At 44.4% G+C, this 270,127-nt stretch overlaps 3 protein-coding genes across 9 annotated transcripts; 1 reads left to right on the plus strand and 2 right to left on the minus strand.

Moving 5' to 3' along the window:
* Positions 1–5,024: 5,024 nt before the first annotated feature.
* Positions 5,025–190,535, minus strand: EXD3 (exonuclease 3'-5' domain containing 3). Of its 7 annotated transcripts, none has more exons than XM_054997558.1 (22): positions 190,477–190,535; positions 163,747–163,832; positions 154,039–154,103; positions 153,140–153,307; positions 152,094–152,261; positions 141,940–141,993; positions 141,563–141,702; positions 140,202–140,302; positions 136,842–136,915; positions 136,707–136,745; positions 126,487–126,653; positions 120,816–120,957; positions 119,191–119,401; positions 118,595–118,704; positions 113,176–113,365; positions 112,351–112,517; positions 111,981–112,151; positions 110,780–110,833; positions 109,462–109,593; positions 17,744–17,840; positions 17,469–17,519; positions 5,025–8,969 (listed from the first exon to the last, which is right to left on the minus strand). In XM_054997558.1, exons 2-22 carry the CDS (start codon positions 163,766–163,768, stop codon positions 8,677–8,679), a joined length of 2,616 nt encoding a protein of 871 aa, XP_054853533.1. In that variant the 5' UTR covers positions 163,769–163,832; positions 190,477–190,535; the 3' UTR covers positions 5,025–8,676. The 7 variants fall into 7 exon arrangements, with proteins under 7 accessions (XP_054853533.1, XP_054853530.1, XP_054853532.1 ...); XM_054997555.1 differs by having other exon boundaries at positions 163,732–163,832; XM_054997557.1 differs by lacking the exon at positions 190,477–190,535 and adding an exon at positions 190,362–190,443 and having other exon boundaries at positions 163,732–163,832.
* A 34,402-nt stretch (positions 190,536–224,937) lies between these two features.
* Positions 224,938–237,868, plus strand: FAM166A (family with sequence similarity 166 member A). The gene is made up of 7 exons (XM_054997256.1): positions 224,938–224,993; positions 226,780–226,994; positions 227,784–228,151; positions 230,349–230,466; positions 232,557–232,651; positions 235,317–235,434; positions 237,780–237,868. The coding sequence occupies exons 1-7, from the start codon at positions 224,938–224,940 to the stop codon at positions 237,866–237,868; spliced, it is 1,059 nt and encodes a 352-aa protein (XP_054853231.1).
* TUBB4B (tubulin beta 4B class IVb) lies at positions 237,861–241,136 on the minus strand. The gene is made up of 4 exons (XM_054997358.1): positions 240,987–241,136; positions 240,768–240,876; positions 239,852–239,962; positions 237,861–239,078 (listed from the first exon to the last, which is right to left on the minus strand). The coding sequence occupies exons 1-4, from the start codon at positions 241,041–241,043 to the stop codon at positions 238,018–238,020; spliced, it is 1,338 nt and encodes a 445-aa protein (XP_054853333.1). The 5' UTR covers positions 241,044–241,136; the 3' UTR covers positions 237,861–238,017.
* Between the last annotated feature and the right edge of the window lie 28,991 nt (positions 241,137–270,127).

Consider the following 270,127-nt stretch of genomic DNA (forward strand, 5'->3'; position numbering starts at 1 on the left):
AAGAAATCCTAACAAGAATATAAGAGCAGCCCTGATGGATCAGACTAATGATTTGTCTAGACCAGCATCCTATTTCCAACCAAAATGTTTCCAGAAATAACATTTGATGAGCATTCCTTCCTTACTGCCTAGGTGTGAATTCCTGCTCAGCCAGGAATTTCATTGACTGATATAGATTCCGTCCTCATCTGTCATCCTACCTCACAGGGCTGTTGTCCTGAGCTCCTCGAAGGAAAGTCATGATACTGAAGTCACACATTACCTTGTCACTGAAGTAATACATGGATTGTCTTCCTCTCTGGCACACTGTTAGATTTGCCAACCTAGAGACATCCTTATCTTCAGATGACAGCTCTCAGTACCCCTGGGAAGAATCCGCTATACCTAAGGGACCGCCTCTCCTTGTATGTGCCCCAGAGAGCATCTACTGGTGGTCCCTGGCCCTAGGGAGGCTCAGCTGGCCTCTACTAGGGCCAGGGCCTTTTAGGTCCTGGCCCCAACCTGGTGGAACTCTCCGTCTGAGGACACTCGGGGCCGCCAAGATCTTGTATCATTTAGGTGGGCCTGCAAGACACAGATGTTCCGCCAGCCATATGGTGGAGGCTAATTTTAGCCCATCATTGCCGAGCCTTCCACTGGTCTCCCTCTACAAGGGGTATGGAGAGTCTACTCCCGCTGGTTGCTCCGAAAGGGGCACAATTATATCTGTTCAATTATATCTGTTTTTATAATTGATTTTAAGTTGTATTTTAATCAATGTTGTACCTCGCCCTGAGCCCGCTTGTGGAGACGGCAGGTTAAAAATTAATTAATTAATTAATTAAATAATATAGCATTATACCCTGCTGAGTTCCCTCCCCTCCTTAAACCCTGCCCTCACTAAGCTGCACCCCAAATCTCCAGGAATTTTCCAAACTGGAGCTGGCAACCACACCAGTTTAATTTAAGTTCCTTAAATTATTAAATTCCGTGAATGATTATTATTAATGCCTGTTCTTAATTTTGTGCTAGCTACATTTTTTCACAATGTGCAGTTCACATGGGGTGGGGGTTAATTAAAACAACAACCATAAGAATAATCTGAGCCAAACCACTTAGTTCACAATCTTCCAGCATACATTTCAGCGTTAGCGTCTCTCTATGTCTCTTCCCCCCCCCCCCAATTTAACGCGATGGCATGTGATTATTTCACGTGTTTATCTGAAGTAATTATATTAATCTGGGCAACAATATTGGGTTTTGTTTCCTCGTCAGCTGCCTTTAGACCCTTCTGAAAAAACTTGCAGGATGCACGTCTTTTAAAATAATAATAAAAAAGTAAAACCCTCAATTCTAGCCCCCTCCCACAGACCCCATTCATTCGTTTCATTCATCATCTGCAGAGGCCTCCTTAAGGAAAGTCAGGGGCGTGGCCAGAACCCCAGGAGGCGTGGCCGGCGGCGGCTTCATTAACATGTGTCGGAGAGCGTGGGAAAGTCTCGGGCTTTTCTTCCCAGCGTTGAGAACTACAAGGAGGGAGCGGGGAGGGGCGGGCCTGCCTGGGGGGCGGAGCTTGCAGGGACGGGTGGGGGAGGTAGTCTGCTGGGGAAGCAGCGAACGAAGAATTATTTGTTGCATAATGACGCTTTTCGTAACGTTTTTGTTGCAAAAGAAAACGAAATTTGGGGTCACTTTTTGTGGCAAAAAGAACTGAAAAGCAGGCGTTGGGCTGCCAATCAGAAACGTGTTTGGGGGCGGGGACAGGAGAGCGCGCGCGCGCGCGAGAGAGAGACCCCCGGAAGCATATTACAAAAAGGCGCGGAGGGGGAATGAGGGAAACAAGACATACTCCGCCAATTAAAAATAGGAAATATAAACTCGTCAGACATTCGCCTGTAACATTATTAAGAGGGAAAGAGACAGGCGGACCTCCAATAACCACATTTACAGGAGAAAAAGACAGGGGCATGGGAAATCTAAGAGGCTTGCCTTCCCTTTCTGCCTGGTTTTGAACGTTTTAAAACTTCTTTTGAGGGTTCATCTCTCCTCTGTTATTGGTCTATTTTCTCTGATGTCTGAGAGCCAGTTTAAGGATGTGGACTTTATAAATGCTACAAAATGGCAGCTACCAAGATAAGGCAAGGGTGGGCCAGTGCTGAGAATTCTGAACGGAGTTCCTTGCTCTGCTGCGAAGCAAACGGGGTGATCTTGAACCGATCACTCTTTACCTATTGTCTATTTTATCTTCCCAACCATCTTTGGATGTAGGTTGGGCAGAGAGAGAGAAGAACCAGACCTCGTTCTCCCAGCAAGGTTCATGGCTGACTGGGATTTATATTCAAGCCTTTTCAGGTCCTAGCCAGAATAAAAATGTAGTAATAAATAGGACATGCATTGAAGCAAACCTTAAAGAGAATGAATAACTTAACATGTATATACAAAAAGCCTACAGCAGTCGGTTTATTCATTAGTTAGATTGATGGATTGACCATGGCTCCTTGTGTGTGTGTGGGGTGGCGGCGGAGGGGGCGGGGTTGATACACATTATAATGTTTTCTTTTTAGTGGCAGATAGGCCAGGTTCACGTATGCAAGAAGACCAAGATTTGAGGAAGCAGTATAGATGGTCCTGCTCCAGACTGCCCATGGAAGATCATGGAGAATCACATATTGCAATGCTGCCCTGTTAATTCTCCAAAGAGAAAACCAGTGCAGCAAGCAAAGTGGGGGGGGGGGGGGGAGAAGAGAACCATTTTCCCTCCTGCTGTTTTTCTATTCAGTGTTTCTTGTGTGAAGGAATCCACTACCTTCAGTGATGTCTTATTCTACAGAGTTGTAATGAGGCTAATTAGATAATGTATGGACAGTACTTGGAAAAATCAATAGTGCTGTATAAATGATAAGGATTATTATCTTTATGACTATAATAAGCAGAACAAAATACCTGTCAGTAAGATTGACAGTGTATGTGGGAGGGGTGGGTTGCATGAGGAGGCTTGTTCTGAGCCTAACTAATGCCCCAGTCACTTGGTTTTATCACAGAAATATTTTTCAAGCACAGCTTTCTATTTTTCCAGATAAGTATGTATGTATTTATACCTGCTTTTTCCCACAGTAAGGACCCAAAGCAGCTTACAACATCCTCCATTTTATCCTCACAATAACCCTGTTAGGTAGAAAGATCCGAGTCTAGTTGCACCTTAAAGACCAACACAGTTCTCCAGGGTATAAACTTTGTATCCAGTGAAAGGAACTTGACTCTCAAAAGCTTATAACCTGGAAAATCTTACTGCTCTTTAAGGTACTACTGGACTCGAATCTTGCTCTTCTACTGCATACCAACACTGCTACCCAGGGCTTTTTTTCTGGGAAAAGAGGTGGTGGAACTCAGTGGGTTGCCCTCAGAGAAAATGGTCACATGGCTGGTGGCCCCGCCCCCTGATCTTCAGACAGAGGAGAGTTTAGATTGCCCTCCGTGCCGCAAGCGGCGCGGAAGGCAATCTAAACTCCCCTCTGTCTGGAGATCAGGGGGCGGGGCCACCAGCCATGTGACCATTTTCAAGAGGTTCTGGAACTCCATTCCCCTGCATTCCCCCTGAAAAAAAGCCCTGCTGCTACCTACTTCAAACCACCTGTGAGGTAGGTTAGGTTGAGAGAGAGTAACTGGCCGAATGCCACCCAGCAAGTTTCATGGCAGAGTGGGGATATAAGTTCCAAGGAAGGGGACGCGGCGTCCAAGCAGACCAATTCCTCTTAAAGCGCAGGCACGGAAATTCAAATCAATGTGCACTTAGAGAATCCACATGTTCCTTTTTATTTCAACTTTGTCCTTCTTATTTCCAGAGTTATACATTTAATCCATACTCTGTCATGCAGTATAATTGTCCCGCTTGTGGTACCTTAAAGATGACCATACTTACTGTGGCATATGAGCTTTCATGAGTCAAAAACCACCTGATCATGTTTCTACCTATACAGCAACTATCATTCAGATCAGAAAATATTGGGCTAGATGAACCAATAGTCTGATTTGGTATAAAGGAATTTCAGATACCAGCAGAACTTACTAAATCTGTACACTACCTTTCAACAAGCAGTTTTTAAGACAGTCTATAGTGTCAACAATACAGATTATTATCAGTTAAAAATTAATCAAACCAGTAAACCAAACCAAAACACTTTATACTTCAGATCCAAACAGGCATCAGTAAACTAAAAGACCACAACTTCAAAGCTTAGAATTCTAGACTTTCCTTCATTTTGGATTTCTTCAGCCTCTTGCGTCATTTCATTCATGGACAATTTTCCAATCTGATCTTAAGAAAGAGGAAACAATTGAACACTATCATAAAAATACAAAAGGGCAAAGTTACGGTGTTAATAGTTAGTGGCAGTGGTGACCATTGTTCCTCAAAGACGCCTGGTCGCTGCCTGCCTCTAATCAGAAAATACCCCTCTGATAAAAAAATTAAATACATTACCCAATTGAATGAGTCTTTGATGTTTACCCACTGCTCAAACCAAGAGGATTTATGGTTTCCTTGAAGCAGCCCAAGGCTGAATCTTCACATCCTTTAATTTCTTGGTTATTGTTGAAAGTAATGTGGGTGCCAGGGCAGCTTCTGGACCACAGCCTCCTTTAGGCAAAATCGGATGGAGTCAGTATTCCAATAGGGATCAAATTGACTTGATTTTGTCGGTCTAGACTGTCATTAGGGAGCCACGTTTCTAGACCTTGTTAAGCCACGCTTATTAGGTGGCCTCATAACAAGCTGTCTCAAACTAGCTGCCTCTAGAATATAGGGACTGGCCATCATTGCCCATTTCGACTCTTGCCCAGGACCCCTTCCCACAATACCTAATGCCTCTTTCTCCAAATTATTTCAACAGTGCCAGGAATGTTAAATGAGTCCTTGTGCTGGGAATTTATTAAAAAAAATTGGTGGAATGCGAGGAGAATAAAACGGAAGGAAGGAAGGAAGGGTGTCAAGAAAGAACTATCTTCATTGCTTCAAATTACAAAAAAAACCATTTTATTTACCTCATTTATAGTCCACTTTTCTCACTGAGACTAAAGGCGGATTACACAGTGTGAGTTAATACAGTCAATTTTAAGAACATTTCAATAAACAATGTAATACGGTATATAAATGCAAATCTGCAAATTGAACACCACCATGGCTAAATGCCACAGCAAAATGAAGCCACAGACACACAAGGTTTCTGACATGTCTGGGGGGATTCTCCAGGTATGCTGAAAGACATTCATTTGTAAAGCACAAAGAACACCCCCTCCCCTCAGCCTAGCTGATGAGGACTGAGCATGCTCTTTGCTCTCCAAGAGGCACAGGATGTTGAGGGCAACAGAGTATCAGTTAAAGAGAGGAAAACAAGGGGGAAATGGTTTATTCCCTCCCCCATCCCATGACTCCTCAGCTCCCAACCTGTCATGATAAAAACAAATAGGTGAATTTGCCTTATGTTGTGAACTGGTTTTCCGTTTGCCCAGTTTGAGGGTGGGGCTGTGGCTCAGTGGTAGACCACCTGCTTTAGATGCAGAAGGTCCCAGGTTCAAGATTTAACATTTCCAGCTAAGAAGATCAGGTAGCAGGTGATGTGAAAGAACTCAGCCGGAGATCCTGAAGAGCTACTGCCAGTCAGAATAAACAGTACTGACTTTGACCAATGGTCTGACTCCGTATAAGACAGATCCAAGTGTTTCTGTATACCTTCCATGGTTAATCTGCTTTCTCTAGACCTCTCACTGAGGTCTAGATTTCATGTGCAAGGCTGAACTCGTCTCCTAGGAGGAAGGGGTTAGGTGGACCAAGTGGCATGAAGCTCTTTTCCAGCTCTGATCTTACTTTTCTCAGACTGACCCTGCCGCCAGTATTATTTTCTCATTCAAACCTGTGTGCATCTATTCTTAATTGGACAAAAATGTTAGGAAAGGCATGTGGCCGTCAGGATTGTCCTGTGTCCTTTTAGACCCATGGAGACGAAAGCAGGAACTGTTTTCCAAAGCTTTGGCTTGCTGCCTTGTGGGAAGGGGATAAGGAAGGTGAACGGAACTTCCTTCCGGAATTACCAAGTTCTCTTGCCAAGAGACCTGGCCAGCTCTTCCCGGCTTCCTTCCCCTCCTGGCTTACTGCGGGGCAGCCAGCTGCTTGTTTCAGCAGGACCAGGACTCCCTATGACCTTAGAAAGCTCGCTTCAGTCTCTGAGATATGAGTAAAATGGCTATTGACTATATCTAGCAAAAGCCCAACAGCTGCAGCCCAATGAAGTGTTTTTGGGAGGGGGTGGGGTTTAGTCAGCTGTCTTGTTGGGATGGACAGCTCATCCTCTTCATGGAGGCAAAATTAGTCAGACATCAGTCAGAGAATACATTTAGCAAGTTTGAAATAAACCAGAAGGTTGAGACAATATCTTAAGGACGTGTCATTAAAAACAGCCAGCCCATAAGCTTCAACTGGCTTGCCTTTTGTTTGGGGGAGAGGGGGGAGCAGCAGCAGCATAGCTCAAAACGGAGGTTAAAATAATGCTTGCTGAATACGAGCTCTCAGATAAACCCAGAACCCCTAGTAAGACTTCTAACAGATTTATGAGTCACTTTAAGACGACCTTAGCTAAACCCGCTTTGCAAGACTAGTTTTCTAGAAAGCACAGCAAGAAAGTGAATTTTAGAAGACAGACAAAAATTGCCTGGTTGGAATTTCTGTTTCCAGCAGTGGTTGGCAGAATCCTTTGGAAACCTCACAGGCAGGGCAAGCGCATGATGGCCTTTTCCTCCTGTTTACCCATCCCTTAGCATCTGGTATTCAAGTTACCACTGAACATGAAGGATCCATTTAGATAACAGGAGTAATGAACCATTGATAGACCATCTTCCATGAGTGTTTGTCATCATTTTTCAAAGACATGTTAAGCTAGAGGCTATTGCCACACCTTGGGGCAATAAATGCCACAGGGGCATTGTGTGTCATATGAAAAAGTATTTTTGACTGTTCTGGGCTGGCTGCCAAACAATCAGTTTCTATGGGTGGGCCCTGGATGAGGGACAAAACCTGTTGTTTCCCTCTTCAAAATTTTATAAAAATCTCAGTCATGTATTTATTTATATGTCGTTTTTCAAGGCCACAATTAATTCCTCAGTCAGCATCACAGACAAAATAATACAATATAGACGGTCACAGGATAACGTGATGCAGAACAGAATGCAAGGCCTTGCATGTCGTAATGGACCCATACATCTTTCCTTTTCTGGTTTGCAAACATTGGTACCTATGGAGCCCTTGGTCCCTGCCACAAGATTGACAGAGGTGACATTTTGCATTGCATGAAAGGAAGAAAAAACCAAGATAAAATATTCTAATGGAAAGTTTGCTCCTTTTCAAACAGAGAGAGTCAGTGGCCTTGGGGAGGGAGAGGATGGTAGCGTGGGCTGCTCTGTTGCTGCCGAAAGGTCATATTATTAATCCCTTGCCAGAAAACTCACACAAGAAAAGATAAGCGAACATGCCTTGCAATGCACAAGGGCCCACAAGAAGGGACTAGCTGGAGAGCCAGAATTCACTGGCTGGGGAAGCAAGGGAAACATTTCTCACCTTCGTTCCAAATCTCCAGAGAAACAGTGGGAGCTCCTCTGCAGGAGGGAGGTGGAGAGAGACAATGCCCGTGGGGATGAACAAGTTTGAGTCACGGTGCGCGTTCAGGCACATTTGGGAAAGAAAGCCAAAGTCTGGATTTGGAGTTGTGTGGCCTCCAGAGGAACTGTGCTGGCCCTGAATGGTCACAACCTCAGCCAGGAGATCTCTGCTATGTTAAGCAGCTCTGGTTCAGAGTACTCGCAGAACGGAAGCCTTCCCAAGGAGGACTCATGGCTCAATAAACAGGATATGCTTTGCATGCAGAATATCCCAGGTTGCGTCTCTGGTATCTAAAGTTAAAGGACCTCAAGGAGTAGTGATAGGAAGATGGAGTCTCCAAGTAGCTGCTGCCAGTCAGAGCAGACAATTCTGAGCTAAAAGGAGCAGTGATCTGATTCAGTATAAGGCAGCTTCTTATGGGAGGATGTCTGACAGCATGTGCTCTGTATGCACGACATCCTAGATTCAATCTCTATTTAAAGTAGCTCAAGAAACAGGGCTGGAGAAGAACCTCCACCAGCAAACCAGGCAGGCTACAATGGGCTTCATGGATTAGTAACCAGGGGTATACTAGCATCACATGTAAACGCCTCTTGTACTTTGACAAAATTACTCAGATTAAGGGGTTGTTTTACATAGGAGATCCTTCCTAGAACACCAAACAGGATGCCCAGTCAGGAAGAATAATCTGGTTGAAATATTTCCAGATTGACAGGGTCCCCCCCCTCCCCACACTCACTATCCACATCTGGAAATAGTGGGAAAGTCTTCCAGGTGGCTTATGTCTCCTCTTTCAGAAATAAAGTGTTACTTTGGCCCACTTTCCCAGCATCTCAGGATGCTACTAGAAACAAATGAGACACAAGAGAATTAGTGCATTTTTAAAATCACTGTTAAAAATTTTGACAGCATATACATCCCAGCAAAGTGAACCCTGCAATACCCTCTGTCCCCCCTCCCCAAGAACTCATTAAGAATACAGTCCATGGTAAAATTCTGCAAGTTCATCCTTTTCTGCTGTTCTGCTCATTGAAACTCTGGCTGTCTTCTCAGAGGTCTAGCACTTCTCTGAACTGGGAGACCACATGTCCAAAGTGGGACCCTTCCCAGAAAACCTTGCCACATTGGCTACAGCAGTAGAAGTAAGACAAGTCCTCCTTGGATAGCACCCCAATGGGAATGGCCTCGATCTTCAGGGCTGTACCATTGGGCAGCAGTGCTGACTTGGTATCCAGGCTCGACTCTTCTAGCCACTGGCAGTTCGGACTATAAACAGGCTGCTGAGAGCTGAGTTTGGAGCTGTCAGCCTCAAAATTAGTGTCGGGATTTTCTGAGAATTCCCCTGAAGAAAGAGAAAGAGATGGGTAGGTGCTGCTCTCTGCCATTCACCACTGACACTCACCCACAAAGAAGGTTGCCTGCCGCATCTCTGTATGATTTGCTTAACTAGCCATGCTTCAATCTAATCTGCCTGAGAATTATGCTGTGCAATCCTTCTGAATACACAGAATATGCTGTCCTTGGATCAGGTTGCCTGTTTCATCTATATGAGCTCTTGGTTTAGGATAACTTTCTTTCAATTACCTTGACTGGACTGGCGGGATTGGGTGGGCAGGGCGGGCACTGAATATTGGATCATACAGATTATTTTATTTCATTTATACCCTTTCTCCCCAACATGGACCCAAAGTATTTTACATCATTCTCTTCTCATCCTTTTTATTCTCAGAACTCTGTGAGGTAGGTTAAACTGAGAGTATGTGACGGGCTCAAGTCACACATCAAGCATCCACGGGAGATACACAACAGGCAGCCTCTGAAGAGGGCTATTCTGGGCTTTCAAGATGACCTTTATTTATTTGATCTATTGGTCTTGACTAGACTATGGCGGGCCAAAGTAACAGATATGAAGTGCAGTGGCGCACCAGATATAAGCAACATATATGCTATCGCTATTATTGCTATTAGGAATCAACTGTTTGTTATGTATAATATCACTCTCATCCGTCTCTTCCCAAAATGGCATGCTTAAACTTACTGCATATTGAGAGAGAGAGAGAGAGAGAGAGAGAGAGAGAGAGAGAGAGAGAGAGAGAGATGACCGCTCCCTTAAAGAGCAGTTCCTTCTTCCACACCCCTTTTCCCCGAACTCTGTGCCCCTTCCTAAAGAAAACCCTTTGTCTCTCTGGAGCCAGCAAGGAGATGACCTTTTCGCAGAGACCCCCTTGCCCTGCTAAGATTGTTTGCCTTGCTGGCACTCTGTGGATTGGCCCCCATTGGCCTTTTCAAATGGGCTGTGGTGAAGGGAGACGGGCATCTTGAAAGGCCTTTGAAAAGAATTCCCTCCAAGGTTGGGGGTGGGGGTGGGGAGAGAAAGCTTTACAAGCTTCCCATTGAAAAACAGTTACTTTGAAGTGATTTTGCGTTTTCGATTCTTTGAAGTGACACAGTCCAGAGAGGCCACATGCTTCATGGCCATCATGACTAGCTTTTCTCCTTTTTACATAAACCTTTCCCCCACCCATCCAAACATATTAATTCCTCCCTGCTTTTAGGGCTCTATCTGTGCATTCCATTTTACAACGAAAATCAAATATCACTCTAATGTGACAATTAGGGCTGCACGTGAAATTTAGCATCCTATGCCAGCTTTAATTTTTTAAAATACAACCAACACAAGGCTCTAGTCCTCATGCTCATAGAGATTAGTTTGCAAAGATATACAGCACCTTGTACCCCCTTTCTCATAAGGATTTGAAGCTGAATAAATCATCCTGTATTTGCATCATTATTTGGGTTGATTTTATTTTGTTATATTAATGGAATAGGAGTCTTTGTCTAAAGGGATTTTTTTAAAAGTGCGTCTCAGCAAGAGTACTTGGCTTTTATTGGTATAGAAAAACAGAATTCTCTAACCTATATAAAGTACACAAATGAGACTGGTTTGCATATCTCTGTTTAACTTTCATCATTTATTCTGCTTCTGGTAGAGTTGCCAACCCTGGGTTGGGAAATTCCAAGAGACATGGGGGTGGAGCCTATGGAGAACTGGATTTGGTGTAGGGAAAGACCTAAGCACGGTATAATGCCATAGAGTTTACCCTCCAAAGCAGCCATTTTCTCCATGGGAACTTATCTTTATAGCCTGGAGATGAGATGTAATTCCTGGAGATCTTCAGGCTCCACCAGGATGCTGGCAGCTCTATTTTTGGGGAGGGCCAATGAGTCCCATTCCACTGACCACTGCAAATTCATCGCCCTTTCTCATTTCCAAGACTTCAAGCACTGCCCTCAGACAGCAACCATGAGGAATTGGAACTTTTCATTTCCCACCATTTCCATTTCAATAAAAAAAGGACTTCCAGACGCTTAATTCCTGTCCCCAGTATCAGTGACTGTGCTTGGAAAGAGCACCGGTGGGTAGTAAAATCTTTGTTCAAGTTTTAAAAACACACCCTGGGAGCATTCTTAGGAGTACAAAGGTCTCTGAGAACCCTTTCCTTGGCCAGAGATCACACCTGATAAGAGAAGTTACGAGCCTGAGAAAAAGTCCTGGGTGTAAGGATTGCAGGCAACACAAGATGCCTGGTTATCTTTTGCTACCAGATAAGGGTAAACAGCACAGGACAAGGAACTCTGCCTGCTGTGGGCCACTCCTGTCTCAAAACAACAGCTCTAGTGTCAGGCCACAAAGGGTTCCATCCTAGAGATCTCTTGCCCCCTTTTCCCCTAAGTCTTGAGGTCCACTGGTGTGGTGTGGCCATTGGTCACACCTGACTGGTCAGATCAGAATTTTGTACCCAGATCCACTTGCACAAACCGGATGATGCAAAGCCAGAACAAACAACAATCCATGCATGTCATTCTTACATGTGAATCAGGCAAGGCCTTGGATAAGTTCCTCCCTGTTACTTCCCTGCATAAAAGTCCCAATGTCCTGTCATGCTCTACCGTCACAAAGGAAAGCAGTCCGGGGCACAAGTAAGCAAGGGCTGAATCTGCTGCTCAGCTTGAACTCAAGGATCGCCAGGCACATGGAACAGCTTTCTTTCCCCATCCTAGTGACACTCCTTTGATTTTATCCAAATGCAAGGAACTAGGAAAAGCCCTGAAGAATAAAGGCCAATGATCCATCCAGTTCAACCTCCCACTTCCCATGGTGGCCAGCCAGATGGTTCCAGGAAGCCCAAAAGGTACTCCCAAAAGCCCTCCTCTGCTGACTGACTGACTGCCAGTAACAGGCATACAGATTGTATGCTACCTATGTGCATAAAAGTAGAACTCAACTACCGTGGCTAATATTTCCTGACTCCTAAGAATGTAAGAATTTCCCTGCTAAATTAGACCAAGGTTCATTATCTCTTGGCAGCCTAGCCGGATGAATCCAGGACACTCGAAGCCCAATGTCAAGGCAATGGTCTCCCTGCACCCTCTTCTTTTATGGTCATGGAGAAAAGGACAGAACTGTGCTTGAGGAATACTTTGGCAACAATACAGAATGGCCCAGGAGATTCGCCTGTAGCTGTGCTCAGAACAAGCCTCCCTATCCTCTGCAGATCTTTCCCATACGCAACCTCCTCCTGCACATATTGCCCATCTTAATGATAGGCATTCCGTCTGCTTATTACAATAATAAAGATAACAAACAGTACTATTGATATAGCACTTTTGAATGTTCCAAGGGTTGGCCCTCCACTGTCTTATTGGCTTCATTACAACAAACCCGTTAAGGAAGATGATACCATGTAAAGGAAGGTGGTATCATTGTCCCTGCATTGCAGATGCACAGGCTCTGGTTGAGTGAGATTGGCTTCTCTAAGGTTACCTAAGGCACATTCACAACATGGGCAAGAGCTGAACTGGGTACTTCCAATTTGCAGGTGGCTTGTGAATGGACCTCTCATGGCTTTCTAATGAGCAAGACTCTTCTGGGGGGCGGGGGGTTCTCCCTGATTTGGATTGGAACCATACAGGCTACCTCCCCCACCACTATTTTCCTGTCCTCAGTTGGTCTCTCTGAAGCAGCTATTTCCCCCATGGTGGGGGGGAATACAAGCATCATACAAGGCTATTATGTTTACCTCTGTGGGGCAAATGGCAGCTGTTGGGGAGAGAGGGAGAGGGGGCAGAAAAAGGGTACAGGAGCAAAAGGATTAACCCCACCCCACCTCCAATGGCTATTTTTTAAAAACCTCCTGATATTTTGGCTGTTTTGATCTTAGCTGTATTAGCCACTATACTTAAAAGCATAAGATGAGCTGTACTGAATCAGACCATTCTTCATCTTGACCAGTGTCCTGTTTCACCCAGTGGACAACCAGTTGCCCTGGAGGGCCAAGCAATAGGGTGCAGAGGCCAAGGCCTTCCCCTTACGTTGCATCCTAGCACTGGCATGTAGACGTCACTAACTTTCAAAGTGTCACAAATGACTAATATAGGGAATTCATGTCCTCGGATTTGCAGGCAAAGCTGGGTTAGTATTGTGGGTGAAGCTCGAAAAAGGAGTCTGATGTGGTTGGAGGATGAAAGAATGATTTGAACACGCATACCCCTCCCCCCCTCCATTTTCCAGTCCGTTTTTCTGTCCCCTTTCTCCATAACCTCAGGACCACCAAGGTGGGAATCCCAGCCACAGGTAGATCCGTTGAGGCTTGTCAGTGATTTCTGGCCAAAAAAACAATGCATTAGGTCTCAAAAAGGAAAGAAGGAGCGGGAAGAGTTCCCAAACCCTGGGAACCCTGCGCAAAGCCTTAGGTAAAAAATTCAAATAAGCGATTATATGACGATTAATTGTCCTTTAGTAATATGCAAGCTGAGTTGTTTTTTTTAAAAAGGCGAGGGAAAGAACAGGCAGGGGGAAATACAGGATCAGCATGGATTCCAGCAAGAGCTCTTGCTTTTCCTGAGCAAGAATGGATTGTTCCTGGCAGAATGGATTGTTCTGGATTCAAATCCTGACATTGCCATAAACCTCACTGGATGTCCTTAGGCCAGCTACTCTTTCAGTAGCTCAGTTTACAGTATTGCTGCAAGGATCAAAACTGGAAGAAGTGTGTGATAACAATGAATATATATCCTTCATTAAATGTTTGCTTTGGGGAACGCAGACAAGGATTTACATCTGGTGGATGAAAGTTGATCAATTCATCACACATCCTGTCCCACACAGAGGTGCAGTAAAAACGCACAAGAGCTCACCTCAAGGTAGTTTGGTTATCAGCGGAGGTTCCCAGACAGCCACTCACTGAGTGGTGACCTATCAGAGAATGTTCCGCACATCTTGTCACCCCACTGCTTCCCTGTATTTCTGAAGAATATATAAACAACTATTTTAGCATTTGTTCTACCAGACGTTTGATTTGTGGCAAAATTTTCTGTGCTATCTGATAAGATTATAGGAGTGATCAAACTATCTCAGGGAGAGAGAGAGAGCTCAGTCCAGGGTATTTAGTCCTCTGCACGGGCAGATCAAGTACAAGTATATGTGATAAGAGTCTCCTCGCCACCTGAGCAGGATGAGTTGGCAGTCTTTTAGATATTTTTACGTGGCACGGGATTGGTTTTGCCATGGGGTTATTCCACTATTTCCAAAGGCCTTTCACCATCTGGGCTGAACCAATTACATGGACCTTGTAACGCAATTTTTGTTGCCCAGGTAGGAACAGGGCCAAAGATCTGTGCAACTGACCCTTCCCACATGGACAATCCCACAGAATAGTGGCTCCTGCAACACTGCTATAACATCTAAAGAGCACCAGAAGCACCCTGCCCCAGTGGTGCCGAGGATCTTCACACATCTGCCTGTGATCAGGAGTCCATTCAGAAGACAAAATTACCTGGGGTAATTACAATCTGGAGTTGGTTAACCTTATCATTGTATTAAGTGGAAAAGAAATTTACGCATACACATCCATTACCAAAGGTATGGTAAAACAAGTTTTTGTATAGGCTCCAGAAACCCGAGAGAGCAGTGGGTCCAATTCTCCTCTCAATGAAGAGGTGACCACAAAGATGGCCAAGTGGATAGCTAACTGTTTTGCCATAAATCTGCACCTTGTGTGTGGTTAAAATGCTCCTCACATTTCAGTAGGATGATGCAACTGTGTGAACATGGCCTATGTGGGTAGAGGGATATCATGAAGAATGAGACCAGACATACTGTTCTGTGTATCCTGCCTATGTGTGTACACCTTCTATGGACACAACATCTTACGTGTGTAGGCCCTGTTCTTATGATCAGGAATGCTTCTTTTCAAATGTTCCTGTTCATGGGGATGGAGCCCATCCTTGCACAGCTTGTATGTGTGCAGGTGGTTGTGGTCGTGCACAACTGGATGCACGCAGGCGGGATGTGGTCAGCAGGTTCAGTTATAGGGGTAGGGACAGGAACGGCGTACCTGATCCCAGCACCACTGTACATGTGTTGATTTTGCACCCACAATGTCATGTGCACGAATTGGATACCAGTGCGTTGTACTCATTACCACTTGGCAAACTGTTGTCAGTATTTGCCTTCTGTCGTAATGCTCCCCTCCTCGAGGTTCTTGGCTCCTCCTGTTGTTCAACAGACACATGAACAAGAGAGAAGGAATGTTTCAAAGTGGGAGAGGAGGGGAGAAGCAGACAGAAACACAGAAAGCAAAGCCTCTCTGTTCCCCAGTCCCTTTTCTGCAAGAAACCCATCAAACCGGCTTGGCTAGTCATGGCGACAGGCGGAGGAAGAACAGTTTTCACAGGGAAAAGTTGAAAGACTCACAGCTTCCCTCTCCCTACCTGCAACCTCAGATTCACCAATTTTGAAAGAGCATGGAGGAACCTTCTCCTGCTACCATCTTTCGACACAGTGGTCAGTCTGTTAAAAGCTACCGTTTGAAACCTGTGGCCACAAGAGCATTGTGGGGAGGGAACCAGAATCAGTGCAAAACTAGCCCAAAACTAAACATGGAACATTATTGAACATTATTTAATTGTATTACTAACAAAAATATTTTTACAATATTTAGAAAGAAGGGCTTAGAGCTCATCTATCATCTTGATGCCTTTGCACTGGGCAGAGCACAGGAAGGAGGGAGAAGGCTGACCTTACAAATTGAATCCCACGAAGATGGAGGTCCTGAATGTGAGTCGTGGGGAGATGGCTTCGGGACCCCAGCTTCCTACACTTGATGGGGCAGCACTTACACTGGCCCCGAGAGTTAGGAGCCTGGATTCCTCCCTGAAGATGGAGGACCAGATCACTGCAGTTGCCAAGTCTTCCTTTTATTATCTTCGGCAGGCCAGGCAGCTTGCCTCTTATTTATCTCCCCACGACTTGACTACAGTGGTCCAAGCAATGGTCACCTCTAGGTTGGATTACTGTAAAGCGCTCTATGCTGGGCTTCCCATGGGCCTGATCCGGCGGTTACAGCTGGTACAGAATGCAGCAGCGCAGGTCATTGCTGGAGCACCGGTGTGGGAGCATATTACACCGGTGCTACGCCAGCTGCATTGGCTGCCAGTGGAGTACTGAATCAGGTTCAAGGTTTTGGTGTTAACCTACAAAGCCCTATGTGGACTGGGACCGACGTATCTGCGGGACCGTCTCTCACTGTATGAGCCCCGGAGGACTCTCTGATCTGGTGGAAAGCATCTTTTAAGTGTCCCTGGCCCTAGGGAGGCCCGCCTGGCGTCGACCAGGGCCAGGGCCTTTTCGGTCCTGGCCCTGGCCTGATGGAATGCTCTGTCTTGTGAGACTAGGGCCCAGCAAGATTTGCTTGCATTTCGCCGGGCCTGTAAGACAGAGCTATTCCGCCAGGCATATGGTTGATGCCGGGCAGTGCCCCCCCCCCGTGGAGGGGGGGGGTTAAACCATCTCCCCTATGTGAACACAGATGCTGTTGCCACACTCATTACTACTGCATGTATTTGCTCTGGTAGAACCGCTGTGCGAAACACCAAATTTATGTTATGTGCTGCTTTTTAATTATTTATATGTAAATAGATGATATCATATATGATATGACATAGTGCTTTTAAATGTTTTTAATGGTATGTGATATTTGTATTTTGTTATCTGCCCTGAGCCTGCGAAAGCGGGGAGGACGGAATATAAATCTAATAAATTAAATTAAATTAAAATTACAGTGTAATTGGGTAGGAAATGTACCTGCCTGCAGACTTGCTAAAACCATGAGAGAAATGTACTTTTTAAAATTTAAGGGGTGGGACAAGGATGCATGCCCTCAAATGTATTTAAAACATGTTTTTACAACATATATTTAAATTAAGGACAGTCACTACATTTAGGCTTTTTAAAAAAAAAATAAAGTATAATAAAGTGAGGTTTGGGCACCTATGGATTGTTTCTGTGTATCCCCTGACCCTTTGGATTAGTGGTGGGGTGCTCTGTTTTTTCACAAATGAAAGCAGAACATTTAGGAAGAAGCCTTGAATACTCCTGCGGGAACTAGATCCCCAAAGCTTCTCTCCCAATCCCATGGCTCTGGCCTTAGAATTTGCCAAGAGCCCTCCCCCCAGAGGAGTCACGGTCTTCTTCAAAAAATTTCCTCTCACCAGAAAAAAAAATCCCAATTCTAAACTCAAAATAAATTACCCTGCTTCCACAAAATCTGAGATTTCCCCTTCCAGATTAATAAATCCATAGTCACTACCTGATAGCTGCTTAACTGAACATGATCTAGAATCCCTTGTGCTCCTGCAAAGGCACCCACCAATGTTTCACTAACTCAATTCTGTCAGAACAGGAGGGGAAGAATCCATCATTCCATCACACTTCTCAGAGTCTCATCACAACCAGGGCTGAACTATTTTCCCTTCCCAATCAATCGAAAGAGATTCTTACATGCCAGAATGGAGGGAGACAAGTCTTTCTGCATCACTTCATCCGCTGCTGCTGTTTTCAGGAAGGAAGAAGACAGGTGGTAGAACAAGCAGCAAAGCCTTACTCTCGTGTGTGTGTGATATGCTATCAAGTCACAGCCAACTCAAGGCGGCCCCTTAGGGATTGCGAGGTAAAAGACAAACAGAAGAGGTTTGCCATGGCTAGCCTCTGTGCAGCAACCCTGGACATTTTGGGTGGTTTCCCATCCAAGGCCTTTGCCTGAAACCTCAGATTACCTGCAGCTGCTTCTGAATCTGTCACAAAGCCTTGTTGCTTCATCAGCTGCATCATTTTCTCCTTGGAGATCTTCAGGTATTGATTGCAGTTGCAAGCCTGTCCAGAGAAAAGAGAACCAATTTGCAAATCTGGTCTGTCTGCAATGCACTTGAGAGGATTTAATCTGTGGTTAAAATCCTGCTCCCTGAGATGAGTCAGTGGGGCAAAAAGGCTTTAGATCCTTAGAGGGCGCAATCTTGCACAGAGCTGTGTATTCTGAGTCAACTTTGGGACTGGCTTCTGCCTTCTATTGGAACTACTCTTCAAAAGTGGAAGGTTTAATTACCCACCAGGAACTCTATGTATCTTTCAAGCATGAAGGCTTGAAAAAAATGTGAAAGAATGAGAAATGTGTTTGTTTATGTGCGTGGGGAGTCTTTTAAAGAAAACCTGGGGTGTTTAGAAAGCTGCACTCAGTACCATTCCCTAGGCTCCTTCTGCACTAGCATGCAATCACAGTATCTGTGCGACTTCACCAATGGGATTACACACACCCCACATGCTTTAGTCCTAAAAGCACTACCGGCATGGTCCCACCCCCCTCAAATGAGAATGGAAGCTAGGATACTCAGCCAGAAGAACCCGGCATGCTCCCCAGAAATCTCAGCTGTACTTTGGATTATTACAAGGAATGGCGTCCAAAGACTTTGGATTTCCCAAGGCATAAAGAAGGAAGGCTGGGTTAAATTATAACTCAAGGTTATAGAATGTGAACTTCTCAGGGCTTTTGCTGTCTTGAGTAAATAGAGATGAGGATCTCCTCCTTGACTCACTTCTGATTGTTAATGGCTTCACGTGGAGGGTTTCAGAGGGGGATTGTTGCTGCTTATGCCTGGCTTGCAAGTCAGAATGGATTACAAATTACAGAGAAGGGTTGGAGGGGGCTAGATCACTGGTAGAAGGCCCCACACTGGAAGCATACCAGAAATCAGTTCATTTTTGTCACATATTCTGTATGGTTTACAAATTCTAATCTAGGCATCTTTGGGTTAACCAAATGCAAGTCCTCCTTAGTTCCAGCAGTTAATATCCAGTAAGGTCCCAGGCCAGCATATGGGTGGAAGAGACATGAAGCAAAGCAGATTTGAGTAGAATGAGGGACCACCCCAAACCCTATGTATGTTGAAGGTAAGCAGGTTTGATCTGGATAGTTTGGGTCCAGCTGAGCGACCTTCTGGGAACCTCAATCAATGCTGCCTTGAGTTCCATGATGGGTGAAAGGCAGGATAGAAATGCAACAGATCTTGAATAAATAAGGTTTATCTTGGCCTGAGTCTCAAAAAGCTGAGGCCTGGCAAAGAACTCTACTTTGGCTTATCAGCTCAGGTTTTGCAAAAGCTTACCAGAACTGGCCTGTAGAGGATTTGTGTCACCTTGTCCCTACTGCAGTTCATCCAGACGACACACAAACAAGCCAAGCACAGGAGTAAAGAAATCCCCCATTGTAGTGGCTGACTTAAAATACATACACACAATACAACACAAAAGATTTGTTTTGGTATTCCGACCTAATGATGCCTTCCAATCCCAGAGGCATGGTGTGCGCGTGTGCGCACATGTTTCTCATTCAGTGATAACAGAAATATACTCTGCACATGCTCAGGGACATTCTCACTCCTTGCTTTACCTATTCCAAGACTGGGACTGGTGTTCTGGGACAAAACCCAGGATCAAACTGAACCCTGACTTCCTACCAAATTTGACCTGGGATGGGGAGGGGTTTTCCATTCCAGCCGAAAATGCAGCACTCATTTACTAAATCACTGCAAAAGAACATTTTGCCTATTCAACATCCTTTGCAAGAACATTTGTGGACATAAACAAGAGTGACCTTTCCTCAACATTTTATAATTAGCCATCGACATAGCATATTTAACAGACTTTAGTGGCTGCTGACTTCTTGCTGCCTCTATTGAATCCTGAATCCTTCTCATAAAAAAGCTTGCCAGTGACCCATTTACCACCTGGCCTTATAAAGATTATGGTGTAGCAGCAAGAGGGACAAAGGCTGCTCTGCTGGCATCCACTACGTTGCTTTCCTTGTCAGCCAAGCAGCTCCCCACCTCTTGTGCTGAGGCCCTCTTGGAGCCATTTCCATTACCATTCCATTACCGTCAGCCATTTCCTTCAACAAAAACAGGCCATTTCCTGTTCCTGGAGGAAGTAAAGTGAAAACCCGTGATTTCGCTTGTAATTTAAACCTGTGCACTCTCAGAAATCCCTGTAACATAAATGCATTCCTACCAGCACTTCACAGATTAAAATGGGGGCATTTGTTTGTTTGTTTATTGGGCTTCTATCCCACCCTCCTCGCAAGCAGGCTCAGGGTGGGTTACAGCAATAAAACATAATTTACATTAAAATTCACAATAAAACCATAGTGTTTCCATAAATCACTACCCCCCCAGACAGTGACCTTATAACCCACTCCTGCCAGTAATACACAGGGGGGCAAGTGAAAGGTGGGGGTAACAGTCCATTCAATTTGAGTTGCAACTCATATAAGGGGGGAGGCCGGATGATCAAACAAGAGGCAGGCTGGAGGGCTCTCCGGATAACTGCTGGACCGGCTTTAACCGTATGCCTGGTGGAACATATCAGTCTTGCAGGCCCGCCAAAATGATCGAAGATCCTGGCGGGCCTGCGTGTCCAACTGAGATAGAGAGTTCCACCAGGTCAGAGCCAGGACCGAAAACGCCCTGGCTCTGGTTGAGGCTAGTCTAGCCTCCCTAGGGCCCAGGACCACTGATGGATGTTTATCGGCTGATTTCAGCACTTTCTGGGGCACATATGGTGAAAGGTGGTCCTGTAGCTATGCCGGTCCTTGTCCACTAAGGGCTTTGAAGGTCAAAACCAAAACACTAAATTTTATCCGGAACTCCACGAGAAGCCAGTGCAGCTACTGCAATATGGGAATGATTTGTGCCCTATAAGGAACACCAGTAAGAACATGTGCAGCAGCATTCTGGACCCGTTGTAATTTCTGGATCAGCCCCAAGGGAAGCCCTGCACAGTCCGAGTTACGGTAGTCCAATCTGGAGGTGACAATTGCATGGATCACTGTCGTTAGGTCCTGGGTTGAGAGGTATGGGGCAAGCTGCCTGGCCTGCGGAAGGTGGAAAAAAGGAGACTGGGCCACTGCTGCAACCTGGGCCTCCACTGACATAAGAATAGGCATGCATGTGGCACCCTATTCTCGTGCAGTGGATCACTATATAGCTAAAGGCTTCCTTCTGCCTGATGTGCTTCTTCCCTCTGCCATAGGTTGGCCTGCAATTTGAATAGTCTTTCTTCTTTTAGCTTCAGGTTCATTAGGAAAACAAAGCTGTCATTTGCTCTGTCAATAGCTGAAAATGAATTTCATAGGGAGGTAGGGAAGTAGGGAAGGGACTGAAACCCTGAAGGTGACAACATTAGCAACGTTTTAACAAGACATCCCCAAATGGTAAAAATAAGGACAAAATAGGGACAATGGTTTGCCAGAGCCAACAGAAAAACAGAGGCTGTGCCTGGTAAATAGGGACCATTGGAGTGCAAGCAATTGATCACACAGATGACGTGCATGAAGGTGGGTCTGCTCTGTCTTGGACTCACATTTTCTCACTTTTGTTTGTGATCTTCAGGAGAGATTCACAATTAAAGAGTGAGAGCCAGACATTTGTAAGACTCTATCTTTCCTCCTAAACTCACTTCAGCCCACCTTTAGAGCCCTTAACAGAAGAAAATTGCTTCCCTGAGGGTGGATGGCCGGTGTGACTCAAGAGAAAAAGCCAGGAAAAAGATGAGGAAATAGCTCATAAATTTCCCTTTCTACCATAACAAGTTATCTGTCGATAAGCAAGCATTTATACAGTACATTTATGACCAAGGAAAGTTCTGAACCAGAAATTTCCTTGGCTCACACTCTGAGCTACCAAGCCACACCAGCTGTGCCTTTGTCTGCCAGGCTATCCCTGAGCAGTCACCACAGTGTCTGTCAGCCATGGTAAAGATGTAATGGAGCCACCCGCGGCTGGTTTCAAACACACAGACGCCCCAAATGGACCTCTTGTTTACAGCTGTAAACAGCCTGTAGACCCACCCCAGGCTCAGGACTCTGCGTCCTGCTCCTGACAGTTAGCTTTTCTGCTGAGTCAGGCCAAAGTGTACACAGGCCACGTGTTCTGAAGCACCCTTTACAAATTTGCTAACGGGTTTGGATGTATTTAAAATAATAACCATAATGCAGAGATCCCTGGGAGAGGAAAGCATGAGAATCAGTCCGATGGGAAGAGACTGGGTTTGTCTCTTTGGTGAACCCGTCATGCTTGGATTACAGGAGAAAACCCGCACCCAGGAGAGGTGGTGCAGGATCGACAGGAGCCAAAATCCCTGGGAATGTTTTGTAGCGCATGTAATGAGGATGACACAGCCCTTGCAGTTCCTATGAGAAAATCTTTCAAAGGGGTTGGGCCCAGCTGAAAGCAGGCGGACGGCAGAGGCCTTGCCAACGTGACCCTGCCGCAGCCAATAAGCCAGGGAAAGGGGGGGGGGTTGCCCTGCATTTCAAAGGCAGTATGTCAGGTGTGGCTGTAACAGGCCCAGGACAGCCTGTCAATCAGAGATGTCAGAACAGCTTTGCTGGGAAAAACATGCAGCTTTTGAGGGGCAGGCAGATGAACTGAGGGTTTCCTGCGGTAGTACAGAGACACCTGTTCATGCTTGTAGATGAGGAAAGAGGGTCGAAGATGGGGGGTGTTGGGGAATGAATGGGAGCTAGAATATAGTACAGAAACACACACACAAGATCTGGAGAGGGAAAAAATCCCAGAACAGTGAGACTTTGCAAAATGGATGCACATGCTATGTTTTATGGTTGCTGTAAGTAGGATGGGTATAGTGGGTTCTTGGAACAGATTTTTGTCCCTAGACAATACAAGACACAGTTATGAAAAATATCTCGCAATCTCTGTTTGGATGTCTTGCTGTCTGCCAGGCTGTCAGAACACTGTATTTCATTAAACAAGTCCTTTTGGAAACCCTTGCTAAACCAAAGCTGTTGTATCAAAGAAACTTTTGCAAGATCTAAGCTGTAGATGGCTACATACATTACAATTAGAGGAACAGGATTACACCTACTGTTCCTCTATAAAACTTACCTACAGCCAACAACGTAACCTGAATTGTGTCCTGTACAAAGCATGCCCATAGAGCACATTTGCATAATGGCTTTGGTTTTGCACAACTGATTCTGGTTTTGCTTGTCATGGGGATGGGCTATGAGTTCTGGAAATACTGAATCCTGCCCTCTGACCTGTGAGAATCTTACAAATCCACTCCTCAGACTTCCAAGATTTCCTAAGGCATGCCTACACAGTTTTCAACATACCCTTGCAACCATGAGAGCTAGCAACTTGATTATTTGACCATCATATACCTTTTGGGGACACCTTTAAGATATTATGCTGAAGTTGTCTTTCCTCAGCATTCGGTTTCCTCCTCAAGGTCTCTAGAAGTTAAATCTGTGGGTGGGAGGAAGAAGCGCATGCCGCTTCTAAGGCACCAAGCAGTGATCAACCTGCCATTTCCACTTATTGGCAAGGTTCCTTTTGAACTGTTGATGATAAGAGACTGTAGGACAACTCCATTTTTCTGGCATTTGATCTAGAGAATGAACACCTTCTCAGCTTTCAAAACAGTGCAGGTCTGGCAATGACAGAGTTACTGTCGAAGAATGCAGCAAGCAATGGACAGAGCAGAGCCCTTGGTCATTTGCAGTTGAGGGGTTCTTGAGGGGGCAGTAATCCTTGGTATGGACATTGGGTTGTTGTACAGATGTTCCTGTTTTCAGCTGTGAAACGCTGGAGGATCCTGAGCAGATCTTGACCCTTGCTCCAGAGTGTCAGAAAAGGGTGCCGTGGGAACACACACCCACTGTGACTCCTGAGCTCTGTCACAGGTTGTTTCAGGAGAGTGGCAGCCAAGTTCCGTTTCTCAGGAGGCAATGCAAAGCCCGTCTGGGATTTGGCAATGACTAAGGGTGAGCTGGCGAGGTTTGCCCCAGCGTGGGAACTGCAGGCAGCTCCTTCCTCCTCTGGGTTGTGCTCACCTGAGCGTACCATCAACCTGGCTTACTGCCTTTGCCCACCCATTCTGCTCAGGAATCTTGTCTCCATTTTTCATAATAATGGTTTCCACTTCATTCTTTCAGTTTTGGAATCCTCCCCGCCACCCTTCCATTTTCTATTGGCGTATCAGAGACTGCCACAAAGAGGCAGAATTGCTGGATAATGTCAGGACTGCCTTGTTGAATCAAAAGGAACAGCCATCTAGTCCAGTACCCTGTTTCCAACAATGGCCAGACAAAAACATCTGGTCTTCCCAGGCATACTGCTTCTGGATATGGAGGTTCAATTTTATTATCATGTCTAATCTTGAAATATAAGAACATAAAAACTGCCCAGCTTGATCGGATCAAAGGTTCAGTGAGTCTAGTATCTTATTGCCAACAGTAGCCGGTCAGATGTTTCCAGGAAAACTGTAAGCCTAGCATGAAGGCAACAGACCCTTAGCTATTGTTAATCAGAACTTCTTTTTTTTAACTTTTAAACATTTTTTATTGAAATTAAACAAAAATAATATACAATCCACAAAACATACAACTTACAGCTAAACCAGTAAGGAAGCAACTATTTTGATACAGGAAGAGAATTGAGAAGAAGGAAACAAAGATATACAATTCGTCAGATCTTTAGAACTACAAAATAAAACCTCCAGAGTGGGTTATTGCTTGAAGTATTTTTGATTTGGGTTGAATATTGTACCTATCAACATATTCAAAGAACGGTAGCCATTTCCCCATAAATTTAGTACTTACAGGGAATTGTTCCGCTAAATAAAGATCATTATGAGATTTTTCCAGTATAAAATGATTCCAGACTTTCTCAAACCAAGCATCTACAGAGAGTGCCTTTTCTTTTTTCCATTCCAGCGCTATCTCATTCTTTGCCACAACTAAAAATGTCGCAATCAACTCTTTTCTGATCTTTGGAATAGCTAAGTCTTCCCATTGACTTAAAAACATAATTTTCGGATCTCAAGGCATCCCATACCCTGTAATTTCCCTGACTGCGTCGGTGACTTCCTCCCAATATTTTTTTATAATTTTGCATTCCCACCAACAATGGGCAAATGTACCCATCTCTCCACATTTTTTCCAACATTGAGGGGATGCTGATGGAAAAATGTGAGATAATCTCTTCGGTGTAAGGTACCATCTATGGATGGTTAATCAGAACTTTTGAAGTACACTGACAATCAAACTATGCCATACCAAAGACTTAGCGGCACTCAAGTCTTTGGAACAGGGGGCAACAATTTCCGTTGATTGTCCCTTCTAACTACAGGCCCCAAGTTGTTGTCCTGAGGGTCTAAGGGATTCCCCGCCCCCCCCCCGGAACTATTTGAAGGAGCTCAGTGGACTGCAGTGAGAGGGAAGTGGGAAATTCCCATACCATGAAGATGGTTAGGTATACCTGACTGCCCGAGAACATGGACGTTCCACAGAACTTTCAGGGATATTGAATGACCCATTTTCCATGAATTTGTCTAGTACTTTTTTGGTAGGGAGATGCATCCGGAAGAACATTATGTTTGGCAGAGGAATTATGCTTATGGCTGGTGGGTGGACTGATCCTATATATGGGGACAGGAAAAAATCTTCCCGAGATCAGGCAGTGACACTGGGTGGCAGTGATGGTGAGAGCTGCTGTAGCTCAGTAGTTAAGTGGTTCAGCTGTGAATCAGCACTTTAGTGGTTCGAATCCCACTACTGCCATGAGCTCAGTAGGTGGCCTTGGGTAAAGCCACTCCTCTCAGCCCCAGCTCCCCAGCTGTATTGTGGGGATAATAATAACACTAACTTGTGCACAGCTCTGGGTGAAGCACTAATCTGTCTAGAAGAGCGGTATATAAGTGCAGTCATTATTATATGGAACTCTATATACCTTCCCCTGCATTATTTGGCCTAGTCAGAAGGTGACCTGAAGCTATTGGGGGAGAGGGAGGTTTATATAAAACTATATTATTTATATAGGGCAAGTCATTCAACATTCTTTGATGCTAAGTCTGGGTTAGTCTGAGAAAGGATTTTTAGAGTAGCGTAATGGCACCATGTGTTATAGATGGTGTTCAGATATCACAATAAACTGTGGCTTATAATCATGAATTGGAATAGACCCCAGTTAGTTGCGATACCTGAACAGAGGCGGTCTAACACACTGTGGGTTTGGTTGGCACCAAACTGGGATTTCAAATTAGGGTGTGTAGCTGGTTGGTTAACCACAGGTTGTAGAAACTGTGGCTTGTTGTGACACTGGAATTTAAAAAACAGTTTGTTGAGTGGTATCATCTCTTGAAGATACCTAGCTACAGAAAGAGTGATATTGGGAGAGTGACCTTCCCACTGGAAGGCAGAGTGAGGCAAGGAACAGACACAACCAGAATTTGGGCATAAAACAGGATTTGTTCCTTAAGTTTGACAGATGAACCACAATTGGCACATAACACTATTTAAGCAAATCACAGTGTACCATAATGTCTGAATGCAGCCTTATAATAAATAATAATAATAATAATAATAATATAATGAAGATGATGATGATGATGATGATAAAGTGATACTTTCTTAGCAAACACTTGCATTTTTCCTGTCTCTCTACTCACTCATATGAACTCTCTAAAACACACATTCCATTTGATGCTTTGCACCTCTGCATCCATCTCTCCACAGAATTGTAATATTCACCAATATTTAATCCCTACAAAAGGAAGATAGCTGGTACCAAGACTTGAAAATATTCAGGATAGTCCAAATGCAGGCAGTATCCTACCCTCCCCACTCACGCTGCAATTGTAGATTTGTTTCTACACTTTCTTTGTTTCTACACTTGTGGGAGGGCAGGATATATGTAACTGCATAAATGGAGGAGGAATGAATCAGACCTTTTGTTTTTTCTCTCTGATAGAATTTTGTGGGTCATCAGGGTCTTACAAATAAAAAGTTTTTTTAACACGTATATTTAAAGGCTAACTTTATTAGTAGTAATACTGCTAAATAAGCACCATCAGTGCAAATGGAGTTTTTAAAACTCTGCCCATTCTCTGCTCCAAGAAGCTTGCAATCAAAATAGGAGCCATAAGTAGGAGTTTACAATCCAAATGTTTATATTTATTTTATTAACTTTTTAAAATCCTGACTTTTCTTCTACATAGAAATGATTAATAACCATAGATAGCACTCTGAAGGTCTGTGAAAAATTGCAGGGGAGGGGCTGCAACTGAAAATGCCCCTCCCGAGCTCTCCAAATCTCCCCTTCCTTTATTCTCTACACTTTAAGGGGCCTGAATAGGTTGATTCCCCTCCCTTTCCCCCCTCTAACTGACATCCAGCAGTTCTCATTACTTGTATCTCCTGGAGTATATTGGGCCTTCAACAGTCTGTTTCTTGTTAAGTCATGCTTTTTTGGTATACCCAGGGAGTCCCCCAAGTAGGGAGATGCTTTTATCTTATCTGAGGATGACCTGCTCACAAACTTTCATGATCCATATTGGGGCGGGTGGGCTAAGTTTACTGTTAGATTGAATGATGATCAAAACAGCTGCACAACTTTTTTTAAAAACAAAATTCCCTCTAGCATGAACAACAACAGTGGAAGCCAGCAAGGGCAGGAAGAGAAAAATAGAAAGGAAATCAAAACCAATCAACTGCACATACCATGCCAGATCCAGGATGGTGAGGCCTGGCATCTTTGCTAACCTGATCTGTGCCTTCAGGGACTCAGCAAATTTGATCCAAAACACCCTGGTTCTGGTCTGCAGGTTCTACAGAATGGGCTCAAGATATCTCAGAAGAGTGGATCCACTTCCCACCAATCTTTTTCCTTTTCACCCTGACCCACACTCACACCAATATTAAAGTCTCCTCCCACAGAACTTTCCTACGAGAAGCAAACGTGCTCCTCTGGCCTAGCATGCTCTGTGATGATGTCACAAGGCACTTTAAGGTCATCGCAGCTGGCCTGAGTGGGCCGAGGCAGGGGAGTCAGTGCAAAAAGAGCTTGGTTGCCCTGTTGCAAAGAACTGCAAGGGTGTTTTGCTCGCCAAAGTGATAAAGCAAGCCAAATGCAACACCAAAGTTACATGTCGGCAGACTTTTTTTATTGTTGCTGTTTGGTTGGTGGAGGACCATCAACCATCTCCTGCGCAGGGTTAGCCTAAATCATTCTGACCATGAGAGAGGCACCTAGGGTGGTATGTTGATGCACTGATATGCTGGCAACGAACCCAAGCACTTGCTAAGCTCAATCGAATGGAAAAGACTGAATTACCTGGAGGCATTATGGAGCACTGCCTCAGCCAATGGGGTTTTCCCTACATCCACTGAACAGGGAGAGGTAGAGAAGACTAAGAAGCTTGCAAAGGGCAGTGGCAATCCACACCCTCAGGTTCAGCAGCTCCCTCAGATATCAGCTTATGGTCTCTGCCTCATGTCCTCCTCCATGTTTGGTCTTTGGGTGGAGAGCTAACAAACTGATTGTTCTGGCTGGTGATGTCACTGTGAATCTGGGCTACCAAGTTATGATCTTTCTTGCTTGGAGTACAGCAGTGTGTGCCAAAGAGCATCTCTACAGGTGTGCAGGTAAAGGTGATTGCAATGCAATGTCAGAGAATAGATGCCTCTCAACCGTCCTCTCAAATGTCTGCTAGCTGAAGGCACACGCTTCAGAATTAAAAACAGAAGCATCCCTCGATCTTACACTTTAGAGGACTGCAAGAGAATAAGAATGACAGGCCCTTGGAGGAATCTTCATATTTTTGTGTGAGTTGCTGCTCTGAGCATGCCTTCTGCCTGGAAGAAGGCATGCCCTGAGCAGAAATTCACGCAGACTCCTAAGTTAGGGAATCTGCACTGTCTCTGCATCGGGGTGGGAGAAATCATGCATAGGCAGAATGAAAAACCTCTTCCAGAGATAAGTATATCTATGTGCTTTTTTCTTTCTTCTTTTTATTAATTTGTTTAAAACTCTCTCTGAAGAAGAGAGCTGTGGTTCTCGAAAGCTTAAGTTGGTTAGTCTTAAAGGTGCCTTTGAATAAGGTAAGTGATGTTTATTTAAATGGAGAAGTATATACATGGAGCTTAAAAGAATTTTTTTTAACTGAAGGACAAAGCTAGTGGCTGGAATCAACACTTGACTCACTTGACTCACTATGTATACATACAAGGCACATGAAATTGTCACACACAGCCTGCTGCGACTGCTGCCATACTGTTAATTTGTTGCTGCAAGTTCATTGGGGAGATGAAATTTAAACTAGGAACTTCCTGGCTTCTTAGGCACCATGCTATGCTGGCTGAAATTTGTTCTTACTGGTATGACAGTTCCTGAGTAAGCGACTTTATGATCAGACTCTTGAGGTCTAAAACCAAGATGCTCTATACTGTACAATAAATGGCTTCATTTTCATTGATATTCTATATGAGAACTTGATCTAACCAGAGTTGAAAAAATAAAAAACTTAAACCAATAAAAAATCACAACAAGTCCAATGACACAGTGAAAGGCAAGTGAAGTTCCAAAGGATGCCGGAAATTTCCTACAGAAGAACTCATGTCATCTCCTCTTGCAGGTGTAAAGGGGATTTCTCCTTATGAGAGTTAGACGTTCCCATCAATAATCTCACAGTTCCTCCTCCTTTCCCTGTCTTCTCAATTCCCCACATGGATGCTCTGTCTCGATGAAAGATGCCTCATTTTGGTGGAGCAATATGAGCAGAAGGGCCTTTGCCTGGGAGAGGAGGATCGCTTGTTATCACTCTGATTTTTTAGTTATTTTGCATATCAACAAGTTTGTCTGTAAATTTTGTAGCCTGGGGTGTTCTAGCATGTTAGCATCTGGAGCTGAAATGCTAGCAAGACAGGGGCTGGAGCTCTTCCCTACCCAACCTCAGAGGTGTGTAAGAGACAGAGAGCTGGTTGGTGTTCTGTCGTGAAGGAATGGCATTCTGTGTATGCTCAGGACAGGAGTACTCATTATTAATCAATTTTCCATAGTGTAGAAGGCAGTGCTTGGCAAGTGTTCAAATTAAACTTCAACTGGTAACATCAGAACTGAGGCCTAGTTCTGATGTGAGGTGTTCTGAGGTGTTCAACTTGTGCCTAGATGGCAGATGAGGGAATGGCAAGTCTGAAAGAAGAAACCATCTCCGCGTACAAAAGTAGATGTCCAAGAGGAGGGCTCTTGGCTAGCTTTTTCCTTGCCATACTAACTTTCCAAGAGCAGGGATTTATTATAATATGAAGAAGTATTCAGCCACAAGAGCCCCCATCTAGACACAGGTTGACTACCTTGATGAGAACTAAGGCCTGGTTTAGATGCTTTGGAATGAGGTAGTATAATTGTGAGGTGGTAGAATGGGCTGTACTGCAGGTAGGGAAGACTTGGGATTTTAATACTCCCCCATGTAAACATCCTCTGCAAGTAAAACAACAACAAAAAAGCATTAGCTAGCCATTCACATGTAGTGCAAGTTTTCTGGTTTTAGAGAATTCCATTAATAGGAAACCTTGAAACAAATGTCGCCCCCTCATCTGCAATCTGAAGTGTTGGAGCCCATTTTCCTACCTCCACAATCTGCTACTGTCTCATTTATCACTACATTCTGTTGCACGTCTAGACGAGGTCTAAGACAGTCAGCAAAATGGGAAAAGGCACAGCTGGATGGAACAAAGCCAAGGAGAATTCTCACAACCAGTACCCTCCAAGTCAGCACAAGCTAATTTCTCTTGTCCATGTTAACCTGCTTTAATCTGAGCAATCCAAACAGCAAAACAGAGGAAAGGATCTGCTCTAATGAAGCTGGTATTGTGAAAGGAATGAGAGGAGAGCTGGGAAATCCCCAGATCAAAACATCCTTTGGCCATAAACTTGCTTGGTGGCCTTAGGGCAAGGCACTCTCAGCCCCATCTGCAACATCTATTATCTATCTACCCATCGCATTTTTATCCTGTTCTTCCTCTAAGGCGCTCAGGGCAGAGTACTTGTTTCTCTCTGCCCCCCTTTTATCCTCACAACAACCTTGTGAGGTTGACTAGGCTGAGAAAGAGCAGCCACTCCAAGGGCTAACTGAAATGAGAAGAATGGCATTATCAGTTCCTACAGCTGAACACTTTCCAGATCACTTCCAAGCTGTATTGCAAGAATATATAGCCCAATTCACAGCAGCCTGGAAGCCCTTTGGTGTTGCTCATTTTTCTGATATGACTGTTTGGAAGCTGCCATGGGAATAAATGACAGTTACACGGTGACACAGTTCTTAGGCCTTGCATGCCAAAAAGGTCCTGGGCCATCTGCTGAAAGCAGATACCCTAGACTACAACCTACATCCACTTATTTACCGGGCTGCAGGTTCACACTGCAATTTCTTAGAAGAACCTGAAATACTGTGAGGCAGAAGGCCCAGATCAGGGGTGGGGTGAGGGAGATGCGGTTAATCAAAGACTGATTGCATGAGTGTTTTGGTCTCTGTCCCTCCCTCTCTCTCCATGTTGCAAAGAAAAAGAATCAGACCGCTTTGAGTTCCCATCCCTGCCACACCTTGGGGTGCCCTACACCTGTACTTGCCACACCTGGCCCCAGCTCACCCTGCTGCATTCTTGCCTGCGCTTGCAGCTCTGGAGGCTGCATTACAGGCTTAACCCTTCCCGATCTTCCGTGCCAGCATGGGATGGGGGATGTGCTGCTTAAGAGTGAGATGCCAAAAAACCAAAATGGTCCAATTGCCAGTAGGTATGGTGCCTGTGCCACCATATGCTCCTCTAATCAATGCTTAGTTTTTTTAACACTGGGTCATGTTTTGAAGCAAGCAAGGATCAGGGGGCTAGAAGTAATGAGACCAGACAAAAGCAAAGGGATCTTTCATGAGCTTACAGCAACAAAACCTTTGGCAGAACTCTTCCCATATGATGCATTACAACTCCTTACTAAGGCAAAGGGCTCTAGAACGTTCACAGTGTGAATAGTAACAGTGATTTGTACCTTGATGGCACACTTCTTCCTGCATGGGCTAAGGTTTTTTTTTTTTTTAAAGGAAAAGTGTCTTTAACAATTTTCTGTCCAAATCAAAGATTTTACTGTTCCAAGACACTAGCAAAGGCCTCTTTCTCACACACACACCCTTACTCTCTCACATGCACCACCACCAACAGAGTTCTCCTTTAAGCAAGCCATTTACTAAGCCAGCACACATATACCAAAGTCCAGGCCAATGCAAGCGAGTAGTTGACATGTATGAGGGGAAAATGTTGCCAAAGCCTCTGTTGTTGGGGAGGAGATAGTTAAAGAGCCCTTTGCTTCCGTCTCAATTTGCCCAGGATAGAGTGGCTAAGGAAAGGAGGGTATGCTGCAGTCTAAACCCTGAGTCACCGGTTGCCTAAATCTTCATAAGAGAAAACTCTGCAAGGTAGCACACTCAACACTCTCCTTCCCACTTTAAAACTATAGGGCCCCTAAACTTCAGAGTTGTATTTGACCTGTGCCACACATTGAATTTCATGTTAGAAAAGGGGTTCAAACCCATGTGGCTTCATTCCTAGCCTAATCCAGTCTACACCTGTCAGAGGTGGCTGTCCGTTGCTCCAGGACACATCTGTTGCTCCAGGCACGTCAGTTGCTCCAGGAAGAAGATTTTGGGGACCCATTAAAGATGGAGAGAGAAGGATATAGCCCACAGGCACGATTCACTGGAAGGTATCCCATCAAGCCTCAGTTTTAAAAAAAGTAGCTGCACAAGAGCAAGGTAGTGTGCTTGTACAGCTCCTGTTCAATGAGGCTTGTGCAGGCAACGTTTCTGTCTGATGATGCAGCACATTAACAGGAGGGTTGCCACCCTCCTGGTAGTGGCTGGAGATCTGCCAGAATTACAACTGGTCTCTCTCTCTCTCTCTCTCTCTCTCTCTCTCTCTCTCTCTCAGCCCTGGCATAACAACATAGAGCAATGTGTTTCAAGCACCATTCTGGGGAAACCTCAAAAGCCCATCAGAGTTCTGTAAACACTGGACACACTTCCCTGAAAGTGAACTTGGTCCCCATGACTGATCTTCACCTGGTATATGCAGCCCACAGAGCTGTTCTAGAGTGTGCTTGAGAAGGGGGGGGGGTGGATAACGGTGAAACCCCTTAAGTCTCTAGTCAGTGCCCTGAACTGAGCATCTTCCTTACAATATACCCCAGAATCCCCTGCCATGCACATGGGTTCCATGGCACACACATTGCATGGGATGGGCAACCCCAAGGTCAAAAGTTTGAAAACCACTCCTAGAGAGCCAGCAGCCTCCTTGGCCCCAGCCTCTTGAGGGCTGCCACCACCTTTATCATTATGATTTTTTCATAACACGTCAAGGAGAGCTGTCGGGGGGGGGGGGGGCACAAGGATACATTTTTTGAAAGCGTGAGAAAGGAAATGCGAGCGAGGCCCAGAGCGATGTAACCAATCTAGCGGAAACAATAGACCCTGGAGAAGAAAAACCGGTTCCTTGCACACAAGGTAGAACAAGCCGGGAGGGGTGGGGGGGAGAAGCAGTTATTTTCCTTGCAAGTGCTCAGCAACAACAAGGCAATTATTACCTTCTAAATGCAAAAGGGCAAATTCTCTTCCCCCACCACCACTGACACTTTGTGACAGAAGGAAAGGGGGGGGCGTGAAAGCAAGAGACTTCTGCCTTAGAGCTGCCCTGCCCTCTTAAGAGTCCTGTTGTTTGACTTTCCTGCTTAACTGTTCAGGGGGGGGGGGAGGCAGACTTATAGTTCCCGGACGGCACAGAATGTGGTATTGGGCACAGAAATAAGCTTCACAAGGGTAATATCTTTCATTTTTAAAAAGAAGAGAAAATTAGTCCTCATGGTTGAGAAGGCAATGCCTGTCAAAATCTCAGAAGAAGCCAGCAGGTGGCTGGATAATATTTCTAATGACTGGGAGAGTGGTCAGGGGGAAGGCTTGCCCTTTTATGACTAGCAGGGAGCCAGTGACCGTATAGTGGTTAGAGTAATCAGAAACCCACTTGGCCATGAAGTTGACCTTCTGCCAGTTGCTGTCTCCTGACTTAATGCACAGTGTTTTGAGAGAATAAATGGGGAGAAGGGGAAACCATGTATGCTGTCCTGAGCTCCTTGTAGGACAGGTGGGATAAAAATATGATGAATCCATCAAAACTGCACTAAAAGTTACTGAGAGCTGTAACACCAATGATCACAAAGCAATTAACAAAATCTCATTTATGACTGCATAAATATACTTTATTCATTTTCTCAGTACAATGCATTCTATACACGATGGAGTCAACCCTATCTCTATCCTATCACTTCACTGAGCAAAGTTTATTAATTTTAAAATGTATTATTACAATATTTATACTGCACTTTTACTTTTGGCTCAAGTTTGAAACCTTCCAGCCTAAGGAGCCTTCCTCCAACTTAAATGGCTCTTCTGTTGGAGGAAGGGCTGCTTAAGTTAGAAGAAAGTTATTTGAAGGACAGTTGGAGCCACCCTTATATTTTTATCCCCACTTTCTTTCTAGGAGCTGAGGATGGTGCCCATGGTCCCCCACCTTCCATTTTATCTTCAAAACAACTCTGAGAGGTAGGCTGAGAAAAAAAAATGTTTCAAAGTCACCCTGAGGTGAGGGTGACCTTAAAAAAATATTTTTCATGTGAAGATTCAAACCCAGACCTTCCCAGTCCTAGCTGAACACTTTAATTACACCGGTTCCTGGTACTGTGCCATCAGCTTGGCACATAAGCTTTTTAACCAATCAAGTGCTGGATCAATTTAAACAAATGTATATAGTAATAAAATAGGGGCCATTGGGGCAACATTGAAGGAAGCAAGAGAGATTTTACTGATGTGTTTGTAAAGGGATATGTACACGTCTGTGTACTGTGTAGCGGTTAAGAGCGCAGGACTCTAATCTGGAGAACCGGGTTTGATTCCCCACTCCTCCACTTGAAGCCAGCTCGGTGACCTTGGGCCAGTCACAGCTTCTAGGAGCTCTCTCAGCCCCACCCACCTCACAGGGTGTTTTGTTGTGGGGATAACAACAACACACTTTGTAAACCACTCTGAGTGGGTGTTAAGTCATCCTGAAGGGTAGTATATAAATTGAATGTTGTTATTACTAGTACTTGTTGCTGCAAGCATGCTCCTACTGAACAGTTCCATGTTGGTTAATATGCCACATTGATCTGCTTATGTACAGAATTTCTGTATAGAATTTCTGCTCTCCTTATCCTATTGCATTATTTATGAATGTCCCAGTCATTGACTGTATTGACTTATACTGTGTCATCTGCCTTGAGTCTCAGTGAAAAAGGCAGAGCGTAAATAACACATATAAAAATAAAAACAAATAAAACCATTGTTTGTGAATGGTTGGTCATTCTCTCTTATAATGGTTTTATTGTCTCTTATAATAACACACTTGAACCAAAACAGCCAACTAAATAAATAAATAAACCACAAGCACAGATCTTTCACTATCCACTTTTCTGCCAATTAAACATTTTCCCTACTAATAAAAACTTGGCCTCAGAGGTTCATCAGCCAAAGCACAGGTTGATTCTCTTTCAAATTATCCAATTGAAGATTGTACCCTGTATTTTAAATGTAATCCCCCCCCACAAAAAAACCCTACTGTATTTACTTAAAAGAAAGACTCAATCCCACCCCCAGGTGTGCTGTCCTGTATGGTATGTATGGTAATAAAAACATTTGGTATATAATTTTTTTAGGGGACAGGGCCATCTTTATTTCAGGTAAATATGGTACTTCCCCCTCCCTCTGTTTACTCCCTTCCTCACCTAGGGCCCAGGAATCATTTCTCTGGGACAATCTGCAACATGAGAATCCACCCCCCACGCAATCACATTCCAGACCTACAGCCTCATGAGCTATGTCATCTATGGGTCATATCATAGTAACAGGTTTGCCACCTGAGCCAGACCCCTGCCTGGAGTCCTATTAGAAGGAAACTGTTTCTCCCACCTCTCATGTTTGGTCCCTGTACTTGCCATGACCAAGCCACTGTACATCTGTCAGCCAACAATCAGAGACAGGATTTGAATCTGACTTTTCACCTTTCTCCAAATGCATCTCATGCAACTTTTTAAAGGGTTCACAAACAGCCGTGCTTCTTAAATCAGAAAGTATTCATTTCCTATTAAACTGGAACATTAAGAATGTTGGCCAAGGGTTTGATGCAAGCACATATCACTGCCTGTTGGGCAACACTTGTGATGTTGAGTGACCCACGCCCCAGTGCCCAGGTTTCACGAACTGGCAGTGGTGGATTAGCTGGCAAGGGTACAAGTTGTCAACCATTTCCTAGCAGGCTGGGAATAAATGACATCTTCTGTGATGCACACTTCAGAAATATCTATAGGCAGCAATCAGCAACTGGGGGCTTCTGGCTCATCACTTGTCTGGGTAGAGATGAGAAAGTGCTGGGGAGAATGGAGGGTGGCAAAGGCAAGGCAGTTTGGAGTCGAAGAGGTTGGGGACCTTGGCCTGCCCCCCTTCTGCCTTCCCAGTACCTCCTGTGCAAATTGCAAAGGATGTTTTCCAAAGCCTTCATCTTTATCCTTGAGCCTATATGCCTACCTCCTCTTAGTCACAAATGGGCTGCTGTTTCTATTAACTGTCCAGACAGCTGTGTAAATGGGCAAATGGGCTGCCCCTAATGGGACAGTGTCTGACTGTTATGTTAACAAACAACACCCTCCTCCACGTGGGAGCCCTTCTGTACGGGGCCAGCTCATTGAGAGGGAAAGAAAGGACAGGTGTAAAAGGATAGAACACATCGGAATTGCTCTGCTGGCTCAGACTACTAGCCCAGCATCATGCTTCCAGCAGTAGTCAAGCAGATGCCTCTAGGAAGCCCACAAAGAGGGCATAGAGATAACAACCCTGTTTAGCATCTGGTATGCAGGTATGCAACCTCTGACTATGGAAGTTTCATTTAGCTATCATGGCCAGCATTGCTCAGTGCGACTTATTTCTGGGCACACTTGCTTAGGATTGTGGTGTAAACGACTAAGGGGCAAACTGAACTTGGAGAAATCCTAGTTAGGAGCGGACACCGCAAAATCTTGTGGGCCACGGGACCATGACAGAACCTGGTAGGTTTTGCTGGTGAAGCTGGGTGGAGTCTGGCATTGAATTCAATGGGACTTGGTCCCCAGCAAAGAGTGTTTAGGATTGCAGCCTTGGTTTGGAGTAGGCTCTGCTGGCCCGGCTTTGTCTGCTGGGTCCCTGCCCACTCTGCCAGAGTTCTGTTAATTAGAAGTCAGCAATACTTGTTGTTTGTATAGACCAGGCAAAAGGAAGCCACATGAGAGAAACAAGAATGAAGGGCCAGTTTTCAGGAAGTCAACAACTAACACCGTCTAGTTTGTTGATCCTGGATTTTATGCACCCTTCAAATTCTTTTTCCACCAGGAAATCCACACAGGATCAACTGCAATCATATTGCCAGCTTTCTTTCTGAGCTTGCAGATGCTCCTGTCTGTAGACCTGTGATGTGGCTAGTTGACCACTTTGTTCTTGAGCTAGAGAATCAGTGCAAACCCAATCTTTGGTTAAACCTAACCCCTTCTCTTGAGGAGCTAAATGCTGGCCCTGTTGGAAACTGCATCCCTGTTTTGTTGGCAAATGCAGTCCCCAGATGTTTGCAGCTGCTCTGGGGCCAAGCTACTTCTGGCAAAACCATTTTTAAAAAACAATCCTGCATCAAGTTTGAGGAATGATTGTGAAAGCAATATGTTGGTGCTGGATCATTTTGCTTTGTTAGTTTTTCAAAAAGCACAGCAAGATTTGGATAAGATTCCTGCCTTCTAGATCCATCTATTCAGATCTAGTGATTCTCCCCCACATACATACAATACACCCCACCCACTAAACAAAATTCCTCAGCCTGAAGGGAACAGATATTTTCTGGAACTACTATTACAGCAACCAATCTCTGTCGCTCTTTCTTCCTTTTTGTTCTGCCTAACAGAGAATTTATTTTGTTCCGCTTCAAAACTTGCAAACTACCACAGGAACAGAAACAGCCAAGAATGAACTCTGTGACTAGTCTCAAAAATTTCAGATGCAAGCTTTTGTATTGCACATAACTCTTCTGCTTGCTGACTTGATCATAGAACAACAGATTACAACTGCGGTTATTTACCAGGGCTGACGGATACCAAGCAGAATCTGCTGTTTATTCTTTTTTTTAAAAGGGGGAAGATTGGAGAACACATGAAGGGTCTTTTTGTTTGATGAATATCTATGCCCATGCAGCATTTTATAGACCAGTCGTCTTTTAAAAAGGCAAATGTTTTGCTTGCTGTACACTTCCCATTTTGTTCTTCCTCATCTATGCCTGCCCTGTAAATGATCTACCAAGTCAACAGAGCCCACCAGCCATGATGTGTGGCATGCCAGGTACCTCTCCCGCCCTCACATTTCTAGCCAAAGGAGCAAAATCAGGAGATGATATCTGATTGGTGGGCTGCCTTTGGCTTCATTTGTCACAAATTAGGCAGGATTTCCTTATTCCGGGCAACCAAGAAGATGCCAAACATACTTCTCTCGAACACACCTTGCTCCCTTTTTAAAGGCCTCACAGACAAATCCCAGCCTTTCCCATCTGCCCCAACACACACACATACACACAAGCATGCACACACAGTTTATTATGCAAATTCCAATCTCAGAAGCTACAGCAAGAAATTTAAAACTGTATCCTCTTACCCTGGTTGGTCACAATCTTCATCTCTTTATTTCACCTGATAATGTAGTGCTGGAAAATTTAGCTGTACATGGGTTGGCAGGTGGATGGATGTACTGGGGCAACTGGCCTCACCTTCTCAGAGATGACCCATCTCTCCAGCTTGAATTCAATCATGCTTTGTGGAGGTGTTTTCAATAAGGTTCACTCCCAGACTGGACTGAACCACTACTCCAATCCTGTGCCTATTGGGCCTAGGTTTGAATACAGTATTTCTCAAATGTCAATACTTGGGCTACACTTGTTTCTGTATTAAATTTGGGGGCTTATATCCATCTTGCACAATATATGTGTATATTTTCTTGATAGACTGTCAAAACAGATGTGCTACTTACAGTTGGATGGCCCAATAATTCTGTCCTCAGTTACACCACAAAATGTGGTGGTCACTGCTGGCTCAGAAGGGAATTAAGCAAGGAGGGAATTAAGCAAGAAGGGGATTAAACAAGGAGGAGGACGTCTACCAGCAGCTGTTAGCTCAACAGAACTTCCATGTTCAGAGGCAGTCCACCCCTGAATGCCAGATGCCAGGAACAAGCAATTACCCCAATTCCTGCTCCGCTTGTGAATTTTCAGAGGCATCCAGCTAACCAATCGTGTATACAGAATGCTGGACAAGATGGGCTTTGCTATTACATATGCTCTTACAGCTACAGTAGTATTTGAACTAGGGACAGGAGCTATTTGCAGTGCAGCTCTCAAACCATGGCTCATGAGATTAACAGACTTGATGGGGATCAGCCCATCTTCTACGGATTCCCCAGAGTATTTCTCAGCTTTGTTCTGTGCCAGCTTGCCCCCCCTTTCCTCTGCCCCCCCTAAACAAGGAAGCACCGTGTTCCTGATGAAAGCGTACTTGGTACTGGAAAGAAAAGGAAACCAGGACAAAGCTCTTGCAATGTGTTCCCCCCCCCATCCTTTTGGCAAGGAAGTGAGAGTGTGCGTGTTGAGAAGTGGAGGGGAGATTACTGGATGCTGGTGGGAAAGAGGGAAGCTTCCCAGGGCACTAATGGAGGAAGTGTCAAAAGCTCGTCTCTCCCTATGTGGCTCTCACCTCCAAGTCCCCAGGGTGTGAGAAGCAGACTCTATTATCCCCTCATTAGGAAGTGACATACTGTACAGACCTTTTCACATGAGAGCTAGACTCTCAGAGGCAACAAAAGGCCAAAGCAAGTTCCCAGGAGTGGGGAAATTGAAGGAGAACAGGAAAGAAAAATAATAACAACCCTTGTGTGGACAAATGGGGCTCTCCTGGGTTCTGTAGGGCAAACATTTTCAAGCCCTTATTCCGGGAAGTGTTGGCATTCCTCTGAAACTTGTTGGGGGATCAGGAATGGCAGATGAGCTTTCCTAGAAAACTACTCACCTGCCACGATTGATCTTCCATGGCAAAGCACATCCACAAGCAACTGCACTCAGTTCACTCAGATGCCGGGGCCCTCAAAGCATAACCTGTGCTCCCAAGTGTCTGAGGGTTACCCTATACATGATGCTGGAGTTTCATTATTGGATATTTAGACATTTTATCTGGCACTATAAAGCAGCTCTTGGGAGGTGGGTTGACATAGATCAGGACCACAGCACTGGGAAATAGGGGTTAACTTAACCCCTGTTGTATTTTAGCCCCAGTAGCCCCAGAGAGCTTACAGGGTAGTGTCAGACTAGGCTCTAAGGAACCTGGATTTGAATCCCCATTCTGCTGTGGAAACTCACTAGATGTTCCTAGGCCACAGGAACTTGGTAACAGGGATTTTGTGGTGAGGATACAGTGGAGGGGAGGCCGATGTTGTAAAATACTTTGAGTCCTCATGGGAAGAAAAGCAGAGTATAAATAAATAAGACCTACATAAGACAGGCACCCTTCTCTGTTACCAGGGCTAAAAGAAGACAGGAGAGGGCAATTTGAATCAGGAAAACTGCATAGGGTGAAAAGTCATCTGCTTTCCTAAGTGCTGCATTCCCTTTTAAAAAAAAACTTTTTATTAACTTTAAAAACAACATACAATGCATAAACAAGAAAACAAATTACACAATGTTAAAAAGTGCTGCGCTCCTGATCCTGACACTTTTAATGTCCAAATTATACAGCTGTATCACTTGTCATTAGGTCTCAAGTGTGTCCTCCCAAATCTTTTGCAAGGCACTGGTGCTCCATGGCAAATGCTCAAGAGGGGTAACTGGACAGCTGAGTCATTGCAGAAAACCACTCCTCCATGGTAATTTCTTCTGGTGAGCTTTGCACACACACCCTTATGAGATCTGCCCAATATGGGTGGGGGGAAGGAGGCAACAGATTTGCAACATAGCCATGCTACCAAAATAGGGGAGGACCAGTACCTCTACTATTTCTAACACCACAAAAATTAAGTTATGGAACTCACTGCCACAAGATGCAGTGACAGTCACCAGCTTGGATGGCTTTTAATGTGGATGAGAGGCATTCACAAAGGGGCACAGGCCTATCAGCAGCTACTATGCTTCATGATTAAATGTATTTATTTTATTTATTTAAAACATTTATATGCCACGGTTGTTGGGGGTTTTCCGGGCTGTATTGCCGTGGTCTTGGCATTGTAGTTCCTGACGTTTCGCCAGCAGCTGTGGCTGGCATCTTCAGAGGTGTAGCACCAAAAGACAGAGATCTCTCAGTGTCACAGTGACACTGAGAGATCTCTGTCTTTTGGTGCTACACCTCTGAAGATGCCAGCCACAGCTGCTGGCGAAACGTCAGGAACTACAATGCCAAGACCACGGCAATACAGCCCGGAAAACCCCCAACAACCATCATTCTCCGGCCGTGAAAGCCTTCGACAATACATTTATATGCCACCTTTCCACCTAAAATAGGGCCCTTAAGGCAAACCTCCATGTATAGCAGCAGTATAGTTGGGATTACAGTGGAGGGCTGTTGCCTTCATGCATTGTTTCTTAGTCAAAACACAACACAATCTGGGGATGTGTCCAGCAACCTTCCCTTAGGTCTGCCTCTGCACCAACAACTCCCATGTGCTAGGTACAGCAAGAGTCTGGCACCTTTCATCTGCCCCAACTTTGCTGTTAGCCCAAACCCTTAACCAGTGAAGTGGGAGTTGTAACCCCTTTCTGTAAACGAATGGAGGCCAAGAACAGCTCATGACAATAAAACTGGCATTTCATTCCTAAAAGGCTGCACTCACAGATTCTACAACCAAACGCCTGCTGCCAATAGCAATAAACTCCAGCTCTCTCTAGAAGGCTTAATTAAAACTCAAGCCACTGTCCTTGAACCTACTACTAGACATTAGAGCAGACATACAGCTTCTGCTGAATCCAGCTGCCCTGCACTTTACCCTCCAATGGCCCCAACCTGAGCTTTGGTTACTGTAAAGTGTGACAGAATGCCAATAACTAGAACAGAAAGGAGTGGTTCACCAACATACTTAAGAATAAAGAAGATAAGAAGAGCCCTACTGGAGCAGACCAGTGTCCATCTAGTCTAGCATCCTGTCTCACAATGACCAACCAGTTACTCTGGAGGGTCAATACCAGGGCCTTCCTCTGGTGTTGCCTCCTGGCACTGGCATTTAGAAGTTTATTGCCTCTGAATGTGGAAGCCCCCTTTAGTTGTCATGGCTAGTAGTCACTGATAGACCTATCCTTGACCAATCTGTCTAAGCCCCCTTTTAAAGCTGTTTATACCTGCAGCCATTGCTATATCCTCTGGCAGCAAATTCCACATTTTAATCATTTCCTTTTGTCCGCCCTGAATCTACTAGCCATCAGCTTCATTGGATGCCCTCAAGTTCTAGTATTTTGGGAGAGGGAGAAAAAGTTATCTCTATCCACTCTCCCTACCCCGTGGATAATTTTATAAACCTCTATCATGTCTTGCATTAGTCATCTCTTTTCTAAACTGAAAAGTGCCAGACTCTTCAATCTTTCCTGATAGGAAAGGTGCGCCAAACCCCTATTCATCTTAGTTGCCCTCTTCTGTATTTTTTTCATTTCTGCAATAATAATCCTAATAATCTCCAGCATAGTTTGACTTTTTTACCACTGTGTCAACACTTTCATTGAGCTATCCACTATGACCCCAAGGTCTCCTTCACTTTCAGACTTGGCAAGCTCAGAATCCATTAGTATATAAGTTTCAGCAAGTTCAGAAGAACCCATTACCATGTTTCAAAGTTGACAGAGATAGATTGTATATTCAGGATCTCTTAAATATAATTAGTACATGTTGTTTATATAGGAAATGTATATGCCACTTCTCCAAGACCTCCTTGAGGCAGCTCATAAAGTAAGACACCACAATAAAATCAATGAAACATGAAATATACTCTTGATGGCAAAAAATGTGTCTTGCAGGATCAGACCACCACCAAGTCCAGTGTTCTCTGCAAGAATCCCATCAGTCAGAAAGCACTTGGTGGCCTGCTAGAAATCGGCTACTTTATGGTGGCCTGCTAGAAATCGGCAATCTACCATCTGATTTCTACTGGCATATACATATCCACCTTAGCACATGACTGTAGCTGACAATCAAACCTTAGCACAGGACTGTAGCTGACAATCAGGTCAGCCTTTCTCATGCTCCAGATCAATTCCCACGCTTTATCACCAAGCTATTTCCCAATCTGGATTCTCTGCCTCTTATCTAAGGTGACCCATCTCTCTCATTTTTCACCCCACTCTGTTTCCCTCTCCTCAGCAAAACTCCGGTTATTCCAGCCCATGAATTCAGCTGACGCTGGAGAGGCTCTGTACCCTAGGGCCACCCAGGGCTGAGCAAAAGACATTCAGAACAAGACATGAGACATAGCCGTCAAACCAAGGGTGTGTTAACTTCACTTTTCCACCTAGGCAGTCACTTCAAAATATGCTTCTCCCCGTCTGTACCATTATCCAAATCCTGCATAGAGATGACAGAATCTGAGGGACTCAAATTTTAACTGTGAATCAAGCGTGGTTGTACCTGTCTGCTTATTTGCTGCAACATGCTGGACTTCTGCATGACCCAAGTCACTATTTCCCAAACTTTAAAAACTAAGGGGCGCTTTTCTTTGGGGCTTGCATCCTGATTGGAGAGAAGCAAGTCTAGAAATGTGCCTCATGCACAGATGCAACAGAAAATGGAGGCTGCATTTCACTTTGGGTAATGATTCAGTGACATGGTATCTGAAGAAGGGAGCTCTGACTCTAATACCCTGAAAATCTTGTTGGTCTCTAAGAATTAACAACCACTGCAAGAGGCTGATTGGAAAGAGAGAATGCCAGAGGTGTAAATCTTGCAGAGATGAACAGGCAACCTCCTCTTTTGGCGGGCAGTTTGGGTCTGAGGAGTTTTTAATTGCATAGTTAATTTACTTTTCATGGCTACAGCTTCAGAATTGTGACAGTTAAGTTCTGTTTCCCCCATTCTGGCCAAGACCCCATCCTGCCAAGATTATTTTTACTGCTGTCAGGACTAGAAACTTGCTCTGTTTCTAGTATCAAAGCTGAGACTGAATGTCAAAACCTGTGTCCTGAGTGTAAGACTCTATTGTCTGTTCTATAAAGTCATAAACTAAAATAATTAAGAATAAGGGAAAACCCATTACTGATTTTATGTTTTTAGGACACAAAGAGTTCTAAGTCAGCCTCACAGACTGCCCTTGAGCTAGGTTTTTTAAGATTTTAGCCTGTTTAATGACTTGCACAGAACAAAATAACCCCTCTGCTGGATAAGACACAGGTTCTTTGTATTTAGCACTGTGTTCCCAAGGGCAGCCATGCAGATATACCCAAAAGGACTGTAAATACAGCACGACACTGATGAGCTTACCTTGAATTATTTCTAGTATCTGGCACTATGAAGTATACTGCCATGGAACATGGAAGTTCATCTTAGCAATACTGCATAAACCTACCCTCCAGAAATATATTTAATCGTAAGAACTGCCCTGCTGGCTGAAATTAAAGATTGTGTAATCCAGGAGCACCCTGATAACCATGATATGAAAGCAACAACTGTGTTTTGTTCCTTGCCCCCAATATCTAGAACCCAAAGGAACACGGACTCTGAACATGAGGGTCCAAATGGAGCTAATAGCCACTGACAAAATCTGACTAACCCTTTCTTAAAAGCTACCATCAGCCATTGCGACGTCACAAATGCCGTAAATTAATTATATGCCAAGAACTTTCTTTTGCCTTCCCTGAACCTAGGGCCATTGGATAACCCTGACCACTATGGGTGGTGTAGGGGCAATCTCTCAGCATGCATTCTCTCCAGATGTTTGGTGCTCAAGCTAGGCAATCTTGGCTGTCCTAGGTCACCAGAGGGATGAACCTTTTAACAGTGCCTTGTTCATAATCTGCAGTACTGAGGATAAACAACGGAAATTGGTTTCAGATAAAGGCAGAACCAGCAGCCAAGCTGCAACTGGATGGAGAAAGTGCAGGCGGTCACAGCAACCCAGTTCAAGAAGGGAAACGCTCCTCCTTGCTTTGTTTTCCTTCCCTTTGGCCCCCAGTGAGGCTTCTTGGTGTTTAACAGAAACATTTTAATGTTTTTGCATTTTGATATTTTCCTGATTGTTGCATTTTTATTATTTTAACTGTATGCTGCCTTGAATGTTCACCAAACAGAAAAATGCATATTGCATTGACAGAAAAATAATAAATATATTAAACGTCTACTTGAAGCTGGGCAACACGTTCTTCAGAGAGGTTAAAGTGGTTTTATACAGGATTTGCTTCTGATAGTGTATGCACGTATTTCTTCTGTCCCACTTTTGCTATGAGCTGAACAGGTTCTATATATTTTTGAAGCAATGGAAAAACCTGCAAAACCTGTTTGACCAGGGTAAAAGTTGGAACACCATGACCAACCACCTTATCTTTCAAACCACTTTCAGTTCCCTGAGAAAACGACTGTCTGTCTCCAGCCCTGGTGATCACCATCCCTCCCCTTCATCTCATCCTGATCTCTAGGACTGACCAAAAACAGTTTAATCACTATATTATCATCACATATACACAGGGCTTCCCTTGAACCTGATCCAGCAGTTACAGCTGGTGAAGAATGCGGCGGCGCGGGTCATCACAGGATTGCTGATGCATGAGCATATAACGCCGGCACTGCATCAGCTGCACTGGCTACCGGTGGAGTACCAAATCAGATTCAAGGTTTTGGTATTAACCTATAAAGCCCTATGCGGACTGGGACCGGCGTATCTGCGGGACTGCCTCTCCCCATATGAACCCCAGAGGACTCTCTGCTCCAGTGAGAAACATCTGCTAAAGGTCCCTGGCCCAGGGAGGCCCACCTGGCATCGACCAGGGCCAGGGCCTTTTCGGTCCTGGCCCCAGCCTGGTGGAATGCACTGTCTAATGAGACCAAGGCCCAGCAAGATTTGTTATCTTTTCACTGGGCCTGCAAGATGGAGTTGTTCCTCCAGGCATATGGGCAGTGCTAGGCAGAGCCCCCCTGGCCGGTTGATGATGGATTGGGCCCTCCCCACCACCAATACACCCGTTTAAAAATCTTTTTACTGAGAAGATGCTCTGAAGATGATCTAAGTTTGGTCAGTGGAACTTTGTGCTGCTATGTTGATGTTTATATATGTATTTTAAACTGTAAATTTGGATGTTTTTATGGTTGCTAATTTGTAATAACCATTTTATATATTTTAACCTCTATGTATCTGTAATCCATCCTGAGCCTGCTGGAAATGTGGGGAGGGTGGAATAAAAATCGAAAATAAATAAAATGAATAAAATAAATTATTTCTTGATAATTGCCTAACTGTTGTAGGCCTTCCTGATCCTGGAGATGCAGAATAATTGGAATAGAAGCATTTTCCATAGCATTGGAGGAATCAATTCCAAGAAGAAAAACTAGCATAATCCAACAGAACAGGAAAATCTATCTAACGAGTGGAGATTTTAAACAGTTTGCTGACAGCTACAATCTGAATACTTCCAAATTCAGTTTAGATCTCAGAAAGGGTCTTATCTTTTAGAGAAGCACAACACTTGACATTTCTGTTCTGGCTCATTCCTTTTTTGTCATACTTTTTCTTTCAAGAAACTCAGGATGTGGTCCTCTCTTCTCCATTTAACCTCATAACACCCCTGTGAGGTAGGTTAAACTGAAGGAAGGTGACTGGTCCAAAGCCATCAAGTGAGTTTCATGGACCAAGTGAGTTTTTTGGACTGGGTCTCTCCCCCCGGTCCTGGTCTGATATGCTAGCCACTACATGACCTTGCTCTTTTCAGGTTTGCGGGCTGAAGAAATGCTTAGTAATCAGGTTACTTCTTTAAATTTTTCCTTCTATATAAATCTGAAGTTTGCATCCACCCACCTGGACTTTTGGTCTTCTACTCAAGAGGTATCAGACTCATTCACTGTGATATTTTGCTGAACGGTTTGATGGGTCCCAGCATACCTCCTCCTCTCCTCTTTTAGGGTGTCCAAAGTTTGAGTAGTGAGATGAGATCTTATCAGGTGGGGAAGAGGGGTGGTAGGTAGGAAATGGTCCTTGTCAACGGGAGCCCCATGGGAAGAGCAGCTTCCTTCAATGGAATGTTTGGCATCTCAGCATGTTCTTTGTCTGGCCCAATGAAGGACGAGATTGGGAAATGGTGATGGCATCGTCAAGGCAAACTTTTAAAAGAGCTCAAATGGGATGCTTGGCAGCCACCCAATGGAACCAAACTAGTTAAGGGGCTGGGGGGGGGGCTGGTTCTGTTTGTCTCTCTCCGGAAATCCAGGTCTTACCTATTTAAAACAAATGCTGCAGAAGCAGCATGGCAAAGCAAGCAGGAAACAGCTGGCTTTGATTAGCCGGACTAATTTGGTGGCTCAGATCGCCTGGGAAAACCATTGCGGGCAAAGCAAAATTTATTTAGGAAGATCAGACGAAGGATGCAAACTCTGTGGATAGGGCAGTAGCCAGCATGGCCATCCACCAACTGGTCTCAGGGCAGAGAAATCAAACTCCTGTAAAATCAGCATTTGAAAATGAGAATTTTAGGGATGGTTCATACACATGGTGTGAAACACACACCCATGGAATGCAAAGGACAGAGAGTGTGAGATCAGAAAGACCTAAGTTCTAATTTCTATTCAGCCATGCTTGATCTTGGGCTGATCACTCTCAGCCTAGCCTACCTCATAGGGCTGTTGCCAGGACAAAAGGAGAGAGCTGTTACATGTGCTACTCTGAGTTCCTTGGGGAAAGAGTGGGATAGAAACATTAGCAAATATGTATCATTTTTGTTGCCCAACCAATGTATACGATGCTTTACAGTGTAACCCAAGCCAAAAAAAAAGTGCTTCCTCAATGGGCTTTAAATCTAAATGTAATTTTTGTTAGCAAGGGAGGGATAGGAGAGGCAAAACTGCTAAAGAATGAATGTGAACATATTGGATGATTCCTAAAGTTACACTGCACAGACTTGAGAAATATTTATCTAGCCCTGGAGATAAGGAAACTTGCCGTATGCCAAGTCGGACTTTTGATCCAGCTAGCCTAGTACCATCTACTCTGACTGGCAATGACTCTCCAGGGTTTCAGACACAGAAATGACTTCTACAGGATGTGTCGGCCAAGGTTCTTTTACTGGAAATGCCAGGAACTGAATACAGGACTTCCTGCATGCCAACAAAGTGCACTACCACTGAGCCACAACTCCTTTCCCCAGAATCAAAGGAGTGAATATGGACTAACAAGGAGGGTCATTTTTTAACAAAAAGGTTATCATCCACATCCAGTCCCCACCCCCACCGCCACACACACACATCTACACTGCAAGGACCGAGATACATGCCAGGCTCCCATGGAAAGGCTCCTGTCTGGACAAACCTTTCCAAGGGCCAGTCAAGGCACATGGCAGGGTCAGTAACATGACCTGGGGTCCGCCCAGGATATGAACTGGACGTGGCCATTGGAAAACACAGTAACTCTTTCCATGGCATACTGTGTCAAGTTTCCATGGATCCTCAAAATGCTGCTTACTCAGTTTCCCTGCAAAATGCTGTTTATCCCTTTCGTAAAGGTCTGATTCAAGCACAGGTGTGTGTGTGTACGCGTGTGCATGTGTGTGTTAAACAGAGTGGGTGGACAGGTGCAGGGCTGACTCAAAGGGTGAAAAATAACTACCCACCTTTCTCTTGCAGCAAACTTTCCACTTCTCCTCAAATAAATAGCTTCAACCCAAGCAACCTTAGCAGCAGCTTCATTCTATCTGCCCTGTTATGATGCACCCAGATTGCCCCTCTTAGGCAGTGCTAGCATAAGACACCAGATTCCTGGGGGGGTTGGGTTGCAGGGAAAGGGGGAGCAGAAGTGGATGCTCCTTGATTCCTCTGCACCATTCTTTTCCCAGCTATCTCCCCCCTCCAAGTAAGAAAAGTACCACCCCATCTCTCTGCCTGTAACTCCCACTGTCCCTGTGACCTGATTCTTATCAGCTAACCCAAAGAGCTCTTTCTCTCCTTGCTGCCCTTATACCTGCAACTAGCTGACTGCTTAAACCTTTTCCCCAAACTAAGGCTAAGCTCATGGAGCTGCACCTAAGACATATTCATCATTTCGAGTGTTTCCTCCTTCCTTCTCCTTCTCTTCCTCTGGCAAAAATCACAGTGGCAAGATCCTTGGGATGAAGACCATTTCTTTTTGTTGTTGCTTTGCAAAAACGCTATGTACAGTGATTGCAGCACAGAAATTAATAAAGAATAGTATCATAATAGTAATACAATATGAAAAGGACAGTAATTGTTCAATTTAATTTTACTTTGTAAGATATATGAAAAATATTTAAACTATTTAATAAATAGACACGCAAACATGAAATAACTAGGAAGGAAGGCCAATAAGTGTTACTGGGGAGTTACTGATAGCAAACTTCATCAGGAGAAGGCAAGGCTGGAGCTTCTTGCCTACTCAGTTATGCAGAAACATATTAGTTTGTGAATTAAAATAAAACAGACTTGCCTGATAAAGACCCAGCATGCTCATCAACCTCAAATAGACTGCAGTTTAGCTTCAGTTAAAAGGTAGTACAGTGGCAGTGGTATTTATTTAAGGAGAATGTATACCCATTCTCCAGCCTTACTCCAGAAATGACAAGGATAGGAGAAACCGGCCTGCTCAAAATTGGCCTCCGAGCGTCTAAAGTCATGGTACATGAAATTTCCCAATGTTTATTCCTTGATCTCCTATTAACAACAACAATAAAGCAGCTGGAGAAAAGGAGGGGGGATCAGAGGCTTCAGGGATCTTGGTCTTCCCTGGCCAGCGTGGGATGAAGAGGCATGTGACTCCACCTTTGCCACTGCTGCTCAGTTCAGGCCCAAGGTGGGCTGCACAGGCACTGGCTTGGACCCAGATAAGGCTACTGGGTAGAGGCTGCTTGGGGAGGCAAAATGTTTTCAGCAACCCTGAGCCTCCCCTCCTCCATCCATTCTTCCCTGTCCCTCAAAATGTGCTTCAACCTGGTTTTTGCAATTTGGACAGGAGAAAGAATCCCTTGGTTTTGGGAATCCAGCGCATGCTTTTAGAACCAGTATTGATGCAATAAGCAGGGCACAAGAGGGGCACCTCTCAGGGGCTCCTCTACCCCCTTCCACTAAAATATCAGCCAAAGCTCTTCTTTGGAAGCACTGCAAGACTTACCTGTTCAGGCTGGCCTGGGTGTGTATATGAGCTCACATTTAAGTAGGGAATAGGTAGGAAAATTGCAACAAATAAAAATCTACTGTTTGGAGGGGGGGTATTACTTTTGTTACTTGCCCCAAGTGTTTAGGCTGTGGCTGGCAGCAAAGGAATAAATGAGAGCCTTGCATAGGTATGGGAGGTATGGGTGGGAACTCTTGCTTTTCTCCCATTAGATTGGAAGATTTGACACCTGATCCTGTTAAATTCTTTGTCCATTCAAATAAACTCAGCTTCTTTAGCTCTGGCTCTTAAACCATTCCATTCCCTCATTTTAACCCCCCTTTGCATTAAAGGCAGGGTTTCCCTCCCCTCCTCCCCTAGTTTTGGGAACAATACTGTTTCCATAGACTATGCTACTTATAAATGAGAGTTTTGCTCTCCCATTGTGCAAAACCCAAAGCTGTTTTCTTTTTGCAAAGGACAGGAGAAAGAAAAAGGAAAGAAGGGGGAAAGCAAAGAGGACCCCCCCCCAAGTTAATCTCGTTAGGTTAAACTGTTCTCCAAACAGATGGAGATTGAAGGCCAGGAGATTTTTTTAAAGCCCTGGGAAGGGGTTAGGATGGTCCGTGGGGCACCAGGGGTCATTGCGGGCAAAGGGGCAGCTTTGGTCTTTGTGTTGCAAAGAGCCACAGAAAAGCAGGGATGGAACCAGGGCAAATGAATGGCTGATCGGATCAGAAAAAACAGAGGGGGAAGGAAGGTGCCCTGGGATTCTCTTTTGGTCTGCTCTCAGCACTGAGTGCTTCTCATGGCATCCCTCATCTATACCCCACACTACACAAGCAATGCCCTGCAAGCTGAGTAAATGTGGAGGTGGTGAGGGACTCCCCATTTATGTTCTCTCACGGAATCTGCCACCCTTGAGAAGTCCACCTGCAGTGGTTATAGGCTTTGGTGGAGATTCATCTGCCTCCCCAGGACCCATGCCCATTCTCTGGAACTGAGGCTCCCTTAACGGGGCTGTTTGCAGGTTTGTAAAGATCCTCATTTTAACTTCTAGAATCTGCTGCCCCTTCTGCCTTCACCACCTATGCACACTCCAAACCTTCTTCCTCCAAGCCCACCTCTTCTTCTGCCAAGGTTTCAGCTTAAACCCCTCAGTGCTCACCCTCTACGGAAAAGACAGTGCACGCAACTGTGTTTGCTCATGCCACATCACATTGCCCCTTCTTGTCCTTCTGTTACCTCCTTGTTTGGTCAACATTTAAGCTGCAAAGTTCACAGAGCAGAAAGCTACCCTGTTTGCTTATGTTACTTTCTGATATGCCACATACATCAATGGTATTACATAAATACTAACAGCAACAAGTATGTATATAAAACTTTAGAATATTAAAATCCTGTTAGTACATAAATGCTGTTACCCTCACAACAATCCTGTAAAGTAGACAAGTATTATTAGGATCATATTTCAGATGGATGAACTAAGAAAGTGCAGCTTGTCTTGGAGATTCAAACTACATGGGACAGTAAGTGAACAGTTACTGGCAGCAACCAAAGGTGGCAATTTTGACTGGGCCTGTGGCATATGAGAAAGGGGAGCGAACCCTTTCCCTGTTTCCCCACATTTAAAGCAGCAAGCTGTCACGAGGAAGTAGCACACAAGTTGTCCGTATGTTCCTTGGAGTAAAGGACTGAAGGATCTCCAGATGCCCCAGTTAGTTGGGCCACCCAGGGAGTTCATGGCTGAGCAGAGGTGAGATTCCAAGCAGGGTCTTCCTGACCTGTCAGCCTCTCATCCACTACTAATAAGGGAAGTCCTCCATCATCTTTCCATAGTGCAATATTGAGCCTTCTTTCCCCACCTTAGGAGGAAGCAAGCAGCCCCACCCCCGCTCTTTCCCTCAGCCTCTCCTGGTCATTCTCAAACTGGACGGGGGCTGCCCAAGGAGAAGATCAACATGGGCAGCAGACCTGTTCCCCAAAGCAATGTGTATATTCTGTACCCCCCACCTCTCTGCCAAACTGCAGCCACAGAGGTGTGTCGAGTGTGCTCTCTGCTCCCTCCTCCATCTTTTCTTTCGCGTTCAATACAGTCTGTTCACACTGTTGTAGTAATCCTTAAAAAGATCCTAGTAAGTAGACTGGGTATTATTATCCCTATTTTGCAAGGGCAGAGCCGAGGACAAGGAGCTAACTGTGCATTATACTGTTCTTGCGTTTCCTGTCTTGTTGACCAGATATGTGCTGAGGGTTCTGCACTTGACACAATTTCCCAGGCATGCAGTGGCCAATTCTGATACTGGGATAAGTATGGCAGGAGAAAGAGCTTCAGCTCCCCACCCCCGAGGGGGGGCGCGATTTGCCCTTCAGGAGATATTTGCATATCGGGACAGATAAAGCTTCTGCAATGGAGCAAACAGTGGCTAAGAAAAGGGGGTCCAGATCCGGAGCGCCTGGAAATCAAGTTCCAAGCGGGGAACTCCGTCTGGTCAAGGAGGACGAGGCAACACAGTTTTGTCCTCAGCGAGCTTCACCTCACTCGCTCACCATCTTGTGCAAAAGTTAGCACAAAACGCAGGCAGTAACCCACACACAACCATTACTGTATCCCCATGGCTTTACACTTCGCTCTGTTCTGGCACCTGGCCAGGAAGATGAAAATCCGGCCGGGCCAGTAAAATTCCAGCTGGTCGACGAGGCACGGAGCTATTTCCAAGCCTGGCTCGGCGGCCACCGCACTTGTTCCTTCATCTCTGGCCGCGCACAGCCGAGGAGGGAAGCATCGAGCCGGGGCTAAGCGTGGAGAAAGTGAGGCCCGTTTCCCTGACCGACTATTGCAGGGGGGGGGGCGATGGGTAGAGAGAAAGGACGACTCCGAGGCCAGGCGGACACGCCGGCCCGGCCTCCGAGCAGACGGGGCCCCCCATGGGAGCCGAGTGTGAGAACCTGCCGAATGCTAAGCAGTGTGGGAAAGTGGGGGGAGGGGCGGGCGGCTTTTAGTCACAGCCAAAGCAGTGGGAAAGAACAGGCGCGGGGAGGGGGGGGAGGGAGGGGCATGGCTGGGAACTTCCCACTGAGGTGTGAGCTTGGCGGCACATGTGCGTGCGGGGAGGGGGGCGCGCCGCAGTAGCAGCTCGGAAAGAGGAGGTCTGGTCGTTGTGGGTTTGGTTGTCAGTGATGCACACAGGAGTGCCTGCCTGTGGAATCCTTTTGAAAAAGAGGCAGAGGGCCAGAAACTCGCATCTCCAGCTCATAGCACACCTGCTTCGCATGCTGGAAGTCCGAAGTTCAATCCTGGACATTTCCAGTTAAAGGGGTATGGAGAGCAGGGGGTGGAAATGGTAGAAAATCTGCAGAGCTGTTGTCAGTGTGGATCAGAGTGGACTAAGACCTGGTCTCAGAGCTTCAGTCTCACTGATCGCCTTTGAGGAAGAGCAGGATAAAAATGGATGTTTTTTAGAAATTAGTCAATCTTTCTCTCTCTGTGTGTCTCTCTCAATCTCTTTTGATGAAGCTTTCTGTGTTACCTGCATGAAGATACAGCAGTCAGCACAGCCTAATTCCCACACTCCTGCCATATGAAAAGCTGTAGTTTTCCAAATTCCCTACTCTGCTTAACGGTGCAGGAGTCATATTGGCCCCTTGCGCCTTGTCACAATTGAAAAGAGAATGCAAAAGATGGGCATTGCTGTGTCATGGATCTGAAAAATGTTGACAACCACACAGCTGGAATGGAGGGAGAAGTCTACCCCATTGCCATTTCCTTCCGCAACCGGATGTGGTCTGTGAACGTTCTTCATTCTGCCCTGATGGCCCACTGCCAACCTCATTCCCAAAAGGGCACTTCTGCTTTCTCCCACTGGGAAACAGACTCACTGTGGCTGCGAGAGAGACAGAAATTGCCCTGGCCGTGAGTTTCTCTTTGGGGCCTTTCTGACAGACACTACAGGCTCAGGTCAGAATGGCCTCTACAGTGGCTGGCATAACCTTGCACATGGTAACTGTTTAGCAGACTGGCAGAGAGCCATACTATTGCAAAGGAAAAGAGAAAACCCAAAAAGGAGGGGAGGGGTCTGGACTGTTGGACCCAGTTCCTTAGTCAGGAGAGCCACCTACCTGTCTCCTCCTCAGCTCTCCTCCTTCTCTGGCTTAGGGAACGGCATGCAGGGATTGGGCAGCCAATCAAGAGACTTCCCTACAGATCCATTTTTATATAAATATGGCAACCAGTCAATAGATTTGTAGCGAGCTGCTCCCATCATTCTGTCTCACCTTTGTCTCCTTTCTATGCCTCACCTGCATCTAATTTCTACACAATTCCTGCTGCCTCCAGCTCATCCCATGGCATCTTTTCAACTGCCTACCTTCCCACTCATCTGTCCGGATTACTCCTAGCCTCCCTGCACCTCCAGCACCCCCTACTGCTTGTAAGAACACAAGAAAAGTCCTCACGGTTCAGACCAAAGGCCCAACCAGTCCATTCTGTTCCCAACATAGGCCAGCAAGATTCCTCTGGGAAGCCAATGAGCGAGGCAGGAATGCAGCAGCCCTGCCATTGCTTGGCCTCCAGCAACCGGTACTCAGAGGTAGACTGCTTCTGTATATGGAGGTTATAGTTAGCTAGCACAACTAAAAGCAGTATCAGTCACATATTGTGGAGAATGACACAGCACAGCCATGAAATAGCTGAATAGATTGCATTGCTTCAGACCCACTATGGATGTTCCTTCACAAGAAAAATTCCCTGCAAATAGAAAGCTAGAAAAGCAGGGGGAAGCATTCTGACCCTGACCTCTTTGGTTGCTGTGTCAGTTTTCACAGCATAGATTTTTCAACATGGGCAGAGCATTCCAAAATGAGATCCTCCACCTGCAGTGTGAAATGCATCAATCCATTCAACCATCTCATTCTCCTGCATGTGTGAACCACATTTCATATAGCTTAAAAAGGGGACATTCCCCTTTTAATGATTTCTAAGCCAGGGATTATTACCACTTCCTATAGCAATAAAGTTCATTATGTGTTGTGTGAAGAAGTACACTCTTTTGAAACATCCTGGAATCTACTAATCCAGTTCATTGGTTGACCCAAGTTCTAGTGATTTAAGAGAGGGAGAAAGCTTTTCTCATTCTTTAAATCTCACAATTTCAATTCTCACCTCTCTCTGAAACCCAGAAATCTGTTTCATTGGATCCCCATCAGGTGCTATCAGGAAGACACCAGATCAAAGTTAACCATGGGCTTTGTCTAGTGGGTGAACGTTGACGTCACTGTGGCAGAGAGAAAGGCGATGGGAGAGGAAGTGAACACCCTCCAGTGGTTTCAGACCAAGCCACTAAAACCAGTCCCTTCTCCTCTGGAAAGCACCAAACTTGTTTGCTCTCTTATCAGCATAGATCCAGTGAAACAGGGAGTCTTTTAACTTTTCAGCATCAGAAGGGGCTCTCCAGAAAATTGAGTAGTCTTTGAGACTGAACAGTCTCTATCTGGAAAGAACTTCCATGTAAGAATGAGCTCATGAGCCATAGGAATATGGGATATTTGTACAGGGCTGTGTACATTTCACTCGGGAGGGGAAAAAATGCAAAACTGCACCAAATTCTGTACCAGGACAAGTTGATTCTGCAACCTTTAACTGAATTTGCACTGATTCTCTTGTTTTTCATAAGGTAGCCTGCGGTAAGCTGCAGTACTGCAGCCCAAGCTCTGCTCACCAGTCACCACCTGAGTTCGATCCTGGCGGAAGCTGGGTTCAGGTAGCTGGCTCAAGGCTGACTCAGCCTTCCATCCTTCTGAGGTCGGTAAAACGAGTATCCAGTTTCCTGGGGGTAAAGTGTAGATGACTGGGGAAGGCAATGGCAAACCACCCCGTAACAAAAGTCTGCTAAGAAAACGTCGTGATGCAACATCCCCCCATGGGTCAGTACTTTTTTAAAATCTTGTAATTAATAGCTTCTTTGCATAATTAATTATTTTATTATTAGTCATTGGGGTGGACAGGGAGGATGACTGAGCAAGGAGCACTGCAGGTTGAGGTTCCAGCCCTGACCACCAAGAATAGCATTCTACCATTTCCGCAAATACTTTCCAATGCATCTACACAGCGATTAAGGCTAGAATCTTTGGCTTGATTTTGTAAAATGAATTCTCTAAGCTCTCAGAAGGCTAAATCATGCAAGTGATTCTGCTGTTTTTCTGCATTCCCCTGGAATTTTGGAATACACACAATTCTCTTCAAAATTCAGTGGGTAGCCTTAGACAAGCCACCACTGCTTCAGGACGCTCCCTTACAAGATGGAAACGTCATATTAGTCTGTCTTACAGGACTGTTGTAAGCAATCGTATTGAAATGCTTTATAAAATGTAACTGCATCACTCTGTTTGCAGGTCTCTTAACTTTGGAACAGTCTCTGTGGCTCATATTTTGACTACCTGTTAGAACTCTTCTCTTTGCCCTCAAATGAAGAGGAAAGTAATAATAATAACTGCACTTATATACCACTCTTCTAGACAGATTAGTGCCTCACCCAGAGCGGTGAACAAGTTAGTGTTATTATTATCCCTGCAATACAGCTGGGGAGTTGGGGCTGAGAGGAGTGGCTTAACCAAGTCAAGTCAATCTACTGAGCTCATGGCAGTAGTGGGATTTGAACCAGTAGAGCACTGATTTGCAGCCGAACCACTTAACCACTGTGTTACAGCAGCCGCATGCTTCCTTGTTTCCAAATAAAGAAGAAGGTGTTAGCTTTAAAAAGGACACTTTATCCACCCATTTTCATCAAGGAGGACAGAAATAGTTATTCTGAATTCCAAAACCATCCACAGCATCCATTTGTCATTGTGACTCTCTGGCGATGCACACATGCTCCAATGGTCCCTAACTACAAAGGATAGTACCTGCTTTCTAACCCCTGTCCTTGGTCTTTGTTTGGTCTTTTGGGGAATGTCTTGTTAAAACGGTGCTTTTGTGACATGCCCAATCATTTTTCAGGGTTCAGTTCCCTCTCCAGGATTTCTAGAAACTAAATCTCTGAATGGTGGGTGACGACTCTAGCGCACATGTGTATAAATGAGTGCATGAACATGAGGGAATAGTCTGCCCTTTCATATGCTGGAATTTTGGAACTGCTGATAACATATTTTAGGACAATTCTGTTTTCCCACTGTATCTTGAATCAAAAAGGACAAACAAGGTCCTGATTTTTGAATCAGTGTCGGGCAGGGCGTAGCTCAGTAAATAGCTGAGAAGTATCAGCGGCACCGTCTAATCAAGGTATACACTGGAGATGATGAATTGTTTTTTTTCTGTAAAGGCATTATAAGCATGTTCCTATTTTTATCTGCAAAATAATTGGCAGGGAGGTTTCCTTGGAACTACTTGTTTAACACCAAACTAATTCATTTGAAGGTTCAAACCCAGATTGTTTTAGCAAAGGAGCTACAGCACAGCTTGAGGTAAGTGTGGGAAGAGGGGAAGGCGATGGAGATATGGGGCTGGAAGAGACAGACAGTGTCACCTTCTCACGGGTGCTAACAGGAAACTGACACCTCTGCATCTTCGATTTTCAGCCACATCCTTTAGCAAGTACATGCTTCACAAGTGATTTGTTTGTTTACTTTAAAATATTTCTATGCCTACCTTTCTCCAAGACAACTGGGAGAAAAATGCAGAACTACAGAAGGTCACCTAGGGAAACAATTTATTTAGTTCTAAACATCTTGAAAGGGCACTGTGTTCTTGGGAAAGGACGCGGCTCGGGATCATTATCAGCAATGCGTACTCATGTTTGCATCAGGTCAATCAGGTTTTTGGATACTTAATAAAAACCTGCAGAACCTGTTTGTCAGAGATGATAGTGGAGTGGAAGACAGAAATGTATGTTACTGTGGGAAGCAAAATCTCTCAAGTAATTTTTTAAAAAAAATTAAATGGACCAGCCATAACAGCCCCAAGTCCCATCTCTATTTAAAAGGTCCTCAGATAGCAGGTGCTGGGAAAGACTTTCATTTTTTCAAGTCCCTGGAGGGCCACTGCCAGAGAAAAGAGACCAGTGATTCTCAAACCATACTGGGATGCCATGAGAAATGTAAATAAATTCAATAAATAAGTCCAATGTACCCACACAGAAAGGAAACTACTTGTCATGTCTCTGCATGATTTAATATATTTATACACAGGTTTTAATGTATTTATACCCAGGTTTTCAACAGTATACAGCAAAAATACAAATATGCTGTGTACATCTGTCTGGCTAGGAGAGGAGCAAGATCCAATAGTGTGCAACTGGACCATCAAATATACAGAGAGAGAGAGAGGGAGGGAGGGAGGGAGGGAGGGAGGGAGGGAGGGAGAGAGAGAGAGAGAGAGAGAGTATGCACAGAATTATTCTCAAAGGAGGCTGCCCACTGTCTTTGCATGATTCATTGCTCTGGCCTTGCTTGCATCCATCAGCAAACACTGGTATAGACATTTCTGACTCACCACACTACATACATTTGGATCACTCAATTGCATGTCATGCAGAGATGTAGCACAATTACATATCCTCAGAGGATAGTGTTAGTTGCATCTCTGCATGAATCACTGTCCTAGCCCGACCTCACTCCAATAAGCCTGCATTGTCATTACTCTCCCATCACCCATCATTCAATCCTGCCCAACACAGAAATGAAGTTTACTTTCCTTCCATTAATCCTACACTGGAAAGAGGGGGTTCTGTTCTTCCGCATGGTGTGTGTGATCAGTACATTTGAATTACCCGTTGCATCTCTGCACAAGCAACTCCCCTAAGCTTTTCTTTATCCACTGAAGGGGTGGGGCCAAATTAATGGGTAACATAAAAATACTGGAGGGGGGCTTGAAAGTAGGCAAATACCTATTCCTACCTAATCTAGTTAAAGCTTTTGAGGTGTAAGGGTGGAATGTGTTTCCCCAATTTTTAATTCAGAGTTTGCCTCAGCTCTCAAAAATATTGAAAACATTTGAGTAGATGGTATAGAATATGTGCATACAGAGGCAAAGAGAGGCAAGCTTTTGACTTGGCTTGGGGCAGGCACACATGACAGGAAGAAGAGGCAAACTAAGGACATTTCCACAAACCTGAATTCCCTCACTCTTGTCAGTTTGGATCATACTGCTTCTGAGTCTTCATGGACAGGAGCAGCAGCTCACTAAGGGAGAGGCTACAATTAGGAAAGGCCACTAATTGGGTGGCACCTTGGTGATGGCAGCCTGCTCAAGGCCTCTGCTGCTGGAGCCATCTCCCCAACAAGTTCCTCCAGTGAACTGGGAGCTGCTCTCTATCATGCTGAGAAAAATGCTCTCTGCATGTAGCTCAGAGGCACCCTTGGGTATTTCGCGCTACTCTGGGTCTGAAGCTGATGCTTCCAAGTGCTGGATATTGGGTGTTTAATCAGAATCTATGATGCTATATTTTAGCGAGTCAGACCTTCAGTCCATCTAGTTCAGAAGTCTCTGCTCAAACTGGCTGGGTTAGGTGGAGAAAGGGCTTTTTCAACACTTGCTATCTAACGATGCTGGGGACCGACCCCCAGCTCTTTCTCAGTGTGAGACCATGTGTTCTAACACCTCAAAGCCATGCCTCAATTCCTTTCTTTTTAAAAAAAACCTTTTAAAAAGAAGGCTGTCAGTAAGCTCATTTTCTAAAGTAGTGAGGCCCATCCTCTCAGGTAAATGGTGATTGACTGAGGCTACTGAGGCTGCTGAGGGAAATGAACTCTGCACATCTGCAGAAGAGTCTTGTACTGCTGGGAAAAAACCCAACCTCAAGATCCTGCTTTTAGTTATCAGTCTGTTGGGCTGCCCATTTCGCTACTCTCCACATGCTGCAGGATGGACAATGCGGCAGAGAATACAGACTCTCAGAAAAACATAAGAGGAGCCCTGCTGGATCAGAACAGTGGTCTATCTAGTCCAGCATACTGTTTCATACATCAGCTAACCAGTTGCCCTGAAGGGTCAACAAACAGGGCATGGAGGCCAAGGCCTTCCCCTGATGTGGCTTCCTAACACTAGTATTCAGAAGTTTGCTTATGGATTTTCTCTTTACTCACTATGGCTAGAAGCCATTTATGAACCTCTCCTCCATTAACCCAATTCCCTCTTAAAGCTATCTATGAGCTTGGCCATCTGTTAATAGGCAGTGAATTCCACAGTTCCATTACTCCTTTTTTTCTGTTCTGAACGCATGGCTCATCAGCTTCACTGGGTGTCCCCAGTTCTAGTCTTATGGAAGACAGAGAAAAAGCTTGCTCTGTCCATTTTGTCCAACCCATGCATACTTTTATAAACTTCTATTATGTCCCTCGTTAGCCCCCCCCCCCCCGCAACTGAAAAGTACTAGTCTCTTTAGCTTTTCCTCATAGGAAAGGTGCTTCAACCCCTTACTTATCTTGGCCATCCTCTTCTGTATTTTTCCAGCTCTCTACAAATCCTTTTAGAGATATGGTGACCAGAACTGTATACAGTGTTCCAAATGGAGCCACACCATAGCTCTATAAAAGGACATTGTTATGTCGGGTGTTTCATTTTCAATTCCTTTTCTAATCATCCATAGTATGGAGTTTTCCTTTTCCACCCCTGCCGCACACTGAGTTGAGATGAGTTGGGAGCGGTATATGGGGCATTCCCCCCACTTTTGGGGTGGGGTTTGACTTTCTCATCTTTTCCCATGCTGTATTAGGTTGGCATGTATGAAATATTCTGTAGAGGACCCAATCATACTGTTCCCTCCCTCCCCAAGCAAGTTTCTAGCACTTCAGTTTAAACGGGTATGTCTGACAGATCCCTGAATGATCACAGAAAGGTGAGAATATTCTATGATTCTACTACATCTCAAGCCGTGCATGCTATCTTGTATATTACTTAGAGGCTGTTTTGCAAACAGAAGGTCCCAGTTTCAACCCCCAGAATCTCCAGGTAAAGAATCTCAGGTAGCAACTGCTGGGAAAGAACTTTCTCCAGTGGAGACCTGGAGAGCTGCTGCCAGTCAGAGGAGACAATAATGATATTTGTGAACCGGTGGTACAGGATAGGGTTGCCAGCCTCCAGGTGATGGCTAGAGATCTCCCAGAATTACAACTGATTTCCAGGTCATAGAGATAGTTCCCCTGGAGAAAATGGCTGCTTTGGAGGGTGGAGTTTATGGTATTATACCCCACTGATGCCCCTCCCCAAACCCCACCCTTTCCAGGCTCCACCCTCCAAATTTCCAGGAATTACCTAAGATGGAGCTGGCAACCCTAGTACAGGATAGCTTCTTGTGTTCATCCATTTGATTCAGACTTTCGAATCACAATTTTGACACCTGGTAAAAGGTCTAGTTCTCAATGAAATACCCAGAACAACCAAACCAAAGAGACACTTCCTATCAGCGTTTCATTCCTAGAAGGTAGTTTCAGGTGGGTAGCTGCACTGGTCTGCAGTAAGAGCAAGATTCGAGTCCAGTAGCACTTTAAAGACCAATCACATTTTCAGGGTATAAGCTTTCAAGAATCAAGCTCCTTTAATCAGATACCATTCTTCTCTCTCATTCCTAGAAACGTGTATTATTTTTCTTTCAAGGTGGGACAAGTTTTGAGCTTTTGTCCCTGGCCATTTTGAGCTTGAGTGATAGAGAACACAAGGTGTGGACACAAGCCAGCCAGACAGGAGGCAGCCAGGGAAAAATAACAGCTCTTATTTTAAAGAGAATCCTCATTTTTCTGGGTGGGGCACAAAGTGAAAATAAACACTTGAACCTGAGTCACCTCAGAAGAAACCTCTCCTGCAAAATTCATGCTGGGCCCACACTCTGAACTCTTTTAAAGAAGAATCAAAAGAGTCAAGGGCATGAAAATGCCTGGTGGGAAGTTATAACCACCAACAGGCCGCTTGTCCAAGAATTTCGCTCTGCCCTTAATTTGAAACCAACTATGCCAGCATTTATCACTGCCACTCTTTGTGGTAGAAGCAAATTCTATACATCATCAGTTGTGTGAAGAAGTTGTTTTCCCTTTTTTCTTTTGTTCTGCCCCTCACTAATGCCACTTCACTTCCTTGAGTGACCCCCAAGTGCCACCATGATGAAAGAGGGAACCAATTTTCTTTCCCACCACCCTAAAGATAATTTTATGACCACCCCCTCCCCCGCTAAAAACTGCAGGCAGTTGCAGGATGTGCAGGAACATCAGGGATGGTAGAAGTTCCTCTTTGGTGCACAAGGCCCTCCAGCTTTTCCCAGCTGAGCTCATTCATACACAAATGCAGCTCAGAGTTAAAATGATGCTTGCTGAGGTCCCCTCTGCCTCCCTGGGAGACCCTCCTACATACAAATTGGCCAGGACTACCTACAGCAGCCTGCTGGAGCTTTCTACTAACTAGCATTGTTGATTGGTTCAGAAGACTTCTTAACCGCTTCTGTCTGGGTGATTCTTTCCTCAAAGACTTTGCCCAGGGCTTTCCAGATGCCTAAACAGAAGACAACTTGGCATCCCATTCCCAATCCAACAGGACCAGGGTGCATGCGCCACCCAACACACCTGTGCAGCTTTAAGCAAAAAGGCTTCTCTCATTCTCATTTGGAGGGATATCTCATGCATTGTTAAAGTCAACTGAAATACAGTATTTACTCACATGCAAGACTAGTTTTTTTCACAGATTGACCATAAAATGGGGTGTACGTCTTACATTTGCATACAAGTCACAATTATGTCCAATTATATATTTTTTGTATGTATAGCTTTTTAAAGGGTCATCTTACATTCAAGTCCATATTTCTTTTAAATAAATACGGGCAGAAGCTTTTTCTCTAGAAGCTTCTTTCAGACCTTCACTGAGCATTACCTTCGCAGAGTGGGAGCCATCACAATCTCTCTCACTCTGGTATTGCCTGAACATTATATTCCCATCCATAAGGGCTAGAAACTTGCTTTTAATAAATTCAGCAGCCATAGGCTTGAAAGTATCTGGCCAATCACAGCAGCATTTAAGGACTAGAATCTTACTTTATCAAAAACAAAAGTGAAAGCTAGTGGGGAATGTTTAGAATTTAGGCCTATTATTTCAGAACTCAGATTGGTCCAAGATATTTGGGGGATCTCCTCTCTTTTGGATTACCTTAGCTGCGCAGAGCCACCACAGTATCTTTCTTTCTTGTTTTGATAACATAATGTTATCATCAACATTATTGATGTTATTAACATTAGAAATCTGAAATAAAAATTCTTCAGTTGAACATTTTTTCTTTACATGCTAGCTTTCTGTGCAAAGTTCTTTTTCTCCCATAGAGGAGTATCCAAGCATGCAATAACCTGCCAACATACACACTCATACACCTGCAGCCTGAAGTAGTTCAGTCCAGGAACAGTTCTACCCTTTAATTCTACTGATGGTATACAGGCTGTTGGATACAGCTCCATCTTTTGATGGGCTGCCTTCCTTCAGAATGTCCTTCTCTTTGACATATTACGAACACAATGAAACTGTCCATAGAACCATAAAAGCTTCCTGGGGAGGGAGCAGATAACAACAGATCCCAGTGCCATTTAGATGGATTTATGAGGTCACCTATACAAAGGGGTTTACAGCAGGCACAATTTAAACAAGCAGATTCCAGCTAGTTCTCTTTGTTCTGATTTTATTTCTTAAAAGCTGCTCAAGGAGGAAGAGCAGGATTTGAGTCCAGTGGCACCTTACAGTCCAACAAGATTTTCAGGGTATAAGCTCTCAAGAGTCAAGGCTCCCTTCTCAAATCCTGCTTTCTGCTGCAGACCAACATGGCTACCTATCTGAAAGTATCAAGATGGAAGAGGAAGATAATTTAGCCAATATAATCAAGGTGGTGGGAATTCCATAATTTTGCAATTGCAGTCTGTAAAGTGTTGACAATGGATGACAACTTTCAGCATATTGGGAATCACTATTTATGGTTGCATTTTGTTATTAAAAAGCAAGTTTTTAGTCCTAAGACTACTAAAACAGGCTGTATTATAGGTGGGCAATGCATAATGTAGGGGCAACAGGACTGTTGATGGTCAGGGAGTGGGGCTTAAGTGCTCACACAGCTGTTTGATCTTTCCTAGCTCTACCAAAAACAGAATAAAATATGAAAAGTCGGAGAGGCCTAATGCCAACAGATTAATTTACATAATTTAAGCAGGTTATAGAATTCATAATTTTCTGCTGCAGACCCTTAATTGATTTCTAAAAAGTCACACTCAGCACTAGATAAAATATAAAACAGAGGCTAAGCACCCATTCCGCAACTATTTGCAAATGGAGTACAGTGGTCTATGCAGGACCATGCACATAATTAATACCTGTTAATCCTGTAAGAATTTTAGCTAAAAAGTAATTCCATGTCATTTCATGGTTTCCTCTATCTCTATCTTAGTTTTAAACTTTTAAATTTTATTCTCTTATGTAAATACATTTTAAGTTTTTGCTATGGTACACGGTTTTATGTTGCTGTATATGTGGGAATGTTATGGCCTATGGCTACAACAATAAACCTATCAATTACTAACAAATATAATCTGGCCCATAACAAATGGATCACAATCTATATCCAAAAATGGAGTCCTATTGCGAAACAAGAAGTTGTAGCTGTTACTAGAAGATATTGATCCAAAATTTTTGTCTATGGAATTTAATGGCATTATTGTCTAATTTTGTATTCTTGTCTTTTTTATTGCCTGTATATTGATATATTATTAAATTCCTTTTTTTGTTTGCTTATGACCTGTTGGTCTATGAGTATTAGTAAAAGAACTGGAACTAGATCAACAATGGCCCGTACCTGTATACCTTACGGATAGGGCTGCCTGATGAGGTTAAGAAGACTCCCGCTCTCCCGGCCTTCCACAAAACTGAATTATTCAGGAGGGCTTTTTTACACAGGTAGAAGGGCTGTTCTGTAAGGAAATGGTTCAAAGAGATGAACTGGTAAAGGGATAGGAAGTGTAAACTATACTACTGTACTATATATTTTACTGGGTCGTTTCTGTGTTAATATGTCATCTAGTTCCGTGTGCTTTGTTTCAGCACTGTTTCAGCTCTGTATCGGATTTCTGCTTTTTTGCCCAAATTTTGACAGATTTGCATTTGAGTACCCTATTGCATTGTTTATTGAATGTTGCAGCTATTGATTGCATTGACTTACACTGTGTAATCTGCCTTGAATGTCAATGAGAAAGGTGGACTATAAATAATGTAAATAAATATGTACATACAAATACACTTGCGTGAACACAACTGCACTGTCATGTGCTGCCTGGCAATCACATTCTGGTGAAGTTCATTTTGAACTTTTGATAGGAAACGGGGGGGGGGGGGGGATCTGTGTTTTCCTAGCAAATTTGAAGCCAAAAGGAATAAACCCTGCCAGTGTTCTTCAAATTGCATAGGTCAGGCAAAGGCAGAGTGAAGGGATTTAGCAGACAGAATGCAGAAATTCAGTGATTCTCAGCATAAGAGTAGAGATGCCACACTGCATGGCTCTACTTTCATCTGTCAAACAGGGGCAAGGAATCATAGCCTAAGGGCTGGGTTTGTCTCCCAGACAGTCACCTCAAAATCCACCAAATTAGGCAGAAGTCTCATTTTGCCTCATGGAAGGGCCACTTCTACTTACAATGTACCAGTATATAAGGCACATACATCATCATATAAATAATGATGAATAGCAAAGAGCTGCTAAAGAAGAGAGAACAAACATGGCCAGATCCCTGTGGGGTGACAGAGTGATCAAAGATGAGAGTTTGGCAAGGAGGATTAGCCAGCAAAAAACTGGAGGTCACTGTCGGCGAGAGAGCAATGAGGTAACACCAGCAGAGCCAGCCTGGAAATAAAGAGGAAGCCCCCTCCCCACAAGCCTTCCTCCCTCTCCCCTCTGTCCCCAGAGCACAGCAGTGTCTTTTGTGTCTCTCCTGACCCAGCAATTATGAGTGTGGGAATGAGGTCTATCAGGGGAGGCAGCCCTGTTCTTCAGGGCCTTGCTATCGGACAAAAGGGAGAGAAAGTCTGGGAAGGAGAGAGAGAGAGAAAAGCCAGTGTGAAAATGTTCAAACTCTGGCTCATATAAAAAGGAAGCTGGAGAGATGTAAGACTGGCATGCAAGGATCCCTCCTGTTCTAACAGTCTCTTTGCTTTTTGATTTAGGACCCCAAATACAAAGCCAGAGAAATTTCAAAGGGGCTTCACCCATCGAGAAACTGATTCTTTCCTGTCCTGCCACGCTACAATTTTTCAACCAACCAATTAATGATATCTGCCTGTATATAATAAGGATTTTGTTATTTGGGTTTCTTTTGAAATCCCGTGTTTCTTCCAAACATGCTGCGTGAGGACCCCTGCCACTACTGCATCTTAAATGAACTTGTGAGGTAGGTTTCTCTGAGGCGGAGGAACCGGCCCACTGAATTCGGTGGAAGATCAGGGATTTGAACTTAATTCTCTTCAACTGAAGTCTGGCCTTTCTTTTTGCACATGACTCCACATTGCTAAACTGAAATGTCCTGCCAGGGCAAAAGCCCTGGCTAGTCATAGCTGGGTGTGCACAAGGAAGGTGAAATTTAGAGGGTTAATGCCATGGTTGTTAAGAAGCCAAGGCAGATAATCTCACTCCCCTCCCACACTTAATTTCATCAGGCATGGAGCTGATCATAACAAGTAGGAAAAATCAGGGGAAAGCATTAAAAATAGCACAAATGCTGAGCCAGTCTCCAGGGTTCATGTTTAGATATCTGGGGGTTGTTCTCTTCGCATATCGTCCCAAGTTTCTTTGATAAAATATTTTCCCATGCCAAATCAGCCTCAGAATGTCCCTTTCAGGATGACATTCTTGATGGATGATTGGGCTCTTGCTGGACTATATCCCAATGAGACGGCGCTGCCCCTTTGTTCCAAATTCCCTCAGTCCTACACAGATGTACCTTTGGAGCAGGCTGGTCCACCCCAGAGACCCCTGCATTTTTAAACTTCCTGGGACTGATGTACAAGGAGTGTATTAATTACTAGCCCCTGTGGCTGTACATTAGGATATGGACAGGGAGGCCTTGCTACAGTTAGAATAAGAACATAAAAAGAACCCGGCTGCTGCATCTGACCAAAGGTCTATCTAATCCCGCATCCTGTTTCCCACAGTGGCCTTGAAAAGCCCAGAAGCAGGGGTGGGGAGGTCAGAGAGTCTCTCTGTTATGATACTCCCAGCATTTAGTATTCAGCAGCACACTGCCTGTGAATGTGGAGGTTCCATTTAACCATCATGGATTACAGCCACTGATGGGCCCAGACCCCGTGAATTTGCCCAAACCCCTTCTAAAGCCATGTAAGCTACAAGCATTATGGGACAGTGTAATAATGTAGTATATGAGCAAGAATTTTCTTTGGTTTGTCATGAATCTACTGCCCATTACCTTGGCAAGGACAGTCAAATACAAAGACATTTTACCAGCCCACTTGCATGATATTCAATATCAGTTTTTTGAGCCCAGTATTTAAGTCACAGAAGGCTGAAGTAGGCTACTGAAAATGGTTTTTGGCTGCTCTTTCCATCAAATATTCTTAAGGAGGTGTCAGAATAATGCATCATTGTACATCATAAAATGTCAATAATATACACACCCCAAAAGGAAAACAGATAATCAAACAACAGATAAAACTCTGGGGCAAGGGAGACAGAGACAGAGAGATCACCTGCCCCAATGACAAATCAGGCTCCAGGTGAACCACTGAGGAGAGGTGCCACCAAGGCCCCACCTTGGGTCATTGCCTTTATTCAGAAGGTGGAGGCATGCAGAGCAGGGCCACCAGTGCTCGTCTCAGCTGGCATGCAGGCTTGTGTGGGAACAGGTGGTCCTTCAAACATCACAGTTCCAGAACCTTCAGGGCTTTAAGGGTAAGTAAGAACCAGCACTTTTGTACCTAGAAATAACCAGTGAGGATATTCTAAGATTGACTGGGATGTATTAGAAGGCAAGCTAGAAATTGTTGTATGCTAATCAGTTATGTAGTGCAGGGGTCCCCAACATGATGCATATGGGCACCATGGTGCTCACCAACACCTTTCCAGGTATCCACCAAGTGTTTTTTTGGAAGTAGGGAGGGGAAGGTTGCTCTCCTCAAGGTGGGGCCTGGAATCTCCCAGAATTACAACTGATCTTAGGGTGCCCAGTTGCCCACCAGCGGCAGGCAATCTCCCAGGGGTTGCCCGTTGATTGGTGAGTGATCTGTGGGAGGTGGCAAGCCCCCTAGAGATCACCTGCCAGTGGCAGGCAACCCAGGAAAATGCACACCAGGTGCATTCCTGCTGGAGTGCGATGATGTCACTCTCTGAAGTGACATCGTCATGCCAACCATGAGCATGCTCTTGAACTTTGCTGGGACCAATTTCGAACCCAAACGGGCCAGAATTAGCCCTGTGCAAAGTGTGGGTGGCATACTTGTGGCTGGCGTGATGACTTCACTTCCTGGAAGTGATGTCATCACACAAGTTCCAGGAGCACATGCGCGCAAACAAGTATTCACAAGGCACAAGGTAAGTGCCAGGTGTCCTCACCACCACCACCGGGACGGTATAGGGACCTGGCAACCCTAATTGATCTCCCTCCTGTTAAACAGAGCTTTTACCTGAAATACTGAAGCACTACTATTAGAGTTATGCATAACCTCACTCCATGACATTTTGGGGTTGGTTCAGCCTCCTGCTTCAGCCATTTTGGGGTTGGCTTTGTCTTCTGTGGCAGCCCTTTTGTGGTTAGTTCCACCTCCTGTAGCAGCCATTTTGGGGATACACCCACTACCTTCTGCTAGATTTCCAAAGGTGACCATAGGCTCAAAAATGTTGGGGACCTTTGGTGCCGACCTATTTTTGCAAATCAGGCCAAAAGCCAATTAGAACAGGCACTGGGTTAGCAGAGGATGGCTCTCCCATCCTCTTCTTTTCTAGCATCTTTCCCCTCACCCTGTTTCTATATTTCACTTTTGCTGGGACCAAGAGAGTTAAGAAATGTCCCAGAGTGGGCCTGTGAGAACTTTTTACAGAAGGCAATGCTCCCTTATTTGAAGCAATTTTCCATTCCATTTATATCTATAGCATCGCATTGGAGGCAGCTCCGGGGTCCCAGTTTTCCATGAACCCCCATTGCTGAGGATGACTCTTGATCCGTTTCCCTCAATGTTTGGAGGAAAGTTCAAGGGCAGGGAACTGAAAATAGCTGCCCTTTGCCATCTAGCTCTGCAGAGAATGCACAGAGAGGATGCATAGGGTTAGTTCACTGATCCGCTCTGGCTTCAATGGGTCTCAAAACCCACCAAACAATTAAATATCCATTCCTGTGTACGTGTCATATCAGCCTTGCAAGTAAATTGAAAGTCATTAGCCCAAATGGATTTTTACTGGCCTACACACCCCTATGACATTCATTTGTGTCATAAAGAAACCCTGTGACCAGTCAGCGGGGAGAAAGAAATGTAACCTTGGCACAGACAATAAGGCAAGGGATTCTGCCCCCCACCCCAAACAGCCACCTGAAATCCTTTAGCTGGGAAGAAAACTGACTTTTTGCATGCAAAAAGCAGGTACTCCACCGCCAAATCAATGGACCTCTCTGCAAAGACAGAGCAAGTTCCCCCTATGATAGGAACTCCTTACCAGAAAACAAACACACAATACCGCCTCTTCCCTCTAACCCACTCCTCATTTCTTTTTTGAGGCCTTTCACTTTACATGCTGTTGGTAGAAAATGCCATCAAGTCATAGTTGACTTATGGTGACCCCTGCTGGGGTCTTCCATTCAAGTACCAGCCAGGGCTGACCCTGCTTAGCCTCTGAGATCTGATGAGATCAAGAAAGTGCATTTGCTCTCCTGCTTACATGCTGGTCTCCAGTCTCTGCATTTCTTGGCTCCCTCATTCCAAATCCTGATTGTAAGTTCACTGTAGCAGGGACTTGCTCCCCCATCCTTTGCATATATTCCTCTGTAAAAGTGCCAGCAGGCCACGGGGGGGGGGAGGGGGAGAGGGGAGCTCAGTAGGGCAAGCCAGACTTCTTACCATTCATCTCTTCTCACAAGGAGCTCTGCAGAGACTGAAACATCACCCCACAACCTTAATTCAGCCGCCCCACTTATAAAGATTTTAGTAGGAATTGCCCAGATGTTTTCAAGATGTTTGGCTACTGGGGGCTAGTAACCTGCTTTTTAAAGAAAAGAAAGAAAGAAAGAAAGAAAGAAAGAAAGAAAGAAAGAAAGAAAGAAAGAAAGAAATGAAAGTTGACTTTTCAATTGAGAAGAAAAATAAAACTAAGGGGAAAGCCATGATAGAGGTTTATACCATTATGCATGGGTTGGGAAAAGTGGGTAGAGAGAACATTTTCTCCTCCCATACTAGAACTTTGGCGGGGGTGGGGGTGGGGGATGGGGACGGGAATCACCCAGAATGGACAAAGGGAATTTCTTCTTTATTCAAAGAGTATTTAAATTGTGGCATTCCCTGCTAGCAGATAGTAATGATGGTCACTAGCACAGATCACTTCAAAACTGGATTAAGACAGATTCATGGAGAAGTCCAACAAGGATCCTCCACATCCAGAGGCAGTAAAACTCTGAATTCTAGTTCTCAGAGACCATCAACATTAGGGAAAGGCCTTGGACTCCATGCTCTGTTTACTGCCCTCAGGGCAAATGGCTAGCTGTTGCGTGAAACAGGATGCTGGACTAGGACTACCTGATCCAGCAAGGCTCATCTTATGTTCTTATGGCTTTCGAGTCCAAAATCATAGCCCATGCTTCTTTCATGTGCTCCTGCAAATTCACAGCTCCCTCTACAAAACTCTGCCTACCAGAAAAGTAATTGGCCTTGCAAAGGGATGCAGAAGGGATCCTGAGCTCATACGCTCCTGGGAGCTTTTTCTCCTTAAGCCTGTTAGCAGGAAACAGGTAGGGGAGTATGGCTGAGTTGTACATTTCCACATCTTGATTTATGTCCACCCCTAGCTCTCCTCATCTAATGAAGGCTTCCTAATGAGCTGTTTAAAATCATGACGGGAAGCCCCCCTCCTGCCTGAAGATGGAGATAAGACGGCTGGGGTGTTGGTCTTGGTTGAGAAGAATCCCTGATAAGCGACAACGGAACCATTTTCATTCTGGGACTGAATCCAAAGAGCAATTATGCCCTTAATTTCCTGCGGTTCAAGAGGGGAGAGCCAGAAAAAAAGGCTTCCCAGCAACTGCACACGGAAATTGTTTTGCCCACCCCACCCCTCCCTGCTGTGTGAAATACCAATAGTTGTTATTTATTATATGTTTATCCAATTCACATGCATTCTCTGTGCTGGCTCCAACACTGTTGAACAGTCTACCTGAAGGCCCCGTGCTTCCATTGTTCACAAAATGTGCCAAACAAAATAGTTCAGGAGGGCTTTCTTGCAGAAGGAGCAAAGCTGCAGTGTAATGGTTCAGCTCATTAAGAGGTGGTTTTTATTGTGGATCAAGACTTTCCTACACTGATTGTCTTACTGTTTTAAAGAGATATGTTTGCATGTGTTGTTCTGGATTTTTTCCCCATTCTAGAGATCCAGCCCAACTGCATTATTTGGTCTTCCTAGGAATCTTTGTTACTAAATTCAAATGTTATCATATTTTGTAATACGCTTACTGACTGATTGAAAAGATTTTTCTATCATACTTGTAATCTGTCTTGAGTCGCAGTGAGAAAAGTGGACTTGATATGAAAATCATCGTTATCCCACATCTCAGCCAAAAATTGGCCATCAAAGCATCTTCATGAGAATCAGAACCTAATACAAATGACTACTGAAGTTCAACAGAAAACTTTCTTTGAGGAGAGGTTCTCAACTGAGCTGGATCCAGGCACGACAGAGGGAGCCTGGCTGGTTCCTAGCCTTGTGGATACCAGCTGGAAGCTGGAGGGTTTGTTGGTTTTTTGCAATGTTTATAGCTCAGCCACTGAACCACATCAGCTTTCCCTGCAGCTTCTTCTTTTTGCCAATGGAAAAGACTTTGGGCTAAGCTGTGCACTGGTTTGCCTGGGCAGCCACAGCAATGGGATAAAATAGGCCTCATCCATCAAAAACAGCTGGTAGGCCACCTTGCACAAATACTATCATGCATCACAAAATGACTGTAGCGAATGAAGTAGTTCCTTTGAAATCAAGCCATAATGTTGTACAATTACCACTAGGGATCCCAGGTTTCTCTGGCGGTGGGTGGGGGGGGGGGGAGAAGCAGGGGAACAGAGTTCCCGAGCATGCTCCCAGAGCAGCACAATGATATCACTTCCAGGAGTGACGTCATTGTGCTGCCCCGAGAGCACTCCTCTGCTTCACAGTGGGCCAGTTTGTGCACATGAGAAGCACTCTTGGGGCAGTGCGAAGGTGAGTGCTGGGTCTGCTACCCCTGCTGCTGGGAGGGTAAGGGGACCTGGCAATCCTACCACATGCATGCATGGTATTGAAAAACAACACTACCTGTGAGGGTGGAACCATGACAATCACCACATGTAGCAGGCATGTACCAAGTTTGCACGCTGAATATTTACAGCATTAATAAATATGGGAAGTGTTCCTGAGCATGTGCAGAGTGCCTTTCCATTTTAATCCAACACATCATGGCTTTTAAAACCGGGGGCAAAATTTTAAGCAGGCACACACCATGGGTTTTTAGAAATTACTGGTCCCAGAACTATTTTCTTGTTTTCTGTGTGTAAAAATACAAGAGTTCATAATTTCACTGATATTATCTGGCTCTGAAGGGGGACAGATTGCTTTTGCTGCACAGCTGGAACAAAAGCAAGCCTTTGCAAGCAGCCTAAAACATCTGCAGAGGGCTTGGAAAACTTCCAGCTACAACAGGGATGTTGAGAAATGCCTAGCAGGGGATGGGAGTCCCCTTGGAAGATTTCCAGAGATTCTAGTCTCTGCCATTTCCTTCCTTTTGTTTACAGCCAGGACTAAATCCAGGAGTCTGCCGTTTCTGCCCCCATTCCTCTTTGTGCATACCAATACTTTATGAATCAGGTGCAAATCCCAAGATATCTAAAATCCATGTCTTTTACAACTCTTTGCCTTTAAAGCATCCTGGAAAGAAAGCAAATAAGACATACAACACCAAAATGCCTGCAAATGATTCAAGTAATTGAGCTTGAACTCTGCAATACAGGTTAGCAATCTGCAATGTTTAAAAAAATCCTTGCAAGGCCAGAGCAACTATGCACAATCCAAGCCTTAACCTTGAGATGACAGACAGAGGCAAAAGCAATTAGCAGGACACAACCCCTGCAAACTCAGCTAGACTGTCTGAGTGCGAGGGAGGACTGTGGGGTTTAACCACAGACTTCAAAGAAAAGATGGAGTTTAAGAAAGAATTTGAAGGGAGAGAGAGATGGCACAATGCAGGTGTTCTGGGAGGTATAAGAGGTAGGAAGCGACAATCTTATCCAGGTATAAGAGGCAGGAAGCGACAATGGGTGGAGTCACCAACAAACCATGCTCAGCTCTTAAACAGAGTAAGATCTGAGCAGATACGTCTTGGTTTTCTAGAGTTCATATTAATCAGCAGTCAAGGAGACAGAATTAGGGAGAGAAATTTAGATCTCTTTTATAAATCTCAGAGACCTGGGTTCAAGTACACTCTGCCATGGAATCTCACAGGGTGACCTTGGGACAGTCATGCTCCCTCAACAACCTACCTCACAGAGTTGTTGTTATGATAGAATGGAGGAGTGGAGACTGACGTTGTAACCACTTTCAGTTCCCACTGGGGAGAAAAACAGGTCCAAATAAATTAATATGGCTATGTACAGTCTTTGTTTAAGCCTCTTTTCATATTTTTGGCAAATTATGTCAATGCAAGAAAGGAAATTTAGAGGGAAGCATTCCCATTCCCATTCCCAGGGGGGTAGTGTACTGCAGCCAAACAACAACAACAACAACAACGAGTTCAGAGGCATCTTAAAAACTAAAGCATTTTATTGGGGCAGAAACGGTCATCAGCCATATTCAGATGTTTCCGACAAAGTAGGCTCAGACTCACAAACGTTTGTGCCACAGTAAAATTTGTTCAGAAGACTCTTTTGTTCTTAGACTTGGAGGTAAAGGGCTGGCATCAAGGCTGGGCATTGCGGGGCATCTGCTGGTGGGATGGAGCCCACCGCAGATCAGAGATGCTCAGCCCATCTGCTCCTCCCAGGAGTGGGAGGCACTTCTGCACCTCGCTGGTCCCAAGGGGGCTCGAAGGAACACAAAAAGAATCACACTTTCCTCCCTCATCCAAGACAGTGTGCATGATGTCTGCATACTTAACTGGACAGTGTGCATACTTAACTGGACAGGGAGCAAAACACTACAGAGTATCTTGCTCAGAGTCCCCCAAATCCTGCAGCCAGCTCTGTTAAGGTGCCCCAGGACTTGTATCAAAGTCCAAAAATACAAAAGGGAGGGGGAAGAGGAAGAGAAAGGATTTCTAGCAAGGCTGGGAACAAGCACTGCTCAACAAGTGCCTGGTGGTTCCCAGGAAAAATCACAAAGAAAGTGTCCCCCTCCCCCACGCCAACTATTTCAGGTTAAGAGGAGCACATGCTAGGAGATGTACTGGGAAAAGAGCCAACCTGGGAGAGCCCCATGGAAGAGAACGAGAGAGAGCTCCCATGACATAAGTGGCTTCTGCCCCAAGACATGAAGGCAGGCATCTGTCACCACTCTTACATCCAGCCCTTTCTTCAAGGAGACCCACGTGTGGATCTGCCCTGATAGCAAGCCTGTGAGAGAGGGCTACAACTGAGAGTCAGCACTTTAGTCGGGATCACCCAGCCAGCTTTGAAGCATTTTGGGTCACTGTCTCCTTAACTTCTTCCCCCATCTTCCTGTATAAATGCCTGGTATCCCATCACACCCTAAGCCCTTCAAGTCATTACTTTTTTGGCACTGCTACCTTGTGTACTAGGAGAATGTGCTATGATCTTCCCAATATGCCCGATTGCCATTTGGTGTGAATAGGGTAATGCATATATTTTCAAACTTCAATACATTAAATCATTAACAAACTTGGATTTCAAATTGTGTGTACCGAAGCTGGAAAATATGCATATTGGCCTATATGCAGTTCTTGACACTGTATGGAAACGCCTGCCCTTGTCCTTGCCACTGATAGTACTCATCTCACACTATGTAATCCGCCTTGAGTCTCATTGAGAAAAGCAGAATATAAATGACATAAATAAAATAAAATAAAATATATGCAACCAATGGCGATTGTGCACATTGAGAGATCACATGCAGTGTGCTCTCCCAATATGCAAGGTAGAGATTTACAATTTAAGACCTTAGAACATGCTTCGAGAGCCAGTCTCGTGTAGCAGTTAAGAGCGCGGGACTCTAATCTGGAGAACCAAGTTTGATTCCTGACTCCTCCACTTGAAGCCAGCTGGGTGACTTGGATCAGTCTCAGCTTCTAGGAGCTCTCTCAGCCCCACCCACCTCACAGGGTGATTATTGTTGTGGGGATAATAACAACATACTTTGTAAACTGCTCTGAGTGGGTGTTAAAGTCATCCTGAAGGGCGGTATATAAATCAAATGTTGCTGTTGTTGTTTTTATTATTATTCGACATTAATGCCTTTCCTTCATTTCCCTAAATGGATAGCAAATACTTCCTTAAAAAAAAATTCCACTCACAAGCCTAACTTAAACTTAGGTATCACACAGCATTCTTGTTCTTGCCTATTTCAGTTGTCCTGATTTTGGAATGAAGTTTTGCAAACAGGGAATAGATCCTGCAGCCTAAAGGACACGTCCTAACAAGAAAGAAGATACCTGATGGAGAGAGAGTCAGAGACTTTATAAACAGACTCCCAAACTAAGTCCGGAAGCTTGTCAGGAAGAGGGAAGATTAAAGGAAAATTGTTGTACATGTTTGGAATGTTTGGACTCAACATGAAGGGTATTTGATTGTATACGAGTTATAATTACTTCGTTATAATATTTATTGGTTACTTGCTAGTAACTGAACACATTTGTGGATGTACTGCATGTTGGATCAATTTTTACATCAATATACACACTTCTAATTGGATAAGAATGAATTTTAATTATGTTTAGTGACCCTTATCTCAGTGCTTTTTGTAGTTGTTTATCCAAAATTAGGTAGACAGATGCCTCTGGGAAATTTGCAAGCATGGTACGAAGGGAACAGCCTTCCCTTGCTGTTTTTCTTCAGCACTAGACATTTGAAGGCAGACTGCCGCTGAAAAAAGAGGCTCCACTTCGCTTTCAGGGCTAAGTGATGGACCTGTCCTCTGTCAGTGTATTTAATCTTTTCTTTAAAGCCACCTATAAGAATATCTTTTGAGCCAGGATTCTGCTAAACAAGAAAAAATATTGAAAAAAGGACCCATTTGAATGGACCTTAAAACACTCTCCCACTCAGGACAGGAAATGTGATTTTCTTACAAGAGCTTCGAAGAATGTACTATCATATGTCTAGAATAAGGTTTATTCCATGTGGCCAAAGGCCATAACAATTTACTATCATACGTTATACGGTACTTCTTATGCATATTGGTATATGCATAAGAATATGTATGTGCAACCTGTAGGGTTACAGAAGGATGGAGGAGAAACGGAATTGTAAGAGCTTGGTTGCATGTGATGGAGAGATCTGCCTTATTGATACCAGGATATTTGCAAAGCTGAACACATTTGCATTTCTCACCAGGAGCATATGCAAAGTCATGTTCGCTACTTGTTAATAAACCAGAAAGGACAACTTCCTGGTCAGCAGCTACCTTTGCTGTTAAAATAAAGTGGAACTTGTTTATCAATGTTTATACTCTGCTTTTCTCCCCAATGGGGACTCAAAGCACCTTATCACACCATTCTCCCCGGCTCCACCCTATCTTCACAACAACAGCTCTGAGAGGTAGGTTAGACTGAGAGTGCATGACTGGCAAAAGGTTACCCTGTGAGTTTCCATAGCAGAGTTGGAAGTTGGTCAAACACTGTTCTCCCAGACTAATCTGACATGATAACCACTATGCCAAGCTAAGCCTCAGAATAAACTTGTGGGTCAAGCCCCCCACCCTCCACGACAGCTGACTGGAAAACCTATTGCCTCAGGTTTCCCTCCTCCCTTTTTTACTTTGGTTGGAGGAAGAGATGGCCATGCTTCTGAGAGCCAGATCTGGCCCACAGGATATGCACTTATACATGACATTCTACCATAACATCATACAAAGTACCTTACTGGATTAGATCAAAAAGTTTGTCTAATTCAACATTCCATTTGCAATGGCAGTTGTAACAGCACCTCGGGGAATTCCACAAGTTGAGCACAAAAGCAATAGTGGTTCCCTGTTTGTCCCCAGCATCTTGTATTCAGAGGCACACTGTATATGCACACTGAGGCTGCAGTTAGCCACCATGGTCAACAAATAATAAACCGCTCCTTTATTAACTTCTCTAATTCCTTTTTTCTAGCCCTCTAGGTAGTACCTACTACCACAGTGAGTTCCACAAGTAAATGATGCATCTCCTGGCAACAAATTTGCACATAGTCGCGTGGTGTCCTTCCTATGTTCAACGGACTTCTTGGAAATGAACAGGCCTGTGTGAGAGGGCAGAAAGGAACTGCTAGAAACTGGGCCATCTGGGGAAGCGAAAAGCCATCAAAGGAGGAAGAGCTGGACTAGGGAATGAGGAGAGCAAGAGAGTCCAGGCCACTGCACAGGAGGATTTCCCTAAGCAGGAAACAGCATGTCTGAGAAAGAGTGGCCAGGAGACAGCATCCGCCTGCAGCCCTGCGTTGGACTTCCCAACTACTGATCCCACAGCACCGGTGTTTACTTACAAGCGCTTCCTCTCTGGCTCAACTGCCAGAAACCCTAAGTGACTGGGGAAAACAGATCCCAGCACAGCACCAGGAAATCCACAAGCAATGCTTTGGCTAAAAGAGGGCACTGCATAGCAGCCAGCTGCAGAGGTGGCTTCATTGTAGGCTCTGGCTCCTTTGGCCACTGAAGAGTAAAAAATCTTCCAGTGGGCCAAATATTCAGGGATCTAGACCCCAAGTCCATGGTTTATGCACAGCAAAGGCAACTTTAGACTTCAGACATGTCAGCTGTGAGCCCTAAAAGGTGGATTTCTCTGTTCAAGGAGAAACATTTGAGGACTTACCACAGTCAGGAAAAAGAAACCTTATCTAAACAGGGCTGGGCGTGTCATCTGCATGGGAAAATAATAAAAAATTTTATACCTGCCCAATCCAAATCATGCTAATCGGGATTATGTATGTTTTTACTATTGGAAAATATCCCCCACCCCCATCACAGTTCACCTGTGGATTCACAAGTACAAAATGAGACAATGGCTAACTAATTTCGATTTTTTAAAAAAGTTACACAAACTCAGAACAGGACTGAAATGCCTATTAGCCATGGCAGGTAAATGGAACTTCCATGTATATCTCTAAACCCCCAGAAATTAGAAACAATGAGGGAAAACCATAACCATTATGCCCAGTTTGTGAACCTCCAGAATCGTGGTTCAGGCCTCTGATATGATTCACAGAATTCCAGAATAGATGGATTTTGAGGACTGTTTCATGTTAAGACACCTTACATTTTCTTCTCAATCAGCACAATGAATACTTTCAGCTCTTGGGCACAGAAAAAGAAACTTCAGGGCTGGGCCAAACGCCTGGCACCAAGCTGAGCCCCCGGCAAGCCCTGGCTCAAATTAAGCTCTACATCCGTGCCAATGCTCAATGAGACAGGGGTGCACACCTTTCCCAAAGAGGAAGCATGACATCACTAATGTCAGAATGTGCAAGATAAACATCCTTTCGACGTCTGGCCACACTGGGTTCTGCTTACCATTCAGTCTCATTCAAAGCCCTCTATGCTCTCTCAGCATCATTTGGGGGCTTTATGTTTCCCCCCCCCATACCTTTGCATTTCCATTATCGCTGCTGGAGATTATGCTGTCATCAGTTCTGCGTGTGTGCATGTGTGTGTTCAACAAAACTCAACATCTTTTGACATTTGCTGATAGGCAGCTAATCCTTTCAAGCCTAATAAATGAGATTTTATTGGGTCGGAAACATATACAAGGTTAATCTGGCTCACCGCAACAGGACTGGAGGGCAGTAAGAAATATACAGCCCAGAGAGCTAAGCGGCTTATTGGCTATAAAGCACAGGGGAAAGGAGGGACAGGAATAAACTGAGATTTAAATTTTACAATATCCAAAATTATGAAGCCAAAGTAGTTCTGACTTACAACATTAGGCTTTGCTCATTCCATGTCTGTGTGATTGCACACCTCTTATATGTTACACTACAGAATTAAAGCTTCTTGAAATTACAGCTTTCATTATTAAAAACAACAACCAAGTTTCTAGCCCTGTGGCTTGGAGCAGGCAAAACATAGGCTCTACTGCTGAGTTACAGGCTCTTCCTGCCTGGGTCCAACCAGGTATCACTTTTTTAAAAAAAACCACCTACAATGTTGACTGTATACTCTGGGCCTGGAGATTAGTCTGGAGGCATCCAGTGCTGTGCAACTGTCAAAGATAATCATGTGCAGACCTGGATGGAAGTCCACTTGGAAGCTTGCATAATCCAAGGTCTGTTCTCCAAGGAAAGAAGAAAAACAGTGTAATAAAATAAGAAATATGCCACAGAAGGGAAAGTCCATAAGGGCCCACAAGGAACAACTGTGGAACACCCTTTCAGTAGACACTATGCACAAACCTTGGCTGGAACACAGAAACTTCTGTGTGCTGGGGAAGAGTGGAGCATTCACATACTCTCCAACCCATATAAGCATTCTGAAGGGTTATGGCTGTGTGAGAAGTCGGTATCACACAAACCACATGTAATCTTTTCAGTTATGCCTGAGTTCTGCCAACTGAGAAACATTCTATGAAACTGTAAAGCTTGCATATTCCTATAGCATTGATTCCTGAGTGTCATGAGAAATAATTCATTCAATAATTAAGGGATCATGTGAGCCCAAAGCATCCATTTAAAGAAGAGGCTACTTGTGGCATCACTGCATGATTTACAATTCCAACCACGTATCCTACCAATCAGCCACCACTGGAAGTGTGCAGCTCTGTTCTGACTCTGTATCAGGTGTGATTATTTAATCACTTGCACAGAGATGCAATAGAATGATCTGCCCTGAGAGGAGGCTGCCTGTTGCATCTCTTCATTAATCATTACCCATGACATATCCCTCCTTTCAGCCAAAAGGCCTCTAACCTGCCTTGGGCATTGCAGGAAAAATATTTTTGGACATTTTCAATCCCTTTTCTTGTGAACTCAGAGGCCGTCTGGCTTCATTAATCCTTGTTCAAACCCACCCACTCCCGCCTCGGTGTCCACACAAAGCCCCTCAAATTCAGGGAGGAAGTGACTCTGAGAGTTGACGTTTGCGTTATTGTGTCTGCTTCTCTCTCATGCTTTTTGAACTGGGGCCAGGAGAGCTCTGAGGACGTAACCTTGAAGAGGGCCGAGCCCCGCCTTTCCTTACTATTGAAACAGGAGACCCCCCCCCTTCCTTGCATCCACTTATACTTTCTGCATTGGCATTCTTGTCTCAGAGCCAACTAAGATGTTAAGACAATCCAAACCAAAGGCACAGCCAGGCCAATTCAAAGGCCCACCTCAGTGCACCGGATATATGCCTCGATAGGAAAATCAGGAGTCCAAAGCAGGCTGATCAAAGTGATCGAAGGACTGAATACCTTTGCTATGAGAAAAGCATGAGGCATTTGGGTTTGGCTTTTGTTTTGTTTTTTGAATTTTGAAAAAGGATGACAGGGAGGGGAAGTTATGAACAAGAGTGGAGAGAAACATTGCCCCCTGCCCTGGCTCTCAGATAGTAGAACAATTTGGGGTTTCCCAGCAAGCCAGATGGGTGTGGATTTGAGACCCACAAAAAGGAAGGAATTCTTTGCTTGAGTTGTAAACAGAGAGTATGTACTGCCAATGCCAGGAAGAGTAGACAGAATTGGACCAGTGATATGATACCATATAAGGTAGCTTCATACAGTCACAGAGGATGGGTTTACAGTAGTATGGCAAAACACCTGCTACGCGTGTAGAAGGTCCCATGCTTAATCACTGCACCTCCAGTTAAAGGATCTCAAGTTGTCAGGAGAGACCTTTCTCTGCCTTGCACCCTGGAAAGTTGCTACCAGTCAGAATATGGCATAATGATTACAGTGTTGGACTAAAATATGGGAGACCTAGGACTGAATCCCCCTTTTGCCACAGTAGCTTGCTGGATGACCTTGCTGGGCCAATCACACACACTCAGTCCAATTTTCCTCCTAGAGCTGTTATGAGGATTAAATGAAAGAGAACAATGTAAGATACTTTAAAATAAATGAAGTAAATAAATACATGGCCAAAGGTTGACTCAGTACAACCTTTACACTCTGCTTGAAAAGTCAGCCACTGTTGGAAACACAATGCTGGACATGATGGACCCAGGTCTGACCCAGCAAGATAGTTCTTATGTTCCCTGCTGCCCTGGCAAGTCTCCAGGGAAGGGAGTTTGCAGGGCTACTCAACAGCGTGCTAAGGAAACAGAGTCCCAGCACAGTGAGCAGCAGAGAGAATAAGTGGAAGGCCACTGGATAGGAAGCCCTTGACTGGGATGCATGAAGAGGAGGATTAACCATATCATGCTCTGCCTCTCACAAAGCCACTTCCAGGCCCAGACGGCAGCTTGCAAAGGATTCCCAGCTGTCGTGAGAAGGCTGCTGATATCTCTCCTTTCCCACTGACAGCACCTGCTTAGAGGTCACTGGCTATGACCTCTGTGGCTAACCCTCCCTGCAAGATTTTACTGCTTTAGCCAAAAAAAAAAAAAGGACAGAAGTTCAGGGCTCTCTGCAGAGAGTTTGGGAAACAAGCAGTTGCAGGCAGGCATCTATTTACTAAGGACAGTACCAGTTTTCTGATCCCCATCTCAGATAAGTTAATGTCCCTATTTTTGCCTTTTAGGAATAACTTATTAAAATTTTGTTAGTTTAAATTTGTGTCATCCTTCAGGGTCATGGACATTAGGGGATATTTTGGGCAGGGTAACAGAACCTGATCAGAACATTGTGGGTTTATAATGTATCATTAACCAATTGAATAAACACTACCTTGGTTTTTAAATATGGAAAGAGGCTAATGATATATATCAATAAGACAAAGCGCAGAGAGAGTAGGGCCTTTGGCAGTAATGGGGACCTGGGGAAGGGGTTTGGGCATTGATTTGTGCTATGAGAATGCAATTTCTACACATGCTCAGAGAGGGTCTCTTTTTTATAATTACTTCACATGTTCTTGGACAGGGACTTGGCATTGAAAGCAGACTCAAAGGGATGATTTAGCCTCAATGAAAATGGATAGGAGAGCACAAGTGTGTCTCCACCACCCCTCCCCCAAAGAGTTTAGAATGGCTCTATGCTATGAGTTACCTTGAATGCTGGAAACCCATTACCACACTGTACCTTGTTCTCTTTGGGAAGCAACTATTGGGAAGCAATTAATGGGGGGAAGCAATTTGGGAACTTTGGGAAGCAATTAATGGGGGGGGAGTGTCTATGAAATTCAACATGCAAATCCATTACCTAGATCAGCACAAAACTCTTGCAAATTTGGGGTATCCTGAGCAACAATGAATACCAAGTCCTGCTTTAAAACCTTTTCTCTCTTTAAACCACAAGCCAAGGGAGGGAGAATATAGCCACATATTTTTAGCAGCAGCAAAAAATATTTTGCTCCTAGAGATGGCTTATTTCCATGCCCCCCCTTCTCTTATCGCTGATTGTGTATTTATAGCGTGAGAACTCTTCTTCCTACAAACAGAGCATCAAACAGGGAAAAGGGGACCCTGGGAACTTCAAAATGCCCCATTCTGGGCAAAAGCCTCTCTGCGCTTCCCCATGAGATTTCTTTCCCCAGGGGTCACAGGATAGGAGGAGGGGGGAAAGGCATCTAGTTCCAATCTCTTCTGCTATAAACCATGATTATGTATACACATACACACACCCAATCCATACCACTATGGATGAAACAAAGAGACAAAGCAGGTGAATGGCAGGCTTGGTAGTATTTGATCCTAAGACATCCTCCTCCAGCCCAAACCAGGATTTAATTTATTTAAAATGGTCAAGGTGACTTTTTCTTCTAACAAAGACTAGTTAACCTTTCCTAAAAGTTGTAAAGTATCTTAAACTTCTTTCAGTACCTCAAAAAGGGACCTATGCAGAGCCTTTAGTAATTATTCATGTAAAGTCTAAACTGTGCAAAAGATATGGATTTTTCCCTAGTTCCACTCCCTCTCTACCCTGCCTTGCCATTCCTCACCCTGCCCCTCTCCGGCTTTTCACTTTACCAAAAACTGCAATGTAGAGATTATCGTTCCTTCTCAGCCTCCCATTCTGAATGTCCAGTTTCACTGCTTTTGTCTCTCTTTTCCTGCCAACTGCCCTTAGCTCTCCACCCTAACACTTAAACTGGCTTTAAACTTCCTTTAGAAAACCTGCACTGTTTTGACAACACTCTATTGCTGACAGTTTGCCCTTTGAGCAATGAGAATATTCCACACCATCATAGATACATAGTCAGAGCTTGCTGAGGGAAGGCTGCACATGAAAGCAACAGGCAGCAGCCAGTCTTCAACTTCTAGTCATGGTTACTTTCCAGAAATGAGCAGCAGGATCTGACTTCAGTGGCACCTTGAGGACCAACAAGATTTTCAGGGTATACGCCTTCAAAAGTCAATACTCCCTCCTTCTTCAGATATTAAATAAGGGAGCTTTGACTCTTGAAAGCTTATAACCTGAAAATCTTGTTTGTCTCCAGTGTGTCACTGTACTCAAATCTTGCCATTATACTGCAGACCAACACAACCTTAAACTATCTTCCAGGATTTTGTGTGTGTGTGTGTGTGTGAGTGTGAGTGTGTGAGTGAGAGAGAGAGAAACAAACAAATTAATTTCCCAAATTAATTAATTTCCCCAAATCTTTATCAGCAATGTATAAATTTTTTATTTATTTTATTTTTATTTATGTCATTTATAGTCTGCCTTTCTCACTGAGATTCAAGGCAGATTACATAGTGTGAGATTAGTACAATCAATATTGAGGATATTTACATGTAGGATCAAGGACATTTCCATAAACAATGCCATAGGATAAGTAAATACAAGTTTACAAAGACATAGCATTAGCAAGGATCTAATACAGAGTTGAAGAAATGCTGAAACAGAACATAATCAATTCTAGGACTGAAATTAGGCAACATGAAGCATATAGTACACAGGAGTGCATATTTAAAGCAGCAGATAATATGCAGGCAACATAGTGGTGGTCTATGGTCCCTAACTCATTAGCGAAGCATCTCAGACCCCCTCTCTACAATACAACCCTCTTATCTGAGTAAAAAGCAGGGTGGATAAAAATCAATGATTTTTTAAAAAAAATAATAACAAAATTGGATGTTTGTAATTTAAATTGTTTTTAATAAAATGTTTTTGAGGAAAAATCTATGTAAAGATAGTTTTCTATTTAAGATATATTATAGTCCAAAGGTTATCATCATGAAATAAGGATTAATTTTTATATTCATGCAGCCTTTAAATTTTTTGGTAAACGAATTCCATTAATCCATTTACAATGTCATGCTCTTCCAGAGGTTTTTGTAAGATTATTGGGCAATTTTTCTATCTAGAAGACATTATCACAAAGGCTTGGTTTTACAGTTCTCGAAACTGAATTTGTGTCTGCAGAGTTCACGTCTCTTCTTCACAGCAAAAAGGTTATAAAATAAACATACATCATTGAGAAAAAGACCTTAATCCCATTGTTCCTTTGCAAATCTTTGTACACAGAACCAACCCCTTACCTCTTAAGTGCTAAATTTCAAAAAATTCAATGAATAGAAGATTGTTGGGAGTAGAACAGATCTGCACAAGATAAGTGTGAGGAGTCTTTGTGTAGAAAAGAATGAGTCTTTACGTAAAAAACCACAATTTAAATCTACTGACTAGTGATTTAAATCGTGATTTAAATCGATTCGATTTAAATCAAATCCACCCTAGTAAAAAGCCTTTTTGAATAATTCGGTTTTGCATTATTTGTGGAAAGCTAGGAGAGTGGGGGCTCTCCTGACCTCTTCATGCAGGCCGTTCCACAGGGTAGGTGCCACCACAGAGAAAGCCCTTGTACAAGCTGCTGTTGATTTCACCCATGTGCAGGCTGGTATCTGCAGGAAACTCTGTTCAGATGAGCGAAGCTGCCATGGAGGAGCATAGGGAGGGAGGCGGTCCCCTAAGTATGCTGGGCCAAGGCCATGAAGAACTTTGTATGTAATAACAAATACTTTGAATTGAGCATGGTAACTGATAGGTAGCCAATGGAGTGACTGTAGGATGGGAGTAATGTTCATGGTCCTGCTTGCTCCTGCTAACAGTTGAACAGCTGCATTTTGCACCAACTGGAGCCTCCTAGTTAACTTAGATGGGTGACCAATGTATAGTTCATTACAATAGTCAAGTTTTGATGTTACCATAGCATGGATCCAGGTGGCCAAGTTGGCCGTGTTGAGGTAAGAAGCCATCTTCCAGGCTAGAGTGAGATTGTAGAAAGAATTTTTTGCAGCTGACTTAACTTGTTTTTCTAGTAGTAGCGCTGGATCCAGTATAACCCCTAGGCGCTTAACCGAGTCTGCAAGGGTCAGACAAACTCCACTGAAAATGGGGAGTACAACGTCCTTCAAGATCTCTCCCTTCCCAACAAGCATCACTTCAGTCTTGTCTGGGTTCAATTTCAATTTGTCATTTTTCAACCATTTCACCACAGCTGTTAGCCAACGGTCTAAGATTTCTGTTGCATCCTGTGGGGATCTGGATAGTGAGATATAGGGGTGGGAGTCATCTGCATATTGGTGACATCCAACTCCATAGCTGCAAATGAGTTCTCCTAAAGGTTTTATGTAGAGGTTGAATAACACAGGAGATAAGATTGCGCCCTGCGGAACCCCACAAGATAGTTCCCATTCTGGAGACAGCTGATCTTCGACAGCAACCCTCTGAGTCCGTTCCATGAAAAATGATTTAAACCAGTCCAGGGCATATCTTTTGATGCCCATTACTGTTTCTAAACGCCTCAACAGGATGGCATGGTCTACTGTGTCAAAGCCTGCAGATAGATCCAGGAGGAGCAATAAGGAAGCATGGCCTTTGTCTCTATTCAGACGGAGATCATCCACTAATGCTACTAGTGCTGTCTCTGTCCCGTATCCTGGTCTGAATCCAGACTGGAAAGGGTCTAGAGTGTTAGAGTTTTCCAAGAATATCTGGAGTTGTTCAGCTACTACTCTCTCAATCACTTTGCCCAGAAAGGGCAGATTAGAGACTGGGCGATAATTGGCCACATCAGTTTTTTTTCTAGGGATGTTTTTTAATTAGTGGATGGATAACCACCTGTTTGAGTGGCTGAGGGAAGGTGCCCTGAGTTAGTGATTGATTTACAATAGATCTCAGTGATTCACTTATGTGATCTTTACTGGATTTTAACAGCCAAGATGGGCAAGGATCGAGCGCACAAGTAGTGGCTTTCATAGATGTTAAGGTCTGTCATTGCAATTGGTTCAAAGCAGTCTAAATGTAGGCCAGATTCCTACAATGCCAGTTTTCCTCCCAGGAAACTTAAACATGTATATTAATTTTGTGCAGTACCTAATTTTTTGGGAATTAATAATGATTACATGTGCAAATCAACTTGTTTTTTTGGCATATGTCTTTCTGATTAACAGCCCTAACTGTTGCTGACTCCAGGCTGGGAAATTCCTGGAGATTTGTGGGTGAAGCCTGAGGAGGGAGGAGTTTGAAGAGGGGAGGAACCTCAGCAGGGTATAGTGCCAAAGGGTCTTCCCTCCAAAGCAGCCATTTTCTCCAGGGGAACTGATCTCTGTAATGTAGAGATGTCCATGCCCCACTTGGATACTGGCAAGCCTACTGACTATTATAATGCATGTTTATTGCCACACCCCACCCCAAACAACCCTGTATTCAGGTGCAAAAAATATTTTTTTAACACAATCGAAAACCTGAGTAGGGAGAATTTGCACAAGGGGGTTGTGCTTTTGCCAGTTAGTAAGACTCTCTTTTTTGGTAGTAAGGAGTGACTGTTTGTTATAACAAAACACAACTCATTGGAAAGCTCCCTCCAGTTCAGCTGTTTTTCACTTACTGCCTTCTGGGCATCCACTCCAATTATTGGCTCCATAAACTAGAACCTAACCAGACACAAATTTCCGTGCTTGTAAAAAACAACACTCAACAGAGCAGCCTGACTTGTTCTCCTTCCTGCTCAGATCCAGTCACAGAACTAGCTCAAAAGTAGCAAGATCAGGATTTGCCAAGACTAGCAAAGGGCCTACTGCTCCCCTTAGGTTGCCACTGTTTCCTCAGCTACTGGAGCAGGATAGCTAAATGGAACCTCTATGCCGAGACCCAGGTGCTTCTGAATAACTATTACTGGGGGACAACAGCAGGGGAGGGCTATTGACTTTGTCTTGCTTATAGAGGCATTTGGTTGCTGGCAACAGAATACTGGACTAGATGGACCTTTGGTCTCTTCTTAACAGGAAACACCACAGGTTGTAGCTTAAGCAATTACCTGTGACTACATACGCCCTGGCTTCAGAGCCCTCTTCCGTAGAAAAAAATTGTGGGGTGTACAATATCAGTTCCTGGCAGGCAAGCATGAAGCTTCCGGCTTGCCAGGCCTGGTATAAATGCCAGAAGCTTGGCCTTCTGTCCTCATGGGTTAACCGACCAGCAAAGTCTGCAGCAGTTACAACCTCAAATGCCTGACCCTCAGAAACAGCACAGTCTATTCTCTATTTATTTACGTATTTTACTCCACACACGTGTGGTCTCTCTGTTTAAGGAACACCCAACAACAAAACAAAACATGGAGTACAAAAAGAAAACACCCTAAACTTTGAAGCAGTCCCAGGAATCAAAACGGGGAAGGCAGCGCAGTTGAGGAACCGCTTGTATTAGATGTTAGTTGTGTTAGACTCCCTCTTCATATTTTGCGACAGCTGAAGTTTCTGGATCATCTTCAAGGGCAGCCCCACATAAAGCATGTCACAGCATGTCCAGGAGCATCCCATAAACGGGAACCTGACTTTTCAGGGGCATACAAGCCTATCGCAAAGGAGGTGTACACTTAGACCTGTATCAGCTTTATTCCTAATCCACAACATGTGTTTGTATGTGCCTACCTATGGCTTGGAACCATGACCCGCCTGTTCCCATGTGCAGCTAAGGAGACATTAAGCATCTATGCTTGATATCTTCCTAAAGAACCAGGTTACTTCTTGCGGGGGTGGGGGGGAGGAAAAAAGTAACACCTTTGTTGTTTACAACTGGGTCATCTCTCTAAGAATTCTGCAACCCAAGGCTATTTAGGAAAAACGGAGGGTGGTTTATCTATTTAGGGGATCTAAGCAGATGTGTTTCAACAAAGAGGGGCATTGTGAGGTCATGTTAGCACTTTCTTTCTCCAGCCATGATGAAGGCTCTAGTTGTGTTGTTATCGTGAGAAATCTTCGCCCTCCAACAACCCTCTTGGGAAATTGGCTCAAGAGAAAGCCCAGACTGTGAAAAATAAGGATTGCAAAGAATTTGGGAGAAATATGACAAGGGTTTCAGATTGCCTTGGAAATCTTATTTGAGGGGGCCAACACCTAGTTCACAACCATCTCAGAGAATGGGTTCATCCTTTAAAAGAAGGGGTAACAATATATATTCCAAAGATAACTCATGCCATGTTTAAAACATCTAATTAGTTTAAGAGTTAACTTTTAAATATTAAAAAAGAAGAGAAATCCAATTTGAGCAATTGCAATGTACAAAACTGGTACAAGGACAAAATTCATTATCCTGAGAATTTCAGCTTTCCTTTAAAAAAAAAGACCCAAATTTCTAGTTCTCGAGAAAGTATAGATAGGCTTGAGAACATGTGGGGAACATATAGTTCAAGTTTCAGAATCACCAGGTTGACTTCTGCATGGCAGCCAACAAGGGACTTTTCTTGCTGTCCTGGGATTTCAAAATTGGCTGGGGGTGGGAGGTTACCAAACTCCTCACAGACCACAATACAGGATTGATGGGCTGCATTTCATTTGGTGGCTCACAAACAGTGGGTGGAGCCTAGCTAAACCTCTGAAACTAGAAGCATAGTCTAAGTAAGATTTTGGAGGATTTGGTGACCTTTATAGCTCATGAGTGTAATTCACTATGCAGAACGCATTAATACCCTCTACTCAAGTATATGCAGGATTACTTCATGTGTGTAATCAATGCAAGCTGCTTCATGCAGGCTGAGTGCTGAAATCTGCTATGCAACTCTGCATTAAAGGAAACCTTCTGGGGTTGAAATTCAGCCTGAGCGCTTCCCACCTACCTCTGGTCCTAAAGGTAGGAGCATCAGCCAATGAAGCCAGCAAATCTGCCAGGGCAAGTCCAGGTAACATATCCTGACTCCCATATATGCTTCCCCATCAGGCTTGCTCATTGGTCCGTGCAATGTAAAAAGTCTTTTTCCTGCCTAGAGCCACCTTTCCTCCTCCCTTAGCTGTGCAGGAGTTGAGATGGATGTCTGTTTTTCCAGCCTTGCTCCCTGTTCTCAGCTTAGCAATTAAAACAGCAGCAACAACCAAAGCTTGCTTACTGCCTGTCATCCTTGGGTCTTGCACCCTTGACACTTATGGATCCCTTTCAATCAAAATGGAAAATGTCTCTTTCAAAGAAATTATGATCCATCAGAAACTCGCCTAGCAGCTTAATAGCCTTCGGTTACTCAAAAGCTAACTCAGAAATTAAGCAAAGGATCTGGGACATTGAACTTCAACACCTTTTTAAGTTCTGCTGTAAAACACCATTACCTTAAGAAGAAGAAGAAATTGCTGCTATCAAATTACCTAATCTTCTGATTCCTAAGTTTAGGATAGCTTTCACTCTGGCTGTCTCAATGTTCTCCCATCTGCTTTATTAGAAGGGAGATATTGTGGTGTCCCGTTTCATTAATGTTTTCGTTTTTGTGCTACTGAGGAAACGGAAACAGTTGACACGTACTGTTGCATTGTCCCTTTTATGATGATCTTAGATGCACACACATTTATTCAGCCTATCCGCCAAAAAATCCGATGAAGATTAGAGGAATGGTACAACTCCTTTCTTCTAGCTGACCTAGAACCTCAGATACAATCGTGAGATCCTGTGCAGCTGCCAATTTACCGAGGTACAATGCTGAATAAATTAGTCATTTTTTCCCTATTTTATACTGTATTTTTCTATTTTATTGTATTTTCTATTGTACATATACTTTTAAAATTGTCCCATTAATGTATGTTTAATGATCCTGGTCAGTAACAGTATTAAATATCTGAATCTGGAATCCCTTGGGCACAGGGCCACCAAGAGAAGGATATGAAGGACAAAAGACTCGGGCCAGTCATGTCAATTTCCTATGATGCTTGGTCTTTGTCCGGGGGCACAGGTTGCTTCTAAGCAGCCCTGATTGCGCACCACTTTTCCCAAATGAAAGTGGTCCTTCCTTATGATTGTCTGTTGGAGACTTCAGTCCAAGAAGATGGGCAACTACAGCACAGAGCCTTTAGAGCCTGAGCCTCAGATTAATATTTGTCTTGCCAATGACATAAATTAATGTGGGCATTTCTCCTGGCAAGAAATGTATCCCTGACTGTTTTAGCAGTTACAGATCTGCATAGGGCATTTGACATTTAAAAAAAAATCTCAAAAGAAGTTTGTTGGCCTAATGGGAATAGAGATAAGATTTCTTACCATGATTTAAATTGTTCCTGATAATGTTTTTTTCCTTCCTTTTTTGTGGTTGAAAATATTGTGCTATCCCTTGTCTCGGGGGAGATGCATAAGCTGATCATTGCCTCTGGCCGTTAAGAGTTTGTAACCCAATGCTGGCAAAACTTTCTGGCTTCATCATTCTACATACTGGTGGGCAGACTTTAACCTTGAAAGGTCCTCCAGTGGTCCAAAATGTTTTCAATTTACAGAACAACAGTGCGCACTTGAGATCTCTTAGGCATCAGTCATCTGAGCTAAGTGATCCTGAGCCTGCACTGAACACACATGAAGCTGCCTTACACTTAGGGAGATCATTCAATAAACACAGGCAAGGTCAGTATGGCCTACTCTGGCAGCTGCTCTCTAGGGTCTCAGGCAGAAGTAGTTTCCATCACCTACTGCCTAATCCTTTTAAATGGAGATGCTGGGGATTGAACCAGGGACCTTTTTCATGCACAGCAAATGCTTTGCCACTGAGCCTCAGCGTTCTTGCTTAAGAATGGAATAAATGTCTTGCTGGATTAGATAAAGATCCACCTAATCAAGCATCATTTGAAGAATCCCAGAAAAGTGCAATTGCTAGGTGCTAGGTGCTAGAATCAGACCTGTGCTCTACCAGTGGACTACAACATGCTTCTTCCATCTTCTAAAGAACACCTACAAACACACTAGATGTTTATAAACATAAGCCAGTAACCTAATGTTTTGTATTCATTTTCTTTTCCCCTCTCTTATTTTAATTTTATTTCAGTCATTTGTTTGTTTCACTTGCATCACTTTACTCTCCTCCATTTTATCCTCACAACCACTCTGCAAGGTAGGCTAGGCTGCGAGTGTATGACTGGCCCAAGGTCACCCAGCAAGCTTTAATGGTAGAGTGGGGATTCGAACCTGCGTTTCCCAGATCCTAGTCCAACATTCTAACCATACCACCACACATCCATTATGTTAGGTTAATATGTTGGAGATGCAGGTTCCAGCAAAGAAATGCAAGATCAGTATTTGACATTGTTATGTAAAGATGTCAATTTTAGATTGTAAATTCTCTGGGTGCTTAGAGCTGCCTTCTTGTACTCTATAAACTGCCACACAAACGACATAAACAAATAAACATTGTGGTTGGGACTAACTGACTAACATATATTTATACCTGCATACAAATTTGTCTTCTGTGAGCCAGGAAGACACAGATAAAACAGGTACAGGGACTATTCATTACTTTGTTGTGTACTGTCTGTTGATGTAGATACGTGCATACTAGGGAGTTCCCTCATTGCAAAATATGTCATGTTAATTAGTTATGCTTTGTTTCAGAAAGATTTCATCTCTATGCTCAGCTTTCCTTGTTTTAATAGCAAAAATCTTTATATCAAAATTCATTTTGTCAAGTGCATGATTAACAATTTGATCTTTCTTTCTCAAGAGAAAAATTATAATTTGGGACCTGCAGTGCATTTAGTTAGCTTTTAATGGCTTATTGCGTCTTTCCTGTTTTTCCAAATCTTCTGCTACCATACTGTATTGTATCTCTCTGATTGTCAAAACTATTGTTCATTATTATATTTTGCTCAGTGAATGTCTTGGCTGTTTGATTATATTGTATTTTCACTTGGACTGTGTAATCTACCTTGGATCTCAATAGAAAGGTGGGCTATAAATAAATAAAGCAAAGGCTGACATGTAGCAAAATCCTGCATTTTCTCCTTTCTGTTGTCAAAAATTGGAGCATCTACATCAAGAAGAGTTACTTGCACAAGGCATCTACAAGGTTATCAGGCCCTTTTTGCCTTGTGTTTTCCAGCTGAGATGAATTATTAAGTCAATTAGCAATTGAGCATGCAGAGGGAAACAAAGGCATTGTCATGCAGTTGGGTACGGCCAAGCACACCACAGGGCTGAGTCCAAAGGAGCAGGATAAGAGAGTGTCAGGTCTGGCCAGCACTCTCAATGGCCAGAGAATTTACAACCTGCATACATGGACTGGCTCAGTAAAAGAGCCATCAGACAATAGTGTCACTTGTGACTATTGTTTCTTTAGAAGAAGGACCTGCACTACAAGTGGCTTTCAATTGCCCCCCATCTTGCACTGCACCAACAGACCTCCCTAGAGCCCTTCCCACACCCCACTGTACCTTCTGATCACACAGGAAGAATGCTTAGGAGAAAGAGGGGGTAGGAGGTGACCTCTCCGGCAGCATTAGCTATTCTTAGTGTCTCCTCCCTTTCAAATCCTCATCTTTCTCCACTCTTTGTCTCTTGAGAAAGGAAGATCAAAGGGCTTTGGGACTGATGCTTTCTTTGCTCCTTGCCATGGGAAAAGGGCTGCCAAAGAAAGGCTACTCCAAAAGGGTGTGTGTATAGCTCTCCACTATAAAATTTGCTGAAAGGCAAAATTTTGATCCAGATGCACCTTAAAACCAAAAAGACATTCAGGGTATAAACTTTAAAGAGTCAAAGCTACCTTCCCTTCATTAGAGAGTTTTGACTCTCAAAAGATCTTGATGATCTTTAAGGTGCCACTGAACATGAATCTTGTTATTCTACTGTAGACCAACATCGCTACTTACTTAAAACTATCTTGCTGAAAGGCATCTTCTTCTGACTCAAAGACATAAAGATACACTTGGCCCATCCAGATAAAACTGCTGTTTTATATATTCCGCAATAGGTCCCTTTAGATCAAGCTACAGTAACCAGGTTGTAGGGATGTGCCATAATCAAGAGAACAGGGTTCCGGCTAAGGGGCCAATGAAGTTCATTGTCACTCGCTCAAAGGGCATTCCCATCACAGGGAGAGGGGCTAGGGAGGCCCTGATGGGGGGCTTGTTCGTGGCTCTCTGTCATTCAGTGCAGGTTTAACAGAAACGCCTGATATTCTTGCCCATGGCAGGCCAGAAAAAGTGGGCTGCAATGCGGGCCTCAGTGTTCTTGGCCCCTTGATGGCCGGCCCAGGCATGATCATGTGCCGTGGTTAGGACTTTCGGCCAGTAAGCTGAAGAGACCACCAACTGCCGGATGGTTTTGGGCTGCCCCGAGGCCAGCCGGTACCAGACCCCTCCTAGGCAGATGACCCTCGGTAGCCGGTTAGCCCAGCGGCCGTCCACCACAGCCCCTTCATTCACCTCTACAAGGTTGCACAGAGGTCGCAGGGACTCATCAGCCTCTTGAGCAGTGGCAAACCACGGGTCAGACCTCCTTTGGGCATTGGCAGGCCCTCCGGTGTTCTCCCCGTCCTGTTCCTCTTCTCCTGACAGGGCCAGCCCCACTTGGTTAGCCACTGGAGTGGTCAGCATCTGGATAGCCGGCTGGAAGAAAGGGGCATTGTGGCCTAGGAGCATGGGGTAGGGCAGCGCTTGTACTCGAACCAACTTCACTTCCCTGGTCTGCTCCTGGTACTTCATGGGCACTCATACCACAGGACACTCCTCCATATGCTGGTGAAAAACAGGCTATAATGGCATTCCATACCACCAGGAGGTCAGGCGGTACCAGCTGTGACCGTATCATGGATACTGAACTGCCACTATCTAGCAGAGCCGTGAGGCGGCTTCTGGCCACTTGCACCATGACTAGTAACGGGACTGGTCGGGGCCGGGTGGTTGCCACTTACATGGCAGTGTCCCATCCCAGGTCACATTCCACTGGGGGCACTCGTTCTTCCAATGCCCCCCTTCCTCCAAGTGAAACAGGCCCCCTTTTCGCCCTTACGGCTATCCAGGGTTCCTCTTCAGGTGGGCCTAATGGGTAAGGGAACCCATGGTTGTATCTCTGCATTTGCTGGCACAGGTTTACCTCAGGCAATAGGTTGGAACATGGCCACGGAGGTCCCTTGACGCACCCAGCCCCTGCAAGCGCTTCCTAGGCCCCCAGGGGTTCTTTGGTTCAGACGACCTGCCTTGCAGGTGGGGGTCATGAGCCTCCACTGCCATGAAGTTCTCCCATAAGGTAGTGGCTTCCTTTAGGGAGGCTGGCTGGCTACATGCAACCCAACTCCGGGCACGGGGCGGTATCACCTGTAGCAACTGCTCTAACACCACTAGGTTGGCAATGTGCCGGCCGTTGTCGGTCATAGGTTTCAAACACCAATAGGCTGCGTCTTGGAGGGTGGTTACCAATGCCCTAGGCCAGTCAGACCTCTTGTAGCAAGTTGCCCTGAACTTCTGCCGGTAAAACATTTGTATGCCACCTTTCCACTCAAATAAGGTCCCCAAGGCAGTGATCATTAATAACATTAAAAAATGTAAAACATTTTAAAACCAATTAAAACATTTAAACAGTACAAAAATAATTCAACAAAAATACACACATACACAAACACACAACATCAAGAAGAGGGAGTAGGACCAATAACAGTTATGGGGGTATGCCAAATTGAAGAAAAAAGTCTTCACTCACTGTCAGAAGAGAGCAATAGATGGGGACAGATGTCCTCTTGGGAAGGGAGTTGCAAAGTTTTGGCACCACAACTGAGAAGGCCCTTCCTTGGGTTGCCTCCCATCTAACCTCTGGGTGGGGGCACCCAGAGCCTCTGAAGATGATCAGATTGAATGGGTAGGTCATATTTAGTCTATATCCAACCCAATATATGTGAAGTGCTCTGAGAAGTTAAAGCTTTGAATACTCAGTCCCTCGTGTCTGAAGAAGAGAGCTTTGACTCAAAAGCTTACAACCCTGAAAATCTTGTTTGTCTCTAAGGTGCCTTTAGTCCCTCAAAAATACCATGGGCTCTCAGAGATTTGAGCAGATCAGTCTCCCTACTCCCTTGTTTTCCTTCCTTTAACTAATGCCCAATTGCCTCCACATTCTGTGCCTCTTGTAGGGAAAGAGGCACAGCCAGTTCCAGGTTTTAGAGGGCTCCAGACAGAGAGTGCCCAGGCCCACCTCCCTTCTACTCCCCCCCCCTATTTTTCTTCCTCACCTTCTTGCCAGACCACCTGTCTCCCACATTCCCAAATGCCCACACAGCCTCTACTCTCTTTCTTAATGATGCTGGGAGACACATATGGCTGCAAGCCATATGTGTATGAGCCTGCTCAATCCCCACTAAGCCAATGTTAAATTGAGGTGTGTGTGTGAAGTCTTTTTAATTCCTAAAATAATATTTTTCAACATACCTGGGGAGGAATTTCAAGGTATGCAGAAACTCCAGCCTTGTCTGTGGATAACCCTATTTTGATAACTTTCTGAGAGGCACTGGACTATCAAGCTGGCCTTCACTTGGAGTACTGGCTATTGTCATGGCCCCCTCTGAGCCTCTCATTGTCTCCTGCTCCTCAGGGGAGGAGCCCAAGGAGCTCAGTTCAGAGTCTGAGGAGGACTAGCAAGACCAGGGAGGGCAGAGCACTGCAGAGGCGCTTGCTGAGGATGTACCAGAAGCACCAGAGGTCATCCTGCCAGAGCATGCAACCATGCCAACAGCCTATGAAAGAACTGCAAGGCCTCCAGACAAGACTGAACCCAAGCCTCTCCCCCGCCCCAGGACCCCCCCCCTAACTCCAAAGGACTGGTGGGAGTGGAAGGCCCAGGCCGAGGTGGCACAAAGGAGGCCAAGTGCCAGAATAGTTGCGTGCCACCTCCCTGTAGATCCAGAGCAGAGTGGTGAGAGTGGTACTTCCTCACAGGCTCCTGGCCAGGACACAACACCTGCCAGCAAATGCAGCGGAGCCTGATCACACACAGCCTACTTAGGCTGAGGCTTGAGAAGGCTGCCTGGCTGGATCAAGCATCCATTAGGCACAAACTATGTGTTCCAAGCTTCAGTCTATGATCTCAAGTGTAGCCATCGGAGCCTGTGGCCTTACTACAGAGGAGCCCAGACCTGGCCAGCCTACAGAGCGCAGGACAGTAACACACAAAATACAGCATTATTAAAGAGAGAATAAAAATTCTGTACAAAGAAAATGACTATTTTTATCCTGCCCTTCCCCCAAGGAGCTCAGGACAGCAATACATGGTTGCCGTCTCCTTTTAACCCTCACAACAGCCCTATGAGTCCAAGACCACCCAGTAGGCTTTGTAAATAAGTAGGTATTTGAATCTTCAGCCTGCGGCAGATGCTTTAACCACTGCACCATATTTGCTTTCAGAGCTACAGCTCACACATTTGTATATACTGGCTTACTTTGCATAATTTATTCTGGAATTGCTAATCATGGGGGGGGGGGATGAACAAGGAGTATTGGTGGACATAAAGCCCCCCCTTTGCCCAATCATTGAAAAGCCTAGCCCCATTAATTCTGACTCTGTGATTCTACCATGCACTTTTGAACCTATCTGCAAAGTCATGAGAGCTAGAAACTTGATATCTTTTTTTAAAAATCAAGACTTTATTTTCTGGATGATGAATTCTGTTTATGTGGAGTTAGAGAATACCCTAGCTGAGTCCTCAGATTCAGAGACACTCAAATCTGCTTTCCCACTTGTTGATGATAAGCACTCTGGCACACTTCCTTTACGTCTCCCCTGCACTGTGTTTAATTTTGCCAAGCTAGTGCATGGGGAAACTGCATCGTTGTTTTGGCTTCTCCTCTTAAGAGCATCATAACCCTGTCCCAAAAAGAAAAAGCCCCCTTGGAGTTCCAATCCAAACAAGCCCTTGCTTCTATCTGCAACTATTTGAGTACATGACCTCAGATAACCACAGCAGCCAAAGACCTGTGCCAATGCCCAACAGCAACCCTGGGAACTTGCAAAGCTATTTTTTGGCTTGGGAATGGAGAGAGACGTTCTTTGTGCTCCTAAAAGATGGAAAGTGTTGGCTAAGGAAGTCCCAGAGAATGCAGACTCCCCCCACCTGGGCCCACTTCCTACTGCTTTGTTAATTATTTAAATCAGCAGGCTGTCATCTAATAGGACCCAAGAACCTAACAGCCTGAGGCCAACAGAACTCAAGATGCCTCTAAGCTGATAAGCAGGGCTTTCAAGCACCTTCAGTGGGCCAGAGGGAGGGCAGGGAGCAGCGAAGCACCCCTTTTCTGTGCCTAGACTCCTTTGCAGCTGAGAATCTCTTCCCCACAATGCAACTGTATTGAAATTTAATTTGATTTGCATTGGTGTTTTAACTGCTGTGACCCACACTGGAGTCGGTTTTGGCTGAAAAGCGGTATTCAGAGGTATCCTGCCTCTGAATCTGGAGGTTCCATTTAGCTATCATGGTGAACTACTTGAATCTAAAACTTTCCTTAAGGTCTTTGAAAGTGCCTTCATAAAGTCAAATCAAACTTGAAAAACTTTGGTCAGAGTCATCACAGCTGTCTGGCAGCAGGGGCTGGGGAAAATATTGATAGTCTATTTTTTTAGAACGTGGTCACCCTCATCCTCTTATATATATTATAGCACCCTATACACACAATAAGCATATTAAAATACTTTGGTTTGTGCTTTTATTATTTCATTTATTCATTTTTGCTCTGATTCATTGTAAAGATTTATTTTTAAACTATCTGTTGCAGGTCTTTTTAAACTATCTGTTGCATACGGTGAAAAGGCAATTATTTCAAAACTGAAGAGTGCAACCAAACTAACTTTAACAGTAAATTTCACAGCATATCAAATTACAATTTTTTAAAGAAAAGTTAAACCTCAGAGTCGGGCAACAAAAATGTGCATCCATCTTTTAACCAATTAATAATAAAAAACAATTATTACTTTTAAAACAAATTTCATTTTCTAACTTAAGTGTCAGTGTCTTTCTGAAGGGTTGTGAACATGTTTATTTATTTAAAGCATTTTTATCCTACCCTGCTACCCAAACAGGGCCCTCAAGGCAGTAAACAATATTTTTTTTCAAGTTACTAAGATCAAATAATTTTAACAACATTCTTATTTTATTTACGTCATTTATAAATCGAATGTTACTATTTTTATTATTTATACCTCCACCTTTGTCCCCAATGGGGACCGAAAGTGGCTTATATTGTTCTCCTCGCCTCCGTTTTATCCTCACAACAATTCTGTGACGTAGTTTAGGCTGAGTGTCTGTGACTGACCAAGGTTACTATGCAAGTTTCCAAGGCAGAGTGGAGATTTGAACCTGGGTCTCTCAGATCCTAGTTTATTTGAATCTCAAGTCTAACTGTATCATGTTCCTTCTTGCAGCTATCAAAGTTTAAAGACTGGAAGAATGAAAGAAAATTTAAAAACATTTCCACAGTTTTGGATTTGCTTCAAAAAGCAAAGTGTCTGGTTCCACAGAGGCAGTAGCAGTAGGAAATGAAAGCACAACCAGCTGCTAACTCAGAGACATATTTTCCAACAGACAACCAAACTAGAGGCACACTTTACTTGCAACTGAAAGAAATACCTTTAGACTATGTAAGTTTTGCCTCCCTCTGCTCTAGAGGAGCCTACCCCTATGTTTCTTCATGAATCACAGAACCGAGCATGATTCCTGGTTGGAAAGATGTCAGCCCAGAATGACACTCACACCCAATCATAACAGGAAGCTTCCTCTGATAATGAGTGATTCTACTGTGTCTCTGCATCAGGAGTGACTGATTAATCTGATCACAACTGATGGAGATGTGCAACAGAATTACACACACACACAAACCTAATGGGGAGCCTGTCTGGAAGGCAGCAAGACCAGAGCAGTGACTCATTCAGAAATGCATGGTGCACCCATTCATCACATTGTGTATTTCCCCCACCCCTCTGGCCATCCCATAGAGTTCCACCCTGATCTATCTTCAGCCAAACAAACGAACAAACAGTTATTCCACAGATACAGGTTTTTGCTTTCTCACCTCTCACCACACAGTGCAATCTTATCCAACATGCCATAAACTTTGCATAGCCAATTATTTTCACCGTTGTAACCCAAGCCTTCCCAGGGCTTGCTGTGGAGGGAGGGGGGATTCCCCTCTGCTCAAACCAAGTCTGCCTGGGGCAGGGAAGGGCTGGCGCAGTCTCACTCGCCTGAGAACCACACAACTTCAAGTCTCCCAAGCTCCTGGGCTTCTAAAAGAGGTTAAAATTATTTGCATTAAGCAGAACAGGCATCCTTCTGCAGAGGAGAAATCTGAAAAAACAGACTCCCATACTGGTGCAAGAATCCCAATGATTTGAGCAGTCTATGGCTATATCCACACGATAAGGATTTCCCATTCTGCATTCATCACTGCTGCAAATGCAGAGGTATGTGCACTGGCAATGGAGCTTCCACGTGGGAGTTTGCTGTGCAGTTTCTTCCATCAGCTGCCATTCCATCTGCATTTTCCCCTGTTATACTGGATTATTGAAATATTTTCTAAATCAGCTATAGCAATTTCCATTTTTTTTAAAAAAAAAAAGCTCTCTGGTGCTGCAGCTGTGTGATAGGCTGATGGAAACAAAATTCGATTGATGCATGCAGGACCTGTGAAAATGCACATCTTCTTGCAGAGATGACATCATAACACATTTTGAGCATAGTCTTCCTGAAAAGACTGGAACAAAACAGGTTTGGGAAAGAGCTTACTGATGATAGGGAAAAGATGACCGGACCCTGATTAGAGCACAATATATTGTTGATGCTCCAAAAACAAAATAAGGTTCTAGTTTGGAAACACAGTTGCCATCTGCCTGGGGGGAAATGCCCTGTCCCTATAATAGAGGATTAATGGGATGTTATTTACCTCCACGCCATGAAAAGCTTCAGCTGCCCATGTCAACACATTAAGCCTCTGTTAACAGTCCTGTTGGCAACCCTACGTGGAAACCAAAGTACAGAAACACCTCTGTGTGGAAGCAGCCAAAAAGTTAACAGGGGATCTGAAGATGCAGCCCAACCCCACCCTTAAGAGGCTGGATCGCCTGCCCTCCACTCTACAAGATCAGCCTAAGTAATCCAGTCTGCGGTTGGCCATAAGCAAAAGGCAGGTGCATTGGCAGCTCCAAACCCACAGAGCAAATCACTGCAAGTGACACATGAGCTGCCTCTTTCAACACGCCGGGATTTGCTGTCAGTCCTCAAACTAATTAAAGTCTGTCATGCTTACAGTGCATTTCAAAGCTAAATCTGAAATCCTTGCAACGTTCCTGGAAGCCAGACCACAATTTCCAATTGGCCCGCATATTTGTTTAATAAATTTCTAAGCTATCTTTATATTCTTAAGATGTTCAGTGAGGCTCTCCAATAAATGCAGCATTACATTAAAATCAGAAACCACTGATAAGAACAGAATAATTTGAAAAACAACATTAAAACTCAAGTAAAAAACATTCCCATTCTCTCCCAGGCCTTCTAGAACAAGTATGTTTTCAGCGAATTTTGGAAGGCCTGTAAGTTCACTGCATCTCTAGGACTGTGTAGTGGATACTGCCAAGAAGGTCCATGCGTAGGTCTCTGCTAACTGCAGTTCTAAAAGAGCAGGTTCCTTTAGCTTTTAATGTTGTGAAAGCAGTGAGATAAGTTCAAGATTGATTAGAAAGCAAGTATTCAATTCATTCATTTCAAATTTTCCAAAAATTTCCAACTATTTTCCCCTAGGGGGAAAGGAGAGGGGGAACTCAAAACCTGTTTTCCTCCATGGCTTCAGAAATTTTACATCTCTAGCAGCAAGCAAGACCTGAGAGACTGAAGAGGGCAGGAACCTGGCTTATTCTCTTCTTCCCTTTCCCATGCATGCTGTGGTGTGTTCCTTCCCTTGCCACCTCCTCCAATCCGATTCCTCCAATCAGAAGAAAAACAATTGTTATCGGTCCCTGGCCCCAAGGAGGCCCGCCTCGCCTCGACTAGAGCCAGGGCTTTCTCAGTCCTGGCTCCTACCTGGTGGAACACTCTGTCTACTGAGACCAGGGCCCGGCAGGATTTACTATCTTTCCGTCGAGCATGTAAGACAGAGTTGTTCTTCCAGGCTCATGGCCGAGGTTGGTCCTCCGCTGGCCGGAGGATGCAACATCTACCCCCCCTCCCTGTGAAAGCTGCCCACCACTGTTTGTTTTTCAGCTGCTGTTCCTGTGCTGCCGTATCTAGTTGTACTGCTGTATTGCTCGTTAATAGTTGTATTGCTGCTGCCAGGCAAAGAGTGCTGCTATTTTTAGATGATGTTTTAATGTTTTAATATGGAACGTTTTAAAATGATTTTAAGGTTGTTATCTGCCCTGAGCCCGCTTGCGGGGAGGGTGGAATACAAATATGATATAAATAAAAATAAATAATAAAAATAACTTCTCTACTCATATCAGCAGCCACTGATGGGAGGCAAAGCACCCAAATTAGAGGCTAGGAGTTCTAAGTTGGATTTAACCCTGGCACTGCCTGAGAGGAGAAAAGAGACCAGGGTCACAGCTCAGGGTAGAACATCATGTCTTGCCTACGGAAAGTCCTCATATCAATCCTGGCATTTCCATTTTAAAGGATTTCAGGTGTTGGGAAAGACTTTTCCTTGTCTGAGACTCTGGACAGCCATAACCATTCAGAGCAGACAGCAGAGAGAGCTTGAGGGACCCATGGATTGTCTAGGCATGGCTCTGTCATATGTGCAGAACCTGCCAGGCAGAACAGGATCTCTCCCTCTCCCTCCCTGCATCTCTACTTCCTAGAGACTCGATTCAGCTTCTACGTTTTATCAAAATAAAATTGCACTCATGCACATGGGTCATATCCAGAGAGCCATGCCTTTCCCAAGATTCTACACACACCACACACTCTTTCAGTGACTCAGACAGCCCCTGGGAACCAGAAGGTAAGCAAATCAGATTGAAGGGGAACAGATGAACTTGGAAACAGCAGTCAGCATTATGGCCCATGTGCCCAAAGACAGTCATTCAGAGCTTCCACCAGAGAAAGAAGGCATGGGAATTGCAATATCTGAAATGCTGAACTCTGACACCAGAGAGACACAAGGGACTGGGAACCAACCGGGTTACGAAGTGGCCACTGATCGCTGGCTTTCTCACGACACTAAGGGGGGGAGGAGGGAACAGTTCCTTCGGGCGCCTGGGAGGGAAAGAGCCATGTCATTGGCCTTCTATGGCCAGCTCGACATTTCTCCATACAATAATTCCGTCATGGTCTCCCAGTGACCTTCCTGTGCTTTAGCTTGGCGCATCAAGGATTGCTGTCAATCAATGGACCCTTTCCCTATTTTTCTCCCCTGAAGCCAAACTTTAAACTAGGAAGCTGACTTTTCCAGGACAGTCAAAATCCCAAAATCACTGCGAAGTGCTGAAACCAAAATCTGGTGGGTTAAAAAAAAATATGTGATGCACCATGCCTTCCAATGGCCATAAAAAGACCCTTGTCCCTCCCCCATGTTTAGCTCTCCTGGGCTATTCCTCTTTCACTCAGGTCCCCATTTTTCAGCTACTATCCATCCTACACACTCCTCTTCCAGTCAGCAGTTCAGCCCTCAGTCTCCCTGCTTTTCCAGCATCCCCGTCTCTGTACCTCCCAGTAGTCTACTGGCCCCATATTTGGTATTTCCTCCAGTTATAAAGAGAGTTCTGCAAGATCAGACCAAAGGTTCATTTAGCCCAGCATCCTGTTTCCAACAGTGGACAACCTGATGCCTCCAAGATACCCAGAAGTAGCGCATGAAGGCAATCACCTTCTCCCACTATTCAACCTAGCAACTAATACTCAAAGGCACACTATGGAGGGTTCATTGCACAGGAACCACTTCCATGCAAAATTTATGGAATTCACTGCCACTAGACATCGAGATGGCTACTAGTTCAGACGGTTTTAAAAGAGGATTACATAAGCTCCTGAAGGAGAGGTCTTCTACTGATGGCTATTAGCTGGGATGGTTATATGGAGCCTCCAAGTTGAGTATCATTTCCAGGGGGAAAGGGCAACAACAGGAAGTCTTGCCTTCTGAGGGCATTTGGTTGGCCACTGTGGGAAACAGGATGCTGGACTAGATGGACCACTGATCTGATCCTTCTTATATTTTTAGCTATCGGGATCAACAGTCAAACTGACCTTTTACTTCCCTCACAGGAGCTGAAATGTCAGCATTAGAACAACCGTATTTTCCACATTGCAGTTAGAATGTTTATGGAAATTCCATGGTATCACAACAGCATTGCCAATACCTTTATAACCTTCCTTAACCTCAGAACTATTTCCACACCCATCCAAATTTGTTTCCAAAATGAGAGTGTTACAAACTGCCCCAGGGTTTTGGTCAGATCTCAGGTATGCCATATTTTCGGAAAAGAAGTGATGTGACTTTTGACAGAAGAAATATAGAGAGCAGGAGATAACACCGCTCACACCATACAGTATTAGAGCATCATGAAAGTCATGAGCTCATATGACTCTATGCCGTTTGTTGGCCCTCCAGGGCAACTGGTTAGCCCCCATATTAAACTGTATGCCGGTCTAGATGGACCGCTGGTCTAATCTAGCAGGGCTCTTCTTATATTATCCTATGAATGTAAAAGAATCTTGAAAACATTGCGAAATCTCAAAATCGGGCTTGGGTAGAAAGCTGAGAAGCTGGTGGGTGGAGGTGAGCTCTCAGGGAATCTCAGCTTTAATTTTTAAAAGAATTCTAAGTTTCTGTGCCTGGGGAGAGCTCAAAACCCAGACTGGAGCTGCTGAGGAATATGAGACAACAATGCCCTATGCAGCTCCCAGCCTCTCCACATGACAAAACAACAGAGCAAATGGGTTTTAAAAATGCAAATAAATTATATATAATCATGCAAGTCTGCTCAGTTTTGCATAATGCATGCAGAATTCGGGTTACCATGGCCCCATGCTTGTCATTGTTAACAGTGACTTAGAGAACATGAGTTCTAATTGTATACTGAACAGGGAGGAGCTGGCCAAACACCTGCTCTGCTTGCAGAAGGTCCCCATTTAAATCTCTGGCATCTTTCATTAAAAGATCTCAGGTAACAGATGTTGGAAAGTGACATTCTCTGCCTGAAATCCTGAACAGGCAGTCAAAGGAGACAATATCAAGCCAGATGGACCAAAGATCTGAGCTACTATAAGATGACATTGTATGTGTCATATATATAACAGGGCAGAAAACAGCCTAGGACAAACATCTACAAAAATATTAAGCTACTGACCAATCTGCATCAAGAAAGAAGAAATATGAGCAATATGAGATTGCTCCTTCCTTGAAGAAAACAGTGCCACTGGGGCTGCTCTGCTTTCTGTGGTGCTCTGTAAATTCTAAGCTTTGTGCCAACCCCACAGAAAAACAGTCAACAGGCTCAGGGAGACGGCAGTCTAGTTTGTTGGCAGAAGGAGGGGGGGTAGAGGAAAGGGGAAAGAGTCCCAGCCTGTCATTCTTTCCTTGTCATGACCTTCATGCTCTGTTGGATTTCTGAAGATACTGAGATCTTGGCAGGAAAATACACTGTCTGTGGGAACCAGGCAACACCGTGCGAGGCTGCTGCTGGCGAGATTCCGGCCAGGGGCCAGCTTTTTGCTTCCCCATCCCTCCCTTCCTTCAGGGGGTTCTTGGCTTATAACCCAGAGGAAAACAGTGGAAATGCTGGGAATTCTAGAGGCTTTGAAATAACAAACAACGGAGAAGGAAGGGTCCAGAGGACCCTCTCTAGTAGCGTGCTACTCCCATCCACACAGCAGTGTGGTGCAACAGTTAATATGTCAGACTAGGGTCTGGTAGACCCTGGTTCAAATCCTTGCTCTGCCATGGAACTTGCTGGGGGACCTTGGGCCAGTCACTCTCTCTCAGCCTAACTTACCTCACCGGGTTGTTGTGAGAATAAAATGGAGGAGGGAAGAATGATGCAACCATCCTGAGCTCTTTGGAGGAAGGGTGGGATAAAAATGTACTAAGTGAATAAATAAATACAGTTTACAGTGGTTTGGAATGGGTCAGCACTGCATTCCAGAGTAGTGTTTACAGGTGCTGTACTATTCTTACTCTATCGCCCCCCGGCCTCAGAACTCTCCACCAACCCTTTGCTTGTACTTTAAAGGATTCATAAATTAATGAAAAATGATGCTCTGTTTATTGGTTATTAATCTTGATAACTAAATGCAGCTTCTAAGTTCAGAGACAGAACATCAGATGTTGGGAAGAAAAAAAACAGAGAATGGCTGCCTTAATGGCCTGATCAGGAGATTCCCAGGGGTCATCTAGTTCATCATCTGTGCAAACAGCATGCTGGATCCAATGGATCTGCAGCTAGATCCAGGAAAGTAAGTTCTTATGTGAATTTTTAATAAGAAGGGTGGGCATTTCCCAAAGGGAGTGGCAGAGGCACTCCCTATGTCAGGCTGTGTCCAAAGGGGAATCAGTGATCCTGGACTGGCCCTCTGGGCTAAGGGGACACCTCTTGTTCTTGATTGGCTGCCCTGAAGAACGGTGGGAAGATGACCACTCCAGAACATTCTAAAGCCCCACTGCTGGGTCCTGACTGGCTCCTTGATGGGAGTTGTGGCACAACACATACACATACACAAAACGTATTATGAAAGTAAACTCAAAGAAACAAAGGAATGTTAGAAACTCACAGCCAACAAAATGGCAGAAGTCACAACCAGCAGAAATCTCTCTTTCATGTGACGCTTACAGGAACAGCAGATCTCTTAGGGTCTAGATCTGGCACTGACCTCCCTTCCCCCAGCACTCAAGCCCCAACCCTGTACCCTCTCTTCCATCTGCCCCTCTCTCAGGTTCCTGTAATACACTGTCCACCCTCATTCTTCCGCTCTATTTCTTGGCTCACTGCCTTTGAGTGACATCCTTCCATTCAGCGTTCCAGAATGCCTCACATAGCAACTTTATCCACAGAGCCTGTAAAAGGTTTCTAACTCTAGCCAAGCTGACAATTCCCCCTTCCTTCATTGAAGCAAGGCTACAAAGGTTCCAATGACTTTTCCTTCCTGGGCAACTGTGGAATATTTATGGACATTCTGAAACATCATGCCATCTCCATTTACTGGCATCAGAGGTGCCACTATCACAGCCCAATATTTACATACTTTGAGTTCTGCGTTTGTTTATATTCTTTTTAATGTTTTAAATTCTTTTTAAAAAATTAAATCAAAGAGAACAATATACATTATCAAAGAACTTTGTATTTGAGTGTTTAATAAAAATAACCCAATTCTTCACAAACCTATTTGATTACAAATTTCTTGCTTCCCTCATATATTCTTTAACTGCCAAAGAAAATCATTAATGTGCTTCAGTAATGATTAAGAAACTTTGCAAAACCTGGTACAATCTTCAATCAGCTTTGTACAACTTTCAGTGCCAGATACCCACCAGCAGCTCAGGTTCAGCACAATTACAGCTTGACTAAATAAGCTGAATTCAAACAAAATGTTTTGCTTATAATAACTTCACCTCTTACACCAGCTTACCACAGACATACATTTTCTGAATTAGAACTGTAGGAGCTCTTCAGTCTTATTACCAGCCCTATGTCTCCCAACTGGAAGCCTAGAGCAGTGACTTGGGCAGATACACAACAGGTAACCTCCTCAGAGGGTCAATAATTCTGCTGTCTCTTTTCATAGTGATCAAGTGATCCACTCATACCTGAAGCAGAAACATGGCAAAATCCTTCCCCAATTCTACTGGAACAAGGTGCAGCCAAAACAGTGGCTTATTCAGACACTCAGCAGGCATCTTTGGTCACAGGTAGGTACTTTGGGCTCAAAAGATGCTTTGATTTCTTTCCCTCTCCTGGCACTATATTTAGAATTTTGGTACACCTGAGTTGCCACTAATTAGAAGAATTTAACTAAGCTGAAATTGACAAAGAATAGAGGTAAAGTCCAAAACCTCTTTTCAAAGAGTGGTGGAGAGAGAGAGAAGAATCCTAAAACTGGGGGAAATCATATTCATTTTCATCTCCTTTATTTGCAAAGCATGACCCTTGAAAATGCTGGAGAAAGCGCTGCCATTGCCCTGAGCGGCAGGGGTACTATGCTTCATGTACAAATGCCTATCAGGATTTCACGAGTTCAGAGAGGAGGACCACATCTCCAAAGAGAGCCAAAGTCCCTGTGTCACCAGCCATGACAACATGGTGAGATACAGTTACTCAGCTGGCAAGCCAGTGAGAATCAAGATGGCTGGGTGTTCACATCACCCTCTGACCCATCAATCCAACCCACATAAAAGGAACTAAATCGCACCCCTTCCTATCCTTCTGACCATATCTCTGCAACTCATGCACACTTGGTAACCCAAATGAAAGCTTGTGGAATCTATATTAGTAATTATCGACTGATATTGACGGAGTTTCCCAGGCTTTCTTCAAAGCTGCTCACAAATCACCCCAGGCAGGCAGAGGCCCTTCATCTTGTTAAAACGTCTTTGTGTCTGTGTAAGTAACTGTCAGAAGCCTGCACATGACAAAGCTTCACAGCCACAAGGTCTTCTGAGAGCTGGCGTAGAGTAGTGCCTTAGAGATTGTGCTATGAATCACGAAGTCCTCAGTTTGAATCTCGCCTCTGCCTTAAACTCACCAGGTGGTGCCAAGCAAGCCACTCTCTCTCAAGGTCCCCTTTCCCCAAATGCAACTGACGGACTTGGCAAGTTTGTTGCAAGGATTCCAACTAGGCAACCTACATGAAGCACACTGAGAAGTGAAACCAAGTTGAGGCCAAACCCTATCCAAGAGTCGTCCCCCACCTCCCCGCCCTCCACTGCCAGAGCACTAGCAGTCCTGCTGCATCAGACCAAAGACCCAGCACCAGTTTTCCCACAGTGGCCAGCCAGATCCCTCAAGAATTAACTATAAGCAGGGCAGGGAGGTCAAGACCTCCCTCTAGTGTTGCTCCACAGCAAGTGGCATTCAGACACACATTGCCTTTGACTATGGAGGTTCCACGTAGCCATTGATGGACCTCTCTTTCATGAATTTGTCCAGTACTTTTTACAAGCCACCTAAGCTAGTGGTTTCGGCTACATTTTGCACTGTGTGAAGATGTGCTTCTTTTTGTCTGTCCTACACTATTCTCTCCCCATCCACTTCATTGGTGCCTCCCCCCATTCTATTATTGAAAGAGAAAGTTATCTCTATCCACTTTCTCCATACCATGCATAATTTTTATGTAAAACTCTGTCCCCCCTCCCCCAGTCATAATTTTCCTGAACTAAATAGCCTCAAACATCTCAATATCCTCACAATGTCCCACAGCAACGTATTTCACACTCCCCAAAACATCATCACTCCTACACAACCAACCATGCCTGTCTATTCCAGTCGATAACGAAAAAAAATAGTGCAGCCATAACCTTTGTTAAAATCCGTCAAGGAGGTAGCAGAACGATATTAAACACAGGAAAGATCAAAATAGCATCTGAGGAAGACGGAAAGCCACAAGAAGTCCTACCTGGCATCGACTGAAGATGTCAGCCAAAGTCACCTGGACATTGAAGTGCTTCAGGACCCGGAGAGCTTGTTCCTTGGCCTTATCTGAACAGTCCACTGAGAAACACCTTCCTTCTCCCACTTGAGAACGCAGCTATGGAAAGGCACACAAAGATGGATGCTGGAGGGCTAGTGCAACACAGCAGCTCAAGGGTGGGACTAGTACTGAGGAGACCTGGGTTCAACCTCCCACTCACTTGCAACAGATGACCTTGGGCCATTCACTCTCTCCCAGCCTAACCTACTCCACAGGATTGCTGAATGATAAAATGATGGAGAGGAGAACCAGGTACGTGATCCTGACCTCCTTGAAGGAAAAGAGACATAAATAGGCAGAGAGGAGGAGAGAATACAAGACTTCCCTCAGGGATCAGTCTTACTGGGCGCTGCTGAGGCATCAGAAGAACCCCCCAAGCTGACCTCTTTGGAGCAACCAGGTATCTCCAACTGATCCCGCCCCCCCGGGGTTGGTTGCTGGCTTAGGTCCCCCAAAGTCACTGAGTCCTCCTCTCACTCATATAGTGTCTGCACATCCGCAAATGCACAAACAGTTTCTTCTCTTCTGGCAGAAGAGCAGAGGGAGGGACTTCTTCCTACCACTGAATGATGACTGTATCCCCTCATCCTGAGGACAATGAGCAAGTAGCAGCTATTCACAGGTGACACTACATTTCACATGTATGCTTAGGACTGAAGTGGAAATGCCAGACATGAAGAGCTGTGCTGCTTCCCAACCACCCACTCACTTTCCTTGGGACCAGGAAAGAAAATTTTAGCTGGATCTAGTGTCTGCAGCAGAAAGAGCTGGTAAAGTCATGAGGTGGTAGAATGTGCCACTTCACAGACTACAGATGTAGGGAATCCTATTTTCAATACTCCTTTATATTGATACTCCTTGCAAGTAGAAATCTAGCACAGAAGGCTGTAATTTTTTTTTGCATGGGGAACATTCTAAAATGACATTCTTTAATTACATCCTTCCACGGTAGCCTCAAGTGCTACACATATAAGCAGCCCATTCTGCCACGTAAGGATGCTGCCTCCTCATTTTGCTGCACAGGTAGATCAAAACTACAACCAGAGAGGCTAACCCGGGAGAACACACCCAACAGCGAACCAAAGATTCTCCCATCCCAAGATAAACATCACTAATTCAATAAATTGATTCATTAAAGTGCAATATACGTCTCCCTACACTTAAGTGCCCCCATGTAAGATGTCTCGTGTAGACAGACTCTGAGTCTTCATCGTTCACAACAAGAAACATGCTACACACTTACCGTCTGATATGGAAGCCCAGAGGTTAAAATTACTCGATCTTCTTGTCTGGCAAGCTGGAAAGAAACAACTGAGTTTTACCTGGGCAGAAGTGGGCAAAGAAAGAATGTTTGATGGCTATGAAAAGGAGTAGGGCCTTTTTCAGTGGTGGGGTCCTTCTTTAAGGGACACCAAGGACACCACTGGCATGGGGGGCTAATTTTCTTCCTGCTTTATGAAAACATACTCAACTGATGAGGGCAAAAATGAGCGCTGGGAACATGACTTTTAGTCATTTTGTAATGGAATTCTCAGGGAACTGAATGGAAGCTCAAGGTTTATAACAAAACTGGAGCCAAGGACTCAGTTACCTGAATCCAACAGTGCTACTTGCTCTTCCCTTTTCCGACCATTTTCTCTTTGATGCACCAGATCTGACTTTTATTAAGCTACATTTCTCAGATTAAGAAGATGGGAGGGGGGGGGCTTGGGAGAGGAAGGGAGAAAGGAGGAGTTTTTATCTTTGATTATCCAAGCACACATCAAAGCCGCCGGCAGTGCAGTAACCCTCCACCAGCTTTGAGTAGCCAAAGGGATGTTTGTCCAGTCTCCATAGAGACAGCAATCTGAAAACATCCTGTCTGTAGCAAGATAAAGAGCACTGGGAGGGAAACACGGAATGAGCTTTCTGGAATAAACCTTTACTGAGGGATTCAGGCAGGTGTCCCCAGGACATAGTCCTGGACCCTGTTTTCGGCAAACTTATGAAGCTGCCTTGGTCCAAATCAGATCACTGTTCAATTTAGCCCAATGCTATCTATTCTGACTTCAGGGACTCAGGCAGAGAAGGGTCCTTCCCAAAACCTGCTACCCAAGATCCATTAACTGGACATGCCAGGGACTAAACTATTTCAGCCATTCCTGGTTTTTTAAAGATGTGGAGTCAGTTCCCGATCAGCATGTCAGAACATATCTGAACCTGTGACCCCCCCATGGCCCATTTCCATCAAAAGCACTGTGCTGAGCCACACTTTCCCTGGGACGTGTGAAAACAAAGGAAAAAGGTAATTTGCACATGTTCACTTTCCCTGAACTCCAAGTAACTCCACCCCTTCCTGACAACCTGGGCCAGAGGCAGAAGGCCATGAAATCTAGCACCACACACCCCATTCCATGTTAAGCCCCAAGCTCTCTCCCTCTCCTTCCAATCATCTGAGGACTGACCTCTGCTGCCTTCCTGTGTTCATCATCATTCTCAAGCATCCAGACGTCTGCTCCAAGGCAGCGCAGATACCGCCCCAGGCCTTGGAGCATATTGTCACAGACCACGCAGAAATCCCGAATGGAGATGGGTACCAAAGAGCTTGAGGTCTCTTTTACACTTACTGCAGACTTCTGGATGGAGCAAATAAGCCACAAGGTGAGTTTATTGATTTATAACTCATCAACGTGTAAAAAAACAGAAACATGAGATGCAAAGTTATTGCTTAATCAAACAATACACAGTTTACAAGGGAGCAATGGACGGTTCAAAGTGTTTTGCATACAGCTACCACTGAGCAAGTCTTTGCCCATTTCAAACATGGCAACAAACCTCTTTGCAAGCTGACGGAATCCTTTGCTCGCTTGGCAGTTTCTTTGCCTTGACTTCGCTGCATACCTTCTTCATCTGAGGTGTTAGGATGTTAGGATTCAGGCCGAAGCCAGCTAGATCTTTCTGTAACTTTGTATAAATCTCCAACAAACAATAAGCATCCAATGCTGCAGAAATAAAAGCAACAGGTGGTCTTTAAGATTCCCTCTCTGCTACAATGGGATAATGGTATTTACTTAAATTATTTTGTAATCCCTTCACACTTTAGGATATTCTCAGGAATTCTCTCACTAATCCTTACAAGCAGCCCTGTAAGGTAGAGCAGTATTAATATCCCGACTGCAGATGGGAACTAAGGCAGAAAAGAGTAGGGGCATGCCTGAGTGAGCTCACGGCAGCAGCAAGATTTGAACTGGGGACCATGGATCAGTCTCTAGGATACCATCCTAACACTTACATAGTAATTCTCATTTTCATTTATGTTTATTAAAATATTTATATCCTAGTTCCCCTCCACCATTACTATGGCAAATTGTACCTCAAACCAGTATACAAATTGATCACATAGCAACAATAAAATCACTACAATTAAAACTACACATAAATAACAAGTGTGAGAGCACGCACAATGTCCGCCCTATCATTTCAAACTATACGTAGTTTGTTGCTGGCTCTAGACAGATTTTTAAGCAGCAACACATATGCAGAGACATACATAGGGACCTGCCACCCCCATTCCTGAAGCGGAAACATGAAGCCAGTCGGGTGATTCTGCTGATCCTGCATATCCGCTCTATGTGGTAGCAGAAGCCACAACAGCCACACCTGCATAAAGGATCTGCTCCTCTCGGAGCGGCCTCTTTTCCCAATTGGACAGCTGCTCCATTTTGTCAAGGGGTTTCCCGAGGACATGCTGTGCCAGCAGGCTGAGCCCCTTCTCTGCTGCCTTATCCTCCAGCTGTAAAGCATCCATCTTTCGGCTGCCTTTCTTCACCACTCCAAAGCATTTGGATAGCTGAAGAAGAACAGAGTTAAATCAGACAAGGACATCCCTTGTTATGTGAACAAAGTGGAAACTAAAGGTCAGACTTTATTTCATCTGTCTCAGTGTACTTTAGCTGCGGTTTGGGTATGACTAGGAGAGAAGTGGGGAAAGAGCAGCTCAAGGGTTTTGCAGGATCAAAGCCAGCTTTGGGCAATCTTTTTATGGCAATGACTATGGTCAGAAAGAGATGACAGAGGGATCAAAAACACAGAACATGAAGATTGGCAAAAATTTGCCAAATTTACCCTTTTCAAATCAACTAGACAAGCCCTCCGCCCCCCACCTCCACTCTTAGAGCAAATCTTGTTTGTTTTTTTAAAAAAACGTCCATAACTGCTGGTTATCTGGTTTCAATTGACTGAAATGATGCTTCTCTCTAGATACTAACTGTGTCACTGAGATGTTATAGATTATTTATGAACATTCCAACTGCTCATACATTTTTTAAAAACTGTTAGTGGATATAGCCTATGGATACATGCATGTATTATTGGTTCTGCAGCAAAGGGAATAGGAAGCACTATTCAAATGTGATCAGTTGTCAAAATGCCTCCAAATACCATGATCAAGTGGGGTTTATAAACTTCGATTTGCCCAAATTCCATTCAGTTGTGACATCTGAATGCATAGGGATCCAGAAACTGGTGTCCATTAGCTAGCATAAAACTGGGATTTCAAACTAGAGTTTGTAGCTGGTTTGCTAACAACAAATCCATCAACTGAAGTTTGTTGAAGTGTCTGAATTCACAAGCCAAAGTTTGTTGAGTAGCACTGCCTCTTACGACTTCCTGGTAGCAGAGACAGGAAGGATGTCCTCCCTGCTGAGAGGTAAGAAAAGAGGCAAGAAGCAGACAAACTAGCGTTTTATGCACAAACTAGGATTTGTTACTTAGGGGGTGGATAGAAGCAGTTTTTCTCTAGGCTTTCTGCACCCTCAACTTATTCCTGATTTTCTTAGCAGTTGATACACAAGCACTGGAATTGGTTTGGGTACAGTTGTTCCTCATGTCTTGCCCTCCCTCTGCATTTTAACAGTTTTGGAGTTGGTTTATTTTCTTCCTTATGTGCCCTAAATAATCAGGATTTTCAAGTGAGAGTGCTGTCATCACCAATGGCATTATAAATGGCACCACTGCACCCCTCCCTTTTTAATATTTTTAGCATATGCTTAAGTCCTTCCCCACTGGACTTTTGCAATTGTTTAAAAAGTCAAGTTCTTAATGTTATAAAAACCTACCACTGGGATAATAGATGCAGCAGTTCTCTGAATCCTCAGCTTTCATTTTTTAAAAAAAGTCTTTAGCCCCTTCTGTTGTTCAGACAGGGGCGGTGCAATGGTTTGCGGGGCTCGCGGCCGGCTGGCCGGGCACCCCCCCCCACGAGCATGCAAGTGTGTGTGCAACGGCCTGCGTGATGACATCATGTGTGATGTCATCATGGGAGCGCGAGCGCCACCGCCAGCTCGATCGCTGCGACAGGCGGCCTCCCAGCTCTCCCGCTCGGTTGCCTACGCCGCTGCAGATGCCTGCCTGCGATGGCTGCACCTGGCTGGGGGCTTTTGCTGGCAGCAGCAGCAGCACGGGGCGGGAGGGATAGGAGGCTGCTGCTTTGTGGCACACGCTCCCGCTCCCAGCGCCTCCTCCGGCACTCCATCCGGCACGCCGCGCCTGAGGCCACCGCCTACCTGGCCTCAATGGGCACGCCGGCCCTGGGTACAGATTTGCCTTTTTCCTTGAATCTTTGCAACAGAAAGGGCTAGAGACTTACTTTTGTGATGTACATGAAAGCTGAGGATTCAGAAAAATGGCTGCATCTATTATTATAATGTTAGGTTGTTATAATGCTATGAAACTGATGATTTTAAAAAATAATTAAAAGTGAAACCAAGAAGAGGAAGGAAGTTGGAAGCAGAGAGGAGTGGTTTGACTATGACGGACAACCAATCATCAGAAAGTGGGTGGGAGGTGGGTGGGAGTGGGCAGGACAAGCAAAACTGAAACATTCCACACAAAGAGGTGACTCAGAAACAGCTTTAAAAAAAAGATCGGGGTAAAAGTTGTCTCAAAACAACCAGAAAAAAATAGAGAAAACAAACAAAAACAAAGAGAGAACTAAAGGCAAAAAATGTGTGTGGAAATCAGGGAAATCAAAGCTGTATAAGGCCAGAACTGACAAAAAAACAAACCTCTGAGTGGAAAAGCCCTCTGTTGAAAAAGGGAGAGGGTCCTCTTTGACCACCGAAAAGCCTATGCTTTGGGTCATGTGTCCTTCATAGATTAAAGTAATGTGGGACAGAGTCTGTAATAACAAGCGTTGGGTAAAAGTGTGCAAAAAAGTTGGCTGAATCCAACCCTATGATCTGATAGACCAGTGATGGCGAACCTTTTTGAGCCCGAGTGCCCAAACTGCAACACAAAACCAACTTATTTATTTCAAAGTGCCAGCACTGCAATTAAACCTGAATACTGAGGTGGATTCGGTTTCGTTTTCTCAGCCATGCCGGACGCTCCTCTCGGCTGGTCCGGGAGGAAACGACTGGGCACCCTGACCGGGCGGCTGATCCGCAAGGATTAGCCCCCAGGACTCCCAGGGAGGGAGCCAGGGTCCGGGACGCTGCGGGAAGAACTCCCCGAAATCAATGCGGGGGGGGGGGAATTGCCCGTTTGTCCCTATGGAGGCCGGCAGACGTGCGCGGCGCCTCGAGTGCCGCCGGGCAACGAGAAACGGCAAATAAAAGAAACAGGCGGAAGCCCGTAAACAAGCGAATCCCTTCTGTTCTACAAGCGTTCGTGAAGGAGAGGTTGATCTGAAGACCCGTTCTTCCCCTTCGCTGAGTTCCAGAATTTTGTTGGCGCCCCCCCCCCCCAAAATGGCAGCAAAGAAGCAAAGTCCCGCTCTCGGTAAGTCAATCTCGGCTACCTCGAAGGGAGAGTCGCTCGAAGAGTTGGTGCGCAGGGCGGTGGTGGAAGCCATAAAACCCTTTGTTGACAAGCTGAACGAAACTGATCAAAGGGTGGGCTTAATTGAAAGCGAAGTGAAAACCATTAAGGCAGCAGCGGGGGGGGGCAGAGAAGTCTGCTCTGGAAAGTGCGTCACTTGTGAAGGCTACAAAAAAGGAGCTGAAGTTGGTTGAGAACCAGCTGATCGGGCTACAGATGGAACGAACGCAGACAATTTTGCGGCTCCAAAACGTGAAAGAGGAGGAAAAAGAGGATCTGTGGGAGGTGGTCTCGGAACTATTGGCGATATCCGCGAGGACGACTAAAGAAGAGGTTAAAAGCGCCATTTTGGAGGTCCGTCGGGCTTCTTCAAAATATGCAACAAAGCGACAGCTGCCTCGTGAGATCATTATTGACTTTTCATTTAAAAAGATTCGGGACACCATCCTATATAACTCATACAATGCGGATTTGGACTTTATGGGTTTGAAAGTCAAGATTTTGAAGGACGTTCCATTTCTAGTCCGGAAAAGGCGTTTTAAATATAAAAAGTTTGCAGCTCTTCTGAGGGACCATGGAACAAAGTACAAATGGTTATTCCCGGAAGGAATATGGTTTAGATATAAAGATCAGGCCTATAAGATATTATCAGAAGATCAACTAAAGGATTTTGAGAATAAAAACCCAGAACTCTGCTGCACCGAGAACGAAGAAAAGGAGGAGCCAGAGGGGGGGGGAGGAGGAGGAGAGCACCGCAACAGCAGTTGCACAGAGAGAATTGCGTCCGGGATCTAGAAGGGGGAGGAAAGTTTAATCAGAATTTGAAATGTTTATTCTCTGTATGATTAACCACTCCATCATTATCCTATGGAGATATTTTTGTATTATGACAGTATGAAAGGAAACATTGAAGTGTAGTGTTTAGTGTTTGTAGTTCATTCCCCCCCTTTTTCTTTTTCCACCCCCCTTTGTCCCTTCCCTCTCCCCTTTCCTTGTGATAGTCTTGTGTAGTGCTGTGTAGTGTTTTGTAGTTATGAAAAATAAAAAAAAATTATAAAAAAAAAAACCTGAATACTGAGGTTTTAGTTCAGAAAAAACAACTCATACAGTTGTCCCAACAAATTAACATCTCTCTCTCTCTCTCTCTCACTCACTCAGGAGCCACGAATGAAAGTAAAGCAAGTTAAATCAAAGCAGTTTGCCCTTCTTTAGACCAGCAGCCCTGCTTGCTCCCTCTCTCTCTCTCACTCGCTCAAGAGCCACGACTGAAAGTAAAGCAAGTTAAATCAAAGCAGCTTACTCTTCTTTAGAAAGCCAGCCCCAGCAGCCTCGCTGCTGCCTCCGCTTCCTGCTGCTAAAGAGACGGGCAGCAGGGAGGCAGCCTTGAGGAAAAGGAATCATGTGGGCAGGGCCAAAACCCGTGTGATCTCTGCTCAGAGCTACTGGAACGCCATTGCAGGTGTTCCCCCTCCAAATGAGCCCTGGACCTAGCGATTGGTGACTTGGCTTGCGTGCCCACAGAGAGGGCTCTGCGTGCCACCTGTGGCACGCGAGCTATAGGTTCGCCATCACTGAGATAGACTAACTGGAGTTTGTTGCACAAATGCAGCTGAAATAAAGCATGGTTTATTGTGCTAGCTTTATGGAGCCATAGTCTGTGTGTTAGGGTTGCCAAGTCCCCATAGGCTCCCAGTACTTACCTTTTGTATGTTCTTTGCGTGCACGCTCTTGGACCCAGCATGATGATGTCAGTACTGAAAGTGACATCATCACATTGGCTGTGGGAGTGCTCCTGCACCTCGCAAGTGACTGATTCTTTCAGAATTGGCATGTCTGGGGCCAAAATCAGCCCCAACGAAGCAGGGGAGCACTCCCGTGGGTGGCACAACAACATCATTTCAGGAAGTGATGTCAGCACGCTCCACTGGGAGCATGCCTGCTGCACTCTTGTCTAGGTTGTCTGCCAGTGGCGGATGATCACAAGGTGGCTTGCCATGTCCTGCTGATCACCAGCAATTGGTGGACAACGGATCTTGCATGTGCATACAGGAATATTATGTACACTGCAAATGTACACAGGTCTGTTCCTCAGCAGTTTGAACAAGAATATTTGACACAGACAGAGCCCATTCCACTCCCTTCTCACCACTGCGCTCTAGCAAGCAAAACAGAGAATTCTGGAATATCCTGCTTGACCAAGAAAACTGGAGGCATCTTCCCCAAAGGCAGAAATTCAGCCTTTTCTGCTCTTTTTCCTTACCTCTTTATGTACCACCAAGAGGTCTAGGAATCCACAGAGCTGCTTGTCCACATCTTTAAAAGAAGTACTGACCAGTGCAAGGTTGTGGAGGTCTCCTGCCATCCCATAGCCTGGAGAAACAGCACAAAAACTGCAGTCAGGACCAGGCTGAGTAAGGTAGTGGGCAACAGCACCTGAATCCTGACTTGAAGAGTTCCTGAGTTTGGTTGCTGCAGTTGACAGCTAGAGAAGGCCAGGTTCCTAGCACTTATTCCAGACCTCTGACCAAACTCAGAGCTTTGTGCTGGCTGCTAATCCTGTGATTAGCGAAACATAGGAGCTGATGTTGCACATCTCTCAATTGAAAGGCCTGATCACTTCAACCCATAGTAGTTCACTGTGGTTCCTAATTCAAGTCCTAGGATCCTCAATATCAATTTCTGTGTTTGCAGAGGGACACGCTGTTCTCCAGATACAAATCTGAGAGCCAGGACAATCTGATCCCTGATCACCAAATTGGCACAATCTACCAGTAAGGTACAATGCATATGTACCCATGTATGGCAATTTAAGACAGACAGGAAAGCCAAGTGATCATAGCAGGAAACAGCCATTACCTAACTTAGTGATGGTTGGATCAGCAAAAAGGGTCTGGAAGAAGGAGGACAGAGCCGCCTCATCCTTTCCACCCTGCCTGAGGAGCTGCAACATATCCAAGAGGAAAACCTGGCCGGGAACTGCCATCTGAACCACTGAGACTCGTGATTTTCCTCCCACAAAACCAAATGACGGTCTCCACTCCATGTCAATTCCGACAACCTGTCCAGGCTGCAAGAGGAAAAAACAAAAAGTCAGCTTCTTGGGGGAGCCAAGTCAGTACATAATATAGGATGAACATGAAAAGACAGTGTATATTTTTATTTCACTTTTCTTGAATTTATGGGACAGAGGAGTGTACATGGTATTCCCAGGAGGTTTTCCATTCAAACAGAGTCCTGGACTCTAAGCCCTATTTATCGCTCCAACCACACCACCACCCCTCCCTTGGTGAAAGGGTAGAGAGACAGTTTGGTATAGTGGTTAAGAGTGCAGGACTCTAATCTGGAGAACTGGGTTTGATTCCCCACTCCTCCACTTGCAGCCAGCTGGGTGACCTTGGTTCAGTCACAGCTTCTAGGAGCTCTCTCAGCCCCACCTACCTCACAGGGTGATAGTTGTTGTGGGGATAATAATAATATGTAAACCGCTCTGAGTGGGTGTTAAGTCATCCTGAAGGGCAGTATATAAATCAAATGTTATATCATTATCATTATCATTATTACATGGTCAGTGTTTCCCATCTGAATTCTTCTGCATTTGCTCCACACCAGGGGGAACTTTTCCCCCAGTGAGAAAGGTGTCCTTATCTCTATGAAATTATCCCCAGGAAGAGACTGGGAGTGGGCCCCCGCTCTTTCCTGCTAATTTACCCACAGGTTGGGTTTTCTTTTTCCTCAAGAGTGGCAAAGCTTTTCCTGTATGACAAGACATTTTTCCCTTCATGAACCCATGTGAGGCCACATCACTGGATGTTCAATCTGCTGTATTTGGAGAACAGTCTTCATAAGGAAGTCTGTTTTGAAATGGGTTGGTGTACTGGCCCCACACTGGGAGCTGTAAAAACAGTGTATGTTGAAAGCCAGGACTGTTTTCTTGTCATATCAGTAAGCATCTTGGATATGTGTTAGAGACGTCACTACACTGTTATATTTGTTGTTTTTGTAATTTACTTGTTGTGAGCCTTGGAGATTTGCCACTTCTATACTGGTCATGGCATTAATTAGCTTAACAACAGCCAGGGAATATGCTGCAGGAAATTAAACAAACAGCTTACACTTGAACATAAAAAGCTGCCTTATTACACTCAGACAACCACTGCTCTGTTCAGTTCAATATTGTCTTCTCTGACGTTCCCATTCAGAGAACCGGGTTTGATTCCCCACTCCTCTACTTGAAACCAGCTGAGTGACCGTGGGTCAGTTACAGCTCTCTCAGAGCTCTCTCAGCCCCACCCACATCACAGGGTGTCTGTTGTGGGGAGAGGAAGGGAAGGTGATTATAAGCCACTCCAAGACGCCTTCAGGTAGTGAAGGGCGGGATATAAAATCAACTCTTCTTCTTCGTTCAAATGGTTTTTTTCATCCAGTGTTACTCACTCAAAGCCTCCAGGCTGAAAAGTAGAGAGGGATTAAGTGTACCCAACCTGAAGCAAATGTTTCTTGCATTTCTGCACTTCTTCCCACGTCGACAGGAAAAGAACATCTTTCCTGGGAATGGGGAGCTGGTAATAATGATCCTTCCTCCAATCCGCACAGTCAGTCACTCTTTGCTTCAGAACATCATCCCTACATAATCAAGAGCCAACTGTTTTAGGCAAAAGGGAATGGGAGGACAACCCACAGCACTCCTTGCAAATAAAGTGCATTATGCTCCATGTGAAAAAGTGCTCTCCTGAACCCAGCACCAGAGCTAGATGAACGCCACAATTCTGTGAGAGCACAAACCATGGCAGGAGGCCCAAAATTAAGCATCCAGAGAATCCCAGCATTCATTTAAACAAAAAAAAAGACAACCAAGCTTCTAGCCCTTATTTTTCCAAAGATGTACTTGAAAGTACCTTGTGAAACATCAGAAGCCGGAGAGGCAACTGATTAAGAGGAAGGGCTTCACTGTCTTTGTTTCTCCTATTAGTAGCAAAACCTGAGTAGTCTCAGGGCATACCCAGTCTGAAAGTACATGATGCAGTGACCGTGATGAAACTAAACAGATCAGCCCATGGATGGTTGATGTGCCAGGAACGCTACATTCATCAGCACAGGAATCACAGTAGAAAACAAGTGGAACAGAAACTTAATTATTTGCTTTATTCATTAAACTGAGTAAGTTGGACCAAATAAAAGGAATGCTGTAACTTCATGTTATTTGCTAGAGTCAACCAGTGGGTACAGGATCTGGATTGCTAGGTCGCAGAATGTTAATTTTTATTATTTTATTGTCAGTGAAATTTTCCTGGGAGATTCCCAACTGTTTTGTGCAACACCTGAAAGAGAGAAGACACAAACAGCCTAGATGGATCAGGTCCACATCCTGTTTCCCCACTGTAGCCAATCATATGCCTTTGAGAAGCCTGTAAGCAGAACATGAAGGCAACTGGAAGCCTTCCTCTGCTGTTTCTCCAGCAAATGGCATTTAGAGGTACACTGTGAACATGGAGGCTCCATTTAACCAACATAACTAATAGCCACTGATAGAACTATCCTCCATAAATTTGTCTAGTCCCTTTTAAAGCTATCTAAGCTAGCTGTCATCACCACCTGCTGTGGCACGGAGTTCCACAAGTTAATTCTGCCTTGTGCAAGGAAGTGTTTCCTTTTGCCTGTCCTGTGTTTACTGCCCATCCACTTCAGCTCATCTTTGTTCCCATTAACAGAGAAGTCTCTTCTCCAGTTCTAGATCTGCTTGATTGAGGTGACCTGAGATATCCTCTTGGATGATTCTGCCTTAAGGTCATTATCATAGGGGACACCATTAGAGGCATGTGTGAACTGAATTTCAATGTTTGCTCACCTCAGCCTGAGGAAAAATTGGATTCTTCCTCCATATGGTTATTTCATGCATTCACAAGAGCTTGTGGCTCATTTTTTCCCACGCTGGCTGAATCCAGAGGTTTATTATTTAAAAAAAAATATTTGCTAATCTTGTGTTTAGGGGAGCGTGTGACTAATTGAGCAGGGCAGCCGCACCAAGCAGGACAAACATTCATTCGCACAGATCATCTGTGTGCACACGATGCAGTCAATATTTGTGCAAAAATATTTAGCAAAGGTGTATGAAGCCCCCTTGCGTATCTGGGAATATCCTGGATGTAAAGCAATGGAAATTGGAAAGGAGTCTGAGATGTCTCTGGATGCAGAGGAACAGGCCAGCTAGCAGCTCTTCAACCAGGTTGAGTGTGAGCTGATCAGTCATTTCTGGATTTCTGCTTTCCTAAGAATCATACATTTCATTTAAATTTTCAAACAAAATGCAGACTTCTAGTTAGTTAAGATATGCATCACACTATTGTCAGGTCTTCTTCTAGAAGTCAAAGAGGGGAAATATGCAGGGCCTTCGGGATCATAGGGGGCTTCGTGCCCCTACTCTGGGACCAGCCAAGCAAACAATTATGCAAAAATAAGTAACAAAACATGCAAATAATGGCATAATGGATTGTTTGGCTTACTCTTCACTTTCCCTCCTGTGGGGACTAGCTAAAAGGAATTTAAAAAGGAGAATTAAGAGACAAATCCCTCCAGGATGCCTGGAAACAATTTAAAACCACAGTAACTAAGGCCTGGATAGAATGCACAGCTCAAGTCAGAAAAGGTACCACCAAATCTAAAAGGATGCCTGCATGGTTACGACACGAATCAAGGAAGCCATAGAAAGCAAAAAGTCTTCCTTTAAAAAGTGGAATGTTGACCTGACTGAGGAGAACAGGAAAAAAACCCACAGATTCTAAGGGAGAAAATAATCAATCTAAGTTGATAATAAGGCGAGCAAAAAGAGAATGCGAGGGGTGGATAGCTAAAGACATTAAGACAAGCAATAAACCTTTCTCCAAATCTATCAAGAGGGAGCAAGAAACAGACTAGGGAAATGGTTGGGCCTTTGGAGGACAAAAGGAATGTAAGGATTACTTAAGGGAGAAGGGGAGCTGGCAGAGAAACTGAATGAATTCATTGTTTGTTTTCACTATGGAAAATGTGGCATATGCCCATGCTGGGGCCACTGCTTCTAGGAAAGGTGTCTGAAGAACTGAGTAAAATTGAGGTGACAATAGCTGAACTTCTAGAGGTACTAGGCAAACTGAAAACTAGTACTTCTCTAGGTCCAGATGAAATAAACCTGAGGCTTTTTAAGGAACTCAAATGTGAATTTGTTGATCTGTTAATCAGTATCACTAAAATTTGCCTCAGTGTCAAAGGACTGGAAAGTAGCAAATGTTACACCAATTTTTAAAAAGGGATAGAGGGGATCCAAGGAATTACATAGAAACATAGAGTTGGACGGGATACCAAGGGTCATCTAGTCCAACCCTGTGCACAATGCAGGAAATTCACAGCTACCTCCCCACCTCAACCCCCCCCCCCCCACACACACAACAGGGACTGCTATTCTATGCCCAGAGGAAGGCAAAAGAACAAAACAAAAAAACCCTCCAGGATCCCTGGCCAGGAAAATTCCTTCCTCACCCTAAAGTGATGATTGGCATTACCCTAGGCATACAAGAAAGGGCCATGAGAACCTAGCACCGGCTCATCCCTTCATCTCTTCCCTCTCCCAATCTGAGTCATAGAATTATCATTGCTGTCAGGCGACCATCTAGCCTCTTCTTAAATACATTCAAGGAAGGAGAGCCCACAACCTCCCAAGGAAGCCTGTTCTACTGAGGAACTGCTCTAACTGTAAGGAAGTTCTTCCTAACGTTTAGCCAAAAACTCTTTCACTTTAATTTTAACCCATTGCTTCTGATCTGACCTTCTTGAGCAACAGAAAACAGAAAACATGGAAGATGCTCCATCCTCTATATGACAGCCCTTCAAATACTTGAAGATGGCTTTCATATCACCTCTCTGTCACCTACTCTGCAGGAGAAATATACCCAGCTCCTTCAACCTTTACTCATAGGACTTGGTTTCCAAACCCCTCACCATCTTTGTTGTCCTCAGATGGATATGTTTCAGTTTGTCAACATCCTTCTTAAACAGTGGTACCCAAAACTGATCACAGTACTCCAAGTGCAGAGTAACCAGAGCAGAGTAAAGCAATACTATTACTCTGAGCGAGCTAGACACTATACTTCTGTTGATACCGCCTAAAATTACATTTGCCTTTTTAGCTACTGCATCACACTGCTAACTCATGTTCGGTGTATGATCTACTAAGACCCCTAGATCGTTTTCACATGTACTATTGTCAAGACAAGTCTCCCGCATTCTCTAATTACGATTTTGATTTTATCTATCTAAATGCAGTACTTTACATTTATCTCTGTTGAAATTCATTTTGTTAGTTTTAGCTGTTTTGCAGCCTGTCAAAATCATTCTGAATGTTTATTGTGTCTTCTATTGTATTTGCTACCCCTCCCAAGTTAGTATCATCTGCAAATGTAATGAGCAACCCCTCTATTCTTTCATCTAAGTCCATCCATAAAGATGTTGAACAACACAGGACCCAGGACAGATCGGGAGGCACTCCAGTTGTCACTCTTCTCCAAGAGGATAAGGAACCATTAACAAGCACTCTTTGGATGAAATCTTGTCAACCTGTTACAATCCGCCTAACAGGAGTAGGATCCAAACCACATTTCAACCTGTTAGCCTAACGTTTGTTTCAGGTAAATTCATAGAAATGGTTATTAAAGATAGAATTATTAAGAAAATAGAGGAACAAAGCCTGAATCCGCAAGGGAGAATCCTGCCTCACCAACATTTTGGAGTTCTTTGAGTAGGTTAACAAGCATATAGATAAGCGTGACCTGGTATATATACAGAGAACTAAGGCAGATTGTGAAGAGCTACAGGAGAATCCCTCTAAACTGAATGAGCAGGAAGCAATGTGGCAAATGAAGTTCAGTGTTGACAAGTGTAAAGGTAACGCACATTAGAACAAAAAAAATTAACTAAATATATGCTGAGGGAGTTTGAACTGGCCGAGGCCCAGATTAAAAGAGATCTTGGGGTTGTAGTGGATAGCTCAGTGAAAATGTTGTTTCAACACGTGGCAGGGTTAAAAAAGAAAAACTCCATGCTAGGGATTATCAGGAAAGGAAATGAGAATAAAACAACAAACATTGTAATGCCTTTGTACAGAGCTATGGTACTGCCTCATTTGGAATACTCTGGTCATCATATCTCAGAAAGAATATTGCAGTGCTGGAAAAAGTATAGAAGAAAGATGATGGGGTTGCAGCACCTTTCCTATGAGGAAAGGCTGAAGAATATAAGACTTTTCAATTTTATAAAAAAAAGACTACTAAGAGAGGACATGATGGAGGTTTATAAAAATATGATTGAAATGGAAAAAATTGATAGAGGGAGCTTTTTCTCCCTCTCCCAAATTTGATGGACAATAGGTTTAGGACAGATAGAAGGAAATATTTCATTACTCAGCTAGTAATTAAATTGTGGGATTCACTGACTGTGGACATAGTGATGGCCATAAGCATAGATGGCTTTAATTCATGGAGGATAAGTCCATCAATGGCTACTAGCCATGGTGAGGAAAGGGAACCTCCATATACAGAGGCAGCTAACCTTTGAATACCTGTGCTAACAAGCAGCACCTGAAGGAGGCTTTGGCCACTATGCCCTGTTTGTTGACCCTCCAAGTTGGCCCCTGCATAAAAGAGGACACTGGACTGGATGAACTGCTGGTCTGATGCAGCATTGCTTTTCTTATGTTCTTATCTCTCCTCCTGTAAAAAGAATGCAGGTAGCAGATATTGGGGGGAGGAATCCCCTCTCTGCCTGAAATCCCGTAGAGACAGTGCCATTCAGAATAGATACAATTGTGCTATAGAAACCAACAGTCTGACTGAGTACAAGTCAATGTAATAAGTTAACCTTTGATTTTGAATGTAGGGTCCTTGGGGACAAGAATACAATAATTTGCAAACCAGTACATTTTATGTTGATAGTGCAATCATATTTATGAGTACATGGGAAAAATCAGCTGTTCTTAGGCAGAACTGCGAATGACTCAGTGCTAAGTAAACACAAGTCTTGCACTTGAGGTGCTCCATGAAAAAAGAGCAACCCATCAGCTCCAACATATTGGACAAAGTGTCCAAGACAGAGCATGTGGTATGCTTCTGCTCTCTCTCTTTCTACCTCTCTTGACTTTTCAGTGTCTTCAGTTCATCCACCACTTCGCAAGGCAGACTGTCCTGAGGGAGGTTGTAATGAAGAGCCCATGTGGCCGCAGCATTTAGGTGGCAGTAACTGGCTAGCAGCTGGACTAGTTGTTCCTGAAGCCACTGATTGTCCCCGATGGTGTACTACAAAGAAAAGAGAAACCAGAGTCAGTCAATGCAAGGTATATTTCCATGAACAAGGAAGTCTCTTGGGATACTTTTCATTACTCAGAAGTAGTTCATTTAAGAAAAGGCTGGCAATCCCTGCTCCAGAAAGATACATAACATATTTTCTCAATTCATTCCAAGAACAACAAAGAGGCATCCCACTTGCATCTGTGGGACACCCCCATTACCACTGGGTCCCACCATCCTGCTCAACCTTTTGCCCAGTTGGTGAGAGCTCCTTCAACTAGATTGTGCTTTTGGGGTTCTGGTAATATTTTAGGATGGGCTGCATCAAATAATCCCTACTTCCTCAATGGAGATGGTATGGCTCATACAGAACAGAATCTTTTTTTTTTAATTTTTTTTTATTGGATTAGAAATCTCTATAATATCTATTACAATCAATTTCCTTTAAATATTCTAGTTCTAACCCCCTCCCTTCCCCCCCTTTTGTTGACTTCCAACAGTTTTCCAACCCCTTATCCGTTTTTTCCCCCTACTCATTTCAAACTTATTTTATTCTATTAAACATATACTTTCACTCTCTTCTAAGCTTCTATTATAACACAGTGCTATCTCTATTCCCTTTCCCACTTAACTTATCGACTAAATGTTACATTCCTGGCATATATTCTTTAATAATAACAGTCATTTGTCTACTTTTGTACTCCATATTCTATCTTATTTCATTCTTGTCTCGTCAATATGGGGCAAACAATTTGTCCCTTATTCTGCATAACTTTAAGTACTTCTATAAGCATTGTATACATTCACTGTAAGTCAATCAATTTAACTCATACTCTATATGTTGCTCTTTACTTCCTTCTATCTTATATTCATTCTGTCTTAGTTATATAATTTCTCCATTATACAATTATCTGCCAGAAATAAAATTAGTTAATTTCTATCCTTATAATTCTTATAGTAACACCTCTATTACTTAGTACTATGTATAGTAGTCAAATAAAATATTTGCTTAGAATTTCTCATTTAACTCTCCTCCCCTCGGTAAAGTCACTTCCCTCTTCTTTTGTTGTATTTCAGTGATTTTCAAACTGCCACAGTTCTCCTCCCACCTCCCATTTTTTCACCAAATATTGCTTCAACTTTTCCCAATCCATGTTGAACTGTCCTGGATCAAGGTCTCTCAGTTTTCTTGTCATTTTGTCCATTTCCGCCATGTACAGCAATTTGTAAATCCAGTCCTCGATAGTTGGCACTTCTTGTACTTTCCACTTTTGCGCATACAACAGCTCATACAGAATAGAATCAATGCTACCCAGGGTCTCCCTGCTCTATGAGGCACAGAAAGCAGGATATAATCAAACACAGAAGTTTAATTTCCAACACTTCACCTCCTGCAGCTTCACACACACTTTGGTCATCTTTCCACTAGCGAAACCAGGGTCATCTTTACACATCTTGGCATAGCAGAACAAGGGACATCTTCACGACGCAATTTCTGACATCATGCCACGAAAACAGAATTGCGCCTTGAAGACACCCTCATTTTGTGAGTTTAGGGCTATGCCGAGACATGTGAAAACCTAGCTCAGAGACTCAGCACTTTGTCAGTGTACCCAGCCAAGCCTTTGAACGGGCCAGTCCTACAGTCACATTCAGGATTCAAATGGTCACATTTTGGTGCTTCTTCCTTTCCAACACTCTTAAGCAGCCCTGCCCTAAGTAACATTTCAAAAAGTCACCCATATACGTTTTCCTTGACAAACATGTTTTAACATAACTGATTAATCAATGCAAGTCCTTTAGACTGACAGTCCTTTAGATGGCACTGGATTTCTAGCCACTGTGTGTGACAGAATGTTGGACTGGATGGGCCACTGGCCTGATCCAACATGGCTTTGCTTATGTTCGTTATGTTCTTAAGTCATCGGCTAAAGTTCTTTAAGCTGGCAGGACATTTGCTTTTAAGGTTCATTGCAGCTATAATGCTGTCTGATTGCTTAAACATAGTTGCAGAGTCCTCCTTTTCATTTTTGGAACCAACGATGATTTGCATTATGTCTGCAGCAATGTTGTAGTGGTTAGTGCAAGTGTAGCTTACAAATCTACTTTTAACCATGGTTGAAAAGTTGAGTTACAGCTAACCATGGTTAGCAAAACCACTACAGCAGCCTTAGCATTGTACCACGGTTACCTTCAAAAAGGAAAGAGGAAAATTCCCTCACGGAAGCTCTTGATCCCCTCACCATAGCTAAAGGATATGGCAACATTTTTATATATTTAAAAACAGAAAAGGATATCACACAGCCATATAGTATCAATCATATGAAACTGCACCAATTTTAAAATCCAAAATACAATACCAAAACCTAGCTTAAAACTCACAAATTTTAAAAAGTCCATGTATCAACTCATGACATAATTCAAACACCACTTCTTAATTTCAATACTTGCCTGGAAGTAAAGGGTTTTATGACCCCAAAGGCAAGATGTTGCTAGCCATTCTAAACTGTAAGCCAGCTCCAAAGAATGGGTGCAGCTACACTCCCACCCACACTAAAAAGTAGTTTCTGGCCCTCCTTGATTTCACCAGCCAAAAAAAAAACCCCTCACTGAGGACATATAGGTTTGATCTTAACTGGCACTGGGGCTACACTGGCCCTTAGCAGACATTTCAGATCAGGATATGAATTATTTTTAGTTAAGTTAGTTATAGTTTGGCTTTCTCACTGAGACTCAAGGTGGATTACACAGAGTGAGTCAATACAATCAACAGGATGGGACATCCAATAAACAATGCAATAAGGTTTAATTTGTGGAAATCTGAAAACAAGCAGAAATCTGAAACAGAGCTGAAACAAAACATAGCCATTTAAACATGACACATTAAATGATGCAGCAATTACATAGTATGAGGATACTTACAGCAACAGAGAGTATACAGTACTATAGTCTACAGTCCCTTTCTCAAAGCATTTCTCTGAACCATTTCCTTACAATACAGCCCTATTACCGGTGTAAAAAGCCCTTCTGAATAATTCATAATTATCAATATAATAATAATGAATTACTGAAAATAATTAGGGTTGCCAACTCTGCTTTGGGAAATTCCTGGAGATTTGGGGGTGGACCCTGAGAGCAATGTTTGGAGAAAGGAGGGACTTCAGTGGGATATAATGCCACAGAATCCACCCTCTAAAGTAGCCATTTCCTCCAGGGGAAATGATCTCAATGGTCTGGAGATCAGATGTAATTACCCAGGAGATCTCTGGGCCCCACCTGGAAGTTCGCAACCCTAATTTGAATCACTGCCAACACTAGCAACGTGCATATATTCTTAGCCTTATGGCCGTTATGGGAGTGGTGTAGTGAGTAGTAGGGAGGGAGTGGGTCCTTGGAAGTTGAGGCAGAAGTCCCAAACTTTTTCTGATGTAAAGTTTTCAAGAAGTCTGCAAGAATGAAATTGGAGTGGTAAACATCTGCCTATCTCACCGTTCCAGCCTGTGTTTTGTTTTATGGGTTTAGTACCAGAGGGAGAATGCTGGTTGAACAACATTCCTCTCTTGAGCTACAGGCAACGTGTGGGAACATTGCCCTGTTCCCTCCAGATCTGCTGATGCAGCAGAGCTGAAAAACTAGCAACAAATCTTGTGCAATTTTCTGAGGTCTTGGAGGAGAAAAAAACTTAAATCTCATGGAGTAAGTTGGAAGGATCCTCCTAAGAGGCCACCAGAACCAACAACTAATGGGATTATCTTCCTCTTCTGGCATGTGGGCTTCACAGAGGCACCTCGCAGGCCATTGCTGGAAACAAGATGCTGGACTAGATGAACCTCCATGTATTCTTGCAGAACTCTTATGTGGTCAAGGCCACTCAAAATTAATAGGCAAGTAGATTAATTAATTAATTGGCATCTTAACAGCTATTAGCCATGGTAACCAAACATAGTGTCCACATTCAGAGGAAGCATACCTCTGAAAACCACATGCTGAAAATGGAATCACCTTGAGGCTGTCTTTGTGAGCATCCCAGAAGAATGCTGAGCTAGGGTAAACTGTGGGGTGATGGAGCCACGGATGTCACTCTAAGCCTCCTCCAAGAAAAGGCAGGAGAAAAATGACTTGATAGAAGGTGCTTTTAGCTGCTCCTGAAGGTGCTGTAACCTTGCTGAGTGGTCTAGCTCTAAAGATCTCGAATCTGAGCTGCAGAAATGGGTTTCCTGTTTTCTGTTGCAAGCTCATCTCACTGTGGCTTTGGTGGCCTGTATTGCTGGAGGTGTGCCCACATGCATGCATCTGGCTTTAATACCACCCCTTTCTTTCCCCCTTCTGTTTTTTCCCCTTCCACAGGGCCATCAACTGATTGATTTGCCACTCTGACAGGAGAGTCTCACCTTTGCATTGCTAAAAACATCTCAGGAATGAGGCCTGACTGCCACAGCAGCTGCATTCCACCTGGACGGGCTGAGTTTGCACATGTAGGAGTGGGAAACAGAGCAGAGAAGTCCTGCTTTGCAAGCAAGGTATGAAGGCAAAGCGGAACTGCCAAGCTAGGAAGTCCCAAAACATTAGGAATTGCTGTGCCTGATCTGACCAAAGGTCCATCTAGCTCAGCATTCTCTTTCCAACAGAGGCCAGCCAGATGCCTCCAGGAAACCAGTAAGCAAGACATGAATGCAATACCCTGTTTGTCTCTAGTATTTGGTATGCAGCGGTACATTGCCACAGAACATGGAAGTTCTATTTAAACTATCATCACTAACAGCTATTGGCAGCTCCAAAAATTTGTCCAAATCTTCTTTAAAATATCCTTATCCTCCTGTACATAGAAAACCAGCAAGCATTCTGTCCAACCTTCTGCCTGACAGCCTATTATCACTACTGCTGCTACTACTACAAAAAGTTAGGATACATTTGAACATGCATATCCCCCACATAGTGTGGTGCAGAGGTTAGAGTATCATCCTAAGATATGGGATACACAGGTTCAAATCCCCACTCTGCTATGGAAGTTTGGTGGGTGACCATGGGCCAGTTACTCTCTCTTATGCCTACTGTACCTCACAGGGTTGTTGTTGTTATAAAGATAAAAAGAGGACAGGAGAACAAAGTTGTCAACTGCTTTGGTTTACTCCCACTGGGGAATAAAGTGTGGGATAATACACAAATAAACAATCATGCACTCTGAAATGGCCCAGGCCAGGCCCAGCTTCACTACTCAACTTAGTTCTACTGCAGGGAATGATCTGGCCTTTAAGCAATTTTGTAAATTCACAGCCTCAGTGAAATTTGAATTGCTTATTTCCTGGCACTCATCTCTTCTACTGTCCATACCAACTGGGATTCTTATACACTGCTTCCCACTCCCTCTCCTAAACATACGAAGCTACTTTTTACTGAGTTAGTCCACTGGTCCATCTGCCCCACTATTGACTGGTGGCAGCTCTCCTGAGTATCAAGTAGAGAAAGTTTTTCCCCAACATCTGTCACCTGAAATAATTTTAAATGGAAATGCTGGGGACTGAACTGAGGACCTTATCAGCATGCAAAGCGAGTGCCCTGCCACTGAACCACAACCTCTTGCCCTTACTTCTTGCAAGACTCCTTGCTCCAGCTTTGAGGATGAGTGAAAAATTATACAGGATCAGCACAGACTTGTTAACACCTGTGAGTTTAAAAAAAATAAAACCAACCCCCCAGACATATCATTCCATTGGTAATCCCAAGGTATGCAAAACAAAGATTCTTGACGCTAATGGAAACCTGTGATTAAAGCCTTCCTTCTGAGAGGGTTGCAGATCACAAAACTGCCACACCCCTTTTTGACCAAATGCTCTTTTTGCCTCTTTGACAGTCTCTCAACAGACCAGATCTGATGCACATTTGGTCCAGAGCCTAGGTAAATGCAATGAGAAGCCCCTGATCAGGGGGTGAAATCAAGAGGCCACCATTTACCTCCATCACCCTTGTAAATTTTCTTCTGCCGTTTGCAGGCAGGCAGTGATCCAGCTCTCTCTTTTATGACATGATTCTTTTTAAAAATATTTCCATGGCACCAGTAGGACCCCCAAGGTGGCACACTTCAAACATTATTCTTTTCTTTTTTTTCTTTTTAAAAGTTTCAACATTTTTAAAAAGTTTCAGTATTTACAAAATTTAAAATAAAGTATATATACAATACGTTAAAACAAACAGATAAACATGCATAACACTGAAATCAGGGAGAAAGACCAATAACAGTTATTGAGGGTATGCCAAACAGAACAAAAAAGTCTTCACCCACTGGCGGAAGACAATTATAGAGGGAGACAGACAAATCTCCCTGGGGAGGGAATTCCAAAGTCTTGGTACTATGACTAAGAAGATCCTTTCTAAGGTTGGCACCTGTCTAGCATCACTTGGCAGGGCATCCAAAGCAGGACCACTGAAGATGACCAGAATGAACAGGTAGGTTCATATGGTATGCTGGCACCAAATGATATAAGGCTTTGAAAGTTAATACCAGCACCCTGAACAGTCCCTATGACCCACTCCAGTCAACATTCTGTACCAACTATAGCTTCCAGACAGACTTCAAGGGCAGCCCCACATACAGGGCATTGCAGTAACCTAATCTAGGTGTTACAAGGGCATGCATTGCAGTGGCAAGATCTCCTGCTTCCCAGCTGAAGCTGGTAAAAGGCACCCCTGGCCACTGCTGTTTTCCCAACAGGAAGCTTGGGTCCAGGAGCACCCCCAAGCTACAAACCTGTTCCTTTAGGGTGACTGTAACCCCATCCAGAATAGGAGATATCCCAGTTCCTGGGTCAGACCTTCCCCCCACCAGTAGCATCTCCATTTTACTGAGATTAAGGTCCAGTTTGTTAGCCCTCATCAATTTATTTGGGTGTGTTTTCATCTACAACCTCACACAGAGGTCATGTGACCTAAGAGGTAAAATACTTCCCTTTCCTGGTGATAGCCAATTCCCCCTCCCCCACAAAAAACACCTATCCTTGCAATAAACTACCACTTGCTTGAAGCAAATGTACAGTCTAAAGTCAAGAGTTGTTACAAGGCCCAGTAGCTGAGGGTAGGGGCGGGGGCTTGAAAAATCCCAGTTCAAATCTTTTCTCCAAGGTGACCACAGATATGCCTTAATCTTTCTGTCTCAGTCCCTAGCTCTCATCTGCAATCCAGGGATAATCATCCTGATCTGACCTACCTCGCAAATGAAGCACTGACCCATCTAACACTATCTGTTCTGACTGGCAGCAATAGTGAAGACCTTTCACGACTCGGGCTTCTTGAGATCCAGTTCCAAGGACTGAACATGGGATTTTCTAATGTACCTCTTACCACTGTACCAAGACCCTCCCCCTTCCCAAAAGTAGTGCCCATCATTCCCCACAGTTGGGGTGTCTCTCTCCCTACAGAAGTATCTGAAGAAGTGAGCTGTGGCTCATGAAAGCTCATACCCTACCACCAATTTTGTTAGTCTTATAGGAGCTACCGGACTCTTGTTCTTCCCTACTGCAAATATACACAGCAGCCTTGAGCCATTAGTCCATCAAGCTCAGTAACGTCTGCTCTAACAGTATGGTCTCCACACAACTCTGCAGGGACTCTGAACTGCTCAGTCTCTCGGGCTCCTTTTGGGGAATTTTCTTCTACTTAATATATGCTATTGACCTCAGCTATGAACATCACCATTCCAGTGAAAAAAATTATTCTTAGAGAAATAAGCAACAATTAGGATTTATACAGCCCTTTTCCTAAACACTGACTGCATTTTGTGTACCTTAGTTGAGTATTCCCTACAACAATCCTGCAAGGCTTGTATTATCATCCTCTTATTGCTTGGGAGGGGTGCTGACAGCCAGTCTCCGCTGCAGAGAATGAGGTGGTAGAATTAAGGAGCACACCACTTCAGAATGAAAGTTGCAAAGGAGGATAGATGCCTCATGTTTTAAAATGGTTTTCTTCACCCATTAAATTAGAAAATACTCCCTGCATTTAGCGAAGTATCACATCAGAGAGGAAGGTCCAGCATAGCCCCCTTTCCCTTGCTACCGTACAACATACTTGCCAGAGAGCATTCAGAAATATGTATCATATTTTATCTTTCCCTTCCTCCCCTCCCCATTTTATTCTCATAGCAGAGTTAGACTGAGAGACTGGCCCAGGGTCACCCTATGAGATTCATGGCCAGATGGAGATCTGCAGCCAGGTCTCCCAAGTCCTGGCCTCACACTCTCACCCTCACAGCACAGGGGTTCCCCCTTTCGCCCCCCCCCCTTGCCCCCTGCAGTGCTCCAGGATTCTACAGCTCAGCTTAGCACAACGTGTAAAGGAGCGCTTAGATTACAGCGCCTTGATCTTATTTCAAGGAGTCCACCTGGCTGTGAGCCAAAGCTATAATAAGTATGTTTGCAGGATCTTTAGCAAATGGAAGGATTGGCAGAAACATTTTTTCTTCTCTTTTTAATCTCTCTTGGTGCATTAAATTTCCTGGTGCCCTCTGTTGTGGAGACGGAATGCTTGAGAGGGCAGACTGAATGAACTCAGAAATTCACACCCTGCCAAACTGGCCTGGATTCCCCTAAATCCATAATTACAACATTCCAAAGAGAGATGCATTCTTTTGAGTGAGGATGAGTTTCTTGTTTCTTTCCACTTTACCCGATTTCCTTTCTCAAGAGGAATCCTTTTAGTCTCTGTGAGCACTTTTGAACAATCACCTTCCTAGTGCAAAGCTCTCCTTTCTCAGCAGCCCAATGGGCAAATGATCTCGACTACACATGCAACTGAGTCAGAAGCCAGGAAACAGAAATGTGCAGAGTTTTATGCAGAGAAGAACAGAAATTTACAGCTAAAACTAGCAATGGTGCTTATTCAGATACTTATATCCTGCTTTTCTCCCTAGTGAGGACCCAACAGCAAATAATATCATTCTCCCCTCCTCCATTTTATCATTACAACCACCACCCTGTAAGGTAGATAAGAGTAAGAGAGTGCAACTGGCTCAACAACACCCAATTAGTTTCAATGGCAGAGGGAAGATCTGAACCTGGGTCTCCTAAATCCTAGTCTTTAACAACTATACTACTCTAGCTTGCATATACACATGTATTGTTCTCCAACAAGCAGACTGTAGTATTCGGTTCAGAGTTCACCAGTCTGAAAGTTTGTTTTTATTTTTGACAAACAAGTTTCTAGCTCTTATGGTGGTGGAGATACTAGTACTAATAGTACGCCTTCAGAGGGGTGGGGTGGAAATTGAGGTATGGCAGCTTGCTTAAAGTCACCTAATGGGTTTCAGCAGAGGCATGATTCAAACCAGAGTCTTGCTGATTATTTGTAGCCCAGTCACTACAGTTGAGATTGGAGGGGTGAACATGATTCCTAGTGGCCAAAACTGGGGAGGAGTACTTCAGTGTTTACATACCTCCTAACCCCGCCCACACCCACACCCACATGACTAGTAAAACCCCAGCATATATTTTGCAAAAAAGTAAAGGTAGATGGCCCAAAGTGGCAGGACCTTCTCTGCCATGGCACTTTCTTTGTTCAACTGCAACTGGCCCAGAGCCTTATTTGTTAAGTTTTAGGAGCCAGAGTAAAAATATCATTTTTCTTCTGGCCATTTAGTGATTTAATACTGGGCAAAGAGCCACTAGCCAGCTGTACCTTCTCATCATGGCTTGAATTTTTATCAGCTGCAAAATTTCCTCAGTACTTTTGCCTGCTGCTAAGTTGAAGTTGTTATTGACTGGCTGCTACTGCTGCAGGGTTTTGAATTTTTAAAATTGATTTTGACAGTTTAATGGTTTTATTTTAATCCACATTCAATGCCTTGGGAGCTTTATGGTTATGAGTCAGTAGACCAAAAAACAAATGAACAAAACACTGCAGGTTAAATTGTGCAAAACAGAAGGCATGATGCAAAAATGCTCCATTTGCATACTGCATGGTGGTTGGAGAGTTCATCTTGGCTTGATGCACCATTTTAATGCCTTGGTTGGCACAGAATGGACCTAGAGAATACACACTAGAAGAAAAGCCAGAAATAATTTGTGCCCTTACCTGAATGTGGTCAGTCCAGTTTTCTTGCGTCATAGTTTTCTGGAAGAGAAATCACAAAACAACACTGATGTTAACTCTTCTCAACATCAAAACTACAACAGCCTTTGTACAACCCATGTGCCCCCCCCAACATACCTCAACAAACCTCTTGTACAGCAGGTATTTCAGAGTTCCCAGGTGACGCTGGTTGATGGCGTTAGGGCAAAGGGCTGGGATGTGCAGGGAGAAGGAATAAAAAATATGGTTCAGGAAAAGACAGGCAGGGAGGGAAGGAGGTGAGCAGTGATGTCATTTCTCATTTATTAAATTTTATCAATTCCCATTAGTACCTAGACTTGCCCTTCATCCAAGGGCCTTGGGGAGGCAATACATGGGGGGGTTATCCCAGTTTATCCTCACAATAGCCCTAAGAGGTGGGTCATGCCGAGAAGGAATGAACTTATAAAGCTGTCTTATACTGACCATCAATCTAGCTCCGTATTTGTGTATTTGACAGGCATTGTCCCAGGCAGAGAGTATTTCCCATCACTTGGTATGACTCCCCCTCCCCCTCCCCCCACCCATAAGCTGCTGCTTTGGTCCCTCTACTCAGTGTTGTCTACTTCGATGAATGTCAACTCTCCAAGACCTGGAGACTAATTTTTCCAATCGCTGCATCCTAGGCTAGAGATTTGAAACTGACATTTTCTGCATACAAAACATGAGCTCTGCCATGAACTTATGGCTCCTCCCCATATCAACCCATATCTCTCTGGTCCCAATTCAAACACTTAGCTCACTGTACCACAAGATGCATTTACAAGGTTTCATCCGCACACACTCCTCTGATTTTTAAAGCATTAAAAAATCCACACAATATTCTAGACATCCAGAAAGCCAAGCCATTTGAAAATGCTTTCTTTTTAAATGGGAGACTATTCAAGCTACCAGCCTCCCCTCCCACTACCACCTGCAGAATATAAGAACAGCTTACCATAGGGTTCTGCTGAAGACACAAAACTACCTTGGGAAGAAATACACACAGCATCCATCTAATTCTTTAATTCCAGAAACTTCGGTTGGCTTAATAAATACTTGTTTCCAAAGGAAATTATCAGCTTGAATGGAATCCCCAACCAAAGCCCCTCTGAAATAAATTCTGAGAGGTTTATTGAACACTGAACAACTTTATTTTTTTTAAAGTCTGTCTGATACCCCACCCATTCCCCAAAGAGCCCTGGGTAACATATATGCCCTCCCCACCTCCATTTTATCCTCATGATAACTCCGTTAAGAAGATTGGGCCGAAAGAGAGGAAGAGCAGCTGGCCCTGGGTCACTCCAGTGAGGCTTCATGGCTGAGTAAGGATTAAGTTTCAATCTAACCACTACACTATACTGTGCCCGAATCTGGCAACCTCTTGCGGCCATGATGATCCTAGTGTGCTCAAGGAGGCAGCAGCAGTTGAGAAGGGCTGTGGCTCAGTGCTAGAGCATCTGCCTTGCATGCAGAAGATCCTAGATTCAATCTCCAGTTAAGGGGATCAGGCAGTAGGCAATGTGAAAGACTTCTGCCTGAGTCCCTGGAGATCTGCTGTCATTCTGAAAATACAGATCTTGATGGACCAAAGGGCTGATTCAATATGACAGCTTGATGTGTTCATGAGAGAGAAGCTGTGGATGCATCAGAGAGTTGGCAATGGATGTCTGGAGGACCCCACTGTTTCCACAGAAGTAGAAAAGAGATGTCACATGTACCGGAGCACCAGCCACATTCTCTGGTGCATGCATCTGATTACCACAAAAGTGTGCAAAATGACACTAATGGAGTCTCTTCTCTACAAAAGCAACCACAAATTCCTAAGAGTGTGATTCCCAGAGATTTTTTTTAGGCCAGCCTCAATGAAACATTTCAGTGAGGTTGGTGCAGGGAACATCTTGAGGGATTGGGCACTTAATTTCTTGTGTCACTCTTGTGTCAAATAACCTTGTGTCACTCTTGTGTCAAATAACCTTGAGAAACTGTAAAAAAACCCAACAACCTTGAGGGGGAATGATTCCATCAATCTTGTGGCATGTTTGCCACGTCAGACATCATTCTAAACCACAAACAATAGGTGAAAGCCCAGCTTCCTTCACCAACCTACAAGACAGAATGCTCAGGCTGCAGAAGTTCCAGGGCAGCTCACTCCTACCCTCTAGTGTTGACATGACTGACTGTGGCCAATTAGCAGACCCAATTTAATATCCTATATGTTCTGATGGATTCCATTGGCTGCTTTAGCTGTCTTGTTATCCAGCCTGGGTTTCTGGAATTAGGCAAACTGAAAATTCAAGCGCTTAAATTTAAGGAACCTGTTAGTCAGCGTTGTGCATAAGCTATGATTTCGCAGAACGCAATGCAAAAAGTGATGTTGGATGCAGAATTCTGCACACTTAAAAATGTCAGTGCTTTAACAACAAAACAGGCAGCCAATCAAAAAGAAGGTGGAGTGGAGGAGTGCATATTTCAATGCTCCAGTGCGCACATGTATGTATACACACACATTCCTTGCACATAGAAATGAGTATGCCAAGGACACAGCTCAACTAGAAGCCTTATTTTTTGGCATGATAACTTTCCATAAGTAAAGAAACTTCTAGACTGGGGAACATTCAAATCATGCTTTCTCCCACAAGCAGACTGTCGGCACGATCTGAAGGAACATAATGCCAGAACCTGGCTAAGCAGCCTTTGGCCTGATCGGTGTCTGAATGGAAGATTGCCTGAAAACCTAATGTACACCACCATTAACTTCCTGGAGAAAATGCAAAATACATGTCTAATAAATAAAATGATAACAGTCCAGACACAGTTTTTAACTACATACTCTGTTGGTTAGAGTGTTAGACTAGATCTGGAAGACTCAGGTTTGAATCTCCTCTCTGCCACGGAAGCTTGTAAGCAACCTTGGGCCACTCATACACATGCAGCCTAACCGATCTCCTAAAGTGGTTATAAGAATAAAATGGAAGAGAAGAGAAAGATGGAAGTTCTTTTGGGTCTCTACTGAGGAGAAAAGTGGCATATAAATGAAGCAAATAAAGAAACAAACAAAACACAGAAGGACTCGTGAAGGATTATGAAGGCAGCACGCCTACAGAGAGAAATGCTGCACAAAATCCCTTACTGTCCTCCCCTCCTTTTGCTTCACAGGGGATGTACCTCTTTCCTCCACAAGTAGGAAGGAGGATTCCATTCAATCACACTCTCTCAGAGTAACCTGTAGAGGTTACAACGTCTGAGCAGACTTTGGGAGACCCAGGTTTGAATCTGCAATCTGTCAAGGAAGCATGTTTCAAGCAATCACACTCTGTCAGCCTGATCTTCCTCCCAGGGTTGTTGTGAGAATAAAACGGGAGTGGGATGGAAACCATGTTGTAAGTCCCTTTGGTTCCCCATTGCAGAGAAATGCAGATTATAAATATCTAAACAAATGGTGCATACTTGTTTCGATGTATAATCATATTGGCTTACCTGGATCTAGGCTGTACTTGTCCAGAAACCTGAAGACCAATTTGCTCAACATCTTACGATTGACTTTATCGGGCCTTATATTGGGCAAGCCTCGATACTGCCTGAGAAAGAACTCATAAAGACATATTTTGACAATCTCTCTCACTTATTTTTTTTAGTTTTTTATCAGTGCAGGGACTAAAGACTACACTACTTCGTATTGTCTGTTGCTGTAAGTGTGCTCCTACTGAGTAGTTAGTTACTGCATCATTTAATATGTCATGCCAAATTCCTTATATGTTGTTTCAGCTCTGTATTTGGATTTATGCTTATTTCAAATTTCTGCAATCTATATCCTATTGTATTTTTTTAAATATCCCAGCCATTGATCATATTGTCTTACAATGTGTAATCTGTCTTACATCTTGATGAAAAAGGTGAATTATAAATCAATCAATCAATCAATCAATAAATATGGCTACATTTAATGATTTCAGGGCTATATGCTAGATTTGAATGGGTCACTGGAAGGGAATTGAATGATTGCTGTTTATTTTCTTGTATTCACTTTATTTTCTTATCTTTAGTCATTTTTAATTTTATTTGATTTTATCTTATTTTTCTTTTGTAAGCTGCCCTGGGTACTTTTATAAAATAGAAGGGAAGGACAAATACATAAATAAATAAAATAATTAAAATGTGTTTCTAAGTTGCTACAGTATTTAAAGACAGCCTATGTTGAACCTCACGAGGGCTCCTACAACCTCTGCGTTCCATCTATTGAGAGCAGCCTGCTAGATGCTTCAATGGGGCTCATCACAAGAAAGGTATGATGGGAATATCCATCCCTTCTTTCAATATCTGACATTTGGTACCCAAGAGACACAATTCCTCTGAACAGATGAAGTCCTTTTATATCTAGGGCTGGTGTACAATGTAATCACATAGAAAAGGCAGAAAAAAGTTTGAAGTTAACCTGAGATGCAGAACATAACTTCTTGGGAATCTCAGTGTTCATTAAACAGACAAACAAAATGTTTCTGGCCCTCATGACTGAAAAAACTGTAATATGTGAGCTGTGCTGGCTAAAGTCTTGGAAGCCAGAGAGTTGGCTGAATAAGATTTCCAGTGGACAGGAGAAAGGGATCTGGTGTCCTACACAACTGCTTGACCCTCCTGATTACTTGCAGAAAGGGAATAATTTATGCAATATAGCAAAAAAAAAGGCAGAGTAAGAGAAATTATGGAAATCTGCTTAACACACACAGAGAATTTGGGATGCCTAGATGGAGCATTTTCAGCCCCTGAATTAGCAGAAGATTTAACACTTGGCTATTGCATGAAACAAACAACAGATTGCGGAAAGAGAGACAATCACCCACTTTGTGATAGTTTCTGTCCTGAAGCCTGGTTCACACCATGAGTCCAACATGCGCAGGAGCTGCTGCTGCAAATCGGGGTATTCTTGCACATATGATTCAACGAGGTTTGTTTTATCTTGAAGCAGCAATGGAACACACATCTAAGATGAGAAGAGGTTGCTTTGCACTGCTGCTGCTGCAGTAGTGGTTTCTTTGCATGCTGACTTGTTGGGCAATGGGGACAAGGAGGGGAAGGGATGTTGCATGATTCAGGAGAGGAGGTTTCTGTATGCAGAAAACTTACAGAGAAGGCCAAGAAGACAGACAAGCAGACAAAAGCCTGGTTTTACTCCGATTTTTGTACATGTTAAGATTTTTGTATGGACAATAAAGTTTACCTTCTCAACCTCCAGGTCTGGCTGCAGTTTCAATTTTATGCTTAAAACGACAGCCTAGAAAACACAAATGGGCAGATAAGGATTATGGGTGCAGAGGGGAGAATGACAACTACAGCAAAGATTAACAGAATACCTTAAGATCTGTTTACATACGCATACATATACTTCCAGTTTGCACCCTGCAGCCATCATGGCATCTTCCTGGCTGTCATGGGAATTTCCCAACACACCCAAAGATAATTCCAGTGGGTGAGGGGCAACAGAAGTCTCCAAGCCTGACACTGCATCCCACTGGTGGCTTTCCTAGCTTTGTGACACAATGCTACCTCCACACTATACACATTTCCAAGTGACGAACTGCCCCTGCCCCACCACCCAAAGAATGAACAGTTTGGGGTCATTGCTTTGGTGTTTTTTCACACATACCCCCTCCCCATCATTGCCTGCTGCAGTCACGTTACATCACAAAGTTGTTTGGCCCCTCATTAGCAGGGAGGGGCAGTTCTGTATCATCCCTACATTGCCTCGTCATCTACTGTAATACTGAGAGAGCCAGAGCAGGCTAATGCTTAGAGTGCTGAACCTAGTACTCCGGTTGAGACTCAGGTTCAAATCCCATTCTGTTATGGAATTTTGCATAAAACTAGGAAGGTGAGAACCATGCATTGTAACCACCTTATGTTACCTCTGGGGACAAAAGTATGGTATAATAAATATCTAAAATAACTAAATTAAACATGTAGAAAGATTATTCCCAGTAAACTGGGAGTATATAGCTATATTAATATATCTAATTTTCATCACAGCCCAATCTAGAGCCATGGACAGACAGGGCACATCATCTTTCTAAAACCTGAGGAAAGCCCTAGATTTGCAGGAAAATACATTGGGGGAGTTTTTAAAAAAACATATGATAAAAGGAATGCCCGTGGCTTTAAGTAATGGATGTCAGTGGCTGTTGCTAGGCAACCACAACACTATTGCCAGCCTCAGCAATACTTGATTTTTGTAGGTAAAATGGCAGGGACAGGGTCCTTTCCAGGCCTGTTTTGGCCTTTGAAGGAGGACTCATTGCAGCCAGGTTTGGCAGCAACCACCAGGCAACTTGCTACCATGCAACTTGCATGACTTACCCAGGCCCTGATGCTTGCTACTGTTCAGCAGCAGCCACTCCACAAAAGCCAGTGTTGTGTAGTGGTTAAAGTTTCAGACTAGGATCCAGGAGACTCAGGTTTAAATCTCCACTCTGTCATGGAAGCTCACTAGGTGACTTTGGGCCGATTATACATTCTCGGCCTACCCTGAGGTTGCCAAGGGTAGGGAGGCAAATAAGGTAGGTTAGCTGGTGGGTGGGAAAGAGAGACGGAAGGGGAAAAAGAGAAGAGGCTCTTCTGCTTGTTTGACCTAATTTCAATCTTCTGGGTGGTATGGAAGTAGCTTCACCTTTGAGGATTGTGTTTCATGTCCCTCACTTTGACCAAGAGATGTACAAACTTCCCATCTGGCAGTCGTATATGAGCATGTTCTATTGGGTGTATCTACTCTGACTGACAGCAGCTCTCCAGAGTCTCAGGCAGAAAACGGCCTTTCCAAGCACCTGATACCTAAGATCCTGTAAGTAGAAATGCCAGGGATTGAACTTGGGACTTTGTGCATAAAGAGCAGGTTGTCTCCCGTACAGTCACAGCCCCAAACAGAACATCTAAGATTGCATACCAAATGTTAATTTGGAAGCCCCTTCACAATTCTGATAAACCCTGCAAGTCAGTGGGTGAATGACTGACACCTTTCTATACACAATGCACATATACAGGCCAGCATCCTGTTTCACACAGTGGCTCTGGAGGGCCAACAAACAAGGCACAGGAGTGAAAGACTGTTGCTCCTGAGGTTGCTCCTCCGAGCACTAATATTCAGAGGTTCACTGCCTCTGGACGTTGTCAAGGCTAGTAGCTACTGAAAGGCCAGTCCTCCAAGAATCTAATTCTATGCAGTTTCCTTTCACCATGTTATTTTTATCATAGAATCATAGAATCCTAGAGTTGGAAGGGGCCATACAGACCATCTAGTCCAACCCCCTGCCCAGTGCACGATCAGCCTAAAGCATCTCTGACAAGTATTCATCCAGCCTCTTCTTGAAAACTGCCAGTGAAGGGGAGCTCACCACCTCCCTAGGCAGCTGATTCCACTTTTGAACTACTCTGACCATGAAAAAGTTTTTCCTAATATCCAGCCGGTACCGTTGTGCATGTAATTTAAGCCTATTGCTTCGCGTCCTACCCGCTGCTGCCAACTGGAACAGCTCCTTGCCCTCCTCCAAATGACAGCCTTTCAAATATTTAAAGAGAGCAATCATGTCCCCCCTCAACCTCCTCTTCTCCAAACTACACATTCCCAAGGCCCTTAGCCTTTCATCGTAGGGCTTAGTCTCCAGACCCGATCATCCTCGTCGCTCTCCTCTGCACCCTCTCGATTTTGGCCACATCCTTTTTGAAGTGAGGCCTCCAGAACTGCACACAATACTCCAGGTGTGGCCTGACCAAGGCAGTATAGAGAGGGGCTATGACCTCCTGCAATTTCGATGCTATGGCCCCTTTGATACAACCCAAGATTGAATTAGCCATTTTTGCCACCGCATCACACTGACTGCTCATATTTAGTTTACAATCCACTCTTACCCCAAGATCCCTTTCGCATATACTACTGCCCAGAAGTGTATCCCCCATCCAGTATTTGTGCTTCCCATTTTTGTGGCCCAGATGTAATACTGTGCACTTGTCTTTGTTGAATTGCATCCTATTCACAGCTGCCCACTTCTCCAGAGTATTTAGGTCTTGTTGAATTTTAATTCTATCTCCTTGGGTGTTTGCTACTCCTCCCAATTTGGTATCATCAGCAAATTTAACGAGCAGCCCTTCCACTCCTTCATCCGGATCATTGATAAAAATATTGAAAAGTACCGGGCCCAAAACTGAGCCCTGCGGCACCCCACTGGACACCTCCCTCCAATCTGATGAAATGCCGTTGACCACCACTCTTTGAGTGCGGTCCTCTAACCAGTTCCCTATCCACCAAACTGTCTTATAGTCCAGTCCACAGTCTTCCAGTTTTCCCATCAGAATGTCATGGGGGACCTTATCGAAAGCTTTACTGAAATCCAGATAAATCACGTCAACAGAGTTCCCCCGATCCAGTAAGCTGGTCACTCGATCAAAGAAGGAAACCAGGTTGGTCTGGCAAGATCTGTTAGGAACAAAACCATGCTGACTTCCCCAGATCACTGAGCGGTCCTTCAGATGCTTACAGATTGATCCCTTTAAAATCTGTTCTAATATCTTCCCAGCAACAGAAGTCAGACTGACCGGCCTGTAGTTTCCCGGGTCATCCTTCTTCCCTTTCTTAAAGATTGGGATAACATTTGCTCTTCTCCAATCTTGTGGCACATCCCCAGTCCTCCAGGAGGCCTTGAAGATGATGGACAGGGGTTCTGCAAGTTCTCTAGAAAGTTCTTTCAGCACTCTTGGGTGCACCCCATCCGGCCCAGGGGATTTGTATTCATCCAATGCAGCCAGATGCCTCTCCACAACCTCTCTGTCAATGTCAATTAGCCACTCAGGTGTCCTGCCACATTTTCTACTATCTCTAGATGTGGCTGAGTTCTTCAGGGAGAAAACAGAGGCAAAAAATTCATTAAGCCTGTCTGCTTTTTCTCTGTCCTGCATCAGAGTTTCTCCATCTACTCCCAACAGCGGTCCAATTGCCTCTTTTACCTTGTGTTTGCTTCTCACATATCTGTAGAAGTGTTTCTTACTGTAGCGAGCCCTCCTGGCCAGACCCAGCTCGTACTGAGCTTTGGCCTCTCTGATGGCTGATCTGCAGTGCCTAGTAACCCTCTAGTAACCCTCATATACTCCTCTTTAGAGGTCTGTCCTTCTCTCCATTTCCTGAACATTTCCTTTTTCTCTCTTAGCTTATTCTGGAGCTCACTGTACATCCACATCGGTTTCTTGGAGCCCTTACCATGTTTCCGTCTTGCTGGGATAGTGAGGGCTTGAGCTTGCAAAAGTTCATGTTTGAGAAGGGCCCACCCTTCACTCGCTCCTTTCCCTTACAGCACACTCCCCCACGGAATGGCTCTCATCAAGCCTCTGAGTTCATCGAAGTTGGCCCTACGAAAATCTAACCTACGAGACTGGCTACAAACTTCCTCGGCTCCCCACAGCAACTGGAATTCAAGGAGGACATGGTCACTTCCCCCTAAGGTCCCCACCACCTTCATCTCATCTACCAAGTCTTCCCTGTTGGTTAATATCAAGTCTAGTATGGCCGAGCCCCTTGTAGCTTCCTCCACCTTTTGAAAAAGGAAGTTATCGGCCAGGCAGGTCAGGAAAACCCTTCAGTACTCTGTCTCTGTGTCATTTATTAATAAGCACTCCAAATGGCAGGAGATTGTGTGAGGCTGTGCAAATTTTGCTTTTCTGAGAACATACCACACCCCAGCCAAAAATGATGAGTATTAGTTGTTAGTCTGTATGATTGTAAAAACAGGTTTGAAGGATTGCAATTATGCTTAGATCTGAAAAGGAGGGCTTGGTTGGCAAGTTGGTAATGAGTAGAGCTCTCAGGGAATCTCAGCCTTCCTTTTTAAAAATCTCAAGTTTTTTAGCTTTCATGGCAATGAAGATACACCAGGGAAATCTCAAAAGCCACAGAAGAGTTGCTAAACAAGACCTCCAGGGGTAAGAGACAAGACTTCAGTATGCTGTGCCCACAATTAGCAGCAGAACAAATTATGCAAATAGGTTACAAATTTATTTGCATATTTTATATAGCTTCTCTGAGCAGGGAATTTTGATATGTGTGCATGTGATTGAAAAATAATTTTTATACGAAGTAAGGGGAGATAGTCTCTTTCACAAGGTTAATTTAACAAATGCATTCAAGTTTGAGCAAGATGAATGATCTTACGACCAATAAAAACATTCCCATCGTGCATCTCTCAAGCTAATATGATATACTATGCCTGGTCTACATGTGGAGTGGAATTGAGGTAATACAGTCCAGAACTTGCAGCATAAATTATACTCTTTCAGACTGCAGATGCAAGGGGGTGGGGCAGCACTATTTCTGAATTCTCTCCCAGGTAAAGCAATACTCTCTGCAAATTAAAAACAAAACTTAGCATCAGTTCTAACTCTGCCCTCTCACTGCTGTCATAGATTTTTACTTGCAGGAGGCCTTTGAAGAATGATTGATAACCAGTGGGTTGAGTTATGGATTGCAACAAGTCTGAGGGGTTTTCAACATGGGTTTTTTCTGGTCCCATACTGCTTCGATTTAACCCCAGATTTCTGCATGCATTTTTTTGCCTTTAGTTTTCACTTCGGGGTTTTTTGTTTTGTTTTTTTGGCTTCCCTTTGTTTTTTCCCAGTACTTTTGAAACCGCTTTTACCGCAATATTTTTCAGGAAGCCAATTTTGAATCGATTTTTTCCCTTGTGAGTAATGTTTCTTTTGGTTTTGTTTCTCCAACCTACTCCCACCTACCTCCAGCCTACTTTTCGATGATTGGAGGTTTATCATCATCAAACCACTCCTCCTCCCAAATCCTTCCCCCCCACCCAGGTTTTGTTTTCTTATTTTAAATCATCATTTTCATAGCATTATATTGACCTACAATTATAACAATACATGCAGCAGATTCTCTGCATTCCCAGCTTTAATTTTTTTAAAGTAAGTCTCTAGCCTGTTGCATTGCAGAGATATGCCTTTTTCCTTATATCTCTGCAAGAAAAGGAGCTAAAGACTTACTTTTTAAAAGAAAGACAGCTGGAAATTTAGAGAATCTGCTGTATGTATTATTACAAAGGTAGGTCCATCTAAAACTATGACAATGACAATTTTAAAAATAAATTGCTAAAACCCTGGGGCCCAAGGAAGGGGGAGTGGCACTGGCTACTTCTAGTGCCAGAAAAGCAGCACAGTTTGAAAAGCACACAGCTGATTCTGCTCTGGGCTCCCTCTAAATAGAGGTTGGTTTGCCTTGTCAGTGCCAGCCCACCTCCGAGCTTTGAGTCGGACCAAGTAGGGCTTTCCAGTTTGGAGCTTGGGGGGGGGGGTACTTAAGCATGAGGTGGTGAAGCTGCTCCCCTTTAGGCTTCCCCATGCAAAGCCTTCCCCATGCATTCTTTTTTGATCTTGTTTTTTAAAAAATCAGCCCTCATATCGATAAAACATTATAAGTATGTGCAAAAAATAAAAATTTTGATGCCTCTGATGACAACAGCACCCTCACTTGAAAATCCTGATTATTTAAGGTATGTACAGGACAAACTAAACAGACTCTACCATTGTAAAAGAAGAGAGGGCAGACATGCAGAAGAACTGTACCCAAACTGATTCCAATGCTTGAGGACTGACTGCTAGGAAAATCAGGAATAAATTGAGTGTATGGAAAAGCCCTGTATCCCAGGGGGCCCTTGCAAACTAGCTTTGTAGGTAGCTAGCACTGGGCACAATTCTCATCTAGCTGCATATTAGCAGTGATCTGGGGAGGGGGGGGGAAGCCTCTTTTGGGAAATGAAAATGCAGATCATCAAAATAAACAGCATAGTTAATTTCAGTCTTAAATATGATAAGTTCTGCTTCTTAAATATATAAAAAAAAGCTAAATCCATTTGGTATCAAGAAAACCATTGTGGTATAGTGGTTAGTGTATGGCACTATAACCACAGTCTGGGTTCAATTTTTAAAATCCCTGTGTGCACTACAATGAGCTCCATGGAACACATGTGTTATTTAAGTGGTCTTGCCATCCTCTGCCTCCAGGCCCTCTCACCTGGCCAGTGGGTGGAGAGGGAAGGCACAGAAGTGGAGGTGTGTGTGCACGCTCCTGTGCTGCCCCATTGCACCAGAGATGGAGGCACTGCCAGCGCGCACTGAAGCCAAGCACTGTGAAAACTGCCCCTTTAAAGGCGGTTTTTCCTGAGCTCCACTTCAGTGCTCACATTGACTCCTCCATCACGCTCATTTCCCAACACGATGGTGTGTGCTGGAGCTCAGTGAAAACTGCCTCCAGCACTCAGCTTCACTGCACACACTGATTCCTCCGTTGTGTCAAAAAATGACGGCATTTTCTGGCGTGACAGGGGAGTGCACTAAGCATGGATACAGGAGGTGGGTTCCCCCCGTCTCCCCCCACCCCAGCACCCCTGCTTGGCCTCTGGCATCCTTATATTTTAGTCCCATAACTAAAAATATACTCAAATGTCTGATGGAAAGCAGCATTTGATCTTTGAACAAAAGTAGCATTAAAAATATCCTTCCCTGTCTTCATTAAGTACCATGAAGAAAACCGATTAGTATCATCTTCCAAGGCTAGAAAGTACCAAACAAAATACTTTTCCAGATCCCCAAAAATTCTACTTGTCAGAAATAAACAACAACAATGGCAACTGATTGTACTTCTTCCTTGGCCCATCTCCACAACCACCTGTTTAGAATTTAATATACAGCTATTAAACAAAAGCGAGGGGAGAGACAGAGACTCTGCTGCTGGCCTTCAAAACAAGTTCTACTGTATGTGACCTGTAAATGTACTCCTTTCCTCCCCAAAACTCCCAGAAGCTAAAGGAATGGAGCTTTTTTCTTTCTTTTTAAAATGCACAGTTATCTTTTTACCTTTATAAGCTGTTTAAAAATGTAAATAAAATAACTCAATAGACAATAGAGGGCATTCATTTTATCCAAAGACGGCCGCCACCCCTTCAACATGAAATATCGTGGCACATTAAGTCATGAGACCCCGCTAATCAAAGCTGACAGGGTCTTCAATGTCCTTTGCTGAGGGGGACTTAGCAGTATCATGGGGGCACTGAAGCACGCCAGACTGCTCCTGTTCATATGACAATGGCTTTTCTTCCCTAAAGGGGCCGGCCAGTGACAAGAGTCCCCTTTGTTTGCCCCATCCTCACACTGGGGAGCGCAAGAGAGGCCCATTCAAGCAGGGCCAGACACCCTTTGAAAGGCTGAAGTGTAACATAAGATGCGGATGAAACACTAGCCTGCCTTCTGCCTAGCCCCTCATTCTTTCTGAAGCACAGGCCCAGCCTATTCATTGCCGCTATATTAGCCTCAAAGTCTGCTCAATTCCAGCATTGTTTCAAAAAAGGGCCTACCGGCAGCCATCTTGGTTCCCTCAGAAACCAATCGTCAACACTGAAAACACAGAGGGAGGCTAACATTTAGCTCGTACACCTGTGCAAAGGGTGCCTCTTTGGACAGCACCTAACAGATTTTAGGTGTTTAGAAATAACAACAATAGTATGCCCACAGCAGCTGTCTGACATACCATCCCAACTGAAACTATTCAATAATAAAGTAAGGATCTCTGTAATTGTATATATGGAGGACACTGTGGTTGAGGTCTTGTTTCTATAGCAGCTAATGATTCAGAGAACCAAGATGTTGGCCCACTCCTTTTGAAAAAATTCAATTGTTGTACAGCACATTTCTCAGTGTGTGCAATGGTTTCTGGTGTGCACTGAACTGTTATATAACAGAGGTTGCCATATGTCCAAGGAAAAAGAATCTCATACGATGGGTGCTAAACCACATAGATGCTATGCATGCAAGAACTCAATTGCTCAGAGCTAGGGAAAGCCTTAATGTGAGAACTTGGAGATGTTGTTTATAGTAGACAGCACAAAGACAGATGGACCACTCATCTGACTCAGGATTGGGCACTCGGTATTACTATGTGGACAGATAACAGTTTTGTGCAGTGGTTAGAGTGTTGGACCAGAGCCTTGCAGATCCAACTTCAAGTTCGCACTCAGCCATGAAGCTCACAGGGTTACCTCACGCCAGTAATCATCTCTCAGCCTAATCTACCTCACTAGACTGTTGTGATGATAAAATGAGTGACCTAAGTACTCTGCCATGAGCTTTGGAGGAGATATGAGATCTTTAAAAAACACTAATAGTGCATCTGTTCAAAGCTCCTTTCCCTCCACAGACTCTGCTGCACAGCTTAGATTTCAGCAACAAGCGTACCAAATGAACATGCTCCAAATCTCTCTTACCCAAAATTATGAGCAGACACGCAGTTACACACTTGTAATCAGATACCCTCCTTTGTGACAAACAACACTTCTTTTTAAAAAGGGAAGAAAGCCCTTCTCCTGCGGCTGGCGAGACAGAGCCGAGCGATACAGCTGGATGCGTTTACTGCTGAAAGCACAGGCCCCAAGAAATTGGCCCAGAGCCTAGAAAACAGCTCGTCCTTTGAATCTCCCCACCTCTGATGTTAAGAGCTACCATTTCTCCAAACTTGAAATCACTATTCTGGGACCCAGGAACAAGCAACACCACCACGTAGTGGATGAAATAACATATTACAACAAGCTTATTTTTCCAAATGTAAGGATGTCAACATGGGAAAACAGCAATATGCCACTTTACCTGAGCCTTATCTGAGCTTTATTAATTCATTTGATTGTTTGCATCCTGCCTTCCCATCCATAAATTATACACCATAAAAAATACACAACACAAAAATCATCATTACAACAAACCATCATAAAACCAGCATCATTAAAAATAACAGCATTAAAAACCAACAACAAACTATGATCACAGTTAAAAGCAATAATTAATTCACTAGTATTTATTAAAACCAGCATCAAAAAAACAGGCCTGGATTTGAACAAATCACTCTTTGGCCTAGGGGTCCCCAACCTTTTTAATCCTGTAGGCACTTTTGGAATTCTGACACAAGGTGGTGAGTACAATCACAGAATGACTGCCACAGGAAGCTGAGCCAACCACAAAATGTTAATTGAGGTTATATAACTCTTCAGAAGTTCAGGCAGAAGCTCTGTTATACAGGATGCTTTTTAATCTTCGCAGCCCTGCTGTCAAAAGCCTCACCTAGCCCTGCCCACTTTCTAAAAGCACTTGGTATGCACCAGGGAGAGTGTTAGCAGGCACCATGGTTCTCACAGGCACCATGTTGGAGACCACTGCTTTGGCCAACTGAAATCAGTGCTCCTTCTTTCAGTAAGGTCTGGCTATTCCCTCTGAGTAGATATTCTAAATAAAAGACAGGAAGATTAGGAACTGGGTGGGGGAGGCATGGCAATGGGTATGACACACCTCTTTGAACTTGCCCATGTGGTAGAGATAGCTGATGCGGCCCAGAAGGTCGCAGCGATCTGCAGCATGCAGCTGATAGATGCTGATCAGCAGGTCCAGCAGGCTGACGTGGCACTGAGCAAGCACAGGAAACACACGGGCCTGGAGCTTCCTTAACCTGAACCCAGACTGAGAGATCAGAGAGAGAGAGAGTGATAAATTCAAGAAGTCTATGCATGGCAATTTTTTCAGATTCAGAGTGATGTGATAACAACCTTTTTAGGGAGCTGAGCTGGGAGGGAAAAAAACCTGCACACTAGCCCCGGTGTTACTTATTTTTCAGATCACATCAGCCAAGGGAAAAGTCTGACTCTGTATCTCATTCTTGTTTCTACCAGTGACTGCTTTGCTCCCTTCTTAGTTTAATAGCATCTTACTTTGACACATAATCCAATACAAAATTAGCTTGTAGAATTCACTGCCATCAAATATGGTGATGGCCATTTAAAGCTTTGGAAGCTTTTTAAAAAACTAATTCATGGATCAGGAGAAGCTTACAAATAGCTAGAAGTTAGCAACAGGGAAATGAAACCTCCATCTTCAGAGGCAGTATGACTACAATGCTAGGAATGGCCAACAGGAAGGAGGACTGTTGCCTTCATGCCCTCGTTGGGGGCTTCCTGTCAGCATCAGGTTGGCACCTGCTGGAAAAAGGACGCTGGACTAGCTGGATAGGCATCCAGATATGCAATTGTTGGGTAAGACTATATTCTTCACTGTGCTTGTCCCAAGAAAGGCAAGAGCTCTTTCTCTGACCTTAGGATGAGCTCTGAAAGCATTCAGAAGAAAAAGTATCACTTATTTATAAGCGCAGTGCTCAGTGATGAGGACCCTCCCCCAATCCTCCATGAACATCCAAGGTCTCAGGAGAGACGTAGAGCCAGGACTATACATAACAACTATATGTTTCTTTGGGAAAGAACAAGCTGATGTAATAAATATGGGGCATGCCTGCAGGGCACAAAAATCTACCTGGTTCTACCTGGTTACAGAGCACACTCACTCACCAACTGGCTGCTGGCATGTTCCTTTATCCAAAACTGTAGTTCATAGGCAATGTGATATGCCAGAGAATGCCCTTTCCCTTTCCAGTCACTGCTGGCCTCCAGCACATCCAAAAGCCACTCTGCAGGATCTTTGAGGGTTGCAAAGGCCACCCAGATTTCCTCCCTGAGCTGTGGAAACAAGGAAGAACATTTATCTGCCACATCTTATATCCAGGGCTATGATTTTGGGAGAACACAGAATGTGCTACTGAGTCCAGAATTTGGCTTCTTTAAGCTCTTTTTGTTTTAAAGCAAGTATCTACCCTCATGGGTACCAGATACATTTGGAAGTATGTGGCAAGACCTATTGAAATCTCAGAAGCCAGAGAAGCCACTGAATAACATTGTCAGTGGAGGACAGGTATAGCAAAAAACAGCATGGTAAAAATTGCAGAAACAGGCAAAGTTAAGAAAGCAGGCAAAAACTCTCAATTTGTATAATTTATGCAGGTTGCAAAATCACTTTTCCTCCTGTTTCAGAATGTTAATGATTTTTGGATGAAGTACACCTACTCCCATTCAGAACTAGGGCCAAGTGCCTGTGTTTGTACCAATAGTTTCACTTGCCCAAATACAGAATATAGTATCTAGCATGAAATTGAGACACGTGGGCATCCAGCTATCCATTTCCCCCCCCAAAAAGCCAATTCCTAGCCCTATGGCTGTAAAGGTGGGCTCAAAAGGGATATGAACAGAGCATCACTGTTCAACACAGCTCCTTTCCCTGCTAGCATAAGAGTCCTAATTATGCAACGATAACAAAAAATCCTCCAGCAAATGTTCATAATTTGCATAATTCATTCAGATTAAAGATGGTGGGGATTTATTTATTTTGCTTTTTAGTACAGTACTGGTCTCACCTCTTTCATCTCTTTCTTTGTCAAGAGAGACTGAAGATTTTCCTGCAATGAGAGTGGATTCTGATCTGGAAAGAAAAAAAAGGTGGCAATTTTTATTCACAGCTATAGCTATACACACACACACACACACACACACACACACCAGATTCTGAGCTTCTGCCCAAACACACCGGTATTTTCTATCCAAATAGCACAGAGGCTTCTGGGGAGCCTACCCTCTCTTTTCTCAAAGTGGGATGTCTCCAATCTATGATTCCACTCCAACCATGATGAATCCTAGCCAGAGAGAGGGGCTTGGATCAGGAATGCCTCCCTATCCCACCTCCAAACTTTGCTTCTATTGGGTGCAACCAATGCCATCCAGCAAGTTATTGGCAAAACCTCCAGGCAGACCCTGACTGCTACTTGACATGGTGCTGGTACATATGCACATTTGCTTCCTTTTTTAAGTTGCTTCAGAGGCCTTTGGTGAACTGGTCGTTTTTCCTATGGGAAAAATCACAGGATCTCCGGATACAAGCTTTGAAGCACATGCTTCACTCGCTCGCTGATGACGGTGGTTCTAGCAAGAGGCTTGGACAGTTCAACATGACGCCCTTCCTTTCTTTCAACTCCGTCCTGCTGCAGACCACGTGCTTTACGACTACCCCAGCTTCTGAATTCCTCTAGAAATGCCCGGGAGCCTGCTTATCTTGCTCCTTGCGATAAACACCTCTCAGCATCCTGTTTTTCTCCTGTCAGTCAAGCAGGAAACTGACGATAGTTTGGGGATGTGTGTCAGTCGTCAGGGGTACTACCAGGGCTGGTCACATGCACACTGCCCATTTGCCACAAAAAACTGAGGGTCTGTTTAGAGAAAACACTGCTGCTGTGCTGAATAGGGTTGCCAACCTGTAGTTGGTGTCTGAAGTTCTTCCAGAATTACAACTAATCTCCAGATTACATAAATCAATTCCCCTGGAGGAAATTGCAACTTCAGAGGGCGGATTCTACAGCATCACATCCAAACTGAGCTCCTTCCACTCCCCAAATTCTGTCCTCTTCAGGCACTTCCAAATCTTTTGGAATTTCTCAAGCCAGAGTTGGCAACCCTTGCTGACTAGTGACTGTTCCTTAGCTTTCCACTCCAGACAGAAGAAACTATGTGCAGCACAGGGGGCTAAGAGAGTGAACTGTGATCCAGGAGGGCCCCTCATTAAAATCTCACCTCTGCCACAAACTCACTAGGTGGTCTTAGGCTAGACACATACTTTCAGTCTCAGCATCCCCTCCTTGACTTGCAATATAAGAATAGCAACTCTGGCCTACCATAAAGGGCTGCTTTTAAATTAAGTGATAAATAAATATTATTCCCTTAAAATATTTCAATCCTGTTTCCCAAAATTTCAGCTTTCAATTAAAAAAGGTGGCTAAAAAAAGTTTTTTTAAAAAAATGCAATGAAAAAGTAGAAAAGAGGATGCTTACCCAATTGCTCAGCTTCCTCTTACCTATCAAAATTCTGACCAATAAATGCAAGGACTAGGATGACTGACAAGCACCTAGCTCCCCCTTTTTTCCATTTTATCAAAGGCCTCATTCTCATTGAGATGATCTGCCCATATCTAGGCTGTACCACTTCAGATCCAGGTGGGGACTCATATGATTGAATACTATACAAAATAAAACATTCACTGCACAAACACCTCAGTGTCACATATAAAGGTTCTAAGTCTAGCCTGTTTGCCTGCACATGGAAAAGCTGCATGCCAGTGGAAAAGAATTTTTTTTAAAAATCAGTATGAGAGCCTCCTCCACTTGCAATCTGAAATAGCACAGTCTAGATCCAGGTTTACCACCTCTGTAAGAATTAGGCCAGTCTTCTAGCTTCTGCACCATGCATTCCATAGAAAGCAGAATTCCAGCCCTCCAGATTCTACATCACTTGACCTCTGGTGTGTCTCACAAACTGTGGCCAGCTCTGCGGAAGAACAAGAAATGCAAGCCAGGGATCACATTTCACAGCAGTTCGGGTGAGAAATATGATCTCAGCTGCAGTTACAGAAATATGTGGCCAATACAGATGTACCATTATATATGGAATTTCATACATATGTTGTACATAAGAGACAGCAAAATGGAGCTGTAAAAAAGGGACTGGAACTATAGTCATAAAACACTGATCCTGTTGCAGCCTCTGTTAAATTCAAACAGGTTTCAGAGAAGGAAGCCCAAATCCAATCCTGCCTAAGATATACTACAAGCTGGGCTGTCAACCAAATGGGGAAAAAACAAGCGGCCCACTCATTTTACTCTCCTGCCCTTTTATCAAGTACTTCACAGAACAGTCCAGAAGGGTGTCTGCATATGGGAATGGGGAATGGGTACTGCATTGCCTTGTACCTTTGTAATCCCACATTTTGCACTGCTCACACTATGCTAGCCTGGGCCATTTGTTGTTCACACTGTCATTCAATTATGCACTCATGGTCCTACTACATTGTTCATTCAATGTTCTACACTGTATGATTACATTTTTTCCTGAACTCCAATCCATCTTGTGTCTCAGTAAGGCAGGCAGGCTATAAATAAACTCAATAAATTACCTTTAAATCAGCAAAAAATAAAACAGCTTTTAGAATTCTTCCCACTTTTAAAAGCTTTAATTCTTTTTTCTTAATTTTACACACATGTTCCTTAACATAATAAAGATCTACCTCCTGCTGCTTCTTTCTGATTTGTTTCGATGAATGTTTTGATTTGATTTGTTGTACTGAGCTCTCTTTTATTCTGTAAACAGCTTTGTGAACAATTGTTAAGAAACAAGACAAATATCTGAGTGACAGAAACAGAGATAATCCTTTTAAAGGATCGTTTTAAAAAGCTGGTGAAGGTATCAGCTATCAAGTCACCTTTTGGCACAAAACCATATCCAGACTAAGGTTTAGTGGAGTCTTTCTTGGTTGCCTGATCGCCTGTCATGTTCACCTTATCCACTTAGCAAATGTTCCTAACTGTATTTTAATTGCGGCTCTTCTGCAGTTAGCACAACCAGTGACACTAAACGTCTCAATAACATTAAACAGGCCAGTAACCTGCTGAATCCTGAGGAAATTTATTCTAGCACAAGTATAACATCATAAAGGTTATTAGCCTTTAAAGTGGATTCCTGTTTAATTTTGCTACAACTGAATAACAGGACGACCCCTCTGAAATTAACATTCTATCATGCAACGATAAAAACAGGGCAGGGGGAGAGAGAGACAAGCTGTTTGGGTCAGTTTACTAACAGGCTTTGGTGTCGAAGCCAACCTGGGACAGCCTACGAAGAAAAAAGAACCTCCAGCAGAGTGTGTGTGCACATGCTCATCCATACGTTCAAGAAATCATCGCTGAGAACAATGGTGTTAAAAGGACAGTGTGCCTACTTTCACCTGCAAAATGGTAAAGGAAATGGAGCCCTGATCCTGCTGGGACTCATATATTTAGCTCTCCCTGTGCTCAGTCGCTTAAGGCTTACAGTTGATAAGTCCCAACTTTGAGTCTCTCACACAGACTAACACAACAGATCTTGCTTGGACCTTACGAAGGGGAAGAGAGAAAACCGTGCAAGAATACCGATTCTCATCTATTTGAAGTCTGCATTTTGTTGCCCACTTGGGACAAGCATTCAAGCTCATATCAAAGGAGGAAAATGGAACCCAAGTCATTGTCTCCAGCTTGGCAAGCTTACAGCCCAACAACTCCCAGGCCTTTTAATTCTAGGAAGCCAGCGGCTCCAAATTCTCAGGTCAGCCTCTCCGATGAATTTGCTGTTTGTCTTGGAAATGGTATTGTTTAATGCGGACGGCTTGTGGGGAGGACAGCCAGGAGAGACCGCCAGAGAAAGACTGAGAAGGACAAAGGCCTGTTGGTCAGATGGGGAAGGGAGGGGATGGAAGACGAAGCAGAGAATCAAAGAACCCAGCCAAAATATCCCTTGAGAGATTACATCTGCTGCAAGTTTGGCCTGTTCACTTCGTAGGCTGGCTTGGCTTTTGGTCTTGGAGGTTCCAGACATTCCCAAAGCAAGTTCCCTTGCGAATCTCTTATGGACACTCAGCATGGCTACCTGTTGGCCAATAAAGAGTGAACCTGGCCCATAAAAACACTGATTGACCTAGGGGAAGCAAACCAAAGTCTGTTAGCCAGTATCACTCAGCCAAACGCCTCTGGGAACTCACAAGCAAGGTAAAACAGTCTTGGTCTTTCCCTAATAATCAAATGTAAACAACCTGTCAATCTGGAGGCTCCGGCATTATTATCCCATACTGCAGAAGAGAGGGGAAACAACCTGGGGAAAGTGGCTTGCCTGTGGCCACTGAGTGAATTGGTGACAAAGCTGGCACTTGAACAGAGACTTTCCAGATTACAACTACTGTGCTATAGCAGCTACACAAGTACTCTTCATAGATTTCTCTCTTCCCATGCTATAACTGTTTACAGGCCTGCAAGCAATGAGATATGAGGGCTGCACTAGGAGAAAGAACTCAAAATTAAAGCAGCCCTGCCCTAACACATCTGTAGTGCAATCCTAAAATGAGATACAGTTTTCTGTGTCTACTGAAGTTGACAGTTTAGAAAGGTGCAACTCCGCTTAGGAAAGCACTGCTGGGCACCTGAGGTTGGAAAATTAATTGGTGAGCACCCCTGCCCCTATTTAGGAAAAAACAAAGTGAACAGATGGAATAACTGACCATTTGAAGGGCACTCTAAAATTTGCCATCTCCTGCTTAAAGCCAGCCTTCGGCCTTACATGCTCAGACTAAATCTAAATTATGCTACCCTGAGATCTTTCTTTCCTACCTGCTGTAGGGCCCCTTAAAAATGCATTTCAATAAGCATTTCTCTAAAAATGTTTTACATTTCATTTTTCTCTGACCCCATGCCCTAAGGCTAGCTTGTTAGAGTCTCTTGTTTTATGCACTTAAATGACCTAATGATGGGAATGCAGCATTCCCTTTTCCCACAAGCCCAGAGTGAGAACATCATAAAAGCTGAACTTTAGCCTCTTTGGGGGGCAGGCTGTGCGGGGGGGGGGGGGGGCAGAAAGATGCTGTTCCTCCCTGGAGGTTGAAGCGGTGAAAAATATCACCCGGCTACAGCAAAAAAGGTCAGCAGCTTCTTAAGATCATGTCTCTTGTTTTCTTCAGTTTCTCCTTTTCTGTCAAAGCCAAAACACTTCAACATTCTTTACACCCCCTACTTGCTTCTCAGAAATGCAGGAAGGACAGACTTGAGGAGGAGGGGAAAAGATCCAGCTGTTTTTTAAGTCCAGAGATATAAGTAAAGACACGTATGCACTACATACTGGGGCTGTCACCTCATTAAAAAAAGTTAACTGGCTTGAAGTAATATGAATAATCAATTACTCGGAAAAGACAATTCTAAAGGAAAAAAGAACACAGATTCAGGACAGACAGAATAAAATATTTGTTCACACGGCATAGAATTAATTTATAGCATTTTCTGCACCAAGATGCGGTGATGGTCAGTAGCATAGATGAGTTTAAAAGGGATTAAGCAAATTCATAGATGTAGGAGGTTCACCAATAGTTATTAGAAATGATAGTTACATGGAATCGCCACGTACAGAGGCAGTATTTCTCTGAATGCTACTTGTCAGAGATTAACAATAGGGCATAACCTCAGGCTCTGCACTCTACTTGCAAAGCTTTCCAAAACCAATTTGTGAAAACAGAATACTAGACTACTATACCTACACAGAAATAGGGTAAAAACCCACCTGCAACTCACACCCTCTTGCCCCATTCAAGATGAAATTGCTCCCTTGTAATGTGGGAAAGACATTATGCTTGTGCAACACACTCCCAACATGTCCAAGATCCAGGACTGAACAAGTAGATAATAAAAGGGCACACCTGAGCTTGTTCAGAGTGGACTTCCATCACCACTGAATAATCGCAATTAAACTCTACAAGCCTGAAATTAGGAAAGTTCCATACCTATGTACCAGTGCCACCGAGAGCCACCACAGGCCCTCCTTCTGGGTCCCTTCCATCACACCCTATTAGAGGCCCCTCATCATCAGATAAACACACAAAAGATGCCTGATTAGAAAAGACAGGCAGCTACCATCCCCAGTGGCAGTGACACAGGAACCTGGAAGTTTGTCTTCCAAGAACATGCCTTCTAAAAAGCCTTGATCCCAGCACCTATTTTTGTGCAAAGCAACAGGGCTTGGCAAGGAAGGAAACTGGGAAGATCATGCTAAACTCACTAAAAGCAGTTGAATACCATCTGGACTGAAATTGTCTTCCATCTGCTTGCAGGTACATAAGCCTGGGCACGGCCAATGTACTAGCCAAAGGGCAAGAGCGTGGCGCAACGTTCCGGAGGCAGGTAAGCCATCTGGAAACGGCCCTAGTCTTGGTCCTTAGCACATGGCTGACAGCTTGAAGACTACTTTAGCTAGCCAAGTGAATCAGATCCCATCCAGGATGCATTTAATGTCTCTTGTTTGCATTTGATGTCTTTATTGTTTATATTTGCTGCTATGTACTTGGAAATGGCTGTAAACTGCTTTGGGACCCTTTGGGGACAAAAGTAGCATAGAAAGGCCCTAATACTAAAGAAAGAAAGAAGCCCTATGAATTCTTGTTGAACATTAAGGTGTACGTACACTCAAACTCATGCATGGAATGAACACTGACTTGCAATTTGGACAGAATCTGCTAGTACTCACTGAACAGGTAGGGTACCATTTTAGGTAGGGTACCCATTTTCAAGTGTAACTCAGTGGCAAAAGTGTCTCAAAGATATCTGGATGGCTACTTTTGGCATCAGAATGCTGGACTAGAAAAACTTTGTTCTGGATCCAGCAAGACAAGGTAAAGTGTTAGACAAATTAGTGGTGGCCAAGAGTATCCATAGCAATTAACTCCAGGAGTTAAAGTTCATGTATAACATCTGCATGACATGGTATAACATGGTATAGTAGTTAGAGTGTCGGGCTAGGATCTAGATATGGAAAACCCAGGTTTGAACCCCCTCTCTGCTATAGATCCAGAGGAGTTAGCTGTGTAAGTCTGTAGTAGCAAGATAGTAAAGAGTCCAGTAGCACCTCTCTGCTATGGAAGCTGGATACGCTTGTGCCAGTTACACACTCTTAGCATAACCTGTTGTGAGGATAGAATGGAGGCAAGGAGAATGAAGTAAGCCTCTTTGGATGCCTATTAGGGAGAAAGGTGCAATATAAATGAATATATAAATAATCCTGAGGAATGAAAATACATATGCACAAGCATATGTGTGTGTTTGTGTAAAAAACCCTGTATCTGAAGAAGGATGCTCTGACTCTCAAAAGCTCACACCCTGAAAATCTTGTCAGTCTCTAAGGTGCCACTGGACTCAAATCCTGTTGTTCTACTGCAGACCAACACAGCTACCCACTTAAATAAATAACCTTATCATGCATGCCTAGCAGCTTCCAGATTAGGCTACTAAAATGAGCTGTAAGTGGGGCACTTTGAAAAGTGCTCGGGAACTATGACTGATCCATAGTTGTTTAATGGATGGATTTAAACATTTATACCCCACTTTTCTCCTCAATGGGGCCCCCAAAGCAGCTTATCGTTCTTTCTCCTCTATTTCTATCCCCATAACAGCAACCCTGCAAAGTAGGTTAGGATGACAGAGACTGACTGTGCTTCAAGGTCACTCAGCAAACTTCCATGGCAGAGTAGGAATTCAAACCTGACTCTCCCAGTTACTTGTTCAGTACCAGACAGGATGCTCAGAAGGGCAAGCCACTTGGACCACAGAGCTCCAGTCTAGAAACACTCCGCTTGTTTCCAGCTGGGTTCTGAGTCCCATTCAAAGTGCTGTTTTTGACCTTTAAATACACAAAAATACCTCAAGAACCTCCTCCTCCTGTACAAACCAACTCAAATACTCTGATCTTTCCCAGCCCTGATCCATGTGCCCCCCACCAGTTATAAGTATGGTGGGCTGCTGTGAAAGACAAGGCATTTTCAGTAGTGGCCCCAAAGTTGTGAAATTGCCTCCCAAGAAAAGATGCCTGGCTCCCAAGTTTTTATTTTGAAAGCTTGTGAAAGTCATTTTGGTTTGGCTAAAATAATTTTAGCAGAGATACAATTGCTGGTTTTTTCCCAATGTAGTGTCTTCTGTTTAATTGTTCACTGTTTTGTTTTTGATGGTTTTAGATTGGCTGGGTGCTGCTTTCAAGGCTCATCCATTTTTTAAAGAAGAGCATCCCTATCGAGCATCCCTATCTTTTACAGAAATAAAATATCTCACTGTGAACCAGACGCAGCAGAACAAGTAGCCTGGCCTTTGTGCCCTGTGTCTGAAATTCCCAGAAGCATTTGGCTGTTGGCCAAAGTTGAAAGCAGGGATGCTGGACTAGATGGCCTGATCCTGCAGGGCTCTTCTGATGTTCTTCCTCCTCAGGCACCTTCAGGTGCAATTCGCAGAATCTCCTCCAGACCCTACAACCCTTTCTTTGGTTCCTCCTTCCCAACAGTCCCCCAGTTTCACTGCCTCCACCTGCTTCTTCGCAAAGCCAATTGCTGGGATCCATTTACAGTTTCCTGTATGTTCTGCCATTCTGTAAGAGGACACAGGATCTCCCAGTGCCTATGTGAATTAAATTATGGCACAGTTGGGATGCTGCAACTTCTTACTAGTGCTGCTTGCCAGGGTGAAGAGACCCTGCCCCTCCCCCATCATCAATGGTTGCAAGGAGGAGGAAAAGGAGATGTCAGCAGCCAGCCGGCTAATATGGACCGGGTCCCTTTAAGGTAACCTGACCCCAGATCCAATTGATTAATGGCTCAGGAGCCCCTTGAGGCCATGCAGCTGATTGACAAGGATGGGGAGGGGAAGGCAGCCTATGCCAGCCTGGGCAAGAACTAAGGATGGCCACTCTTGGCCTCCTGTGTGTGTGTGGGGGGTGGGTTCTCCCTATAAGGGGGCAAGGAGTGAAAGAAACATGTACAGCCTATGATGCTACCTTCATACACTGGGAGGACACAGGCCAATGGGGAGGTACTGCTTTCTCACTCCTGAACTAGGAAGAGGAGAGAGGAGGAAGATCCAAAGATGCCTTCAACCGTCTTCCCTCTCATGCTCAGGCCGTGGGACCAGTGGAGTTATTTTGCTGGGAGACCTGCAACTGGTATGGAAGGAGCAGGTCTCCCTCCACACATAGTGCTGTTATCACTCCCATTATTACAGCTGACACCACCACTTCCATTCTGGCTGCTACTGTTCTAACTCTTCCTCCAATGCTTGCTTATTAGGTGCTATATGTAGATAGAAGTACAATATTTACTCGACTGCAAGACTAGGTTTTTCACAGGTATGCCATCAAAAAAAGGGGGGGTCATCTTACACATACAAGTTAGAGTAATGTTCAATAATTTTAAAATGTGTGTATTTACGGGGGTGATCTTATATTCAGATTCTTTCTTTTGAATAAATACGGTGGAGGGGGGGGCTGCGCTAAGAAACCCAACTGCACAGTCACAGCTCAGGCCTGCTCAGCATCATTGTGAATCCAGCCCCACTAGACCAGTACTAGACAGAGATGTGAGCTTTTCCATAGTGGCCTCGTTAAAGAAAAACAAACCATGCCTCTAATAGAACAGGGGCAGAAGAAATAGGTAAAGGCTTCAAAATGGCAGAAACCTCACCATCAAAGTCATCACCTGGGCTGCAGTCCTTGAGCATCCTGTCTCAGCAAATTGCAGAAATGGTCACCGAGTTTAACCGTAGAAGGCTGGGAGTCTCAGATCTGAAAAGACAGGGGGGGAAATCTGTTCATCTCTCACACTATTCTTAACACTGCATATTACAAGAACAGACCCACCCAGACTAAATCAATGGTCCAGCTAGGTCAACACGGTGCCTGCCAACAACAGCCAACCAGAAGCCCTAGGGAGATTCACAGTAGCAATTCACAACGGGAATATCCATCCGCCATTGTTAATCTGCTGCATCTGACAGCCAAATTCCACAGTCGGGAACAGATTCCATTGCTGATTGTCTTGGGCAGTTGCCATCTGTGGCCCTTTCTTGTCTGTATTCAGTATTATGTGCAAGAACTCATAGAATTGCTCCACTGGATCAAACCAAAGAACCACCTAACTCCGCATCCTGTTTCCAGCAATGGCCAGCCAGATGCCAGCAGGAAGCCAGACAAAAAAGGGATAGCAAGCCCTTGTCATTTCTGTGGTTCTTCAAGGAATGTTGCCTGTAAACATGAAAAGTGCTGTTTGGGGTGAACAGTTTTTCTCTTTGAAATTTTAAGCGCTTAACAGCCACCCATTTCACCCAAAGCTTTGATGGCAGGTTGAGGTGGCACAAGCAGGCACTTGTCTCTTTGGGGGGGCAAGAAGCAGTCCCCTCCTCAGTGCAGTGCCACTGTTTTCTTGATTTTGTCTTGATGTTGGGATTAACTGAGGACTACCGCCCTCACCACACTTCCCCATCGCACCACCAAGCATAGCTGAGAAAGAGGCCAAAAATATTTATTTAGTGGCCTGATAGTGCTTGGCATTATTGACAGCTAGCCACCCCTGAAGTCAATGGTGGAGCTTCTAAGGTACACTGCCCTTCCTTAGTAAAACTCCCGACTAACCTTGTCTGCCTTAGATTTACCACACAAATTTTTAAAACAAGAAACAGGTTTGCTGTACTGGGAAGGGAAAGTGGATGTTTAAGATCAACTTTATACAAATGTAACTTACGATAAAGTCAGATATGGAGATACAGTTTTTTACAGATTATATATACATGTTTCTGAATGGAGAGAACATCAGTAACTACCAGAATACACAGGTTTCCTAACCTTTTAGAGCCTTTTAAATACAGACTTAAGTCTGACCTGTAGGTTTCAAACGTACCAGAAAGGCTATCCAAGAGAACCTTAAACAAGGGTAGGCCACTCCAGGCTACCACACAAGCATCTTCCTCCTAGAGACAGAAACAAGATTTCTTAATCTCCCTAAGAGATCTCTAAACCCTACCTAAACAAAAATCAGTTAAATGGCTCTTTTTTCCTCTGGGATAGTCATTGTCCATTAAACTACCCAAATGGCTCAAGTCCCCACATCGAAAATCTCACCTGATTTCTTACACTAAGCCTCTCTCATCAACTCTTCCCTTTCCTCCACCCTTTCTGTACCTTTCGGTAATACTGAGGTTTAGGGGTTTATTCCTTCTATTGTGTCTGAAGAAGTAAACCCTCACAACAGCTCATACTGAAATAGACGTTGTGAGTCTTTAAGGTGCCACTGGACTTTTTTTCTTCTGCCTACTACCTCCTCTTCCTTCCAAAAGTTCTAAGTGCCCTCATTGGCCATTGTGGCTTTCTATACCAGACCACCAGGGTACAAAAGAGATTTGGCAGATATGAAAAAAGGGACGGACCTGGCTCTGTCCATCACAGCTAATGAACTGGAATAAGGGGAACGAACACTGATCAACTCTAGAATAACAACAGCATTTGTTGCATTCATTTTTACTTGCATTCATTTTTAAGATGCTGTTCTTATTTTTTATTTACGATTTTGTTCTTATTTTTTAAGATGCTGTTCTTATATTTTATAAATCACTTTTGAGCACTTTTTTAAAAGTTAAAAATAGCCTGATTAAATAAATAACAATGGCAATCAGATGCACTCCAATGCATGAAGATTCTTTTAAAAACGTACACTATTATTTAAAGTTTTTCTACTGCAATGACACTTTTGATGTTCTGAACTATAAGGGGTCACTTGGATTCCATTCCCAGAACTTACTAGGAACTGGAACAGGCATTCACACCCATTGTTGTGAGGGGAATTTGGAACCAGGGTAGGAGTAGTAGAGGCAGCAATTCTGGGTTAAGTAATAAAAAGGACAGAATCATAGCTCTGAACATTTTGACCCGGTTAACCCATACTGCATTTTGTGTGCTGCGCATTTCAGCTTTGAAAACTCCTTTGCATTAAAAATTCACTGCAGACAGGGCACTGACACAGTAAAGGGGGAACGGTTCTTTCCCCCTTTCTTTGTTTACAGTGCAGGCTTCCTTCTTGAGTGGAATTTTTAATATTTTATGCTGTGCTAATGCAGGTGAGCCCTTTAGCAGTTCTCAAAACCTAGTTTTATAGTTGCCACAGTGCGTTCCACATTAAATATATGTTGCATGAAGAAGTTCCTATGTTTTCTCATGAACTTGCTGTCAACTATTTTCATCGGACAACACTAATGATAATACCAAGCTCTACTAAGAGAGGGAGAAATATTCCCTCATATCCACCCTTCCTCTCCACAATGCTCCTATTTGTATAGCCCTCTATCCTATCCACTGCTAGTTAATCCCATCCTCCTCCAACCTAAAATGTCCCTCAGTTTATCTGCTTGGATTTTTCAAACATCCTGTTCTGGTTCACACATGCAAGGAACAAGGCGGCACAGATCTGTGGTGGCAAAATGGACAGCATCGTTTCAGACTGCAGGTGGTCCTGCCTGTGTAAAGGGGTTGCACAATGTCTTGCTCAAATAAAAACAAAGTGAATTAATGGAAAATAGCCCATCAATGGCTACCAGCCATTATGACTAAATAGAACTTCCATGTTTAGAAGCAGCATACCTTTGAAGACTAGTTGCTGGGGAACAACAATAGGCACTGGACTCTATGTCCCTGCTTGTGAAGTTTCCAGGGCATCTAGCTGTAGCTGGCTACAGTGGGAAACAAGACACTGGATTAAATTGACCTGTGGTCTGATCTAGAATGGCTTGTCTCACTTTCTTAACTTACAGGATTTGCTGCCGCAAGATGTGTTGATATCCACTAGCAAAGGTAGTTTTCAAAAAAAGAAAAAAAGTGAGGTGAATTCATCGATATAGACCATCACAACTTAATGAAACCTCCATGTAGAGAGAGAGCATATCTCTGAACTCCATATGCCAGAGACACAGAAGAGAGGGCTATTGCTATTGGAAATAGAGCACTTGGTTTCTGACAAGCCTTTCGCCTGATCCAGCAAGGCACTTCTTACATTCCAAGGAGGCTGCAAACCACGGGCCCCTCGTCCTGCTGCTTTCCCACCAGACACAGCCGATCCCTTGGCACAGACCGCTTTGGAAATGTCGAGTGGAGAGAAGGAAAAGAGGCCAGCCGAGCCGAGGCTCACAGCGGGGCTGCCAAGTCAAAGGATGTTTCTTAGTGTCCAAGGCAGCTGTTTCACACTCTTTGTTAACATAGCAGAAGGAAGCCTCTGGCCTCCACAGACCCCAGCACTCTCTTGACGGATGTTTGCCCCTCACTCACAAGAGGCAGGCGAACAGTAAGCCCCGGTAAGCTAGCCTTGGGCACCCTCTGCCGGCAGACTCCCTGCCTTCCCTCCTCCTGAAAAATTCCAGGGTTAAATTTTGAAAGAGAGGTGCCACAGATGATGCTGTGTTTGGATCTAATGCATGGAGCTGGGAAGAGGATAATGCGCCCTCTGTGTATGTTCAGACACCCTACCCTTTTCTGAGCCATGGGCCCTCCCTTATCTGAATGCAGACAGAATCAAGCCTTCATGGTTTTCTTTAAACAGCATGCGCTTTGTGCTTACAGCTGCAGATATCAAGCTGAAAGTTTACATATCTTAGCCATACAGACAGCAACACCTGCTCTGACCCTGGTATCTGACCCATTTTTTGCATGGATACAGGCAGAGGGAAGGTGTTTGCCAAAAGTCATAACCATGTGGCATTAATCAGGATCTGTAAATTCATCCAGTTCTCACAGAAAAAGCACTTTTTGAGGATACAGTTCTGGTTATAACTTTGCAAGGGAACAGAAATGAAGTTTTTGATTCCTCCCCCGCCCCCGCCCCCCAACAAAATCCAGGACATCGAGCAACAAATGCCAGGGCAGGGAGAGGGTGATAAGAACTTGAGGGATTGTTACAATGTTTGTATTCTTAATTTTCCAAAACTCTCTTCTCCTGAACTTCCATGCTAACTCATCAAACGCATGCATAAGACACTCTGGCTCAAAAGAAGTGAATGGCAGAGAAGAGGAATGGAGGGTGACTTAATTGCAGCTAGCCAATATGCACGTGCACTCCTGCAGGTCACAAACTGCCTTTGCAATAAGGAATTCTCTGCTTTCCAATCTGGTGCTGCTCAGAAACTTCCACTCCGCAACCAGGCAACTACGCTGGGCCAAGATGCTCCTCACATTTTAAGGCCACAAGAAATTGCTGCTATAAACCACCCAATTTAAAAAGACAGAGGAAGTTATTGGAAGGGCAGTGGTTCAAGAGAAGAGCAAATGCTTTACATACAAATTGGAACCCCAAGAGGTCTAGTTCAAGGATCACAAGCAGCAAAAACAGGAAAAGGCAGTCCAAAGAGGCACCGTCTATTTTTGTTTCTGATATGGATTCATATAATTCCATCATTCTAAAATGAGTTTATGAACCAGGAACTGAGGCTCCCTGGATTTCTTCAGAAACACACCGGGGTTCCTCAATGAAGAGATAGCAGTAATGGTCCTTCTCAGTAAGACCAGCTTAGCCTTCGTAGCTGATTTTCCTTTGAAATTTATGGGCAGATGGGAGAGTTATGGGTGCAATTTCAGCTCAGCCAGGCAGAGGCCCAAACAAGGTTGCCAACTCCAGGTTGCGAAATTCTTGGAAGATTTGGGGGCAGGGCCTGGGGATGGCAGGGTATGAAGAGAGGAGGGACCTCAGTAGGATATAATGCCATAGAGTCCACCATCCAAGGCAGCCATTTTCTCCAGGGGAACTGATCTCTGTTATCTGGAGATCAGTTGTAGTTCTGGGATCTTCAGCCCCACCTGGAATTGGCAACCCTAGGCCCAAACGGCCTAGTCAACATGAATCAAGAGTGTACCCCGAGACCCAGAATCCTCTACAATCCTCAGCAGCCAGCATGAAAACTAGACCTTTTGGAACATAATATCATCATAACCATTATTTGTTACATTTTTACCCCATTGTTCCTTTAAGGACCTCAGGGTAATATATTTGGTTTCCCTCCACCTCACATTTTATTCCCATAACAATAGGGTAAAAGATGGTGACTGGCCTGAATCGTCCAGCAAGTTTCATGGCTGATGGGAATAAAAAAAGCAGACTTATCCCAGGTCTCTTTTGCTCAGTTTCTTTTACACTGATTCTCCATGGATTGAGATGGGAAAAGGTCTAGCCAAGAACTGCAACCCTGAGATTGAACCGGGGACCTTCCTCATGAAAGGCATGGGCTTTACCGAGCCACAGCCTCACCCCAAATTTGAACCTGATTCGCCCCAGTCCTAAAGAAGGGTCTCTCATTTTCTTTTTGTTCTTAACTGCCTCAAGCTTTTGGGTCCCATATCTCTCGCCTTCATATACTTGTGTGCTACAGCATGAAACTGTTTTTGCACGCAGTTTCAAAAACCTTGCTTTCAAATGCCAGTGTAATTGTGGAGGGCATTTACGGTAGCTGCGCATCTTGTGTTAAATGGCACGTGGCTTTGGAGCTCAGCTTGTCAAGCGGTTTCTTTGTCAGCTCCCTGCGTAACCAAGCAGCTTCCTTATCCCAAAATGCAGATGAATCCACAGGAATTTGCAACTCGTGGTTCTGTACACATAATGAGATAGTCCGGCTCACTCCCCCCCACCCTCCCCCAATATCCCATTCCTCCAGTCCCTTTCTAAACAGCTGGCCAATGTGCTCTGAAGCCCTGCAGGAAGTCTCTGTACATCTGTCATGCCGTTGTGTCAAAAACAAAGATGCTGTGGCCACCAAGCGGCATCTGAAGCCAAGCCAGGGGGCCGCGGGGGGGGGGGGGGAGAGCAAGAACAAGCCGGATGAAGGGATGATCAATCTGCTTCTCAGCCATCAGAGAGCCGACTGCCTCCAGGGAAAGAACAAGTTAAGCAGGAACTGGAGATGGGTGTTCTGCATGCGTTATGCAGGCTCAGAATAAGTGAAGAGAACTGCCAGCACTTAATTTATAGGATGAGCCAATTGCAAGGGCTAAAGCTATCCTTGAAGGCCTTGCACTCACGTATCTGGGGCCCAGGTGTACCACTGTCCCATTTAGTCATCCAAAAAACTCTCATTCGCTTAATAAATTCTGCTCCTTCTTCCTTACTGCCCATTACACCTGGTATTTCCTCCCTGCCATTTCTCTTGTAGCTTCCTCAAAAATGACTCTCCCAATTAAGCTGTAAGGTTAACTCAATATTCCCCATGATAAGCAAGCATAAGTACAAGCAACTGCTTTTACTCACCGTTACCTTTTCTTTACACAAGGGATAATTAACTTATAGAACTCTGAGGCAGGGCTTTTCTTCTGGGAAAAGAAGTGGTGGAACTCACTGGGTACTACGCACGCACTCTCCCAGGACCGTGCGATGACATCACTTCCAGGAAGTGACATCATCAGGCAGGTCATGGCAGCCCTGGAGTGCTCCCACACTCCACAGGGGACCCAATTTGGGCCCAAATCAGGCTGGAACGCACTGCTGCCATGTGGGAGAGCACTCCCCTACCCAGCAGTGGCCCGATTCTGGCAGTTTGGGGCCCAAATTGTGCCAAATCAGGCCTTAAACTGCCCAAATTGGACCCAAATTGGCATGGAATGGGCTGCTGCTGCGTGAGGGAATCTTCCCCCACCCAGCAGCAGCCCGATCCTGGCCATCTGGGGCCCAAATTGGGCTGAAACAGGCCCCAAAAGGCCAAAACAAGCCCAAAACAGCCCAGAACAGGCCCGGATGGGCCTGGAATGGGCTGCTCCTGGCAGCGGCTCAATCCTGGCCGTTTTGGCCTGAATTGGGCCGAAATGGGCCCAAAATGGCCGAAAAATTCTTTAAAACACCCAGTCACGTGGGTGTTTATAAGAGGTGATGGAATGCCATTCCCTGCATTCCAGCTGAAAAAAAGCCCTGCTAAGAGGTATTAGTCATGATGGCCAGGTGACACCTCCATGTTCAGAGGCAGTGTACTTCTGAATACCAGTTACCGGGGGTGGGGGTGGGATTTGACTTTCATGTCCTGTTGTATACTACATACTTTAAAGCATATGTTTATTGTTTAAATGTGGGTACTTTAATTCAAAATTAGTTTGCTACAATGTGAATGATGATAATAAACTATTGAAGACTTAAGCAATTTAACATGATACTCAGATCTGTTTCTAGTCTTAATATGATGGTATGAGACCATTTCTGTCTGAATAACACACTTTATTTTCCTTACTACTAAATTTATGTTTTCTATTTTCCTTACTTCTCACATGGCAAAGAATAACAACATATATGCTAAGGTGCAGCAGCTTGCAGTTCTCTGTGTCTTAGAGTCTCTCTACGCGATACATCTGACACATGAAGAACATGTGTTGGGAGATGCAATGATAGCTAAGAAGGGTAGTTAAAAAAGACAGAGCCAGCAGCAGGGCAAAGGCTTTGCCGTACACTGGAACTGTGTGAAGAGGCTGTGAAATCCCAAAGGAAAACTTCAGCCCATTAAAACCTCTCCAGGTCCAAGCCCAGCTCTGGAAGGCAGCTCCAGCACATTTCCCTTTCTCATTGCCCTCTGATTGCAATCCCACACAGTTTTAGACTTGAGAGGTAAAACTGACAGAGCCTTCAGGGAGGTGAAAATGAAATTAACAAACCCTCTGAAGAACAATCTCCGCCAGCTCTGCCTTTTTAAACTACACTTCTCGGCTAACATTGAGGAACACATGCTGAGAAATCTCATGTACAGAGATTCTCAGATATTGGGTATATTTTGCAATTTTCCCTGCAGAAAACTAACCTTCAAAATTTAATAGTGCAATCCTAAGAACACTATCCTGGGAGTAAGCCCGCCTGAACAGCCTTCAGTAGGATTCTGAGTAGACTTGCTTAGCATTGCTTTTCAAATTGCATAAATATGCCAAGCAGCACAACTGCATATACTAGATTAGAAATTATGCATTTTGTGTTGTTAAACCCATAAAATAGGTTCAGGTGGGTAGCCATGGTGGTCTGCAATAGAAGAGCAAGATTCAAGTCCAGTAGCACTTTAAAGACCAACAAGGTATCCAGAGTACAAGCTTTTGAGAGTCATGCTGCCTTTGTCAATAAAACAGGTTGATAAGAAGGTAAGCAATGCATATATTCCATCTCCTCCACTACCACCCCCATTTATGTTTTTTTAAAGGGGAAAAAAGGGTTTTTTCATTGCTTCAGATTTCTAGAAATGTACAATCTCCACATGTTCAGAGGTTGTTGTGCTAAACTCAATCTCTCTTACATTTGGATTCCACCCAAGGAGGTAAGAGTGACATACCCTTTCTCCATTTTATCCTCACAATGACTCTGTGAGGAAGATTTGACTGAAAGAGAGACCGTGACCAGCCCAAGGCCACCCAGTGAGCGTCATGGCTGAGTGGGGATTTGAGCTGAAGTCTTCTTGGTCCAAGTCCTAAATTCTAATACCAATACTATATTTTGGGCCTGGACGTGACCTGGTGATAGGCATAGCTTGGCCTGTGGAAGAACTAAGTGGATCGTTACAGGCAATGAAACACTGCCAAACAGCAAACCTACTGATAGGTGGAATTGAGAGTTACTTACTGACTTATGAAGCGTGGAAGACAGTACGTAAAGGGGGCTCAATTAAATGCTTTTTTATTTCAAGAATACTACTTCTCCTGAGTGGATCAGGGCATGGCATGACTTAGTGGCTGTGTGCACCATGTACTTGCTGCTGGAAGTCACTTTGCATATGCTCAGAGACAATTTTTCAGAACAAGAAGGTGGCAACCCTACTGCATTTATAAACAAGGGCAACCATCCTCAGTAGGTATGTAAAGCTGGCAGGGTGGCAGTTGCATTAGAAATTTCTCTCTCTCTCTCTCTCTGCAGTTGTTTAGTCCCTTCTGCCATGTGGGCCAGAAATTTGGCAGCTCTTTGTGCTGTGCTGTGAGGGGCTGGGGAGGGAAGAGAAAGGCCCACCAGCCAGTTTGAAATGTTTTGCATTTTTAAAGTCTGGCCTAATAAAGATTCCAGACCCTACTCCCCAGAGTGCCCTGGGATGCCACGGCGGCCTTGTTAAGAGTCGTTCCAGGAATCGGCCCAAAGCTTCTTTTTCCATCTGCATTGTTCAAAAATTTGGCTCTACTGAACAGTCTTGGGGCGGGGGGGGGGGGGACAAGAGGGATGGAAACAGAAACGCCTGGAGGGGAGGAGGAAAAAAGAGACAGCACCATGGGGGGGGGGGAGAAGGTTTGTGGTTAGGCTCACAAGCCTCATTTGCTATGAACCCAGACAATTTTTGGTTAACATTCTTTCATTATAGATTTTCTACTCCACCCCGCCCCCGCTCAACTCTGCTCACATGTACCCCACTTGGAGAATTTTCTTTACACTTGGGGAGTTCAACTTGGGAGCCAGAGGAGAGGCAGTATTCAATATGCACATGGTTCTGCAATATCTTTTACGGGCCTAGGCCACACTGGGACAGCCGACCCTCGGCCAGCAGATTTTGTTAAAAAGGACGGCTAATTGTCAGTTCTCAAGGCTCTTGTTATGTCTTTAGCACCATCTGGATTTTCTGCTTCAGGCACCAAAATGTCTTGAGCTAGCTGCAGGACTAGGAAAGGAAGAAGTAAACTAAAACAGACATTTCTCTCATTGCCCTCTCCCCCGCCCCAGACGTGCACAAGCAGGACTGCATGCACATGCGGATTTTGTGGGAAGAAAAAGGCACAGAATATGGTAGAAGGCCTCCTGAGACTCTCATATTTAATCTAATGGTTAAAATAGCAAAGTTTGTAATCCTAATGGCTACATAAATATACCTGAAAGCACATAGAAGCAATAGAGAGACAATGTAGTGTAGTGGTTGGTGTTGGAACAGGACTGAAGAGACCCAACTTCACATCCGCACTCTTCCGCACTGCCCTCCCCACTTTTGCAAAGCCAAAAGAAACCATGAAAATGTACTCAATTTGCATAATGTATGATGGTTGTTTTCCTTGGCGCAGAATGTGGATTGCCCAAGATTTATGGGGAGATCATTGTGGCTCAGTGGCAGAGCACCTGCTTGGCATACAGAAGGTTCCAGGTTCAAACCCCTGCATCTCCACTTAAAAGATCTGCTGCTGCCAGCCAGGAGGAGACAAGTCTGGGCTAGGTGGACCAATAACTGGCCTAGCTGAGCCAAATTGACACAGGGGTTCAGGTGTGTTAAATGAGAAAGAACAAATCTTTCCCATTCATGGAAGTTGACCAGTCACAACCTTATCAAGTACAAAAAAAATGCCCAATAAGATTCTGAAAGCAGTTCATTAGCGCAACTGGGGCCTGTTCATCTTGTAAGGCAAGTCAGTATTATTATCCCCATATTGTAGAGGGGAGGGAAAGCTGAGACTAAAGGCAGGCTTTATGGCTATGTTGTCTTCTTTGGTCTGTACTTTTCTTGCTCTTTTAACTTTTATGCTCAGTTTTTATGATCTGAGATGCTCTTTTTAGTTGCTGATGCTGTTTAATTGTTTTGTGCTGTTTTTGTTGGTGTAATAGTATGCATTTTTAATGTTTGTGTTGTGAGATGACTCAGGTGTTTTGTTTTTTTTAAATGGAGAGTGAGGTTTACAAAATATTTTAAGTAAATACAAACAGGGAGAGAATTTGACACCCGGCATGTTCATGGCAGAAGTAAGATACTAAAGATGAGAAACTATAGAGTCAGGGCTGACAAAAGGAAGGACTTCTTCACATAGTGAGTAACTGACATGTGAAACTAACTTCTGCAAGATGCAGTGATGGCCACAAAATGGGATTAGACAAATTCATGGGGGCGGGGGGGGGGGGGGTCCGGTCATGGTTATTAGCCATGATGGCGAAGTGGAGCCTCCATGTTCAGAGACAGTGTCTCTCTGAATAGCAGTTGCTGTGAAACAACAACCAGGCAGAGGCTCTTGAGGGACTTCTGTCACATTCAGCGGCCACTGTGGGAAACAGATTAGCAGACTAAATAGACTACTAGTCTTATTCAGCAGGGCTGTTCTTATGGAATTATGCAGAGTGCAATCAAAATTAATGGCTCCAGTCAAAGTAATTGCAAATACATTACACCAAGAGAGAAATTAGGCAAATTACCCTATTTTGCATAATTTATAAAGGTCACTGATTTCTTTTAAGCGTGAAATATACCTTGCCTTTGGTGTTAGGTTCTTTTGATGCACACAACAGTGGGCCAAGCAAGAGGCTTGGCATCTCCCCTTCAGGAGCCACAGGGAAAAGGGCCTCTGCAGCACAGCACACCCCGCCAGCTCTCATGTACGCTCTTAGGCAGACGCTGCCGGCATATCGCCTGCTCCTGGAATTCATAAGCTACAAATTGAAGGAACGCACTGGGAGCAAAAATGACTTTTCCAGAACAAAAACAGCTGCTGAAGAAAGGAAAGCCAAATGCTGCTGCTTTTTTTTTTTTTTTTAAAGAACTTCACTTAAAACAGAATGGAAAAAAAACCTGCTTGGAACCCAAACAGTCTCTAACAACAACAAAAAATCCTGCGCTGTCTAGCTTGAAAAACTGGAGGCTGCCAGACATGCAGCCAACGCAAAGAGGATTCCCATGGACCCGGTGCATTGCAAGACCTCTGAGCAGGTCAGCACAGATAGGGGAGGACTTTCAGATTCCCAGCCGATGCTCGGCAGCGTACATCTGTGATTCATTTACCGTTCCTCGGGGTTGAAGATTTTTTTTTTAAAGACATGGCTGCTGCACATGCCAAACCATATTATAAGCCCTTTGCAATCCAGTGCTAATCAGTTACTCATCCAGGAGTCCCCCATTCCACTTCTTAAAGAAGCTGCTGCTCTCTATGGACGCCAAGGTTTTTTTAACATAGAGTTCAAGTTGGGGAAGTTCATCCAGTGCTTCTCAAACTATTTGAAACCGGGCCAACTTCTAAACTTACTGTAGTTTTTGAGACCTCACTTACAAAGTCACTCCATGCCATTCTTACCCTCCATCCCTCTAAATAAAATGCAGGAATCTCACAAACATGCAGTGTTAACTGACATTTTATTTTCACAATTAGTATTTTTATAGTGCCCTGACCTGGCTGGCCCAGGGTAACCTGATCTCATCAGGTCACAGATGCTAAACAGGGTAGGGTAGTTAGTACTTGGATGGAAGACCACTGGGGAAGTCCGGGTCACTATGCAGAGGCAGACAACGGCAAAGCACCTCAGAATGTCTCTTGCCTTTAAAACCCCACAAGGTCACCATAAGGAGTAAAACAATTGTATGGCCTTGTCTAGATTGAAGGAGCCATCTAATAATATCAATAGATATTATTTGTTGAGGCCTAGGTATGGAAAGCATCTGAGAATAGCAGGAATGTCCAACTTCACAGAAGTAAAGATATGATTCAAAGATGGGTGTATTGGTCAAGAGCCAAAAAGATAGTCATATGTATGAGAAACTTCACGTAGCATTGAAGGAAGCAGTGGTGTGGCTTCTCCTTTAAAAGCCAACTTTGGACCCCACTGACCTGTCCAGTTACCACCCAGTTTCGAACCTCCCATTTCTGGTTAAGGTGATTGAGTAGGCGGTGGTGGATCAGCTGCAGCCTTTCCTGAAGGACTCCTCTGTCCTGTATCCATTCCAGTCCGGCTTCCGCCCTGACTACGGGATGGAGACGGCACTGGTCCCCCCCACAGACAATCTCCGCAGATACATGGATCGAGGCAGATCGGGGCTGCTGGTATTGTTAGATCTCACGGCAGTGTTCGATATGGTCGACTATGATTTGTTGACCCACCGCCTTGCTGACATGGGGATCCGTGGGAACATCTTACAGTGGCTGGTCTCCTTCCTCCACAATCCGGGACAGAAAGTGGTGCTTGTGGAGCAGCTGTTGCCTCACCATCCATTAGTGTGTGGGTGATATTCTCCCCAATGTTATTCAACATCTACATGTGTCCCCTCGTCCAGCTGGTGCAAAGTTTCAGGCTGATTTGTCATCAGTATGCTGATGACACCTAACTTTATCTGTTAATGGATGGCCAGCCAGATTCCACCCAGATGATCTGGTCAGGGCATTGGAGGCCATGACTGGATGGTTGTAGCAGAGCTGACTGCAACTGAATCCTAGAAAGACGGCGGTTCTGTACCTGGGCCGTGGACTGTCTGGTCTTAGGATCCAGCTCCCAGCCCTGGATGGATTGCCACTTGCTCCTGTACCAGTGGTGAGGAGTTTGGGCATGGTCCTGGATGCCTCCTTATCAATGGAGGCCCAGGTCATCACAGTTGCCAGGTCTGCATTTTTCAGCTCTGCCAGATCAGGCAACTTGCTCCCTACCTTTCAACCCACGACCTAGCTGCGGTGATCCATACAACAGTCACCTCCAGGTTGGACTACTGCAACTTGCTCTACGCAGGGCTGCCCTTGGGCCTATTCTGGAAGTTGCAACTGGTCCAGAATGCGGCAGCACATGTTTTGACTGGGACTCTGTTCTGGTCACATATAACACCAGTCTTGCGCCAGCTGCACTGGTTTCCAGTGGAATTCCAGGTCAGAGTCAAGGTTTTGGTGTTAACCTTTAAAGCCCTTAGTGGATTGGGACTGATATATCTGCAAGCGACCTCTCCCCAGAGGATGCTCCGTAGAGTAGACAAACATCTACTGGTGGTCCCTGGCCCCAAAGAGGTTCACCTTGCCTCAACCGTGGCCAAAACCTTCTCAGTCCTGGCTCCAACCTGGTGGAACTCTCTGTCTGTGGAGATCCAGGCTCTGCAGGATTTGCTATCTTTCTGCCAGGCCTGCAAGACAGAAATGTTCCACTAGGCATATGATGGTTGAGGCAGACCGGCTACCTAACTGGCTTCCTGCCATGCTGTCCATCTCAGCTGGCCACCCAGCCACACGGGTTCTGTTTTAGAGCAGGTTGTGTGATTACGTGGACTGCTGGTTTTAAGTAATTCTGTATCGTAGATATTTTTTATCTTGTTTTATGCTACCATGTTTTATGTTGTGCTATGGTCTGAGCCCACTGTGGGGAGAGCAGATTATAAATATAATTAAATAAATAAATAGACTTTGTTAAGATGAAAAGTAGCAAGAGCTCTGACTCTCAAAAGCTTACCCTGAAAATCTTGTTGGTCTCTAAGGTGCCACTAAACTAAAATCAGTAAAACAGCAGATCAACACAGCTACCCATCTAAAACTAACAATTCCCATATATTTTAAGTAGCATTGCCAGATAGTATGGGAAACATAAAACCAGACTCACTGGTGTAGAGTTGCTTTTGTACATGCAATGATGTCACTTCTAGAAGTGACTTCATCCGCTGCACCCACCCCCTGCAGGGTTGCTAACTCCACGTTGGGAAATTCCTGGAGATTTTAGGGGATGGTGCCATGAAGCTCACCTGTCTCCCGGGTGGAGGTAGCCTCGCAGATGGTGGGCGCAGCGGGCAAGATCCAGCAGGAGGCTATCCAGATCTCCAAGCAAGACACCGCTCAGTGACTATACAAGTTGGCCAGCTGCCGAGTAGCGGCCAGGTGGCCAGGCAGGGTATGCCAGCCACTGAGGGAAGCAGGCAGTGGGACTCCTCTGTGCACTTCCAGCCCAGAAAGGCATCTCACTACCGCTGTCCTCAGAGCTTGGCTGCTTGGAGGCTGTCGGTGGCGCCAGGTTGAACCTGCCGACAGGGTGGGAAGGGAGACAAGGGGAAGGGGCTGACCACCTGGACCCACAACCACCCACTCCTTCTGCATTGGGCAGGCTCCTTGGCTGACCCATGCTCTTGCTAGCCCCGAGGAGGCAGGGAGACAGAGCATGAGGCCAAAGGCCCGCAACTTCTCCGCAGAGGGGCGAGCAGGGAGGAGGGAGACTGCCAAATGTCCGGGTTTTTTTATTACATTTCACCTGGACAGTCCAAGAAAACCAGACACTTGGCAACCCTAATTTTAAGACAACATTCAAGCTATAATTAGTTATCCAAGAATGTGAGCCCTTATCAAGCAGAAGAGTGAGTTATTGTCAGGAGATGATGCTATAATCCTATAAATATGAGAAATTGAACTGATTAAGAGCTTCTTTTTAGAAGTGACTCCCTGCTTATCACCTGCTTATCTTTGGGGTAAGATACTTTCTTAGATTCACGTAATTGCTCTCCTTTGATGATCTATGTAGCAATGGTGGCGGGTATGATTTTCTGTTGATTAATTAATGCTGAGAATGTTAATCATTCATGTTTTAATAAAGACTTAGAACGGAAGCAAGGATTCTATAATAGTATTTACTTGTGTACTATACCCGATAATGAACCTAAAATGTTATTGAGGTGTACCTCTTTCTAGAAGTTAAATCATCTGATATAGGAAAGCTAACTAGACACTAAGGGCTTCTTAAGTGCAAGCCTATATCTGAGTCAGGCCTGACCAGAATCATCTACAGGAAAAACATTTGGCATACACTATCCCAGTTAGCCTTACAATAAGCTGGTGAGGTAGGACCTGATGCATTATATACACACAAACTGATCAGCACTTGGTGTTACCAAAAGGCTATTTTGAGGGAAGGCAGGCTAATGTCCCAACTTGCATCTTCCAAAAGGCCTGCTGCCCAGGCCCATTATCATTCCTCAAACGCCTTTTTATTTTTTTCCTTTGGGCTGTAAGTGGAGATCCCTAACAATACCCCTCTGGGGGCCAGTTTGGCCCAGGGCCTCTGGTTGCTGATCACATCAAAGGAGGTAGGAGGGAGAAAAATACCATTTCTTTGGCCATCTCTTCAGAAACAGGATGAAACTCAGCTCGGTTTTTCTGCACGCAGATGGTTCCCAAAGGGAACCTCAGGCTGCAGGCAAGCATCCAAGAAGAGACGGCTCTCGCTGTCGTGCAGACAGAGTTGTACCCCCCCTCCCCGCCCCACATCCCGCCAGAATTGGAAGCAGTTAACATGAACTGTTCTATAAGCAGGCCTGCATCTTTTACAAGATCCCATTAAAAAGGCTGGTTTGTGCTCAAGGTCTCTTATTATGTGAAAGTTTTTCCCATGTGTGAAAGAACAGAAAAAGAAAAAGTTAAAGCTTTCATCTGTTTGTTGTCTTAGATAGAACAGTACACCGAACTTCCAGTTCAACATTTGAACAGCAGTGCAAATGGGGAGAAGAAGAAAATCCTTCAGCTGCTGTCCAGTCAGCACATATACACCTATACATCCTTTTTCATCTTGGGCCACCCCCTTTAAAGAAAAAGTTGTAAAGTATCTCGGAACATGTACACCTTTCCTCCAACCACTGAGCAACAATGGCTCCCTATGAGAGAAAAAGCTGTGATCTAGGAGGTCCCTGGTTTGTATGTTCCCTCTGCCACCAACTTACCCCAGCCAGCCTTAGGCATGCTTCTCTCTCTCTCTTCTCTCTCTCTCATACTACTGTTCTTTCCTTGCACCCTGCAGTACAGGGATAACAATGCTGAACTCTCTTATAGGGCTGCTGTAAGGATTACAATGCAGTTGGAACTCTGAAGAAGAATGTACTGTCAAGTCACAACCGACTTATGGCAACCCCATCCACAGGGCATTCCAGTCAAAAGATGAGCAGAGGGGGTTTGCCATTGCCTTCCTTCATGCAGCAAGCCCAGCTCTACATAAATGCTATTATAGCAGAGTCCTGACATTTCTAGAGACTTCTGGAATCTGGCAGATTCAGGAGGCTCCTCTGAAGCAGAAATTACTCCTGCTTCAACCTGACCAATGTCTTAACATAAAAATCACAATTTTCGCCACATTTGGCAGCATATACAGCATATACAGCCAACAGCAGCTCTCAGCTAAGCAAAATCTTTCCCCAAACTTGCTAACTAACAGCCTTTAACTGAAGAGGTTGGGAACGGAACCACTGCACACAAAGTATGCACCTCACTCCACGCAGTGAATGAACACATGATGCTGCCTCATATTGGGGTCCAATCACTGGGTCATTGAGATCATTAAAAGCTCTCTAGGATGCCTGAGCCTGACACATAAGATCCTTTCTCTAGAGTTGCTGAGGTCTGAATCTTGGACCTTTGACTCAACCATGGAGCCCTGGCTTCTCCCACAGAAATGGGAGCTGAGAAGAAGAGTTTACCTAAGGTCAACCCAGTGATTTCACAGCAGAGGCAAGATTCAAACAAAGGCCTTTCCGTTCTTAGCTTGGTGTCTTCTCCACTGATGGTTGGCTTAAGGCTACCACCATCCACTAAGCATCTGTTATAGCTTTAATGGCACCTGAATGTCTTATTTTGGACCTGGACCCTCAACAGACTGAGATGACACAGCATCTGGTGGGAGATGCCAATCATCAACTGTTTTCTCTTTCCTGCTACAGTCAACAGAACTGCTCTTGGGAGGGGGGCGTATGACATCACGGAGGCTGAAAAATCGTGAAATACTAATGGGCATCATTGACACAAACAGCAATATCCACTTATGGTGGCTTTTTGACCGCTTGTTAATCATTGATAGGCAACCCTCCCCCATAAAAGCCTAGGCCGCACACTTGCCAACACTGTCGTTTGAATCTACACCAACAAAAAAAAAGCAAGCACATGCTGTAAAGCCAAATACTTTAGGCCATCCTAGAATCCTTGGCCAAAATGCCCCCGATGAAATTCTTTCACCCAATCTGCCAAAGGGAAAAAACAGATTGGCTTCAGATAAAATCAGTTGAAGGGAAGGAAAAACACTTTCCAGCTGCCCCGACTAAGGCTGAAATAAGAAGGAACAAATTGCACAAATCAGACCATAAAGAAGTGCATCCATCCGTACCGGTCATCACGTATAACAATCCCTGAAAACTGAAATATTTAAATATACATATTCACTACAAAGCCATTACCAAAGATCTGAAATCTTTTTAGTACCATTAGCACAACTTCCAACTACAAAGAGCCCTCAATTACAACACAGCAAAATCAATGGGTACAGAGACCAAGGATTCTGTCATACATTGGTATCATGCCAATAAATGAAGCACAGGGTAGGGTCTTGCAGATAGGATTTGGTCAACCTCTCACTGGCATCCTTGGAGGATCAGGCTATAAAATGAGCAAAGTTCATTAATAAGGTTTCTCATAGACAGCAAACACTATTGTGGGACAGTGGTGGCAAGAGCATATTTGAATTTTCTTCTTGGGCGGGCAGGGGGTATCTTTTCATGAAGAAAGGCAGTACAGAACCCTTCTCCCTAGCCTGATAGGTTTCTGCCCACAAGAAACTATTTCACGGGATAGTTTCAGGTGGGTAGCCTATTGGACCACAGTAGAAGAGCAAGATGCGGGTAGCACATTAAAGACTATCTAGATTTCCAGGGTATGATCTTCCAAGAGTCAGAGCTCCTTTAATCAGATATGAAGATATTTCGCAGGAGATATTTAGTTATTTCATGGGAGAGCATTCAAAGATGCAAATACCCTGCGGCCAGAAGTGATGCAATCCAGAAAAGTTTACATTTTAGATTCTACTAGATGCATTATCTGGATCCAAATTCTAGGAAGCAAATATACATGGGCAAGAAAGCAGCACAGATCTTGCCCTCTGTTTCACTGCCCCCCTGCCCCAATCCTGAGTACAACAGCAAAACCAGGAGCAGGTTAAGACCTTCAAGGGTGCCCCAAAGACACACTTTCACTTTATCAATATCAGTAATCTGCTGCCATTACTGTGATTCCTAAAACTATTCGCTCCAGCGGGAAAACAAATCAGTGCTGCGCATGGGGATGCTGTTACAATAGGTCAAAACTTTTCCCCCTGAAGAGCAGGTGCCCACCACTGAGAGGCTGCTTCCTGGTTTGCACCATGGCAACTAGTGCAGGTTCCATGGCCAAGTTCACAGATTTTAGAGGTGAACCCTTGGCTCAAAAGATGTCCAGCCTGCCCAAAACAGAATCTGCAGGGTGCTTCATTTCATTTTCCAAGACTGTACAACTGCTTCTCTGGTGATGTTCAGAGCTGCCAAAAATGGAGGGGGAAAGGCTTCCACTTCACTTACACACACACACAAATACACGCACATCTTTTCGGCTAAGGAGATTTTGGCAAAGTGCAGACACATACACTATCGTCCCAGCCTAAACTCAGTTCCTGTCCAGCAAATCCTCAACAGCTCATTGAGAAAAGGGGCTATGAACTCCACAGGAAATGAAAGCCATTAAAAGGGATAAATGAGGGGGAAGCAGAGGAAAACCTGTGTGGTCTGCCTATTAGTCCCAATAAACGACATAATAAGGGCTACCTTGCAGCAAGGCATTTCATAAGCAAGGCTGCGTGCATTGCATGTGTCTTGTAATCAGGACACAAAAGAATGTGGAATTTGGTACTGGCCAGGTACACATGCCTATAACCAAAGTAACCTTGGCTTCAGAAGCATGTATCTTATTTGGGGCTCATCAGACAATCACAATCAATTCCCTGTGCCACCTTCTGGCTGGAGTGAAGAAATGCAGGCAGAATTCTTTTGGAGTCCAGGAATTAGGTGAGCCAGTCCTTTGTCAATGTCTGCTATATAGCTCAAATATCTGCATTATTTCCTGTGCTTATTTCCTGCTCCCCCCACCCCGGTATTAGATATTTTTCAAGCTATGGGGCTGAACCTCACTTGGTTCTGATATGATGCTTAACAGAGCAAAGTGGGACCATTCTGACTAACAGAGCAAGATCCATCTAGCCAGCCCTGTGCCAGCCTTGCTGAATTTCAACACATCCAAGAGGGACTGAGAAGAACCAATTCTTAGCAGGATGGACTCCATTTTAATCAAATACATCCACTGGACCCTGAATCCACTTGCAGCCCCTCTATCCCCTCCTCTGACTCTGGCCAGCGGGCCCAGTACCATACGGAATCAGGGAATCCAGCACCTGATCTGCCAGGGATCTCAGTTCAAACCTGGTAGCACTTGGCACTAACTGACATATCAAAAGATATGTAACCATCAGATTCACAGAAACTGCAGATTCACAGAAACTGCAGTTGCTGCAATTCAGGTCTTTTCTTAGGTACTTCAGGTAATAGGTAATTCAGGTATTTCTTTAGACACCACTATACTGGAATCTGATGACAGCTGTACCTGTGATCAGCAACACATTTGTCAGTTCAGACCTAACAGGCAACCCACAGTTTGACTGACAAGGCCATGTCCCTTTCATACTTTCTTTTCTCCCCTTGTATACTCTAGTACCCTCCCTTACTTCCTGGTTCAAGCAAACAAAAATGTATCCCTCCAAGCCAGAATTGGAAACTCAGTTCAAATCTCATTTTCACTTCTACTTTGGAGGCACATGATTATTTGTGGCAATGGTCGTTTACCCAGTTGGGAGGTCAGAGAAGGAGGGGAGAGAATAGTGCAACTGAATCCAAGGCACAGCCTCAACAACCAAACTGTTGATGTTGGAACAATCAGTGACGTTCATTTGGGACTGCTCATACAGAAAGCAAACCTGGCATTCTCTGATGGTCCCATCCTGCCATCTTGAAGATGTCTGGAAATAACTACAGAGCTCTAACATTGTATTTGTAAATGAGCAGGGGAAGGGGGAGGGAACAGTTCAGAATTCAGTTCAGAAAGTATCCTTGCACTGCAGAAAACTGTAAATACACAAGAGTCACAGAGTACTTCTCAAAAACAGGTGATTAATATTCAGCATATACTCCCGTACCTCTTTAGTCTTTAAAATAAAATAAAAAAGAACGAGAGAGCAAGCACAAGGATTAGTTAAAGAAGTGAGGGAAACGGGTTCCTAATCATGTATTTCATGTCCAGGAGGAGCCTCTCTTAACAAACAATTTAGTAGGTTTAATAACCTACCTACCTAATAAGTATACAACTGACACACAAAAAATATGAAAAAGATTTTGCCTTTGCCTTTCAACCCGAACGAGTCTTTGAAACAGCTGGGAATATTTGAGATAGCCGTAGTTCCCCATCTCCTCCAATTTCTTCAAGCTCCGCTTTACTTGTCCATCAAATTCCTATTTCTAAGCCCATTATCTCCCTTCCTTGTCCTCCCTCCCACTTCAGCTATCCTATCTTTGGATACCTTGCCCTTTAACTTCCTTACCTGTTGGGACCTCATCCTAGCCCTCAGCCTGCCCCACAAGGCTACTCCTGTTCTCCAGGCCAGTGCAATCTTTTGTTCTCCTTCTCCCCCTCTCCCTCTCCCTCCACAGGATAATTTTGCTGTTTGTGTTCATCCTGTATTTGACCCTGTTGTTAGATCTGCCAGCATGGCACAAGCTAGCACAGCTGTGCTGTGAACATTGCATAGTTTGACTGCTGTTTGCTTTGTCCTTTCCATACTACCAGATGTTGAGACTAATTTGGGGGCTATTTTCGGCCTAGGAAGATGAGGAAGGATCTAGTTCTTTGTTATTTTCAACTGCCTTAGGTTGTCCTCAAATCTAAAGAGTTTCATAACTTTTTTAAACAATCCAGTGTTTTAGATGCTTATTAAGGTCCTAAGCTTGTTCTCTGTCTGGGAAGCTAAGTTAGCCATCTTTTATTTGAAAAAATATGGTGGCATTTTCTGTTGGATGGCATAGAATGTCCATGAACATTCCAACTTCGCTGAGGGAAAAAACATGGTCAGACTGTCTGAAACTTACCTTCTTTGATGGAAGGGGAAACTGATACTTTTGGTTGAGATGAAGAAATTCACAATTCTCAGAAAAATCAGACCCCTCAATGCACGGTAAGGGATTTCCCTCTCAAGGAAAATTTACTTCTCCTTCCCTTGTTCATTCAGATGCTAGGCTACAATGCTTCTTTTTAGGAGAATTTTTAAGGTGATTTGTGTGTATTTATTGCTACACCTGATTTATTGTTGGTTATAGCTTTGCTGGTTTATGATGTATGCCTTGTCTCAAATAGCACGTTGATAGTTACCTTGCACATTTTATAAAATTGCACGACAGGCTATAAATATTCTAATAAATAAACCAACGATACACTTTTTAATTGCACGACAGGCTATAAATATTCTAATAAATAAACCAACGATACACTTTTTATTTTATTGACTGTCCTCCATTTAACCATGTGGTACAAACTGTGCTCTGTCCAGGTTCCTCGGACAGAGGGTTAAAACTCTACAACATAAAATCTAATCATAGCTTAAATGTACATGCCTTTTTGACATATTAAAAGGCACTGGGAGGTTAACTCAAAATCTAATGAATAAAAGGGGCCTTTCCTTCTTAGAACTGAGCAGCCATCTTCATCCCAGGATGGTTTGGACTGGGCTTAATTCAAAAAGGCAAAGGCACTCACAACCCACGGTTTTTTTCACTTTGCACAGCATCTCATTTCAACTTAGTTTCTACCTGTGCAAAGCAGATGCATGCAAAGGCAAAGTCCCAAGCATGGGTGCTTTTGTACCAGGCAGCTTCATGTCTGAATGATGCCTTCAGAAGGGAACTTGAAGAGGGGTACCGAGGAATCCACCTCTTAAATTAAGGGGTTGATCTTTGAAGATCATTGGTATTGCCTGCCTGTTTTATGAGACTTCTTTCAAGATGCTCAATATTTTGTGTTTTTTTAATGCTGTGGCTGGATTTTTAATGCCTTTTTAATTTAATTGTTAACGTCTAAGGTTTTATGTTTTATTTTGTAAGCTGCTTTGAGCAGGTTATCTGAAGAGGTGACAGAGAAAAATAAACAAATGCAGGGTGGCCCTGTGCTTAGAAAGAAGTGTCTGGCTTGGATGGCCTTACAACTTCAATCCGCAAGAGGGGGCTGGGAAATCATTCTGTTGCCACCCTTAACTCTGCATAGGGTTTCTGGTTAAGAAATTCAGAGTCTAGATTTCGCCTTATCACAAAGAACCCAACTTTTTGAAATCATCAGTGGTGCAGTACAGAAACGTATTTCTTCATTTGAGAGCTTTTGTTTTGGGAGCTACACAGACACACATGGTCTCCATTTGCTTCTCAACATTTTGCATTTGCTTTGGCTAAAGCTCTTTGCTCTCCTTCTGCTGTTTGGACCAAATCAACGAGCTGTCTGGGCTCTCTCTAAACAGCTCTAAGCAGCTACATCCCAATGGTAGTGCAAGTTTAAAAGGAAAGCAGCTCAGTTTCACAGCTGTTTGGTAATTCTTGGGAGCGAAACACCCCAGCTATCCTGTTCACTTATATACCCAATTATATTGTTTATTGAAATGTCTTTGAAATTAACACTACTGACTCACACTCGGTCTGCCTTGAGTCTCAGAAAAAAGGTGTACTATAAATAAATAATACTCAACTTGGGCTGTTTCTGCATGTGCTTAGAGGTGCAGTTCACCTTTGGAACTGTGGTGGCTTTTCCCCAAGCATGCACACGTTATCATTTGCCAACTGTGTGCATATTGTTTCCTTACCAAGTTTTCTATGTACTTACTGGGACTGCACTTGCTTTAATGTTTTCTTTTGTTGCCGGTTTCTGGTGGGGTTTTTGGTGTGCATTTTTTGGCATGAATTTGAAGCGTTTCTGAAGAAACCGCCTACTTCTCTCAATTTCCACCCAGTTCTTCCCCTGAATCTTGCCCTTCCTTCTTTACATTTCTATTCAGCCACAGAAGCCTGCTTGCAACAGTAGCTGCATGTAACAGTAGCTGTCCCCTGTCAACATGAAGCTGCTTTATTGATCTATCAAGCTCAGTACTGTCTGCCTGGTAGTGGCTTGCCAGGGCCTCAGGTGGCAAAAGGTCTTTCCCCAAAATGTGTTACATAAGATCCTTTAAAGGGAGATACCAGGGACTGAACTGCGTGGATTGTACAAGGGTCACATCCCTTAAATTGCTGGAAAAAATGGGACCCCTGTTCACACACCTTCCATCTCTGACACTTTTACTGGTCACTGCTTTCTCAGGGCCTTTCCAGATGATAGCTTTAACAGTGCAAACCTTCTGAACCTTTTGAAGTTGATGGGCTTAGAAGAGTTACGTGCTGCTTAGAATTGCACTGTCACTGTATTTTAAAGGAATAAAGCAGTATGTTGCTGCACTGTAGATCTATTCTCTTTTTTTCCAATGGAAGTCACTTGTGATCATTTAAAACCAACTACAGTTAGGAGCATGCTACAGTTTCTTAGGGAACGCTGCCCCCTGGTGTTCTCAAAAACATGCCTTCAGAATTTATGCATTGAGACTCTCTCTCTCTACACAAGACTTCTAACGTGTTCTTCATGTGTTGGGGGAGACAAAGTTAGCCAGGGAGCAAAGTTTTGAAAGACAGAGCCGCCAGAGATCTCTCCGGAGGGGATAGAGTCTCTCACAGCCCTCCGCCACCTCTGGCGTCTCCCCTTCCAGAGCTTTTGCCCTGCCAAGGCTCAGTTAATTCAAAGTTTTAAGTAGTGACGGCGGCAGGGTAAAAACTCCGGAAGGGGAAATGGTCTGGCACTACTTCAAAACAACGCTTCCCAACTAACACTGCATCTCCCAACACTTGACAAATGTGTCGCGGCATCTCATGCAGAGACTCTATGACAAAGTGCTTGACTGGATCATGCCAAGGCCTATCCAATACTAAGGATGGGGGAGGAAGGGTGACTTTGTGTGCCAGTCGCTAATACATTCAATATAACACATTTGATTCCTTTCAAGAAGAAAAGCAGGGTAAAATGCCTTAAACAGATCCATAAATAATGTACAATGAAAACTAAATAGAAGCAACATACTGAGAATATACAGAATTGCAGTTGCCTTTTCTTCTTTCAACGTAACATTCTTTATAGTGAAGAATGCCAGGCATTGGATCCCAGCAAAGTCTCTCTGCTGTAGCACACGTACTTGCTCTAGCTTTTTTTAATTAGATCAATTTCTCATTTGATTAAAAATAAGCAGTTTTGGTCATATATTTTATGCCTGTCACTCAGTTAAAGAAATTATATTATATAAACTTTAATCAACTAATTAAATCAATGCCTAATTAAATCAATGCCTGACATAGACTGTTACACAGAATTCTTTTACTCTGCTGTCAGATTAATTGGAGGTGGTATCTTTAACCATAAGATTTTAAAATCAATTAAAACCTGAACCATTTTGTTCTCTGCTGCGGTTATTTTTCCATCTGAATGTATCTGTGTTGGGTCCAAAGAAATGCCAGTTTTAATTACATGGATTTTATACTGCTGTTTGGTTTGATTCTTGAGTGTATAATTTTAGTCGATATTTGTATTTAATTGAGGGTGGTGGTGAGTTTTTTTACATTTGACCACTAGAAGTTATCCCAAGAGCCAAAGCTGTGAGCTTGGGGTATAAATATTTGCAGGTGGGTAGCTGTGTTGGTCCGCAGTAGAAGAGCAAGATTTGAGTCCAGTTGCACCTTAAAGACCAAATACCAAGTAGATTTCCAGAGTATGAGCTTTCAAGAGTCAAAGTATCTGATGAAAGGGGCTTTGACTCTTGGAAGCTTATACCCTGGACATCTAAGATGCTTGGACTTTAAGATGCTACTGGACCTGAATCTTGCAGGAGTTGAAATGTTTCAAATAAATAACTGCTGCATCCTAAAATATACCGATAAGAATGAAACATCAAAGACTCTAAAGAGAACATGCCTGGTCAAATGTAATCGGGGCAGGGGGAATCATAAAGTATAGGTTTGGGGTTCTTTTTACTGTCAATAATATCAGTGAACTTCTGTTTGAAGAACTACCAGTTTAGGAATGCGGAGAAACCACTTGTGTTGTGACATTAGAAAGCTGTTGTAGCACAAGGGTTAAGTGGTTTGGCTGCAAATCAACAATCTACTGCCACTAACTCAGTAGGTAGCCTTGGGTAAGCCCTCTCAGGCCCAACTCCCCAGCGGTATTGTGGGATAATAAACTAACTTGTTCACTGCTCTAGGTGGGGCACCAATCTGTTTAGAAGAGCAATATATAAGCATAGTCATTATTAACCACCCCAAATAAGGAAGTCTCGGGAGGAACGAAAAGCAATGAGGCTTAATTTGAAAATGCAGGCCCTGAATTATTTTGAGGATAATAGAGGGAGTGTATATGGTTGCCAACTTCCAGATGGGGACTAGAATTCTCTCAGAATTACAACTAATCCCCAGATCACAGAGATAAGTTCTCCTGGAGGAAATGGCTCTGAGCACTCTCCCATTCCAAAAATCCTTCCCCAATTTCTACACACACACCCCACCCCAGATCTTCAGGATCGTCTCATCCTGGAGTTGGCATCCCTCGGGAGTGATCGTTAAAACCGCTAGCGTTCCTGCGCATGAGAAAACCTGAGCCCCCGAGACGTGTGTGTTCATGTTTCACGAATCAAACGGGGAAAGGCAGAGGAGCACTCACTATTGCGCTAACGTCACCTCAGCCACGCTCTGAGTCCTGCTTGAAAAAGGGAAGCTGCTGTTAGGTCGCCCCTTCCCTTTTCACCCCCTAAGGAGTTACAGTTGTTACCACTCACCTGGCAATGGCGCCGGAAGCAGGACCTCGCTCTGTGCACCGCCCAAAACATTCCCTCCCAGAACGGCAACTCAGGCGGAACCTTCACGCGAGGCTCCTAGCAAATGAAATCGAAAAATAGTAAACAGTAGCACCTTTAAGACTAACCAACTTTATTGTAGCATAAGCTTTCAAGAACCACAGTTCTTTTCGTCTCTGCATCTGACGAAGAGAGCTGGGGTTCTCAAAAGCTTATGCTACATTAAAGTTGTTTAGTCTTAAAGGTGCTACTGGATTCTACTATTTTGCAACTACAGACTAACACGGCTAACTCCTCTGGATCTACGAAAAAGAAATAAGACCCAAGGGGCGGGGGCCATGAGGCAGGAATAGCAGGAACAGTCTGAACCTCCACAATAGAGAGGGCCTCCACCAAAGTGTAAAGTTGGATCAACTATGATGTGTGTCCTCCAGTTCCCCCCCCCCGCCCCACCTTGCCTATGAGAAATGTTGGAGAGGTTGCCCTTCTGCTCAGAACCCAGGCACAGGGTAAAAGCCGGAACGAGATGGAACAGGCCGGAACGGGCACTAAAGAAATGCCAGTGCCACGAAAAACAGTGGGATGTGTTAGAGACACTCCAGAACAATATTTTAGAAATGAAAACTCTGGACTGCCCCGCTTTTATTAACCCGTTCCATGCCCAAAAGCTCCTGGAACACGACAAAACAGCCCGGAACCGGCACTAAAGAAAGGCCAGTGCCACAAAAAACAGGGGATGTGTTAGAGACACTCCAGAACAATATTTTAGAAATGGAAACTCTGGACTGCCCCACTTTTATTAACCCGTTCCATGCCAAAAGCTCCCGGAACAGCACAAAAAAGCCCGGAACGGGCACTAAAGAAATGCCATTGCCACAAAAAACAGTGGCATGTGTTAGAGACACTCCAGAACAATATTTTAGAAATGAAAGCTCTGGACTGCCCCGCTTTTATTAACCCATTCCATGCCAAAAAGCTCCCGGAACACCACAAAACAGCCCGGAATGGGCACTAAAGAAAGGCCAGTGCTACAAAAAACAGTGGGATGTGTTAGAGACACTCCAGAACAATATTTTAGAAATGAAAACTCTGGACTGCCCCACTTTTATTAACCCGTTCCATGCCAAAAGCTCCCGGAACAGCACAAAAAAGCCCGGAACGGGCACTAAAGAAATGCCATTGCCACAAAAAACAGTGGCATGTGTTAGAGACACTCCAGAACAATATTTTAGAAATGAAAGCTCTGGACTGCCCCGCTTTTATTAACCCATTCCATGCCAAAAAGCTCCCGGAACACCACAAAACAGCCCGGAATGGGCACTAAAGAAAGGCCAGTGCTACAAAAAACAGTGGGATGTGTTAGAGACACTCCAGAACAATATTTTAGAAATGAAAACTCTGGACTGCCCCGCTTTCATTAACCCGTTCCATGCCAAAAAGCTCCTGGAACAGCACAAAACAGCCCAGAACAGGCACTAAAGAAAGGCCACTGCCACAAAAAACAGGGGATGTGTTAGAGACACTCCAGAAAAATATTTTAGAAATGAAAGCTCTGGACTGCCCCACTTTTATTAACCCGTTCCATGCCAAAAGCTCCCGGAACAGCACAAAAAAGCCCGGAACAGGCACTAAAATGCCATTGCCACAAAAAACAGTGCCACGTGTTAGAGACACTCCAGAACAATATTTTAGAAATGAAAGCTCTGGACTGCCCCACTTTTATTAACCCGTTCCATGCCAAAAGCTCCCGGAACAGCACAAAAAAGCCCGGAACGGGCACTAAAGAAATGCCATTGCCACAAAAAACAGTGGCATGTGTTAGAGACACTCCAGAACAATATTTTAGAAATGAAAGCTCTGGACTGCCCCGCTTTTATTAACCCATTCCATGCCAAAAAGCTCCCGGAACACCACAAAACAGCCCGGAATGGGCACTAAAGAAAGGCCAGTGCTACAAAAAACAGTGGGATGTGTTAGAGACACTCCAGAACATTATTTTAGACATGAAACCTCTGGACTACCCCACTTTTATTAACCCGTTCCATGCCAAAAAGCGCCGGAACAGCACAAAAAAGCCCGGAAATGGCACTAAACAGCACAACTGGCACTAAACAGCAGGCGGGGCGGGGGGCCTCGGGGGGAGCGGCGCAGCCGCGACCCCCGGGGGCCCCCGGCCCGCCGCAGGCGGGGCGGGGGGCCTCGGGGGGAGCGGCGCAGCCGCGACCCCCGGGGGCCCCCGGCCCGCCGCAGGCGGGGCGGGGGGCCTCGGGGGGAGCGGCGCAGCCGCGACCCCCGGGGGCCCCCGGCCCGCCGCAGGCGGGGCGGGGGGCCTCGGGGGGAGCGGCGCAGCCGCGACCCCCGGGGGCCCCCGGCCCGCCGCAGGCGGGGCGGGGGGCCTCGGGGGGAGCGGCGCAGCCGCGACCCCCGGGGGCCCCCGGCCCGCCGCAGGCGGGGCGGGGGGCCTCGGGGGGAGCGGCGCAGCCGCGACCCCCGGGGGCCCCCGGCCCGCCGCAGGCGGGGCGGGGGGCCTCGGGGGGAGCGGCGCAGCCGCGACCCCCGGGGGCCCCCGGCCCGCCGCAGGCGGGGCGGGGGGCCTCGGGGGGAGCGGCGCAGCCGCGACCCCCGGGGGCCCCCGGCCCGCCGCAGGCGGGGCGGGGGGCCTCGGGGGGAGCGGCGCAGCCGCGACCCCCGGGGGCCCCCGGCCCGCCGCAGGCGGGGCGGGGGGCCTCGGGGGGAGCGGCGCAGCCGCGACCCCCGGGGGCCCCCGGCCCGCCGCAGGCGGGGCGCGGGGCGGGGGGCCTCGGGGGGAGCGGCGCAGCCGCGACCCCCGGGGGCCCCCGGCCCGCCGCAGGCGGGGCGGGGGGCCTCGGGGGGAGCGGCGCAGCCGCGACCCCCGGGGGCCCCCGGCCCGCCGCAGGCGGGGCGGGGGGCCTCGGGGGGAGCGGCGCAGCCGCGACCCCCGGGGGCCCCCGGCCCGCCGCAGGCGGGGCGGGGGGCCTCGGGGGGAGCGGCGCAGCCGCGACCCCCGGGGGCCCCCGGCCCGCCGCAGGCGGGGCGGGGGGCCTCGGGGGGAGCGGCGCAGCCGCGACCCCCGGGGGCCCCCGGCCCGCCGCAGGCGGGGCGGGGGGCCTCGGGGGGAGCGGCGCAGCCGCGACCCCCGGGGGCCCCCGGCCCGCCGCAGGCGGGGCGGGGGGCCTCGGGGGGAGCGGCGCAGCCGCGACCCCCGGGGGCCCCCGGCCCGCCGCAGGCGGGGCGGGGGGCCTCGGGGGGAGCGGCGCAGCCGCGACCCCCGGGGGCCCCCGGCCCGCCGCAGGCGGGGCGGGGGGCCTCGGGGGGAGCGGCGCAGCCGCGACCCCCGGGGGCCCCCGGCCCGCCGCAGGCGGGGCGGGGGGCCTCGGGGGGAGCGGCGCAGCCGCGACCCCCGGGGGCCCCCGGCCCGCCGCAGGCGGGGCGGGGGGCCTCGGGGGGAGCGGCGCAGCCGCGACCCCCGGGGGCCCCCGGCCCGCCGCAGGCGGGGCGGGGGGCCTCGGGGGGAGCGGCGCAGCCGCGACCCCCGGGGGCCCCCGGCCCGCCGCAGGCGGGGCGGGGGGCCTCGGGGGGAGCGGCGCAGCCGCGACCCCCGGGGGCCCCCGGCCCGCCGCAGGCGGGGCGGGGGGCCTCGGGGGGAGCGGCGCAGCCGCGACCCCCGGGGGCCCCCGGCCCGCCGCAGGCGGGGCGGGGGGCCTCGGGGGGAGCGGCGCAGCCGCGACCCCCGGGGGCCCCCGGCCCGCCGCAGGCGGGGCGGGGGGCCTCGGGGGGAGCGGCGCAGCCGCGACCCCCGGGGGCCCCCGGCCCGCCGCAGGCGGGGCGGGGGGCCTCGGGGGGAGCGGCGCAGCCGCGACCCCCGGGGGCCCCCGGCCCGCCGCAGGCGGGGCGGGGGGCCTCGGGGGGAGCGGCGCAGCCGCGACCCCCGGGGGCCCCCGGCCCGCCGCAGGCGGGGCGGGGGGCCTCGGGGGGAGCGGCGCAGCCGCGACCCCCGGGGGCCTGGCTGTCTTTGTCTTTGTCTTTGTCTTTGTCTTTGTCTTTGTCTTTGTCTTTGTCTTTGTCTTTGTCTTTGTCTTTGTCTTTGTCTTTGTCTTTGTCTTTGTCTTTGTCTTTGTCTTTGTCTTTGTCTTTGTCTTTGTCTTTGTCTTTGTCTTTGTCTTTGTCTTTGTCTTTGTCTTTGTCTTTGTCTTTGTCTTTGTCTTTGTCTTTGTCTTTGTCTTTGTCTTTGTCTTTGTCTTTGTCTTTGTCTTTGTCTTTGTCTTTGTCTTTGTCTTTGTCTTTGTCTTTGTCTTTGTCTTTGTCTTTGTCTTTGTCTTTGTCTTTGTCTTTGTCTTTGTCTTTGTCTTTGTCTTTGTCTTTGTCTTTGTCTTTGTCTTTGTCTTTGTCTTTGTCTTTGTCTTTGTCTTTGTCTTTGTCTTTGTCTTTGTCTTTGTCTTTGTCTTTGTCTTTGTCTTTGTCTTTGTCTTTGTCTTTGTCTTTGTCTTTGTCTTTGTCTTTGTCTTTGTCTTTGTCTTTGTCTTTGTCTTTGTCTTTGTCTTTGTCTTTGTCTTTGTCTTTGTCTTTGTCTTTGTCTTTGTCTTTGTCTTTGTCTTTGTCTTTGTCTTTGTCTTTGTCTTTGTCTTTGTCTTTGTCTTTGTCTTTGTCTTTGTCTTTGTCTTTGTCTTCGTCTTCGTCTTCGTCTTCGTCTTCGTCTTCGTCTTCGTCTTCGTCTTCGTCTTCGTCTTCGTCTTCGTCTTCGTCTTCGTCTTCGTCTTCGTCTTCGTCTTCGTCTTCGTCTTCGTCTTCGTCTTCGTCTTCGTCTTCGTCTTCGTCTTCGTCTTCGTCTTCGTCTTCGTCTTCGTCTTCGTCTTCGTCTTCGTCTTCGTCTTCGTCTTCGTCTTCGTCTTCGTCTTCGTCTTCGTCTTCGTCTTCGTCTTCGTCTCGCGTCTCGCGTCTCGCGTCTCGCGTCTCGCGTCTCGCCCCTCGCCCCTCGCCCCTCGCCCCTCGCCCCTCGCCCCTCGCCCCTCGCCCCTCGCCCCTCGCCCCTCGCCCCTCGCCCCTCGCCCCTCGCCCCTCGCCCCTCGCCCCTCGCCCCTCGCCCCTCGCCCCTCGCCCCTCGCCCCTCGCCCCTCGCCCCTCGCCCCTCGCCCCTCGCCCCTCGCCCCTCGCCGGGAGGATGGGGAATTTTATTTTTGGCAACCTCTTCTACAAGCAAAACTTTTGTGGTACAAAGTTGTAATGTTATAAAATGGTAAAAACTTCATAAAATTGTAAATTTACTAACAATCCATCTCAAATAAGTATATAGATAATTCAAACAGTATTGCTTCTATAATCATATTAGGCATAAATATTGAACATAACTTTTAAACATTAAGTAAAAAGTATTAAATACTCGGTAGAGATGGGTTGAAGGTTTTATCTTAAATCCTGAACAGCTTGAAACCTTCAAGTGAGAACTGAAAACACGTTTCTCTGTTTTAGAGAAACTGTTTTTCAGTACAAAATATATGGGATGTATGTTTTTGTTGCACTCTCCCAACCAGGAGACAGACTCCTCCTAAGAGTTTAATGGCTTCTTTCATTAACAAACACTAGTTGTTTTCATTAAGTGAGGTATCAAAATATAAATGTTCATTTAAATGAAACAGAAAAATAGAACAGATGAACACAACAAGAATTAAGTTTCCTAACATTTCTTAATGAAATCTAACTCAGTCAGATTAACGATGAAATGCATTCAAGTTACCGTAGCACATATTACAAGGGTAAGTTTCCTGCCTAGATCTTCATGAGATTTCTTTTGGCCAAAACCCTGATCTGCTATTTGGATTACCATTTTTATATATTATCTTATGCAGAAATCTAACATCTTTTCATATGATAACAGATAAATATCAAACCACTATTTACTATTTCCAATCATGTGACATTCTACCTAGCCAAAAGTACCACTATGCCCAGCTGCAAGATAAGAGATATGGATAGTAAAAATGACAGGAAAAGTTACATGACCAGATCATCCTTGGTCTCTGCTAACAGTTACAGAACATGTATTTGATACTGTTCACTATTTTTAATCGGCTGTCAAAGATAAAGAAGCACCAGTTATACACTATACTAGAAAAAGAACTACAGTGAAGTTCATACAGCGTTATTTAGAATGCATATGTTTCACTAAGTATGTGTTCTAAACCATAATCAGCAGTCTACTGGTTTGAATCCCACTACTGACATGAGCTCAGTAGGTGGCCTTGGGTCAGCCACTCCTCTCAGCCCCAGCTCCATTGTGGGGATAAGAATAACACTAACTTGTTCACTGCTCTGGGTGAGGCGCTAATATGTGTAAAAGAGTGGTATATAAGCACAGTTATTATTATTATTTATATTTCCATGACACCATCCCTTGACCTGTGAAATTAAGTATTTTGATAAATATGAAAGTGATACAAAATATAAATGCATTGCATAATGTTTGAGTGTACATATACAAACTTTAAAAATTGTATTGGATAATACTGCAAAGCATGATTACTGAGAAAGCTGCTTTCACTGCTTTCAGTGTGGAGAGCTGCTTGTAGATCAAAACAACCTGACGAGCTGTCTTCATGTAGAGTGCACTTGATTCTCTTGGCTTTCAATTCTGCTTTCGTTCAGCATGGGTAAATCAATGTGTCAGCAGTAAACATTTGTATCACTCCTCTCTGAATGACCTTTTAAATTTTACTCTCTATCGTGTCAAAGCAATTAAAATTAACAATACAGTTACTAAGCTGCTAAGATCAATTAATGGCTCTTAGGCTTTATTTATTGATCTAGTGACATCTTCAAAACCCACTGGTAACAGACTATACATACTTCTCTTCTATCCACAATATATACACAAGGATTGATTACATATTCTTATCTTCTAAATTACATATTTAAATGATATATTCTTATCTCCTAAATTAATTAGTCAAACTCTTACATCAAGGATTGGTGACAAGTTGTGGACAGACTATGCTTGGACAGAATGTACACTGAGAATAAATGACATCAAACAAATTGGAAACTAAATAAATCACTTTTATTTAACAAATAAATTTCTTCTGAAGTCTCCTTAGAAATTAAACAATAGAAACAAACTATGTGGCATTCCTCAAATCCACGTGTAGGATGCTATGGAAGTGGTACTTAGAGGGAAATTAATCTCCGTTGCCTCCTGTCATGAAGAGCAAAAAGAAAACATTAGAAATGAAATGATATCTAGAATAAGAAAACTAGAATATGAACACAAAAAAGGCCACCCAATCTATAAACTTACTTGCATAAAATTAGAGGGAAATACTCCTCACATTCTATACAAGCTATTAAAGGCACCCAGGAAAAACCCAAACTAATTCTGTAAAATTAGCCGATGTATTTGCTGAATACTACCAAACCATTTGTACATCAGACAATCCTGACACTAATTATATTTTAATTTTTTTATCATCACAGGAAATTTGGGAAAAAAACTCACAAGAACATAAACAATATCTGGACCAGCCAGTCACAACAGAAGATGTTACAGTCACTATCAAATCCTTGAAAAAAATAACAAAGCTTCAGACAGGGATGGATTCCCTGCCAAATTTTTACAAAAAAATACATTCACCTACTTTCAACTCCACTAACTGCCACATGCAGCTCTGTTATGATAGGAGGTAGCATCCCTCTATCTTGGTAAGAGGCTGAAATAGTAGTTACTCCAAAAAAGGACAACGATATTACAAATACTAAATCTTCTCAACCAATACCCTTACTGAATCAAGACCAAAAGATCTTTACAAGCATATTTGCCAAAACATTGTCTAAATTTAAATAACCAACTACATTCACCTTGACCAGACTGGCTTTATGCCAATAAGGAATCTTTTTGACAATACACGTAATACTTTAACTATAATTAATTTCTGTGTAGCATACAAAACCCCTGCATTACTTCTGACCTTTGATATAGAGAAGGCATTAGATTAAGCAGAACATCTCCGTTTTACAAGTACTGCAAAACTGTAACAGGTCCCACAGGGTCCAGATCTCCAGCGGGAGAGCATTCCACCAGGCCAGGGCCAGGGCAGAAAAATAAACAGCTTTTGCTCTTACCTAAACAAATAGCACAGCTTGAACAGTCACTCTTAAAACAAATGTCGGCTTTAATACAGCCCCTTTCAATGCAGTTGGCAGACATTAAACTAGAGCTCAGTAAAACAAATGCAAAGGTTGAAAATGCCCTGGATTTGGCTCTTATGTCGCAGAGGGATATTCGTGAGCTCCAAGATACCTCTGACTCTCATGAAATGAGGCTAATTAACCTTGAGGTGGCTGCACGAAGAAACAATTTGAAGATAAGAGGCGTAGAAGAGTTGCAATCTATTAATGATAACTTAATCACAATGCTAACTAAATGGTTCTCCGAACTGCTCAATTTACCTAACGATGCAGAGCTAACCATCACTAAGGCTTTTCGATTGGGATCTGAACAGGCTGCCAAAAAGAGAAATCTTCCAAGAGATATCATTGTGGAAATTGCAGACCACAAAATACGCAAGCAACTAATGGATGTGACCAGAGTCAAAACCCCACTTCTTTTCAATGAAAAGCCAGCTTATATCTTTCCTGATTTACCTGGTGAAGTGTTGTCCAAAAGGAAGGACTTAAAATCAGTCACTTTAGCCTTGGAAAGAGCTAACATTCGTTACAGATGGAGCAACTTTATTAAACTCTCTGTCATGCATAATGGAAAACAACTGATTGCTTCAAATTTAGATGAGGCTGAACAATTGCTGCAGAACTTGCATGTGGAGACTCCGATGGATGTCAGCAAGTATAGTCAAAAAAGAAAATTTCCAACACCTTCTCCTCAAAAAGGGAGTAAAATCCCTATTCTGGACAACTAATTAAGAACAACAAAAAAGAATTAAGCTTAATGTGGGAATGTGTTTTTGAGTTTAGTCAACAGTTGAGGTGGAAATTCTCTGCACGTTAATGTTCATCTTATTTTTCCAGGTGGGGGGAGCCTAGGGTGGTTTCTTCAGTGTGGCTCCTGTTGGGTTGATAGTTCCAAAGGGTTGGTTTTTTACCAAATAGCTAGTGTGTGCAGTAACACACTAGTCCAAGTGAACTATAACTGTTTTTTTTTCCTTATAAAAATTTCTACAGTTTTATAGCTTTGAGCTGTTACTAATAAGATTTGGGGGAGGGAAGAGGGGTATACTGTTATTGGGTTAAGGGGAATTGTATTGTGGAGGGTCTTGTTACTATAAAAGTTAATTAGTTTAAGTAGTGATTTTTAATTTTTTTTTTTACATTTGCTAGAACTCAGCCTCTAAAGTGCACCAGTGTAAAAATATTTTATTTTATAGCTGCAAATTAAAATATTGCTTATTGTATATCTAAGCTGCTAGCTTAGTGTTCTTTCGCTTCTGTTGAGTTAGTTTTTAAGGGTTGGGTTTTTTTTTCTCTCTCTTAACAAATAGCTAGTGCGTGAAGTAACACACTAGTCCACGTGATTTATAATTGTCTTTTTATTTTTTCTTACTCAAGTTTTTATAGCTTCATATTTTTGTATTTTTTGATGCTCTGTTACTAATAAGAACTGGGGGAGGAAAAAGGGAAATAGTATTAACGGATTATATAAAAGTGATTTTTGTTTTTTATAAAAGTTAATTAGTTTAAATAGTGTTTTTATAGATTCCTTTCTACAACGCTTGATAGAGCTTAGTTGTTTGTTTGTTTTTTGAGATAAAATGTATTAGAGCAAAAATACTTAATTCTACTGTCACAAATTAAAATATTGCTTACTGCAATCTTTGTATCTAAGCTTACTAGCTTAGTATTTTTAGTACTGCTTTAATTTTAATTTTGGCAAAGAAACATAAAAAAGAGGGGGGGAAGAAAAGAGGAGGAAAAAAGAGAAGATTAGCTATTTCTAAGTTGAAGAAGTGTTTAATTTTTGGTCGTTAATAAGTATCTGATAAGTTATTTGAGAACTATTTTTTCTTATAACAAACAAAAATAGATATGGCAGACCATCTCAAAGTTATTTCCTTTAATGTACGTGGCCTTGGAAATCCGATTAAGAGAAAACGAATTATTTCTGAATTATCTAAAACAGGTTCAGACATTATTTTACTACAAGAAACTCATTTTGATTCTAAACATACAAAAAACTTGAAGTCTACTCCTTATCATTTACAATACCATGCAGTTGGGACTTCCAAAGCAAGAGGGGTGTCCATCCTTATTTCAAAAACTTTACCATTTCAACTTAATGACTTAATTAGAGACTCTAAGGGCAGGTTTCTATTCATTAAGGGTACAATTGAAAACCAGCTATACACCTCTGGTTCTATATATGCACCTAACCAGGACCAACTAACATTTATAAAAAATTCTTTAGACAAATTTACACAATTTAGTGAAGGCATTCAGATTTTAGGGGGAGTTTTAAATTATATAATAAATTATAAACTAGATAGATCTAGACCCAAACAGAAGGTATCTAAATATAAGAATGACTACTCCGGTCTAGCACGCCTTTTAGAGAACAATAACCTGGTTGATATTTGGAGGTATCAACACAAAAATGAAAAAGATTTTACCTATTTTTCTTCAAAATACAACATTTACACTAGAATTGATTATTTATTAGTTTCTGATTCAATTACAGACAATATAGTCAGCTCTGAATTAGGTAATATTACCTTGTCAGATCATGCATGGGTCAAATGTTCATTACAAATCAATCCAAATTTTTTCAAACCAAAATTTTGGTCATTCAATAAGTCCTTAATTACCAATCAAACAACAGTCACAGAAATTAACAAGATTATAGAATTAGCTATCATTGATAATAAAACAGAAAACATTTCACCAAGCATACTTTGGGATACAGTGAAAGCTGTTACAAGGGGACATTTAATATCTCTTTCAGCACATATTAATAAACAAAGAAATATCCTTAAACAGGAACTCCAAAAGAATATAAAAATGTTAGAAGCTACCCATAAAAGAACATGCAGTAAAAAAATTTATAAAAAATTACTATCTCAACGTAAATTACTTGAATCATTAGATATCAATAAAATCCAAAAAAAGCTACAATACGTTAAACTAAATTACTGGTTCAATTCACCCAAATTTTCTAGACTTTTGTCCCACAAGATCAAAGACAAAGAGACACAAAGGTGCATTAAGAAAATAATCGACACTAAGGGAGTAGCTCACACCACAACAAAAGAGATTTTGAATGTTTTTGAGGATTACTATACTCAGTTATATACATCCAAAAAACCAAATCAGAAGTCTATTTTGCAATTTTTACAGTCACTAGCAAATTTAAAAAAACTGGACACTAAGCATCAATCTCTTTTAGATAGCCCAATTACTCAACAGGAAATATCAGACGCAATAAAATCATTGCCAAATAATAAATTGCCGGGTCCTGATGGATTTCCATCAGAATATTACAAAAAATTTATCATGCTTATAAGCAAACCTTTAACTGGAGTTTGTAATGAAGTCTTAGAATGTGGTAAGATGCCTCCTTCTTGGACAAATGCTTCAATTACTGTAATACCAAAACAGGGCAGAGATGTTACCAACCTGGGGTCTTATAGACCCATATCCCTTTTAAACCAAGATTATAAAATCTTCACTATGGTTTTAACTAAAAGGATAAATTCATTCATTTCCCACTATATTCACCAGGACCAATCTGGTTTTATTCCATCTAGAGACCTGACTAACAATATTTACAAAACTCTAAACTTAATCTCATACTGCCAAACAAATAATATAGAGTCTGCTTTTATTTCTCTCGACATTGAAAAAGCTTTCGATTCCATTAAGATCCAATATCTTAAATCAGTGTTAAAACATATGTGTTTTGGTGATAAATTTCTAAGAATGATAGACACGATTTACTCACAAAATACAGCTCAAATTAAAATCAATGGTTTTTTTTTCAAATAAAATTGCCATTCAGAGAGGTACGAAACAAGGTTGCCCACTTTCCCCCATTTTATTTATTTTGGCTATGGAACCCTTAGCAGAGACTGTTAGGAATGACACCCAAATACAAGGGATTACCACCAAAATTTACAACTTTAAATTAAGCCTTTTTACTGATGACCTATTGCTCTATTTGGTAAATCCAATTAAATCGATTATTCCCCTACAGGAGACACTAACAAAATTCAGTAATATTTCAGGGTTAACAATTAACCAAACGAAATCTCAATTGCTCCCAGTCTATATTCAAAAAGATTCAATTACCCATCTAAAAAAAATCTGTAATTATCGCTGGGTTTCTAAATACATAAAATATTTGGGCATTAATATCTCTACAGATTTGAAGCAACTGTTTAAACTAAATCATAATGCAGTTATAGAACAAATAAAATTGAACTTAGGCAAATGGAACAAATTAAACCTCTCTTGGTTTGAAAGGTATCATATAATTAAAACATTTATTCTGCCAAAACTTTTATTTCTTATGAGAGCAATTCCACTCAAGATCCCGCAGAAAACGATGAAAAATTGGCAAAGTTTGTTAAATAAATTTTTATGGAACTATAAAAAACAGAGAATTGCTTTTACCACACTCCAACTGAAATATGGGAAAGGGGGTTTTAATTACCCAGACCTTAACACATACCAAGTAGCTACCAGGTTATTGATTGTAGTCCAGATTTTACGAACCCCAACTTCTTTGAATTGGGTTACAACGATACATCCTAATTACGCACCTCTTGTAATACAGAATTTAATATGGAATGTTAAAAATGATCATTTATGCAAATTGATAAATAATCCTTTTTTAGTGGATATACTGAGTATATGGTCTCAATACAAAAAAAAGATTTTGCCAAAATTATCCCGGTTTTCATCCTTTTTAGGACAAACATGGTTTCCCCCAGGCCAATCTAATTCTTTTATGTCTTTCTGGCAACAACAGAATTTAACTCGTTTAATTGATATATCCACAAGTACAGGTTTTTTAAGTAAACAAGACTTAGAACATAAATTACAACAATAAATGCAATGGTTTATTTATCTTCAACTTTCTCACATGATGTATCAAATTGGAATTAAACAAATCCTTAGTAACCCTATGACAGAATTTGAACAGCTCTTAAATCAAACAGATTGGACGCAAAAAGGTTTGATATCCAAACTTTATAATTTGCTTCTTAATACCTTTGAATTAAAACCTCAGAAATATCAGCTAGACTGGCAAACCGATTGTGGATCTGTAAGTCCCCCAGACCAATGGGAAAAAATTTGGTCTTCTAATATAAGAGATTCTCGCATAATAAACAACAGAATTCAAGCTTATAAAATTATCCACAGATGTTATTTAACACCAAAGAGACTCTCATTATTTTCACGAACTCAGTCACCTTATTGTTGGAAAAGATGTAATTTGATAGGTTCTTTCGATCATTGCTGGTGGAATTGTCCCCTAGTTAAAAACTATTGGATAGAGATTTTAAAGAATATAAAAGAAATAACAGGTTATGAAATACCCTTTGATATTAAGCTAATTTTTCTAAATCAATGGGACAACATAGATATCCCAAGCATTAGGAAAGAATTAATTAATGACCTCCTAATGGCCGGAAAATCCCTTTTGGCAGCTAACTGGAAGTCCCCCAAGATCCCATCAATCGACAGTTGGTTTTCCAGAGTCTGGGATTATTATATCCAGGAGAAAGTTTATGATTCTATTCATATATCTCAGCATTTTCCAAAAGAAACTGATTTTATGACAAAATGGCTCCCTTTCTTTGACTACTTATTAACCAATGATATACACCCTCCAAAGCATTTATTGTTTGTCTCATGGTGTTTCTGAGCAATATGTTAGGTTTCATACAAACTGTAAAGAACCTCCTTCTCTGCTTAGGTATATTGCAATTCTCTAAGCAAATTTTCTTTTTCCTTTGTTAATATTATATTTGAAAACTGGTAGTATATTATAAGCTATCTGTTCTTTCTTGTATTATAGTTGACTTTAATATTGTGTAATTTGTTTTCCTGTTTACGCATTGCATGTTGTTTTTTAAAGTTAATAAAAAGTTTATTAAAAAAAAGAAATGAAATGATATCTAGAATAAGAAAACTAGAAGATGAACACAAAAAAGGCCACCCAATCTATAAACTTGCTTGCATGAAAGTTAGAGGAAAAAACCTCCTCACATTCTATACAAGCTATTAAAGGCACCCAGGAAAAACTCAAACTAATTCTGTAAAATTAGCCGATGTATTTGCTGAATACTACCAAACCATTTGTACATCAGACGATCCTGACTCTAATCATATTTTAAATTATTTATCATCACAGGAAATTTGGAAAAAAACCTCACAAGAACATAAACAATATCTGGACCAACCAGTCACAACAGAAGATGTTACAGTCACTATCAAATCCTTGAAAAAAATAACAAAGCTTCAGACAGGGATGGATTCCCTGCCAAATTTTTACCAAAAAATACATTCACCTACTTTCAACTCCACTAACTGCCACATGCAACTCTGTTATGTTAGGAGGTAGCATCCCTCTATCTTGGTCAGAGGCTGAAATAGTAGTTACTCCAAAATCAAGACCAAAAGATCTTTACAAGCATATTTGCCAAAACATTGTCTAAATTTAAATAACCAATTACATTCACCTTGACCAGACAATACACGTAACACTTTAACTATAATTAATTTCTGTGAAGCATACAAAACCCCTGCATTACTTCTGGCCTTTGATATAGAGAAGGCATTGGATTAAGTGGAAATACCATATCTAAAACTTTTACTTCAAAAAATGGGTTTTGGCGACCAATTCTAAAATGCCATTAATGCTCTTTATCTTTCTCCAAAAGCTACAGTTAGGACTAACAATGTACATTCAATAGATATCCATATAGCAAGGGGAACTAGACAAGGCTGTCCCCTTTCCCCATTTCTGTTTGCCATAGCTATAGACAGGGCCAATGCTACCATTAGACCAACTAGGCAGCCGCCTGGTGCACAGACCTCAAGAGGGGCATAGTTTTAAACAGATTACTTTCTTGAAAAAAATGCAACTGAGAAAACCTATTGAGCACCCCCTAAATGGTCCTGTCCACAGACATCAAGCAGCTCAAAAGCTCACCGTAACTTTATTTATTTATTTATTTATTTATTTATTTATTTGATGTATACCCTGCCCTCCTCACAGGTGGGCTAAGGGTGGCTAACAACATTAAAAAATACATTAAAATCACAGAAACATAAAATCAATCATATTTTTTTAAAAATAATTAAAATAGTCCAGGAGCAGGCTATTTAAACAAATATTGGGAGTCCGTATACAGGCATGGCAGATGGCTGAGGGCAGCTCCGGAAGAAATGGTGGTCTTAGATGGAAGAAGAAGGACACTCGCTGGCACTCAGCCAAAGGCCCAGCAGAACATTTCCGTTTTACAAGCCCTGCAAAACTGTAACAGGTCCCACAGGGCCCAGATCTCCAGCGAGAGAGCATTCCACCAAGCCAGGGCCAGGGCAGAAAAAGCCCTCGCCCTGGTTGAGGCCAGATGGATGTCCTTTGGGCCAGGGACCACCAGGAGTTGCTTGTCTGCAGAGCGCAACACCCTGCAGGGGACGTAATGGAAGAGGCGGTCCCGCAGGTATGGAGGTCCCAGTCCATGAAGGGCTTTAAATACCAAGGTTAACACCTTAAACCAGATCTGGAACTCCACTGGAAGCCAGTGCAGCTGGCACAGCACATGATGTGCGCTTGGACGGGCGTTCCGGTAAGGATGCGTGCCGCTGCATTCTGGATCAGCTGTAACTTCCGGGTCAGACCCAAGGGCAGTCCAGGATAGAGTGAGTTGCAGTAGTCTAGCCTGGAGGTGACCATTGCATGGATTACTGTGGCCAGGTCCTGGGGTGAAAGATAGGGCGGCAGTTGCCTGCCCTGTCGAAGATCAAAAAAGGCAGACCTGGCAACAGTCATGACCTGGGCCTCCATTGAAAGTGTAGCATCCAAGGTCACACCCATACTCCTCACCATCAGGGAAGGTTTCAATTGTACCCCATCAACAGCTGGGAGCCGGTTCCCAGCTCGATTGCCCCATGATCCAGACACAGAACCTCTGTCTTCAGGGGATTCAATTTCAGGCGACTCTGATGTAACCATACCGTCACAGCCTCAAGACCCTTGACCAAGAAATCTAAAGCAAGATCGGACTGGCCATCTGTAATGATTCCAAGTAAATGTGTGCATGTATCTTTAAATGCTTGATGAGATAGGTGACGAGTTGGGGGTGAAGGAGATGGATGAGTGAGTGATATGTGTCAGGCTATGGCATTCCAGACTTGATAGTCTGTTTCACTCCTTTCTGCAAGAAGACGAGGTCTTTTGATTTCAAAAGGTTTATTGTGAAAGACAGCATTCAAGCCCAGATGTGCATATTCCAGGATTAGAGATCCTGGCCGAGCAAAGCATTGCTAGGAATGAATCATAGAGCAAAGGTTGTTACATTTCACACTCCTGGAGCCCAGCCTCCCCCCCCCCCCCGAGTTCATACAGCAAAACTTCTCAGAGGTGCGCTGAGCTGGCCAAGGTCGAAACAGCAGATAAGACAGGATCCTTTCCCATGGAATCGGCTCCTTGCAGGTGTTGCCTGGAGGGAAAGAAGTCTAAACACTACACGATTAAATATGGCGTTACTTAGGTTAAAACAGTTTCTGACAATATGATTGGTTGAGGACTGAGAGGGTGGGTGGAGTGAATGCAGTTTGAGACTGAGAGTAGAGAGAAAATTTTTAGTCAGAAGAAAGCAGGCTAGCTGTGTGCTGCCTGAATATGTTGAAGTGTTTATGAGAGAAATATAACCTGTGTGGAACCTGAACTGAGCATGTTTGTGAAAGGACACTCAGTCAGGGAAAGAGAGGCCAGCTGTGTGAATGAGAGTAAATGAAGTAACTTTAAGAACCGAGAACTACGTTTATGAAACCGATACGCTTCTCGAATAAATAAAAGCTTATTTTTGTTTTGCTATGTCCCAGTGTAGCTGTCATTGCTATATCCCATTCCTATCTTCAGGGCCACATAGAACCACGAAGGAGCCTGACGCTTAGGAACGTTACCAAAGGGAAAATTTAAATAAAATATCTTGGAATAAAATATTCCGGGTGGCAGCAGACTACCCAGAGGGTTAAGGGATAGATTAAAAGAAAAATCTACCCTAAAGAAAGTAAAGGTCATAACACCATCCATCAGCAGATAGAGCTGAGTGTCATCCGCATACCAGTGACAACCTAGCCCAAAGCTGCGGGCTAATGGGGCAAGGGGGCACATATAGATGTTAAATAGCATCGGGGAAAGAATCACCCCCTGAGGGATGCCACATACCAAAGAATGGTAAGCAGACATCTGTTCCCTGAGTGCCACCCTCTGTCCTAGATTGTGAAGGAAGGAGTTCAGCCATTGCAGGGCTGTTCCACGAATCCCCACATCGGCAAGGCAATGGGTCAGAAGATTATGATTGACCATGTCAAATGCTGCTGTAAGATCTAAAAGTATCAGCAGTGCCGACCCACTCCAGTCCAGGTGTCGCCGGAGATCATCTGTGAGGGCAACCAGAGCCGTCTCTGTACCATGGCCAGGCCTGAAGCTGGACTGGAATGGATCCAGGATAGAGGCATCACCCAGGTATACCTGCAGCTGTTCTGCTACTGCCCTCTCAATTACTCAAAGTTATCTCAGAAGTCTCAGTCAACTTGAGAGGAACGATCCTTAGTGAAACTACTCCTTTTCAGCTCTCCAGAGAGCCAGCTAAAAAGAAGAAAGCAAACAAATTAAGTAACTGCAGACAAAAGTATCTCCTTTTCAAGTACAACACAATTCTCTCTCTCATTGTCTCACAGCAAACATGAGAAGGGGGTGGGAGTAGAAGACACTCTGTTGTGCCAGCCAGGAAAAAGGTGGGGAAATAGCTTCCAATGCTACAAAAAGAAACTTTGCAGCAACTTGAGGAAGCCAAGCAAGAAGTGAGACGGAAAACAAAAGGGAAAAGGTGGGAAACTGCCTCCAGAGCTAAGAAAAAACCCCACTTCATAGAGCAAACTGTATCCCAGCAACACCAAGAGAAGCGGCAGAGTGGAAAACACTAAAATCTTCACAGCTATTCTGCTGTGTCTGGAAAGAAATGGGCAGAAAGTCAGCTTCATGGCTGCAATAAAAGGGAGGAAAGTAGGGAAATTCTGCTGTAGCAATGAGCATAGCATACTTGCTGCAGAGGAACAAGTGCAGGGAAAAACACCTCTGCACTAGAACCTACAACTATATAGCCAAGCTTTTAAGGTTTCCTCAAAATCTGAAAATCCTTTAAAGAGTTATGATGACCTCGTCCAATCCTTAAGGCCACTTTCGGTAGGTGCTCGAGAGGGAAAACTGGTCAAGACCAATTTGTCATCTAAACCTTGGTTTGATCAAAGCTGTATTTGTGCTAAAAATGCTTTAATCTATGCCTATAAGCTAGCACTGAGAGCTGATGAAAAGACCAGACAAGATGCATATCGTTTCTTTCATTTTTAAAAAAGAAGTATAAATCACTGGTTGCCCGCTGTAAGAAAGAACATACCAGAAAACTGTGGGCCAATATAACTGAAGCAGCTACGAGCAAAAACTCAGTGGTGTTCTGGAAACTATTGTCAAACCGTGCCTCCACAGCTGCCTCCCCCTTGGCTTCCGCTATCCCCCCAGATAAATGGACTTCTTTTTTCCAAAAAATGTATGATGATCCTATTCAACCCCTTCCTGCCCTAACAATAGAAAATCTGGCCAAATGCCCCCCAGTTCATGCCGAAGAGGTAAAAGCTTATATTAGCCAGTTAAAGAATGCAAAAGCCCCTGGGCTTGATGGAATATCTCCAGAATTACTGAAAACAAATAAAGACTGGTGGGAAACTTTCCTAGCCTCCCTATTTACTTATATTGATGAAACCGGCTACATCCCCAATGATTGGGGAATGGCTATAGTAGTCCCCTTCCATAAGAAGGGAAAGAAGGAGGATCCATCCAATTATAGACCAATCAGCTTACTAAGCATTGTAAGCAAGTTGTGTACAAAACATCTGCTGAAGAAATTTTTAGACTGGCTAGAACAGGAGGATATAATTGCTGATGAGCAAGCTGGGTTTAGAGCTGGCAGGTCAACAATAGATCACTGCCTAGTAATGCAACACCTTGTAGAGAAATACGCTACAGGAGACCAAGCATCACTTTACTGGGCATTTGTTGATTTAAAAGCAGCTTTTGACACAGTCTCTAGAAATAGACTTTGGAGGAAACTGCAGGCCTCCTCTATTGATAGGCGACTGCTGTCCCTTTTGGGGGCTATGCACAAGCAAACTGCCCTGAGTAAGGTGCAGCCGAATTGGCCATTTGACTGACCCCATTCAAACTTACAGGCAGGTGTGCCTTCTAGCCCCCTTTCTGTTTATCTTCTACATCAACAATTTGGTAAACCTTTTGAATGACCCTGGATTGCACCCTCCCAAATTAGCAAATAGGCACATTCACATACTGCTCTATGCAGATGATGCTGTATTACTTTCTAGGACCCCCATAGGGCTGAAACGAGCCCTAAAAAAATTCTCCCAGTTCTGTGATACTGAACACCTTCTAACTAATTACCAAAAAACTAAGATCCTGGCTTTCGGTAAAAATCCAAAGATCAGACGATGGGAGCTTCAGGGACATCAGTTAGAACAACTTACCAGCTTCAAATATTTGGGTGTAGTTTTGCAAGCCTCAGGTACCAAAACAACACATAGCAGCTTCATTGCTGATGTGGGAGAAAAAACAGCACACGGTATACTGAAATTCTATCGATCACAAGGGGGGCAGTATGTACCGGCTGCACTCTGTTTAAAGCCAAACCATTGGCCCAATTAGTATACGGATCATTCTTAGGGCTGCCATCCTCCTCTTTCTCTCAACTTGAGAGAGTGCACTCCAAATTCCTTAGAGCTCTATTACAAGGGCCCAAATGCATGCCTAACTCATGGGTTAGACTGGAAACAGGAATGTTAAGGGTAGAGGCCAGAATCACCATCCTTTCCATTTTCAAATGGCTGTCAGGACGTCTAAACCCGCAAGGTCTGCTCCCTCTGTTATTCCAAGACAATCTAATTGGCAAAAGGCGACTCTGAAATCCCTGGGAAAATTGGGTCTTTCCCCTCAAAGTTTGCTAGTCATGGGGTTAGACCGAGCAAAATCACTCATTAAGCAGAGAGTGACAGACATTGAAAGACAAACATTTTCTTAGAGTACCAGGTTTTATTTCTTCAGATACTACTAAATATATTGCCGCTCCTGCAGCCTATTTTTACTTTCTTGAATCCAGTAACTCCAGAAGGGCATTTGCTTTAGCTAGAAGTTCAACTCTACCCTCTGCCGTTCTGGAAGGAAAGTTTAAAGCTGTCCATTACTCTCTTAGGCTTTGCTCCTATCCCCTAAGAGAAATTGACTCAATGGAGCACATCTTCTTCAACTGCCCAAGTCATAGTAAAATTAGAGCGGAAACCATCAGTCCATTAGTAGAAAGATTCCCTGGAAGTTCAAATAAAATCAAACTTGATTATCTTTTGTCTGATCGGAATCACCAGACACCATGTCAAGTAGCAAGATTCTGTGCCCAGGTCTACAAGCAACGTAAATCACATAAGGCAGCTTAAACAACTAATTTATGATGATCTTATTTTTTTACTCTTATATTTATTCATCGTTCTTCCCCGGTATCCAGTCTCAACTGCTTTTAAACTGATTTGCAAATGGTTTTATATGTACTGGTCGCAGACTGTAATAATAAACTTGACTTGACTACCTCTGCACTAAGAACAGCAGAAATACCTGAACCTACTTCATGGGATGAATTAGCCTAGCTACCACCAGAAGAAGCTGAGAAATGGAGAAAAGCGGAGGGTGTGGTGTCGGTGTTGAAGAGAATGATAGCACTTTGAAAGAGCTCCGTCTCTCCCATGCCTGAAATTTAAAATTTATGTTGAAAAGGTAAAGTAAAAATATTTACCCTTCCAACGTAAAGATACGCTAAGAGATCCGAAAGGCAGATTCATATTTATTAAAGGCACTATAGAAAACCAAACTTACACATTTGGCTCAATTTATGCCCCAAACCAAGACAGCCTAATGAAATTCTAAAACAAAGTTCATTAGAATACACATGTATCACAGTATAATTTGCTCTAAACCATATTTTCATGACAAACCCACAGAAACAGCAGCAACATAATCTAAGAGTATAATGGAGACCAACACAGAAACAGAAGGATTAAAAGTATCCTGCTCACTAGGTTGGAGGCAAGTTCTGACGACAACAGGGCCCACAACAAAGATTTTCAGGTCAAACTCCATGGTCAAGTAACAGATTCCAAAATCAAAGACTGTGACCCACCAAGGCTCAGGCAGCCAGAACCGAAGAGCTCACCAACAGCCAAGTTCAGAATACCACAATTGTGACTAGCTAATCCCATGCTAGCTGCGGCCTTATAAAGGGAGTTTCTCCTACAGGTGAGGCTGGGTTCATTAAGCTTCTTTCTCCAAGCTGGCTCATCTCTGCTACTCAGGAGGAGTAAATGCTAAAACCTGTCATTTGGAGATCAGTTGTAATTTGTGGAGATCTCCAGGAGGGTTGACAACCACAGTGTCATCAAGCCAGGCGGCCTTAGCATGGACCTGCCTGCTGCCAGAACTGCCACTGTCTCCCAAAGAACCCCAGAAGCAGCGAAGGCTGAGGGTAAGGGCAGAGGCATGGACCAAGCACAGGAGCGCATGCCTGGCAGTCCATGGCCTTCCCCCTGCTGAGGAAATGTCAGGAGAGCCAGTACAGGATCTGATCTACTCCTCCTGAGCTTAATGAACCCAGCCTCACCTGTAGGGGAAACTCCCTTTATAAGGCCGCAGCTAGCATGGGATTAGCTAGTCACAATTGTGGTATTCTGGGCTTGGTTGTTGGTGAGCTCTTCGGTTCTGGCTGCCTGAGCCTTGGTGGGTCACAGTCTTTGATTTTGGAATCTGTTACTTGACCATGGAGTTTGACCTGAGAATCTTTGTTGTTGGCCCTGTTGTTGTCAGAACTTGCCTCCAACCTAGTGAGCAGGATACTTTTAATCCTTCCTACTTCTATTTGTTGGTCTCCATTATACTCTTAGATTATGTTGCTGCTGTTTCTGTGGGTTTGTCATGAAAATATGGTTTAGAGCACATTATACTAAGTGATACATGTGTATTCTAATGAACTTTGTTTTAGAATTTCATTAGGCTGTCTTGGTTTGGGGCATAAATTGAGCCAAATGTGTAAGTTTGGTTTTCTGTAGTGCCTTTAATAAATATGAATCTGCCTTTCGGATCTCTTAGCGTATCTTTACGTTGGAAGGGTAAATATTTTTATTTTGCCCTTCCAACATAAATCTTAAATTTCAGGCATGGGAGAGATGGAGCTCTTTCAATGTGCTATCATTCTCTTCAACACCGACACCACACCCTCCACTTTTCTCCATTTCTCAGCTTCTTCTGGTGGTAGCTAGGATAATTCACCCCATGAAGAAGGTTCAGGTATTTCTGCTGTTCTTAGTGCAGAGGTAGTCAAGTCAAGTTTATTATTACAGTCTGTGACCAGTACATATAAAACCATTTGCAAATCAGTTTAAAAACAGTCGAGACTGGATACAGGGGAAGAACGATGAATAAATATAAGTAAAAAAATAAGATCATCATAAATTAGTTGTTTAAAAGGTTAAAATACATTCAGTCTGCCTTATGCGATTTACGTTGCTTGTAGACCTGGCCACAGAATCTTGCTACTTGATGTGTTGTCTGGTGATTCCGATCAGACAAAAGATAATCAAGTTTGATTTTATTTGAACTTCCAGGGCATCTTTCTACTAATGGACTGATGGTTTCCGCTCTAATTTTACTATGACTTGGGCAGTTAAAGAAGATGTGCTCCATTGAGTCAATTTCTCTTAGGGGATAGGAGCAAAGCCTAAGAGAGTAATGGACAGCTTTAAACTTTCCTTCCAGAACGGCAGAGGGTAGAGTTGAACTTCTAGCCCTTCTGAAGTTACTGGATTCAAGAAAGTAAAAGTAGGCTGCAGGAGCGGCAATATATTTAGTAGTATCTGAAGAAATAAAACCTGGTGCTCTAAGTAAATCTGTTTGTCTTTCAATGTCTGTCGCTCTCTGCTTAATGAGTGATTTTGCTCAGTCTAACCCCATGACTAGCAAACTTTGAGGGGAAAGACCCAATTTTCCCAGGGATTTCAGAGTTGCCTTTTGCCAATTAGATTGAAATTTGTCTTGGAATAACAGGCGAGCAGACCTTGTGGGTTTAGACATCCTGACAGCCATTTGAAAATTGAAAGGATGGTGATTCTGGCCTCTACCCTTAACATTCCTGTTTCCAGTCTAACCCATGAGTTAGGCATGCATTTGGGCACTTGTAATAGGGCTCTAAGGAATTTGGACTGCACTCTCTCAAGTTGAGAGAAAGAGGAGGATGGCAGCCCTAAGAATGATCCGTATACTAATTGGGCCAATGGTTTGGCTTTAAACAATCTGAGTGCAGCCGGTACATACTGCCCCCCTTGTGATCGATAGAATTTCAGTATACTGTGTGCTGTTTTTTCTCCCACATCAGCAATGAAGCTGCTATGTGTTGTTTTGGTACCTGAGGCTTGCAAAACTACACCCAAATATTTGAAGCTGGTAACTTGTTCTAACTGATGCCTCTGAAGCTCCCATCGTGTGATCTTTGGATTTTTATCGAAAGCCAGGATCTTAGTTTTTTGGTAATTAGTTAGAAGGTGTTCAGTATCAGAGAATTGGGAGAATATTTTTAGGGCTCGTTTCAGCCCTATGGGGGTCCTAGAAAGTAATACAGCATCATCTGCATAGAGCAGTACGTGAATGTGCCTATTTGATAATTTGGGAGGGTGCAATCCAGGGTCATTCAAAAGGTTTACCAAATTGTTGATGTAGAAGATAAATAGAAAGGGGGCTAGAAGGCACACCTGCCTGTAAGTTTGAATGGGGTCAGTCAAATGGCCAATTCGGCTGCACCTTACTCAGGGCAGTTTGCTTGTGCATAGCCCCAAAAAGGAACAGCAGTCGCCTATCAATAGAGGAGGCCTGCAGTTTCCTCCAAAGTCTATTTCTAGAGACTGTGTCAAAAGCTGCTTTTAAATCAACAAATGCCCGGTAAAGTGATGCTTGGTCTCCTGTAGCATATTTCTCTACAAGGTGTTGCATTACTAGGCAGTGATCTATTGTTGACCTGCCAGCTCTAAACCCAGCTTGCTCATCAGCAATTATATCCTCCTGTTCTAGCCAGTCTGAAAATTTCTCCAGCAGATGTTTTGTAGACAATTTGCTTACAATGCTTAGTAAGCTGATGGGCCTATAATTGGATGGATCCTCCTTCTTTCCCTTCTTATGGAAGGGGACTACTATAGCCATTCCCCAATCATTGGGGATGTAGCCGGTTTCATCAATATAAGTAAATACGGAGGCTAGGAAAGTTTCCCACCAGTCCTTATTTGTTTTTAGTAATTCTGGAGATATTCCTTCAAGCCCAGGGGCTTTTGCATTCTTTAACTGGCTAATATAAGCTTTTACCTCTTCGGCATGAACTGGGGGGCATTTGGCCAGATTTTCTATTGTTAGGGCAGGAGGGGGTTGAATAGGATCATCATACATTTTTTGGAAAAAAGAAGTCCATTTATCTGGGGGGATACAGGAAGCCAAGGGGGAGGCGGCTGTGGAGGCGCGGTTTGACACTAGTTTCCAGAGTTTTCCAGAGTTTTTGCTCGTAGCTGCTTCAATTATATTGGCCCACAGTTTTCTGGTATGTTCTTTCTTACAGCGGGCAACCAGTGATTTATATGTCTTTTTAAAAAATGAACGAGAACGATATGCATCCTGTCTGGGCTTTTCATCAGCTCTCAGTGCTAGCTTATAGGCATAGATTAAAGCATTTTTAGCACAAATACAGCTTTAATCAAACCAAGGTTTAGATGACAAATTGGTCTTGACCAGTTTTCCCTCTCGAGCACCTACCGAAAGTGGCCTTAAGGATTGGACGAGGTCATCATAACTCTTTAAAGGATTTTCAGATTTTGAGGAAACCTTAAAAGCTGGACTATATAGTTGTAGGTTCTAGTGCAGAGGTATTTTTCCCTGCACTTGTTCCTCTGCAGCAAGTATGCTCTGCGCATTGCTACAGTAGAATTTCCCTACTTTCCTCCCTTTTATTGCAGCCATGAAGCTGACTTTCTGCCCATTTCTTTCCAGACACAGCAGAATAGCTGTGAAGATTTAGTGTTTTCCACTCTGCCGCTTCTCTTGGTGTTGCTGGGATACAGTTTGCTCTATGAAGTGGGGTTTTTTCTTAGCTCTGGAGGCAGTTTCCCACCTTTTCCCTTTTGTTTTCCTTCTCACTTCTTGCTTGGCTTCCTCAAGTTGCTGAAAAGTTTCTTTTTGTAGCATTGGAAGCTATTTCCCCACCTTTTTCCTGGCTGGCACAACAGAGTGTCTTCTACTCCCACCCCCTTCTCATGTTTGCTGTGAGACAATGAGAGAGAGAATTGTGTTGTACTTGAAAAGGAGATACTTTTGTCTGCAGTTACTTTGTTTGTTTGCTTTCTTCTTTTTAGCTGGCTCTCTGGAGAGCTAAAAAGGAGTAGTTTCAGTAAGGATTGTTCCTCTCAAGTTGACTGAGACTTCTGAGATAACTTTGAGTCTCCTAGACTATTTTGAGATGCAGCAATGACTGGCAGTATTATCTGAAAGCAGGATGATATAACTCATAAGGTTTGCCTTTTTTGAGAGTTAATGATCTCATATTGCCTATCCAAAGCCATACCATACTGCTGTTATTCAAAGAACAATATACACGAATCGCTAGCATCTTTTTCACCTTAATAATTACTTCAACTGGTCCACTTGGTTGGGGAAAAAGGTTAAAAAATAGCTTTTCTTCAGAGGTGCAATGGATCTTGAATCAATAGAGAGCCAGCACACGAGTTTAGCTTTTAAAATCATTTACTTCTAAAGGAAAAAGGTTAACAGGATTGCCTACAAAATAACAAATGCCTGGAGCTACATTCTCACTACTGGTTACAAACAAAGAGCTGGGATAACTGAATGGAGAATCTTCTTATTCCTCTGTCTTCTTGACCCTGAAAGAAAATCACCTGACCTGTTGACCAATAACAGTTTACAAACACTCTCAAGTTTTCTGGGCTTGCAGATTATTGGCTTTGAGCCAGGTTCCCCTCCAGGTCAATCTAAACGATAGCATGGTAGGTAAACACATTAACCCCATAATGACTGAATCTCAGACCTTGCAACACACATATATTCCAACACATTTATGGTACAGGTTTCTCATATTTGTTTTACATATTGGGAAATGTCTTGTTGGGGTAGAGGTGCTCATTCGAGAGTCTTTCTCCATCAGGCTGCTCCCCTTGCCAAAGATTGCTGGCATTGATTGTGTGGGCCTGGTGTGGGATGCCGAGGAGAGTATAGCCATCTGTCTGGCATACCGATTGCCCAGCGCACCAGCAGATGCTGTGCCAGACCTGTTAGAGACGGTGGCTGGCTGGGCCTTGGAGTACCCCAGGCTTCTAGTCTTAGGGGACATCAGTGTCTATGCTGATGATGCTACCTTTTCACAGGCCATGGACATGATAGCCTCCATGGCAGCATTAGGACTCTCCCAGTTTGTATCAATGCCCACACATCGAGCAGGACACACACTGGATTTGATCTTTGGGTTCGGGATACAGGTGGATCTGGATGAAGCTATAGCAGTGCCATGGTCAGACCATCTCATCCTGAGGGCTTGTCTGGGCACCATGACCCCCTCCTGCTTGGGCAACAAGCTGATTTATGCTCGCCCGTGGAGTCAAATGGATCCAATTGAATTGCAGAACGCTCTGCAGGATCCGATGCCCCCTGGTGGCTCATTGGATGAGCTGATAGAGGACTGGAATGCCCGTTTCTCTGAAGCTATTGATGAGATCGCTCCCCGTCGCTCTCTCCGCCCCCGAACTAGAGTAGCTTCTTGGTATACTGATGAGGTACAACAAATCAAATGGGAGCTGAGACGGCTAGAGCGAGTGTGGCGGCGACTTCATGATGAAATGACAAGAACATTTTAGAGGACGTTTATGAAGGCCTATGAGATGGCACTGAAAGCTGCAAAGAGAGACTACTATGCAGCTTCCACTGCGTCCACTAGTTCTCGCCCGGCACATCTCTTCAGAGTGATTTGGTCTTTAACGTCCCTCACGCATGGGACAAATAAAAATGTAAATTCGGTAATAAGCTGTGAGGCTTTTGGAGACTATTTTGCGGATAAGATCTTGTCACTCTGCCGGGATCTGTCCACCACAGTTGATGCAGTATATGTACTGGAGGCCCCTTGGTTGTCCTCAGGGTTGATATTAGATCAATTCAGGCCACTCTCCCAGGAGGAGGTGGGCAGGGTCCTGCATGCTGTGAAACCTACCATGTGCCCACTGGACCCATGGCCATCATGGCTGGTGAAAAGTGATGGTGATGGGATTTGGGCACCATTAGCTGACATCATTAATCTTTCTCTGAGTTCTGGGTTTTTTCCAGACTCACTGAAAGAGGCAGTGGTGCAGTCCTTATTAAAGAACCCATCACTGGATCCTGCTGATCCAGCCAATTATCACCCAGTTTCAAATATTCCATTCCTGGGTAAGGTAATTGAGAGGGCAGTAGTGGAACAGCTGCAGGTATACCTGGGTGATGCCTCTATCCTGGATCCATTCCAGTCCAGCTTCAGGCCTGGCCATGGTACAGAGATAGCTCTGGTTGCCCTCACAGATGATCTGCGGCGACACCTGGACCGGAGAGGGTCAGCACTGCTGATACTTTTAGATCTTACAGCAGCATTTGACATGGTCAATCATAATCTTCTGACCCACTGCCTTGCCGATGTGGGGATTCGTGGAACAGCCCTGCAATGGCTGAACTCCTTCCTTCACAATCTAGGACAGAGGGTGGCACTCGGGAAACAGATGTCTGCTTACCATTCTTTGGTATGTGGCATCCCTCAGGGGACGATTCTTTCCCCGATGCTATTTAACATCTATATGTGCCCCCTTGCCCGGTTAGCCCACAGCTTTGGGCTAGGTTGTCACCGGTATGTGGATGACACTCAGCTCTATCTGCTGATGCATGGTGTTATGACTTTTACTTTCTTTAGGGTAGATTTTTCTTTTAATCTATCCCTTAACCCTCTGGGTAGTCTGCTGCCACCAGGAATATTTTATTCCAAGATATTTTATTTAAATTTTCCCTTTGGTAACGTTCCTAAGCGTCAGGCTCCTTCGTGGTTCTATGTGGCCCTGAAGATAGGAATGGGATATAGCAATAACAGCTATACTGGGATATAACAAAACAAAAATAAACTTTTATTTAGTCAAGAAGCGTATCGGTTTCATAAACGTAGTTCTCGGTTCTTAAAGTTACTTCATTTACTCTCATTCACACAGCTGGCCTCTCTTTCCCTGACTGAGTGTCCTTTCACAAACATGCTCAGTTCAGGTTCCACACAGGTTATATTTCTCTCATAAACACTTCAACATATTCAGGCAGCACACAGCTAGCCTGTTTTCTTCTGACTAAAAATTTTCTCTCTACTCTCAGTCTCAAACTGCATTCACTCCGCCCACCCTCTCAGTCCTCAACCAATCATATCACTCACTCATCCATCTCCTTCACCCCCCACTCTTCACCTATCTCATCAAGCATTTAAAGATACATTTACTTGGAATCATTACAGATGGCCAGTCCGATCTTGCTTTGGATTCCTTGGTCAAGGGTCTTGAGGCTGTGACGGTATGGTTACATCAGAGTTGCCTGAAATTGAATCCCCTGAAGACAGAGGTTCTGTGTCTGGATCATGGGGCAATCGAGCTGGGAACCGGCTCCCAGCCATTGATGGGGTACAATTGAAACCTTCGCTGATGGTGAGGAGTCTGGGTGTGACCTTGGATGCTACACTTTCAATGGAGGCCCAGGTCATGACTGTTGCCAGGTCTGCCTTTTTCCATCTTTGACAGGGCAGGCAACTGCCGCCCTATCTTTCACCACAGGACCTGGCCACAGTAATCCATGCAATGGTCACCTCCAGGCTAGACTACTGCAACTCACTCTATCCTGGACTGCCCTTGGGCCTGACCTGGAAATTACAGCTGATCCAGAATGCAGCGGCACGCATCCTTACCGGAACGCCCATCCAAGCGCACATTCATCATGTGCTGTGCCAGCTGCACTGGCTGCCAGTGGAGTTCCAGATCCAGTTCAAGGTGTTAACCTTGGTATTTAAAGCCCTTCGTGGACTGGGACCTCCATACCTGCGGGACCGCCTCTTCCATTACGTCCCCTGCAGGGTGTTGTGCTCTGCAGACAAGCAACTCCTGGTGGTCCCTGGCCCAAAGGATATCCATCTGGCCTCAACCAGGGCGAGTGCTTTTTCTGCCCTGGCCCTGGCCTGGTGGAATGCTCTCCCGCTGGAGATCTGGACCCTGTGGGACCTGTTACAGTTTTGCAGTACTTGTAAAACGGAGATGTTCTGCTGGGCCTTTGGCTGAGTGCCAGCGAGTGTCCTTCTTCTTCCATCTAAGACCACCATTTCTTCCGGAGCTGCCCTCAGCCATCTGCCATGCCTGTATACGGACTCCCAATATTTGTTTAAATAGCCTGCTCCTGGGCTATTTTAATCATTTTAAAAAATATATTATTGATTTTATGTTTCTGTGATTTTAAGGTATTTTTTAATTTTGTTAGCCACCCGTAGCCCATCTGTGGGGAGGGCAGAGTATACATCAAATAAATAAATAAATAAATAAATAAATAAAGTTACGGTGAGCTTTTGAGCTGCTTGATGTCTGTGGACAGGACCATTTAGGGGGTGCTCAATAGGTTTTCTCAGTTGCATTTTTTTCAAGAAAGTAATCTGTATAAAACTATGCCCCTCTTGAGGTCTGTGCCTAAGGCGGCTGCGTAGTTGGTCTAATGGTAGCACCGGCCCTGTCTATAGTTATGGCAAACAGAAATGGGGAAAGGGGACAGCCTTGTCTAGTTCCCCTTGCTATATGGATATCTATCGAATGTACATTGTTAGTCCTAACTGTAGCTTTTGGAGAAAGATAAAGAGCATTAATGGCATTTTAGAATTGGTCGCCAAAACCCATTTTTTGAAGTAAAAGTTTTAGATATGGTATTTCCACTTAATCTAATGCCTTCTCTATATCAAAGGTCAGAAGTAATGCAGGGGTTTTGTATGCTACACAGAAATTAATTATAGTTAAAGTATTACGTGTATTGTCAAAAAGATTCCTTATTGGCATAAAGCCAGTCTGGTCAAGGTGAATGTAGTTGGTTATTTAAATTTAGACAATGTTTTGGCAAATATGCTTGTAAAGATCTTTTGGTCTTGATTCAGTAAGGGTATTGGTTGAGAAGATTTAGTATTTGTAATATCGTTGTCCTTTTTTGGAGTAACTACTATTTCAGCCTCTTACCAAGATAGAGGGATGCTACCTCCTATCATAACAGAGCTGCATGTGGCAGTTAGTGGAGTTGAAAGTAGGTGAATGTATTTTTTTGTAAAAATTTGGCAGGGAATCCATCCCTGTCTGAAGCTTTGTTATTTTTTTCAAGGATTTGATAGTGACTGTAACATCTTCTGTTGTGACTGGCTGGTCCAGATATTGTTTATGTTCTTGTGAGTTTTTTTCCCAAATTTCCTGTGATGATAAAAAAATTAAAATATAATTAGTGTCAGGATTGTCTGATGTACAAATGGTTTGGTAGTATTCAGCAAATACATCGGCTAATTTTACAGAATTAGTTTGGGTTTTTCCTGGGTGCCTTTAATAGCTTGTATAGAATGTGAGGAGTATTTCCCTCTAATTTTATGCAAGTAAGTTTATAGATTGGGTGGCCTTTTTTGTGTTCATATTCTAGTTTTCTTATTCTAGATATCATTTCATTTCTAATGTTTTCTTTTTGCTCTTCATGACAGGAGGCAACGGAGATTAATTTCCCTCTAAGTACCACTTCCATAGCATCCTACACGTGGATTTGAGGAATGCCACATAGTTTGTTTCTATTGTTTAATTTCTAAGGAGACTTCAGAAGAAATTTATTTGTTAAATAAAAGTGATTTATTTAGTTTCCAATTTGTTTGATGTCATTTATTCTCAGTGTACATTCTGTCCAAGCATAGTCTGTCCACAACTTGTCACCAATCCTTGATGTAAGAGTTTGACTAATTAATTTAGGAGATAAGAATATATCATTTAAATATGTAATTTAGAAGATAAGAATATGTAATCAATCCTTGTGTATATATTGTGGATAGAAGAGAAGTATGTATAGTCTGTTACCAGTGGGTTTTGAAGATGTCACTAGATCAATAAATAAAGCCTAAGAGCCATTAATTGATCTTAGCAGCTTAGTAACTGTATTGTTAATTTTAATTGCTTTGACACGATAGAGAGTAAAATTTAAAAGGTCATTCAGAGAGGAGTGATACAAATGTTTACTGCTGACACATTGATTTACCCATGCTGAACGAAAGCAGAATTGAAAGCCAAGAGAATCAAGTGCACTCTACATGAAGACAGCTCGTCAGGTTGTTTTGATCTACAAGCAGCTCTCCACACTGAAAGCAGTGAAAGCAGCTTTCTCAGTAATCATGCTTTGCAGTATTATCCAATACAATTTTTAAAGTTTGTATATGTACACTCAAACATTATGCAATGCATTTATATTTTGTATCACTTTCATATTTATCAAAATACTTAATTTCACAGGTCAAGGGATGGTGTCATGGAAATATAAATAATAATAATAACTGTGCTTATATACCACTCTTTTACACATATTAGCGCCTCACCCAGAGCAGTGAACAAGTTAGTGTTATTCTTATCCCCACAATGGAGCTGGGGCTGAGAGGAGTGGCTGACCCAAGGCCACCTACTGAGCTCATGTCAGTAGTGGGATTCAAACCAGTAGACTGCTGATTATGGTTTAGAACACATACTTAGTGAAACATATGCATTCTAAATAACGCTGTATGAACTTCACTGTAGTTCTTTTTCTAGTATAGTGTATAACTGGTGCTTCTTTATCTTTGACAGCCGATTAAAAATAGTGAACAGTATCAAATACATGTTCTGTAACTGTTAGCAGAGACCAAGGATGATCTGGTCATGTAACTTTTCCTGTCATTTTTACTATCCATATCTCTTATCTTGCAGCTGGGCATAGTGGTACTTTTGGCTAGGTAGAATGTCACATGATTGGAAATAGTAAATAGTGGTTTGATATTTATCTGTTATCATATGAAAAGATGTTAGATTTCTGCATAAGATAATATATAAAAATGGTAATCCAAATAGCAGATCAGGGTTTTGGCCAAAAGAAATCTCATGAAGATCTAGGCAGGAAACTTACCCTTGTAATATGTGCTACGGTAACTTGAATGCATTTCATCGTTAATCTGACTGAGTTAGATTTCATTAAGAAATGTTAGGAAACTTAATTCTTGTTGTGTTCATCTGTTCTATTTTTCTGTTTCATTTAAATGAACATTTATATTTTGATACCTCACTTAATGAAAACAACTAGTGTTTGTTAATGAAAGAAGCCATTAAACTCTTAGGAGGAGTCTGTCTCCTGGTTGGGAGAGTGCAACAAAAACATACATCCCATATATTTTGTACTGAAAAACAGTTTCTCTAAAACAGAGAAACGTGTTTTCAGTTCTCACTTGAAGGTTTCAAGCTGTTCAGGATTTAAGATAAAACCTTCAACCCATCTCTACCGAGTATTTAATACTTTTTACTTAATGTTTAAAAGTTATGTTCAATATTTATGCCTAATATGATTATAGAAGCAATACTGTTTGAATTATCTATATACTTATTTGAGATGGATTGTTAGTAAATTTACAATTTTATGAAGTTTTTACCATTTTATAACATTACAACTTTGTACCACAAAAGTTTTGCTTGTAGAAGAGGTTGCCAAAAATAAAATTCCCCATCCTCCCGGCGAGGGGCGAGGGGCGAGGGGCGAGGGGCGAGGGGCGAGGGGCGAGGGGCGAGGGGCGAGGGGCGAGGGGCGAGGGGCGAGGGGCGAGGGGCGAGGGGCGAGGGGCGAAGACGAAGACGAAGACGAAGACGAAGACGAAGACGAAGACGAAGACGAAGACGAAGACGAAGACGAAGACGAAGACGAAGACGAAGACGAAGACGAAGACGAAGACAGCCAGGCCCCCGGGGGTCGCGGCTGCGCCGCTCCCCCCGAGGCCCCCCGCCCCGCCTGCGGCGGGCCGGGGGCCCCCGGGGGTCGCGGCTGCGCCGCTCCCCCCGAGGCCCCCCGCCCCGCCTGCGGCGGGCCGGGGGCCCCCGGGGGTCGCGGCTGCGCCGCTCCCCCCGAGGCCCCCCGCCCCGCCTGCGGCGGGCCGGGGGCCCCCGGGGGTCGCGGCTGCGCCGCTCCCCCCGAGGCCCCCCGCCCCGCCTGCGGCGGGCCGGGGGCCCCCGGGGGTCGCGGCTGCGCCGCTCCCCCCGAGGCCCCCCGCCCCGCCTGATGTCCCCCCCTTCTCAAACCTCACCATTTCCAGGCTGCACCCCCAAATCTTCTGGAGCTGGCAACCCTGGGTTATTGCCTTCATGCCATGCTTATTATGGACATCTACTATTGGAAATGGTGCTGGACTCAGTGGACCTTTGGTGTTCTTATGTTTTGTGTTTACAGTATGAACTTTCATAACTGCCTTCACCAAATCCCATCTGAATCCTAGACAGGTATCAATGGGCTGTGGCTATTCAGTGGTGAAGGCGAATGCAGTCTCTGCATGCTCAGAGGTACTCTCCCGGCACAGAAAATAGACTCAGAGATGTTGGTTAGCAAAAAAAAAAAAGTTTAATTTAAGCCCTGCTGGGAGGGCCGTGGTGTCTTGACCACGTAAGACCTACAAAGAGGCAAAGTTATCATCCTCATTTGTTTCCATTTTTATTCCACTCTTCTTCAAAGGAGCTCAGAAGGACAGACTCTCTGTGCATTTAACAAGCACCGTCAAAGATCCAACTGGTTCAGTTTTTCCCAGCTGGGGAAATCTTTACCTGCTCTATTTTTGCCTACCATATACCTGTCAATCAAAATATTTAAGATATGAAAGTTACATAGTGATGTTGCTGAGGATACCCTTCACAATGGTTTCCCTGGTAACAAAGCAGTTTTAAGCTAGCCATTTCATGCTCTGGTAAACTGAGGAGCCAAACCAGAGATACTGGTCTACAATGACAGCGTCTCAGAGGTGTAATTTCTTTCCCCGAGAACCATACTACGTTCCTGGGTAAGTCATCATACTCCTCTACGCATTCAGATGCCAAATAAGTATCACACAGAACACTGAAGGCTCAGATGAAGTGCAGCATTTCCTCTAGTGTGGTAAAAACAAACTGGAGAATGATTTACATGACTTCTACATTACAGTGAAATTTTGGTAGCTGAGTGGAGTTCTCACGTACAGTTGCAGTATACCTTTGCTTTGATTTAAAACATTTTAACCCTGCCTTTATATATGGAGTCCCTAGGCTTACAATGGAAAATTAACACTATAAAAACACATTTCCTGGATTATCAAAAACAAAATAGAATCCCAAAGAATAAAGCTAGTGTATTTTAGTGTAAACACCCTGGCTCAAAACAATGTAGAAGTTTCTGAAACTTTTATAGCACTTTTATTTAAAACATTTACAGGCTGCCTCTTTAGAGACATGTTCAAGGCAGCTCACAAAATAAAACAAGATAAGATCATAAAAAACATAAAATGAAGCCATTAAAAACCTGCTCAATAAAAACACAGAATTTAAAAGATCTAGTAACCTAAAAGATTCTAACAACAACTCTCAGGCTACAAGCAGATTGTAAAAACAATTAAAATATCAAACCCTTTAGTTAAAACCTGGATGAAAAGAAATTATTTCCCCTGACACCTAAAAGAGGATAAGGGGAGTGCCAGGCAAGCCTCAGGGGGAGGACATGCATTCCACAGGCGAGCTTCCAGCACTGAAAATGCCACTTCACTTCTTCAGGAGCGACCACAGCAAATAGGGCTTGTAAAGAAGATCTGCTGGTAAGCTGGATAATATAGGAGGAGGCAGCCCTTCAAGTACCTCGGCCCAAAGCCATTGAGGGCCTTAAAGCAAAGAACGACCACTGTCAATTATGCCCAGAAAAATGGGCAAAACACACAAACTGAGGGCAGCCCTAAGGGTAGAACTCAAACCAACACGCAACAGTAGCCCAGGGACCAACAATTCAGTGAAACTACAATAGATACCAAAATTGAAAAATAGTATAATCCTGAACAATGAGACAGTGAAAAGTAGCTTTACGTATAAATACAAACAACCATCTCAGTAGAATAAGTACAGAGACCAGTCTTAGTCAATTTCACAAGACCAAGCCTCCCAAAAAAGAAACACATGGCGCCGAAAATAAAGTCAGTCTATCAATCCGTGGGTTCTCAAGTCTTCCAAAATTCAGACGTCCGTGTAGCCCAGAAACCGTCCACAGTGTAGCAGTAAGCAACGTGGAAACAATAAGGTGGACAGTGGTCCTCTTAAGCAGTTCTGGTATAAAGAGGATCTTAGGCAGATGTTTCCCAGGGACCAGACTGGTCCCAGGATGGCCCCGCCCCAACAAGCAGCCATCAAGATTAATTCATTTAGCTTGTTTCATCTACCCACGATTTCATCAGGGGGTACAGTCAAAGCCACCAAAGTCCCTCAACAGAAACGGCAAAGCAATTCTTAAGTGCAGTTTATTCTTAGCACGGCAGGGTGGACTCTGATTAGCCAGCAGCTGTTCTTCCTGATCACCAGCATCGTCTGAGTCAGGGATGGTTACACGAGGCTCCTCTCCTCCTGAGGAGTCCTCACTTTCACTGAGCCCAGACTGGCCCATGACACTTTCTTCCACAAAAACAAATTGGACCAGGAACATTTCCAGGTAGGAACATCTCGTGAGTAATCACAAAGATAAACATATATGGTGCACCAGCATTCATGTTCCTTTTCTGAAAGATAATAAATATTGATGTAAATTTCCTCTCTCATCTACTGTTTTGTTTCAAGGTATGCAGGGTTTTACCCTCAGATTCGTTATCAGGTTGGAAAGACATATGGCAGAACAACCTGCCAACTCCTGACAGACCCTGAGATCCAAAGAAGTCCTTGCTCAGTGCTGGCGCCACTGACCAAGCCAAAGTTCATCGAGGATTTCAGCCAAAGGAGGATCCCTGCATATGAGATGATGGATCAGTACCAAAATTACATCCCTGGATATACAGGTGGAGACTTGGTAAAACTGTGGAGGGAGTGGGGTCTATGCCAGAGTCAGCCTCAGGGGTTGGCATGGTGGGGCAGAGGGCCTATGGCTAACCAGAGATGCTTGTCCTGGCCTATCCTCTTAGGAATAGAAGATCACCCGAGATGAATGCAGCGTGCCTAAAGGGATGCTCATTTGATGCTCATTTTGGCCTTGGTGGCATAGAAAGAGTTCAAAAGAGCATAAACGAGTCACATTTTGCTCTATCCTCTTTAATGAGATCAAACAAATTAATGGAGAAGTCCATCAGCTGCTACCAGCCAGGATAGCTAAATAAAACTTCTAACTGAAGAAGCAGTGGAGAGATACAACAAGAATTCTCCTGAGGACAGGCAACGCAATTTCATCTCTGGATCAGGAGCAAGTTGAATTATTCAATCCCTCCCTTTGCAGAATTATCTACACTTAGAGGATGCTGTTTGCATGATTTACTGCTTGGAGCTAGCTACTTTTCAGAGATGCATCAGGCACCCTCCTCTGTGAATGTTTTCTCTGAGATTCTGTTTAATTAATGTATTCATTAAATTAATGTATTCATTAATGTATTCATGTATGCTGGTGGGCCATGGAAGAGACCTGAGCTACCAACAGGATTAGCTTAATAAAGGCTGGATTGTTTTGAAATGAAACTGTGATTATCACAAGCCAACAAGCTACATAAAATTGTCATGTTCAGCCAGCCCCTCCTCTAGTTTCTGACAAGGCCCTGTTCACACTAGCGGACATTATTTTTTGTTTGTTTGTCTTTCAGGCCATGCTCCCTATCAAGGTCACTTTCCTCTTCCAGACATAGAACCCAGGCCCCCCATGCCAAGGGATGGGCTCCCACATGCCCTGCAGTCCTCACCCAATGCCAATTTGACGCAGCTGGTTGAACAGAGAAAATACTCTCCCTGCCACCCTGGCATCAGGCTGTCATGTGGACCAGGATGGAGGCAATTTGCAGCCTCTGCTGGCACACAGCTGGTATCAGAGCAGGGCGACCGGAAAATGATTTGCCACCCTGATATTCCACTGGTGTGCGGGCAGGAGGAGACCCGGGGGCCTTGCCACACAGACGCTGCTTTATCGTGTGGCCAGGGCTGGAAGAGTGTCCCTTTTGTCACTGGAACGGATCAGGTATGTGTAGCAGCTCATCTGAACAGCCAGAGCTACTGGTAAGGGAGGCCGGAACTCGAGCAAATTCTTGCTCTGCCATTGCACCTGTTCCTTGGAACAGCCTCCCAGAGGAGGGGAGGAGGATTCATGCTCTGGCATAGGCTGGAGGCACTATAAAACTTTCTTGTTCAAAGAGGCTGTTGAAGGCTATTGAACATGTACATGTGAGAATACACAGCAGAAAGGTCTTTCTGGGCTATTGATCTGTCCTTTTAGTTTTTGTATTTCTGTTTTAAGGTGTTCTGGTGGCATCCATAAGACACTTTGAACCACTATTGAGACAGTGCAAAAGGTGGAGGTAAAATATTTATGCAAACGCCCCACTCAACATGTGGTTTCCATTTAGGACAAATCAGTTTGGACCCCAAGCCGCCGGCTGATAAGGAAGCCAGGATGTACTATCTATTGTACTTTTGTGGTTCACATTTGAGGGCTGCAGGCTAGTTAGAGTATCCCTCAAGGAGGCATATAATACCCTGAAAGTTCTCCTTAGAAGTTAGTTATGATGATCCTGTGCATGATCTGACTTGCAGAGGGCTGGGCTTCTCTGCTGAGCACATACCCCCTGCGCAAACAGGATCTGAGATGGGGGTCATTGTTCCTCTCTAATCTCCACAATTACAGTTAGCATTCCCTTTGCTCCATATGAATGAATGAATTGCCCATTCCCTTTAATGGAAGAAGAGGAAAATGGGGAAACTAAAGGATAGTGGACCATCCCTCTCCCCCACTCCTGGCTCCATTGTGCTCTGCCAGCCACACAAACAGTTTTCTCTCTAGAACCATTGACTGGAAATCAGAAAAACCCTCAAGGACAATGTACAATTTCCCCCACTCCCTTGCATACACAAGGAGTCAGGCTTGAGCTTGTTCTCAAGACAATGCTCAGGAAGGGCCCAAAATAATGAGATGGTGGCAGACCAGAGTTGGTAAAGGCAACCTCCCAAAGCAGAAGTGAAATGCAAAAAGTGGAGTGAATGAGAAACTCTCACGCACACACATCCCCACGCGTCTCCCTGCTCATCTCCAATACCTAAGGTTGCCAACTCAGAGTTGGGAAATTCCTGGAGATTTGGGGCAGGGAAGTCTGGGGATGGCATGGTTTGGGAAGGGACCTTAGCAAGTTGGAATGCTATAGAGCCCACCCTCTGAAGCTGCCATTTTCTCCAGGGGAACTGATCTCTGTAATCTGGAGATCAGTTGTAATTCTGGGAGACCGCCAGATTCCACCTGGAGCTTGGCAACCCTACCAATACTCCAAGTGCGCCTGGCTGGGAGTAAATCTGCAAGAGGAGAAGCTATGGGGGGAGGGATACGGCAGGCAAGAGTTCAGCATCCCCCTGACCAGTCCCTTTTACACTTTAACTTACACTTCTGCAAACGCTGATATGTGAAGCTGCCTTATTCAAAGCAGGCCCAGGGCTGTTCATCCCAACTAGCAGCGGCTCTTCAGGGTCTCAGGCAGACAAAGGGGTTTTCCTAGCATGTACGATTCAAGAGCCTTTCATTGGAGATGGCAGAGGCTGAACCCAAGATTTTCTAAGTGCAGAGCAGGTGCCCTCTCACTGAGCCGCAAGCTTTGCTTGACACAGGCGTGAGGCAGCACTCTGTTTTATACCATTTCTCCCTTTTACAGCACTTGATATGCACTTACCTGTTATGAGTAAATCATTTGTTTTCCTTAACTCGCCCAAATGTCATTCATTATCTTTGGCATCCCATCCGTTATTTCTTACCTTTCCAAGCTGTAGCAAGGCCAGCGTCTGGTTTTATAAAGTCAAAGGTTTGTCAGCAGAGTCACATTGGCTGGCTAGATCTTCCTTTGGCCAGGCTATGGACTGCCAGGCCCCATCTATCTATCCAGTTTTATTCCACCCTTCCTTCAAGAAATGTAAGGAACTCCAGCTCCCCATTTAATCCACAACAACCCTGTGACGTAAGTGGGGCTGAGAGTAACTGGTCCAAGGTCATTCAGTGGAGATCTGAACCAGGATCTCCTAAATCCTAATCTAATGCTCTAATTGGTACACTCTTCTATCTTTTTCCACCTCTGTGCCAACCTTTCAAGTTATGGCTGCAATTTGCCCACACACGACTTACTTTGTGCACCCCCAGCCCCAATAAGAACTGTATCAGACTTCTTGCCTTTGGTTTTCAGCCAACCAGGATTGAAGCAGTGCCTCTTCCACGGGTGACAGAGACAGTAGATGTGAGCCGATTTGGACGGACCCCCAAGCTAGATATGCCCAACCTCATCCAGCGCAAAGCCATCTCAGGTATGTGGGCACAAGAAGAGACGGAGAAGTCCTTGTAGTTCTTGGACTTGGAGGGCTGCCTCTTTTAGCCACACCCCTCCCCTTTGTGACTACATCCCATTTCAAAAGCCAGAGTGGAGTATTGGTCAGTGTATCGGCCTGTGTCCTGGGAGACCTGGGTTTGAGCTTCCACTCTCATATGAAGCTTGCCAGGTGACATTCTCAGCCTAGCCTTCCTTGCAGGTTTATTGTGAGAGCCCAATAGGAAAGGAGAAATATGTAGACTTCTCTATGTTCCATGGAGGAAGGACAGGGGTAAAATTAAAAGAATGCATAGATAGAAAAGGCATTCCACACTTTTGATTATGAAACAGAACTCTAAGTTCTGATTCATACATTATTGCCATCTTGTTGGATTCTATTCTGTACATTTATTATTTATCCATTCATAAAAGGGATTCCAAGGTGTAAAAAAACTTCTTCCACTTGTCCATTCAATATAGAAGTTAATTTGTCCATTTCTGCAGTTTCCATTATCTTCTCTATTAGTTCCTCCTGTTTGGGTATTGCTTGTTGTTGCCAGTAGGACGCAAATAAAATTCTAGCTGCAGTTATTACATGAATAGTAAAATGCATCTGTTCTTTGTTTATGTCCGGTATACAATTTAACAAAAAACTCTCTGGTTTAAGAGCAATTGAAATGTGTAACACAGTTTGTATCAAGTCATGCACCATTATCCAATACGTATGCATCTCCTTACAGGACTACCACATATGAAAAAAATTCCCTGTATGTTTCCCACATTTCCCACATTTATTTGACACATTTTTATACATTTTGGCAATCTATCCGGTGTTAGATACCACCTGTAAAACATCTTATATAAGTTCTCTTTAAACGCAACAGATTTAGTTATTTTTCCATTCATTTTCCATATTTTGCTCCATTGTGTTAAGTCAACGTTATTTCCTAGATTCTGTATCCATAAAATTTTACATTTTTCCACCTCTTCATTCCTTTTCAAAGCAGCTCTTGAGCATGTGCAGAGTCCCATGTCCTGTCTCCTGGGCAAGTGCAGCCACACCCGTAGACTTAAGGAGCTGTGCTCTCTCGAAGGGCAGATGGCAGGGCAGCCACAGGCCTGAGCCTCTGTACCTGAGAGCAGCTTAGCAATGACCTCATCTATTTCAGGCATGCCGCACCCGCTTCAGTCCTCTTGGGCTGCTCCTTCACCTGAAGATCATGTAGGAGGGGAGACTGAAAATCATGGAGGCCAGACAATCCTTGAAAGAAATTATTAATGAAAGAGATCCTCAGGTCATTTGTGAAACTTTTACAGAATATGCCAGGTTTCCTTTCCCGTCTGAATTAAAAGCAGAAGCACATTTTCCCCCTAAATACTGTTTACCCGTTATCCCCAGTGGAGCTCACCCATTATGTTTATGCAGGAGTTGCTGTTCTGGGTCATCTGTCAGAAAGGAAACCCATTCATAGATGCAGCAGGGAACCTTCTTTTAGGATGGCATATTCTGCTAAATCATGAGTAGTTTTATGATCCAATTACATCCTAGACAAAGCAGAATCATCCATCCCAGATGCCAATGGGAGCAACGACTCCGGCATAGATGCAGCCGGCATTCTTTTCTGTGTGCAGGTAAATTTTGTTACATCTCTGCACCTGGATTTATTAATCCAGTCACACATACTGCGGAAATATCTCCTCATGCACTAAAGGATGATTGGTGGGAAGCCAGGCCAGGGTAGCAAACCGTGCAGAGATGCAGCAGGTATCTTACTATGTTGGAAGGTTCTCTGAGCCTTGTATTATTCCAGCCATTAGCAGTTGGAGTGCAAAGCTTATCTCTGCGCCCCAGGAAGTCTCACTTCTGTGTAGCACGCGATGGAAGTCAGTTACTCAGGCTAATCAAACTTGGCTGTCATAGCTGCAGGTTTGGTTGCACACTGGACCCCAGGCCCATTTAGTAGTCCTCTGGCCCTCTAAGGCCAGTTCTATTATTTTTGCCTAATTATTTTTGGAGCCCAGAGTTGGCAAATTTCCTAGCCCCAAATCCTCTTGGTCTTGCACCAAAACTCTCTTCTTCCTCCTCAGGATACACTGGCTTCGTCCCCCGGTTCACCTGGATTATGGGCGTCAACTACCTGAAGGGAGTCAAAGATGCTATGAATGAGTTTGATTGTAATCAGGTAAAGCAGATCACAAGTAGATGGGGGTAGGTGGTACCCTGATGGGACAATTACTTTGTAGCATAACGTTGGGTAGAGCAAGACCTAGTTTTATATCCCCCCTCCTCAAATCCTGCAATTGGTCAGCCCAAGTACAAAAGGCGTTTTGAACGAGATGTTCCTGAAGGGAGTGGTTTGTCCCTGCTGCTCTCATCACACAGCTAGATGTTGAGCCTGAAGACTACCGCCTGAACCAACGCTCCATTTTTGCTTTTCCTCAGAGGGAGGCACGCAGGAGAAGGCTCATATGGTTGAAAAGCAGGCCATAAAGACAACCAATAAATCAAGAACAAGCAACTATTAATTGGACAGGGGCTGGTCCTGCAACCTGAGGTCTGACCTTCTGGCCGTGGCTCTTTTTAAAAGCTCTCTCGTCTCCATTAAATGATGTTGGTGGTTTTTAAGGCTTCAGCTCTTGCAAATGTTTGGAATTTGATTACTATTATCCTAGGATGCTTCACTGAACTTGGTATTTTAAAATTGAATTGTCTGCTACTCAGCCTTGGCTAAAGTTTTAAGGCTGCTTTATATGCTGTCAGAACAAAGCCCTATTTGTCTCGTATCTGTGATTTATTGTTCAGTGCAATTTTATTTTGGAAACTAACTCCAAAACCAACTCTGGAGCTTGTGGTATCTAAATATAGTAAGGCAAGCTGCAAAGAAAAGGCAATGACGACAGATTGGCAGATTTAAGAGGGGTTGCTGGCTTTGAAAGTGTGGTAAGAGCCCTTATCTCTTTGCCTGTTGACAAGCAGAAAAGTGACTGATTAACCAGTGGAATGAGCTTGGCATCGTTGCCCATCCCTGCATTCACATAACTAGACCATGAAATGTTAGTTCCTCTCTTTCACTTTTAGGACTGCAGGAAATTGGAAGTGCAGCTCCTCCCCTACCTACCAATTCATTTTTAAAAGTTGGTGAAATTTCCTCGGCAGATTTTGTAACCTTGGGACACCTCTTCCCATCTTTTATACACTGTAAAACTTTTTGCATTGGTTGCTGATGATGACTCCTCTGAATTGAAAGTTGGAGATATATAATTCCCCCCCCCCCCCCAGGCTTATTAGTGCGGAAGAGTAAATTACTGGGAGTCAGAGGGGACCCCTATCCCTTGAGCTTCTCCTGGATGCTTTCTGAATGAAGCAGCAACCCATAGATTCAGCATCTCTGGAGGGAGAGGGGATGTTCTGCTGTGTGTGTGTCAGGAGCAACTGTAGCTCCTTGAATCTCAGCAGGTGTGGAACTCTTCTGCCCTTCAGAGGATTATGACACCAGAGAACAGTAAATCATACAGATATACAGTAGGCAGCCTCCTTTAGTATGTTTATAGACCTTTTCCTTCTGAGATCACATTAATGTTCTGTCCCACACTGTGGAAAGCATGATCGCATTCACCATTAATAACCAACTAATGCAAATTAAGTGCCAGACTGGAGACTCCATCAGATTCCATCTTAACATTGTATGCAAACTAGGAAACTGGTTAAGGGAATGGCAACTGGTTATGCATCATGACACCTAACAGTCAACAGAAACTTGGATTGTTAAAGGGCTTCAGATCTCCCAAGCACCAGGAATTGCAGGAAGAGCAGAGCAAGATTTTACCCCCACCCCGCCTCTCTCTGCATGCATTTCTGAAAATGTTAATACAACATTTGCTTAGTGTTACATAATGTTCTCCAACCCAAGGAAATCTATTCTTACTGCAGCACATGCAAATTAAGCTCAGCAGCAGAGGGGCAGAATCCAGCACCAAATACTAACAAGGTTTACTGGAGGACTACTAGGAGACGGTCTCCCCACCTAGCCAAGCTAACATTCTCTGCACATACTTATTGGAAATTGGGCCAATTTTAACCCCAGGGCCTTCCATTGCTAATCTGCAAAGGCTAAGGAGACCTCGCACTTCAGAGGCCATGCGCCTCCGACTGCCTGTTGCTGTGGGCAAGGGTAGGTTCTGGCCTTTATGGCCTGCTCGAGCATTTTCCCATGGCAGCTAGCTAGCCACTTGGGAAAGGGGATGCTGGAAGGATCAAATCTCAGGCAGACCTGATGCAGCAGGTCTCTCGTGTTCTTCAAGTGCATTATGAGGAATTAACACTTAATTGACAACTGAACTCCTTTAATACAAATGCTAAAAAGCAAAGACACCACTCACTGACCAGGTCTGGGTAGAACGTAATTAGAAAACACCTGAAGTTAAGTTTGTTCATACAGAAGCAATCCTGTTTCTCTCACAGCATTAACAACTGTATGCTTATACACTGTTCTTCCGGCCAGATTAGTGCCACACTCAGAGCTGTTAACAAAGTCAGTGTTATTATCCCTACAATACAGCTGGGGCTGAGAGGAGTGGCTTATGCAAGCCTACTTGCAGAGTTCATGGCAGTAGTGGGAGTTCAACCAGCAGAATACTGGTTCAGAGCCCAGCCACTTAACCACTATGCTACAGCAGCTCTGATGGAGATTTGTGGAAGTCAAGACTTTGCTGTGCACATGCACCCCCCTCCCCTTATAATTTAGCCCCAACCTCTTGAGGTTACTGGGGCCAAACCCAGCAGCTATTGCCTACCAAGGCAAAACTTGCCACTTCTTTCCATCAGATGTATCATTTGTCCTTTCACAGGAAAAGATGAGATGCCCGCTGTACAGCTTTGGCAAGCGATTGCCCCGCACCTATTGGCCCAATACCAAGATTTACAGCAGCCAAGGCCTGATTCCTTTCTACACTGGGTTTGTGCCAAGTAAGTCAGCAACCAGCACATCCAGCCAAGTCATAAAAACCCCAACCCACTTTGTTCAGAACATCTATTGCAATAATCTGTCCCTGATCACTCCTTGTGAAAAGATGCTGTCCTCTGGCTATAGAAAGCCAAGGGGAAAGTTCGGCTAAGTCACTGGCTGTGGAAGCAACAGGGAAACAGGTATGACCTTCTCCCAAAAGAACCTATCAGAAGACCAGATGTACCAGGTCGCCAGTAGGTGCTTCCAAAATATAGGGAAAATTCCATTTTCCCTGTCATCTTTGGGGATCAAATAGGTTCCCCCTCTGCGACAGGAAGGCCAACCTACATATAATTTTATAAGGTTGACTGTTAATCTCTTGCAGCAACACCAAGGAGAGCCAGCACGGTAGAGTGCTGGCCTAGGATCTGGGAGACCCAGGTTCAAATCCTCTCTGCCATGGAAGTTTGCTGGCTGACCTGTCACATACTAAGCCTAACCTCCCTCACTGGGTCATTGTGAGGATAAAATGGAGGAATTATGTAAACCACACTGGATCTCCATTGTGGAGAAAGGTGGGGTATAAATGATGTAAATAAGTAAAAGGTGCCTTTTGGCACTCTAAGGACTATTTTATTCCAGCAAACTTTTGTGAAGTACAGCTCACTTCTTTGGAAGCTAGCAGCTGAGAAAGGGGCTCTCTAGGTCATAAAAGCTGACACTGTAATAAAATGCTAAGTCCTTAAAGCATTACCAGTGTAGACACCCACCAGCCATATGGCTTAATGCTTAAAAATACCAAAAATGACAAGAACTGCCTTCAAGATAGCCCCCCCCCCCGCCAAACTACAGTTCAACTTATCAGCAAGTGGATTTTACAACCAAGGCTGTCAACAGTTCTTCTGGATTTTTTAGGCCCTATACTGCTTTGAGAAGGCACTGCACACCCTTGGCAATATTCCTAATGTCTAGATTTTCCTTCATTAGCCAGTGGCAATCTAGCTCCAAAATTACTGTTCGTGAAAGAAGGTAGCTCAATTCATGGGGGATGGTGGAAAGTGCTATCAAGAGACATTCAGAGGTGGTCTGCCATTGCCTGCCCCTGCATAACCACCCTGAATGGTCCCACCCATCCGAGTACTAATCAAGACTGACCCTGCTTAGTTTCCAAGATCTCAGGCTAGCCTTGGCCATGAGGTGGACAGAAAAATCCTCTTCCACTAACAGCAGAATCCTATTAGCAAGAGTCCCTTTAGAAATCCAACTCCAGGTTGTGGCAAGCTATTTTTTCAAGGCACCTGGTATTTTATAGAAACCTAAAGACCTGCATAGAAGACTGATAAAGTACTCTGCATTTGTTCTGTCAAAGTTTATATAAAAAGGGGCAGGTAGATGTTTCTTTTCAAGTGAAGGGGTGGGTTGGAAATTTAACTTGTCCCTTTCATGTCAATGTCAAACCTGTAAAAATGCATGGCATTTTCTGAAGTGGTGTTTTTGATGCTTGACAGTTGCAAGCACTGAAGTTTTAACACAGAGCAAACAAAAGCCAAGCAAAAAGCTCAGGTTTTTTTTAGCATCTCTATTTTAGGCAACAATAGCCCTATGACAAGCACCCCTCCCATCTTTTTTGTCAAGGAACAGCACAGTATTTCAGCAGGCAAAACAGGTCCCACAGATTGTCAACTCCTGGACAATACACACGCTGGCAATAGGCCACATCGCTTTCTTTTAGAGCAGTACTCCGTATCAAGTAGCCTAAAACTACTTTCACACCACAGTTTAGACCATCTCAGCTGTAACCCTTAAAGGTAACCTATTTACCCTAGAATAATTAATATTCAACCCAATGTTTCCTATGCACTGGATATCCAAAGCAATCTCCCCCCACCTGTTATAGTTGGGAGAAGCAACTTTAGCAGAGCTTTGCTTAAAAGCAGTAACAATATGCCCACAGCTCATTTTCCTTCTACACAAATCACTATCCCAGACTGGAGGAAGCCAAGCCCACAGCAATGACTCATGCAGTAAGCAGCCTCCTCGAAGGTGTCATTCTGCTACATCAGAATTTGGTTGTCAAGCTGCACCTAAAGCAGTGCTGCATTCCCATGCAGATGCCAAACAGGCGAAGCCATGTGAGTAGATCATACAGGGAACAGCCTTCTCTGCAGTAAAGCACCTTAGGGGCACAGTGGCCTATATTTACAAAGGCACCCCAGAGCGCCATACCCTCACTTCCAAATTCCTTAACTCAGGCAAACGACTAAAAATGCCAAGTAGACACACCTTTGCATCTTGTCCTGTTATCGCACGTTTAATGAAAACAAGTCTGAACACAGACAGCTGACTCAAGTATGTCATTTTCCAGCCATCAGGCACAACTACGCTCTAACTTTTGGAAACAGTACCCGGAAAGCTTACTACGATGAACTACTGCGGAGACAACAGGCAGCGTGAAAAAGCTTTTAATGTCTGTACAGCATCAGACAGAAGATGACATCAGGAAGAAAGCTGGAAGTGCAGAACAAAGAAACCAAGAACAAGTTTGGAATGAATAAAGTCCATACAGCTTTAAACATAATTTACAGATGTTAATGGGCAGGGTCTTAGGCTGCCTCCTCCTCTGCTTCCTCTTCAAACTCGCCCTCCTCCTCAGCTGTAGCATCCTGGTACTGCTGATACTCTGATACCAGGTCGTTCATGTTGCTTTCAGCCTCTGTAAACTCCATCTCATCCATGCCTTCCCCGGTGTACCAGTGCAAGAAGGCCTTTCGGCGGAACATGGCTGTGAACTGCTCTGAGATGCGCTTAAACAGCTCCTGGATAGCGGTGCTGTTACCAATGAAGGTGGCAGACATTTTCAGGCCCCGGGGAGGGATGTCACAGACAGCTGTTTTCACATTATTGGGGATCCACTCCACGAAGTAGCTGCTGTTCTTGTTCTGCACATTCAGCATCTGCTCATCCACCTCTTTCATGGACATGCGCCCCCTAAAGACAGCAGCCACTGTGAGATAGCGCCCGTGACGCGGGTCGCAAGCTGCCATCATATTCTTGGCATCAAACATTTGTTGTGTGAGCTCTGGCACTGTTAGGGCACGGTACTGCTGGCTCCCACGGCTGGTGAGCGGGGCAAAGCCAGGCATGAAGAAATGCAGCCGGGGGAAGGGGACCATGTTGACTGCCAGTTTGCGCAGGTCAGCATTCAGCTGCCCTGGGAAACGCAGGCAAGTGGTCACTCCACTCATGGTGGCTGACACCAAGTGGTTCAGGTCGCCATAGGTGGGAGTTGTTAGCTTGAGGGTTCTGAAGCAAATATCATAGAGGGCTTCGTTGTCAATGCAGTAGGTTTCATCTGTGTTCTCTACTAGCTGGTGCACCGAAAGAGTGGCATTGTAGGGCTCTACCACAGTGTCCGACACTTTGGGAGAGGGGACCACGCTGAAAGTGTTCATAATTCGGTCTGGATACTCTTCGCGGATCTTGCTGATTAAAAGGGTGCCCATGCCAGAGCCAGTGCCACCCCCAAGGGAATGTGTGAGCTGGAAACCCTGGAGACAGTCACAGCTTTCTGCTTCTTTCCTTACAACATCAAGCACTGAATCAACCAGTTCGGCACCTTCTGTGTAGTGGCCCTTGGCCCAGTTGTTGCCTGCTCCACTTTGCCCTGTAAAAAAGCCACTCATTAGCAGAGATAAATCTGGACTGTTTTTCAAAAACAAAATTTTCAAAAAATGAAAATTAACGTAATGCCTGTCTGCAATCAAGGGTTGTCTTGTTCATTTGCATGAAAATGCACGTTCAGAGTTTCTTGGACAGGTATTGTCCAGAAGCGCAAGCCTGGGTTTGGCAGTTGCTATGCTCCAAATTGCATGAATGATCTCAGCCCCACCAGGGTACATATTAGCATGTCTGAGATCACCAAGCTCCTGGTTCACACCCTTGAATTGCTCATGCAAACGAAGGGCTCAAATGTTTAAGAACTTAATAGCCAAGTCAACCCTCCTTTCCAAGCTAAACACACCCTCTGGCACAAATCTAGTGTTAGCTTTAAACTGTATCCCCTGGCAATTCAATAGCTTACAATGCAAGCAATTTTAGTGCATATCACTTTCACAAGTATGACAATGATGCAAAGTCCACGAAGACAGTCCTTCCAAACCAGTTTTTTTTAAATAACATTTTTATTATCTTCAAGATCAGGTAACTTGTATGTGTTACAAATTGTTTTCTAGACTTGTCTGGCATTTATTAATATTATAAAGCAAAGCGTAGAAAGTTAACAATTGCACTGATTTGTAAAACACCAAAATACTTCTAAGTGCCACAAGCTCCACCCCTAATTTATATTTGCTCTCCTCACCACTAGGATTGGAGAAACAAGTTTAAGGGTCAGTGTTTCAATTCTGTTCTCAAACACCACGACAACATGTCACCCACCGAAGACAAAGTTATCTGGGCGGAAGATCTGCCCAAAAGGACCAGAGCGCACTGAATCCATGGTCCCGGGCTCCAGATCCACCAGCACAGCTCGAGGGACATACTTGCCGCCTGTGGAAGAAGACAGCAATATTAAAGAACCTGATTAAAATGCTCAGCTTTTCAACATGAAACCACTGGGGTATGCTTCTGCCACTAGCTAATCTTTCCAAACCAGCAGGAGGACCTTTGGACTTTTAACACCGAAGCCAGCTGAGTTTCCTGAGGCTAGAGACAGAACAGGCCAATGAGCTGAAGGGCTAATATCCTGGTTGGCATCAGTCCCATCAGCAGCACCTTCTCATCACCTCATCAACTGCCAAAGGCAGTTAGCTTCACAGCTCCTCCTCCTAGCCTTCCTACACCATTTCCTATCATATATATGGAGCCTTCAAACAGGCTCAGAAATATTCTTGGCCAATAGATCACACACACTCGGAGTCTATCTCAGACACTGAATTGGAAAAAGTAAATGTTCAGCCCAAACCACGGCCAAATCTGTTTTTTTATGAGACTTTATAAAATCGGACATGGAACAGGGCACCCTACGGATACCCAGATGCATCTTTTACAAAACGCATCAATAAAGATAAAATGGAGACGCCGCATTCGCGGCTTTACATTCAAAACAAGAATTAATTCCGACAGGAGAAAAAGACCTGAAAAAAAGCACCGGGTCTCAACCAAAGAGATCAAGGCCTGTTCAATAAACAGCAAAACCATCCGAAACAGAACACTCCATACATGCTCAGAGGCTTTCTTGCCTATAACTTAGCAAAGAAAAGCAAAATTGGTTTCGGGACCATAGAAAATAAGCGAGGCTGGAAGCGAGCCAAGCCGAGCCCGCCCGCACAGCCCGTTCCCACAAGGTCCTCACCAGTGGCCTCGTTATAATAGACGTTGATTCGCTCGAGCTGCAGGTCGCTGTCACCATGATAGGTGCCGGTGGGGTCGATGCCATGTTCGTCCGAGATCACCTCCCAGAACTGGGGGCGAGAAGAGAAAAATGAACACCCGGAAACCAAAAGATGATCACCATGGCTTCGCCTAGGCCTCTCCCTCCTCAGCCCGCCCACCCGCGCAGCCCAACCCGCACCTTAGCACCGATCTGATTGCCGCACTGGCCAGCCTGCAAATGCACGATCTCTCTCATGATGGCGGGCGGAAGATCGGGTGGCGTCCGAGCTCTTAGCTGTCTCCTCTAATCTCGGCGGCGGCGCGTAGAATACTAGCTGCGTCAAGGTAACGGACATCACTTTATATACAGAGACGCAAGAAAGGAGGCGGGCTTTGCTAGCTTGCGCGCGCGGCTGCTGCCTCACTCCACCTCCTCTACTGTCTATTGGACGCCTGCAGCGAAGCGAGGGCGCAGATTGGGTAAAAGCGCTGCCGGTCTTGCTATGAGAGGGGGAAAAAATCCGAACACTTTCGGCTCGAGCACATTCTCAATTCTTCATTGGTCCGTTGTAACGGACGACTAAACGGCTGCTCCACCTACTCTTCTTTTATTGGCCCGCTACAGTTTCCGCCCCCCCTACTAGCCTGGCGTTTAAAACGATTTTCCTTGTTGGCGGATTTGAATGATTGATAGTGAATGTCGATTGGCTCCTTCTTTGGTGGACAGGAGGAGGGCTGAGCGCGGGAACGGTCTCTTGGTAACGGCTGCAGTAAAAACCCGCGCCCTAGTGCGCGCCGCTGAGCTCCGCTAGTAACCTGGAGAGCGTATTCATAACACTTACTATTCTGTTTCTGTAGCGTTAAGGCCCTTGAGCCTTTACGCGATTGGAGTAACTGCTTAATGTCTTAGTTACGGGGGACGCGTAACTAAGGCTTCACACAGCAATGGGGACTAGTACACCACAATGATATCCAAAGAGGCCTGCTAGGAAACCCAGCCAAGGTCCCAAAACATACTCTAAGCAGCCATAGCAACGGCCTTAGCACAGCTAGTCTCATGGCAACGATCTTCTACTGCCACAAGGGTGACCTAGTAACATCTGTAAATATGTATACACAAATCGTTGCACACTTAAGAAAATGGGTGCCTGATTCAGCATTAGACATCACAAGAAATACAAGAGGCACAAGGAAGAGAGAGCTTCCCTTCCAAAAATAGTTTTAAAGACTAAATCTCATTATCTGCCCCTCTCCTTTAGTATTTCCCAACTTGTGGCACACAAGGAATGTCATAGAGTTACCAACCTCCAGGTGGTGGCTGGATAGCTCCTAGAATTACAACTGACTTCCATGTGATGTGAGCAAAAGCACAGCCATTTTTCTTGCTAGCTCCAAATACAAAGCAGCTTGATTGCCTGGTCTTGAATGTAACTGCAGAGAATAGATTAACCAGCAAGACCAGAAGCAGTAAACAACAGCGGGTTGAAACCACCTAGATAAGAAGGGAAGGTTTAACTTAGAGCTGAGAGGATGGGCCTTTTGTCTCAGAAAGGTGGGCTTTGTCTCAGAAATAAGGGCCGTTTCCACACAACTTACTGGCCTCTGGAATGTTGCGCAAAACTCCCGGATGATAGCGTCTTCCTGGTGCGATTTTGTGTGAGAAGACGCTATCTTCTGCGTTTTGCACAATGTTCCGGAGGCCGGCAAGTCGTGTGGAAACGGCCAAGGTTTCCAGGTGCCAACATCCTGGGAATTTGCCCCCTTGTCCACTGATCACTGGGCAATCAGCAGGAGGGAGCAAACCCCCCCCCCCAGAGGTTGCCCGCTACTGGCAGGCACCCAGGGAACACATGCTGTGCACGTGTTCCCTGGGGGCATGTTGACTGTGATGTTGTTGCGCCAGTTGCAGGAGCATTCCTGTGCTTCGTTTGGGATTTAGGCCCCCAAATGGGCTGAATTGTTCCTGTGTGGAGCATGGAAGCGATCATGTGGCTGGTGCAGTGACATCACCACGTCAGCCCCAGGGCTAGGGTTGCCAGCCTCCAGGTGGTAGCTGGAGATCTCCTGGGATTACAACTGATCTCCAGGTCATAGAGACTGGTTCCCAAGGAGAAATGGCAGCTTCGGAGGGTGGACCTTGTGGCATTATACCCCTCTCCTCCCCAAATCCCATCCTCTCTAGGCTCCACCCCCCAAATCTCCAGGAATTTCCCAACCTAAAGCTGGCAACTCTACCCGGGGCATGCATGCTTTGTGCGCAAAGAATAACCTCAGGCCCGACACAAGGTAAGTACCTGGTACCCTGCTCTCCTAGTGGGAGGGGAGAGGGACCTGTTAAAAGTCAAGGTATGAAAGGTCCTCCCCGCCATTTATAAGGAGGGCTCAGAGTGTTTTTACTTGCTTGAAACTCTGTACCCCCTTTTATTACTGGAATAAAATCTTTTCCTCTTTCAATGTTTTCCGTATTGGTGTAGTTACTTGCGCAAAAACCACATCAAGACAAAAAGAAAGCAAGTTCTTTGCAACAGTGACAGGGTCAGTTCCCATGAAGAAAAATGGCTGCTTTGGAAAGTGGAGTCGATAGCATTGTACACTACTGAGGCCCCTTCACAGGCTCCATGCCCAAATCCCCAGGAATTTCGCTTCCCAGAACTGGCAATGTCACATCACCATAGCTTTGTATTTTTTTTCTTTTCACTCCTCTTTTCTCAGAGTATTTCTTAAATTACCCCTCTTGTCCCCTGCGCTTGAGTGCTCTCTGAGTAGTTGGCTCTGCCTCCTGTGGCAGCCATTTTATGTTTGTGCTCACCATCCCATATCAGATGCAACCAGATGCTCAAAAAGGTTGAGGATCCTTGGGCTAGGAACTGGGGAACCCAGGTTTGAATCCCTGTTGTGCCATGGAAGCTTGTGATGTGACACTGGGCCAGTCACACACACACACAGCCATACATAAAGGAGGCTGTACACTGCCTATCTGCAAGAGTCACTACTCAGGTCATTGCTACATTCCATTTAGCTTGTACTGGGGATGGGTCATTACATTCTGCCTTGCCAAAATTGCAAAAAGATGTAAAGGGCAGCATAGATTATGGGAGAGAAGGGAATAAGGGCGTTATAACAGTGGATGCTGCCTCTGAGCAGGGATGCTAACCAAGCAAAAGCAGAATTTTTGTAGGGATTCTAATGTATGATATATTCTTTCCAAAACACAGAATGCAATAGTAGTTATAGAACTGAGCCTCCCACTATACTTAAACCAAAGAAGCTGAATAAAATTAGCAAGTATTGACAGTTGCCTATCAGTAGCCAGTCTGGGTCTCTTTCCTCTTTCAAAACCAAGATAAATTATAATAACTGGAATCATTTTATTACACTTTACAGAATCTAGACTGCATGCATACAGAATTTTAGGTTTTTGCAAGGACAGCCAGAACTTTCACTACTTATAATGCAAGTAGCAGAAAGCTGTAGCTGTTTAGTAATACTCTATCGCTATATATCATTACACAATACTATATAATATATACTGTATCGATATATTATTGTTCCTCCACTAACAATTCAGATGGAAATAGAGGTATTTCTAACATCTCTAATCTCATCCCAAAGATACTTGTCTGAGCCTCCAGTCACCACCTAGACTCAAAAAAGCATAATGGCCTTATGGTATGTTAACAACTGCTGTGCATTAGCATATTATTATGTTAGCTGTTGCACAGTGTAGGAGTTGCAGGGTGTAAAATAGCAGACCATGCATTGCTTGGTGCCTCAGTTCTCATGTGCTAGCTTTCACTGATCTGTGTGCAAGAGACAAGATCCACCCACCTAACAATTTAGCTTCTAGAGACTCTGCAAAAGGAGCTGTATGCTGAAGGATGACAATACTTGCAAGTCACAACAATAAGACTTTAACAAGAAAACTCCCCAAAACAAAAACAGGGACAGTGATTGGGGAATGGGAACCAAAGAATCGGAACAGCTGGAGCATATGGTGTCTAAAAATGAGTTTAGCAATGTTGTCTGGCAGATACTGAAAATAGGATGCCAAACAAACAAACAGCACAAATTTCACAACTAAATATATTTAAAAACTTCTCCAACCACATAGCCTGGGCCATAAAGATTGGCTTCGCCATCCAATTCGCAAAACAAAAGTTTTAAGTATATGGTTGCAGAGGATTAGCCAAGACATGAAGAGTAAATTGCCTGCAGAGGCACCATTTCAAATTTTGGTATGGAGAGCACAAAGATTTTGTGGGGGGTACACAACTAAGCTAGTCCCAAACACCTGTTCTTAACCCTGAATGTCACTTTGCAATGATGGAAACAGTGCTTTCTGGCTTTTTTTGTTGCTGTTCGTCATTTTTAAAACCTAATTAATTGTATTACTTGGAAATACATTGTGTGTGTGTGAGAGAGAGAGTGAGAGAGACAGAGAGCTTATAGCAAGCCTATGAATGAATGCCCTTTAACTTCTATCAATGACAGCCTTGCTCAGGTCTTGCAAACAAAAAGCCATGGTTTCTTTTACTGAGTCAATCCATCTCATGTTGGATCTTCCTCTTTTCCTATTGCTTTCAACTTTTGCTAGCATTGTCTTTTTGAGTGAGTCTTCTCATGCTGTGACCAAAGTACAATAGCCTCAGTTTTGTCATTCTAGCTTCTAAGGACAATTCAGGCTTGATTTAATCTAGAACCCATTTATTAGTCTTTTTAGCTGTCCATGATATCCTTAAAACTCTCCTCCAACACCGTTTTTCAAATGAATAAATTTTCTTCCCATCAACTTCCTTCACTGTCCAATCTTTCACATCCATACATAGTAATGGGGAATACCATAGCAAGTATTATTTTGATCTGGTCCCCAGAGACATATTCTTTTCCTTAAGGATCTTTTCTCATGCCGTCATGGCTGCCCTTCCAAGTCCCAATCTCCTTCTTATTTCTTGGTCATATTCTCCCTTTTGGTTGATGACTGAGCCAAGTAATCTTTAATAATTTCTAACACTAGCTTTTCATGATCCATATAGTCAAAGATTTTGCTGTAATCTGTAAAACACAAACTGATTTTCTTCTGAAATTCTTTGGTACACATCAGTTACCACCATACATATGCAATATGATCTCTGGTGCGTCTTCCTTTTCTGAATCTAGCTTGGACATCTGGTATTTCTTGTTACATTATGGTAAGAGTTTGTTGTAAAATTTTGAGCATCACTTTGCTTGGTGGGAAATTAATGAGATGCTCTGATAGCTGCTGCAGTCTTTGTCTCTCGGTTTTGGAATTGGAATGTAGATTGAGAGTTTCCAGTCTGTGGCATTGTTTTGTTTTCTGTATTTGTTGACTCATTTGTTAAACTTCTGATGGACTCTGAAACCTGCAATAGCTCTATTGCTATCCCATCTACTTCTGGTGATGTTTCTCTCAATTGCTTAGAGTTCAGCTTTCACATTCTAAAATTGCAGGTTGTTTTCTTTACCTGAATATCACTGAGTGTGTGCGCATGTGTCATCGAGTTACAACCAACCTATGGTGACTCCAGTAAGGGGCTTTCAAGGCAAGTGAGAAGCAGAGGTGATTTGTTATTGCCTTCCTCTGCAGAGTCTTCCTTGGTGGTCACTCACCATACTGATCCAGCTTAGCTTCCGAGATCTGATGAGATAGGGCTATACAGCGTTACCTTCCCTCCTATCACTTTGAGTGGCAACTCTCAAAATTAAAGAAGTGTATTTTATGAGGATTTGTTGCAATCCCTTTATAACATGGCTATGTTTATTGTATTATTTTTTCATTTATTTTCCTTCCAGGTGCATTTTGGGAAATGTAGTTCCCAAAATACCTAACAGTTAATGTCAGGCATACTGGAAACTACAGTTCTTCAAAGAAACTGAGGGGAGAGAGCACATGGAAACACTATGCTGGGCAGAGCTGTAAGAGAGCACTCTGGAAGAATAAATCACATGGGATGAGTGCATGCATTAAATTTTGGGGCTAAATGGTACCCCTGGTTATATGAAACTTTGAGATTTTTCCTCTCCAAAAGTCTGTTAATGCAGCCACAGCAACCCAAGGCCTTGCAGTGAGGGGCTTCCTCATTCAAATACAAAGTATAATGCTTTCAAATATTCAAAAACTACCTCATGCATACATTACCCTGGTGCAATCCTTAAAACAATTCTGTAAGGATAGTTAGTATTATTATGTATACTCCCTCCCCCTAAAACATTCCTTATAGTTCTTTTATAATGCACAGGGGTTATATGGGACGCATGCAGAAATTCCTTGAACACGTGGGTAAAGGATATCCCAAAGATAGAAAGTTTGAAAGGCACCTGCTTAAAGGGAAAATACACTGTGCTTTAATGTGAAGGCCCCCAGGGCTTCCCAAGCAGGACTCTGCTTGCTGGAGGCATTTCCTTGCACGACGGTCTCCACAGCAAACTTCTCGCAGCAGCACAGCATTGTTCATCTCTGTTGCAATTCCATTTAATTAATTTCCTCATAAATATGCTCCTCAGGTCTGATGGGGAGGGGGAGAGAAAAAAAATCTGTTTTGGTTCTGCACATGCCAAATGAAAATCTCAAGGAAACTTGTTTTTCACTAGGGTTCATCATAAAACATGAAGCCTTGGAGATTTCCAGTGCAATCCTATGTAAAGTTACTTTTACAGAAGTTAACAGATTTAGACTGCAAGACTGGAGTTCAGTGGCACCCTAGAGACCAACAAGACTTTCAGAGTATAAGCTTTCAAGAGTCAAAGCTCCTAATGGGAGCTTTAACTCTTGAAATCTTATACCCTGAAAATCTTGTTGATTTCTAAGGTGCCACCAGACTTGAATCCTGCTGTTCTACTGCAGATCAACATAGCTACCTACCAGGAGCTAGACTGGAGTAACTCTACATAGGGCTGTACTATTAAACTTGCGTAAGCTAAGTTGCAATCCATGCCCCTCTTGTTCAGCTGCCATTAATGGAACAAAGGTCCTGCAAAAGCGGACAAATCAGGCTGTTTCCTATCAAAGTTCAAGCAGCAATAAATGAATCAGTCTCTCTCTCAAGTTCTGCCCTTTTTCTGCTGCCACAGACGGACTCTTCACACATTCAGACTGGCATTCTCTTAACTGCTCAGATTTATCAACACTTACTCCACCTACAAAGGAATGGCAGATTTGGAAGAAACTGCTTGGCTCTGGCAGCTCACGTTTTGCAAGGTCCCTTGAAAAGGAGCAGCCATCTTGCAGCATTGCTTGATCTTGCAAGCTACACACTTGCCAAAGATTAATGAGTGGAACAAGTATGGTACAGCTCCCTCATCCATCAGTGTCTAATACTGTCACTTGTTTTCAAACATTTTAAAGTCACCAAGAGGGTTAAAAACTTTTTAAAAAATTAACCTAGGATACCCTAGATCACATTCCAGATTCTGTCCTGCCAATAAGATAAAATCCTATCAATGCATCACCCTCTATGGCTTGATTCACCAAGCTGTCCCTCAGTCCTGGATATTGAAATATCACTTCCTGATCTGTGAGCGTGGCTGCCAATTCAGATCTTCAGAGGTCCTGCTCACTATATCCCCGACTAGAGTTGAGATGGGTTCTTCTTACCAGAGACAGAGACTTTTCTGTGGTGGCATCTTGTCTCTGGAACTCTCCCCCCTCAGCAATTCACATGCCCTTTAGCCTATTTCACCATGTGAAAATTATTTTCTTTTCCCAGGGTCTTTTGTCGTCTTCTCATTGCTCCTTGGCCTGTTTTTAATTATTATACTTCTCTTAGGCTGCTTCCACACAGTGATGATTTCCCCTACAACCTTCATTGCCTCTGTGAAAGAAGATGCATTTGCAGTGGCAACTGAACATGCATACAACGGATTTTTTTCACAGTTTCCATGGGCCTGCTCCTTGTGGCTGCTATCCTTCCCCCTGTCATCAGAGTATATTCTTGGGTTTAAAAAAAGAATAACCAATAATTGACATTGCTACAACATGGCTGATTTTTTCAAAAAGCCTCACAAAGCCCTTCAGTTGTGGGGGAAAACTGCAACTGTAGGCTGAGGATAGAATATGGTACCAGGATGGATAGGACATGCAAAATATGCACTTTCCCATCCACAAGGTATATAAACATGATCTTTCCCAAAAAAATTGTACTAAACCAGGTTTGAGGTAGATTGCAGAAAAGCAGAGGGAAAAACTGGAGCAAAACTTGCATGTAGCAGTAGCCTCTGAGTATTTTTACTGGTGTACCAGTTTATTGCTACGTAAAGCAAACCAAGAAGGTCCTACAGTCCTATGACAAGCTAACTCACCCTTTCATGTGCCCCTCAGTAGCAAGAGAAGTGTCAGCCCTAGAGAAGGAAAAAACAAAGACGTGTAAGACTGGGACAGGGTGGGGTTTCTGGCCCATCTGTCTATACAAGAGGTTTGTTGGTCGGCAGCAGAGATCTACATCATGGTGGGAAGAAGAGGTTCATTGTGAAGACTCCAAAGGTACCAAAGAAGAGTAAGCAATTTAACAAGCAGGAGTGTTTCTTTCTCTAGTCTTTACCTAAGCTTACTGGGAGTCCCCAGCTGTTCAATGCTAGTTGGTGGCTGTAAAGAACAGTAGGCAATTTGGTATACACTTTCTGGGTATGAGACAAAGGGTTAGAACCCACTATCTATCAATAGAAGGTGCTGATGGTTGTGGCTCTTTCTCTGGCAAACTTATTTTAAGGGACGTAGGATCAATGTGGTCTAAATAGCCACAGTGGGCCTGCAGTGGGGAAGAGAATAACATCTGTGCTACTGAGAGAGAGCAGAAACTAATTTTGCCCATTTCTCTTCCCCATTGCAGCTCCTGACCTGCATGGCTGCTAGACCACAGGCAGTCTTGCAACCCTGGGAATAAATTTTGCCATGGCTGGAGAGGAATGCTGAGGTGAAGGGAGCACAAGAAAGATCCATGTTCCTGTTGCTGGCAGACCACAGGATCCCACCCATAGTCCCTGTGGAGTGGAAAGTCTGCCATACCAAATCATGCTATACCAAATCATGCCACTATATACATCTTAGCTGCTTTGTGGGAGTTGGCTAGGTGTAGGTTATGCATGGGAAGGTTGTGCAAGTATGTGATATGCAGACAGACACAATGCACTCCATGCCCCAGCTTTCCTGGAACCTGGAAGCCATCACTCCACATAGCATCCAGTTTGGCTGAAAAGCAGAATTCCCACATGTTCACAATTGCAGCAGTCACAGTTAGGCATGCATGCAAGAAGATACATTTTTGTCACTAAATGCCATCAGCCTTGCTAATATATACAATATCTTACACTACAGGAGGATTCCTAGGGTGAGAGAACTCCCTCCCCACAATCTCATTTCTCATGCTTACATGGATCCAGATTGTGTTTCATCAGCACTTGCATATATGTGCTCAGCCTGGGACCTGTGAGTGCTTGCATATACATTCTCTGGAGAGGAGCTAGAACACAGGGGGTGGGGGGGAGAGAAAGTCTCTTTTTTCCTGCAATGACACCATCACTATAAACATAACCAATATTTAACTCTGCCATCTTAGATAACCCACTACCTTTATAACACAGACTTGCACATACAAGGATATACAACTGTCTCTCCAGGTAAATTTCCATTTTGTACAATCCTTCATAGGATATATGATGGCAACATTTGTTTTTAAAGTCCCTAGGTTCAAAAAGCACTCTGTTAAAGCAAACATGGCACAAAAACCCTATAGCAACAATTTATTTTTTTAAAACCCTGTAGGATAAATTGCACTAGCATTTTAAAGAGATCAGTGCCCTAGACACTTTAAAGATATAATTCCATACAAAAACCTTCAAACATTCAACATAAAGCAGTGAAGAGAAGGACATATGCCAAGCAATCAAAAGTTCTTTTAAAATGAGGCGCAACTGCGTGAAGAATCTAGCGGTAGATGCTCAATGGTTCAGTCCCTTTTATATCCAATTAAAGGGATCTCAGATAGCAGGTACCTGGAGGAAACTGTTGGAAATAGCAATGTCTGGTGTACTGCAGCAGCAAGAAGGAAGAAGAGCCTTCTATGCAGGGGGCAGCAAGGATCACTTAGTTAGGACAGTGAGAGCAGCATCTCGTTTCCTGGGGTCACTTCCTTGTCTCCTATTGGGCTAAACAGGGCAATGTCCTGCTTCTTCTCTCTCCTACCTTATTCACTCTCTCTGCAAGATGTAGTCAGATAGCAAGGAACCTATCTCTACCTCTCAACTGCACTATCAAGTATGTATTTCCTCAAATAAACCTTTTGGCCTCTTTAATCAGCACAGCATATCTTCAATGCTGTTTTTTGCACTCAGCTAACAGAAACAACCTCTCTCTCTGCATAAGAACCTGGAGATGACTATTTGGAGAGGCTCTGGCTCAGCAGCAGAGGGGGTGCTTGGCATTCAGAAGGTCCTAGGGTCCCTTCAGGTCCATTATATTTATTCAAATATTCAACCGCTATGCTAGAGACTCTGTGGCCAGATTGGTGATTATTTTCACTGTTGGTGGCAATGCCCCAAGGGACAGGCATTTTGGAAGCTGATCACCTCCCACATTAAGTCCATTACTGGTTATACTGTCCCACTGCAACTTGAGTTAATCCTTTTGGGTCTCTGGGAGAACCTTATGGTTCCCACCATAAGAAAATTGTTAATCTTTGTCATGTTCTTTTCAGCAAAAGCCTTAATTGCTTCATCCTGGAAGGATGAAAAAATTACCATCTATATCAGTGTGGCACAAGAAACTGTGGGACTTGCTCATTATGGACAAGATCTCAGACTACCTCCAAACCTCAGATAACCCATCGTATCAGTCAACATCTCTGGAACAGTGAATATCTTTCTTGGATTATTTCAATAACTCAGAGCAGTCAACATCTGTCAACCCACATATTAATATGTGGGATGACAGATATAACCTATATAGTGTTGTATCTGTGATATAGTGATATAACCTATGTAGTGTTTTTCTAAAGAGTTAACGTATGTTTAGATCTCTGTGTACTAATATTCATATTCCCACTTGTTGCTTAACTGGTCCGTGTTATCATTGCTACATGTATGTTATTTTTTATTGTTTGTTATTATGGTTATTTCAGAAAAAAGTTCTATAAATAATTTTTTTTAAAAAAAGGTCCCAGGTTCATACTCGGCATCTCCACTTAAAATGAGGCAACAGCTAGACTGTCTACTCCAAATGCCAGAAAGCTGCTGCCCATCAGAATAAACAATTCTGAGTAAGATGGCTCAATATGAGGTTTCATTGGAGAGCTTTTTGTTGGCGGAATGCAACTTTTAAATTATTCGCACAATTGTGCATGGTCAATCAGAGAGCATAGGCTTATTTGTAAGACTGCACCCTCATCTTATTTGTTACACTCACGTGGAAAAATGGGGTGCCGACTGCACACTTGTGTAGATATGCTCAGGAGTGGATCTGGAATGACAAGGAACCGATTTCAAGAGCTGCAGCATCTCTACTCAAAATGAGGTAACAGACTCCCTTGCCCCAAATGCCAGAAAGCTGCTGTCTATCAAAATAGACAATACTCAGCTACATAGCCCAATATGAAGTTTCATTGGAAAACTTTGTTTTGGTGGCTGAATGAAACTTTTAAATTATATGCACAGCTGTGCATGGTTAATCAAGCAGCGAGTTCTTGCACAGGCTTCTTCTCAAGACTTCCCCATCTTATTTGTCACACTCACGTGGAAAAATGGGGTGCTGATAGCATACTCGTGTAGACTTGCTCAGGAGTGGATCTGGGATGACAAGAAACCAATTTCAAGGGCTGTAGCACTTCCATTCAAAATGAGACAGCAGTTAGACTCCCTGCCCCCAATTCCAGAAAGCTGCTTCCCATCAAAATAGACAATCCTAATCTAGATGACCCAATATGAAGTTTCATTGGAGAGCTTCATTTTGCTGGCAGATTGCAACTTTTGAATTATATGCACAGTTGTGCATGGTCAATCAGGCAGCGAGTTCTTGCATAGGCTTCTTCTCAAGACTTCCCCATCTTATTTGTCACACTCACGTGGAAAAATGTGGTGCCGGTTGCATACTCGTGTAGACTTGCTCAGGAGTGGATCTGGGACGGCAAGAAACCAGTTTCAAGGGTTGAAGCATTTCCACTTAAAATAAGGCAACAGCTAGATTCTCTGCCCCAACCATCAGAAAGCTGCTGCCTATCAGAATAGACAATACTGAACTAGATGACCCAATATGAAGTTTCATTGGAGAGCTTCGTTTTGCTGCCAGATTGCAACTTTTTAATTATATGTACCGCTGTGCATGGTCAATCAGGCAGTGAGTTCTTGCACAGGCTTCTTCTCAAAATTGCCCCATCTTATTTGTCACACTCACGTGGAAAAATGTGGTGCTGGATGCATACTCGTGTAGACTTGCTCAGGAGTGGATCTGGGAGGACAAGAAACCAATTTCAAGCGCTGCAGCATCTCCATTCCAATTGAGGCAACAGCTAGGCTCCCTGCCCCAAGTGCCAGAAAGCTACTGCCCATCAAAATAGACAATACTCAGGTACATAGCCCAATATGAAGTTTCATTGGAAAGCTTCATTTTGCTACTGGATTGCTACTTTTTAATTGTATGCACAGCTGTGCATGGTTAATCAGGCAGCGAGTTCTTGCATAGGCTTCTTCTCAAGACTTCCCCATCTTATTTGTCACACTCACGTGGAAAAATGTGGTGCTGGATGCATACTCGTGTAGACTTGCTCAGGAGTGGATCTGGGAGGACAAGAAACCAATTTCAAGGGCTGTAGCATCTCCATTCCAATTGAGGCAACAGCTAGGCTCCCTGCCCCAAATGCCAGAAAGCTGCTGCCCATCAAAATAGACAATACTCAGGTACATAGCCCTATATGAAGTTTCATTGGAAAGCTTTGTTTTGCTACCGGATTGTAAGTCTTTAATTGTATGCGCAGCTGTGCATGGTTAATCAGGCAGCGAGTTCTTGCATAGGCTTCTTCTCAAGACTTCCCCATCTTATTTGTCACACTCACGTGGAAAAATGTGGTGCCGGATGCATACTCGTGTAGACTTGCTCAGGAGTGGATCTGGGATGACAAGAAATCAGTTTCAAGGGCTGAAGCATTTCCACTTAAAATGAGGCAACAGCTAGATTCTCTGCCCCAACCATCAGAAAGCTGCTGCCTATCAGAATAGACAATACTGAACTAGATGACCCAATATGAAGTTTCATTGGAGAGCTTTGCTTTGCTGGCAGATTGCAACTTTTTAATTATATGTACCGCTGTGCATGGTCAATAAGGCAACGAGTTCTTGCATAGGCTTCTTTGCAAGACTGCCTCATCTTATTTGTCACTCTCACATGGAAAATTGTTGTGCCGATTGCACACTGGTGTAGATGTGCTCAGGAGTGGATCTGGAATGACAAGGAACTGATTTCAAGTGTTGAGGCAGTAAGACCCCAGCGATGACAGTTAGAAGCAAGCCTGGGTCAAATAAGAAAGAGGGTAGCCTTGGGATTTCTAAGGTGGACATATTCTGTTATGAGAGAACACTGACACACTTAAGCCAGAGTTGCATTGGTTTTGTTACATGTATCTGCTTTCTCATTTGCTGTTTTTATGTACACAGCTCCTGCCAACTCTTTTACAATCATTGTAACCAATTTATCACGGCATGATAATTTTCAACTTCAATAATGCTCTTTGATTGCACTTGATCTAATTGGCATTTTTGGCAGGTCTGATTGGACTGTTACTGAGACTTGGAAACCACTTCAAGAATTTTTATTTTGGAATATACTATATAAACTACATGAAATAAATATGCATACTACATTTTATTTACCTAGGGCTGCCAACTCTGGGTTGGAAAATACATGATTTGGGAAAGATTTGGGGGTGAGGGGAGCCTAGAGAGGATGTGGTTTAGGGAGGGGAAGGACCTCGGTGGGGTATAATGCCATAGAGTCCACCCTCCAGAGCAGCCATTTTCTCCAGGGGAAGTGATCTCTGAAGATTCGTTGTATTTTTGGGAGATCTCCAGGCCCCACCTGTAGGTTGGCAACCCTATATTTACCATCCTAAGAAAGCCTCTTCGCTCGCTCGCTCGCTCACTCACACACTTCACATACTAGGTGAGGGTCGAGCTACAAGTGACGAATGACACTTCATTCGTCACTTGTAGCTCGACCCTGAGTTTTTCCAGAAAAGTTAGAGGACAGTTGCTAGGTGCCTAGACACCTCAAGGAGATGAATGCTGTAGTTTTCATATGTCAGCGAAGCTCACCACATACACAATGGATAAATATGAAGCAAGAGTTTCTCTTTGTGAGAAGTAATTTGTAAAATCTGGAGCAAGTTATGAATGACTGTGGGTCTTTCAAAGACCTGCTCTGGAATCTCCAAGTTTTTCCTCTCCCTCTGATGGTATATTAAGCAAGTAAACATGTTTTATTGTGTTAGGCAGTAAGAACTCAGCCACCCAGAGGTTGAATTAAGGCTATGTCACCAGGCCTGCTAACCTCACTAAGCCAGCTGTTATCTAGTTTTTCCATCTGCTGTCTTGAACACAGGCTGAACCATTCTATACTGAAAGCACTGAAGGATTTAATGTTGTTTTAATAGCTGTGGATATATGGGACTCTGATGCCTGGTTTACAGTTGTGTCAGGTCATTCTGCCCTTATTTTATACTGATATTTCCAATGGAAAACAGAGGCCGCTTTCTCCCACTTGTCCAAAAGGGAAGAGACTGTGGCTCGGTATTAGAGCATGTAAAAGGTCTCAGCTCCAGTCCTTGGCCTCTCCAAGTACATGGGTCACTGGCAATACATGACCCTGATCCTGGAGAACCACTGCCAGTCAAAGAAGGCAGTACTGAGCTAGATAAACCAACAATCTGGACTGGTAAAAAGCAGCTCTATAGATTACCATCAGAAAGTGGTTGTGGATCTGTGGTAGAACACATATACTGCAAGAAGAAAATCCCAGGAACAATCTAGCAGGTGGCAGAAAAGATCTTTCTCTGTCAGAGAACATTTGACAATATAAAGCTAACATTAATTTCATATATTAAGACAAAATACATAACCTGCCTTTCAGCAGGGAGAAGCAGCAACAATTCCCAGAGTTGTGTGTCCCCAAATTCACCCACTTCCTTAATGTTTTTTCAGGCTCTGACCAAGATCCCTTGATGTTCTGCTTGCCCCAGCATCCTCATGCAGCAATAGAAAACAGGGTTGCACTTAAGTGTAACTGTTGTTTGTCTAGTGTCTTCTGTGCAGGCACTCCTTGGGACTGCACACGCAGAAAAGATTCTCTAGCTCTTAAATTCTATAAGGGGGCGCTCCAACCCTACTGTGCATGTAGGTGAGCGAGCCATAACTTTGTGAGACATGCTACATGAACTGTGAGGATTTGTTGGATTTGTAACTGCTCTGAAGAAGGGGAAACCAGAAACGGGACCTCTTGCTAGCTGACCCGTTCAGTTACAATTTGAAAATCTTGATTATAACTTAGAAATTGATTTTCTGTTGACCAGTGATTCTGGCAACATACATGTGCATTTTGTATACTGATATTTGGATGGATTTGTGTAGAGGCTTTTTAGCCCTATTATAACTGTATTGGCTCTGCAAACATCAGGGGATTGGCTTGCACGTCCCCCCCCCCCCTTTTCCTTTTTGCAGAGGTGAGGGTGTGATAGATGTTCCAACGTTTGTGTAAACAGAATTTGTTTTACTGAGTATTTAGAATTCACTTTATGTATTAGTAAATTTTGTAATTTTGCATAAAGGTGTGTCAAGTATTCTTTAAGTGCTACAGTAGTTAGTAAGTGACGGTCATATTGGTTGTGAAGCTCTGGAACTGGCTAAATATTCCACAGCACACTTTACAGCTGTCATCTGGCTGATTAATAGCCTTCCTTTGAAGGACCCACAATAGGGACCAGGAAAAGACCTGAGTATAATTTGAGAGCTTTTCCCAGGAAAGGAATTGCCTGAACCTTGATGGTTTGAGAATGGAAGTCATAGACGAGTATAGCTGTAGTCAGCTGCATACAGTTTATTTCCCTTTCTGTCAGTCGGAGCCGACAAGAGAACATGATGAAAAAGGACTTAAACCTTCTCAGTCAGCAGGAACAATGGGCGAGGGAGGTTAAAGATGATGGAGCAATCATGCTGTTTAAGGTTGTGATTCTTCTCGATTTTCCGAGAAATGGTAAAAATGGAGGAAGGTTTTTTGCACAGGCTACGAGCAAAGTGCAACAGATTCTCCATTGGTGGGAAAGGCTATGGAAGCAAGAGCATTGGAATAAAAGCATGCAACACTTTATTCCTAGGTCTTTAATTAGAGGTTGCAACATGGGATCCTCCCCATTGTCATCTGAACCCAGAAAAAGTAGGTGATTGAGATCGAAACCAACTAATCGGAACAGACAAGATTAGAGGCAGCGCTAGGACCGATGTGGAGGGAGCAGACGAACGGTTCGGAGCCAAAACCAACTGAAATCCCTGAAACAGTGGAAAGGCAGGGGCTAGGGCAGCTAGTTTACAAGTCTTGCCAGTTATTTACAGGTACTGGGGTTGGGACTGTAGACCAAGGTGTGCATGATTATGAGGTCTCTGAATTAGGAGGCCCTTGAAAAACCTGCAGGAACCAGAGTCAGTTGCATAGTTAAGTTAGGCTCAGTAAGATCATCAAGTGGTGCGTGGCCCCCTCATCTCTCCTGAGATGGGATGCAAGGTAGGGAAAAAAATTCTGAGTAGATTAGTGCCCCCCACCAAAGAACGAAGGGTTAAGATGGGCTTTTAAGTGAGCAGGATGTTCCAAATGAGTCAGATTTGATGAGTGATGCTTCCTGCACTCTGGAGAGTGGACTGATGGGGAATCACTTGTTATCCAACAAGCATCCAACGGGAATTAGTTGGAACTGGCGGTCAGCGCCTCTTGTTTAGATCTGAAGATCTGGCCCTCAGAACTGGGTCTGATAGTTCAAAGTGAGCTGGTTGCTCTATCATAGCAGATAACTTTGCTGCTGGATCCAACCCTTGGAATTAGAGTGACGGTTCATATTGGGCTGGCAATACCATCGTGGCAGATAACTTTGTTGCCGGATCTGGCCCTTGGAACTGGAGTGGACAGTTCGTATTGGGCTAGTGATACCATCGCAGTAGATAACTGCTGGATCTGGTCCTTGGAACCAGAATTCACGGTTTGAATGGGCTGGTGGCTCCATCTCAGCAGATAATTTTCAGCTGAGAGAACCTTCTCCCATAATACTGCTTAAGCCAAGAAGGTTCATTACTTCTGGCAAAGTCTGTCTCTCGAAATGTTGTGGGTTTCACCCAGACACAGCATCTTTAAGTGAGCATCTTAAAAAGTGAGCTAGAGTTGTGACGAGATCACACAGAAATACGGGAGCAAAGAAATTGCAATAAGGAGTAGAGCTAAGGAGAACCTCTCCTGACAGTGTCAAAAGAAGAACTGAGGGGAATAGGAGCGCTCCCACCCCCTACCCGAGTTTTGGCAGGAAACCCCTGCACATGTGCAGTAGGGTCAGAGTGCCCCCTTATAGACTTAAGAGTATCTTTTCCAGTTGGCAGGCCTACGCATACGCAGTCCCAATGTGGGACTGCACAGAAGACTGATGACGAACCAACTGTTCCCTTGTTATTCCACAACTTACTTGGTTTCTGTTCCGGTTCCTTGAGGACTCGCATATTTGCCCTCCTGGCGGATTCTAAAATCACAGAGATTTAAGACAGGAATTCAGAGGTACTAGCATACCATGGCAATATATCATTGTCATGTAATTGTGCTGTAGCAATCTTGCCATTTTACATTTTTTTAATAGCCACAAAAGAGCTGTCTGGGGCAGAGGAGATGATGGCCATAGGGGGGTGCTCAGGAAAGGAAAATGGAGCAAAGTGGCCTGGACCTTTAAACACATGCATCTTCCAGTACACAAAGCATGAAAAGGCACTTTAACTGCAATTGGTCTTAAAAAGATAATATTAAATCGGGTCTGGGAAAGATTGCAGCAGTAAAACCTGCAAAGCCAAGGTTTGTTCTGGATGCATAACCAGAGCAAAACTTCTATGTAGAGCGACCATAGTCCGCTTTTGTTCCTAAGGCTAGCTTTATCTAGCCAGTGTGCTGCAGTAGTTTGTCTATCAGCCTAGGATCCAGGAGACCCAGGTTCAAATCCTCACTCTACCACATAAGCTCATTGGATGACCTTGGGCCATTTCTCTCAACTCACCTAACGGGCCTGTTGTGAGGATAAAAGGGAGGAGAGGAGAAAAACAGGGTTTCTCACCTGTAACTGTTGATCGTCGAGTCTCTTCTGTGCAGACACACACTGGGACTGCGCAGGCGCAGGCCAGCCGCGGAGAAGATTCTTTTAGCTTCTAGAAATGTGACGGGGACGTTCGGGCCCACCGCGCATGCGCGCCGGTGTTCCCGCCAATTTCGAAGTACAAGTACCCGAACGTCCCCGGCATTCCCTCAGTTCACCTGAGCCGCCTGAGAAACAATGGAGAAACCAAGCACTCACAGCGGGGCAGGTGGGAGGGAATGTGTGTCTGCACAGAAGAGACTCGACGATCAACAGTTACAGGTGAGAAACCCTGTTTATCGTCGTCGTCCTTCTGTGCAGCCCCACATTGGGAGAATAGCTAGCATCTCACCAATGGGGGCGGGTGTGAGTGTCTATGAGAACAGAGAGTGCAGAACAGCCGTGCCAACAGCGGATTCACGGCGTGCATTCACGTCTATGGAATAATGTTTAATGAAAGTGTCAGCGGTAGACCACGTTGCAGCTTGGCAGACGTCTTGGAGTGGCACTCCTCGCAGGAAGGCAGCAGAGGCAGCTTGTGCTCGAGTAGAATGAGCAGTAATCGACAACGGGCACCCAACTCCAGCTTGCTGATAACAAAGTTTAATTGCAGACACAATCCAGCGAGAAATGGACTGGGCAGAAGCTGGCGAGCCCTTGCGAGGGCCAGAGTAACATAAAAACAAGGCAGGAGACTTCCTGAAACACTTGGTGCGATGTAAATAAAACAATAAAGCACGTTTCACATCCAATGTGTGTAGAGTACGTTCCTCTGGGGAAGAGGGTGTAGGAAAAAAGGAAGGAAGGACCACCTTTTGACGCAGGTGAAATTTTGAAACCACCTTGGGCAGGAACTGCATACTAGTGTGGAGCATGACCGTACCGGGGAAAAATTGCAGGAAGGGGGGGTCACACCTCAGAGCAGACAACTCCCCAACCCGCCTGGAGGAAGTGACTGCAACCAAAAAGGCCACCTTCTGTGTGAGCAGAGGCAAGGGACAGGTAGACAGGGGCTCAAAAGGGGAGAGCATCAGACGGGAGAGCACCAGGGTCAGGCTCCACTGAGGAATAGGATGGGCCCTAGGAGGAAAGGACTTTAGTAGGCCCTTCAGGAACTGTTTGGACAGCCAATGTGCAAACACAGTCCTCCCATCAATCTGCTCATGGAAGGCAGAGATAGCAGCCATGTGCACCTTAACACTGGAGAACGCCAGGCCCTGGGAGCACAGGTCCAGGAGGTACTCCAGAATGACAGGCAGCGGGCAAGTGAAAGGGGAAACCCCTTTGGGGGCTAACCACCTAGAGAAACGTGACCACTTCCTCTGGTAGGACAACCTGGTAGACGGTTTTCGGGCATTCAGAATCACATTAAGCACCCTAGTAGAGAGGCCTAGTCTGGGGCGCAGAGGAGCCAGGCAGTCAGATTTAGCACTGCCACATCGTGATGCCACACTCCGTCCCTGAGTAGCAGGTCTGGGGCGTGTGGCAGCGGGAGACACCGCCCCTGTGACAGGGAAAGTAAAAGGGGGAACCAATCCTGGCGAGGCCACCGAGGGGCAATCAGGATACAATGGGTTCGGAAGGCCCTGACCCTGGAGAGGACCTTGTGAAGGAGCGGGAAGGGCGGGAAGGCGTAAAAGAGCCCTGGAGACCAGGGTATCTGGAAGGCATCCCCCAGTGAACGATGGCCAATCCCGGCCCGGGAGCAAAACAGCGGGGCTTGTCTGTTGTGGGCTGTGGCAAAGAGGTCGACCAAAGGCGTGCCCCATGTGCGGAAAACCTTGTGGAGATAAACCGTGTTGAGGGACCACTCGTGCTGGGGCAAAAACACCCTGCTCAGCGTGTCTGCTGCCGTGTTGTTCTCCCCCGCAATATGAATGGCCCTGGGCAGGACGTTGTTGGCAATGGCCCAAGTCCAGAGTGTAGTCGCCTCCTTGCAGAGCTTGAGCGAGACCGTTCCTCCCTGCTTGTTGAGGTAATAGCAGGCTGTGGTATTGTCCGACAGGACCTGAACCCTCCTGTTCCGAATGACATCTGCAAAAGAAGCAAGGGAGTAACGGATCGCTCTAAGCTCTAACAGGTTAATGTGCATGCCCATTTCAAGGGAGGACCAAACACCTTGAGCAGACAGGTGTCCACAACGCCCTCCCCAGCCTAGATTGGAAGCGTCCGTGAAGACGGTGACCTCCGGCAGGAAGGGACCAAAAGGACAACCCTTGGACAAATTCTCAGGGTCAGTCCACCACACCAATGTCCGCTGTATCACCCTCGGGACGGAAAACCCACGGTGTTGACTCATAGTGAGGGGGTTGAAAACCCGAACAAACCAATTTTGTAGAGGCCTCATGCGCAGGCGTGCAAAACACACCACCCCTGTGGAGGAGGCCATAAGGCCTAACAACGTTTGAATCAGGAGGGCAGTTTGGAACCGGTTATGCACGAAGTGGCGGGCCAGGGAGGACAGCCTGCTCAAGCGGTCCGGGGGTAGATAAGCCCGGCCCAGCAGAGAGTCAAAGTGGACCCCAATGAATCTAATGCTCGTACCAGGGGACAGGACCGACTTCCCCAAATTGACCACTAGCCCCAGACCGTCTAGGACGGACAAGGTGAGGGCGATAGAGGCCCGGAGGGAGTCAGAGGAGGGACCCACCAGGAGCCAATCATCCAAATAGGGATAAACAAAACAGCCACTAGACCGTAGATGTGCCACCACGGTGGCCATACATTTAGTGAACACCCTGGGCGCCGAGGCCAGGCCAAAGGGCAAGGCCGTGTACTCATAGACAGCGCCTCCACAGGTAAAACGGAGATATTTCCTGTGGCCCTCAAAGATGGAAATGTGGAAGTAGGCGTCTTTGAGATCCAAAATGGCCATCCAGACGCCTGACTCTAAGAGTTCCAACACCCGGGACAGGGTAAGCATCCTAAACTTCTCCACCTTCAAGTAGGTATTAAGGGCCCGAAGGTCCAAAATGGGACGAGACCCCCCATCTTTCTTATCCACAAGAAAGTATCTTGAGTAAAACCCCCAAGGGGAAGTAGAGACATTGACCACCCGGACAGCACCTTTGGCAACCAACTCCAAAACATTATTTTGTAACACAACATTACAACAAGAAGCACAACGGGGTGGGTGCGAAAGAGGGGGTGCAGTGGTAAACGACAACTTATAACCACGGGCCACAACAGAGAGGACCCAGGTATCCGTAGTAATGAGTTGCCAACGGGGCAAGAAAGGCCGTAGCCTGTCCAAGAACAGGACATTAACAGCGTCCTTGGAGACCAACTGGGAAGCGTCCTGGTCTAGTCAGAAGACCGTGGGCTTCTGCGCTGAAGTCGAGGGCTTGGGCGAAGGAGGCTGCTGTCGTCCCTTGGACCGGCCGGAGCGTCTCGAAGAGTGGCGCTGCTGGCCAGAGTAGGAACGGTGGCCATAGGATTGACCGGAGGGGAACCGTCCTTGGCGCTGGTGGAACTGCTGGTAGGGGGACTGATAGGACCGGAACCTGCCGTACCGATATCTCGGACCCGTCTGCGGAACCGAAGGCGCAACCCCGAGCGACTTGGCCGTCTGCTGGTTCTTCTTCATAAGAGAAAGGGACTCATCCGTTTTCTCTGAGAAGAGCTGAGGACCTTCAAACGGAAAATCCTCGACCTTGGCCTTCTTCTCGGGGGGCAGGGCAGTAGATCGAAGCCAGGCGTGCCGACGCAAGAGCACTGAGGATGCCATCGCACGCGCCGCGGAGTCGGCAGCGTCCTTGCCAGCCGTCATCTGTTGCTTCGACAAACGGAAAGCCTCAGCCTGGAGAGCCTTGACCAAGTGACGGCGATCGTCGGGGAGGTCAGAGAGGTAGGACGACAGACGCTTCCACAAGAAAAGATTGTAAGAGCCCATTATTACTTGGAAATGGGCGATCTGGAACCCCAGGGAAGCCGAAGAATACACCTTCCGACCAATTCCATCCAGCTTTCTCCCTTCCCGATCCGATGGAGCCGAAGAGGAGCCCCGTCGGAACCGAGCCTGACCCTCCTCGGCCACGATGGAAGAGGGCTTCGGATGGGCAAAGAGGTAAGGGCAATCTTCCTGTTTGAGGCGATAATATTTCTCAACCTTCTTGGCCGTAGGCGGTACAGAAGCAGGGGTCTGCCAGAGTGCCAGGGCATTGTCGACGAGATCCTCGACAGGAGGAAACGCCACCGAGGCAGGAGAGCCCGAATACAACGGCTCCAACAGCTTACTCTTGGGTTTGGAGGTCGTGGAGGCGACGTCGAGCTCCAGTGCTGCGGCCATTCGGACCATCTGCTCTGCAAACACCCTGTAATCGTCATTAGGGGACGATGAGCGGAGCTCCCCCACAGCATCATCAGGGGAAGGGTCAGAGGCCGCGTCCGACGAGTACTCAGACGGAGACGCCAAGCCCTCATCATCCTCGGAGTCGGAGAAAGCTGCTGGGGTCTGCGTCGGAACCGACGGGCGGTCAGCCGGAACCGAGGTAGAAGGCTGGGGTGCCGAAAGATGGCGACGCGGCTGAGTGGCAGGCGGAGCTGGAGGCAGAGTGGAGGGCGCCGGAACCGTGGCCAGGGGCACCGAAGGACCAGGCAGAAAGGGAGCGGACTGCTGAATCCAAGCCACAAAATCCTGCCAGGAGGCCACGTTCCCTAGGCCCGGGACAGGCTGCCAAGGAGGCAGAGCAGCAGGCAACGGAACGGACCGGTGAAACGGCGCTGGAACCGAGAAGACTGGCTGCGATGGAATGGAGACCTCCGCCGGAACCGGAGCACACGGCAGAGAGCGCTCAAACTCCTGGAACGCGTCCGAAAATCCACGGATCGACTCGCAGTCGTCGGGAATCACCGGAGGAGGTGTGTGAGGAGGCGACGGGGTATGGAGGAGACTCCGGACGTCCTCAGGAGGAGGGGCCGGTCCAGGAGAGGAACCAGCCAACGAGGCCGGGGCCGGCGACAGAGCACGGCGCTTGGCCTTTGACTTGGCCTTTGCCTTCTTCGGCGGGGGCTCCGAAGAAGCCTCGGTGGCCACAGGTTTCGAAGAAGGCTTCGAAGAAGCACGTTTCTTCGCCTTTCGACTGGACGGAGCACTCACGGAACCGGAGGCGATCGAACCGTCCGGAGCGGACGCCTCCGTCGGAGCCGAGACGAGCGGTTCCGACGAGTGATGAGGAGCCGGCGAGGGGGCGACAGAGCTGGGCTTGCTCCCGGACGACCCAGAGGCTTTGGGCGGTAGAAGGTTGGCGTCCCAAAGAAAGGCCCGGAGCCTGGCCTTGCGGTCGTTCCGCGCTTTCGGAGTGAAGGCCATGCAAAACTTACAGCGCTCCACGACGTGCCCCTCGCCCAAACAGATGAGGCAGAGGTCATGACCATCAGAGTGGGTCATTTTAGTGCCACACTGTTGGCATTTTTTAAATAAAGCGGAATGGGACATAGTGGAGGCGTTTCCCAGTCAGAAGGAAACGGCAACTCACAGCTAGAAGAAAGTTGGAAGACACAAGCGACAGCTGAAGAACCTTTTCGAACGGCGGCGAAAAAGGAACTGAGGGAATGCCGGGGACGTTCGGGTACTTGTACTTCGAAATTGGCGGGAACACCGGCGCGCATGCGCGGTGGGCCCGAACGTCCCCGTCACATTTCTAGAAGCTAAAAGAATCTTCTCCGCGGCTGGCCTGCGCCTGCGCAGTCCCAATGTGGGGCTGCACAGAAGGACGACGACGATCAAGGTTTTAAGCCACTTTGGATCCCAATTAGGGGGAAAAGCAGGGCATAAATATGAAAAATAAAATAAATTCTACCATTCCAACTTAGTAGAAGGAAGAAGGAACCGTTAACAAGGAGGATTCTGTATAGTCCAAAACAACAAAGTACTACAGCAGGAAATTGTTTCTGGGAACACAATGCAGCACCCAGAGAATCTTAGCCTTTGTTTTATAAAAGAGAAACAAGTGGTCCATGTGATTATGAAAATAAGCTTAGCAAGAGTGGAGGCTTTGCTATCTTACAGAACTCCTTGCCTCCCCCATACCTAGCAAAACTAAGATTTGCACATCAGCTTTATTTGCTTGAAGATTAAATAGAGATTGCAGAAATTAACTTTTTTGGATATGGCAAAACCCGATAAAGAAAATGGAATAGCACGTCCTAGACAACCCAGCAGCAACACCTGTATTGCAGGGAACACACAATTTAAGAAGAGTGTCTTGCTGAATCAGACTAGTGCTTCTGACTCAGCCCAAGACAGTATACTATTTTCAAGATATTTCTGGAACGTTCACAAGCAAGCTATAAAGATGAGCTCCCCCAACCCCATGATCATTCCCACCATTTGGTACTCAAATGGACTGCCTCTGAAAATGACCATTATGACTAATCCATTGCAAAACCTACCATCAGTGAAACTGTTTAATAAATCCTTTTTGTCACTCTATTGGCAAACAGACTGGCCTACTGTGCTGAAACATACAAAACAGGACCACACTTAGACATGGTAGGAGTCTCTACTTACTTGGAGGGGCGCGGGGGGGGGGGGGAGAATCCCCAGGTATGCAGAAAACAAACCAAAGGTTTTTGTGAACTAACCCTTCCCCTCTACAGGGAATAAATATGCTCCAACAGCACAGCATATTGCTAAAGGAACCCTTGATATAGGATTCTGTGTTCAGGAAGCAAAGGAGATATCTATGGTCTTCCTTTCTCTCTCCCGCTTCCACACCATCTTGTCTTTCCAGCTCACCTGGGACCAGGGTGCAGCTCTTGAGGATCTAGGTATGAACTCTCCTTAGTCCTGGAATGACAGAAGGGAGTCTTCAGTGCAGAACTCACCAGAAAAGAAGCAAAAGACCAGGTAAAGCAGCTTATGATGTCCCATCTCCTTCTTCACCATTGTATAAAGCTGTGCAGGTTATGCAAGACACGGGCTTGTAAAGGAGTTACAGATTTGTTCTGCTTGAGCCATCTGCAAGGTCTACATAGTTTGATGGTTGTTGTGGGTTTTCCGGGCTGTATTGCCGTGGTCTTGGCATTGTCAAGATTGACAATACATTGTCAATGCCAAGACCACGGCAATACAGCCCGGAAAACCCACAACAACCATCGTTCTCCGGCCGTGAAAGCCTTTGACAATACATCTACATAGTTTACTTCAATTGCAAATCATATGGTTGAACAGAACGAATCAACATAACTAGAGGCAGATTGGTCATTAGGGTTGCTGGGGAAAAGTCCTGGGAGACCATCCCCAGAAGGGCCAATCCCAGCCCCCAGTGAGGGGTGGCTCTCACCACATGTGGGGTGAGCAGCAGCTGTCACAACCTGATGGTACTTGCACCATGCCAAACATGGAAGGAGAAAGTTGTCTAAACTGCAGGAAAAATTCAGCATAGGGAAACTAAAAGAGAAACAAAACTGAAACAGGAACTGGGAATTTGGGGGTAGAAACTGCAAGGATAAGAAATTCAAAATCACCCTAGAATAGGAGTAGGTGGTCCTTCAGATACCGAAATCCCAAGCCATAAACAACAGCTTTCATAATCACAGTCAAATTGAAGCATACAATGTCCAGAAGCAGCTTTAACCTCAATAATCAGACTGCATCGAACAGATACTTTTTCTTTTTTATATGTCTCATACTTGGAAATATACAGGCAATGCTAGTTAAACATCAGAACGCAGCCAGGCTCAATCTAATGGTTATGGGCTGGGCCTCCAGCTCTCCACAGGGTAGGTCTATGCCTCCTGTGGCATTAATTAAAATTTTGCTTAATTTAATTGATGCTTGTTACAAAAATCTTCTTTTCTTGGCTCAGAGTTTTGATAACTTTTTTAATTTTAAAAACCCGAACTCAGAACAGACCCTTGCTTAAAATACAGCTGCTACAGACTGAAAGTAGGGAAGGTAGAAAGAGCTGTTACTCACTGGCGTACTGGGCCCATCTCTCTGTATACAGAATATGCCTTCGGACCTGTATACAAGGTCGCTGTTGGACGGCGTCTGAAATCAGAGAGCAAGTCTGATGAGTACCCCAAGCAGCACTGGAAGGGTGAAACACCTGCTCCCATACACAGTCCTCTTTGAAGCCATCACAGGGGTGTTGAACCACAACTGCTAAAGATGATATTCAGTCGACTCCCAGAGGTGGGATTCCACAAATCCACTCCACTAATTGTGGCATTTTCCTCGGGCTCAGGGAGCTGTCCCCTACCATAACCGGATCTTTGTGTCGGGGGAAAGTGTTGCTCTTAACAGAACACATCCTCATGATTTTCAAGGGACTATAGACTTCTGTGGTCCCTTGGGCAAGAGGCTACCAGTGAGCCTGTCCTGTCTCCTTTTGCCCTAGACTTGTCCTAAAGCAGACAGCACTCTTGGGATTGTGAAAATGCTTTCTCTTTCCACTATGTAGGCAGAGGCAATCTCCAGGCAACATGATCACCAGAATTATTTAGTATATCTAACAGTAAAGTGAGTGGCTCACACTAATCATTAAAGCAACAAAAGATCAGGCAAAACATAGCCTTCTGAGCTCCAACACCTGCCAGCAAATATAGCTGAGCCAGATCAATGCAGCTTTGAGAGAGCTGCATTGCTGGATCAATCACTCTACTAGGTGCAAGCCCTCTACTCCAGTTCCATCCCCAGCTGCGCTTGCCTCAGAGGCCAATCAGCCAAATGAGGGACTGACTATCCCAAGGAGTCCAGCAAACCAGGTGCAGGACAAATACGTGTTTATTGTGAGCTCTGCTCCCTGGTGCTACCAAACCCAGAGAGCAGAGAAAGGAACAGCAAATGACTTCATTACCTGATATGGTCTGGACCACCGTGACTTTCAGCACACACACACAACCCTAACTGAGATCCTGGGAATCTCTCATCAGTTTCTAGACTTCACGGTTCCAAAGAAAGACCAGAAAGTGTGTGAGCAGAGCCTGTTGAAACCTCAGAAGTCAGAGCAGGAATTGAGCAAGTTTCCCAGCAGTCATGGAAAGACTTCAGCTAAGCACCCGGCATTCACCCTCCCATCTCCAGGTGTGATCCATTGAGCAAGATATGCAATTACGTGCAAAATTATTCAAATCCTGTAATTTTGCAGAAAGGTTTTTATGGTGTAAAATTCAGGAGGGTTTTTTTTCAGGAAGTACAGAAATACTTTACACCCAGGACCATACCTAATACGATCAGTTTGGCATGTATAACTTACGGGACAGGTGGGATAGGTCTAGAGGGAGGAACATCTTTCACTTTTTTCCTGAGATTTAAGAAAAAGAAAGCCCCAGTTAAGACAGCTCTGGAGTTGTGAGCTACAGAACCAACCAGGATCTTGCTGCTCTGAAATGTCTGTAGGCTCCAGACTGATATACTCATTACTTCAAAAGGGCCCTCTCTCTACGTATGAATGAAACAGGCTGGCATCCAATATTGCTACCCCAAAACACTGTTGAGTAGACCAACTCATTCCCTGATCTGCCACCCCAGGAAAGGGCAGGGGGGGGCGGCTTTAGCCCACCCTGCACTGTTGCCAATTGCAGTAGTCACTGGTACCTGATCCTAGGAACATGCGTAAGACATCATACAAACATAGGAAGAACCCTCCCAAATCAGAGCACCAGCTCTTTTGCTCCAGCATCCCATATCCCACACTTGCTACCAAGACCAGGAAGGCCATAAGCAAAACACAGAAATAGTAGTCCTTCCTTTGACGTTGCCCCTTGGCTCTGATGTTCTGACAAGCTGCCTCTGAACATAGAAGTTTCATTTTGCCATCCTAGCTAATAGTTGCTAATAGACCTCTATCTATCTGGGGCAGGTGAGGGGGGCGATGGACCAATGGCCTGATTATACACAAGGAAGAGGTGTATTTTCAAGGGGCACTGGTAGAAGGAAGAGGATAGTCAGGGGTCTCACTAGGAAGCGTAAGACCCACAGGCTTCCCATTCAAGAACAAGGCCATCACTGCTTTGGGGACCCACCACTGACGGTGCAAGTGTTGCCAGCCCTCTCCGTTGTACCTCCCCCGCACTTCCAGCCTGAATGTACTTTTGAAGAAAAAGACTTTTTGCAGGAGAATCTGTGAAGCAGGACTAATTATATCAAGCCCCACTAGTTAGGAAGACAAAGGCACTGCTCCTTGTATTGTCTGGCACATGGTATGCAATCATTAAGTGTTCCGGATCCTACCTGCTACCTCAGCCCCATGGCTGGCTTACCCTGGCTGAAATCACTTCATCCCCCTGGGCTTCCCAAGGACTGCAACAGACTTCCTGCACGCCGGATCCTTCCCTCTTCTCCTGATTTCTACGCAGACTAGGAAAGGTATGCTCCCCATTTTTAATCCATCTGTCCTTATTTTCCAATTCACACTGCACAACACTGACAGCTGGCATTCTGCTTCTCATCAGCTAGTTAGAAAGACTAGACACTCCTCTTCTGTCCTGTTCCCCACCCCCCCTCCCCCACATTTACACTTTAAGCTTAGAGGTAACTGATGCTGCAATTGGTATTGGAATAGTTTTGGTTGATGTTTTTGGGGTATTGTTTGGAAATGTGCTAGTTGTTTGTGCTTTGTTTTGATACTTGCTAGTAGGATAACTTCCTCTCCCCTTCCTAATATTGTACCCGGTCCCTCAATAAACTCCATATTCCTATTTAAACCTTTGAAATCTTTCTGTTGTCCCTTTACTGCTGAATCATGCTCCCACAGCTGCTTCAATAGGTATCAATCCCTGTTCCCACTCCCTGCACAAACAAGCTAATTCCCCATACCAGTCTGAATATACGTGTTTGAGGTGCTGCGGTAGCACAAGGATACCTGACATAGCAGAACCCTGGGAAATGGGAGGCTTCTCTGTCTTGAAGGCTTCCAAGGACTTACCAATGTCTCTCCATCAAGCGCAGGATGATGATGGCCACCAGCAGCAGAACCAAGGTGGAAAGGAAACCCAAACAGGCCAAAGAGACCACGATAGCTACCAGGGT

This window comes from Eublepharis macularius, chromosome 14, assembly GCF_028583425.1.
Source record: "Eublepharis macularius isolate TG4126 chromosome 14, MPM_Emac_v1.0, whole genome shotgun sequence".
Classification (NCBI taxonomy): Eukaryota; Metazoa; Chordata; class Lepidosauria; order Squamata; family Eublepharidae; genus Eublepharis; species Eublepharis macularius.

Coding starts and splice junctions, on each gene's coding strand:
- EXD3 (XM_054997555.1), bottom strand. CDS start 163,768: ATGCTCAAGGACTGCAGCCCAGGTGATGACTTTGATG. Junction 141,994..152,093: donor ACATGGGCAAGTTCAAAGAG/GTGTGTCATACC, acceptor TGTGTTTTCTAG/GCTGTCGTTTTAAGCATAAA. Junction 112,152..112,350: donor TTCCGTCAGCTTGCAAAGAG/GTTTGTTGCCAT, acceptor TGCTCCATCCAG/AAGTCTGCAGTAAGTGTAAA.
- FAM166A (XM_054997256.1), top strand. CDS start 224,938: ATGACAGCGTCTCAGAGGTGTAATTTCTTTCCCCGAGAACCATACTAC. Junction 230,467..232,556: donor CCAGCGCAAAGCCATCTCAG/GTATGTGGGCAC, acceptor CTTCCTCCTCAG/GATACACTGGCTTCGTCCCC. Junction 232,652..235,316: donor ATGAGTTTGATTGTAATCAG/GTAAAGCAGATC, acceptor GTCCTTTCACAG/GAAAAGATGAGATGCCCGCT.
- TUBB4B (XM_054997358.1), bottom strand. CDS start 241,043: ATGAGAGAGATCGTGCATTTGCAGGCTGGCCAGTGCGGCAATCAGATC. Junction 240,877..240,986: donor GCAATCAGATCGGTGCTAAG/GTGCGGGTTGGG, acceptor TCTCGCCCCCAG/TTCTGGGAGGTGATCTCGGA. Junction 239,963..240,767: donor CTATTATAACGAGGCCACTG/GTGAGGACCTTG, acceptor CTTCTTCCACAG/GCGGCAAGTATGTCCCTCGA.